At 44.4% G+C, this 241,536-nt stretch overlaps 1 protein-coding gene across 7 annotated transcripts; it reads left to right on the plus strand.

Annotated features, from left to right (window-relative positions):
* The first annotated feature begins 57,495 nt into the window (after positions 1-57,495).
* Positions 57,496-202,779, plus strand: ATP6V0A1 (ATPase H+ transporting V0 subunit a1). 7 transcript variants are annotated; one of them, XM_040331000.1, is made up of 22 exons: positions 57,496-57,596; positions 92,041-92,183; positions 95,811-95,889; positions 96,491-96,588; positions 99,841-99,969; positions 111,526-111,632; positions 112,470-112,596; positions 157,026-157,108; positions 162,458-162,551; positions 163,695-163,907; positions 164,150-164,300; positions 164,406-164,545; positions 168,483-168,646; positions 171,361-171,451; positions 171,568-171,686; positions 172,716-172,947; positions 174,223-174,330; positions 179,300-179,407; positions 182,938-182,955; positions 189,303-189,420; positions 195,910-196,081; positions 201,579-202,779. In XM_040331000.1, the coding sequence occupies exons 2-22, from the start codon at positions 92,067-92,069 to the stop codon at positions 201,670-201,672; spliced, it is 2,562 nt and encodes an 853-aa protein (XP_040186934.1). In that variant the 5' UTR covers positions 57,496-57,596; positions 92,041-92,066; the 3' UTR covers positions 201,673-202,779. The 7 variants fall into 7 exon arrangements, with proteins under 7 accessions (XP_040186934.1, XP_040186932.1, XP_040186936.1 ...); XM_040330998.1 differs by lacking the exon at positions 182,938-182,955 and adding an exon at positions 188,818-188,916; XM_040331002.1 differs by having other exon boundaries at positions 111,550-111,632.
* The last annotated feature ends 38,757 nt before the right edge of the window (positions 202,780-241,536 follow it).

The following is a 241,536-nucleotide window of genomic DNA, read 5'->3' on the forward strand; positions in this document are numbered from 1 at the left end:
TTCAAACACGAGTGTTCGGGATGTGGGGGCTCCCACCCCTTGTCAAAGTGTTTCAAGAAAGGAAAGCGTTCCGGCGACGCTGCTCAGAAGAGGGACGACGCCGGTGATGGGGGAAAGGATGCGGCCTTTCCTAAGTAGGTATCCAGATAGGGCGGCGGCTGAGCTATTGGCCTCGGGGTTTAGGGACGGTTTCAGGATACCGTGTTCGCTGGCGGTGGTGCCGCCGGTGGCGCGGAACTTAAAATCGGCCCTTCTGCATCCGGGAGTTGTGGGGGAAAAGTTGGACAAAGAGGTAGCACTGGGCCGGATGGGCGGGCCATTCGCGGTCCCGCCCTTGCCGGATCTGGTGGTGTCCCCGCTGGGGGTGGTGCCTAAGAAGGAACCGAACAAATTCCGTCTTATTCACCACCTGTCCTTCCCAAAAGGGGGTTCGGTCAACGATTTCATCGACCGGGACGCATGCACGGTGTCATACACGTCGTTTGACGCGGCGGTCAGGTGGGTTCGGCGTTATGGGCGTGGGGCGCTGATGGCTAAGGCGGACATTGAAGCCGCATTTCGGCTGTTGCCGGTACACCCCGACAGTTTTAGGCTGTTGGGCTGTTGTTGGCAGGGTCAATTTTACGTGGATCAGTGCCTGCCCATGGGCTGCTCTATTTCCTGCGCTATGTTTGAGACCTTCAGCTCATTTCTGGAATGGGTGGTCAGGGATGTGTCTGGGCTGAACTCGGTCATTCATTATCTGGACGACTACCTCTGCGTGGGGCCGCCTTCCTCTGGTGTGTGTGCGACTCTCCTGTCAACGTTGCAGCACATTGCGGGACGTTTTGGCGTGCCCTTGGCGGCCGACAAGACGGAAGGCCCCACGACGGAGATTAGTTTCCTGGGAATAGTGATCGATTCGGAGGCGATGGAGTGTCGCCTTCCCAAGGACAAACTGGAGGCTTTGCAAACGGAAGTTAGGGAGTTTCAGGGTTTGCGAAAGGTGCAGTTGAGGAATTTGCAGTCCTTGCTGGGTAAGTTAAATTTTGCCTGTAGAATCATCCCCATGGGCAGAATTTTTTGCCGACGGCTGTCGGCGGCTACAGCAGGGGGGAAGGCCCCTACCCATTTCATTCGCTTGACGAGAGAGCATCAGGAGGATCTGAAGGTATGGTATGAGTTTCTGGCGTCCTACAACGGCAGATCGATGTGGATGTCCGGCCCGGTGAGTAATTTTGACGTAGAACTGGTGACGGATGCGGCGGGGTCCACGGGCTATGGGGCATTTTTCCAAGGGCAGTGGAGTGCGGGACCTTGGCCTCGGTCTTGGGAGGAGGCGGGCTATCTTCGCAACTTGGTGCTGCTGGAGCTTTTTCCGGTGGTGTTGGCCATTGAGCTTTGGGGGGAGGCTTGCAGCAACCTGAAACTTCGGCTGAATTGTGACAACATGGGTGTGGTTCAAGTGGTGAACCGCATGTCCGCGTCTTCACAACCGGTCATTCGGCTGCTGCGGCATTTGGTGCTGAGGTGCCTGCAGCTAAACATTTTTATCTATGCTGTGCATATCCCGGGCATCGATAACACGCTGGCTGACTCCTTGTCTCGTTTTCAGTGGGACAAGTTCAGAGAGCTGGCCCCGGCTGCGGAGGCGGTCGGGGTTCCGTGCCCGGGCTGGATTTGGGAGCTGGCGTTGGAATAGCTGCATCATGGATACGTCAGTCCGTTAGCAAGGCCACGTGGTCTACCTACGCCAAGGTATGGAAGGAATGGGTGGATCTGGGCGCCGAGGCGGGGGTCGCTAGCCAGGGGCCCGATGATCGATTACAGGTGATTTACTTTGTGGCTAGGAACATGGAAAAAGGGGTATCGGTGTCGGCCATTGAGAAGAAGTTGGCGGGTTTGGCATTCTTTTTCAAACTGGTGGGCGGTGTGGATTGGACCAAGGATTTCTGGGTAAAACAGTCGGTAAAGGGCTACAAAAAGGGGCACAAGGTGAAGGATAATAGGAGGCCGGTCTCTTTTTCCAATCTGGTAAATATCTGCGAAGTATTGGAAGAGGTGTGCACAGGGCGTTACGAATGCCTGCTGTTCACGGCGGCTTTTTCGTTAGCGTTCTATGGGGCGTTTCGCATCAGTGAGCTTGTTAGCCCTTCCCGGCGGCTGGCCGGGGGGCGAATGGGGGAGGATGTTAAGGTGACAGAGGGCAAGGTTTGTGTCAGGCTGCGCAGGTCGAAAACCGACCAGAGGGGCAGAGGGGTGGACGTGGTCCTTTTTTCACTGCCAGGGGCTAAGGTTTGTCCGGTAACGGCGGTCAGAATTTTTTTTGGGGTCAGGCCAGCGGGGGGTGGGCCGTTGTTTCAACATAGGGATGGGTCATTCTTGTCCAAATACCAATTTGTTACGGTTTTTCGTCGGTGCTTGCAGAGAGTGGGATTGGACAGTTCTGCGTATGCTTCTCACTCATTTCGCATCGGGGCGGCTACGGAAGCTACCAGGTGCGGGATGGATGAAGCGGCAGTACAGAGGATTGGGAGGTGGGAATCCAGGAGGTTCCGTTCCTATGTGAGGCCGAAGCTGGTTGTCGGGTAGGGACAAGAAAAAAAAAGGGGGGGGGGGGGAGACAGACCGGTGGGGGGTTTTTTATGTCCTGATTCTGATGGGGTGGTTCTTTTCATTGGGGGTTTTCGTGGCCTATTTGTTTCATTTCAGATGGAGGGACTGCACGCCTCGTCTGGATTGTCGGCCATTCATACGTCTGCTGGGGGGCCAGGAGAGCTGACGTGAAGCCTGAAGGCAGACAGTTGGGTATTTCAAGGAGGGAGGCGGTATTGAGGTGGCTGGGGATACCAGGCATGATGTGGGGGAGAGTGGTCCCAGAAGTTGAGCGGTACGCTAGGCTGGATAGGCCCCCCGATGTTTTAGTCATCCATGCGGGAGGCAACGATTTGGGTGTCCGGAAGATCAGGGCTCTGATCACGGACGTCAAAGCGGACATTGAACGGTTGCAAACGGCTTTTCCTTCAACGGTGCTGGTGTGGTCGGATATTGTCGCCCGAACACAGTGGCGCAAGGCCAGGTCCGTGACCAGGATCAATAGGGCCAGGGTCCGGGTTAACCGGGTAGTGGGCAAGTTTGTGGCTCGTCAAGGGGGGCTGGTGGTTCGGCATCAGGAGCTGGAGTCCAACGTGGGCATTTATTTGAGGAAGGATGGGGTACACTTGTCAGACGTGGGGATTGCTATGTGGTCACTGGATTTACAGGAAGGGATACAGCAAGCTCTGAGGGTGTGGGGGGCCCTTAAGGTGTAGGTGTCATCCTTACGGGCTGTGGCGGTAATTTTCTGTTGGTCTTTTATGGTGGCAGGAGAAAACGGGTGAAAATGGGGGTGGGGGGCTCAGCAGTAGTATGGGCCCCTTCGGTGTATTCCAGCGGAAGGCTGGTTGGAATACGGTAATAATTGCACTGCGGGCGGGGGTTGTCTCCGAGCGTACTACACGGACTGGAGGCCTAAGGTTAATGTTTTGCCCGCAGTGTATTGGCTATAATGGTTTTTAAGTGGTGGAGAATGGGGGGCTGCCAGAAAAGACCAACAGCGTTGTGTTAATGTATTTGTTACGGATATGCTTGATATGTTTGATTATTTAAAGTGGAGTTTTTATGTTATAATGTTTAATAAAATAGGCTGTTGTGGCCGTATTTACTCCAAAGCAAGGTGTGGTCTCTTTACTTTAGAGCTAAGTAGTGGGGCAAGTAAGGGGTTGGAGTATATGGGTCTCAGCGGTCAAAGTTATCAAAGGGTACATCTGGACTACACTAGTCAAGTGCTCATTAGCAGGGGCAGGACAGCAAGAGGAGGCTGGAAAGCCATGGCTCGGTCCCAAGTGCAACCTTTGCAACCCTGGTAGTTCTGCGACTGTATTGGACCCTTATATGTTCTCTGGTGTGCTGGTGGCCTATCTCTTACCTTATGCCACCATGGGAGGTAGGGTGCCCACGTGTCCCGGATTGCCCGGGACTGTCCCGCAATTGACATGTCTGTCCCTGGTCCCGGGCACCTTCATTCCGGGACAATACAATGTCCCGGAATGAAATAGAGGACACAGTCATCCCCCTACTAACTAGTAACTACATTTCCAGAACTGGTTGCTAGAACTGGCGCTGCCTGGCATCTTGCAACCAGTGACAATTTACTCTCAGACAGTGAGGCCGGGAGCGAGGCCTGCACCTAGTGCAGCACTGCTATCCCCACCCTCCTCGGCACCTCCTCCTTCTCTGGCACCCAGCAGCAAACAGCAGGGACTGGTGGGATCTTCACTCTCCAGATAGCGACTTCACTCCTTTCCTTCTACGCACGTGGCTCATGCAGAGGGAGTGGCAGCAGCACTGCATCTGGTGGCAGGCTATGGGTGGCTAGTGGCACTGCATCTGAGGGCAAGTTGCACATTCAGCTGACAAATAACCCGCCGCATCAACCCAGAGAATGGCGCGGGGTGTCCCTGAATGGCAGTTTGTAAATGTGGTCACCCTAATGGGAGGGGGAGGGCCCAAGACAGTAGGAAGTAGGCCCATTGCAGAACACGATGAAATTGGGGGTCAGAGGGGCCGTTCAAAGTTTCTTGCACTGGGGCCCTGAAGGTTCTAGTTACGCTTCTGGCATGGGTCACTTTAAACTGACAAAACAATACCTTCCTATTCAAAGGTACCACCCCCAACCCACCTTTGTTTCAGCACCTAGGCTTCCAATTAGTGTAAAACATTGTATTGTAGGCTTGGGAACACATCTACTTTGCCTGGCTGGACTCCAAAGCCCAAATGAAACTGGAATTGCTTTTTCCAGTGAAATCTTTTCCAATCACACATAAATATATCTGTGACTTCTGTTTATCTCTTTTGAAAAATAACTCTTTCAACATGGAATTATTCAGTCATATGTTGCAACAAATATGCCATCTTTGTATCCATCAACGCCAATGTAAACAGAACAAATACTTCAAGCCATGCTGTGCCCCACACCTATTTAAAGGGGTTGTAAAGGTTTGTTTTTTATTTTCTAAATAGGTTCCTTTAACCACTTAACCCCCAGACCATATTGCTGGTCAAAGACCAGAGCACTTTTTGCGATTCGGCACTGCGTCGCTTTAACTGACAATTGCGACGTGGCTCCCAAACAAAATTGGCGTCCTTTTTTTCCCACAAATAGAGCTTTCCTTTGGTGGTATTTGATCACCTCTGCGGTTTTTAGTTTTTGCGCTATAAACAGCGACAATTTTGAAAAAAAATAATATTTTTTACTTTTTGCTATAATAAATATCCCCCAAAAATATATATATATATATATAAAAAAAAAATGTTTCCTCAGTTTAGGCCGATACGTATTCTTCTACATATTTTTCGTAAAAAAATCGCAATAATCGTTTATTGATTGGTTTGCGCAAAAGTTATGGCGTTTACAAAATAGGGGATAGTTTTATGGCATTTTTATTTTTTTACTAGTAATGGCGGCGATCAGCGATTTTTTTTCGGTACTACGACATTATGGCAGACACTTTTGACACATTTTTGGGACCATTGTCATTTTTATAGCGAACGGTGCTATAAAAATGCATTGGATTACTATAAAAATGCCACTGGCAGGGAAGGGGTTAACACTAGGGGGCGGGGAAGGGGTTAAGTATGTTCCCTGGGTGTGTTCTAACTGTAGGGGGGGTGGACTCACTAGGGGAAATGACTGATCGCTGTTTATACATTGTATGAACAGACGGTCAGGCATTTCTCCCCTGACAGGACCGGGAGCAGTGTGTTTACACACACAGCTCCCGGTCCCCGCTCTGTAACGAGCGTTCGCGGGTGCCCGGCGGCGATCGCGCTCACCGGGCACGCTCACGGGAGTCCGGGGCGAGCGGGGGGCGAGGTGACGTATAGCTACGTGCTCTCGCCCAGCAGAACCGACCAGTTATACGGCGGCTGGTCAGCAAGCAGTTAAGCTAGTGCATTGTTGGTTCACTAACCTTTTCCTTCGATTTCCCTTCTAATTGTTTTTTTTCTTTGTTTGAATTTCTTACTTCCTGTTCCTCCTCAGTAAGCTTGCCCCCATCATTCGAGCCGTTTTGGCTGGGGATTAGTCAGCATGCTCGCCCCCTCCCTTGGGACTACATCCTTGCGGGGAGACGCTGTGAGTTCATGGAAAATATCACGAAAGGTGAATGACTTTCCTAGATCATTTAGGCCAAAATTATACCAATAATCTCTCCATTTGCTCACTGTCCTTCCATTCATTCCACTATTTCCTCACGTGATGCAAAATAGAATAGAACACTGTTAAAACAACTTTTTTTTTATTAAAATCCAAATAATGTTAGTGCACTCGCATTTATGGGTTCTGGCACCCTAGCCAATTTATAAAAGCATGTAGGAACTCACACTGGCTTCTCCCACCTGCCTCCTTTAACCCTTACCTTGTCAGAGGTGTTTTTTTGCACACACGGTTAAAAAATAATTTTAAGCCTGAGGATTTAGGAAAACCCCCAAAATATTATATATTTTCTATAAAGAAGACCCTATAGAGGGAAATTAATGGTAGTTCCAATGTTTTAGGTCACACGATATTAGCGCAACAGTTTAGAAAACACAACATTTCAGTAAAAAACACACTAAAGTTAATTTTAGGACACACAAACACAATAAATTTGCAGATTTTTGTTAAAATGTAAAAGATGACGTTGCTCTAAGGAAATATATACCCTATATGTCAAACCCTAAAATTGTGTGCACCCATGAAACAAGGACAAACTTTGTCACCCTATATTTTCCATAGGCAATGCTTTAAAAGCCCCTTACAGGTCATCAGTTTAGAGTTAAAGTGGTTGTTAAGCCACTTAGTGTTAGGCCTTGTACACACGGTCGGACCGGTCCGATGAAAACGTGTCCGCTGCCTGATTTTGGTCTGATGTGTGTACACACCATCAGACCAAAATCCCCGCGGACAGCGAACGCGGTGATGCGGCCGCGACGTGGCCGCAACGATGACGCGGCGACGTGCGCGACCCTGGAAGTTCAATGCTTCCACGCATGCGTCGAATCACTTCGACGCATGCGGGGGATTTCGGCCCAGCAGACAAGTCCGATGAGTCGTACAGACCATCGGACAAGTCCGACGGACAGGCTTCCAGCGGACATGTTTCTTAGCATGCTAAGAAACATTTGTCAGCTGGAAACCTGTCCGCTAGGCCGGGAATCCGGTCCGGTCGGCCGTACAGACGACCGAACATGTCCGTGGAAACTGGTCCACGGACCAGTTTCAGCAGACATTTTGGGTCGTGTGTACGAGGCCTAGGTTCTACAATCCCTTCTGTTATAATAAATGATTTGCCCCGTGTATGTGTTTTGTAAAAAATACACCGCTATATACCTTATTTTATAGCGCCGCTCTGCGTTCACGTGACCGGCCGCCTCTAGATCTGACAGCAAAGCAGGTGGGGTCGAGAATCCCCCACTGATGTCAGCAAGGATGAGGAGAGGAAAGGAGGAGGTAGGCAGCTGGTCAGATGAGTGCCTCTATAAAATAAGGTATATAGTTATATATTTTTTACAAAACGCATACAGTAGGGCAAATAATTTATTATAACAGAGGGGATTGTAGCACCAACACTAAGTTATGATTGCAATCATAGCTAACAGGCAGGCAGGGAGGGAGGGGGAGTGGAGGATGGATCGGATGACATAGGCATTTAAACTGACCATGGTGTCAGGGCTCAGCAGCCATAATAAACCGTGGACAGTTTACAGGGGGAGGGCAGAACCAGCAGGATCAGCCAGATATTTCAGGTGATAGAAAGGGCCAAAGTACACAGCACAAGCACTGTGCTGTTATTGATGCTTTAAATGAACGGGATCTTTTTATTAATTGTTTTTAACCATGAATAATGGGCCTAAAATTATTGATCTCACTTTGGCATGTGCCGTGATATGTAACGTGTGGCACAATCAATTTACAGTGAATTTAAAGTGTTACTAAACCCATAACAGTAAAATCAGTCTATATGCAGTAAAACATGCTTGTTATTGTCACTGTGGAACCTAAGGGATTACTCTTCTGCATTGTGTAAAAAGGCTGTTTTATCCTGTCTTCTCTGATCCCCCCTTCCTTCCACAGTCCCCAATCCATCTACTTATAGAACAGGAGTTGTATTGGGGAAAAGAGATCTTTGAGTGGGGACACTAGATCCGGTTACCGGAGGGACCCCAAAGGAATTACAGGGATTTCCTCTCACTTCCTGTTTTGGCTATGGCACAGAAAGTGAAGGAAAATCTCCTCAATTTGATACAGATAGCAAAACAAATCTGACAGGGGCTATTACCCTCCAAAATGAAAAAAAAAGTTTGCCTACAGTTCTATTTTAAGAACAGTCACTTGGAAAGGAGAGTTGACTGTTTTTTTGGTGCAAGCTTGGTCGGCTCTGGAGTGGGTGGTGATGGAGAAAAAGATTTCCCTCTTCCGACGGTGAGAGAAAACTCCCTTGTGTTGTATGCATCAGGTGGCCCAGGCCGTTTGTCTTTTGGTCCCTTGGTGAGCGGTTGGGCTTCTGGACCTTCTGTCTGGATCATGTCACTCACACCTCTTAGTCGCTCACAATTCGCTCAGCTCTCAGTCGTTCACACTTTTCTCAGCTCACAGTCGATCACACGTCTCAGCTCACAGTCACTCACATTTCTCTCAGCTTACAGTCACTCAGATGTCTCTCAGCTTTCAGTCGCTCACAATTCTCCCAGCTCTCAGTCACTCACACTCCTCATAAAACAGGAATATAAATAAATGGTGATTCTGCGCAACATATCACACTGAGGCCCCGTACACACGGCCGAGGAACTCGACGTGCCAAACACATCGAGTTCCTCGGCCAGTTCAGCACTGAAGCCGCCGAGGAGCTCGGCGGGACGAGAGCTCCCATAGAACAACGAGGAAATAGAGAACATGTTCTCTATTTCCTCGTCGAGCTCCTCGTCGGCTTCCTCGGCCGAAAGTGTACACACGACCAGTTTCCTCGGCAGAATTCAGCCAGAAACTCGGTCGGAAGCTGAATTCTGCCGAGGAAACTGGTCGTGTGTACGGGGCCTAATGGAATAGTGATATCACATAAGCAAGATAAATGTAAGAGCTGACAAATAATCAGCATATAGTATTAAATGCAAAGAGAATAGTGAGTCCAAATATAAATATATATATACTCAAATAGTGAATAGTGAGTCCAAAATATATAATACTCATAAGGCGAATGTGCAAAAATATATAAAGAATATTGTGCAAAAAAAAACCGGAATGGAAGTTCAATCCCAATAGTAAACACAAATCAGCTGTCAGGGCAGATATTCTGAATGCACTGGATGAGGTGAGCACCAGCTCTATGGTGTGAGTGCACGGCCGTGCGATAGAAGATAAACCAGATCCCTGGCTGAGCTCCCGGGACTCTTACCTCTCAGCCCTCCTAAATGGGCATTGATGTACAGGTCACTCGCAGCCTTCTATGGGTGGTCCCTGATGTTTCCTCTCTTAATCTGATGGATCCTTCCTTAATTGGGACAGATGCTCCTCGAAACCAGATGGATGATGTGGGTTATAAGAGAGAGAGAGAGGGGACTCCCATAGTGAGGTAACGTTTGGTGCAGGTAAAATATGTTTATTGAGGAAAAACCTGCACTTACATTAAAAGAAAAATAAAAGTGCAACGAGGAAACAAACAAGCGGCGTTTGAATCGCCAGCTTACGTCACTCCGGGTGTACGTCCTCCAATTCCTACGCGTTACGACACCACGTGTCCCCAGACGAAGACACGTGGTGTCGTAACGCGTAGGAATTGGAGGACGTACACCCGGAGTGACGTAAGCTGGCGATTCAAACGCCGCTTGTTTGTTTCCTCGTTGCACTTTTATTTTTCTTTTAATGTAAGTGCAGGTTTTTCCTCAATAAACATATTTTACCTGCACCAAACGTTACCTCACTATGGGAGTCCCCTCTCTCTCTCTCCTATAACCCACATCATCCATCTGGTTTCGAGGAGCATCTGTCCCAATTAAGGAAGGATCCATCAGATTAAGAGAGGAAACATCAGGGACCACCCATAGAAGGCTGCGAGTGACCTGTACATCAATGCCCATTTAGGAGGGCTGAGAGGTAAGAGTCCCGGGAGCTCAGCCAGGGATCTGGTTTATCTTCTATCGCACGGCCGTGCACTCACACCATAGAGCTGGTGCTCACCTTCATCCAGTGCATTCAGAATATCTGCCCTGACAGCTGATTTGTGTTTACTATTGGGATTGAACTTCCATTCCGGTTTTTTTTTGCACAATATTCTTTATATATTTTTGCACATTCGCCTTATGAGTATTATATATTTTGGACTCACTATTCACTATTTGAGTATATATATATTTATATTTGGACTCACTATTCTCTTTGCATTTAATACTATATGCTGATTATTTGTCAGCTCTTACATTTATCTTGCTTATGTGATATCACTATTCCATTAGTGTGATATGTTGCGCAGAATCACCATTTATTTATATTCCTGTTTTATGTCATGTAAACATAATTAGGTTTTGCTGCACTATATATATTTTTGGTAGATTCACTCATTTAGGATCCATTTTAGCGCAAAAGCACTTGTCACTTCACTCACACTCCTCGCAGCTTTCAGTCGCTCACAATTCTCTTAAATCTCATTCACTTACACTTCTCTCAGTTCTCGATCATTCACATGTCTCTCAGCTCTCAGTCACCCCAACTTCTCTCAGCTCTCAGTAGTGGCGTCACTAGGGTTGGTGTCACCTGGTGTGGTAAAAAATTGTGTCACCCCCCTATTTTCGGATTGTGATCCCAGCACTAGAGCTTTTTGGTGCGCATTGCAGTGGTCAATAAGGCCTGTAGGCAGTATTAGGGTTAGACCCTTTTCACACTAAGGCATTTTTCAGGCACTTTTGGTCTAGAAATAGTGTCTGTAAAGCACCTCCCCTCCAGTCCCGGTGTGATAGCCAGAGTGTTTAAAAAAAGTCCTGCAAGCAGCATCTTCTGGGCGGTGGAGGAACGGTGTACCGCTCATGCCCATTGAAATGAATGGGCATCGCTGCCGAAGCACCTGCAAAATGCTTCGGCAGCGGCGATGCATGGGCGCATTTAACCCTTTATTCAACTAATAGTGGGGTTAATAATAGCGCAGCTAAAACCATGGTAAATTGCCGCTAAAACTAGTAGCGTTTTAACATCAATGCCTGCCCGCCCCAGTGTGAAAAAGGATAATGGGCAACAAGCCATCTTACCAGACCCAGCAAAACTGCAGCAGTGATCCCTCTGACTGGATGTTCACTCTCTCTGGGTTGCCCAGGCTGACTCCAGTCAGTAGTGTAGCACAGCTGTGTACTCTGGCAGTGGCTCAATTTTTCTCCCTCCCATGTCTCTCTCTGGTGTTGCGGGTACAGCGCGTCTGTCACGTACCTGGTGGTAGAGCCCGATATGCAGGGAGCGGCTACTCTTACTCCTCTGACTCCGGAAACCCCTGGTAGTGCGGACAGGGAGCTCGAGAGTGCAGAGTCGCACAAGCTCCTGACAGGAACGCTGGTGCTGGAGCTGAGCTGGACTCCTGTGAACTCCGGGGAGATGTCAGTCGTGCAGGTGTTGGCTGGAACAGTTGACAAGCTGGAGGCAAGGTGCAGGAAGCAGCAGCAGGGGGAAGGTGTTCTGTAGTACAGACACAAGCAAGTCCAGACAGGCCGGGTCATACACAGGCGGACGGATCAGGTACAGGTTCAAGGCAGAAGCAGAGTCGTGGTTCAGGCCGGGTCAGCAACAGGCGGGCAGCAGTCAGACCAGAAGGAGAGGCAGAGACGTAGTCAAACAAGCCGAGGTCAAGGCAGGCAGAGGTCAGGAATAATCAGGAACAAGCCGGGTCACAGGAACGGGTAGGCAAACAGGTTAACAGGTGGCAGATGAGTCTCAGGAAACGCTGTAGACCGAACAGCAAGAGGCCCAGGGATCAGTTCCTTTAAATAGCCTAGTTCGGCGCCAAAGTGGCATCAGCAAAATGCCCGCATGCCGCTACCGCTTGTGCGCATGCCCTTGCGCGCCAATGTGCCGCTACTGCCCGTGCGGGCCTGCACCGATACCGCCATCTTATGGACTGGCTTGCCCTTCCTGACAGCGTCTCTCTCTGGTGGTGCATGTACAGTACAGCGTGGCTCTCTCTCTGGTGGTGCGGGTACAGCGTGTCACGCTCTCTGGTGGTGTGGGTACAGTGTGTCTCTCTCTCTGGCCTTTCCCAGCACATTCCTCTCTTTTTCCTGTCTCCTGTAGCACTCACTCTCTCAGCTTTTTCCAGGTTCCAGGCTTTCTTTCTCCCCCAGCAGAGTGCACTCTGGGGGCTGTATCCTGCTCTCCTTTGACAACACTGGGCTGCCAATCTTCTAGGACTACATATCACATGATTCTCTGCTGGACCCTAGTCTCTTCTGATTGGCTCTGCTGTGGCCAATGGGGAGGGAGACAGACTGGCAGCAAGCTAGGTGATGAACCAGATGATAGATAGATGTCCAGCAGCACCCCCGTGATCAGACCCACACAGGGCGCCGGACACAAACACTCCTCACGCCAGATCTGGGCAGCTTAGATGTAACTGTGTGGCGGACACCATGCCATATCCACTTCCCCCCGTCATCACAGCAGCTCACCTCGGGTGGACATCCCCACCGTAATCCGCCAACCCCTGCCCGCATGTTACTGCACCAGCTCAGGGCCAGGGCGGCAGCTCAATCTTAGGCACAGCTGGAGAGGACACAGTGTGCAGCAGCAGCCACGCCGCCCGGTCAGAAAATAGCCAGTGAGAGGCTCAGCAGTGCAGTAGTACTGAGGAGGAAAACACAGGCTAGGCGTGGCCGCAGCATCGGGTGTTCCGACTGAAGAAAAACATTTTTGCCACTCTCGGGAGGGTGTCACCCGAGTGCGGACCGCATCCCCCTGCTCCCCTATAGCAACGCCACTGGCTCTCAGTCACTCACACTTCTCTTAGCTTTCAGTTGCTCACACTACTCTTAGCTTTCAGTTACTCACACTCCTCTCAGCTTTCAGTCACTCACACTTCTCTTAACTCTCATTCACTTACACTTCTCTCAGTTCACGATCATTCACACATCTCTTAGTCGCTTGCACATCTTTCAAAGGGTTCCAGGTCCAAGAGAAACAAGACACAAGCAAAGGTTTTCTACGGAATCAGGCAGGGAGCTGTCCAGCATCTCAGATGGGTCAGCATACAACCAAAGCACTTGCTTTCATTCACACTGCTCGCCCCAGTTCTTATCCCCTAATGTTGGCATCCAAGTTCTGCTCTCTGTCATCGTTGATCTTTATTCTCACTTTAGAGCCTCTGGATCAGGGTGAACCCTAGTATTAGTGGTCCCATAGGAAAATCTCCTCAACCGAAAGTAGTGCCCTATGCCAATGATCTTTTCTTTATAAATAACCAGCTAGCGACTTTACCAAATCTGCTGGGATGGCTTTTCCAGATGTTTATTGTTATCAGGTGGCATGCCACCTGGCTAGGGTTCTTGATTGGCTAAAGCATAGTTCCTCAAAACAGTGGGTGGCTATTGAGCAATCCATATCAGCAATCCCTTTGTCTACTCTTCCTTGGTGCTTTGCAATGGTACCATGAGCTACTATAGGAGTGATGTGATCTATTGGCCAGAAAGTTTCTACCGATAAAGCTAGTATTTCACCCATGTCTGGAGGATAATAGCCTCCAATACCCGGTGAGGCAGAAGTTCTGTCAAGCGCACCATTTTATGGTGGGTAATAGATGGCCTAACATGGAATTGCTGACATCTGCTCCTGAGTTAGCTACTCTCAGATTATGGATTAAAACTCAATTGTTGCATTTCCTCTCAGTGTTTGTGAGTACTTTCACTCCATTCAAACAGCTTTGTGATTTTTCAAAGCCACTTAGACACCCAATCTTATGGCATGGCTATCTCGCCGGTGTCAGGCTACAGACCAGCGTATATCTGTAAATGGGAAAGAGATCTGCATATCTAGTTTACTCCATAATAAATAGTTAGAACGTTTTGATCTTCTTACTAAACTTAAAGGGGAGCTCCACCCAAAACTTGCAATCCCGGCGCCTACACCCGAAGCTGATGGACGAATCGGCTTGGGGTGCTGGTATTGCGGGATCCCTGGACAGGTAAGTGTCCTTATATTAAAAGTCAGCAGCTACAGTATTTGTTGGATCCGCTGATCGAAGCAGAGTGGGCAAATGGCAGGTCTGTCTCCACTCAGCTTATGCAGAGTGGACACAGAGACAGCCCAGTCTAAACAAAGTCTTTTCCCCCGGGTAAAAGAATGTCTAGCTTCGCCACTGGGCAGGTGCCAAGACCTGCTGGAAAATTAGATCAGCATCTCCATAAAGCTGGTCAGCAGAAGGAAGCATGAAGTGCTCTAGAATTTCCTGATAGAGGGCTGCGCTGACTTTGGACTTAATAAAACACAGTGGACCATATATTGAACTTGGTGTGGAGTTATTCACTTTAAGGTCATCACAGAGGACAAGGGGGCACTCTTTACGTCTAGAGGAAAAAAGTATTAATCTCCAAATACGGAAAGGTTTCTTCACAATAAGAGCTGTGAAAATGTGGAATAGACTCCCTCTAGAGGTGGTTCTGGCCAGCTCAGTAGATTGCTTTAAGAAAGGCCTGGATACTTTCCTAAATGTACATAATATAACCGGGTACTAACATTTATAGGTCAAGTTGATCCAGGGAAAATGCCTCTCACGGGATCAGAATGGATTTTTTTTCCCCCTGCTGTAGCAAATTAGAGCATGCTTTGCAGAGATATTTGCCTCAACCGTGGGTGAATGATTGTATATATGGGATTGTAGGATTTTTTTTTTTTTTTGTTTAACTAGATGGACTTTTTTCAACCTGACTATGTAACTATACACAGCAACACAGCAGATAACATGGCTCCCCAAATCATCACGTACCTTGGAAAATGTCACATTTTATTTGGAAATCAAGGTCCCAGAGTCTGGAAGAAGAGTGGAGAGGCACAGAATCCAAGTTGAATGTGGTCCAGTGTAAAGTTTCCATAGTCCGAGATGATTCGGGGAGCCAGGCCATCTGCTGGTGTTTGTTGGTCCACTGTGTTTTAAAAAGTCCAAAGTCAGCGCAGCCCTCTACCAGGAAATTCTAGAGCACTTCATGCTTTCCTCTGCTGACCAGCTTTATGGAGATGCTGATTTAATTTTCCAGTAGGAAGTGGCCAAAAGTACCAATACCTGGTTTAATGATCATGGTATCTGATTGGCTAGCAAATTTGCCTGAACTAAACCCCATAGAGAATCTGTTGAGTATTGTCAAGAGGAAGATGAGACACCAGACCCAACAATACAGGCGAGCTGAAGGCTGCTTTCAAAGAAATATGGGCTTCCATAACACCTCAGCAGTGCCACAGGCTGATCGCCTCCATGCCATGCCACATTGATGCAGTAATTCATACAAAAGGAGCCCGACCAAGTATTTAGTGCATACTATACTGCAGCCCTCAAAAATTCCACTCGCATGCTCGCATTTTGCGAATGGAATTTAGTGTAGAGCGAGTGAGGTGCAGGGACAGAGCAGGCTAACAGCTTCCTGGCTGAAGTGACCATCCAGGAAACTGTCAGCTGGGAGACACTGATCGTCATGGCTGGACTGAAGCCGCCTCCGCGTCTCCTCCTCACACGCACACTGCGGTGTCACGTACAGAGCTGGGTGTGTGTTCGGCGGCTCCGTGTAACAAGATCCCGCCCCCCTAGGCCGGCTTGTGTGATAGTAGATTGATTCAGTGATCCGCCTATCACCAGAGCCGGTCTAGGGGGGCGGGATCTTGATACACGGAGCTGCCGAACACAGACCCAGCTCAGTAACACATAGCGAGTGGGAGATGTCCACTGTGTGTGTGTGTGTGTGAACCAGGCTCATCAAGACAATGGTGAGTCTGGAGTGATGGGGCAAGGTGACGCTGCATTTAATTGGGGCACAGTGAAACTGCATTTAAAGGGCCATGTGATGCTGCATTTGATGGGGCACAGTGAAACTACATTTAAAGGGCCATGTGATGCTGCATTTGATGGGGCACAGTGAAATTGCATTTAATGGGCCACGGTGACGCTGCATTTGATGGGGCACGGTGAATCTGCATTTGATGAGGCATGGTGACGCTGCATTTGATGGGGCACAGTGACGCTGCAATTCATGGGGCACGGTGATGTTGCAATTCATGGGGCATGGTGACGTTGCAATACATGGGGCACGGTGTCGCTGCAATTCATGGGACATGGTGACGCTGCAATTGATGGGGTACGGTGACGCTGCAATTGATGGGGCACTGCGACACTGCAGTTGATGGGGCACGGCGATGCTGCATTTAATGGGGCAATGCGACACTGCAATTTATAGGGCACAGTGACGCTGCAATTGCTGGGGCACGGTGATGCTGCAATTCATGGGGCACGGTGACGCTGCAATTCATGGGGCACGGTGACGCTGCAATTCATGGGGCACGGTGACGCTGCAATTCATGGGGCACGGTGACGCTGCAATTCATGGGGCACGGTGACGCTGCAATTCATGGGGCACGGCGACGCTGCATTTCATGGGGTACGGTGACGCTGCATTTAACCGCTTCCCGACCGCCGCATGTAGATATACGTCGGCAGAATGGCACGTACAGGCACATTGGCGTACCTATTGGTTGTGAGTGTCACCGGCGCAAAAGAAAATAAATAAATAAATGTGAACTGTGATCTGCTGCAGTACTGTGTGCCCTTAGTGGGGGTCAATAGTGCTCTAAGAAGAAAAATGTTACTGCGCTGATCTAATTATCCAGAGGTATTTAATCTCTGGGAATATGGACATAAGTGAAATATCAGGGCCACAATGTACCCAATCTTAAGTGTGAATAACCTGAATACAAACAATAAAAAATATAAAAAATATATGAGTCATACAAATGTGACACAGTGATTTCAAACTTAAATCATATATCTAGATCAGTGTGTCAGCATACAATCCATATGCCACAGTGCTTCTATGAGAAAAATGGCTGTTGCTGCTACTGACCAACCAAATCGTGAAAACAATACGAAAGATATTACAAAAAAAATATATTATATATATATGTGTGTGTAAAAACCCAATATGCAGTATGCCAACTGCACCGTGAGTTGTCCAATAACCGATATTGGAACAAAATAAAATAAATATCAATAAAAGTGAAATAATTATCAAACAACCATACAAATGTGCAATGTGCTGGCTGCACTTAAAAATAGTCCAAATGACAGGCAATCTTGCTCTTATACAATAGGTTCCAGCAAACACAAGGTTCAATGTTGGTAATGCTGTGTACAGGAAAGTGCCGCTATCTCTTCCACCCGACAAAGATGTGCCACCATCACCAATGGTTAAAATCAACACTCACCAGACCCCAGATATTATTAGGCTCCAAAGTGGTGTCTTTTCTTTGTCGGTCAGTGGGTGTTGCCTCCTTTTCCCTTTTACAAGGTGTCATCAATTCCTCAAAAACAAGGGGCTCATCATGGTGTAGTATATTAAAATATGTATTTATTTAAAAAAGGTAAAAAAATATAACACTTACAATATAAAGTGCCTCTGACCGGCACTGAGTGTCTTTGGCAGTGTCAACCGTTAAAAGCCGCTGACCAGCATTTAAGTGGCGTCCTAAGAGGTGTGCTTGCCCCGCTGTGCTCCGCATGTATTGCTACAAGGGGTCCGTGCGCGCTGGTGTGCTGCACCCTCAATGTGTGTGTCCAAACAGCCTCTACGCGTTTCGCTAGTTGCGTCGTCAGGAGAGCTGTGGACACTACTGTTTAGGCTGTATTTATACCCCTGTGGATTCCCTGAAATGCTGCAAGGTAGTCACAGGAAACAGGAAGTCTTCCGGCCACCATCTTAGCTGGTGGTGCAGGAAGTTCCTGTTCCACCATTTTGGTTCCTGGATACCTGGCTGTTTGCCAGTCCTGGCCATTCACAGGAAACAGGAAGTATTCCGGCCGCCATCTTAGCTGATGGTGCCGGAAGTTCCTGTTCCACCATTTTGGTTCCTGGATACCTGGCTGTTTGCCAGTCCTGGCCATTCACAGGAAACAGGAAGTCTTCCGGCCGCCATCTTAGCTGATGGTGCCGGAAGTTCCTGTTCCTACATTTTGGTTACTGGATACCTGGCTGTTGTTACTGGGTGTCAGCAATAAAAATATAAATATAAATATGCCCAGCAGCCAGGGTGGCTGTATGTGTGGGGCGCTATGTGCGCTGATACCTCCGTTCGTTTGTGCACCTCCCCCCACCCCCGTGTGCGGGCGCTTGTCGCCCTGTGTGTTATTCCCTGTATTATCGCCGCAACATTGGCGTACCTGTACGTCCCTGCCTTTCCGCGGGTCGGGGGTCCGATCGGGACCCCCCCAGTCCCCGCTACATGCAGCGGTCGGATTCCCTCGGGGAGCGATCCGGGACGACGGCGCGGCTATTCGTTTATAGCCGCTCCGTCGCGATCGCTCCCCGGAGCTGAAGAACGGGGAGAGCCGTATGTAAACACGGCTTCCCCGTGCTTCACTATGGCGCTGCATCGATCGAGTGATCCCTTATATAGGGAGACTCGATCGATGACGTCATTCCTACAGCCACACCCCCCTACAGTTGTAAACACACACTAGGTGAACACTAAATCCTACAGCGCCCCCTGTGGTTAACTCCCAAACTGCAACTGTCATTTTCACAATAAACAATGCAATTTAAATGCATTTTTTGCTGTGAAAATTACAATGGTCCCAAAAATGTGTCAAAATTGTCCGAAGTGTCCGCCATAATGTCGCAGTCACGAAAAAAATCGCTGATCGCCGCCATTAGTAGTAAAAAAAATAAAAAAAAAAAAAAAATGCAATAAAACTATCCCCTATTTTGTAAACGCTATAAATTTTGCGCAAACCAATCGATAAACGCTTATTGCGATTTTTTTTTTACCAAAAATAGGTAGAAGAATACGTATCGGCCTAAACTGAGGAAAGAAAAAAATATTGTTATATATGTTTTTGGGGGATATTTATTATAGCAAAAAGTAAAAAATATTGCATTTTTTTCAAAATTGTCGCTCTATTTTTGTTTATAGCGCAAAAAATAAAAACCGCACAGGTGATCAAATACCACCAAAAGAAAGCTCTATTTGTGGGGAAAAAAGGATGCCAATTTTGTTTGGGAGCCACGTCGCACGACTGCGCAATTGTCTGTTAAAGCGACGCAGTGCCGAATTGTAAAAACCCCTTGGGTCATGTAGCAGCATATTGGTCCGGTCCTTAAGTGGTTAATGGTACACTGTAAAGCTGCATTTGATGGGGCACTGTGACGCTGCATTTAATGGAGCACTGTGACGCTGCATTTGATGGGGCACGGTGACGTTGCATTTGATGGGGCACGGAGATGCTGCAATTGATGTGGCATGGTGACGCTGCAATTGATGGGGCACTGCGACGCTGCAATTGATGGGGCACAGTGAAGCTGCCTTTGATGGGGCACAGTGAGGCTGCATTTGATGGGGCACAGTGAGGCTGCATTTGATGGGGCTCAGTGAGGCTGCGTTCATGGGCACAGTGAGACTGCACTCATGGGCACCATAAAGCTGCATTTGATGGGCACAGTGAGGCTGCACTGATGGGTACTGATATGTTTTACGTTAATATTGTTAACGTTTGTTGTTAATAATATTTATTTTTGGAACTTAATTCTGCTTAAAACATTTAACAGTGTCATTTTATGAGATAATTTACAAGGGCGTGTTTAGGGGTGGACTTAGGGGTGGGGCAGGGGAGGGGTTGGGTGGTGCAACTAGTGGCTAGTAACTCTTAAGGCCTGGCTAGTGGCTCAGGACTTGAAATTTTGAGCCCTGCTATACTGTACATGGACATACTTTTCAGTAAGCCAACATTTCTGTTTTAAAATATATTTTTTTTATTGGCTTATTTATATTTATTCTAATTTTCTGAGATACTGAATTTGTGGTTTTCACTAGCTGTAAGCCATAATCATCAAAATGAAAATAAATAAATTCTTGAAATATATCACTCTGTGTGTAACGCATCTTTATAAAATATAAGAGCTTCACTTTTTGAATTGCATTACTGAAATGAATGAACTTTTTTAATGATATTCTAATTTGGGATTGCAGATGAGGCTTTGTTCAGGCGCTTTACAGGTGCTATTTTTAGCGCTAAAGCGCCTGAAAAACTCCTCCAGTGTGAAAGGGGTCTAAGTATGTGCATTTGACCTGACATCAATGTTTTGTAATCCTTGTACAAGCAGCAGATAGCTTCAAGGAATGTTGTATGTCAAATTGATTAGTAAATCTAGAAATGTACTTAGCCTAGTTTCAACTTTTACTGTAAGTCAGTCCTAACCCCATCCCCCTTCTCTAAAATGATCCTTTAGCCCCTAAGTGCTCCGAGAATGCGGGCGTAAACACGTGTTTCTGACCTCATTTCTGGAAACATGCAGAAAATACAGCAAAACATGCATCGAGCTTACAGTGCTATTATTTATTAATGACACAAGGGTTGCCAACCACCAGTAAATTTACTGACAGTTTGTAAAAATCTGTGATTTTTTTTTACAACTGCCAGTAAATATCAGGGGCTGATAATTTAATGCTTTTTAAGTGTAAATCAAGCAAGTTACTTTGTTATAGGTATTGTCAGTGTTTCCATATCATTCAATACAGGGTATTTTAACCCCCCGTTCTGCCCAGGCCAACTTTCAGTTTTCAGCGCTGTAACATTTTGAATGACAATTGCGCGGTCATGCAACACTGTACCGAAATTAAATATTTGAAAGAGCTTTCTTTTGGTGGTATTTGATTACCTCTGCGGTTTTTATTTTTTGCGCTATAAACAAAAGAAGAGTGACAAGTTTGAAAAAAACACAATATTTTTTACACTTTGCTGTAATAAACATTCCCATTTTTTTTTATATTGCTTTTTCTCAGTTTAGGCCGATATATATTCTGCTACATATTTTTAGTAAAAAAATCGCAATAAGTATATTGATTGGTTTGCGCAAAAGTTATAGTGCCTACAAAATATGTGATAGATTTATGTCATTTTTATTATTATTTTTTTACTAGTAATGGCAGCGATCTGCAATTTATCATGATTGTGACATTGCGGCGGACATATCGGACACTTTTGACACTATTTTGGGACCATTCACATTTATACAGCGATCAGTGCTATAAAAATCCATTGATTACTGTGTAAATGTCACTGGCACGGAAGGGGTTAACATTAGGGGGCGATCAAGGGGTTAAATGCGTTACCTAGGGTGTGATTATAACTGTTGAGGGAAGGGACTGACTGGGGGAGGTGACCGATCGGTGTTCCTCTGTACAAGGAACACACAATCTGTCTCATCTCCCCTGAAAGGACGTGGATTTGTTTACACACACAGGGCCAGATTCTCGTACCTGCGACGCAGCGTAACGTAACCTGTTTACGTTACACCGCCGCAAGTTTTCAGTCTAAGTGCCCGATCCACAAAGCACTTACCTGGAAACTTGCGGCGGTGTATCGTAAACACGTCCGGCGCAAGGCGGCCCAATTCAAATGGGGCGGGTACCATTTAAATTAGGCGCGCTCCCGCGCCGGACGTAATGCGCATGCTCCGTTCGCAAGTTTCCCGACGTGCTTTGCGCGAAATTACGACGCGCCGACGTGTTGAGAATCGCAACGTGCGTAACGTACTTACGCCGGGAAAACAAGAAAATTTAAAAGCGACGCGGGAAAGACGGGCATACTTTAACATGGTGGAGTAATTTTCCACCATGTTAAGAGCAGCCCTATCTTTGCGAGGGGAATCTAACACTTGCGCCGACGTAACGACTGGAAAAACCTTTGTGGATCGCCGTAACTGCTAATTTGCATACCCGACGCTGGTTTACGACGCAAACTCCCCCCAGCGGCGGCCGAAGTATTGCATCCTAGGATCCGACGGTGTAATTCAATTACACCTGTCGGATCTTAGGGCTAGCTATGCGTAACTGATTCTATGAATCAGTCGCATAGTTAGAATGGCCCTAAAACAGAGCTATGACGGCATATCAGGATATACGCCGTCGTATCTCTTTTGTGAATCTGGCCCACAGTTCCTGCTCTGTGACAGGCAATCGCAGCCACCGGGCATGCGCATCTGCACCCGCGCCCCCTAGACAGCCGGGAAGTTGAAGACGTCATATGATGCTCGCCCCCAGATGGGAGATCCCTCCTGCAGACGTCATTTGACTATGGGTGGGTAGGCAAGTGGTTAAATATTCACTGTGTTCTTTTTTAATAGGAGTTTCTCAGGTTGCCAGTAAAAAATGTGCTCCGCCAGTAAATGTTCCATGTTTTGTCAGTAAAAAATGCTGCGGAATGTTGGCAACCCTGAATGACACCCCAAATGCAAATGCAGGTAGCAGTCCTGAGTTTTATCACTTGACAAAACGTGTAAAAAACACATAATGCCACATGTGTCTGGCTCAGTGCCCAAAAAAAAGGTACATGAGCTACTTTGGCACATTTGTTGTGTGAAGGGTAGCCAATTCAAGTGAATGGGCTGCCCTATGCTGTCGGGCGACAAACATGGTAAAAAAAAACGATGCATTGCTCAGGTGTTAATGCACCCTTATGCCGTATACACACGGTCGGAATTTCCTACAACAAGTGTTCGCTGGGAGCTTTTTGTCGGAAATTCTGACCGTGTGGGGGCTCCATCGGACATTTGCTGTCGGAATTTCCGACAACAAAAATTTGAGAGTTTGCTCTCAAATCTTCCGACAACAAAATCTGTTCTCTGGAAATTCCGATAGTGTGTGGAAAATTCCGATGCACAAAATTCCACGCATGCTCTGAATCAAGAATGAGACAGAAGTGCTTGGTCTGGTAAAACTAGCGTTCGTAATGGAGATGGCACATTCTTCATGTTATTTTGGACTGAAAAGCACGAGGCTAAAAAGCGCAAATTGTCTCTCACCAAACTTCTACTAACACGACTGGTATTAAACTTCCCTTTAATAGCGCTGTCGTACATCTTGTACATCACTGCGTTCTTGGCGCTTGGAATTTCTGACAACATTTGTGCGACCATGTGTATGCAAGACAAGTTTGAGCCAACATCCGTCGGAAGAAAAATCCACGGTTTTGTTGTCGGAATTTCCGATCGTCTGTACGTGTCATTAAAGCGATGGGTTGTGTCATTCACCAGTAGGTGACTCTGAAGTGCTTAACTTTCAGGCAGAATTCACACCTAAGTGTTCCAGGAACACGTCCGAAAAACGCGTTTTCCCTCCCCTTTCTTCAAATGTGCAAAAAACACTGAAAAACATTCATTGCGCTTGTGGTGTAGTTATTTCTAAATGGCACCCCAAATGCAAGTAGCAGTCCAATGTTTTGTCATGTGTCTACTGCCCTAAAAACGCAGCAAAACAAGCAGTGCAAAACGTGCGTCTGTTGCGTTTATAGCAGCTCATTCAAGTGAAAGAGCTGCCCTATGCTGTCGTGGGAAAGAAAACAGCAAAAAAACAAGTTGCATCGCTTAGGTGTGAATGCAGCCTTACAGGCAAAGTCAATGTTTCCACTTATCTTTGGCTACCTGCATCTCCGGATTTACTGGATTTTTCAACACATGGCTTTTACTGAAGGTAATCACTTCTTGTGCAATTTTCTTTTATGCTCAGTTTGAATTGCCTAAGTTTGTGACAGGTTCTCCATAAATGGGTTGTGAACTCTAATCCTGTTTTGACCTCTGTGTCTTTATTGGCAGACACTGCTTTACACTTTAGGCAGTTGTGTGAAATATAACATACCTTTACTACATACTACACTGACAAAGTTAACCAAACAAGCGCAGGCTTTAAATTAAGGGCTTCAAATGATTATGTACTGTTTTTGTCATCCTCCTAACCCCACACAGAAAACTGGGGCTGATTTACTAAAACTGGAGAGTGCAAAATCTGGTGCAGTTATGCATAGTAACCAATAAGCTTCCGGTTTTCTTGTCAAATCTTAATTGAACAAGCTGAAATTAGAAGCTGATTGGCTACCATGCACAGCTACACCAGATGTTGCACTCTCAACCCCATTGTGTCATTGTTACCAGATTTTTGGTATATTTCTATGTAGCGTCTGCTTATTTTTATGGCAGGTGCTATTGTAAATTTAGAGAGGGTCAGAGAGTTAATTAACTCTGACCATGTTAATTTGGTTAAAGCGGATGTGCCACGGGAAAATAATATTAAAAGCCAGCAGCTACAAATACTGCAGCTGCTGACTTTTAATATTAGGACACTTACCTGTCCTGGAGTCCAGCGCCGATCGCAGCAGAGGACGACCGATCGCTCGTCTCTCTGCTGCTCCCCCCGCCATCCACGCTGAGGGAACCAGGAAGTGAAGCGCTGCGGCTTCACTGCCCGGTTCCCTACGGCGCATGCGCGAGTCGCGCCGCGCCCGCTGATTGGCTCCCGCTGTGTGCTGGGAGCCGAGTGTTCCCAGCACACAACGGGGGACAGACGGGATGTGACGGAATGCCCGTCTTTTGCCCGTGAATGCCGGGCTAGAAGTGGGTGCAAATACCTGTCAGGGCCATGGGACCCTGTTGGTCCGGAGCGCCAATCTATCTCGTAGGCTCAGTAAGCAGACTGGGTCTACAGATTTACAAGTGGTCCTGTGCTGTCTGTCCAAAGTGGAGGAGGCCGGTCGATGGAGGGCCTGTCTGAGGGACACCGAGCACGAGGCTGGTGTCGCAGGAGAGGCCTATCTGAACATCGAAGGACACTTCGCACCTGAGAGGCTGGACGATGGTCGCCTGTCAGGTATTGACGCAACTGAAGCTGTTTTGAAGGAGATCTGGGTGCTGAATCCAGTTAAGAAGGATTTTGGACCGAGATTGTCACCACCTTTAGGAGGGTCTGTGGCAGAGACTTTAACCTGAAGTTCTGAGTGACACTCTGGCTGCTAGGCTGGTGAGAGAGGCCTATCCAGGTGCACTGTACCCACTCTGGGTAGAGTGGTGAAGAAGTTTTCTCATTGGAAGCAGGACTGTTTCCACACCAGTTAACCCTGAATCCGCCATTTCCATTTCTTCTGTCCCTTCACCTATTTCTACTTTTACAATTTTTACCTGGCTGGGTAATAAAAGCACAGAAAGACACCTGTCGTGTAGACATTGACTTTATTACAGCTCTAATCAAGTAGCCTAGACGGCAAGAAGACAAGAGGTATCATGCCACCCAAATCAAACCAGCAGCTCCTTCTGGGGTAGTGCAAAATCTATTGTTGTGGTAGCAGTTAAATTCCCAGAGAGTGTCTATTAAGCTGGCCATAGCTGGATACGTTTTTAAATTAAAATTATTAACAAAAGTCTTAAGAAAATGTTGTTTGAAATATTTAGTTTGCTGTTAACATTCGACTTTGGAATAAATAGACTTTTACCGAATGAAAACCGCATACACTGTTAGAAATTTGTTTGTTTGATGAAAAAAATCTATCCCATTCCTTCCAAACTTCTTGTCACTGTGGTCGAATTTGAACGTCGATTTAACTCACTTATGATTAGAAAATGCACAAATTTTCTTAGAACAGTCTTTAACAAAGAATTTTCATTTGAAATCCTATACATCTTTGGCCAGCTTCACAGGGAGCATTTTTGTTGCTTCAACTGCAGAATCAGACCAATGCATAGAAGTGAGTACTGTATAGATGTCTATTTTTGTAACTACCCCAAATTCCAAATTTCACTTTTAACCACTTGCCGCCCGCCCATCCCAAATTCCAAATTTCACTTTTAACCGCTTGCCGCCCGCCCACCATCAAGCTCTCGTTCTGGGGCGGCGTCATAGGACATTGTCCCAGAACGGCCGCTCTCATGCGGCCATGGAGGAGCGTTGCGCAGTGATTGGGGCCATGTAGTTTTGCTAGGACACGGAATGACCCTGATCTCTGTAAAGAGCCGCGCATGTGATCACGAAAATGCCGGTAATCGGCTCTCATTGACAGAGTGTGTGGCGAGGGGAGCTGATTAGCAGCATCTCCTCACAGGGGACATCCAGACATGTAATCAGGGCACTGATCATCAGTGCCCTGATTACAATACAGCACCACCAGTGCCAGCAATCAGTGCCCACAAGTGCCACCAATCAGTGCCCATTAGTGATGCCAGTCAGTGCTGACTATCAGTGCTGCCTATCAGGGCTGCCCATTAATGCCCATCCTTGCTGCCCATCAGTGCCGCCGATCCGTGCCACCTATCAGTGCCCACCAGTTCCACACATCAGTGCCACCTATCAGTGGCCATAAGTGCGGCATATTAGTGCCTCCTCACCAGTGCCGTCTCAACAGCGCACATCAGTGAAGGAGAAAAATTACTTTTTTACAAAATTTACTGACAGAAACTAAGAAAAACGTTTTTTTTCTAAATTTTCTGTAGTTAAATTTTTTTTGAAAAAAAAAAAAAAAAACAGCAGTGATTAAATACCACCTCCACTTGTGTGAAGAAAATGATACAAATTTCACATGGTTACAGTGTAGTATGACCGCGCAATTGTCAAAGTGGGACAGCGCTGAAAATTGGTCTGGGCAGGAAGGGGGTGAAAGTGCCCTGTAGGCAACTGGTTAAGGATATTCATGTGTTGGCTCTGTAGAGTAGGTTCAAAAAATGGTATCTAAACTTGGAACGTGGAAAGGGGAACCTAAAACTGCAAACACCATTTTTTTATTAACTTTATTTATTATTTATTTATAAACCATATGTTTATTTTTTTAGTTTAAAGATCAATTTTGAGGTTAGCGTTGAATGTGTGACTGTCACTTGTCTGCCAGGCAATACACCTATACAGTATTAAAAAACTTAAAGTGGAGTTCCACCCAAAAATTCCACTTTTTGGAATCCCCCCTCCGGTGTCACATTTCAGGGAGGGGGGGGGGAGCAGATACCTGTGTAATACTCTGTCCTCCCCTGCTGTCTTCTGGGAGACACACAGGTCCCAGAAGGCAGAAGGGACCAGTGAGGACATGCAGCGCGACTCGCACATGCACAGTAGGGAACCAGGAAGTGTACCTGCAAGGCTTCACTTCCTGATTCCCTTACAGAGGATGGCGGCGGCAGCAGCCGAGAGCCAAACGACAGATCGACTTCGGCTGCCAACATCGCCCTGGACAGGTAAGTGTCCATATATTAAGAGTCAGCAGCTGTAGTATTTGTAGCTGCTGGCTTTTAATTATTTTTTTTTTAGGCGGACCTTCACTTCAAAGTATCACTAAACCCACATCATAAAAAACAATCAATAAATGCTGTATTATGAGATGGTACAGATAAGTATTGAGCCTTACCCAAAAAGAAAATAATTAGGAAGCTGTAAATTGCAGGGTGTACTGGCCAATTTGTCTATATTTAATGGTGCAAAAATCAACTACAGTGGAACCTTGGATTGCGAGTAACGTGGTTAAAGAGAGTTTTGCAATACGAGCACTGTATTTAAAAAAAAAACTGACTCAGTTTGCAAGTGCTGCCGCACTCCTTTTTCAATGCTTTTTTTGATGCTTGAAAAAGGAGTGCGGCAGCCTCACCACTCGCTGCCTGTCACTCGGAAACGCGTCGCATACACTGTGACGCCATCATCCCTCGCCTGCTGTCCACATGCGCTCCAAGCCTCGTTTTGGAAAGATTCCCCATCGCAGCCAACCACCTCCATCAGCGGTGACAGTGAGTCCACATAGCGCTCCAGCAGACCCTGGATGACAGTGATGGCCGGATGACACCTCTCCCCACCTCAGGATTACTGACTTACATGCCTATTTGTCACTTCTAAAATGTGAGTGACCATTACCTAAGTTTTTAACCTTATTAAATAGTTTTAAAACTATTACACCCAGAGGCGCCTCTTCCCTTGTTTTCCTCCTATAGATTTGGAACATGGTTTCTGTTCCCCCCTGATGGCAGCCCTGAAAGTGTATAACCTCATCAACAATTCACAGACTTTTAGGGGGTAATCCACAAAGATCCGGCGTAACTTAATTTTTCCCATTTAGGTTTCACTGCCTTAAAATTTCTACCTAAGTGCCCGATCCACAAAGCACTTACCTAGAAATTTTTGGCTGTGTAACTTAAATTCCGCCGGCGCTCCTCTTTTCATGGGGGCGATTCCCATTTAAATTGGCCGTGCTCCCGCGCCGGCCGTACTGCGCATGCTCGAGACGTCATTTTCCCGATGTGCATAGCGCGAAATTACGTTACGCCGAGCTTTGTGGATTGCGACGGGTCAATAAAGTTGCGTCGGGAAAAAAAAAAGATACGGCGCGAAAAAAAAATTCAAAAATCGTGTCGCTGGACAGAAGGGTCTGCTTTTACATGGTGTAAACAGTTTACACTTTGTAAAAGCAGCCCTAATTTTGCGTTTGCAAACTAAAACTTACGGAGAAAAAACGAAGCTGAAAAGCTTTGTGGATCTCCGTAAGTGCTAATTTGCATACCCGAGGCGGCATTTCGACACGAAATGCCCCCATCGGCGGATGCGGTACTGCATCCTAAGATCCAGCAGTGTAAGTCCCTTACACATGCCGGATCTTCTCCCTAACTATGGAAAACTGATTCTGTGGATCAGTTCCATAGTTAGAAACAGGGATACGACGGCGTAACAGCAGTTAAGCCGGCGTATCCCTTTTGAGGATCTGGCCCATATTATTCATCCCTGTGTCAGCTAATGTTAAACATTATATATTGACTTTAACCCTTCCTCTCATATGGTGCTGGTTTGATACCTGAAGCATTGCTCACTTGCGCATTTTTTACTTGTATTATTAGTAATTAAGAACCCCCTTTGGATGTACTCTCACCTGAAATCAATGACCCAGGCTATTTACTACGTGGTCAATATGAGCCTGTGTCCCCTTTAAATGGACATGTATAACCTTCATGGGTCCACTCTCGTGTTCCTTCACCTTCAGGTTTGTATTAATATTCAGGATATCACCCAAAAGTGTGATCTTAAATAATAGGTCACTTATCCTTTAAGAATGGCTTCTCCAATATCTCCTGCGCTCCTCCACGTGGACACATATAAAAGGAAAAAAATCCAGATATCGTTTTATCCTTATAACATTCTTTATTGGAACCCACCCTTAAAAATACCACTCAGATTGTGTATACAAATAAAGCACCAAATACAACTGATTATAAACAATTAAAACTCCTCCTCTCTTTTGCAATGCAATACCATTTAAACAGCACCTCTGTGCGTGATGATGTAATCTAATGTAGCCCTATGCGTCTTATTACTGGTTCTTGTGACTTTCTTCTTGTGATAATGTCCGTTAATATAACATAAAAATAATTTTTACTTTTTTCATCATTTGCTGCCTCTCCAAGCTTCTTATCTCCTGTAGCCCCTTTGCAGCCATTTCCTATATAAGTAATGCGCTCATGTGACGGCTGTATAGGATGAGGGTTCCCTGATGATGACAACAGTGGATCATACCTGTGCAGTGTGCGTTGGAGTGGCCAATTGTAGCCTCCATCCGAAGCCTAATGTGACAGGATGACAAAGTAAAAGCACAACTTGGAGACAACTGATAGTGCCCCCTAGGGCCTCGTACAGACAAGCGGACCTGTTCGATGAAAACGGTACGTGGACCGTTTTCATCTGACATGTCCGCTGGGATCATTTGGTCTGATGGCTGTACACACCATCAGACCAAATTTCCCGCGGACAAACGATGCGGTTACGACGATGACGCGGCGACGTGCGCGAACCCGGAAGTTCAATGCTTCCACGCATGCGTCGAATCACTTCAAAGTCATGCGCGGGTTCTCGGGCCAGCGGACATGTCCGATGAGTCATACTGACCATGGGACATGTCCGGCGGACATGGTTCCAGCGGACATGTTTCTTAGCATGCTAAGAAACATTTGTCCGCTGGAAACCTGTCCGGTCGGCCGGAAAATTGTCCGGTCGGCCCTACACACGACCGAACATGTCGGCGGAAACTGGTCCGCCGGACCAGTTTCAGCGGACATGTTCGGTCGTGTGTACGAGGCCTAAGTGCCACTCATGGCTGTACTATGCAGCTAGGGCCTTACAAAAAAACCAAGACATCCGTTTGACCCTCAATGCAGCCTACAAACACTGTCCTCCCTGTGTATGATGGCAAGTCCTAGACCATATCGCTCTATCCCCAGATCTGTACACCTCCCAAAGTGCCTAAAGCTCATCCTAGTATAAGGGCTTGTCTATTAATGCAGTTGCAGCTTAGGGCTTAATAATCAAACGCCTGAAGCCCAGGCCATCTGGTGTGAGATATACTTATGGCCCGTACACATGATCCAAATATCGTACGACGGATCGTACGACTTTTTTTCGCTTAATAGTCGCAAGTAAAATGAAATAGGTTATTAAAGGCACAGAAATTCTCTTACGACCGAAAAAAATAATCGGAAGTGATGCCATGTGTTGTAATGTATTTATATTGTATTTTCGGACGACAACTGTACTGACTAAACGAAAATCGTACGATCTGACATCGTACGAGGAAAATTTTCGCACATGTCCGATCGAATAATATCGGATGAACTGTCGTGAACGGCTCTCGAAAGTAGTGTACACACGATCCGAAAATCATACGATTCTTCATCGGACGATCGTTTTCGTCCGATATTCGGATTGTGTGTACGGGCCATTAGAGTAAGCTATATTTGTACCACCTGGAAGGTGACCATCTCCCCTAACCCCCACCAGCTCCATAGCCTATCAAGTCTTCTTTTCCACAAAATATCTCTGTTGGCTGTGCACATATTCATTTTCACCTTAACAGTGAATTACAGGGTTTCCCTATTTCACAGTCTTAGCCAAGAAAGAGGCATTACAAAGGCTTTTATTAACTTTTACTGAAGTATCAAAAAGGATTACGGATAACCAGCTCCATAATTCCACATGGTTGGCGATACGGTCCAGTACACATGGTATGAGTAATTTTAAACTATGGTAACTAGAGTCCAAGGTGCATAACACAAAACATCCACATCCTAGTTGTACAGGTCTAAAGTCTCTCTATCTATACAGGAGAGGCTGCTATGGTACTACTAAATACTACTTACGAAATAAAGTTCTAAATTTTGTCTTCTTCAGGCTGTAGGCCTTCCTCATTGCTTCCCCTTCCCCAGAGAAGACATGCTTCCACCCCAGTTTTGCATCTTGTTCTTCTCTCTGCACATCAACCACTGAATAAATCCTCCTCCCACCTTATAAAGGCCTAGGCCAGGATACTGACTAGAACACACACCTCAAGAGGGGAATGGCCATACATTAAAGGGAACACCTTCTTACATAGTGACAGAGTATTGTCACCCTGCAACAGGAAGTGCTCTAACAAGGACCTATATGGCAGGGTCACCAGATATTACTTTATTGACCCTATAAATCCTTTATAGTAACTTTTAAAATTACAATAACATGTTAAAGCTTGTATGAGATTTTAGTGAATGGGTTTAGAGTTGGGGAATAGTAAATAAAACTATTTTAGGTTAAAGGAGATCTATGTTTACAGCATTCACTTTCATCTTATAAAATCAGATTTGCAATAACAATACATAAAAAATAGTTATTATTGACAATCCAATATAAGCTACTTAAAAAAACTCATTTCATGTTGTGACTGCTGCCTGTCTGCTGGTCATCTCTATCCACAACTTCCTGGGATCCCAGCATGCTTTGCAGCTTCTCAGCTGGTTGCTTTCTATTTCTAAGGACTACATATCCCATGGTACCTTGCTGTAGACAAACAGTGATTCCTGGAAATGATGTCACTGGTAGGCGGGATATCCGGTGACAACATCTCTGGCCTGTGGAACGCACGCTGCTGCGGTGGTGTTTCTGGGTTTTACATCATGTTATTGACATCTATTTAATGTGAGTGTTTAAATGTGTTTTAACATATTCTTTTTAATAAATGATACTGCAACATGTGGGTTCCCCCTTCTTTGTCCCCTTGCATCTTATTGGAGGTATACGAGGAAATAAGAGGAATATAAGGATACTGGGAGAGGGGAACCAAGGAAGAGATGGGCAAGGCCGAATTCTGCTGTTTAAATACCCATAAGGGTTTCTATTAGCATGCTGTGACTTTTTTTACTGAAAAGCATAAAGTCAATTACATCTGGTGAGTGTGTGGAAGCACAGTATTTATCACAGACCACTGAGTACTGGAAGCTGTTTTAGGCACTGAGCATTTTATTTACACTACAGAGCACTTTATGGAAGAATATTACTATATTATATATTTTATTATTAGACAGCTCTATGGTAAAGGTTGTTTATATAGCACAAACGCCACAAATTGTTTTTGGTGAACAGCAGCAGTCATACAAAGGTATGGTGGGTAGTAATTAAGTTAGGCACATATAGAGTTGATTGTTATTTCAGTGATAGTGCTGTGTATAAAATAGTACAGCTGAAAACAAAAACAGTTTTAGCTATATCTATGGTTAAAATAATAGAGAATTTTCCTGGAAAATACAGAACACAAATTATATTAACAGTTGTGATACATAGCATGTTATGCAATTGCAAGAATTATGAAATAAAAATTAATAGTGGTGTGTGTACTGTCTGTGTCCTCTGCACAGTGTGCAACTAAAGCTACGTAAAGCTGGTGTTCTCATATTAATTCCTACAGGCAGAGATCTGCTCATATTAATACCACAGGCAGGGAATCATTCTGCAAGTATTTTCACGTGGTGTACTGTCTGTGTCCTCTGCACAGTGCGCACCTAAAGCTTTTTTCTTATAGTAATGTCGTTTTGTGCAGGGTCAGTTCTAAACAAGGGAAACACGTGCCACTTCACAGGCATACAATAGAGACTCAGCAAGTATGATATTTGAAGGAATTTTTCAAAAAATATATTTCACTTTAAGCATCATTAAAATCACTGCTCCCGAAAAAACGACCGTTTTTTTTTTTATAAATTTCTGTTTATTAAAGGTTTTATGCACATACAACAAAAAAAGAAAAAAGAAAAACATACCTTGGCACATCGCCAAGGATTAACTGTCGGCCAACATGACCGGGAACATAAAAACTGTGCCATCGCAGATGGCATATTCAAAACAAAAACCCTCCCGGATATCCCCCCCCCCCCCCCTACTCAGTTCCCTTCCCCCACCAGCCTTAAGCTAGGACATTTTCAGCAGAAATACTCCCCTCTAAGGCATGTCACAAACAGCATCCCCGAAACACCTGGAATAAGTCCTCTGGCCAGCTTATATACATACTTAATTATAAATTAGTCATCTGTCCCTTTACCCAACCATGTGATCTGATTCATACCAGGCCCTCCACACCTTCTCGAATTTCCCGACACATCCCAGAGATAGGTACGTTGCTTTATAGTATGGTAGCATAGCGTTCACCAAACCTTTCCAAAAAGCAATTTCAGGGGCCCCTGAATTCCTCCATTTGAGCAAAATGGCCTTCTGCCCATAAAACAGTAAGATACTCAATAATGTTCTGTGAGCCCTAGACGGTACCACCTCTTCCACCAGACCCAGTAAACAGACACTAATTTCCCGTGGGACCGGTACCCCCAGCACCTCTGCAATACAGGCCTTGACCCCAGTCCAGAACTGTTGGATCTGGGGGCAATTCAGAACACATGTTGCGCGTCAGCAGGGGAAAACGTACACCTCCAGCATTCGGCCGGCACCGATGGATATATCAGTGCCAATCTGGCCGGGGTATAATATACTCTATGTAGGAATTTAAATTGGATTAGCCTGTCTCTTGCTGCCACTAAATATTTAAACGGACGGTCCCACATTTCATCCCATTCCTCCCCCTGTACTCCCGGAACCTCCGCCCCCCACCGCTCTCTGCACTTGAGTAACGCTTTGGGGCTGGCCTTAAACAGTTCCTTGTAGGTTACTGACAAGGTCTTGGGCAGTTCCTCTGTCGTCAGTAAGTCTTCCAACCTAGAAGGGAAAGATTCAACCTTCTAAGATCCAAACTGAGACTGATATGCATGTCTCAGGCTTAAATAACGAAAAAATTGCGAGTTCGGAAGGTCATGTTTGGCTTTCAATTGATCAAATGTTAGCAGTTCCCCGTCCCGAGTAACATCCCTGAGTAATTTGACCCCCTTAGACGCCCACCCGGGTGCATCATCTAGTTTGTAAAAGTGATGAAGTTTAGGGTTCATTCACAGCGGTGTTGAGGGGGAAAATCCTTTATAACTTGGAGAGGCCAACTTCTCTACCTCCTCCCAGGCCTTGATCGTAGCTTTCATGGAATGTGTAAGAGGAAGGTCCCTGCCCGTACCCCTATGGATGGCCAAACGGAGAGACTCATATGATCCGAGATGAGCAGCCTCAAGCACCGTGGCTGAATCGCCCGCATCTGAGCTCAACCATCTGTGAACAAACACCAACTGACCAGCCAAGTAAAACTACCCTGGCCCCATGGTTCTTGTAGGACTTTCAACCCCACCCTAGGCATTTTTGGAGCCCAGAGAAACGAACTAGTAAGACTATCAAGTTTCCGAAAGAAGGACTTCGGTATCCATACCGGAGCGTTCCTCAGAAAGTATAGAATAACCGGGAGAATTTTCATTTTCAAGAGGTTAATCCTACCAATCAATGATAAGGGAAGTTTTTGCCAAACCAGTGCTTTTTGTTTAAAGAACGTCAAAAGTGGCAGCAAGTTGAGGGACATGTAGTCCATCACGCTCGCCGTGACCTTCACCCCCAGATACGTTATTTGCGTGACCCATTGAAGAGGCAGGTCGGGATTCGCTCTTGCCCTAGCCCCCTCATCTAATGGCAGTATGGATGACTTCCCCCAATTTACTTTCAGGCCAGAGAATGTAGTGAACCTATCCATTATATCCAAAGCAGCGTTCAAAGAATCCACGGGGTCCCTTAAGAACAGAAGAAGGTCATCAGCATATAATGCCAAGCCCTCATCGATTCCCACCCTGATGGCTTTCACCTCCTCCGACGCTCTCAGAGCCACTGCCAGGGGCTCCATCATAAGGGCAAATAAAAAGGGTGATAGGGGGCAACCCTGCCTCGTCCCCCTCCCTATCGTGAAAAACTCAGAAGTAGACCCTCCCATGCGAATGGCCGTCCTAGGCGCACTGTAAAGCAAATTGATCCACTGCCTAAACGCCTGACCAAAACCCATTGACTCCAGGACTGTATGCATAAAATGCCAGTCCACCGAGTCAAAGGCCTTTTCTATATCAATAGAAACTATTATCCTACAGGACAAGTCCAAGTTGGGGAGCTGTAGATGCGTAAAAAGTCTCCTCAGATTTGTGTCTGTGGACTTACCCGGCATAAAACCCGTCTGATCCACATCCACTAGAGATGATATAACCAGAGCAAGCCTCTTTGCTAGGACTTTTGTCAGAATTTTGAGATCCATATTAAGAAGGGCAATAGGTCTGTAAGACGAACATTCCAGCGGGTCCTTACCCGGCTTAGGTAATAGGATAATATATGCATCTAGCATAGACGCAGGAAGTATCTTGTTTTCTAAGCAACAGGCAAACAAAGTCGTAAGCCTGGGGGCTAGTTGTTCCGCATACAATTTGTAAAAGTCCGCCGGGAATCCATCCGGACCCGGTGCTTTATTAGGTGGGAAATCAAAAATTGCCGCCTCCACCTCCTTTTTAGTAATTTTTGCGTCTAAGGTCAAACATTCCTCTACAGTAAGTTTGGGGAGTGTCAGGCCACCCAGTAAGTTTCTCAGTTCCTCATGGTCATACGACGAGATGTGAGCATAGAGGGCAGAAAAATATGTCTGAAACTCGTTCATCACTGCAGTCGGGTCCCTAACCAGGTCGCCCGCTAAAAACGACCGTTTTTAAAACTTTTTTTCCATTGATACATGTTCCCTGGGGCAAGACCCGGGTCCTCAACCCCGTTTTACGACAATAAGGCCCCATACACACGAGAGGATTTATCCAGCGGACCGTTTCCGCGGATAAATCCTCTCGAGGATTTCAGCGGATTTCCATGCGATGGAGTGTACTCACCATCGCATTGAAATCCGCGCCGAAATCCTCTGACGTGTCGCGCCGTCGCCGCGATTATGACGCGGCGACGTGCGCGACGCTGTCATATAAGGAATTCCACGCATGCGTCGAATCATTACGACGCATGCGGGGGATCTCTTCGGACGGATGGATCCGGTGAGTCTATACAGACCAGCGGATCCATCCGTTGGGATGGATTCCAGCAGATAGATTTGTTTAGCATGTCAGCAAATATTTGATCTGCTGGAATCCATCCCAGGGGATAAATATCCGCGGAAACAGATCCGCTGGAGTGTACACACCATAGGATCTATCCGCTGAAACCCATTCGCTGGGATTTTTCAGCGGATGGATTCTATCGTGTGTATGGGGCCTAACTTGCATATTAGCCTTTAAAATTAGCACTTTTGAATTTGAACGCTCGAGTCCCATAGACTTCAATGGGGTTCTAAAAGTTTGCGCAAATGTTCGGTCCGTTCGAAGGTTCTGGTGCGAACCGAACAGGGGGGGGGGGGGGGTCGTCTCATCCCTATAGTTGAGTGATAAAAAACTGAAGAAGAAGAGAAACATTGGAATACTAGTCAGTACTAGTTTCTACCTCTCAGGTTGGGTGTCTTATGTGTGTGGCTGTTGCTGCATTATGTAAAACTATTAGAATCCTTTTTACATTTTAGGATTGGGAGACTGTCCATAATTTTAAATGGTGCCTTGCGACTGTCCATAATTTTGAAGGGTGCCTCGAGATTGTCCTTAATTTTAAGAAACACTGCCCTATGTGATAGAAATACAGTTTTAGTGAAAGTAAAAAAACAAAAGTCAAAAGATTAAGTTACACCCAAGCATTTAAAACACCTCCTGAAAAAATGTTGAGCCCACACGTGAATATAAATGCCCCGGTTGTGGGCACCTATGTCCAAAAATGTCACCTGTGATATACATGTTACATAGAAAACATTAATTCTGGGCGCACGGTTCACGGTTAACTATAAACTGATTATTCATAGTTAACTTTATACTGATGACCTGTAGGGGTTTCTTAATCATCACCTATGGAAAATATAGGGTATTGAAATGTGTTGTCATATTATGTGCATGCATAAATGTATGGTGGATGTAAACCCTCCATCCACCCAGTGAAGTGAACAACCTCAGATGATACACAGATGAACCAAATCTCCCTAAATAGGTTTTACATGTATATCTACTGTCTTTACGTTTATAAAGTTGAGATCGTGTTAGGAAATTTTCTCTTCCTGTTTAACACAAAGTGTGATGTCTGGGCATACAGCCAAGATAGCTAAAATTGCTGATTGGAGGAAAGGCACACCCCCCCTCTCATCATAGGCAGAGACTCTCAGAGGTGTTTTGTAATAGGGTCAGCTTCCTGCTAATCTATTGCAGCAACCTCCCCTGACAGAAATTTCAGGCTGCTTGTATCTGATGTGTCCGAGAATTTGTCAGGAGTTATCAGGCTGATAACAGAGGAACGGGTCAGGAGAGAGCTATGGGACTTAGCTCTTTGAAGAGAGAAAATACTGCAGATATATGTGCCCAGCTCAAATTTCATGATGTGTTGGGTATTTCTTTACATGACAACCTCTGATTCCCTTAATGAAGATGCCGGCGCCTGCACCCAGAGCTGAGGGATGGGTCGGCTTCAGGTGAGGACATCACATGGGAATGTAGGCTATACCAGGTCTTAATAACTATTATAAATAAATAACACCAAACCAAGACCATCAAAGATGGTGATAAATAGGCCGCGGCACCTTTATTGGTGTAAATATAATACAAACATTGTAATATAAAATTAAAACTTATCTTTATTAAATTCCATCAATAAATAAATAAATATTTAAAACTTAAATTATTTTCCAAATATTTCCAAATCTCACTCAGTCTTAGGACTCGAGCGAGTACCATAAAAAAAATTATTAAACAAAAGTCCCCCCTTGATTCAAGGGTGACAAACCACATAGAAGGTGCTGCGACAGGGTGGGAGGGGTGGGGAGCTCTTCAATTCCTCAGGTAAAGTGCCTGACTGGCTTGTGAGGAGGGGGTTTTTATACCCCCTGCTGCACGTGTATGAGTCATACAGTACACGTGACTTTCCCGCCCAGAAACACCTGTATCTGACGTTCAAAACGTGACCTTCCCGCCCAAACTTCCTCACAATCCCTCAGCCTCCTTTTAACCCTTAAAACCCCTGTAGTAAAAAATGGGATAGCCACAATCCCATGCTGTGGGCACTAAACATGCCCCCTTGCTCATGGGAATGTAGGCTATACCAGGTCTTAATAACTATTATAAATAAATAACACCAAACCAAGACCATCAAAGATGGTGATAAATAGGCCGCGGCACCTTTATTGGTGTAAATATAATACAAACATTGTAATATAAAATTAAAACTTATCTTTATTAAATTCCATCAATAAATAAATAAATATTTAAAACTTAAATTATTTTCCAAATATTTCCAAATCTCACTCAGTCTTAGGACTCGAGCGAGTACCATAAATAAAATTATTAAACAAAAGTCCCCACCTAGCCTATTTTGTTTGAAAAACAAAAAAGGCTACCCCAACACCGCGGCCTTCTCAATCATGGTTTGGATATCAGAGTTAAAAATATCCAGGCCTACATCAGACAAGTGGACACCGTCTCGTCTATATAAGCCCGGAAATCCCCCTTCTAACTCCGTATGCCGAAAAGAAAAACCACCCAGACTGGGCATAAACTTTTCCATGGAATGATTAATTCTACGTCTTATTTTTTCCAAATTTTTTGTCTGTCCAGCGGACAGCCAGACCAACCTAGGGACTATTTCTGAAAAAATTAATCTTGCCTTGGGAAAATTACGTTGTATTAAATGGAAATCATTTTTAACCTTCAGCAACAATTCTAATGTGGATTGTTTACCCACGTCATTACCACCTCCATGTATAATTATCACATCCGGAGAAGGCCAACTTTCTACCATTTTGAAAAATTGCAACAAAAAATTGCTCCACTGTAAACCACGTACACCCTTCCACCAAATTTTATAATGTTCAAGAGAAAAGAACAAATTAGCTGTATAACACCTCAAACATGCCCTTTTATGTGCCCAGTGCACAAACGAATGTCCAAATATCCAGATAACCTTTTTGTGACCTGAGAAATCAAACAGATAATTTAGGGCGAACATACAAATTAAACCTACTGGATTCCCACCTTCCCAAATTTTTAATTACAGCAGTGTCCAGGCCCATTCTAGCTGCCTCAGTTGCGGCACCAATTCTAAAAGAATGCGAGGAAAATTTCAAGTGTGAAAGGCCAATGCATGATAAGCATTTGCTCAATATTGCTGAAAATTGAAATTTAGTTACCGGTAAGCCATTTTGGTGGACTAAAAAACTTCCCGCACACTGAGGCCTGGCACATTAGATATTTGGCCAAAATTAATAAAGGACACACGCTAGAATCTCCACAGGCATTTAACGTGAGCCAATGACCCTTTCCTTGTACGTCAGTCTTATGCCGCGTACACACCATCGTTTTCTGCGATGGAAAAAAACGTCATTTTCAAAAACGTCAATTTAATTGACCGTGTGTGGGCAAAAACGTCGTTTTATGTCTTCTAAAAAACGACAGAAAAAAATTGAAGCATGCTTCAATTTTATGTGTCGTTTTTGGCCGACGTCGTTTTCTGTGTTCTAAACATTGACCGTGTGTACGTAAAAACGTCGATTTAAGCCCGCGCATGCTCAGAAGCAAGTTAGGAGACGGCAGCGCTCATTCATGTAAAACGACTGTTCAGAATGGAATCAGCACATTCGTTAAGGTGTTTTTCAGCTTATAGACAAGAAAATAAACCGCATCTTTAACCCCTGCTTTTAACTGCTACCCAGAAATGGACGTTTGTTGCGGCTGATCTTGTTGCATAGTTATGACAAGCTTTTAATTAGTTTCTTTCTTGTTTGATAATGTTTATGTTTGTGTTCTGTTATTTAGTTGTATCTTCCATCTTAAACATTTTAAATATATATATTGGTCCACCTTTTATTTTTTTTAAAAATTTTTCTCACCAATTTGATTAGTAATCTCTATTATTTTTTTATTTAGGAGTGTGTGAAGTGTATGCAACAACCTAATTTTTTAGTTTACTCACCCACAAGCATGTTTTTTTACCTTGTTAATGTTTTCATTATTTTTTTTGTCATGGGTCTGCCCACTCAATACTGATCTCTCAAATCTACAATAAAGAAACATGTTTAAATTTGGCTGAAAATTAAATTTTTATTTTAGTCTTCATAAAAATTTAGAAAAAAAAAAAGTGGCAAACCAAAAACACAACATAATAAAAACAAAGATGCCAGGGTAGGCAGCACTTTAGAGCATGCTTGTTTTTTTCTGAAAACAAGGGTCCCCGAAGCCACAAATACAGCCTGTGAGTCCACATAAAAATTCCATCAGGGGCACCGTATTATTTCTTCGCCCTTTTCTTCCCAGCAGCCTTCCCTGCAGTCTTCCCTGCAGCCTTCCCGGAAGCCCGAGTCCTTGGGGGCTGGGTTCCTGGAGGAGATGAGGTGGCAGGAGCCATAGCAGCCTCATGAGGTGGAGAAGCAGGAGCAGGAGCAGGTGCAGGAGCAGGAGCAGGAGCAGGAGCAGGAGCAGGAGCAGGAGGAGCAGCAAGGACAGGAGGAGCAATCCGCACAATGTGGGTGTCGTCATCGAGCTGCCCCAGGGATGCCATGGTTATGGCTTCGAACATGAGGAGTTCGCAGCGCACACGCTGGCTCTGCTCCAGATTGTACAGCTTGGCTGCAATGAGCGCTGCGAACCCCTCAACTTCACTGGGTGGCTCTCGGATGGCTGCAGTAGCTTGGCGAAGCAGGCCCTGGGTCTCCTCCTCCATCTGTCGCATACTCCTGAGCCGTTTATTGGGATTGCGGAATGGAGGGATCCGGGAGATGGTATCCCGCCGGCGTGCCTCCTGGGTCCCACTGGGGCCTGCCACCTCCTGGCTCCCAGTGGGCTCTGCCACCTCCTGCCTTGCAGTTGGCCCTGGCTCCTCCTGGCTCCCTGTGGGCCCTGTCTCTTCCTGGCTCACTGTGGGCCCTGGCTGTTCCTGGCTCCCTGTGTGCCCTGGCTGTTCCTGGCTTGGGTCTGCCTGTGTATGAAAAAAAGGAACATATGTTATTTGTGTTTGTCATTAATCACACACATTTTTACAATCATGAGTGATGCAAATTGAATGTCAATATATATTACACACAGGGTCGCCATCCTTAATTATGTGGCCCCTTAAACACCTTCAGACATGGTCCCCCTGGAATTATGTGGGTTGTTGCATGCCTAATTTAGTAAATAAGTGGCCTTTTACCCAAAAATTAGGTTAATCAATTTAGTGTCAACTAGATAGTACTCAAAAAGGGTGTCTTCCATCTGGGACCCCTTGCAGGTGTATTGCGTTACTCCCCCCCTACTGGCCTATCTGAAAATGCCACCCACTCCTTCATCAACATTATTAATTTGCCCATTTTGACCCCATCATGTTTTCCCACTACTGACTATTGATCCTATCCCTAAACTTTACAAGATTCACATAGAATTTAGAACAATAGTAACATACATTTACCATTATTACTATACTTGTCATATACTAACTAAATTCAAACAAAAAACACATACCATTCTCCACGGCTCACAATTGGGGTCCTCCAGGAACTCTTCCTCTTCCTCCGAGCTTGTCTGCTCTTGTCTGCAGGGAAGACTGGAGGATTGGCTGCTGGGAAGCTGGGAGCTACCTCTTGGGGGAAGGGTAGACAGGGATGGCCTGGTCTCTATGTGGTCGTCCAGGAACTGCAGCTGACTGTAGTACCACAGGGTTGGTTTGTAGATGGAGTCAGCTGCAGCCCCAGACCTCATTGAGGCCAGGACTTGGACCCGTTGGGCCCTGTAGGTGCCCCTGATGGAATTGATTTTATTTTTCACAGTGGCTGTTGTGGCGTTGGGGACCCTTGTTTTCACAAAAACAAGCATGCTCTGTCTAGCTTTCTCCCTGGCATCTTTGTTTTTATTTAGTGTGCTTTTGGTTTGCCACAGAACTGGATGTTCCTTCCATTTTTGGATGAAGTCTGTCAGGAAGTCCGCATCCTTGAAGGCATCCATTCTTTCTGCACATGAAACAGAAGCCAAAACATAATGTAATTAAAGGCACTAGCTTACTTCCCCTAACTAGCCCACAAACTCATTCCCTATTCACTATAATAAAGTCGGAATTAAAAACTTACGTCTCGTCGTTATTAGGAAAGATCGGGAATTACGACTTCTTCCACAGACTATGCAGGCCGTTTCCAAACACGTCCCATCCCTTTTACACTACGCACGCGTGACGCTCCGCACGACACCCCGCCCCTGACGTTCGGTATCGTCCTTTCCACGCCCCTTCTCTGTCGTTTGGTGAGGGAGAAAAGATGGACAACATGGAGGTGTATTCCAGCTCAAGCCAGGAGGCAGGCCAGGCCCAACCACGCCGCAGATTCCGCTGCAGAGCCTCCAACATGTCATTTAATGAAATGGTGGAGATGGTCACCATATTGAGGAGGGAGGACTATGATGCCAAGCATGGCCCCTACATGCATCCCAATAAAGTAAAAGCACAAATTATGGAGAAGGTCATCCGTAGGCTCCAGCGGAAGTTTGGTAAAACCAGGAGCAGAGAGCACCTGCGCAAAAGGTGGTCGGATTTGAAAAAAAGGGAACCCCACCAACTTTACCGAATTAATAAGGTGATTCGAAGAAGAAGTAAGTTTTTTCCATGTGTATTTAATTATTTTTGTGTGTTCTTTGTGCCCTTTTTTTTTTGTGCCAGGTTGACCATAAAATGAATATTATGAATGTGGACGCATGATGCAGTCGTCGTAGTCGTCGTTCATTCGGTGACTTTCAATAATCCAAGACCATATTAACGAGAAATGGCATCATGCCTAGTTGGCATGTGCAAAGGGGAGTTGAAGCACTGTATCTGATCAAAAATCGTAAATTGAGGAATTGTGGGCGAATGAACGACGACTCCTATGACCAATTAGTCGACACAAATATGAAAGTTGTGACATTTTTGGGGCTTAAAAAAAAGGTGTATTCAATTCTGGACTAGATGGAAATGTGTTTCAGCTTATTTTAGAAGAAACGTAAATACCTTGAGATTCACAAAAAGGAGCGTTTGCTACTCCTTTTTTTATTGAACATGTGTACTCAGTAGCACAATTGTTTGTCACAATCACAACCTATGTTGGGTCACACACAGGGGTGAGCAGATCCAGGGGAGACTTGTTTAGCTTACATATCTAAACGTAAAAATTGTGTTAACTGATTTGAGATTACTTTGTGAATGGATTAAATATTGGTCTATTTTATTGATAATTGTTTAAAAATCAACAATAGTGACCTTTTGTTTATCATTTTTTAATTTTTGGGTGTCATTTCAGGCCGCTCTTAATGGTTGAACCTCATGTTTTCCCTTTCTTCAATCTTGTAGGGCACAATGAAGCACAAAGGCAGGAGGCACAAGCCAATCAAGCCACACCCCCGAGGGATGTAGAGGAAGAGGAACCTGCCTCAACATCCGGTAAAGTAACATCTACCACATTTTCTGTGAATATAGATATAGGCATACAATCTTTTAACACATGTTTTGGTTCCACATTTCAGGAGGAAATCGGGCTGGTCAGGGACTGGACACGTATAGTGCCCAGCTCCTCATCGGCGAGGTTCTCACCTGCAGGGCCCAAGTTGAGGACATACGTCTGGCCTGCCGTGAAATACGCCACAAAGCCAAGACGCTGGAACGGCAGCTAAAAAATTTTATTAATGTTTTGGGGAGGGTTTAATTTTTGGTGTATTTTCTTTTTTCCTTGAATTTAAAAAAAAAAAAAAAAAAAAAAAAAAAAAAATATTTTCTAATAATCAAAAAAAAAAAAAAAAAAAAAAAAAAATATTATATTTTGTAATAATCAAAAAAGACCAAAAAAAAAAAAAAAAAAAATTATATTTTGAAATAATCAAAAAAGACCAAAAAAAAAAAAAAAAAAATTATATTTTGTAATAATCAAAAAAGACCAAAAAAATTAAGAAAATATATTATATTTTTAAATCATCAAAAAAGACCAAAAAAAAAAAAAAATATTTTATATTTTGAAATAATCAAAAAAGACGAAAAAAAAAAAAAAAATGATTTGTTGTACTAATCAAAACTAAAAAAGTAACAAATAAATAACATTTTGGACTCCAAACAATTTGTGTGTAGTTATTGGTATCAATGCAGACTCATTAAATTAATCAGGCATATTTGTAGAGTTATTAAGATTTAACACTCATGGGAATTTATTACATCCCAAACACATGGCTGGATGAGAACCTACGAAAAAGAAACATTACCCCCCAAAACTTACAAATAACTAAAATCAAACAAATAAACACTGTTTCATCAAACAAAAAGTAAATTTATTTTTTTAAACAAGATCAGGCATTGCAATGGCCCCCCTCCCCATAAAATAGTCCACATAGGATTGACGCACTGCACGTGCGGTTTGGGGGGCCAAGCCTCTATGGCTAGCCTGATGTCCCGGCTCCGGAGCCACAAGATCAGCCTCATCAGGCAATACCGTCAGGTACGTTTGAGAATTTCTTTTCAAAAAATTGTGCAAAATGCAACAAGATAGTATAATATAATTCCACTTGTATTCCGCCATGTTTATTGCTGTTAAAAACAATCTGAATCGGCTGGCCATGATTCCAAAGGCATTCTCTACCACACGTCTTGCCCTGGCCAGCCGATAATTAAAAACCCTCCTCTCATGGGTGAGGGTGCGTACGGGAAATGGCCTCATGAGGTGGGGACCCAAACCAAAAGCCTCATCTGCTACAAACACGAAGGGCAGACCCTCTTCGTTCTCCTCCGCAGGTGGCAATCCTAGGTCCTCCAACCGAAGCCGTTGTGCGAACTCCGTCTCCGCAAAGACACCGCCGTCCGACATCCGGCCATTTTTCCCAACATCCACGTACAAAAACTCGTAATTTGCTGAGACCACCGCCATCAAAACAACACTGTGGAATCCCTTATAATTGAAGAAATGGGATCCACTATGGGGTGGGGGCACAATGCGGATGTGCTTGCCATCAATGGCTCCTCCACAGTTCGGAAAGTTCCAACGCTGGGAGAAGTCCGCTGCCACAGTCTGCCATTCCTGTGGCGTGGTGGGGAACTGGATAGAAAGAAAAAATAAAAAACATTAGAACAAAGATTTTAAAAAGAATATAGCTAAAATTACAAGGGATCCCACCAACAATTCAACAAAAAAGGTTAGTATTAAAAAAAAAAATGTGAACAATTAAGCATATTAATCACCCCCCTCTGATGTTTAAAAAATATATTTAGGGGGAGTGGGGCTCAAGATGAGATGAGAAACAACCCCCCAAAAAATATCTAAATAAGAAAAATAATTATTAGTATGTATTTCAAAAATCTAGGGGGGGGGGTTTGGACAATGGAGGCCACAAATAAACGGGGATATAGGGACACACAAAATGCAGCACTACAATGGAGGCCACAAATAAACGGGGATATAGGGACACACAAAATGCAGCACTACAATGGAGGCCACAAATAAACGGGGATATAGGGACACACAAAATGCAGCACTACAATGGAGGCCACAAATAAACGGGAAGATAGGGACACACAAAATGCAGCACTACAATGGAGGCCACAAATAAACGGGAAGATAGGGACTATGCTAGGTGGGTTTGCCCACAACATAGAATGATGGACAGGTTGGCTAAATTAAATAAACATGTAGGGCTTTACTAATTGTGTAGAACAGCATACATAGAGACAAAGTGAGCATTCTGAGCATATTAGAAAATTATTACTTTTTTTTTTTTTTTTTTGGAAATTAGTTTGACCATTGAAAGAACACCACTTACCTTAACATAGTCCTCCTGAAGAACCTGAATGATGGCCGAACAGGTCTCAGGGATTATGAGGCCCAGAGCCTGGGGGGAGATGCCCGTCGAGAACTTCAAGTCCTGCAGACTTCTCCCTGTTGCAAGGTAGCGCAACGTAGCAACTAGCCTCTGCTCAGCAGTGATGGCTTCCCGCATAACGGTGTCCTGCCTGGTGATATATGGCGACACCAAAGCCAAAAGCTGCTGAAATACGGGGTCAGACATCCTAAGAAAATTCCTGAAATCATCAGGGTTATTTTCTCGGATCTCCCGCAGCAGAGGCATATGAGAGAACTGGTCCCTGCGTAGCAACCAGTTCTTGGTCCACAACCTCCTCCTCACCCTGTTCATGGACCGTCGCTGGGATGCAGCACACATCCTAACAACAAGCACAGCACGATCTCGGCGACGAGTTCGTACCCGCAACATGGCTAGAAAACGGTCGTCAAATCAGATCAGACTAAAAATTACGCCCTGAAGTAAAGAATGGCCTTTGAAGAACGACCTGCTAAACAGCACCGTGCACACCAAACGTAATGCCTAAACAAATACGTCCTTAGTACAAGCACTGTATCACAGATCCGACAACAAATAGACAAACTGTACGACAGAAAACGAAATTTAAAGCACAGTCACTGAAAATCACGAATCGTATCTCACCAAACTTTTACTAACACGCAGCAACACGATATCAGCAAAAGAGGCCGTCTTCCGCATGGAAACGACCCTTTATAGTGACGTAGTGCGTGATTGACGGAACTGCGCTGTGCTAGAGCGTTGTGAAAAAGCGATGGTGTGTATGCTACGTCGTTGTTCAAATTGAAGTTTGAAAAATGACGTTTTTTTTAAAGCACATAAAGCGTCGCTTTTTTCCATCGCAGAAAACGATGGTGTGTACGCGGCATTAGATTTGCTAATAAAAATACACTTTATCCACATCTATGAACACCTCACCAAACTTTAGACCCGATGAACCTTGCTTATTTGCAGGGACCAGTTCGGAAATACGCAAAGCCGCAAAGAAAATCAATATAAACGCCGTCTGAAATAACAGTGACTCATACTCCGAGCTACAAATTTAAACAGTTGCTGCGCAAATCTTTTTTAAAATGTCGACCGATATTGGTCTACGCGAATCCGGCTTATAATTCATCCTTCTATAGCCTTTTAAAGCCTGACGTACCGAGAAAAAGCTATTACATACTGGTAAACCATTCATTTTAAAGAAGAAAGAAATACCCACCATCGTTTTATTGATATGATTGAAGGAAAAACCTCCCTTCATTAATGAACTCAGAAAAGCTAATACTGTGTTCTCTGAGGGCGACAAACCTGAACAACCCAAATTATCATTAAACAGCAGCCATTTCTTCCATGCCATGGAATACTCAATCCACGTTTTCGGAAGCACCGACTGTTTTATAGAGTCTATGACTGGCGTTAAATCAATTCCCACAAGTGGCTTGGGCATTTGAAACCTACCGAATCCGCTTCCGGGAATAGCAGTCTGAATCGAGAGATCTGAAAGCGAGATAACGCATCAGCTACTGAATTTTCCTTACCAGGTACATGTTTTACCTTTACCCAAATATTGTACTTAAGACACAACAGAACAAAATAACGTAATAATTTTATTACCTGTTCAGATTTTGAAGACAAACAATTGATAGCAAATAAAACTCCTTTATTGTCCGAATGTATTAATTTTCTTTTGTTGGCGAAACTGCTTCCCCACAATTCAAAAGCCACAACTATAGGGAAGAGCTCCAACAAAACAATATTCTTCGTCGCTTTGCACTGAACCCAAAAAGGAGGCCAAGAACCGCAACACCAATGCGTTTTCCAAATCGCCGCGTAACCCAAAGATCCCGCAGCGTCTGTAAACAAATGCATGTCTGCCGAAAAAATGAATTCGTCCTGGAACATTGTACGACCATTATAATCCTCTAAAAATTGGGACCATACTATCAGGTCATCTTTTAATTCAGTCGTAAGGCGTATATGGGAAAAAGGTGATTTTAAACCCGCCGACGCCAACGCCAATCTCCTGGAAAATATTCTGCCCACAGGCATGACCCTAGACGCGAATGCTAAATGACCAAGAAATGATTGTAGCTCCTTTAAAATCACCTTTTTCTTACGCAGCATACAACATATCGTCTGCTGTATGCGCACAATTTTTTCTAAAGGCAATTGAAACTGAAATAACTCAGTGTCAATACTTATCCCCAAAAATTCTAACCTTGTTACCGGTGCAAAGGTCTTTTCTTTAGCAATCGGAATACCAAAGTATTCCGCAAACACTAGGAAAAGATTCAGCACCAATTCACATACCGGAGAATCCGGGGGGCCTACGAACATGAAATCGTCCAGATAGTGGATGATTCCCTCACTACCTGATTCAAACACAATTACCCACTGTAGGAAAGATGCGAATAGCTCAAAATAATGGCAAGACAGTGAACAACCCATCGGGAGGCACATATCGTAGAAAAATTTATTTTCAAAACAAAAACCAAGGGAGCAAAAAGATTCAGGCGCAATTGGCAACAGCCTAAAGGCCGACTGAATATCGGATTTTGCTAACAACGCACCCGTCCCAAATCTTTTTATAATACTCACTGCTTCATCAAAGGTAGCATAAGACACTGAAGCCGATGCTGGATCGATTTCATCGTTTAGCGATTTACCTTTCGGGTACGAGAGATGGTGAATTAATCGAAAGGAGTTAGGCTCCTTTTTGGGAACGAGACCCAAGGGGGATATTCGAAAATCCTTAAACGGTGGAAAAATAAACGGACCAGCGATACGCCCAGCCGATATTTCTTTTAACAATTTTTCCCTCACAACATGCTCGTTTTGTGAAACCGATTTTAAATTGTTCACTGGCTCACATCCTGTACCTAAAAATTTCGGTAATTCAAACCCTTTGGAAAAACCATTAATTAAAACCTCCGCTCTCTCCTTGTCGGGGTAGAGCAGAAGCCACGGTAGCATTTTTTCCAACCTCACTGGCGTTCGCGCCTTTGGAATTTTCTTTTTGTTGGAAACCTCTTTTAAAACACTTTACGACTGGGTGAGGTCCGAAACAAAAAGAACATTCATGCTTGTACCTGCACGATGCCGCCCAGCGGCATTGAGACTCGTTAAAAGCATAACATATTCCCTTCTTGTACATAGAGGAAGAAACAGTTTGCGTAGGGTTCGGCTAGCTTTTTGCAAAAAATGGCTTTTGAGGCAGTATGAGGTTCAACCACAACCCTACATCCTTCATACCCCATCTGAGATTTTTGTAGACCGCCAGTTTTTGTCTAAACGACTCGTCGTAGTTATACCAGCCGAAGCCTCCGAAATTTCTGTATGCTTCCAAAATGTGTTCTAGATGTTGGAAGAGTCCACTACATTTCTCAGGAAATTTTTCTCCCAATACTGCAGCAAAAATACAATAAGCTTGAAGCCAATTGTTAAAAGATCTAGGCGCAACACGCCGTCTATCCTCTTCCTCAAGCTTCTTATCACTCTTAGCATTGGGGAGTAATGACATCAAATCGATGAAATCATTATTCCAAATTTTCTCTTTTACATTCATTGCCAGGTGAAATCCTAAGGGTGAAATTTCACAAGGTAAGACTTCTTTAAAACAATTGTCAGGTATAGGATTCTGAATCTTATCTCTAACCTCGCAAGTGTTTGTAGTCAAATCACTCCAAACACTTGCAGTTGCATTTGTATGTACTGTAGCAGGCTTTAAGGAATCAGTTAACCTGTCAATTTTCATCAGTAAGTTAGCAATTAGGCTGCTTTCTGATAACTCACCAGCAGGGGCTGCGGGAGCACATGAAGCAGCTGCTGCTTGACTTGACCTCTCATCCTGTCTGCTGTCAGCCCTCGCCGTACCCAGCTGATCCAGCCTGGAGACATGCGAAGCTGCTGGACCCGCTGCACTTCCTCCTGGGACCTGTGGAGACAAAAGAATATTTCCTCCCCTAGTCGGGGAAACTTTTGCCGAGTTCCTACCACCTCTCCCCCGCCCAGGGGATGGCGAAGCGTTCTTGCGCTTTTTCGATACCTTCCGGGCACCACTTCCGATGGCTCTGACGTCACTCCCGACCTCCTCCTCCGAGCGGAATACCGGCATCTCGCGAGACACCTCCGACGTTGACGGTCGCTCCGGCGGACGGTTGCGCTGGGACCTGCGGGATGGAAGAGAGAGCACATCGAGCGGGGGCGGCTTGCGAGGTGACGATACCTCACCTTCTTCCCGGCCGTCCGTATTCACGTCCCGGACGCCTTCGCCTTGCTCCACCGCATCCGACTCTTCAATGCCCGACAGGCATTTCTTCAGCCACTCTTCCCCGCCTTCGGTCTCCGCTCTCTCCAGTATCTTCTGCACCAACGACCTCATCGACTCAGACTCCAGCAGACTCATCACGACAGGAGCTCTTCAATTCCTCAGGTAAAGTGCCTGACTGGCTTGTGAGGAGGGGGTTTTTATACCCCCTGCTGCACGTGTATGAGTCATACAGTACACGTGACTTTCCCGCCCAGAAACACCTGTATCTGACGTTCAAAACGTGACCTTCCCGCCCAAACTTCCTCACAATCCCTCAGCCTCCTATTAACCCTTAAAACCCCTGTAGTAAAAAATGGGATAGCCACAATCCCATGCTGTGGGCACTAAACATGCCCCCTTGCTCAGGGGCCCTGGACAGGTAAGTGTCCTTATTTTAAGTCAGCGGCTGCAGTATTTGTAGCTGCTGACTTTAAAAAAAAATTAAAACATTTCGGTGGAGCTCCACTTTAAATGTATTTTTTACTGAAATGTTGTACAAATATCGTGTGACATAAAAAATTGGAACTACCCCATTTTATTCTCTTCTGGGTGTCTACTTTCAGAAAATATATAGGGGCAGATCCACAAAAGAATTACGCCGGCGTATCTATTGATACGCCGCGTAATTTTAAAGTTCCCGCGTCGTATCTTTGTTTTGTATCTACAAAACAAGATACGACGGCATCTGGGATCGATCCGACAGGCGTACGTCTTAGTACGCCGTCGGATCTTAGGTGCATTTTTTCCGCCGGCCGCTAGGTGGCGTTTCCGTCAAATTCCGCGTCGAGTATGCAAATTAGCTGGTTACGGCGATCCACGAACGTACGTCTGGCCGGCGCATTTTTTTACCCAGTTTGCGTGCGGCTTTTCCCGGCGTATAGTTACCCCTGCTATTACGAGGCGTACTCAATGTTAAGTATGGCTGTCGTTCCCGCGTCTAATTTTGAATTTTTTACGTCGTTTGCGCAAGTCGTTCGCGAATAGGGATTTGCGTAGAATGACGTCACCGTCGGAAGCATTGGCCTGTTCCGGTTTAATTTCGAGCATGCGCACTGATATACCCCCACGGACGGCGCATGCGCGTTAAAAAAAAGCGTAGTTTACGTCGGGTCACGACGTATTTACATAAAACACGCCCCCATCACAGCTATTTGAATTCCGCGCCCTTACGCCACCAAAGATACACTACGCCGCCGTAACTTACGGCGCAAATTCTTTGAGGATTTGAAAAAAAAAAAAGTTACGGCGGCGTAGTGTATCTTAGATACGCTACGCCCGGCGGAGAGAAGTGCCGATCTACGTGAATCTGCCCCATAATGTTTGGGCTTTTAACTTATCTTCAGACCTAAAATTAGTTTATAAACGTGTGCAAAAATAAATGCAAAAATGTTTAGAAAGGGTTCATTGCATATTTCAAGGTATGTTTTTTTTTTCACTTGTTCCAGCTTGGAAAAGCAGACCAGTCAGGGTGCCCATGCCAACTGGTGTCAACAGCCAAAGGCACCCACAATGGGCACATGAGCATCAGAATTGGACCACAGAGCAATAGAAGAATGTGGCCTGGTCTGATGAATTCCAGCACAACAACAAGTTTCCAATCCATTCCTCCTCAATCCATCGAGCTTCTGTGGGATGTGCAGGAAAAATGAGTCTGATCCAATGAGGCCTCACCTTGCAACTTAGGCCTTGTACACACGAGAGGATTTCCGCTGGAAACGGTCCGCTGGACCGTTTCCAGCAGATAAATCCTCTGGCGGATTTTGATCTGATGGCTGTACACACCATCAGATCAAAATCCCAGCGGAATACATCCGCGGTGACGTGGCCGCGCCGTCGCCGCGACGATGACGTGGCGACGTGCGCGACCCTGGAAGGTAAATACTTCCACGCATGCGTTGAATCATTACGACGCATGCGAGGGATGGGATCGGACGGACTTATCCGGTGAGTCTGTACGGATAAAAAAAAAAACATTTCCTAATTAACAAGGGACACTAAACTCCTTGTGGGTAAATTAAACTAAATAATAATGTTGTTGGGGTAACTTGACACATTTCAAAAAAAATAAATAAATGGAAAGCAGTCTAAAATATTATCCAATTAATAACCAAAAAAGAAGAGCTACATTAAAATATTTTAAATATGCATAACATTTTTTAGACGAAGATCTGGCTTAAAAAAACAAACAATAAAAATCATTAGATAACAATAAATAATAAAGTAACAAGCTTGTCATAACTATGTAACAATATCAGCAGCAAAAGATTTGGATTAGTGTAGCATTAAAAAGTCGCTAGTTTTACCAGAACGAGCGCTCCCGTCCCAGAACTTGCTTAACTTGCATAACATTGTTTAAGGCCCCGTACACACGACCGGATCTGTCCGCTGGGATTTATCCGCGGATCAGTTCCAGCAAACAAATCCGGTCATGTGTACGGCCTAGCGGACATTTTTCGGCGGACATTTGTCCAGCCGACCGTTTTTCAAGCGGATAAAAATTTCTTAGCATGCTAAGAAATCTATCCGCTGGAAACCTGTCCGTCGGACGTGTTCGGTCGTCTGTACAGACTCACCGGACACGTCCGACATCCCTCGCATGCATCGTGCTGATTCGCCGCATGCGTGGAAGCTTTGAACTTCCAGGGCCGCCCACGTCGCCGCGTCATCGTCGTGGCGACGGCGCGGCCACGCCCCGCTTATTGTTTACGCGCGTATTTCTGTCTGATGGTGTGTACAACCATCAGACAGAAATCTCCGGGCGGACATGTCCGCTGAAAACTGTCCCGCTTTGGTTTGCTTTGTTTTGGTTTTAGTCGTATTTAGTCGACTAAATCTCCCGTACATTTTAGTCGGTTAAAACTAATTTTAGTCGTCTAAAATCTAATAGGTGTAATTAAATTGTAATGCATTAGTTAATATTTCTCTACAATGTCCAAACTCATTATATACTGCTGGAGTGAAAAATCTAATGTGTTATTATTTATGGTATTGAGGTATAAAAATGCACTACAGATTTTGGAGTCAAATTTCAATTTAGTTTTAGTCTTTTGACTAAAATGCCATTTTAGTTTTAGGCTCCATGTACACGGGACGTTTTACAACTGCTCCTAAATGATTAAAGACAGATAGTAACCCACGTTTAAAACGTCCATTTTGCCGCGTTTACATGCCGCGCTTGCGTTTAGAAGCGTTTGGCGTCTGAAACGTGGAAATCTCTGGCGTCTGAACTCATTTTTTTGAGACCCGGACCAAAATGCAGCTAAAGGACCTTGCCCCTTTTTGCGATTCGGCACTTCGTGGCTTTAACTGACAATTGCGCGGTCGTGCGATGTGGCTCCCAAACAAAATTGGCGTCCTTTTTTCCCCACAAATAGAGCTTTCTTTTGGTGGTATTTGATCACCTCTGCGGTTTTTATTTTTTGCGCTATAAACAAAAATAGAGCGACAATTTTGAAAAAAATTCAATATTTTTTACTTTTTGCTATAATAAATATCCCCAGAAAATATACATTAAAAAAATGTTTTTCCTCAGTTTAGGCCGATACGTATTCTTCTACCTATTTTTGGTAAAAAAAAATCGCAATAAGCGTTTATCGGTGGGTTTGCGTAAAATGTATAGCGTTTACAAAATAGGAGATAGTTTTATTGCATTTTTAGATTATAATTCTTTTTTTATTTTAAAACAAATCAGTACAACACATATAAATAAAAAAATCAAAAATTACATAACAGAACATTATTACAAAACAACAGTCACAGTCCATATTATTATACATCCCCTTTAACCTTGTTGTCAAAATCAAACATATATCTCCTTCTTACATATCTCTCCCCTTCCCAAACATCCCTGAGAGAGAAAGAAGAAGAAAGGGAGAAAAAAAAAAAAAAAAAAACACAACAACCCACCCTACTTCCCTCTCCTCCGACCCTTCTCCATATTTCTGTGGTTTCTCATTAAGTCCCACATATACCCAATCCAAGTTCCCGGGCTCCTTCTATACCATTCAGCCTTATCCCCCTTAACCTTCCCCCCTGTGGTCCATATAGGACTTCCAGGGAGTCCAAGTTCTTAAATATTTTTCCCTTTTATATTGTGTTGTCAGGACTAACTCTTCTAATTTGCTTATTTCCCTAACTTTACATATCCACATCTCCGCTGTTGGTGGGACTGGTGACTTCCACCTCTTCGTTATACAGGCCTTAGCGGCATCTAATAGATGGCATATAATCATTTCCCTATAGGCTTTTTCTGGTATTTGGTTTAAATGCAGAAGATAGAATTCCGGATCTTCCGGAATCTCATAATCTGAGCAAAACTGTAAAGCACTTTTTATTGCATTTTTAATAATTTTTTTTTTTTTACTACTAATGGCGACGATCAGCAATTTTTTTCGTGACTGCGACATTATGGCGGACATAATTTTGACACATTTTTGGGACCATTGTCATTTTCACAGCAAAAAATGCATTTAACCACTTCCCGACGGCCGTACGACTATATACGGCCGCAGGGTGGTTCTACTTCTCTGGGGCGCCGTATTTTCACGTCCGCCCCTTTCCGCGTTCCCCGCGCGCGCTCCCAAGTGCGCAGCGGGGAACTTCTGCGCTGCCCGTGTCCCTTGGACACAGCCAATCACAGATCGGAGTGGCCGTTTGCTAGGCGATCTGTGCGGCCAATGAGAGATGATCTCATATGTTTACATATGAGATCATTTCTCATTCCCGGCTCTCACAGACAGCGGTCCTGTCAGGGAGAGAGGAGACGGATCTGTGTCTCTTGTACATAGGGACACAGATCGGTCACCTCCCCCAGTCACCCCCCTTCCCCCACAGTTAGAACACTATATAGGGAATACATTTAACCCCTTCCTCACCCCCTAGTGTTAACCCCTTCCCTGCCAGTCACATTTATACAGTAATTAGTGCATATTTATAGCACTGATCGCAGTATAAATGTGAATGGTGCCAAAAATGTGTCAAAAGTGTCCAATGTGTCCGCCATAATGTCGCAGTCGCAATAAAAATCGCAGATCGCCGCCATTACTAGTAAAAAAAAAACATAATAAAAAATAATAATTCTGTCCCTTATTTTGTAGGCGCTATAACTTTTGCGCAAACCAGTCGCTTATTGCGATTTTTTTTTTTTTTTTACTAAAAATATGTAGAATACGTATTGGCCTAGACTGAGGATAAAATTTTTTTTTTAAAAAAAATTGAGCTATTTATTATAGCAACAAGTAAAAAATATATATTTTTTTTCAAAATTGTCGCTCTATTTTTGTTTATAGCGCAAAAAATAAAAACCGCAGAGGTGATTAAATACCACCAAAATAAAGCTCTATTTGTGGGGAAAAAAGGACGTCAATTTTGTTTGGGAGCCACGTCGCACGACCGCGCAATTGTCAGTTAAAGCGACGCAGTGCCGAATCGCAAAAAGTCCTCCGGGTAGGAAGGGGGTTTAAGTGCCCAGTAAGGAAGTGGTTAAAATGCATTGTTTATTGTGAAAATGACAGTTGCAGTTTGGGAGTTAACCACTAGGGGGTGCTGTTGGGGTTATGTGTTCCCTGAAGTGTGTTTACAACTGTAGGGGGGTGTGGCTGTAGGAGTGACGTCCTTGATTGTGTCCCCCCTATAACAGGGATGACACGATGTACCTGTACGTACATGTGCCCAGCCGTGCCATTCTGCCGACGTATATGTGCAGGAGGCGGTCCTTAAGTGGTTAAAGCAACTGCCTAAAAACGACTGTAAACGAGACTGTGTACATGGTCACATAAGATAACAATAAATGTGTTCAGTTGAAAAAAGCGTCCAACTGCCTCTGAACGTCCATTTAACAACAGCAGTCTACATGAGGCCTTAGTCGTATTTTAGTCATCTCAATTGTTTTCGTCGTATTTTAGTGGACTAAAATAGTATTCATTTAGTCAAATAAAATGTTTTAGTCAACTAAATTAAATTAGCTCCAGTGCGTTCCAGTGCATTTGTGATGCGTTTTACAGTGTTCCAATACAGTCCAGTGCAGGAAAAATGCAGCATGTTCTACTTTTTTCCCTGGAACTGCAAGCACAGGTGTGAACTATGCCACTGAAAACCATATAACCTACTTTCCATGCATTATTGATGGAGAAAAAAAATGCAATGCAGTCGCATGTGGTGTGAACTGGCCCAAAAAAAGCACCTGGAATGCATCCCGAAACGTATCAAAAATGCGTGTGCAGAAACGCATCCGGAACGGATCTGGAGTGCGTTTTTGTGGTGTAAACCGGCCCTTATAGCAGATACATTTTAGCCCAGGTTCACACTGATTGTGGGAATAAAATTGTGTGACTTCAGCTGACCTCGCATGATTTCATTCCCGACCCCGGGGGCGATTTCAGAGATATCTGTGTGGGTTTCTGCACAAATGTCAGTGGAAATCGCACCCGAAATCGCCAAAAGTAGCACAGAAACTAATTTTGGGAATCGGTGCGGCACTGTGCCGATTTGGATGGTGCCATTGCCACCGATGTCAAATCGCCTCAATGTGAACCAGGGCTTAGATGGAATTAGCACATCATCATGTACAGTAGCGGTTTGGAGACCTACATATCAGACAATAATACTGTATAACAGAGTGGATTTTTTTATTTGACATATTAATTACCAATCACCTGAAATATGATAATTAGTGTCCCGAAATTCCACAAGGTGATAACTGACAGCAGAGACGTCCTGAGCCTGGTGTGAGTCATGTGACCTCCGCCCTCCTCAATGCGGCAGATCCCCATCCCCCTTCTCCTCTGGTAGAATTTGTCACGTGACCTTCCTCTCTGATCAGAGCGTCCATATTGGTTATGGGCAGGATAGAATAATAGAAATATATGAAATAAAAAGTATATGAACGTAGTCCTATTCCTGAGCAGACATAGCGGGCATATTATACATATACTGGAATTATCTCTCCTGAGGTGACCATGTGGGGACACAATCCTGAGGGAAGACATGAACCTTCCCTACATCTTAGTGACGAGCGCAGCGTCTGCCTTCTCCTGACAGCCAATGGCGGCGCGGTGGTTTGTGGGATGGTGCGGTGACGTCATGTGGCTGTACTGTAGACTGGAGGAGGGGAAGGAGCAGCTGATGCTGAGCTCTCATCTCTAAGGTAAGATTATTGTAGAATAAATGGGGGGAGCGGATATATTGGGGGGCTGAGGGGGGTCTTTACCTGCACTTTGCTCTATGTACAAGCTCTATACTTACACCTATGGCTGTCACCTGCGTGTGAGCTCTGACCATTGTATCCCCTCCCTCATACATTGGCCTACTACCAGCAGCTGTGGAACTACAAGTCTCAGCAGCCGGGTACATTGGGCCCTGACCTATCCTGGGGTCCCCTACATGTCAGATCCGATCTCATCCTATGTACTCCATCATAGATCAGCTGTGTGATCCTATGAGTGCTCCCTGATTGGACACATCACAGGAAACCATATCCCCCCTCGCTATTTTTTAGGAGATTTTAAACCAATCAAATGCATAATTTGGCCCTTCGTCACCTTTCTAGTTTTATATATAATGTTTGTATGAAGAAACAAGGACTTGATTGGCTGGGAAAATCACTAAGGTCTCATTCAGGCTTTGCTCTGTTTGGATCACTCTTCAGATTCTAGTTGCTGTAGAGATCTGTTTGTCATTTTCCATGTCACTGTGATCATTATTCCTCCTTGGGTGTCATTAGGCCGGGTTCACACTAATGCCGCCAGACATCACATGTGATTCACATCACATGCAATGTCTGTGCCATGCAAATTCAGCCATATGGACTGTATGTCTAAAATTGCATTGGCACCAAAATGGTGCAGTACCCTTTTTTTGGTCCACACTAAGGATGAGCTCCGGCGCGTTCGCAAACCCCACGTGTAGAGCCCTCCAGGAATTTGGCGCTTTGCTAATCACAGGCAGTGAGACATTCCTCGATCTCTGCAGCCGCGTATCGGGACAATGTCTCACTGCCTGTGATTAGCGCAGTGCCGACTTCCTGACGGGCTCTGCACGCGGGGTTTGCGGACACGCTTTATTGTTCAGATCCATGCAATCCAATTCCTTTCCGATTTCATAGTTTGCACTGCGATCCGATCTGGGGGTGTCATTAACTTTACATTGACACCCGCAGCGGTTTGCAGAGAGCATTGTGATTGGATAGATTGATGACAGCACAGTCATTGGCTCTCGCTGCTGTCAATCAAATCCAATGACGCGGCAGGATCGAGTCATACACTCGGCGTCTATGGACGCCGAGTGTATCACACAGGAGCGCGCTCGCAAGGTAACCCCCTTGGGAGAGAGCTTCCTAGAGGGGGTTAGCTATTGCAGGGAGGAGCTGAGAGAGCCGCCGTGGGACCCCCAGATGAGGACGATCGGGAACCACTTTGTGCAAAATGAACTGCACAGTGGAGGTAAGTATGACATGTTTGTAACATTTTTTTTTTTTTAAATAACAATCACTTTCTTTTGCCTCATTCTGCTCTTGAATAATAGCATTACATAAAGAATCTAACATTTTGCTGCAATTTTGCTTCAGCCTGGGTTCACACTAGATGCGGAGCGATTGGGTACCACATCTAAATTGGTACCTGTCCAGGCGAAATGATTGTGGGGTGTTTGTTAACGACCTGCAATCGGTTTGTAAAAACGCAACGTATTTTACAGAATCGGATCTATGAATGAATGAATGAATGAAAAACTTATATAGCGCGGCACATGCGAACTGAATCGCCTCTGGGCGCTTGATGTTTCGTGTCTCATGACATCAAAAGAGCAGAGTTTTAATCTGTCTTCTGAAAGTCAGGTGGTTTTCCTCCAACCGAACGCTGGTTGGTAAAGCGTTCCATAGTCTCGGACCTTGAAAAGCAAACCTTCTTTCTCCTTTGGACTTGTATTTGGTTTTTGGCACCTTGACCAGATTTTGGTCAGTGGATCGCAGAACGCGATTAGAATTGTGAGGTTCTATCTTGTCGCAAAGATATTGCGGCGCCTTCCCATGGATGCACTTATGTGTCAGGCAGAGTGCTTTAAATACAATTCTGTCTTTTACTGGCGTCTATAGGTGTGAACACCTGAGTGATCCCATTCTAGTGCGGACAAAAAAAAGGCTCCTGCACCAGTTTGGCGCCAATTGAGCCATACAAATCCATGGCTCAAATCGCAGCCCAGAGATACCGCATGTAATTCACACAGGAATGTGCTGCGATTCCTATGCAAATTACATACCGCAGCAGTGTGAACCCAGGCATAAAGTTGCACGTATGGGGACTCCGGTGCTTTGATCCTGTTGGGAGGACCATCCGCTGAGTAGTCTTTAGCAGCTAAAGAGAACGCGGCACCTCCTCAAGTGAGTGATCACGGAATTTAAGAAAGACGTATGCGCGATGACACTAAACATGGCGGGACATCTAGTCCTGAAAGCTATGTGACGTATCCAGGGGCGGACTGACAACTCCATGGGGCCCCTGGGCAATAGGAGATTATGGGGCCCCCAGACAACAGATTATGGGGCCACACAGTATACACATACACACACTGAGAAGGTACTGGAGAGGCGGGGCAGCTATAATCTTGTGATTTTTTTTTTTTAAAAACACAGATTTTGACATACTGTCCCTGGTTTTACTGAGGCTGGCAACCCCGATGGGGCCCCCTCGTGGCATGGGGCCCTCGGGCAGTGCCCGAATGGTCAGTCCATCCGCCCCTGGACGTAACGGCTGGGAGCGCATTTAGGGAAACAAAAGCTGTGGGGAAGTAAATCGGGAAGGACCTGTAATTGGTAAATTTTTGTACAAAAATGAACACGGGTATAGTGTGTATGAGGGTTTAGAACCACTTTAATCAAGTATTATACCCAAAATAAAAATGTCATCTATTGCTTATCAGGCATAAATGTGCATCAGTTTTTATTTTAATTCTTTTCCCCTTAAAGGGTTTGTAAAGGATTTTTTTTATCTTAATAGCTTCCTTTACCTTAATGCAGTGCTGTTTTCATGTCCTCATTGTTCGTTTTTGCTCTCAAGTTGCTGTAATTCTTCTCTGATCTCCACACTTCCTGGTTGTCTGGCTGTTTCTTGATGACCACAGTACTGGGAGCTTTCTCTCTCTGGTCACTAATCAAGGAGGTGTGATTACTGTGTGTCTAAAACCCCTCAGCACCAAACTATCACTGCCCTGTATTGGCTCCGTGGCTCTGTACAGCAGAGAGGCAGGAAACATGCAAAAACGAAACTAGAAACTACAGGCACATTATATGATTGATTTTTATCTATTTTTAATCATTTTTAAAAGGAATCAGTTAACTATTATGTCTCTATACCCTGTAAACAGTCATTTCAGCAAAAAAATAATTGGGATCACATATATGCAAATTGGATGCGTTTTTAACAGCATCCAATTTGCATAACATGTGACTGTTACCGGCTTTCAATGGAGATGGTTCACACATGTCTGTGGTGGCTGCGGTGCAGTTTGAATAAGGGTGCTGTGCGGTTTTGGGTCTGGTTCAGGTGTGAATTCAGGTCAAAATTTGCACCTGAACCGGTGAACAGAAATGCACCAGACTCCAGGATTGCAAACACATATGTGTGAACCCAGCCTTTTATTCACCTGGTGATCCAGCCAGTAACACACGTCTCCTGTCTTGGGGTGTCTGCATTCTGGATCAAGTCGTAAAACAGACATCCAAGGACAGCAGCATTGTCAGTCTTGGGAGAGGGGAGCATTAGACCAGCCGATTTCGATGGACTGGACTAAAGCCAAACTCCAGCTAACAAACACTTTTAGGCCGGGTTCACACTGGGCTGCGGGAGTTCAGCTGAATTCGCACGATTTCACTCCCACTGGCAGTCCCGATTTCGGCCGCGATTTCAGAGACATCTGTGCATGTAAATTGCGGCACGAAATCGCAAAAACTAGTACAGGAACTACTTTTAGAAATCGGGCCTTAACCTCTTGCTGACAGGACGTCCTTGGCTTTGTGCGGTGATATCTGAATGATGCCTGCAGCTACAGCCAGGCATCATTCAGATATCGCCGTCTTCAGCCGCCGATTCTGTTCACGATAAGAATGATCAAAGCGGCGATCCCATCGCTTGATCGTTCTTATAGGCAGCGGGAGGGGACGTCGTCCCCCTCCCGCCGACATCCGGTGCTTCTCCAGGCTCTCCCGTGCCATTGGGGGCCCAAAATAGTAAAAATAAAAAGAATTAAGTAAAATAACATTTAAAAAAATAATAATTTCCAAACGCCCCTGTCCCCGTTATCTCGCTCAAAGAAGCGAACACGCATGTAGGTCCCGCCCACATATGTAAACGCCGCTCAAACCCCACATGTGAGGTATCGTTGCGTGCGATAGAGCGTGTGCAACAATTCTAGCACTAGACCTCCTCGAAAATAGTAACCTGTAAAAAATGTTAAGGCGTCACCTATGGAGATTTTTAAGTACCGAAGTTTTGCGCCATTCCATGAGTGTGCGCAATTTTAAAGCGTGACATGTTAGGTATCTATTTACTCGGCGTAACATCCTCTCTCACATTATACAAAAAAATTGGGCTAACTTTACTCTTTTGTTATTTTTTAATTGATGAAACCGTTTTTTTCCCCCAAAAAAAGGCGTTTGAAAAATTATTGCGCAAATACCGTGCGAGAAAAAAAGTTGCAGTTTGTTCCTTCTGGGATAAAGGTTTTGCATAGATGAATTAAAACTGATCATTGTAAGCACTCCTATCAGTTGTAACTGGTTTGTGTCAAACCTTTAACTGCCACTTGTGCTGGAGAGCTTGGTCTGTTAAAGGATAAGTCCACCCTAACACTAAAATCTCTACATCTACAGACACTCACAATCTAACACTAACCTATCTAGCCCTGTAAAGAAAAAATCAGTATACATACCTTTTTTAAAGCCACTCTGACCCAAGCCCACGCTGAGCTGTCAGCCGCAGCTTCGCTGTGTGGCTGGCGGGTGCAGAGAACACATCCGACAAGAGAAGCCCCATAGTAACTCTATGGGTGACATCACTTCCCATTCAATTCACAGCCGTTGTCAGCTGTGTCCTCTGCAGAGCTTCTGCCGCTGTAGACCGGACTGGAGTGGCTTCAAAAAAGTTATGTATACTGTTTTTTTCTTTATAGGGCTAGATAGGTTAGGCTGCTTTTACACTGAAAGCGACAGTCATTAGCGGTAAAGAGCCGCTTGTTTTAGTGGCTCTTTTCGCCCACTAGCGGGGCACTTTTAACCCCAAAAAATGGGGTTAAAAACTCCTGTGTTGCGGCGCTTCCGAAAAGCTTTTTTTTAGGCACTTCAAACGCATTTTGGGAGTGCTCAAAGATAATGCAGGACTTTTCCGAACGTCCCACAAGCGCCCCACCCCAGTGGGAAAGCACCCATTGTAATGAATGGGAGGCAGTCTTCAGGCGCTATTTCTAGCGCTAAAACGACCTCAGTGTGAAAGGGATCTAAGGGGTCATGGATGTCTGTAGATGTAGCGATTTTAGTGTTAGGATTTATCCTTTACAGGCTACCTTTTTCTTTCATTCAGAAAAGTACAAACAAAAAACTTCTGCTCGGATCGCCTAGGTGGCAGCTGATACCTGGTTTTAACATTTGTCCAAAATTGGTAAAAGGGAATGAGGTGGCAGAGAAGTTTGAACTTCCCCATGTGGGTGCAGTTCCACTTCTAAATTCTCTTGGGGGGGAAAAAAAACACAGCACACACTATTTACTTATCTCATGATACTTTAGGAATGTACAAAATAACAATGAGGGGAATTCTACATTGGTCACCAATTACAAAGAATACAATGTATTATTGTGGGATGCCTTTAGCTCAGGTATGTAAATAATTAGTAACATTGCACTAGACAGAGATCATTCTGTAAAGGAAGGCAAACTAAGGGCTCATTTAGTCTGCTTCTACACTGGTCAGTTTTTCTTCCGTTATTGCGTTGGCAAAAGAGTAGAAGAAATACTCATTACCATTCAATCCTATGGAACTCTTCACACTAGTCAGTTGCAGGTCTGTTGCATCTTTTAAAGTCCTGTAAGTTGCATTTTTGGTGTGGTAAAAAAAACATCCCGTTCAAATGAATGGAAAATGCATCAAAAACATGGCAAAAATGAATCATTGGTCCATTTTTGGTGCATTATTTTGAGTCACGTGCCCTTTTTCCACAGGTACAAAACGCACCGGAAATGCGGCAAAAACGCATATGCATTTATACTGTGTTTTTGCAATGGAGCAGTGTGAAAGTAGCCTTACGCCTGATTCACTCTATGAAGAGGAATCCATGATGGATCACTTTTCACAGGTCGGTGAAGGCATCCACTGCATCCAATTCGCATGAAATGCGAGTGTGACTGGTTCTCAATGGAGTCGGTTCACACATGTCCAGGGCGGCCGCGGTGCGAATTCCAAAAGGGTCCTGTGAATTTTTGGGTCTGGTTCAGGTGTGAATTCAGACCAGGAACGCACCGGACCCCCAGGCTGGAGTACATTGCGGGCGGGTGGTCCTTAAGTGGTTAAATAACACACAATGAAAACACCCACACAGCCTTTTCATACATTCTACCTGTACTGTATGTATGTGACCGGTTTCCTCTTCTGATTGGATTAGGTGATTATTTGGACAGTTTTATTCCTGGTAGTTGCAGTTGTATCTTATCTTGCTGCTTGAAAAAGGAGCAGGTAACTATTTCTGCTATGACCGGCCCCTCCAATGTTCTCATCAATGGTGATGGCTGGCTGTTTCAGTTGCATTTTGCAACGACAGCCAGTTACAAAACACAGAGGAGTTCTGCCAGTAAGAGGATGCAGATTTATGTCACGGGACGACCTGCATTTGTGACAAGACTAACTTTGCTTGGAAAATACAAAATTCACACCATGTGTACACATACGGTACCTTAACGCAATCTGAATCCAAGCCACATGACTGATCTCTTTTGTATAAATGTACAGGGGGTATAGAAAAAAATCACCCCCTCTTTAAAGTAATCACATTTTGTTGCTTTACAGCCTGAAATGAAGACTGACACAGTTTTTGTTTTATCCAGCTGTATTTACTAGTGCAACTTATAACATCCAAGTGAAAGATATAACCCGAACATCACTTAGTTGGAAAATAGGTTTAACCCCCTATCCTAAAAATTACTCGATCAGATGTAGCTAATCAGCTTCTCAATGGCACACAAAGCAATTTGACTTTCAACTGTGATCACCTGTAGTTATTTTGAATAGCTCAGCATGAAAAGAGCTTTCCTGGAGCATTTCAGTCCCTGGTAGTGCAACTGAAGCAAACAATCAACTATCGGTGGCAAAGCACTGTCAAAAGATCTCTGGGATAAAGTTGTAGACAGGCACAAGTCAAGAGATGGATTCAAAAACATTTCAAAGGCTTTATCAATGCCTAGAAGCACATTGAAGGCTATTATTAAGAAGTGTAAGGTATTTGGTACAACACAGACCCTCCCTGGATCAGGATGTCGCTCCAAAGTGGATGAAAATGGTCAGAGTGGTCACTGTGTGCATGTGACAACAATATCACAAATTCTCCACAAATGTGACTTGTATGGGGGGTTACAAGACAAAAAGCCACTCTTCAAGAATAGCCACGTGCAGTCATGACAGAGCTTTGCCAAAACTCACCTTTGAAGATTCTGAGGCCACATGGAAAAAGATGTTATGGTCAGATTGGACTAAAATTGAATTATTTGGCCTCAACGTCGAACGATATGTCTGTCGGAAATCCAATACATCTCACCATCCAAATATCACCTTTCCTACAGTAAAGCATGGAGGTGGTAATATCCTGTTGTTGGGGTGTTTCTCGCCAGCAAGGACTGAAGCACTTGTCAGGATAGAAGGAAAAATGGATGGGGCAAAATACCATCAAATTCTTGAGGAAAATCTGCTGTCCTCTGCCAGAAAGTTGTCAAGGGGGAAAAAGTTTTACCTTCCAACATGACAATGACCCAAAACACACAGCAAAAAAAAACACAGTGGTTAAAGCAGAAAAAGGTTAATGTCCTTGCATGACTTGGTCAGACTTAAAGGAGAAGTCCAACCTACAGTGGGTACGGAAAGTATTCAGACCCCCTTAATTGTGTCACTCTTTGTTATGGAGGCCACTGTGCTCTTAGGAACCTAAAGTGCAGCAGATTTTTTTTGTAACTTTGGCCAGATCTGTGCCTTGCCACAATTCTGCCTCTGAGCTCCTCAGGCAGTTCCTTTTGACCTCATGATTCTCATTGGCTCTGACATGCACTGTGACAGGTGTGTGGCTTTCCTAATCAAGTCCAATCAGTATAATCAAACACAGCTGGACTCAAATGAAGGTGCAGAACATCTCAAGGATGATCAGAAGAAATGGACAGCACCTGAGTTAAATATGAGAGTCACAGCAAAGGGTCTGAATACTTAGGACCATGTAAAATTTCAGTTTTTCTTTTTTAATAAATCTGCAAACAATTCTGTGTTTTTCTGTCAATATGGGGTGCTGTGTGTATGTTAATGAGGAAAAAAATTAACTTAAAGTGGATGTCCACTGAAAAAAAAATATTACAATCCAGCAGCTACAAATACTGCAGCTGCTGACTTTTAATATTGGGACACTTAACTGTCCTGGACTCCAGCGCCGTCCGCAGCTGCCCCCCCCCCCCGCCATCCTCGGTGAGGGAACCAGGAAGTGAAGCGCTCCGGCTTCACTGCCCGGTTCCTTACGGCGCAGAACACAACGGGGGGAGGACGGGAGGTGATGTCATGCCCGCAGTCTGCCCGAGACTGTGTGGCCGGAAGTGGGTGCAAATCCCTGTCTTTAGACAGGTATCTGCACCCCCCCCTCCCCCTGAAAGGTGTCAAATGTGACACCGGAGGGGAGAGGGTTCCGATCAGCGGGAGTTCCACCTTAGGGTGGAGCTCCGCTTTAAATGATTTTAGCAAATGGCTGCAATATAACAGAGTGAAAAATTTAAGGGGGTCTGAATACTTTCCGTACCCACTGTATGCTTTTTAGGCTGGGCTTCTCCTCTGGGTCACAGGAGTGCAATTCGTTTTGCACTCCTGTGACCCGTTATCAGCAGAGAGCGGTCTGAAGTCCGCTTTCCGCTGACGTCACTGCCATCAGTCGAGGCAGCGAGTCATCCCGACTTCCCAAGTATGGATTCTCCAACTGCCTTGATTGACGGCTGCTCCCCGCCCCTCCACAGCTCAGCGCTTCAATGCGTGTGGAAAACCAGAGGAGAGACGCTGACTGACAGTCGGCAGCTCTCCTCTCGGGGATTTGTGAAAACCGAGCCATCTGCGGCGTTCAGTGACTCGGCTCTCCAGGGACGCCAGGGGGACAGCTGCAGCATCAGTCTGATGCTCCATCCATAGAGGTAAGTATGAATCAATAATAATAAAAAAAACATACTTCTCTTTTAAACCCCATTGAAATTCTGTGGAAGACTGCAGTCTACAGTCACCATCATATGGAACTGAACTTGAGCAGTTCTGCAAAGAATAGTGAGCAAATATTGCAAAGTCTAGATGTGCAAAGTTAGTAGAGAAATATTCCAACAGACTAAAGGCTGGAATTAAAGCAAAATGTGGTCCAACAAAATACTGACACAAGGGGGTAATTCTTTTTCTAACTAAGTGATTCTGTTTTTGATTTTTTTTTTTTTATATTATTTCTGACATGTTGGTGTTATATCTTTCACTCGGATGTTATAAATTGAGTAAATACAGCTGGATAAAACTGTTTGTCTTCATTTTAGACTGCAAAGCAACACAATGGGGTTGATTTACTAAAGGCAAATCCACTTTGCACTACACGTACACTTGAAAGAGCAGTCGTAGATCTGAGGTGGACATGCAAGGAAAATAAAAAACAGCAATTTTGCTTGTACATGATTGGATGATAAAATCAGCAGAGCTTCCTCTCATTTCAGATCTTCTCCTTAGATCTACAGCGTCTGCACTTCCAAGTGTACTTGGAATGCAGAGTGGATTTGCCTTTTGTAAATCAACCCCAATGTGAATATTTTAGGGGAGGTGATTCTTTTCTATACCCACTGTACAGTGCCTTGAAAAAGTATTCATACCCCTTGACATTTTCTAATGTTGCAACCAAAAACGTAAATGTATTTTATGTGATAGACCAACACAAAGTGGCACCTAATTGTGAAGTGGAAGGAAAATGATAAATGGTTACAGCACATTATCTCTGCAATGCCTGCACACCATGGACTGGGGAGGTGAGGGGACCCATCAATAGACAGAAAACTCCTAGGGATCCTGGGATCAGTGGCAATGCTGGGGGGTTGATGGGATCGGTGGCAATGCTGGGGGGTTGATGGGATCGGTGGCAATGCTGGGGGGTTGATGGGATCGGTGGCAATGCTGGGGGGTTGATGGGATCGGTGGCAATGCCGGGGGGTTGATGGGATCGGTGGCAATGCCGGGGGGTTGATGGGATCGGTGGCAATGCCGGGGGGTTGATGGGATCGGTGGCAATGCCGGGGGGTTGATGGGATCGGTGGCAATGCCGGGGGGTTGATGGGATCGGTGGCAATGCCGGGGGGTTGATGGGATCGGTGGCAATGCCGGGGGGTTGATGGGATCGGTGGCAATGCCGGTGGTCTGATGGGATCAGTGGCAATGCCGGGGGTCTGATGGGATCAGTGGCAATGCTGGGGGGGGATGGAATTAATTAGGAGGCTATACTCTGTGACAAATTCTGAATCATGTAGAGCAGGGGGTCTCCAAACTGTGGCCCTCTGCTTGCCTTTATCTGGCCCTTGGGGCACTATTCTTCCTACTGACACCAATGATGGGACACTATTCCTCCTACTGATACCAATGATGGGAAACTATTCCTCCCCCAATACTAAATATGGGTCACTATTCCTCCTATTGAAGCCAGGGACATTTTCTGCTCCCACTGGCCACAGTCCGGCCCCCTGAGGTCTGAACAACAGAAAAGTGGCCCTTTGTTTAGGAAGTTTGGAGACCCCTGATGTAGAGCAAAGCTGGAAACCTTTGGCAAGTATATAGTGGGGGATTCTACATTGCATGTATATACATCCTGAACTAGTTGCTCTTATATTCTTCAATACATTACCAGACTGACGAATAGCTAGATCTTCATTTATAATGTATGCACTGGATCCCGTGTCATTACCAGCACATAGCACTATCATTTCATTCTGTTTGTTTTCGTCAAACTCTTTGGCTTTTCCGGTTCATAAATAATTGCTGAGACGGGTCAGTGTGTTACGGTAGAAAAAAAGGGTCAGTGTAAATGTAAAAGAAAACTTGTTCAGTATTTGTTATAAAGTATTCTGTGCCCTTCTCTTTTTTTTTTATCAGAAGATTAAGGCCCCTTTCACACATGAAGACAGTATGTTTCATAGCAGAAAGTACGTGCTTTTTTTCAAGATTGACGCTTTTTTTTCCGTTTATAGTGCAAAAGACGCAGAGGTGATCAAAAGCCACCAAAAGAAAGCTCTATTTGTAGGGAAAAAAGGACATACATTTTAATTGGGTACAATATCGCACACCTGTGCAATTGTTAAATCGAAACAATGCAGTATCGCAAAAAGTGGCCTGATCTGAAAGTGGGTAAATCTTTCTGGGGCTGAAGTGGTTAAAGTGGAGTTCCACTCATAAATATAACATTACATCAGTAGTTTTAAAAAAATGTCATTAGTCCTTTATGAATTTTTTTTTTTTTTTTTTTTTAGATGCCTTCAAAGTGTTGTTGCTAGGCAGAATAGTTAATCTTCCCACTTCCTGCACCTAGGTGCTTAAAGGAGTTCTCTGACCTAAAACTTTTAACCCCCGCTGTGCCCGGGCTGTAAAAAAATAGAAAATAAACTTTCACTTACCTGCCTACAATCCCCCGTTGTTCCGATATCGCCGTCCCGTTCTCCAGTCCCGGTCTCTTCCGCTTCCTGTGTGTCGGTGACTCATAGTGCGCTCAGCCTATCAGTGGCCGCGACGGGACATTGCTGCGGCCGCTGATAGGCTGAGCGCACTATGAGTCACCGACACACAGGAAGCGGAAGGGGCCCGGGACCGGAGAACGGGACGGCGATATCGGAACAACGGGGGATCGTAGGCAGGTAAGTGAAAGTTTATTTTCTATTTTTTTACAGCCCGGGCACAGCGGGGGTTAAAAGTTTTAGGTCAGAGAACTCCTTTAAGCTTCCTAACCTACACTGCACAGACTCCTGGGAATGTAGTGGGTGTAACTTTCCAGGAGTCTGTGCACTCCCCAGTCTCAAAGAATCATGTGACTTGGACAGCAAAGGTGCTGAAACCTGATCTGACACTGCTTGTGCAGCACTGAGCATGTTCGAGATCTGCAAGTCTGAAATCCAGGAAGTCATACAGTCTGGCTTCATGATGCCCACACTTAAGATGGCCCCAGTCAATTTCTATTTTATAAAGTGTCTAAATGCTGTAACAACCTAACAAAACAAACCTTAGTTTACAGGCTAACTTTACTAGAATACATTAAGCTTGTGTATTACAGGGGTATTTATATTTAAAAAGTGAAATTGTGGCCGGAACTCCGCTTTTAAGTGAATATTCTGTTGCTCCACCAGCATGTGACATCTTTATGGAATACATTTTATAAGTGCAATGGTGTTGTCTATTAATACAATATGTACCAAGCAACCAGAATATGGCATTTTTATTCCAGACGTGGCAAACCATATAGTGGAATAACTTGGTTTACATGTCTTTTTATTGAGTGCAGTAATGCATAAGCGCAAAGCAGCTGCTTCTACTTCAGTGGGCTTTCCGTCCGCCCGCCCGCCTGCCCGTTGGTGAGATGATGTACGGACAAGCTCTTCTGTACTTCGTCCAGCTGGCTCAAGGAAAGACATGTAAACAAAGCCGGAGCACTCCAGAGACGGTTAGCTGCCGAAACAAAAGCCTCTCCTTTTGAGTTGTGTATTTTTAATGCTCAACTGAATTTTCACTTTAAATTGGCTAAATACATTGCAGGTGCAGCCAAACAAAAGGCATACTGAGGCTTGGCATTTGTGTTCTTTAGAAAGCAGTCACAGCCTGAACCTAGGTAGAAAAGCCTGTCCTCTTCCAGCATGCTGTAGAGAAGGACACTTTCTCTCTGCGATGTCCTGCTGAGTCGGACACCAAAGTTCACCAATGAAAAAGATGTTCTGAACCTGATTACTATTGATCTTGCCAGAAATGCAGTTTCCCTGTCACGTCCCGTTACACTGAAGATCTTCCTTCCAAGCTATCTTCTGTGAGCTTCCAATTGCCTTGCCTCCTGATAGGGTGGCATGTCTTCTAGTAGCAAGCAGGTCGGTGTTCTGACCATTTCCTATGGTAACCGGGAGCAGACTAGCATTTACGGGGATAAGACAACTATGCATCCACAGTATAATGATCCTTTCAATGTGAGGGAAGACCTGTAGGGATCAAGGGTTGGGGCATGGACAGACAATGAAGCAAGACGGGGCAAAAAGACCCCCCCAGGGGGGGTACAGCATGAGAGCCCAAAACAGGCCAATAGGGAAGGTGCAAACCATCCAGATTAAAGCCTAAAAAATTAAAAATCACACATAAGTGCCTATGCACCAGGATCCCAAGGTGATAGTAAACTGCATGATACAGTGCCCATTTAGAATGGTTGGTTCTAAAGGCTAGACTTTGTTACCTTAAAGGAGTTGTAAAGGAAACATTTTTTTTTTTGCTGAAATGACTGTTTACAGGGTATAGAGACATAATAGTTAACCGATTCCTTTTAAAATTGATAAAAAATAGATAAAAATCAATCATATAATGTGCCTCTAGTTTCGTTTTTGCATGTTATCCTGCCTCTGTGCATGTACAGAGCCATAGAGCAGTGATGGTTTGGAAAATGAAACTAGAATCTCCCAGTACTGTGGTCCTCAGGAAACGGACAACCAGGAAGTGTCCAGAACAGAGAAGAATTACAGCAACATCAGAGCAAAAACGAACAATGAGGACATGAAACCAGGACTGCAGTAAGGTAAAGAAAGCTATTTAGCTAAAAAAAATCCTTTAGTGATCCTTTAATGCATTCCCTGCATTATACTAACAAATGTCCCAGTGTTTGTATTGCCCCCTCGCCCCCCTGTATGCTTACCTGAGCCTGATCTCGTTCCACCAATGTGCTCGTCTGTAGCAGCAGTCTTCTCACAGAGGCAGCAGCAGGAGAAAATGGCTCCCGCTGCTGTCAATCACGTACTGTGATCAGAGAGCAGGGGGGGCTAAGCTATGTTTTGTATGTGAATAGTCCTACATAGCCTGGCTCAGGATTGAGCTTACTGTGTGCCCTCATAGGAAGGAACTTCTTATGGGGGCACACAAAAAAAGAGGAGCCGCCGAGAGCTCCTGCGGGGAACCCCAGAAGAGAAGGTTTGAGGCTGGTCTGTGCAAAACCATTGTACAAAGCAGGTAAGTATAGCATGTTTGATTAGGGGGAAAAAAAACCTTTACAACCGCTTTAATTTTGGGGCACTGTTGGCACTTCTTGCAAAGGAAAAAAGGAGCTGCACTATTTAATACCTAAATGGAAGAATGTAAAAAACAACTTGGTTCATAGCGAGCATGATCACCAAAAATGTGAAAATCTGTGAATCGCTTTTCAAAGTAAAAACAAGTGAAGGTTGGTGGATCGTTTTTCATGATCCTCTCGTAATGCCAATTATTCGCAAACATGACATAACAAATCCCTCCACCACATAAATTAGACGCTTACCAGATAGCAAGCGGTATGACGCTTGTGGCTTAATACCCAGCCCAGGTCTTGATCCCCAATCAGAGAGTCAGTTGACAGCTCTCAACCGGATAGCCTTTCCTGTGATGGAGCAGCACAGATGGTCTAAGTCAGGGGTAGGCAACCTTGGCACTCCAGCTGTGGTGAAACTACTAATCCCATCATGCCTCTGCCTCTAGGAGTCATCCCTGTGATTGTTAGGGTCTTGCAATGTCTCATGGGACTTATGCCCCGTACACACCATCACTTTATGTGATGAAAAAAAATGACGTTTTTAAAAACGTCACTTTAATTGACTGTGTGTGGGGAAAAACGTCGTTTTATGTCTTGTAAAAAACGACCAAAAAAAATTGAAGCATGCTTCAATTTTATGTGTCGTTTTTCAAAAGTGCACTTTTTACTTCACAGAAATTGACCGTGTGTAGCAAAAAACGTCGTTTTCTAAGACGTTTTTTCATCCACGCATGCCCAGAAGCTAGCTTCAATGGTAAAACGTGGTGGAACGTAACCTCACTTTGCAAGAACATTGTGAGAAAACGATGGTGTGTAGGCAACTTCGTCTTTGAAAATTGAAGTTTCAAAAACGTCATTTTTTACTTCACAGAAAGTGTCGTTTTTTTTCATCACATAAAGTGATGGTGTGTATGCGGCATTATAGTTTCACCACAGCTGGAGGGCCGAGGTTGCCCACCCCTGGTCTAAGTCCTTGAACTGGATCCGAAAGAGCCGATCGCGTTCAATAGGGAGACTCAGAGATAACCCAGAAATTCAAGAAAACTCTCCATAGTGTAAAAACCAATATGACTTTTATTAAAAATAAAGTATTGCACTTACTTGTATGAGCATAAAAAACAACATGTAAAAAAGCCGGCCGGCTTTGTGTAAACACCCGTCCATCTGAAAAGCGACCCACCAACCTTCACTTGTTTTCTCTTTGAAAAGCGTTTCACATTTTCTATTTTTGGTGATCATGCTCACTACGAACTTTATTAAGTTGTTTTTTACATTCTTACATTTAGGTATTAAAGCTGTAGTAAACCTGCACATTAAAAAAGAAAAAAAAAACCCTGCAAGGTAAAGGCATAATGAGCTAGTACTAGCTCATTATGAAATGCTTACCTCAGAGCGTAACCCCCGTATCGGAGCCCGGTCCACGCCGAGGGAGCTGACATCTTTCCCTTGGCGTGTCTTCTGGGTTCGCAGCTCTGGTGCTGTCAGTGGCTGGAGCCGTGATGACCTAATGATCGCGGGAGTTTTTTTTGCAGCAAGGCTGGCGGACCTTCAGCTGGGGCATTCAGAGCGCATGCGCCGCTGACGTCAGCGACTGCATGCATAGGGAATATCTCCTAAACTGTGCAGGTTTAGGAGATATTAATTTAGTTAAAAGTGTAAAATTTGGGTATAAAACCACTTTAATTAGTGAAGCTCCTTGTTTCTTTATTGTGTTTCGACTGTACGTATCTTACGGTGAGCTGCTGCTGTTTGCTATTTAGGGACAAATATTTATTTCTAGCAAAGGGATGACTGAAACCTTTAGACTGGGTTCACACTGGTGCAAACTAGATATGGGTTTCTCCGCATCCAATTCACATGTCCGAAAACTATGACCGCCTCTCAATGGGACGGCTGCGGGAGCGGTTTGCAGAAGAGTCCTGTGTGTCTTTTGGTCCAAATTCAGCTAAAAATTCGGACCTGAAACTGTAAACATGGACTCACCAGACCCCCTGCCGCTCCGCACAACAGTGTGGGTACTTTCTAGGCCGAGGGTTTCAGTGATGTCTTTCCGCAGCCATTTCTTCTCCGTGTTACAGGTCGCTGGCACCTCCATCATTGATTTGGGGGCCAGCTGTGACTTTTGCACTAGAGAATGAGGTGAAGGGACACTACTACTGCCTCCTGAGATGTATGAGGTGTCGCAGGAATCTGGGGGTGCAGATGAGGGGGGGGGGGGGGGGGTGAGCAGGCTCATCCTTGGCTAGGTGAGGATTGTGGGATTGGGTACTGACAAAAAGTAGTACTCCTACCCCCTTCAAAAACCCTGCAACTCAGTTACAGGGTGGAGGGAGAGAATGAATGGCAATAAATTTTTTTGAGTCAGCTTTGCTGTAATCTGGTCATATATATCAGTAGAAATGTGTACAAAAATTGTTGTTTTCGGAATGTTCCTCCCATTTTCTGATAGTTATGAGGTCAAACTGATGTTCATTGTTGACCACAGGGACAAGAAAATTCTTAGAAGTATGGAAAATGTTCACGTTTGTGTGCCCAGCTTTACTGTTGGTTGATGTGTGTTTAATATCCATACACTAACAAAAATAAAAAAAATAAAATAAAGTGGTATTAAACCCAACACCAAAAATGTTGCAAATGTGGTGGCTGCACAATTTTTTGTTTTTCTTTAGGCTTTATCCCTCTCTTTTCACCTAGTGATCTGGACACCTCCTGTATTACCGAACTCCCACTCTAGGTGGGGAGGGGAGTGTTGGATGTACTAGCAGATTTAGATACACTAACAAATTGAAGCCAAACGCCAGCTCACACTTTTTAAGCAGTTAAAGCAACCGCTGTGTTCCCGCTGTATCACGGGAGTGCGCTCGCAAAAGCTTTCCACCATGCGAGCTTGCTCGCATGAAGGTGGAAAGCTTTTGCGAGGAGGAGCCGAGACAGCCGCCGAGGGACCCCAGAAGACAGGGTTAGGGGACACTCTGTGCAAAATGAGCTGCACAGTGGAGGTAAGTATAACATGTTTGTTATTTAAAAAAAAAAAAAAAAACTTAGTGTTCCTTTAACCCTCTGTTAAAAAAATCTGCAACAGAGCTTGTTTTGTTGAAAAACAACTGACTTACAGTGCCTTAAAGTATTCATACCTCTTAAAATGTTACACCTTTTGTCACAACCACAAACATAAATCAATTTTATGTGATAGACCAACACAAAGTGGCACATAATTGTGAAGTGGAAGGAAAATGATAAATAAATGATTTTTAAATTTTTTAAATAAATGAATATGTGAAAAGTGTGGAGTGCATTTGTATTGAGCCCCCTTTACTCTGATACCTCTAACTAAAATCTAGTGGAACAAATTGTCCTCAGAAGTCACCTGTTTAGTAAATGGAGTCCACCTGTGTGTGATTTAATCTCGGTATAAATTTAGCTGTTTTGTGAAGCCCTCAGAGGTTTGTTATGCCTCGTACACACGTCCGGATTTTCAGAGAAAAAAAGTCAGACAGGCTTTTTTTCTAGGAAAGTCCGGCCGTGTGTAGCCTCCATCGGACCTTTTTTTTTCGGAAGTCCGACAGACCTTATATAGGGAACCTGTTCTCTTTCTTTCCGTCTGACTTGCGACTGACTTTTGCACGGTCAAAAGTCCACCATGTGTACAAGGCATAAAGGAACCTTAGTGAACAAACGGCATCGTGAAGGCCAAGGAACACACCAGACAGGTCGGGATAAAGTTGTGGAGAAGTTTAAAGCAGGGCTAGGTTATAAAAAATAAATAAAAAAATCCCAAGCTTTGATCATCTTCCTGGTCTCCCCTCTCCCCCCCCCACACACACACACACCTCTGCTGGGTTTCGTCAGGGTGGGAGAGTGGGGAAAAGGTCGGTTAACATGTCATGGACTGCTCAATCTAAAATGCCCGGGCCTATTTTTTGTCCCAGTCCGGGCCTGCGTAGCACTGTTCATTCCATCAACTGAAAATGGAGAGTATGGTACAACTGCAAACCTACCAAGACATGGCCGTCCACCTAAACTGACAGGCCGGACAAAGAAGTGCATTAATCTGAGAAGCAGCCAAGAGGCCCATGGTAACTTTGGAGGAGCTGCAGAGATCCACAGCTCAGGACAACTATTTGTCGTGCACTCCACAAATATGGTCTTTATGAAAGAGTGGCAAGAAGAAAGTCATTGTTGAAAGAAAGCCATAAGAAGTCCCATTTTCAGTTTTCGAGAAGCCATGTGGGGGTCACAGCAAACATGTGGAAGAAGGTGCTCTGGTCAGATGAGATCTAAACTTTTTGGCCTGAAAGTAAAACGCTATGGGGTTTATTTACTGGATGCAAATCCACTGTGCACTTGTAAGTGCAGTCGTTGTAGATCTGAGGGGAAGATCTGAAATGAAGGGCTGCTGATTTTATCATATAATCATGTGCACGCAAAAATGCTGTTTTTTATTTTCTTTGCATGTCCCCCTCAGATCTACAATGACTGCTCTTCCAAGTGCACTTGTAGTGCACAGTGGATTTGCACTTAGTTCTCTGCCACACGAGGGGTTTATTTACTAACACTGCACATCACCCTGAACACACCATCTACACTGTGAAACGTGGTGGTGGTGGTAGCCTCATGTTATGGGGATTGGGGAGTTGATGGGAAGATGAATGGAGCCAAATACAGGGCAATCTTAGAAGAAAACCCATCACAGTCTGCAAAAAACTTGAGACTGGGGTGGAGCTTCACCTTCCAGCAGGACAACGACCTTAAACATACAGCCAGAGCTACAATGGAATGGTTTAGATGCAAGCATATTCATGTGTTAGAATGGCCCAGTCAAAGTCCAGACCTAAATCCAAGTGAGAATCTGTGGCAAGACTTGAAAATTCCTGTTCAGATGCTCTCCATTCAATATAACAGAGCTTGAGCTTTTTTGCAAAGAAGATTGGGCAAAAATGTCTAGATGTGCAAAGCTGGTAGAGACATCCCCAAAAAGATTTGCAGCTGTTATTGCAGTGAAAGCTGGTATTGACTCAGGGGGGCTCAATACAAATGCACGCCACACTTTCACATATTTGTAAACAATTTTGAAAACCATTTATCCTTTTCCTTCCACTTCCCAAATATGTGCCACTTTGTGTTGGTCTATCGCAGCCTTTTTCAACTGGGGTGCCTTGAGGTTTCTTCAGAGGTGCCTCATTAAAATGCCCAAAAACTCTATACAAGGCGGCGGTGGATGAAGCCTGCCTTTTTAGTTAAACAAAACCACATTTTTATTTTCATTGTGTGCCATTATGACTTTCTAGCTGCTGACCTGCTAATGACCAATGACCTCATCAGTTGATAAGGAGGATGTCAGTCGCCTGCACAGCATGCTTGTTTGACCCTCCTCTGCCTCTCTCCATCTGTGAGTGATGGAGAAAAACTGAGGAAGAAGACAAATATTGCAACACTAGTCAGTACCAACTTGCATCTCTAGTCTTGGGTGTCCTACATATGTGGATGTTGCTGCATTATGTAAAACTATTAGAATCATTTTTATATTTTAGGATGGGGTGTCCTAGGATGGGGTGTCCATAATTTGGAAGGATACCTCGAGATTTTCCATAATTTTTAATGGGTGCCTCGACCCAAAAGGGGTTGAGAAGCACTGGTCTATCACATAAAATCCTAAAAAAATACATTTACGTTTTTGGTTGCAACATGACAAAATTCGGGAAATTTCAAGGGGTATGAATATTTTTTCAAGCCACTGTACTGACTGGATCACCAGGTGAAAATAAAGGAAACAAATTCTAAAAAATAAAACCAATGCAGCCACCAAACCTAAGGCCCCGTACACACCATAGAATCTATCCGCAGATAAATCCCATCGAATGGGTTTCAGCGGATAGATTCTATGGTGTGTACACTCCGTGGGATATTTATCCGCGGATAAATCTCCCCTGGGATGGATTTTCAGCAGATGAATATTTGCTGACATGCTCAACAAATCCATCTGCTGAAGTCCATCCCAAAGGATGGATCCGCTCGTCTGTACAGACTCACCGGATCCATCCGTCCAAAGGGATTCCCCGCACGCGTCGTAATGATTTGACGCATGCGTGGAATTCCTTATATGACAGCGTCGCGCCCGTCGCCGCGTCATAATCGCGGCGACGGCGCGACACGTCATCGCCAGAGGATTTCGGCGCGGATTTCAATGCGATGGTGTGTACACGCCATCGCATAGAAATCTTCTGAAATCCTCGAGAGGATTTATCCGCGGATACGGTCCGCTGGACCGTATCCGCGGATAAATCCTCTCGTGTGTATGGGGCCTAAGAATTGGTAAAGTGCAATATAATAAATGTTTATTGGCACTTTAACCCACCAAAATATTTCTTTTCTGCAGCACTAGCAAGTCCTACAAGTCTTCTCCAGCCAGCTCAGCCGAGACCTGGTTTAGAGCAGCTGTCACAATGTAATGTTTTTTTTTAGTAATGTGTTCACAAATCTACTATAATCTTCTATAAACGCACATAATTTTTCGTTTTCATTGCTTAAAAGTCAAACAAAACCTTTTTCTTGTGGATGAAACAAGTCAGAAATAGAAACTAGGATGTGAGAAGTGGCCTGAATATAATGGAGGTATTGTATGTGTTAATGCCATGCATTAGTTCTAGTTATTTGTGCTTATTGGAAAACTGAATAAAAGAATTTAGACTAGAATCCATTACTAATGCTGAAATGAGCATATCTAAGTTCCAGCATGGATTCTAGGCAGTATTTATTTTTTTCCTGCAGTATGGCATCTCAGAACTCCTAGGGCTTTGATGTATTGTATACGATTACAGTACTATCCATGTATTCAGTAGTTTTCAAACCAAAGTAGACCATTGCTGCTAATCTAATCTATGCTTGATTATTTAACCATCTGTTCCACAGTAAATAACTAATTTCTGTTTCTTTAAAGCAACTCGGAGCTAATCTAGAAAATCGTCACAATGGTATAAGTTAGAGGTAGACCGATATGGGTTTTTCTCTGGCCGATACCGATGCCGATATTTAGAAATCACGGCGGCCGATAGCCGATTTATGATGCCGATTTTTTTGGGCCGATATGTTAAGCCGATTTTTTTTTCAGGCGCTTTTGGGCTAAACAGTAAAGTTAGCCCATATTTTTTTTTTTTCAACCAAAAGTTTTCATTACCTGTTTTTGTGTATTATATATATATATATATAATACACAAAAACAGGTAATGAAAACTTTTGGTTGAAAAAAAAAAAATATGGGCTAACTTTACTGTTTAGTTTTTTTTTTTTTATTTGTTAAAGTATATTTTTTCCCCAAAAAATGTGTTTGAAAGACCGCTGCGCAAATACCGTGTAACATTAAATATTGCAGCAATCGCTATTTTATTTCCTAGGGTCTCTGCTAAAAAAAAATATATAATGTTTGGGGGTTCCAAGTAATTTTCTAGCAGAAAATACAGGATTTTTACTTGTAAGCAACAAATGTAAAAAAAGATTTAGCCTTTAAATGGTTAAACTGAGAATTCTCCTACACGGAGTTCAGTTAATTGATAAGTAGCAACATTGTATATGTTTTCTAAAACTTGGCAGGCTGCCCAGGAGAGAGAGAGAGAGAAGGTCTTCTACGGGAAGCACTTGCATTGACTTGTATTGCAGAAGCTTTTCCAAGTCGCGGTGCTGAACTTATCAATCGGCTTTTTTAAAGCACAAATCGGCCGATGCCGATTAATTTAAAAACGCCAAATATCGGCCGATATATCGGCCAACCGATATATCGGTCGACCTCTAGTATAAGTGTTACCTCTGTGATAGAGCTGCACGATTCTGGCTAAAATGAGAATCACATTTTTTTCCGCTTAGAATAAAGATCACGATTCTTGTGGCATAACATCATCTTTGACATTATGCAAAAAAATTACTGTTTAATGAATAAAAATAAAGTTTATTTTTTCCAAAAATATTGCGTTTGAAAGACCACTGCGCAAATACAGTGCGACATAAAATATTGCAATAACAGCCATTTTATTCAATAGGGTCTCTGCTAAAAAACAAAAAGGCGCAGAACGTCCCAGCGCACAGACAGCTTATTTAAAGGATCAGTAAAGGAAAAAAAAATTTGGGCTGAAATGACTGTTTACAGGGTATAGAGACATAATAGTTAACTGATTCCTTTTAAAAATGATTAAAAATAGATAAAAATCAATCATATAATGTGCCTGCAGTTTCACTTTAGTTTATAATCTAGTTTCATGTTTCTGTGAAGTACAGAGACCCACAGAACAAAAACAAACAAACAGAGGGCAGTGTTTGTTTTTAAAATGAATCTGATTGGTTCTTGGTTCTGAGGGTTTTTAGACACACAGTAATCACACCTTCTTGATCAGGGACCACAGAGAGAAGCTCCTATGAGTTTTTTCATAAAGAAACAGACAAGCAGGAAGTGTGGAGATCAGAGAAGGATTACATCAACTTCAAAGCAAAAACGAACAATGAGGACATGAAACCAGAATTGCAGTAGGGTAAAGGAAGCTATTTAGCTAAAAAAAATCCTTTAGTGAACCTTTAAGCTGTGTATGCCAAACATGCGGTGCTTGCAGAAGACAGCTGTGGGACACAGAGCAGGCTCTAAACCAGACACTTGCAGCGGTTCATTTCTCATTACCCGGGTCATCTGAGTCACCAAGTGTTGCTTGGTAGGCTAAGGTGCTTAGCAGGATTGTTACATAGGGGTGAGCCCTATTAAAGGGTCTCCCTTTTGAGGTGTGTTAAATCTGCACCCAAGTACTCCCTTTTCGTCGCTAGTAAATGTCTTCAAAAAAGGAGCGGGGCTAACCCTACAGGGAAGGGCACACCTATGTCATCAGTAGTGCCTGATGAACCTAGTCGTATCCCTAGTGTTGCATCCCCTGAAAGACCAGCGGTTTCGGGCATTCTGAGTCGCTGCACCTATGCCTAGCTGGCTTAGAACACAGGATTGCTGACATGATTGCATCCATCCCACAGGGTGGCAAGAAGTGTGACATCCCCCTCCCTGGAGCAGGAATGGGTTGAGGATGGGGCAGAGCTTAAAGTTCAGGATTCTGCGGATGGCCTGGCAGATGAGTCTGCTTCCAAGCAATCTGGACAAGAAGATATCCAGCCGGTATCTGCCTCTCAATTACAGAGGCTCTTGATCCTGACTCTTACTGAAATGGTTCGCTCTGCCTTTTAAGTTGCTTCTTACAGAGGTCACTTCGCCTTCTTGGTCCTCTTTGGGATCCCTGAGGCCACACAGGCTTTCCCCCTACACCCCCTGTCGGAGGAGGCGTTGTATGCTGATTGGGAAAATCCTGACTGGATTTTTGTTCCTCCTAAGAGGTTTTCCCTTTTATATCCCATGGATGAAAAGTTCACTAAGAAATGGAGCATGCCAGCCATGGATGCTGCAGTCTGTTCCTTAAACAAGAACTTAACTTGTCTGGTGGATAATGCACAGGGCTTGAAACACCCTGTTGATAAGAAATTGGAGTCATTAATAAAAGCTTCCTTTTCTTTGGCCAGTTCAGCTATTCAGCCAGCTGTTGCAACAATTGGTATCTGCCAATCCGTAAAGGATCAGATCAGATGGCCTGATAGGCCTAACCAGGAGAATGATCTGCCTGAAAATAAGGCAGATATTCCTTAGGCACTGTGTTTTGCTATTGACGCCTTAAAGGATTCAATATAGCAGGTTTCTCGTTTGGCTATCATGTCTGTACATATGTGCAGACTTTTGTGGCTTAAGAACTGGTCAGCTGAGCTTGCTTGTAAGAAGTTACTGGCAGGTTTTCCCTTTCACGGGGAATGTTTATTTGGCAATCATTTGGACAAATATATCCAAAAGAATTCTGGAGGGAAGAGTTCTCTACTTCCTGTGAAGAAAAACCCCAACCTTCCCTCGTTTACAACCTCAGGACTCAAGAAACATAAAAAATGGGTCTATGCAGCGCTAGTAACATAAAATTAAAGGTAAAAGTCCATAGTGTTAAAGATAAAGTCCTTGTTCAGGAAAGGAAACTGGAACCACCCACGATGTAAACAGAGACGCAATCAGGTGAGCATGAAATTATCCTCTATTGATTATTCGCAAATGGAAACACAAAATATCTGTCAATCACCCTCGGTCTGGGGCTCCATGCAAGATCTTGCCTCGATGATCATGAGAACGGTGAGAAATCAGCCCAGAACAAGGGAGAATCTTGTCAATGATCTTAAGACATCTGGGACCATAGTCCCCAAGAAAACAATTGGTAATACATTACGCTGTGAAGGACTAAAATCATGCAGCGTCCGCAATGTCCCCCTGCTCAAGAAAGCACATGTATAGGTCCTACTGAAGTTTGCTAATGAACATCTAAATGATTCAGAGGAGAACTGGGTGAAAATGTTGTTGTGGTCAGATGAGACCAAAATCGAGCCATTTGACATCAACTCAACTCTTTGTGTTTGAAGGAGGAGGAATGCTGCCTATGACCCCAAAAACACCATCCCCATTGTCAAGCATGGAGGTGGAAAAAGTATGCTTTAGGGGAGTTTTTTTCTAAGGCGACAGGACAACTTCACTGCATCAAAGGGACAATGAAAGGGGCCAAGCACAGTAAAATCTTGGGTGAGAACCTCCTTCCCTCAGCCAGGGCATTGAAAATGGGTTGTGGATGGGTATTCCTACATTACAATGACCCAAAACACGCGGCTCAGGCAACAAAGTAGTGGCTCAAGAAGAATTGCATTAAGGTCCTGGAGTGACCTAGCCAGTCTCCAGACCTTAATCCTATAGAAAATATGTGGAGGGAGCTGAAAGGTTTGAGTTACCAAATGTCAGTCTCAAAACCTTAATGACTTGGAGAGGATCTGCAAAGAGGAGTGGGAAAAAATGTGATGTGTGCATGCCTGGTGGCCAACTACAAGAAACATCTGACCTCCTGTGATTGCCATCCTTTTTTTGAAATGTGGTTTCATTGATATTTTTGTTGTCATGGATTTGCAATAAAGTCTGCAGCTTACCTGATCTCCATGTGATCATTAGAGCTCTGACCCTCCTTCTGATTGTCTTTTATCACCTTCCTCCCTGTATTGCTCCACCCTAGGCCATCCCATGAAGCCTATATTAACCACTGCACTGCTAGTCTGCTTTGCTGTTCAAGCAGTGTTCTTTGCTTAAGTTCCTGTCTGCAGTGTGCTACGATTATCTCTCTGTGTACCATTTTTGGCTTGTCCCTGACTGCTCATGTTTGCCTGTGATCTTGACCTTTGCCTGTCCCTCGGTTACCCCTGTCTGCCTGTTGCCCCGACCTCGGCTTACCCATCACTACCGCTTGTCCTGCTTGCTGCTTCCCCTCTCTCTCTGTGGAGTGTGACCTAGGGGAGGCCAGGGGTCGCGACCTGTATCCAGCTGCGGTGAAGGCCATCCTCACCACTAGGGACTTTGGTGAACACAAAGCTGGGTCTTAGACTCCGCGCCCTGGGTGATCTTGGGTTCAAGCTTCCTCTCAGATAGCAGCAGTCGGCCATAGGGTTCACTACCCTGTGGTGCATCCCTGACCCCAACGGGGTGCACTTGTCACCTGGCCACAGGTACCATTAAAATTATAGACTGATCATTTATTTGTCAGTGGGCAAACTGTCAAAGTCCAAATCGGCAGGGGATCAAATGCTTTTTTCTCTCACTGTATATTCTGTACTTGGTTTGGAAAAGTAAATGAGGGACTGTCGGGATCATCAGGTACTTGTGCCCAAAGGCATAACTTGAAACACAACGAACTACTGTGTGTGACACCAACATGCCCTACTAGACACATATGTGATGATAATTTTACCCTTGCATGTGTTTGGGTGTTCAAAGTGAACAACTTATTCACTAAAAACACTTTGAAAAGTGAACAGCATCTTCTCTTTTGGTAAGTTAAATAAAATAAATGCTGGTGTAAGGCTCAGGTTCCCGAAATTGATAAGATCAGGGGCTCTGAAATGAAGACAGTTTGCATCCAGGGATTTCATTTCTGTCCACAGCTAATCATGATGTTTGAGAGCCAAGTCATACAAGCTAACCAATCAGAATCCTAATTTTTAATGTCCGGAATGATTATTCAGTCGGTAATTGCATATGGCGTTGGATTGCACTGTTGAGCAGTGATTAATCTGATAATTGCTTTCTGTTTATTAGAAAGATCAGCTGCTGCACATGTGATGCCTCTATAGAGCGAGCAGCGAGCTGGCATACCCATTTTTGTTTGGTCACGCTGCTCTCAAGTGATCTTGGATTCCTGCCGTATACATTTTTCCCTTGTTCATAAAACATGCAAGAACAGCTTGTTTCATGTGGTATACGCGGTATTTGCAGAAAGTTCACATGTAGAGATTTGTTGGCTTTCACTAGAAAACTACAGCTTCCTGATGGTTTCTCAGTTCCCTTCCTAAAGTCATCATCAGACTTTGTTTCGTTACAAATTTATTTGTGGGTCAGATCAAACATCAGAATATAAGGTGTGTCATTTCTGCTATCTTCTAGGATTCGTGATGCAAATGCTGTAATGCTTATCTTTTCTTTTTATATATATATTTGATATACTTGTGTATTTGGGACTTGTATAATTGTGGTGATTTATTAAACAAGGCACATAAAAGGATGTCTGTTCATGTAAATCTGGATCTTTATAAGGAAAAAAGCATTATGAAAAGCTTTGTAGGCATGTGTGACTATTGCTGTTATAATTATTTCTGCCTTGGACAGTTTCGGATATACTTTTTTTTTGTTTTGTTCAAATATCATTTTTATTAACGCCCAAAATGGGAAAATACAAGTCATTACAATATTGTGTAGACAATGAAAACGTCAAACATATAGATCGTGGATCTAGGAAAAAGACAGTTTGGAAAATGCACATTCAATACAAGCAAAGTGAAATCGTTGGATGATAAAAAGAAATGATTGCGATCAGATTTCCACAGTCCTCGTGTCGTCACCGAAGATAGAGTTTGAAACATGGAGCATAACCTGAGGTTGCCCATAACCATTTTTCCATTTTCTATAAACAAAATAAATTGGGAGAGGAGGAAAAGAAATGGAAAGAATGAAAGAAGAAAAGGAGGGGTTAGGGGAAGGAGAGAGCTGAGATGGTACTGGATCCGGGTGACCAATATATTCGAGCAGTGGCACCCATTTGAGGTATTACATTCCGAGCAGGGCCGTACCCTCTGCAGAGAGGACAATCTGATTCCAAAGCCCCTGGGTCTTAGTGTATTTCTCTTGTTGTTGTTGCTCAGTAAGTATTGAGTCTTCCATTTTGGTTGATTATCCTCCATCTTTTTAAGCCAACCTGTTGTAGTCGGTAGTAAAGCACCAAACTTTTTTTGTCTCTTTGTATTTTCTTTTTTCTCTGTGATGACTGCAGTAGTTTTCTTTTTCCGGCTAAGAAAGTTTTCATCAAGTACATAAAATACGTATTGATCTTGCCTGAAATGCAGTGTCCTTGGGCCGGATTCAGAAAACAGATACGCCGGCGTATCTCCTGATACGCCGTCGTATCTCTGAGTCCGGCCGTCGTTTCTATGCGCCTGATTCATAGAATCAGGTTACGCATAGATATCCCTAAGATCCGACAGGTGTAAGTGACTTACACCGTCGGATCTTAGGCTGCAATCTCATGCTGGCCGCTAGGTGGCGCTTCCGTTTGTATACGCAAGGAATATGCAAATGAGGAGTTGCGCCGATTCAGAAACGAGCGACCGTCCGGCGCTTTTTTTTTACTTTGTTTGCGTTCGGCTTTTTCTGGCGTATAGTTACCCCTGCTATATGAGGGGTATGTGTGGCGTATCCTATGTTAAGTATGGCCGTCGTTCCCGCGCCGAGTTTTGAATTTTTTACGTCGTTTGCGTAAGTCGTTCGCGAATACGGCTGGACGTAATTTACGTTCACGACGAAAGCATGACGAGTTGCCGACGTCATTTTGAGCATGCGCACTGGGATTCAGTCGTGGCCGGCGCGTGCGCAGTTCGTTCGGCGTGGGGACGCGCATCATTTAATGGATACACGCCCCCTACCCACCGAATTTGAATTCCGCCGGGTGGATTTACGCCATACGCCGCCGCAACCTTACAGGCAAGTGCTTTGTGAATAAAGCACTTGCCTGAAAAACTTGCGGCGGCGCTAAAGATCCGCTCACCTCTCTGAATCTAGCCCCTTGAGTTTACCTGTACACTTGGCAGCACAGGCTATACTCACAAGGTGCACACAGCCAGTGGTTCTAAACAACACTCTCTAAGACCCCTTTTACACTAGGGTCGTGCCTGTCTTAAAAACTCCCATGTTGCAGCGCTTCCCATTCATTCCAATTCATTTATTCTAAACTGCCCCAAAGATGCTGCTTGCAGGACTTTTTGAAATGTCCCGCAAGTGCCCCACCCCAGTGTGAATGGAAGGCGGTTTCAGGCGCTCAGCAGAGACTATTTGCAGCTCTAAAGTGCCTGAAAACCACCCCAGTGGGAAAAGGGTCTAACGGCTACAGTGTTTTGGTGGATAATAGTAGGTGCTCCTTGATTGGTTTCACATTGTCAGAGTGAAATACAAGGATCGCTTCTTGCCATCTCTGCTCAAGCACCCATGAGAGTGGAACAGTTGGTGTCAAGGGACAGGAGGATCGCAGAACCTCGGAACGGAGATACTGACCAGAAAGATCATCTGAGTATATGTTTACAAGTGTCAGTCCGGGATCAGAAGAACCACAAGCGAAACCAGCAGAAGTTAAAGGGGATCTCCTGTTGGACCGCAGGTTCAGGTCCACTAGTTATTCCAGCAGACAGGTAGCAGGAATATGCATAGAGAAGCTCTGAAACCTTTTTTTGGAGTGAAGTAAGGCCCGTTTTTAGCGTTTGTAGTGCAACAAAGTGTGGCAAATGCATGCCTACTACCTGCAATTGAGGTGCCATTAAAGGGACACTTAAGGTACATGTTTTTTCACCTTAATGCATCCTATGCATTAAGGTAAAAAAACATCTGACAATACTGCCCACCCCTCCCCCCGTTTTACTTACCTGAGCCCGTTTACCTACGGCGCTCACCCCCGACGTCCTCTTCGCCGCTCAGCCTGGTCATTGATTGGCTAGAGTGGATGGATTGAAAGCAGCGCAGCCATTGGCTCTTGCTTCTGTCAATCACATCCAATGACAGGGTGTGCCGGAGGGCGGGCCTGAGTGATACAGTGAGTGGCTATAGCCACCGGCTGTATCACGGGAGCGCGCCCGCAAGAACTTACTATCGTGCTCGCTCGCATGAATGTGGAAAGTTCTTGCGGGCAGGACCAGAGACAGCCGACGAGGGACCACAGAAGACGTGTATCGGGGCCACTCTGCAAAACAAGCTGCACAGTGGAGGTAAGTATAACATGTTTGTTATTTTTTTTAATATCTTTACAACCCCTTTAACTATTAATGGCACCACAAGCGTGACGTACATTTGCAGTGTGTTTTAGAAACTCGCTGAAAGCACGCGTTTTCTGTGCACTTTGTCACAGGTTCAGGAAACGTCAAGTGTGAATGGTGCCTTATTCCATCCCAAGCAGTAATGACATCTTGTTCTCTCTGAAGCCCTCCTCCATGTGCACAATGCATATCCCAGGAGGTTGCAGGAACTCCCAATGACATCAGAAAAGAGTATGACAATTAAAGACAACCCCGCAGCAAAACAGGCGATTGGGAGGGAGCGGATACAAAACAGGCGATTGGGAGGGATAGGATACACATACATAGTTATGTGGCTACATTTATATTACACCCCCCCCCCCCCTGATGTTACTTATGTGGGGCGCTGTTTGGTTCTGTTTATTAACCACTTCCTTACTGGGCACTTAAACCCCTTCCTGACCAGAGGACTTTTTGCGATTCGGCACTGCGTCGCTTTAACTGACAATTGCGCGGTCGTGCGACGTGGCTCCCAAACAAAATTAACGTCCTTTTTTCCCCACAAATAGAGCTTTCTTTTGGTGGTATTTGATCACCTCTGCGGTTTTTATTTTTTGCGCTATAAACAAAAATAGAGCGACAATTTTGAAAAAAAATAAAATATTTTTACTTTGTTGCTATAATAAATAGCTCAATTTTTTTTTTTACGTTTTTTTTTTTATCCTCAGTCTAGGCCGATACGTATTCTACATATTTTTAGTAAAAAAAAAAAAAATCGCAATAAGCGACTGGTTTGCGCAAAAGTTATAGCGCCTACAAAATAAGGGACAGAATTATTATTATTTTTTTTTTTTTTTTTTACTAGAAATGGCGGCGATCTGCGATTTTTATTGGGACTGCGACGTTATGGCGGACACATCGGACACTTTTGACACATTTTTGGCGCCATTCACATTTATACTGCAATCAGTGCTATAAATATGCACTAATTACTGTATAAATTTTTTTTTTTACTAGAAATGGCGGCGATCTGCGATTTTTATTGGGACTGCGACGTTATGGCGGACACATCGGACACTTTTGACACATTTTTGGCGCCATTCACATTTATACTGCAATCAGTGCTATAAATATGCACTAATTACTGTATAAATGCTTTTTTTTTACTAGAAATGGCGGCGATCTGCGATTTTTATTGGGACTGCGCCGTTATGGCGGACACATCGGACACTTTTGACACATTTTTGGCGCCATTCACATTTATACTGCAATCAGTGCTATAAATATGCACTAATTACTGTATAAATGCTTTTTTTTTACTAGAAATGGCGGCGATCTGCGATTTTTATTGGGACTGCGCCGTTATGGCGGACACATCGGACACTTTTGACACATTTTTGGCGCCATTCACATTTATACTGCAATCAGTGCTATAAATATGCACTAATTACTGTATAAATGTGACTGGCAGGGAAGGGTTAACACTAGGGGGTGAGGAAGGGGTTAAATGTGTACCCTAATTAGTGTTCTAACTGTGGGGGAGGGGGGGTGACTGGGGGGGTGACCGATCTATGTCTCTATGTACAAGAGACACAGATCCGTCTCCTCTCTCCCCTGACAGCACCACTGTCTGCGAGAGCCGGGAATGAGAGATGATCTCATATGTAAACATATGAGATCATCTCTCATTGGCCGCACAGATCGCCTAGGAAACGGCCGCTCCGATTGGCCGTTCATGGCGATCTGTGACTGGCTGTGTCCAAGGGACACGGCCAGTACAGAAGTTCCCCGCCGCGCGCTCGGGAGCGCGCGCGGGGAACGTGTAAAGGAGAGGCTGTAAAAACACGGCCTGTTAGAAATTGGGAGCCGCGCTGAGGCCGTACAAAGTCGTACGGCCGTCAGCAAGTGGTTAATATAAGGGATACAGTTTTCTTTAGTGTGTTGTCTTGGTGTAAATATGATCAGTTTGATGTTCTGTAGGAGTCCTTTGTGGGAAGAATTTGATATTCTGTTGACTGTTGGTTTGATTAGGTCAACAATAAGAAAATAAAACCATTCTTTGTTCATCTAGCCAAATCTCTCTGTACCACAGTCATCACTCCATGGGTGTCAGTATTACTGTAAGGGGCAAAAAGGTTAAAAAATCTCTTATTTCAAGTCTAAACTATTTCCAAGGTTTCATTTTTTTTACTGAAACACTGCACTTTAAAGAGAACCTGTCAGGGTTAGCACTTGAACCTGCCTTTGCCTGACGTGATGATTGTTCCAGGTCCTATGTGTGATGCTTCAGATGGGTGCTTTGTTCAGGGACTGGCATTCGTTATAGGAGTTGTAGAGTGGTGGCACTAAATGGGAGCTTTTGCAAAAAACTGCTTTCCTGACAGGTTCCCTTTAGGATTTCCAACAACAAATGTTCGATGTGAGCTTTTGGTCTGATATTCCGACCGCGTGTAGGCTCCATCGGACATTTGCTGTCAGAATTTCCGACAACAAATGTTTGAGAGCTGGTCCTCAATTTTTCCGACAACAAAAGTTCTTGTCGGAAATTCCAATCGTCTATATGCAATTCCGACGCACAAAAATTTGAAGCGTGCTCGGAATCATTGAACTTAATTTTTTAACTTAATTTTTCTCGACTCGTCATAGTGTGGAACGTCACCGCGTTCTTGCCGTTCAGAATTTCAGGCAACATTTGTGTGACCGTGTGTATGCAACACAAGTTTGAGGCAACATTTCGTCTGAAAAAATATATGGTTTTGTTGTCAGAAATTCCGATCGTGTGTACGTGGCGTCAGACTTCTTGTGTTCTCCCATGGAACCTTGTGCATAGGAACCTTTTAAATCTGACTTCCCTGCTTTTGGGGTTTGACAAATTTGCTTGGAATCTAGGAGCCAGCAAAAAAAGTTAGGAGCCAGAAAACACGCCCGTCCCGCCAAGCTTGCGCGCAGAAGCGAACACATACCTGAGTAGCGCCTGCATATGTAAACGGTATTCAAATCACACATGTGAGGTATCGCCGCGATCGTTGGAGCGAGAGCAATAATTCTGGCCCTAGACCTCCTCTGTAACTCAAAACATGCAACCGGTAGAATTTTTTAAACGTTGCCTATGGAGATTTTAAAGGGTAAAAGTTTGTCGGCATTCCACGAGCGGACGCAATTTTGAAGAGTGACATGTTGGGTATCAATTTACTCAGCGTAACATTATCTTTCACAATATAAAAAAAATTGGGATAAATTTACTGTTGTCTTTTTTTTTTTTATTAAAAAAAGTGTATTTTTTCCCAAAAAAAGTGCGCTTGTAAGACCGCTGTGCAAATACGGCGTGACAGAAAGTATTGCAACGATCGCCATTTTATTCTCTAGGGTGTTAGAATAAAAAAAATATATAATGTTTGGGGGTTCTAATTAGAGGGAAGGAGATAACAGTGAAAAAACACTTTAAAGCGGTGGTTCCCCCTTAAAAACAACTTTGTTTTATTCCACTGCCCCCCCACATTCCATCACGATTAATGCTCTTAATATTTTTTTCCTGCTGTACATACCTGGGTACAGCATCTTCACCCGTGCATCCGGGTTGCGAGTCCCGCGGGAGTGGGCGTTCCTCACAGGCTGTTGATTGACGTTTTGCCCAAAAACGAGCTCTCCCCCCGTCGCGTAAGCCGCGTCACGATTGGCGAAAGGAGCCGAACGGCGATGCGCATGCGCAGTATAGCGCCGACTCGCCGTTCGGCTCCTTTCGCCAACCGTGACGCGGCTTACGCGACGGGGGGAGAGCTCGTTTTTGGGGAAAACGTCAATCAACAGCCTGTGAGGAACGCCCACTCCCGCGGGACTCGCAACCCGGATGCACGGGTGAAGATGCTGTACCCAGGTATGTACAGCAGGAAAAATATATTAAGAGCATTAATCGTGATGGAATGTGGGGGGGCAGTGGAATAAAAAAATGTTGTTTTTAAGGGGGAACCACAGCTTTAAGAACTGCTGTTTTACTTGTAATGGCCAATGGCCACCACCAGATGGTGCCAGGTCACAGAAGGAAGCTTGGGCCTTCACAAGGCTGCAAAGCCACGGCCTCAATTACCGGCCGTCGTGGGCCTGCCGCGATTGCGCGGCGGGGGGGCACAGAGACACAGGATCCTGTGCCTCCGTGCGCTCCCGTGACAGCCCGTAATTGAGGCCGTGGCCTCAATTACCGGCGGGCGTCAGGTTACAATTTCTTGTCGCAATTGCGACCGGGCGCCCGGATTTTGTTGAGCCCTGTTTTGGGACACCTCAGTTTTATTGAAAGGAGCCTTACCAGAACTGCTGTAACCATCTATTTGAGCTAATTTATTGTGTTAATCCAGTGCCTTGTTTTTACTTGCTTCACATATCAGCTGATGTTTGCAGATTGCATGAATACCTAGGAATTATTACTTCAAGTCATTCAGTATTTAGCTTGTGCTCGGATGCTTGTCCACCATTTTTTATTTACAGTGATACAATGGCTGTTGCTTTTCACGTATTAGTAGGGAAACAACAAGCAAGGCAACAAGCAAGGGTCATCCCTTTTTGTTTTTAGTTAAGTAAGGAAACCTTTTTTTTTTTTATTGCATCCTAATACTGTGTTAGAGAAACTTGCATAGTCATATGTAAATTTGTTTCCTTTTTAGGATAAGCAGCAGACAAATCTGTAAAGATGGGGGAACTTTTCAGGAGTGAAGAAATGACGCTGGCGCAGCTTTTTCTCCAGTCTGAAGCTGCCTACTGTTGTGTCAGTGAACTGGGCGAGCTGGGAAAAGTGCAGTTCCGAGATGTAAGTATTTTTTAATCGGTCTGTATAATAGGAAAAAAAAACTTATAATGTAAAAAGCACATAACGTCTGCCTTGCCTGCGCTCCTTTGTTCTGTCCATTACAGGGTGACTTGTCTTCTTCAAAAAAGGAACAGCTCTCAATAGGCACTTGATGCTTCACACTACTTTGGAATATGGAAAGCAAACACATTTCCTGTTACTCACAGTGATGAGCAATAAATTGTGTTTGCAGTCATTTGTGCTTGCTAGGAGGATAATCCTAAATGAAAAAATAATCATTGTAGGAAACAAAGTATTTTTCATGCAATAAATGTGAACAGGCTGTTGGTGAACTTATAGTGTTACTAAACTCACAACAGTAAAACCGGTGTGTATATGCAGTAAAGCATGCTTGTTATACTCACTATGGACCCTAAGGGGTTAATCCTCTGCATTGTGTAAAATGGCTGTTTGTTCCTTTATGCACAGATCCTCCTCCTTCTTCCACTGACTCCAAAAGAGGTCCAGATAAGACTTTACTGGAGTCAGGCTGCACATGCTCAGTATGGTGTGTGTTGCTAGAGAGTTTTTTTCTTGGGAGAGTCCATGTGATCAGCACTGTCCAGACAGAGGATCAGGGGTTCTGCATCCTGATAGGACAGCCAGTGCAGTATGAAAACACCTCTTACAAGCTTTAGCCAGACACTCATAGAAGTCACAAGACTGCTATATACTGCTGATAAGAAAGGGTATTTAACAGTTTATAATTACTAAAATAATTGCATTACCATGTTCTGTGTACCATGAGAGACTAGATATAACAAAACAAAAAAAAAAACATGAGTTATAAATGGATGTCTAGCTGTAGGTATGTGAAATGTATTATATTATTTACACTGCTGAAATGAAAATAAGGTTTAATTTGTCTATATAAACAAACCATCACTCTGTTCCCCAAAAAAACGTAATGGGAGGAACTCGCAGCTCCCAGCACACAACCTGGACCCTAGTCACCAGGCATAACACCTCAAGCTGCTTAGTAGGCTTCAATACCTCTAAGGCTTCATTTCCATGGACGTTTTTACAGCCACTTTTTTTTTTTTTGAGCTGGAGCTTTTTAAAGTTTTTTTAACGTCTGGCGTTTTTAGAGCTCTACTCTGGAGCTTCAGAACGCACTGGTCCTGGTTTTTTTTTTGCAGCTTAAAAACGGCTCAGCCATCTACAGCTCAAAAACGTCATGGTGGGCATGAGGCCATAGACTAACATGGAGAGCTGTTTTTAAGCTGCAAAAAGCGCTCAGAAAAGTGGCTGTAAAAACTTCCATGGAAATGAAGCCTATTGATCAGCCAGGGAAAAAGTTTCACTGCCAAATAAAGCTCCTTAGTTTTCAACGTTTTAAAATCCTTCCAACGACATTTTGATGCAGCCTTGGTGAATCTGAGCCAACTAAGCTCGAAGTTTCTTTATATCCCAATTATATGTCATCACCTGAGTGGGTCTAAAATATTTTTTTTTGTTGACAAAGTTACACACTTTGGATTAGAGGAGTATTAAACTTTTGGTGACTTTTAACTAGTGTTTTGTTTGTCCCCACTGAGGATAATGCTACTCACTTTCAGTTATGTCTGAGATAGGTTGCCTTGTCAAAGGGCAAAGGGCAATTTCCATAGTAGAGACACAATTAAAGTTTCACTACACCCACAATGGTACAATCAGTCTGTATATGCAGTAAAGCATGCTTGTTATACACACTGTGGAACCTAAAGGTTAATCCCCTGCATTGTGTAAAAAGACAGTTTGATCCTGTCTTCTCTGATCCTCCCCTTCATCCACAGTCCCCAATCCATCTGCTGATAGTAGAGAACACATGCTCAGTTTGGTGTGTGTGTGTTTGTTTTTTTTCTTAGGAAAAAGCACAGGGCAGATTAGCACTGTCCAGATCGGGTCAGGGGTCCTGCAGCCTCATAGGACAGTCGGAGGCGAATGACTCCTACAAGCTTTAACCAGACACTCAAAGAAGTCATAAGACTGCTATATACTGCTGAGGAGAAAATGTATTTGGCAGTTTTATAATTGAATTTCCATGCTCTGTGGTCGACTAGATATAGTGAATACAGGGTCCTGGGTTTAGTAACACTTTAAAACCTATGTTTAAAATAAAAAAGGCAAAAATTTGTATAATATATAATTTCAGTTTTCAATAGTTTCATCATGTTTCTTTAAAATTCTGTGTGCATATACAGTATCTCACAAAAGTGAAAATATATTATTATATCTTTTCATGTGACAAAACTAAAGAAATGACACTTTGCTACAATGTAAAGTAGTGAGTGTACAGCTTGTATAACAGTGAAAAATGTGCTCTCCTCTCAAAATAACTCAACACACAGCCATTCATGTCTAAACCACTGGCAACAAAAGTGAGTACACCCCTAAGTGAAATAGTCCAAATTGGGCTCAATTAGCCATTTTCCCTCCCCGGTGTCATGTGATTTGTTAGTGTTACAAGGTCTCAGATGTGAATGGGGAACAGCTGTGTTAAATTTGTCGTCATCACTCGCACTCTCTCATACTGGTCACTGGAAGTTCAACAATAAGTTCAATCAATTTTGATTGCTTATTATCTGTGCCTTAAAAGTCCAATCATGTTCTCTATTTGTCCCTAATTTTGAGGGACTGTCTCTGATTTGGAACAAAGTCCCTCTTTCCTCTTCATTTCTTCCTCATTTTGGTCTGATCTATATAGTTGTATATAAAATGCACTAGTATTCTTTCCCAGTGCTAAGCCATTCATCCAAATTCTAAACTTCTGCAGTTGTTAATTTCAAAGCCAGTATAAAGGAATAGTAGTGGTAAAAAAAAGCACCTGTGGGTTTCATCAATTATTTTTGTATGTAATTCCCCATTAAGGGGGCATGGCAGGAGTGTGTGTCCTATGCCTACATTAATAGTTGTCCCTCTTTTCCGTCTGAAAACATTGGGAGGTATGCATATAGTCCCCATAAAAACCTTAGAATCATTCTACAATAATTTTATTTATGCTTGTGTCTACAATTAATTTTGCTCTCACTTTATCTCCCTTTTGTAGCATCCTATTCATATTCACTCAGGGTAGAGACTACGCAGGATATACATGCTCTTTTTTTTTTTCGTTCAAGCTATTGAGAGATCCCCTACAACAACACAACAATGTGTGATGTGGGGCTCTCCCACACTGAGCTTGTATACAGACAGGGGGGACTTCCCCAGTCAGAATACACCGATCAAGCACTGATTGAATGCTGGTTTTCCAGCAAGACCTTCAACAGAAGTCGGTCATTAGACCAGCTTCTGTTAAACAGACAGCAGTACACATGGTCTTGCTGAACCAGTTGACTTTCGGGACCATGTGAAAAAAGTCAGACTGCATAATAAAAGTAGTGGCAATGTACCTCTCTGGAAAATGCACATATAAAAGGTTCCTAATTATGTCCTCTTTGACTTTGGCTTGGACAGAACAGCAATACAGTGGGGTCATGGCAGGGAACCATGGGTTATGTAGTCTTGCAAAAAGCAGGAAGCTGGTTAAGAATATATTGTTTCACTGATATCAGTAGAAGTTTCATTCATTGCTTTGTTTTCTACATGACATTTTTTCTTTTTTTGCAGTTGAATCCTGATGTCAATGTTTTCCAAAGGAAGTTTGTCAATGAGGTTAGAAGATGCGAAGAAATGGATCGAAAATTACGTAAGTTTTAGATCCGTTCGTTGTCTCTTCCCTTGTACTGAGGGGCCCACTCTAACCACCTAATCACCCTTCTTTAGTGGCAGTAAGACCCCATTCCCATGGAGCGCAGACATGGTTGTCCCGTGCAGGGCCATCCTTTACTGGCAAGGGTATGCACAGTTGTTGCGTGCATCCCTGTGCCGGTATTCCATTCATTTTTATTGGGACACGCACCTGCACGGGCTCAGGTGCTGGGTCCTAATGCAACATGCTGGTATGGATCCCTGAACGCATACAGGGTGAGGACCCACAGCCACCCACATGTTATATGAAGACACAGCGGCTGTGCCTGTGAAGTGGCGTGTCCCAATAGAAATGATTGGGATGCCGACATGGGATCTGTCTATAGGGGCAGCATGTACTATTTTACAAGAAGCAGTTCTATGCCCTTCTGTGCTATTGCAGTGATAATCTTTTAGCAACTGCAAGTGAAAGACTGACCCTAATGTAGACTTTCAGCGTGTTTATTAATTACCTATATTTACCTTTTTAGACTGACAGTTGTCATAGACCTACCTATGTTTTAGAGATGTCTAAAAATGATTGCAATGATATTTTATAGGGTTTGTGGAGAAAGAAATTAAGAAGGCGAATATCCCTATTCTTGACACTGGTGAGAACCCAGAAGTACCCTTTCCAAGGGACATGATTGACCTTGAGGTGAGTTTCAGACTAAAGTAATTTGTAAAGTCTTGGTTAAAACAAAAAACCTATAATTACCTGCTCTGTTGCAATGGATTTGCACAGGGCAGCCTGAATCCTCCTCTTCTTGGGTCCCTCTTCGCTGCTCCTGGCTCCTCCTTTAAGAGGTCTGCATTTTTATAGTATGTTAATCAATATGTAAAATTGAGATGGGCAGGTAAGATATGGTGATAGATGGAAGCCAAATGCAGACACAATGTGACCAGGCTGTGGACATTTAGGGCCAGATCCACGTACAGCGGGCGCAACTTAATTTTTGGGATTTAAGTTACACCGCCGCAAAATTTCTACCTAAGTGCCCGATCCACAAAGCACTTGCCTAGAAATTTTCAGCGGTGTAACTTAAATCCGTCCGGCGCAAGGCGTGCCCAATCTAATGGGGCGAGTCCCATTTAAATTAGGCACGCTCCCGCGCCGGACGTACTGCGCATGCTGCCGGCGCGATTTTTCCGACGTGCTTTGCGCGAAGTTACGTTGCGCCGAGTTTTGTGAATCGCGCCGGGTAAAAAAAGTTGCGTCGGGAAAAAAAAGAGATGCGGCGGGAAAAAAATGTTTTAAAAAAAATAATTTGACAGCGTCGCGGGAAAGAAGGGTCTGCTTTTACATGGTGTACTAACTTTACACTTTGTAAAAGCAGCCCTAATTTTGCGTTTGCAAACTAACAACTTACGGAGACTTCACGAACGGAAACCGCTTCGTGGATCTCCGTAAGTGCTAATTTGCATACCCGACGCGGAATTTCAACGAGAAATGCCCCCAGCGGCGGCCGAGGTACTGCATCCTAAGATCCGACAGTGTAAAACTATTACACCTGCCGGATCTTGGGAATATCTATGCGTAACTGATTCTGTGAATCAGCCGCATAGATAGAAACAGGGATACGACGGCGTATCAGCAGATACGCCTGCGTATCCCTTTTGAGGATCTGGCCCTCTAAGTGGTTCTAAAGGCATAAGTTTTTTTACCTGCATTTTTTGCACTAAGGTAAAAAACTTTCAGTGCCTGTTTCTCTCCTTCCACCCCTCTAATGCCGTGTACACACGATCACTTTTTGTGATGAAAAAAAAATGTCATTTTTTATCATGGAAAAAAATGAAATTTTTCCAACTTCATCATTAAAGCGGGGGTTCACCCTTAGAGGGCACTTTTCCCCCTTAGATTCCTGCTCGTTTTTACTAGGGGAATCGGCTATTTATTTTAAAATATGTGCAGTACTTACCCGTTTACGAGATGCATCCTCTCCGTCGCTTTCGGGTATGGGCTTCGGGAATGGGCGTTCCTTCTTGATTGACAGGCTTCCGAGAGGCTTCCGACGGTCGCATCCATCGCGTCACGATTTTCCGAAAGAAGCCGAACGTCGGTGCGCAGGCGCAGTATAGAGCCGCACCGACGTTCGGCTTCTTTCGGCTACGAGTGACGCGATGGATGCGACCGTCGGAAGCCTTTCGGAAGACTGTCAATCAAGAAGGAACGCCCGCTCCCGAAGACCCATACCCGGAAGCGACGGAAGAAGATGCAGCTCGAAAACGGGTAAGTACTGCTCATATTTTAATACAAATAGCCGATTCCCCTAGACCGAACGAGCAGGAAGCTAAGGGGAGAAAAATTTTTTTTTTACAAATGGGTGAACTCCCGCTTTAAAAATGATGTTGCCCACACACCATCGTTTTTGAAAAATGATGAACAAAGCGACGGCACTCTAAAGGGGAAGTTCTATTCTTGTTAGTAAAAGACGATTCGTGCTTTTTTGTCTGTTACAGCGTGATGAATGTGCTTACTCTATTATGAATGGTAGTTTTACCTCCCGTCTCATAACTTGCTTCTGGGCATGTGCGGGTTTAAAACGTCGTTTTTGCCCACACACGATCATTTTTTACGACACAAAAAATTATATTTTTTAAAAATCACATAAAAAATTTAAGCATGTTCGAATTTTTTTTGGTTGTTTTTCAGAAGACAAAAAATTATGTTTAGCACAATCATTTTAAATGACGTTTTTAAAAATGTCATTTTTTTTTTCATCACAAAAAGTGATCATGTGTACGGGGCATAGCACTTGCCTGTATTGATCCAGCTCTGTGCTCGTCTACAAGTCTTCACTTCCCTCTCCACTGTTTCTCAGGCTTAACTGAGAGCAGCGGGAGCCATTGGCCTCTGCCACTGTCGGTCAAATCCAGTAAGCAGGGGGTGGGGCCGAAAGGTGCCAAACTGCAGGGGATGGCAGATCAGCTGAACTTCCACTTTTGAGTGTAAAGAGTATTTATAAAAATAAAAAGTGGAACAACAGCTAAAATAAATAATGCAATAAAATTATCCTGGTGGATTACAAAGCATATGATAACCCTAAAAATCAACATTGTTAAAAACACAATATAATAGTTCTATATTGAAAATAGGCTCATTTGTGCAAAAAACAAAAGGTATAATATAGCAAAGTTTCTTTTGTCAACGGATTCAAACTAAGAAAGTGTTTCCAAAACAATATTTAGGCTACTTTCACACTGGGGCTTAGCAGCGCTTTACCGCTGTTATAGCAGCACTTTTCAGCCACCACCAGGGCACTTTTAACCCCCGCTAAATTGCCAGTGTGAATGTAGCCTAATAGAGTTCATGTTACAGCACAGCAGTCTTGGGTGCAGATAAAATGTTGCTGTTTAATATACTATATTTCTGTTGCATTGATGTGAATGTGTTTTCTATGAAGTGTTTCAGAAAACTTCTATATAAGGGAGTTAGGGTCCTTTCACATGGGCTTGTCCTTGTCCGCTTTGCTTAGCAGGGATTGATCTGCTGAGCTGGCGGATGACAGGTCCATCTCTGCTCATTGTGCGGAGATGGGCCTGTCAAAGCCCCGCTGTCCTCTATGGAGATCGGATGAAAACGGACAGCCTGTTTGTTTTCATCCGATTCTCTAGACTGATGGAAAATAGGGTTTCCATCTGTCTGGATTTCACGGACAGGATCGGATCAGATATCGGTGGATGTCAGCGGACATGTCACTGCTGAAATCTGTCTCTCCATGGAGCTGAATGGAGCGTCCAATCAGATCCGCCTGGAAAACTGACAGGTGGATCTGATCTGACCGCCCGTATGAAAGGGTTCTCAAAAAAGAGGACCACATGTTCATTCCTTAGCTATGTACAGTACTGCTCTGCAGTTTTTATTATTATTTTTTTTATTTTATAACTTTATTGTCTGTTCAACTAACAGGCCAATTTTGAGAAGATTGAGAATGAGCTGAAAGAGATTAATACAAATCAAGAGGCGCTGAAGAGGAACTTTCTGGAGCTGACGGAGTTGAAATTCATTCTGCGCAAAACTCAGCAGTTTTTTGACGAGGTCAGCGGTTCTTTGTCTTCTAATTTAGTAACTAACTGCGCCCCAGAGCTTTTTTTTTTTTTACATACATTTTTTATCGTATTTCAATTTTAATTAATTTTAAAGTTTTTCCTTAAAGTGGAATTCCAGTCATAACCTAACTAAGCCTAAATCTACTCCCACCCCCAATATAAGCCTATTCTATCTACCCTGTAAAAGAAAAGATGCCTATACTTGCTTATTTTGAAGCTGCACCGGTTTGGTTACATGACCAGCTTCAGTGTAGAGGAGGGAGATTCGACAACGGCTGCAGAGCTTGGGCAATGACATCACCCATAATCTTATTATGGGGCAGCCATTGTCTGCTGTCCCTCTTCTACACCTATAGCTGGCGCTGTAAGTTGGTCATGTGACCAGACCGGAGCAGCTTCGGAACAGGTAAGTATAGGCAACTTTTTTCTTTTACAGGGTAGATGGAATAGGCTTAGAATGGGGGTGTGAGTAGATTTAGGCTAGATGATTGCAGCTGCTGGTTGCATTTAATACTTTTATGTATTAAGTATCAAGTACTATATCAAGTGAAATATGTTGTGAATGTAGAGACAGAATTGCATTGCTTTTAGCTTCCTTTCTATTTATATTAGAATATTTGTTCACTTTTACTGTCGATATTTCCTGGTCGCTGTATTAGCTGTGCTGATGTACAAAAAACAGAGCAGAGAAAATAGAAGCTGTAGCTGAAGCCCTAGTAAAGACAAGTTGAAGTTTAAAACTTCAGTGGTTATCAGAGATGACAGCTCCTGCTTTCTTTGCTCTAGGTTTTGTGACGCCACACTAGTGTCATCTGCTTGGGTTCCACTTGTTGCTTTACATTTTCTGCTTTTCTTTTCTCCTGTGGTCCTGATGATTTTTTGTTTTTCTTCTTTAAATTTTCCTTTTTTTTTTTTTCTGTTGACACTTACTACTTTTATGTTTATTCTTGCGCTTTTGCCTTTTTTTTTTTTTTTTACCTCACTCTATATTTTCTACCTGGTGATTTCAGTGTTCTTTTATTTTTCTCAATGACTGCATCTTATTTTTCTAGCTTACCCACCTTGTGCCTGTCGTCCTTCTTCTTTTTTTTTTTTACTGTCGCTGTCATTGCCTGATGTCTTAACAGCTCACTGTCTGTTTTTTTTCCATTTTGTAGCCTACTTTATTATTATTATTATTATTATTATTATTATTATTATTATTATTTTTCTGCCCTTTCTTGATATCTGCTTCCCTCCCTTTTGTCTCACTGTCTGATTCCTCCCAATCACTCTCTTTGGTGCTTGCCTACTGTTTTTGCTCTCCCATTTTCCGCTTCCATGCATATGTCTACATGCAACATATCGTAAACCTATAGGGGTTGATTTACTAAAACCGGAGAGTGCAAAATCTGGTGCAGCTCTGCATAGAAACTAATCGGCTTACAGTTTTTTTTTTTATCTGTCAAAGTCTAATTGAACAAGTTAAAGTTATGCCTCGATCAGATTATCGGATGATAAAAATCGCTTTCAGTTTGATCGTTCGATAATCTCATCGTTAGTACACAGCTTTCAACAGCCGATTACGACAGTCCGTCCAACAAAATCTGAAGGGACAAACACGAAAACTTTGCTCGGACAATAGCCCATCGTACGACAATCGTTTAATCAGTACAGTATGCGTCCTCTAAAAATCGATAGACGACCACCACGCATGATCAGAAACATGAAAATAAACTGGAAAGAGGTGGGAGAATGTAAACAATGTTCGTACCGCGCAAATGCCCCAACATACGAACAGAAACTTGCCTGTAGCCGATCAAAATATTCCTCAGCAATCAATGAACAGATAATATTATTGTAGTTAATAATTTATCAGCATGTTCCGTGAAAATATAATATAATTATATAATGTTTTGATTGCACTTTAATACATGAATGTGCATGTACACTACGAACGGACAGCCAAAAGTCGTGGCAGACACAGGGGTCACACGTATTTGACATAATTTCTGATACAAAGCTATGCACACCGGAAGGTTTTTCCAGAATCACACGACAAAAATTTTACTTTTCGTAGAGCACATTTTGCACTGTTGTATTCAATATTATTTGTATGCAACAAAATGCGAGCGATACTTCGTACGATAGTCTGATCGTGTGTACGAGGCATTAGAAACTGATTGTCTACCATGCGCAGCTGCACCACATTTTGCACTCTCCAGTTTTAGTAAATCACGCCTACAATGTCTTGTATTCTCATTTTCATTGTTACATATTTCATTTGTTTAATGCATTACTGACTTTACTTTCTCCACAGCTTCTCATGCTCACATTCTTGGGGTTACTTTTTGTTTAAAGGGTCAGTCCAGCAAAACTGTTGTTTTAAGCTATTGGTTAAACCCAGAACTTTCAATGATTTTTTGTATATCTCATAGCGTAAGATCTCTGTGATTCTGCTGACACGCACACTAGCCACAGCCTTCACAGTGGGGTACTGCTAAACGACTTGGACTTGTGAGAATGCAACAGCAGTGAAGAAGCAAGTTTTAAAAGCTACACCCATTCTAGTCCCCAAAGTGGTTGTAGACCCTGATAGTTTTGCCATGTCTGAAGTATCGGGCATACCATCATCAGAAAAAAATACTTTAAAGGCGTAATACCTTTTTTGTTCTGTCATCTCTGGGGTCATGTGACCTTCTTTTTTTTCCACCTCGGCTCAGTCCAGGTCAGGGGCTGGGGTGAACAGGCGCAGGTCACATATCCTGATGAACTAGCTCTTCTTTTTTTTTTTTTGATTCACCCTCTTCAGACCATGCAGAGTGTTGCAGCATTTTTCTGCCTGCAGGGTGGGTCAGAAGCTTAATTGCTCCTCTTCACACTACATGGCCTGGGGAGAAGAGGGCCTGAAAAAGATAAAGTGACATCACTGGGACATGTAACCCACTTTGACTTGGTTGCTGGTGTAGACAATAAGCTCCACCATAAGCAGGAAGTAGACAGAAGTAGCAAAAGAAGGGAAGCATGCGTACTGTGGTGGCAACACTGTGATGGCTTTTTGAGCCCACATATTATTGCTACCGAGGACAACGAACTGCCAGTGCTGCCAGAATCAACAGGTAACATAAAGGGACAATTTTTATAAACACAATATAATAATTGTCAGGAAGGTTTTATTATTTTTTTACTGACCCTTTACAGATATAAGAAGCACTTCATTGCACCTTTAAAGGGACACTCCTGACAAACTGCTTATTACACGGTTTAGGAGCATATACTGTAGGTTTGTTTTACTTGCCAAAGAATTGGCTAGCCATTCTCGTGATACACACAGCTGTACATGTCTGGGCAACCACTCTTTCTCTTCCTGGATTAACATTACAAGTTAGTTTTCACTGGACAAACCTTATCCTGTAATTAGGCTGCTTAACCGGGAAGCTGGATAGGTAAATGAGCGTACCGCCTAAGGCCACTTTCGCACGGGGTGGACTCCATAATGCACATCCGCCTGCTCAGCAGGGGATCTCTCCGCTTATCCTTATTGGGCGGGCGGATGACAGATCAGTGTCCACTCTGTTATTCAGAGTTTGCTCTCTATGGAGCAGTTGCATGTAAATGGGCCGCCTGTTCGTTTCCATCCGACTTTCATCCAAGCCGATCCGCCAAGCTGGAAGGATTGGGAATGGATCCCCCATTCATCTATTTTTGTCGGACAAGATTGAATCTGATGCCGACAAGTGTCAGCGAATCCTCTGCTCCATAGAGAACAATGGCTGGTCCGATCAGGTCCGCCTGAAAACTGACAGAATTTGGCTGACCAGAATAAAAAAATGGGAAGGAGAAGTTTTTCAATGGGGACACGATTCTACGGGACAAATGTCTAAGAAATCTATGCTTTGGGAGATTTCATGTAACTTCCTGTTAATTCTCTGGAACAGGAAATTAAGGGAAATTTCCCCAGTGGTACCCAAACAGCAAAGACATAACCTGACCAGGGTTTTTTCCCCTTCAATACTCAATCATATATATATATATATATATATATATATATATATATATATATATATATATATATATATATATATATATATATATATTCTGTAACTCAAATCTGACATTTTGATGGACTGACCTAGGTTTAGGTTAGTCACACTTGTGGGGTTTAACATTTTTGCTTTCATGTTTCAGAGATTGCTAATCTTAGTTGTGTTATAGGGAGGTTTTATATACATGGTGGGTGTGTTCTAACTTCATGTAAGGTAAGTGCAGAATGAACACCCACCAAACCCCCCTCTTTGCTGATGGCTGTGAAAGAGTTTCCGAATGCTGCTCAGTTTTAGGATAACGCTTTTTTTTATGTGTAGCAGGTTGATATCTGTAAGAAGTGTTGAGGTTTGCTAATTGATTACTATTTTGATTGGTGTGCAGATCCGGCCAATCAAAATAAATAGTGTTGCTTTTGAGGAAGAGGTTAATGGCATGCAGGTGGCATTATGGCTTCACTCCTACCCCCCCCCCCCCCATCCAATGCTTCATCCTTGTTTTCTATGTTTTGCTTCTAAATTGTGCTTTTCAGTTAATCAATTTAAAATTAAGGCTGCATCCTTATAACTCTTTTGCATTTCTTTAATGGAAAAAAGCAATATTTAATCACAGGTCTAAGATCTTGGAAACCCAATCCAGAAAGCACAGAACATAAAAAAAATTGTAAACATTCAGGCTTCTTTTTTTTTTTAAGTATAGTTATCACATCAATTTGAGATTTGATCCATCACAATGACACGCTTATTAACTAATACAGAATTGCATACAGAAGAAAGTGCCTTGAGTTTTTGCAAAGGGAGGCAAGGGGGCAGCTGGAATACATTTTGTGTGTTTTTATAAATACGTTGCGCAGAATACTCTGAATCACATCAATCTTATCTATTTTATGTCTATTGGTTTTCGTCCTTTATCTCAAGAGCAAGTGCTTGTTTTTCATGGAACACACTGGAACATGAAACAAGCTGACCTTCACCCTTTCACACTGGCAGCGCTCAGGCGTTGGCGGTAAAGCGCAGCTAGTTTAAGCTTAACCGTTGTTTTTTTAACCCCCACTAGCGGTCGAATAAAGGGTTAAAAGCACACGCAAAGACCCGCTGCTGAGGCGCTTTGATGGGGCTGCCCATTGATTTCAGGGGCAGGGGTGCTTTAGAGGCGTAGTAAACACCACTCCTAAAGCGCCTCAAAGAAGCTGCTTGCAAGTCCTGCCACTGCAGAGCCCCAGTGTGAAAGCACTCTAGCTTTCACATTGGGATTGCAGATGAGGCTTTTTTCAGACACTTTACAGGCGATATTTTTAGCGCTAAAGCGCCTGAAAAACGCATCCAGTGTGAAAAGGGTCTTACAAATGGATTTTAAGTTTTAGCCAAGTCATTTATTTCAACTGTAAAGTAGGACTTCCACCTTTTTTCGCCTTGAGAATTAGTTTTTGTTCTCCATGCCCCTGTGCATGTGCAGATGCGCTGCTTGGCTTTGGGGTGCAAAGCACTGGTGGTTTCCCCAACTATCTGCATGCACAGAACATCAACTGTATGTGCACAGATGTGCCATAGGCCAGAAAATGCCTATTGGCACATCTGCACATGCGCCATAATGCCTGTGCTGTAGATGGGGGCGGACTGAGGTTCTGCTAAATTATGGACACAAGGGATTGCTGTTTTTTTTTTTTTTTTTCCTCTCTAGTTTTTCAATTTGGCTTACAATACACAAAATAAATGACTATTCGATATGTTTGCCCCATTCCTACAGTCGTTAATATTTCTGTTCTCATTGCCACAATTCAGTAGTAAAAAAAAAAAACTTTGAGTGGGAAATATTTTTATATTATGTGCCCCTTCATTACAGCAAATATTTAGCACCCACCAAAGCTGCCTATATACAAGTCTCTCTGCCCAAGGTAGCCACTTGTATTTTCATACTGGTCGTAGAGTGCAGGTGTTCCCTCAGTTTATTCACTGCTGTTGTATAATTCCAATACAAAAGAATGGAGAATGCATGGCAAATGCCTGCTATTAACGTTATTGAACCCTTGTGGGCAGAGTTTGATTACTGGATCAATTTTTTTTCTTTAATTGCAGGAGTTTTCGTGTGCGGTTTAATTTTTTCTGTACCGAATCCGTCTTTTGTGTCATATTTATTGCCCTTGTCTACAATTTTTTTTTTTTTAAAGTCCCTTCAATTATTTTAATATAGCTCATCCAGTAATTTTTTTTATGCGATTTATTATTTACTAAAACTTTAAATGGCCATACTGAGTCTAATGGGGCAAACAGGAGCCTCTATTAGGAAATCGTCTAGAATAAGAAACTCTATGAAGTAGCGGTTTAGTGTCTTCTGCATATGACATAACAGTAGCCATCACTGATTTTCTGTTTTTCTGGATAAAGGGATTCTGGTTAAAATATCTCCTATTTGTCAATAACATTTCTGCATTTCCCATTCTGTGATTTTAATGAATGGAATACTCGGCCACCAAAAAAGGTGAAGTTCATTTTTTTGCTGGCAGAATCCAGGAAACTTTATAATTGTGGCATTATTTGGTTTTGCCGAGGGGTTTGTAGGATGCAGTATGCTTGTCTTGCCATATTATTTGTGGTGGTTTGCGTTTTGTGAATATTATTACAAATGTATTTTTTCCTGAAATTGTAGCCCTGCATCTAAGATACATTGATAATATCAGGACTCCAGCTCTTTGTGCCTTTCATTAAGCACTTAGAGGTGGTACTGCTGTGTAATTACCTTTTTATGTCTTTATTGGTTGTCATTGTGAACATACAATACAGTGCTATCACCGTTGTCTTTGTTTTTTTGCTTTTTTTGTTTCTCATTGTGTCCAAGCACTTACTATTAAGGTTTCCAGGCAAATTTCTGCTATTTGGTATTTCAAGGTTCATTTCACGCAGATTTATTATTTCAGTTGAATTTCTGCAGTGGAAAATTTGGGCAGCCATTTTTTTACTTGTTCCCGATTTTGAGAGGAACTTTTTAGAATAAGAAAATTCATTTTATTCTCAACATTTTAACAATTGTAGTATTTCATCAAATTATGAACCAAAATTGTTTTTTTTTTTCCTGACCATTTTTTTTTTATTATTATTAAAAAATCAACTGACAAGTTGTCTTCCTCTCTGCATTGTTGTTCTGTTACTTAATTAGAATTTTCTCACTAAGCAGGAATTCTGCAGCAGAGTTCAAAAAGTCTTTATATCCACCAATCCTCTCAATATTAATTCTACTAATTATAGCCTGGATTCCTTAATAATTTATTATTTTATAGTTCATGTATTTACTTTATTTCACCAATATTGCCTTTGCACAGCAGTGAGAATTTTGTGTGTGTTTTTTTTTTTTTTTTAATCCGCATTATTGATGTTGCCTTTGATGCAGATGTATCTTTTTTCCTTAGTGCTGAGTGTTGGTGTTGTATTTGAAGGCATTTATTGCTGCAGAATAAGTCTAAAATATAAAGGATTGTGGGAATACTTTGTTTAAAGGAAATTATACCCTTAAAAGTTTTAAAACATATCAGCCTAATGGGTTTATAGTACAGTATGGTGTTGTCATAGAGTACTCACTATATTCAGACTGATGTACTAAAAAGGTTTTGTCAGCCTACAGGAACTAAACTGTTTAGATGCGGCTCCTGGTAGAGAGGTGTTCTTACAGCAACAAATTCTGTGCCACAAATTCTGTGCCACGATATAAAAATACTGTGGACATTTAACCATGTTTGTAGCCAGTGAGTTAAACCCGGTTTGGTCCTCCATGGTACAGATACATTTTAAACCCCTTATTGATTGTCACAAAGAATTCAAACAAAAACTTACAAATGAGATTACCAATGAGAGGTTAAATGCCTTCTTGAAACAAAATTAAAGAAAAAAAATATGAAAAAGCTGCCTTTTAAAGAGCTCCAGTTGAGACTTGGTTTTATATTTGTAGGAAATTGTATGAAACACACATGGACTTTTTAGGCATTCGACATCAATCATTTAAAATGGAAGGCTTTTCTAACAACACTTGGGAATGATATCCCCAATGACGATGTTAAGCCATAACAGTCCAATAATTATTTATGTGAGATTCCATGTCCCTTTGTACCTTGGCTCAACAGAGAAAAGTTCCAGAAGAAGTGGCTCCCCATAAAAACATGTTGAGACGAGATACAAAGGGATCTGGAACCCCTATGTATGATTATTGGGTTGTTACGGCTTAATATCACCATAAGGGGGTATCATTCCCAAACGTGAGGGGTGCTATTTTAATCTCTTTCCATGTATGTTTATAAAAAATATTTTAAATCTTTTTAAGGCTGTATATGAATTAAAATGTTAGAATTTTACATTTATTGGTGTTGAGCGCCTAAAAAGTCCATGTGTGTTTCATACAACTTCCTACCGATATCTTGTAATTAGAACGTGGCACTGTGTACTTATTAACGGGTTTCCACTATTGTGGTAATTATTCCACTATGAGTAACCACCAAGCTGTTACTCATATTCTTGTATTTACCATTTAGTTTTTATATTTATACTGTCCTATTATAAATTCTCATTGTAGTTTAAGAGAAAAAAAAAAACCCTATATATGTGAAACCACTGAGGCGTTCCACATGAATTCATTCCTGAGATTCACAAAAGTAAAAGGGGGAAAAAAAGGAAGCCTTTGTGGCTTTTTTCTGTGTGTGTCACTGCAGTCACACAACAATATATTACAACTGACCTCCCTTTTTTCTTTACAGATCTTTCCCATTAGATCAGGGGTGTCAAACTTTATTTAATTGCTGGCCACCTCAGCATTCTGATTTCCCTTAAAATGTCAGTTGTATCTGTAAGACTTACATTTATCTACTCTTTATTATATAAAATAATTGCTTCGGCATTAAATTATTACTGGTTTTAGTAATAATATAAGACTTAAAGCGGAGGTCCCGCAAAAAAGTACAAATACTGCAGCTGCTGACTCTTAACAAATGGACACTTACTTGTCCAGCGCGCCCGCGATGTCGGCAGCAGCAAATGCTCGTCTCTGCTGCCCCTGCCGCCATCCTCGGCGAGGCAATCAAGAAGTGAAGCCTTGTGGCTTCACTGCCTGGTCCCCTACTGTGCATGCGTGAGTAGCGCAGCACTTTCCCAGAGGTCACCGCTGTCTCCTGGGACCTGTGTGTTTCCCAGAAGGCAGCAGAAGGGGGGGGTGACTTCTGCGAAGTGGGTGTATTATACAGGTATTTGCACCCCCCTCCCCCTCTGAAAGGTGCCAAATGTGACACTGGAGGGGGGAGGGTTCCTGAAAAGTGGAAGTTCCTTTTTTGGGTGAAACTCCACTTTAAGCTGTGAAGGGCAGGTGCAGACCGGCACGCAGCCCACTCACATTCCTGTAGCATATGATGGCAAATCTGATAAGGAGGATCGCACACCAATGGTATCTCTCTTTTTCAGCTGGCATAGAATTGCAGCATAGAATGGCATAGAATTGTATTATTGTGACCTTGGCCTATAATGTTAATACGATTACCCTCTGGGAAGGAGGTTTAGGAAATCCACAGGAAAACAGATCAGTATTGTCTGGAAAGTGGAAACGGAAGATTTGTTTGCAATGGGGAAATGTTTCACTTTTTTCCAGGTTTTGTGGTGTAATATTTATACTGATCAGTACACGAGCTAAGTGTGCAATTTTAATTTAAAGCGGCTGTAATGTCAGAGGGTTTTTTATCTTCATGCATACTACGTATTAGATCTCGTTCACACTGAGGCGATTTAGCACTAGTAATGGTGCCTGAAAACTGCCTCCCATGCCGCTTAAATGTGAAATCCCGAGTGCTTTTACACTGGGACAATGCGCTTGCAGGACCTTAGAAAAAGTCCTGCAAGTAGCATATTTGGAGGGCAGTTTTAACCCCTTCTTTGGCCGCCAGCGGGGGGGTTAAAAGTATCCTGCTAGCGGGCAAAAAGCGCTGCTTAAACAGAGCTAAAGCTAACGCACGGGTGGCCCCAGTGTGAAAGGGGTCTAAAGATAAAAACCTTCTGTATGCAGCAGCACCCCTAATACTTGCCTAAGCCCATCTCGATCCAGCGATGTTGCAAGAGAGTCTTGGCTGTCCGGGACTCTCCCTCCTTCATTGGCTGAGACGGCAGCGCCATTGGCTCCCACTGCTGTCAATCAGTCAGTGAAGCAATGAAGAGAGAGGGAAGGCCCGAACCACGCCCCCGTGTCTGAATGGACACACAGAGCAGCGGCTCGGCTTGGGTGCCCCCATAGCAAGCTACTTGTTGTGGTGGCACTCAGCTAGAGGGAGGGGCCAGGAGCACCAAAGGACCCAAGAAGAGAATGATCACGGCTGCTCTGTGCAAAACCAACTACACAGAGCAAGTAAGTATAACACGTTTGTTATTTTTACTGAAAAAAAAGTAGTGACACCAAGATTAAGATGTCAGTCTTGAACCTTGTATCATGGTAGCAATTTCAGCGCCCATATTTCTGGCCTTATACGTTTCCTTTAGAATGCAGAGTACAGTTTTTTTTGTACTTTTCTCTGACACCTTAGGTTTCAGGGATTGATGAAAAATGAAATGAACTTTAAAAATAAATTACGTGTTAATGTATGCTGATGGGTATAATTTGAGTTCTCCCCAAATCCTTTACTCAGACACTGCTATTCTGCAGCCCCAAACACCTTACTGTCCAGAAATGCCCCCTTCCCTATCCCGGGTCTATGTATTAATGCAGATTACTTCCTTGGATATTGCTCACATATTGTCAGTGTATTCCCAATTTGTATTCATCCTTCTAACAATATCATTGACGTTTCTGTCTCACATATGTTAAAGTATGACTAAAGGTAAAACTTTTTTTCTGTTTTGGATGGAGTGAAGAGAGATTGGAACACCTGTCAGTTTTTATTGCAGCCTGTGCCCCCATTTGTGAGATTCACACTCTATATTTGTCCTGTTTACCACTATCCTTCAGAGCAAAAGTAAATGAAAATCCCAAATATTGGGTTGTCACAAGAACAGAAATAGAGTAGAAATCTTCCAATGGGGGACACTAGTTCTGGTCACAACTAGGGATTCCCTGACTTGGATTTTCTCTCACTTCCTGTTTTGGCTATGGAACAGGAAGTGAAGGTAATCTCCCTAATTGGCACAAAAAAACAAAACAAAACCATGATGGGTTAGAGCCCAAAGTTTTTGCCTTCAGTTCTACTTTCATAGTTTGAAGAGCCAGTAGCCACTTTAAGTAGCCTGGCAATATAAGCTTCTGAATTGAGTTCCGGGAGTTGGGTTATTTTTTTATTTTTTTTGTTACATTGAACAATCCTGTGGAGCTAGATAGCCAGTCTATAGAACATGTGAATTATAGCATACCTTTTTGTGGCTAAAATAAGGTAATGTCCATTTGCCTTGATACATAGACTTTATCCCCTGATCCTTGTGTCCACCTTCTTCCCGGCTGTAACATCTGCTCCTCATGGCCCCTGCATGCCACTAACTGCTTTGATTAGTTGTTAATTGGTTTGTGAATTCAGGCTCAATTACATCATCATCAGCAGATGGCGGATCCTGACCTGCTGGAAGAGTCGTCATCTCTCCTGGACCCCAGTGAGGTGGGAAGAGGAACCCCGCTGAGACTAGGGTATGTGCAATTTTCCTTTACATTTATATTATTTACATACATGTTGTACTTGACTACACAGAACTTAAGCGAAGTGCAAGCAATGAAAAACCTACATACTCACCTAGCTGGCCGTTATCCTTCCCCAGTTGTATACTGCGAGCTGATCGATCAAAGACCGCTAATCGCTGATTTGTCAGGTCCGCTCTGTGCTCTGGCCCTCCAGTGCTCACTAGAGCACCAGGCTGTGGAGGGGGAGGGAGCGGCTGGCTCAGGCTGTCAGCGCCTCGCTGAGAGGCTGTACCTGCTGCTGCTTGGGTATCTGGCTGATCCCAACATTATTGTTGGGATCCTGACAGAGCCTGGACTGGCTGTGGTTTACAGAGTGCAGAACTAAGGAGTGCACTTCTGTGACCCACAACCACTTTTTTAAAGCGTGCATTTGCGGGAGTGACTTCATCGCGCTGTGATTGGCCAGAGCCGCAAACCCGGAAGTAACTACGGTGGAAGATGTCGGCTGTGTACTCAGAGTGCCGACACCAATTCAGGGCATCGTTCTTTGGCAAGTATTTTATAATGAGCTAGTATGCGATGCATTCTAGCTCATTATGCCTTTGTCTTGCAGGGTTTGTTTTTTGTTTTTTTCAAGGTTTACAACCTCTTTAAGTTGATCGTAAACCTTTTCTTTTCTCCCAGCATGTTCCCCTTTATAAAGTTCATACAGGTACCTCATCTTATCAAGCTGTTTGCTTCATCTAATCTTTTTTAACTGCTATAATATGTCACTGCAGATGTAGCTCACATCTCCTTAATAAAACATTACCTGGGTATTTAATAAAAAAACTCATATATTTACAGTTTTGTTGCTGGTGTCATTAATCGAGAGCGGATCCCCACTTTTGAGAGGATGTTGTGGCGCGTTTGCCGTGGCAATGTGTTCCTTCGACAGGCAGAGATTGAAAACCCATTGGAAGATCCAGTGACGGTAAGAGAACGCCTTCTGTGTTTATTCTTGACATATGTGTGTTTTGTTGTTCAATAGATTTATTTTTGAATATTAGAAAGTGGTGTGGCACTTTTTGACACTGTGATGTGTTTGTGGCAGGAGTTGACTAAAGCCGGATCGAAACTTGACTGGTTCAGCAGAGGTTGGCTGAATGTCGATCCATGTATAGGCAGGGTGGTAGTACATTATTTTTATTATTATTATACAGGATTTATATAGAGCCAACAGTTTACGCAGCACTTTACAACTTGATGGTAGTTAGTACAAATGCAGAATTTATACTTTAACCACTTGCCGACCTCCTCATGTAGATAAACGTCAGCAGAATGGCACGGACAATGGATCGGGACCCCCCCCTCGCTACATGCGGCGGTCGGTAAGCCTCGAGGAGCGAAAATGACAATGGTCCCAAAAAGTGTCAAAATTGTCCGAAGTGTCCGCCATAATGTCGCAGTCACGAAAAAAATCGCTGATCAGCGCCATTAGTAGTAAAAAAAATAAAAATGCAATAAAACTATCCCCTATTTTGTAAACGCTATAAATTTTGCGCAAACCAACCGATAAACGATGATTGTGTTTTTTTTTTACCAAAAATAGGTAGAAGAATACGTATCGGCCTAAACTGAGGAAAAAAAAAAATTATATATGTTTTTGGGGGATATTTATTATAGCAAAAAGTAAAAAATATTGATTTTTTTTCAAAATTGTCGCTCTATTTTTGTTTATAGCGCAAAAAATAAAAACCGCAGAGGTGATCAAATACCACCAGAAGAAAGCTCTATTTGTGGGGGAAAAAAGGACACCAATTTTGTTTGGGAGCCACATCGCACGACCGCGCAATTGTCTGTTAAAGCGACGCAGTCCCGAACTGTAAAAACCCCTTGGGTCTTTAGGCAGCATATTGGTCCGGGGCTTAAGTGGTTAATACAGTAGGAATTGGAGGTCCCTGTTCTTTAGACAGGAATACATCTACCGATCGACTTCTGTACATCCAACTTGTCACGTTTTGCCACTGGTATAGCCGCAGCACTGATCAGTATATTCCGACGGCGGGGAATTAACCTGTTGTCAGAATACAATAGCTCAGCTGGGAGAATACCCCTTATCTACATCAAATGTATGGATGGGGGAATCGAGTCACATTATTTATTTATTTTTGATCAACCCACTGGTTGAATGAAAAAAAAAAATTACTAATGTATGGACTGCTTTTAGTCATCTACATTTTATAAGTAAGGGCATTAAATTCAAGTCGTGAAACGTGACCACTGAACCTAGATGCCCTCTTATTTTAAAGAACCTTAGTGATCGGGCCTTTTTTTTATTTTTTATGGTGAATACGAAGTGCATGTTCTGATGTTATTAAAGTGGAGTTTCCATCCCAAAAATTTTTTTTCATTATTGTGCTCAGACCTAAAAAAGTAAAAAAAATATATATATATTTTTTTTACTCATCTGGAAATGCCTGTTGCTATGCGGTCCCATGAAATCTGCCTTTGAAACCACCTAGGATTCTGACATCATCTCCCTCTAATGCTCCTGGGAAATGTGTGTCATCATTTCCCAGGATGCAGTGCACTGTCCAATTATCACTCCCCATCCAAGACTTCCAGGAAGTAAGTGCTTGTAGGCTTCACAATGCCCACAAGCAAAATGACAACGGTGTGGACATAGTTTTATAAACTATCTTTTTTGAATATCTATGCGGATCGGCGGCGGATTGTAAAATAGTAAGTGACCGGATTTATATTATAAAAACGCAGGATGAAAGGACATACATTTAAAAAATGCTAATTGTGGTTGGAACTCCGCTTTAAAATAAATCGATCACAATAAAATACCTGTGTCAGAAACCTCAACTAGAGCTTTTCTGATTCCTGGGTTGCTTTTTATGGTGTTGGAGATTGACAGCTTTTATCTGAAGCTCATAGCAATTATTTACTCTTTGTCAGTTTACCATTTAGGACCTGCTTGATCCTCCAGGAAAGGGAGCCATTAGAATGATGGTCCGTGTTTGCTGTCAGAGTTAATGGAACACTAAGGGCTCTTTCACACGGGGCGGATCAGTGATGATACGCCCCGTAAACCTCTGCTTGCTCAGCGGGGATCACCCTGCTGATCTCCGCTGAGCCGGCTGATGACACGGCGGTCCCCGCACACTGTGCAGGGACCGCCCTGTGTTTTCTCCGCTCTAGGGGATTGGATGAACACGGACCGCCTGTCTGTGTTCACCCGATCCGATCCGCAGACGGATGGAAAAATAGGGTTTTCCTCCGTCTGCAGAATCTGAGGATTGCGGAACTGGGTGAGATCGGGTGTCAGCGGGACCAATGTATGTCCCTTTTTCATCCGTACACGGATGGATGAAAAAGCGGACATACGGTCCGCCCATGTGAAAGAGCCCTAAAGGTATGTATGTATGTATATATATGTGTGTGTGTGTATATATATATGTATATATATATATATATATATATATATATATATATATATATATATATATATATATAAATTTTTTTTTTTTTTAAATGACAAACATGTTATACTTACCTGCACTGTGCAGCTCGTTTTGCACAGAGTGGCCCCAAACCTGGTCTTCTGGGGTCCCTCGGCGGCTGTCTCAGCTCCCCCTTGCAAGAACTCATCACCTTCATGCAAGCTTGATGATGAGTTCTTGCTGACGCGCTCCTGTAATACAGCCGGCGGCCATAGCCGCTCACTGTATCACTTGGCCCCACCCCCGGTGTGCCGCATCATTGGATGTGATTGACAGCAGCACGAGCCAATGGCTGCGCTGCTTTCAATCAACCAATGAATCAGCCGAGAAGCCTGCACGTTCACGGCACGGGACTTTCGAGGGGTCAGTTAAGTAAACGGGGGCTGGGGGGGGGGGGGGCTCTAATCCACATTAAGATGAAAATCTTTTTACCTTTACAACCCCTTTTAAGTTTTTCTATCTGGTTTGGTTTCATTTCTCAGTCTTTCCCAACCACATTCATTTTCTAAGTATCAAATTAACGCTTTTTTTTTAAATATAAATCATGGTAACCAGGGGAGTTATGCTTTGTTTTTGTACAGTGCCTAGGTATATGGTACAGTTTATGCTTGGCAGTCTTTTCTGTGTATGAGATTTTCATATTCTTCATTGTGCAGCTGAGGAAGTGCTTTCGTAGTGAGGTCAGTCCCCACTGATTAACAGATTGACTTCCTTCCATATTATCAGAGTATCCACCATACAAACACAGGAAAGTGTCCTGTCTATCTGCACTAAGGCAGCTGCTTTAAGGAACCCCGACTCTCCGGCCCTATTCAACACCATGCAGATGTATTGAGAAGTGGCTTTTATTCTGTCTTCATTTGTAGATGGCTTTCATGTGGTATCATAGGTACATGTTTTTTTATTTATTACAGATACTTTTATAGCGCTGTGAATTTATGCAGTGCTTCACATATGTGGGAGGGGGAGGAAACGGGAGTACCCGGAGGAAACTCTAGCTGGCACAGGGAGAACATACAGGTAGTGTCGTGGTTTGGATTCAAACTGACGACCCTAGTGGTGCTAGGCAGAAGTGCTAACCACTTCGCCACTGTGCTGCCATATAGTGTCAAAACACTTTTTAAAGGAATCCAATAGCATTGCTTTTAAATTGAAGATGTTTTTAAGCAATCGCAATTAACACATTTCTATCCGGCCTATAGCAGATTGATGGCTGGGCGGGACTTTCCTACTTCTGAGTGGACGTCCTCTCAGAAGGCACTGATCACGGGGGCAGCACAGTATCACGATCTGTCACTGGCGGTTTCCACCAAACACAGCCGATAACTGATCAGTGTGCTGGTACCATTTGACCAATCACAGCAGATCACATGACAGTTGTAAACCGTGGATGGCTTCCTTTCATGCGATCCATTGTGTACAATTGTGTTGCTAGCTGTGATTGGTCAATGTGATCACATGGTACAGACAGGGCCAATCACAGTCCACCTGTACCATGTGATTATCTCTAGCTAATCGCAACAAAACTAACAGAATTAATCTGTTTTCATTTAGTAAAATGCTTGGTTACAGCAATGAAATTCACTGCTATAGGCCATCCTAAAAATAAATCTCCTTATCACTTCCCCAGAGTAGTAAATGATACTATAGCAACATTATTTTGCCCTGGTCACAGTGTGTTTAAAAAAAAAAAAAAGTATTGAAAAATAATTATTACATTTTTTCCGTACTGTCAGTACTTGTCCCTGATAACACCAGCTATATGATGACACTGTACTGCACTGGTGGCAGTATGTGAACAAAAAAAATAGATTTTATTAATTTTTTAAAATTTCTTCATTTTACTAAAAATTATAACAAACAATTACAACTTCAAAAAGCTCGCCATGCCTCTTACTTTGGACTATCTATGTTCCAAAAAGGTGTCATTTGGGGGCATTTGTACTGTCCCAACATTTTTGGGACTCAAGAAATGAGATTCCGTCAGTACATCAGGATTGATCAGTTTATATATATATATATTATACACATACCATACCACAAACAGATAATCTGACAAGACAAATTTGTTGTTAATTAATGGACTTTTGGCGGTACAGGTAATTAATGTAAAAGATCTATAAAATATTTATTCATAAAAAAACGCATAGATAGAAACTTGTATACACAATTTCATAAGACCATGTCAGCATATGATATCAGTCCATCTAACACAAAGTAAGAGAAAGGTTTATACTTATGCAGATACATTCATAACATGAGAACGCATAGCATCAGAAAGGTATGTAAAAAACTCTTAGTGTTTGAAGCTGAATTAAATATGCGTAATAGTAGATCTTGCTTTTACTCTCGACATGTTTCGCGTACAAGACGCTTCATCAGGAGCTTAGGAGTCTAATAACAGACATGCATGACATTAACAGAAAAACATCAAAAGATGTCAATTAGTCAAACCAGTTTATACATAAAACACATATAAAAATCACAAATAAAATGTTAAAAAACTTGCTAACATGTTGTTGCCTGTATGTATGTCTGTTATTAGACTCCTATGCTCCTGATGAAGCGTCTTGTACGCGAAACATGTCGAGAGTAAAAGGAAGATCTACTATTACGCATATTGGATTCAGCTTCAAACACTAAGGCCCCATACACACCATAGAATCTATCCGCAGATAAATCCCATCAAATGGGTTTGAGCGGATAGATCCTATGGTGTGTACACGCCAGCGGATCTTTATCCGCGGATATATCTCCCCTGGGATGGATTCCAGCAGATCGGATATTCGCTGACATGCTGAACAAATCCATCTGCTGGAATCCATCCCAACGGATGGATCCGCTCGTCTGTACAGACTCACCGGATCCATCCGTCCAAAGGGATTCCCCGCACGCGTCGTAATGATTTGACGCATGCGTGGAATTCCTTATATGACAGCGTCGCGCCCGTCGCCGCGTCATAATCGCGGCGACGGCGCGACACGTCATCGCCAGAGGATTTCCGCGCGGATTTCAATGCGATGGTGAGTACACTCCATCGCATAGAAATCTGCGGAAATCTTTGAGAGGATTTATCCGTGGAAACGGTCCGCTGGACCGTATCCGCGGATAAATTCTCTTGTGTGTATGGGGCCTAAGAGTTTTTTACATACCTTTCTGATGCTATGCGTTCTTATGTTATGAATGTATCTGCATAAGTATAAACCCTTCTCTTACTTTGTGTTAGATGGACTGATATCATATGCTGACATTGTTTTATGAAATTGTGTATACAAGTTTCTATCTATGCGTTTTTTATAAATAAATATTTATAGATCTTTTACATTAATTACCTGTACCGGCAAAAGTCCAATTTATTAGTCCATTAATTTCCATTGCCACTTTATCGGGACGTTGGTACACTAAAATAGGTGCATTCACAGTGATTAGTCGCCCTGTGTTTTTATGCAAGTTTGGCAAGACCCATTTAAAGACAAATTTGTTGTCGGAAAATTTTAAAGCATGCTATCCAACGTTTGTTGTCGGAAAATATACGACAACGATTGTCCAATGGAGTGTACAAACGGTCAGATTTTCCCACAACAGCCTGTCATCACACAATTCCCGTTGGGAAATCCAATCTTGTGTACGAGGCCTTTACGATTACAAAGCATGTGCATCGGAGTAGGTGTCCGACTTGCCTGGGACTACTTCATGCATAACAAATCAGTGCTTCTGGATGGCAAAGTCGCTTTGGGGGATTAGCCATTTGAATAGCGGCTGATAATTTGGCCTAATATAAATAAAAACTGTGAATGTACACAGATTATGGGGTAACTTGGAAAAGACAGGTTTTCATTTTTGCCTGGAATGGCATTTCATAGAGTCAGTTTTGTATTAAGTTAGGAAATGATTGAGTCACTGCTGCATCCTGAGATAAATGAATACATATTCACTAAGGGCTAATTAGCAGATTAATATGTTGTTAGCCATCACATTCATTCTAGCAGGTCTTGCTGTTGCACAGCGACACCCACTGACCACATAGAAGTGCAACAGGCAGGAAAACTCTCCTTTTGTTTGGTGTATCATCATGTACATAGCATTAGAAGTCTGTCAAGGAGCAAAACAATTTTTGCTTTAGGTCAAGGGTGCCCAACCAGTGGCCCGGGGGCCACATGTGGCCTGCGGAGCCCTCTGATGTGGCCCACGACCTCCTTCTCTGGGATGGCTGGTTGATAGCGGTAAAGGAAGCAAGCAGCTGCGGAGCAGAGCCACATAAGCCAATGCTTACTGTATCGCACTGGCTCCTGTCATGGGTGGAGTGATACCAAAATGCACTCTGCCTGGCACAGTATATAAATGGGCATATGTGTTCTGCAGTGGTTACCAGGCTGCTTTCAATTCATCCGCAGGTGTAGCACAGTGTACCTGCGGCTTACCTGCACTGAGCCATAGACTTATGGTTTTACCTGTGGGTTTGGTGAACTTTCAGAAAGTGCACCACACCTGCAGGATATGATAGAATTTTATGGCAAAGTACAGCTAACCTGCAGAAAAGCCACTGGTGCACTGCACGGCATCCAGGGTGCGGGTAGACCGCAGACCATCAGTGTAAAAGTAGCCTTAGGCCCCTTTAACATGATCTGTCTGACACAATCGGACCCTCCATTCTCCTCTATAGAGCGGCAGATGTAAACAGACTTGTGTCCGTTTACACCAGCTCTTTCCGCCGCGTCACTGGGAACCCGATGCATGTGTACGGCGGCCACGATGTCCACCAGGCATCCGCGATTGCCCAGTAACGGAGCAGGACCGTGGATCTGTGTGTGTAAACGCACAGATCCACATGTTTTCAGGTGAATGGAGACCGATGGTGTGTTCCTTCTACAGAGGAACACCGATCGGTCTCCTCCCATTGCGAGTCTCTTCTCCCTACGGTTAGACTCACTCCCTAGGACACATATTTAACCCCTTGATCACCCCCTAGTTTTAACTCCTTCCCTGACGGTCACATTTATACAGTAATCAATGCATTTTTATAGCACGGATCGCTGTATAAATGTGAATGGTCCCAAAATAGGGTTAAAAGTGTCCGATATGTTCGCCGCAATATCGCAGTCACAAGAAAAATTGCAGATCACTGCCATTACTAGTAAAAATTAAATAAATAAATGCTATAAATATATCCCCTATTTTGTAGACGCTATAACTTTTGCGCAAACCAATCAATATACGCTTATTTCGATTTTTTTTTTTTACCAAAAATATGTAGAAGAATACACATCGGCCTAAACTAGGTAAAAAATTGTTTTGACAAAAAATTGGATATTTATTATAGCAAAAAGTAAAAAATAGTGTCACTCTTCTTTTGTTTATAGCGCAAAAAATAAAAACTGCAGAGGTGATCAAATACCACCAAAAGAAAGCTCTATTTGTGGGGGAAAAAGGACGTCGGTTTTCTTTGGGTACAGGGCCGCACGACCGCACAATTGTCAGTTAAAACGACAGTGATGTATCGCAAAAAATGGCCTGGGCAGGAAGGGGGTGAAAGTGCCCTGTATTGAGGTGGTTAAAGATCCCAAATTATTGGTTGTACTGGATGGACTTGTGTCTTTTTTCAACCTGACTAACTATGTAACTATGTATGTACACCAACAGGTGACTGTTGTAGAAAGCAATGCTGTTGGCAAGTTGAACACAAGAGATTCATTCTCTGCAGCCACTCTGAGATGGACTATCAAGATGTACATACCAGTGCTGGGTCTAGACTACCAGTTCTAGTTGTAGCTGGGAGTACATGGGTTCAAGTGGCTGAATTGTTCAGCCTTAGTTTTTATTTAAAATAAATAAAAGAAGACTGCAATCTCCCATGCACATCTGGCTCCACAGTGGTACCAAGTGGGGAGTAAACCTCCTAGTTACTTCTTCTCATTGATTGGCACCTGACTGTGTCATTACCACATCCAAGTCTTTTTTTGGCTTCTAGAACACCTGAAGGGTTGGAGAGCCATGTCGGCCTCATTCGGTTAGTTATTGCACTTTGAGTTTTTCGCAAATCATAAAATTGTGTCTAAAATGCTGTCATGAGCAGCAATCTCTTTCTAATATAATTCCCTTGGTTAATATTTGACATTTATGATATATGTATATCGGAGAAACTTAGGTCTTGTGTGAGGTTTGTAGCATATTTTTAAGAACTTTGAGATCATTTACTGTGATTGAATGACTTGTGAGGACTTAATGAGTGAAATAATTTGTTACTGTGGCCAGGCTATGGTCATTTACATTTTTCATATTCTCAATAAGTAGTAAATGGGCTTCCTGTCTTCTGTAGCTCCAGGCACTATGGAACAGTTCATCCTTTAAAGTAAAAGCATTGAAATCCTTCAGGTCCATTCCTAAGCAGCTCAGCTCACATTTGTTTCCGTCCTCCCAGAGCACCTATTGTATGCAGTGGCGGCTCTAGACTTTGTGAGGCCTTAGGCAAAACACAGACATGAGGCCCCACTCACGTCCATAATGGGAAAATAATTCCCATTCCACCTCTATAATCTGTCTGCATGTGGCACTACCTGGAGGACACAGAGGGGGCGCTGGAGAGAGCCGAGAGTGGCAGAGAGAAGACTCCTCAGGTCGGCTAGGCGCTGATGATATAGCAGTGCCGTGGATGCATACTAGGAGAGACCCTCGCTCATCCATCCTGCTCACTCAGTGGGGACACTGACAGGGTCACCGGGGGACATTCCCCCCCACTCCTACGCACACTTCAGGTAAATTAGGCGGCCGAAGTCTAAGGTGACCCCCTAATTAATCTAACTGTATGTTTACATTAGAGATTAGAAGTCTGTCTGGGGAGGGTGAGCTGAAATTGTTTAAGCCTGGTCAGTGCTTTTTTTCTCAGAAAATAGGTGCAGGAACTCAACCACGACCCTGTTCAGATTTCAAAAACAGTAGAAGGGTCTTAAAGGGGCATTAAATACCAGGAATGCATTACATACAGAGTGCAGAGTTCAGGGGGTTACACACAGAGTGCAGAGCTGTCACTTGTAAACACAGAAACCAGACTTCTGTGTTTACAAGTGATTGTGGTGAGCAGGCACCAAAGGGTCTGAGCCAGAGGTGGTGGAACTGAGTTCCCCCAAGTTCCCCCTGAAAAAAAGCCCTGAGCCTGGTACACATTAATAGTGTCTACACACTAAAACTGATCGCTGTGGTCCGAGCTGATGTACTAACATTCCGACATTAGTACAGCGATATCCTTCAGCTGAGCTGTTGTGTTCTGACAGGGGGATGCCCCCCGCCAGAACACTCTGGTTAGCGCTCTCAGACATTGGCCCAGCTCACAGCTTGGTTTTCCAGCATGCTCGTCCAACAGAAGGCTTCGGGGGTCTTCTGACATTCGGCCTGTGTGTGCTAGGCATTAGACAAGAATTGTGAAATTTGAGGAATTGTTCTACAGTGCCTGCAGCTACGGAGGTCAGTGATAATAATAAAAAAAAAAAAGATTTACTACTCGTTAAGAATATGTAAATATTTGAATACCCACAATCAGGCCACTGTTGCAATTTAAAGCAAAGATACAGCAGTGCTGTTGGGGTTGATAAGTGAAATCCCTGAGTACAATTGTGGTCACAGGATATTGATACTCCTGGAAGTTTCTCACGAGACTTCAGTCAGGGACTCCTCTGCATTGCATGTTTGGAGGCACATGCAAAAGGAAGAAATTATGTTCTTTGCAGGGAGGTTTTAGTACATCTAAAGTGGGGATCTTTCACATGGGTGTTCTGTTTGCCCATTTTTCACCTGTCAGTTTTTGGGTGAAAAATGGATAGCAGTTTATTCCTGTGGACTTGCAGATGTAAACAGATGATTATCCATGTAACACCCCTTTCACACAAACAGACTGATTGGTTCGGCCTGTCAGTTTTTCATACAGGCCCAATTGGACCCTCCATTCTCCTCTGAAGTGGTGGGTATAAATGGACATGTGTCCGTTTTACACCCGCCGACATCCAATCTCATCTGGATCGAATGTCAGTCGGGTGTAAACGGACACGTGGTCTGTTTACAACCGACTGCCCATAGACGAGAGTGGTCTGTGTCCGCTCTGCTATGGACCAGCCATCCGCCTGCTTAGTGGGGATCAACTGACAGCTCTGCCGCTGAGCAAGCGGACTCTTAATAGAGCCTGTCCCGTGTGGAAGGGGCCTGATAAGATGTTTACCTGTGATAAGTTTTTTCAATAACTAAAAAAAATAATAATAAAAACAAGACGCAAAATGGATGTAAACTGACCTGAACATAACGGAAATACTGTACATCCCCCTTTGTGGGCAAACCTGGCCATCACGTGGGTGTACGCTTAAAGGGTTTGTAAAGGAATTTTTTTTTTATCTTAATAGCTTCCTGTACCTTAATGCAGTGCTGTTTTCATGTCCTCATTGTTCGTTTTTGATCTCAAGTTGCTGTAATTCTTCTCTGATCTCCACACTCCCTGGTTGTCTGTTTCCTGATGACCACAGTACTGGGAGCTTTCTCTCTGTGGTCACTAATCAAGGAGGTGTGATTACTGTGTGTCTAAAACCCCTCAACACCAATCGGTTTCGTTTTACAAACCATCACTGCCCTGTATTGGCTCTGTGTCTCTGTACATCACAGAAGCAGGAAACAGCATGCAAAAACGAAACTAAAACTGCAGGTACATTATATGATTGATTTTTGTCAATGATTTTTAATCATTTTTTAAAAGGAATCAGTTAACTATTATGTCTCTATACCCTGTAAACAGTCATTTCAGAAAACAAAATGTTTTCCTTTACAACTCCTTTAAGTATGCCCCCTTGGACTAAGCCTAGATTGTTTCAGGAAGTACTAGAACCTGTGAAAGTTTTGTCACTCTCTCTCTTCAGCTTCCCACACAGTTATCACAATAATATGTTGAGTCTTATGACTGCTGCAGTTCACATCTGCTTAAAGCAGTTGTATACTGCTGGATATTTTTTTTGTTTTTCTGCAAGGTAAAGTCTTAACGTGAAACTTAAAACCAAGCTGTTCCAGCACCACAATATCAGCGCTGCAGCCGCTTCCATTTTCACCCATCTTGCTTCCTGGTTCGGGGGCTCCGGCTCTGTGACTTGCTGGAGACACGATGACGTCACTCCCATAAATGCACGCGGGAGCCGCCGTTCACAGCACAGGACTCGGAAGGAACGACACCTGTGGCCACTCTTTTGGAGCGCATGCGCCAATGATATCACTGGCTGCATATAATGTAAATATCTCATAAACAGTACACGTTTAGGAGATTTTACACTACCTATAGGTAAGCCTTATTATAGGCTTACCTAAAGGAAAATGTCAGCAGAGGAAGTTTACTTCCTCTTTAAGGTATTGCCTTGTGCAGGACCTTCATATCTGACAGTCCATTTACAAGAAAAAAACGGTTATTGTTTAAGAAATTTATTGACCTTCACTGTATTTTTTTATAAAACGTTTGGTCCTACTTGATGTAATTGGAGCTTTAATTGTAGCCTAACCTAACAGACTCATTTACTAAAGGCATAATAGACTGTGCACTATTCAAAGTGCAGTTGCCCTCTGCAAGTGCAGTTATTCCAGAGCTTGGAAAATGAGGTAAAGCTTCTTTGCTTGAAGATGATTGAATGATGGAAGTCAGCAGAGCTTCTGCTCATTTACTAAGCTCCGGAGCAACTGCATTTTGCAAAGTGCACAGTAAATCAACACCATAAGCTCATCATCACGAATCAACTAAAATTCCAGCCTTGGGTGGCCCAGTCAGCACCACCCGACTTGACAAAGGTAGATTTAAAAATCCACAGAGCTGGGAGGAAAATTCACAGAGCTGGGAGGAAAATTAACTTGATTGGATCCAGTCACTTTTCAGGTATTCAGACAGTGCTGGTGTTGCGGATGACCGAATACATTTTATTGGCAGTGAAGATTCCTCCATCCACATTGTTCAGTGTGGATGGAGGAATCTATTGATTTTCAGGCTGAACAAAACTAAATACCGTATTTATCAGCGTATACCGCACACTTTTTCGAAAATCGTGGGTGCGCGATATACGCCGATAGCATACCTCGGAGGGGAAGGAGGGGGACGAGCGCCCGCCGGAAATCACAGAGCCGTCATCTCCTCTCGGCTCTCACTCGGCTGTCACGTCACACACGCACAGTCCCGCCTCCGCAACCAGCATTGGACCAGTGTTCTGTCTGTCACAGGAGATGGTCCAATGCGATGGCGGAGGTGGGACTGTGCATGTGTGACGTGACAGCCGAGTGAGAGCCGAGACGGCTCGGTGATTTTTCCGGCGGGCGCTCGTCCCCCTCCTTCCCCTCTGAGATATGTGTGTGATCTTGCATGCAAGGTGCTTCCTTCTCAACCACCATCAATACACAGATCTGCTTACCAGATATCTAGAGGTAAATGTGTCTAAATGCACTTATTGGAAAACACCAGCCATGTGAATGTCTCTTTTTCATATATATGAGGATAAAGAAGAAAGATCTCCATCATGTAGTAAAATGTTTACTCTTTAATTCTATTAATCAGGCTGCAGATGGACATTCATGGGCACTGACCCTTAGATTGCTTCTTCAAAGTACTTTATTTAAAAAATTATTTTTTCTGGAAAATACCCTCTTAAAATTGGGGTGCGCGTTATACGCCGATAAATACGGTAAATGTATTGCTAATTTTAGATAAAAAAACAATCTTTTTTGTAGTTTACTGATTTCTGAAATTTTAACAAGGGTGTTTGTGCTATGTTATTTTGTCTTTCAAAACAAACATTCATTTCTTACCGATCCACACTTTTTAGGCCCTTTAGTGACAGCGCCCCCAGACAGGTTTAATAGAATAAGTATGTTTTATCCTCAATATAAATGTGAAAGCACAGGACGTACGGAGATATAAGCAAGAGTTTCCATTTATTTGGAAAGATACCGAGATAAAATATTTGGGAGTTAATATCACATCTTCCCCCGACCTAATCTATCTACAGAATTATATACCACTATTAAATGATATTAAAAAAGATTTAAAGAGAATTGCATCGAGACAAAGATCCCTATTAGGGAGAATAAACTGTTTTAAGATGTTTACTCTCCCCAAGATATTATACATAATTCAAATGTTACCAATCGCACTACCGGGTGCTTACTTCAAAATACTAAAACAGTTATTAAATAGGTTTATATGGCGGAACAAAAAAACGCGCATTAGTATGGAGGTGTTAATTAGAGATAAGGAACATGGTGGTTTGGGAGTACCTGATATTTACACATATTATATGGCTATTCACATGGCACGGGTGGTTGATTGGGTCAGAGACAAAAGAGAGAAAAGATGGGTGAGATTAGAAAGCTGTTCAAATAATTCACGGTTAGGAAAAGAAATTTGGATACCGCCACATTTTAGACAAATAAATCCGCACATGCACAAAATCACACTGGCATCCATATCTATTTGGGATAGGGCACATAAAAAACAGAGATGGGGTTATAACTCCCCATTAATCCCTCTATTTGACACAAATTTCTTTGCACCAGGGAAAACGCACCTGTTTGGTAAATGGATTAAAAAATCAGATGTTCAATTAAAAGACATATTAAAAGACGGTAAAATTCTTACCTATCAGGAATTAAGTAAAAAAAAAGAATTGTTTGAGTTGAACAGGTGGCGATACCTCCAGCTGACGCATTTTGTGGATTCCCTCCCCTCCCCCCTGAGGTCAGATAGATACTTGCTCCCTTTGGAGCGTGTGTGTTTGGCACCAGGGGGAAGGGGCGCGATATCCGCAATTTATAAAATATTAATGGGATTGAAAGACCCCGGTTTCCCTCCTTATATTAATAAATGGGAAGAGGAATTGGGAACGGGAAAAACCGAGACAGTGGTCAGGAAAATATTAAAAAAGACGCATTCAACTTCATTTAATTGTGCATTGATCGAAATGAACTTTAAGTGTTTAGCACGATGGTATATAACCCCGGCCATAGCACACCGTTACCAAGACGACACTTCCAAATATTGTTGGAGGGGCTGTCTTGAAGTGGGCACTATGTCACATATATGGTGGACCTGCCCAAAAATTAAAACATACTGGCAGGATGTACTATTAATAATTGAGGAGATTACCGGAATTAAAATACCTCCTGATCCATGGGTCTGTTTGTTCCATGGGACAGAAATGTCAACTAAACAGTATATGAGAACCTTACTTCCACACGTACTAGATGCAGCAAAGAGTCTGATCCCCAAACAATGGAAGGACCCTATGAGCCCGACAGTAAAGAGCTGGTTTCGTAGGATTAACGATATATATTACGCTGAACAGCTCAGGTACATGGGAGAGGAAGGAGAATGCGGATTTAAACGGAAATGGCAGGATTGGGCTAATTTTAAACTTGCACCAAGGTATAGTGATAGGATGATATAGTGTAGGAAGGTCAACGGGCAAAGAGCGATTCAATAGGAGACAGAACTCCGGAGAAAGGGGAGGGTGGGAGGGCGGGTTCAAGGGTTGGGGGTGGCTTGAGGGTAGGATGAGGGTTTGTTCGGCCAGGGGACACTAATGTATTTATTTATGTACTTAAGAATTTTTTTTTCCTTTGTCCCCTTTTGTATATTTATCGACACATATATTCAGGGAAAAAAGAGAAAAAAAAAAGAAAAAGAAATTTCCAACCATGATGTGAACAAAGGAGACTGCAAATTGAACGCTAAAGTGATTGAGTATCCTGATAGTTCTCTGAGGCGGAAAAAAAAAAAAAAAAAGAATAAGTATGTTTTTATTTCTGGCCTACAGTGTGAGTGGAGAAGTGGAGACAGTCTCTGGATCTGGCAAAGAAGAGAAATGTTCTGTGTATGAGTCATTGTAATTACACTGCTTATCTGAGAAGAACATTTGGTGGGTAGTGCCCATAGCCAGTGCCAGATCAAAGCTTTCTGTTGTGTGTAATAAACTGCCGGACTCTGGAGATAAGACATTTAGTGGAACAGTGCCAGGGAACACTGGCAGGCCAGTATATACACATATGTGTTGATATATGTATCTAACGGTCTTCATTCATATCTGGTTACATGCAAGGTCATGTGTTTTAGTAATGAATACATAATCAGGATTTGTAGAGGGTAGCGCTAACGCAGCTGCTTCCTCACCCGAGGATGGAAGCCAGCCAACAGAATCGCCCACTGAAATTATCTTTTACCTTGCTCACATATTTATTCTTTAGGTTTTAAACAAAAAATTAAGAATCAGAGTGAGCCAAAATGAAATGATAATACTATGATTCTTCAGTTAGTTTGAACATTGGGATACCATACCAGCTCATGCGGGATCATAGCAACCAATCTGCTTCTATTTTCAGCGCGTCCATTTATAGATATTATTAAAGTGATATTAAATGCTCATTTAAAAACATTGTTATACTTACCTACTCTGTGTAATGGTTTTGCACAGAGCAACTCCGATTCTTCTCTTCTCAAGTCCTTCGCTGGCACTCCTGGCACGTCCCCCTTGCAAACTGCCCCCATAGCAAACAGCATTCAAGCTTGCTCACCCCAGAGCTGCCTCTGTGTCCATAAGACACACAGAGCACAGCTCGGCCCTCCCCCCCCCCCCACTCATCCTCACTGGCTCTGATTGACAGCAGTGGGAGCTAATGGCTCCTGCTGCTGTGTTTCAGCCAATAACGATGGAGAGACCAGGGAAAGCCACCACTCTTGTGCACAGTGCTGGATTGAGATGGGGCTCAGGTAAGCATTTGGGGGGTCTGGAAAGGATGCTGCACACAGAAGTTTTTTTACCTTCATGCAAAAAACCTTCAGCTTTTACAACTACTTTAACCTTCCTACTTGCACTTTGTGTTTTTCATCTGCATAAGATGTGCATTGATCAGGTAGTTCTGTAGTGTCATTTGTTGTGTGAGCACAGCCTATAGTAAAGGAAATCTTTGTGTTCCTTTGTCAAGTTTGTTTATGCTCAGACATGAGGCATGCAGCATAGCACTGTACAGGTTAATGCCCAACCTCTGTCTGTAGTGTGGGAGCTGACATTTCCCGTGACTATCAATATCCCAGAATCCTTGGGTCCCTGGCCCAATACAACATACATTCACCAGTTTCCGCAGTTGCCACATGATCCTAATTGCGCACAGGGGATAGCCTGTGTGAATATAATCTGATTCAATAGTTCTAGGTGTTGCAGCTCCTCTTGAGTACGCATTGTTCACACCGTCCTGCATACATAACATACAGGTACCCGCAAGAACACCCCAACCCATATACGACAAATTGGGTGTTGCAGCAAATTAATTGTTTAATCTGAAACGTATATCCATCTCTACTCGTAAAGGTTTTCTGACCATGTTTACACTTATAGCAGCCAATCGTATCAAAAAATTGGGGGATATTTTTAGCCCCATAAACTCGTTTATTTCTGAGGTGGCTGGGTGCAATAAGACTTTTAACATTGGTGGCTCGTCTAAATACTACCTTTGTTTTTTTGGGGGAAAACTCTACCCAGAGCCTGGTCTTGTCCCAAAATGGGCCATTGTTTCTAGACAGCTTTCTTAATGGCTCAATAAACATTTGAATGTGTACTATGCCTTTAAAGTGATTGTAAAGGCAGAGGACTTTTGTATCTTCATCCATTCTATGCTTAAATATAAAAAAAAAACTTCTGTGTGAAACTGCCCCTCTAATACTTACCTGAGCCCATCTTTATCCAGTGATGTTGCAGGCGTGTCTCAGCTGCCCGGCACTCCCCTTCCCATTGGCTAAGACAGCAGCTTGGCCCGATTGCCTCCCACCGCTGTCAATCAAAGTCACTCAGCCAATCAGGAGAGAGAGGGGATGAGGCCGGGTCATGGCTCCATGTCTGAATGGACACAGGGAGCTGTTGCTTGGCTCAGGTGCCCCCACAGCCAGCTGCTTGCTGTGGGGGCACTCAACAGGAGGGAGGGACCAGGAGCTCCGAAGAGGGACCCGAGAAGAGAAGGATCTGGACCACTCTGTGCAAATCCACTGCACAGAGAAGGTAAGTATAACATGTTTGTTTTTTTAAGCTTTGAACATGAAAGATAGAAGCTGATTGGTTGCCATTCACACCTGCTTCAGTTTTAATAAATTCCCCTCAATTGATTGTCACTCCTGCTTAACCACTTCCCGCCCGGCCTATAGCCGATTTACGTCCGGGAAGTGGTTATGATATCCTGACAGGACGTTCTAGAACGTCCTGCAGGATTTCATGCCGCGCGCGCCCGTGGGGGCACGCATCGCGGCGATCGGTGATGCTGGGTGTCAGTCTGACACCCTGCATCTCCGATCTCGGTAAAGAGCCTCCGGCGGAGACTCTTTACCACATGATCAGCCGTGTCCAATCATGGCTGATCACGATGTAAACAGGAAGAGCCGTTGATGGCTCTTCCTCACTCGTGTCTGACAGACGCGAGTAGATGAGAGCCGATCGGCGGCTCTCCTGACAGGGGGGGTTCGCGCTGATTGTTTATCAGCGCAGCCCCCCCTCGGATCGCCACACTGGACCACCAGGGATGCCCACCCTGGAGCACCAGGGATGCCCACCCTGGAGCACCAGGGTGGGAAAAAAAAAAGCCTGCAAAAAAAAAAAAGTCTAAAAAAATAAATAAAAAAAAAAGCATTAAAAAAAAAGAAAAAAGATGCCAGTCAGTGCCCACAAATGGGCACTGACTGGCAACCTGGCAAAAATCGGTGCTGCCACCCCAGTGTCCATCAGCGCCACCCCAGTGTCCATCAGCGCCACCCCAGTGTCCATCAGCGCCACCCCAGTGTCCATCAGCGCCACCCCACAGTGCCCATCCATGCCCAGTGCCCACCTATCAGTGCCCATCTGTGCCACCCATAAGTATCCATCAGTGCCGCCTATGTGTGCCCATCAGTGCCGCCTATGTGTGCCCATCAGTGCCGCCTATGTGTGCCCATCAGTGCCGCCTATGTGTGCCCATCAGTGCCGCCTATGTGTGCCCATCAGTGCCGCCTATGAGTGCCCATCAGTGTCGCATACCAGCGCCGCCAATCAGTGCCACCTCATCTGTGCCCGTCAGTACTACCTCATCGATGTCCATCAGTGCCATCTCATCGGTGCCCATTAGTGCCGCCATATCAGTGCCCGTAATTGAAAGAGAAAACTTATTTACAAAAAAATTAACAGAAAAAAATAAAAACGTAATTTTTTTTCCAAATTTTCAGCCTTTTTTTAGTTGTTGCGCAAAAAAAAAAATCGCAGAGGTGATCAAATACCACCAAAAGAAAGCTCTATTTGTGGGGAAAAAAGGACGCCAATTTTGTTTGGGTACAGTGTAGCATGACCGCGCAATTGCCATTCAAAGTGCGACAGTGCTGAAAGCTGAAAATTGGCTTGGGCGGGAAGCTGCGTAAGTACCTGGTATGGAAGTGGTTAAAGTAGTTGTAAACCCATGGGGACAAAACCGAAAAAAATACCTGCAAGGCAAAGGCATAATGAGCTTGTATGCATAGCATACTTGCTCATTATGATATGCTTGCCTTGGATAAAAGCCCCGCCGTGGTCCCAACACGCCCCTTTGGCCGGTGACATATCTCAAGGAGTTACTTCCAGGTATCACGGGCTCCAGTGCTGTGATTAGACGGAGCTGCTGGTAATGGCACACTAGCTGAAGAAACGGCACGTACGAACCGTCTATTCAGTGCGCATTTGCCGATGACTTCAGCACATGTGTATACAGTGAATATCTCCTAAGTTATGCAAGTTTAAGAGAAATTCACGGTAGCTACAGGTAAGCCTTATTATAGGCTTACCTGTAGGCAAAAGTGATTGTAAAGGGTTTGCAACTGCTTTAAAGGTGGGTAAGTATCTTGGGGATTATGATAAAAGTACAAAACCGCTAAACAGAACACACGTCTTTAATTGTTTCTGCAAGTTGAGCCCCGTTCACACCTGAGTGGCTTGGAATTTCTGGATTCCGCCCTCTGTTCCAAATTATGCTAAAAACACAGCAGAACAAATATGTGTCTGGGTGCCATTCAGTGGCAATGGAATCCCAAATACAGGGGGATTTGGTGCGATTTTTGCGCAGCACAAATGTTTGTGGAAAAATAACATGAAGTTCTCCAACTAAAAAGGTGCAGGAGCTTCTTTGGCACATTTGTCATGTGTGGGCAGCCCATTGAAATTAATGGGTTGCCCTATGTGTGGAATCGCAGCCAAAACACCCCAGCGGTATTATACTTTTTGCTATGCAAAGTGTGAATGGGGCCTTGCAGTCAAAGACCAGTAATTTAATACCTTGGACTGAATTTTCTAGCTTTTGAACATCTTGTTCTCCTCAAAGGGAGATGGTTAGGTGAGGCCTATCAACCAGATAAGAAGACATAGTACCCTGCTGAGCAACTTATCTTGCCTCTAGTTATGTACAGCTCGTTGTCTTGCACAAGGCAAGCATTCTGGTACTTCTCTGTTGATAAGGACGTGGTCTAGGCTGGAATTCCTCTCTATGTAAACCTTATGCAAGACTGTGTAGGGTTGAGTTGCTCTAATCAAAGCTTACATATGGAGAGGACTCTCTCCTTGCACCTATGTGATTTTGCTTGCACCAACATTGGTCACTGGCACTGTCAAATGAGAGGAAACTGAGTGGGTCACATACTACTCAATACCTGTAAGTACCTCTTTGGCGATCCTGGGACCAAAGGGAAAGATAATATGTACTTTTGTGAAGGGGTAGACTTTAAAACAAGCCATTTAGTTTGTCCTGTATAGTCAAAGGGTAGGTTTCATTTAAATAGGTAAAAAAGAGCACCAATTCCTCGCCTTTGAGATTATCTGCACAGCAGTCTGTGTTGTGATTGTTCTTATCAGTAGGAGATCTTTACATGTTAGCATTTGTGATGTGTTCTACTCTATGAGAAGGCCACACAGCTGCCTCTGTGATGAATCACATCTGTTAGCATATGCAATGTGGTACTTCAGAGAGATCATACAGCTGTCTGTATTTTTATCTCGCACCAGAGATGGGCATGCTGCTTTTGGCACACCCCTGCACTTAAAAGACTTTTGAAAAGTTTCAAATTCTGCAGAGTTCAATTTATGACCCCACAGCAGCTGATATCCAATTGCAGTGTTAGATTTCCAGTATTTTTTTAAAAACCATATCTAAGCCCAAATACAAAACTGTGTTGTGCTGCTGCTTTCCAGTCCTCGGATGTGATAGTTGTACTAGTCCTCTTTTTTTTTCAGTGTAAAGACATTTCTAACAAGTAAAAAAAATAGCTCTGGATTTTGCCATGAATGCAGTGTCCTTGTCACTTCAGTGATCTGAAAAACAAAACAATTCTATCCTTTTATAAATTACTAATCTCATCAATCCACCGTGTAGTGGAGAAAAAATAGTCTAGCTTGTGTGACACACTCCATTGATACATTGGGGGAGTGAGTGTAGCTACCCAGGAACATGAAATTTGTTATAAACAGGGTTAACAGCTTTTCTCCTGCCATTAAATGCCAGTGACAGGAAAGGTTTCCAGTAAAAAATATGGCTGTGATGCTCGGCTCGGTACTGCGCATGTGCAGCCTTGGTTTAGAGATGGCAGAGACTATCCAAGTGCTTGCTACAGTGTGTTCAAGCAGATCTGGCAGAGGCGGTGCCTAAGCGTGTCATGTGATGTCATGGTGCAAGGGAGCTGAGCGGAGCAGCTAGAGCCTCGTGTGCGGGTCTGCAGGATGGGAGCAAGGCAGGCTGGGAGCGGGAGTGAAGGAACCACCTAGCATAGAGAGAGACTGTGACTCAGGAGGGGACGTGTCATGTCGGTGAGGTATTGTCATCATTGGTGCTGCTTCGCACTGCTGTTAGTGTCACTGTGAGAGCCGTTTTCATGAGTCCTGTCTCTGAGCTACTTACTTATTACTGTATATCGAAAATAAAATAAGACACATGTTTTTTTGCATTAATAGCTACTTTAAATCACATTGCTAATTGCATATTGTACTTATTTGTAGCTTAAATACTGAAATTTGCACTTAAAACTGTAATTTTATAGCCTTTGTAAAAACTTGGTTGTGCCAGTAAATTTTGGGTGTAGTGTCAGTAAATTTCAAACTGGTAGGTTGGCAGCACTGGTTTACAGGTGAAAATAAAGGAAAATAGTTCTCTCTGATATAGCCCTATTTGAGACCTTTTGCATGAACTACCCTCAAGGGGAGGTCTTTCAATACTTCAAAGTTAAACACTTCCTCCAATCACAGGTGCCTGATAAGCCAGACTCTTCTTTTCTCACAACATATCGGAGAGTCTTGCTCTTGCTAAACAATCCACGGTAGTCTATTTTTTTTTTTTGGTGGCACAGATGTCATGTGCTGTTTTCTCTTTTATGCTTTTAAAGGGGAGGAAGAACTGGGTGGGTATACGGCAGCAGAGGATTGGAATCAGATTTGGTTCAACACAGCACGTCCTTCTTTGGTCTCTTTTCATATGTTTAATTCTATTCCGGTGATGTGAAATTTCCTCAAACCTGTGAAAAAATCGGACCCGCGTCACTTCCGGTGCTCGTACGTCAGAGCACAGCTGATCGCGGGTCCACGGCGCATGCGCAGCGCATGCGCAGATGGGTTTTTTGAGTCTGAAAATATCCTTGACTGGGGTAGGCGGGCAGAGGCGGATCAAGCTCAATTCAGAGACTCGGGTGGGCGGGGCGGAGGCGGTGCAACATTCTCTATTACATTATCGGCAGCACCGCCTCCAGCCCCGTCCCTAAGCAGAGCTTCTTGAGGTCCGTGAAAAATATAGATTTGGGTGGGCGGGCGGAGGCGGAGCAACATTCTCTATTACATTGCCGCCAGCACCGCCTCCAGCCCCGTCCCTTTACACACAGTAGCCTGCTTCTTCCCATACTATTTTGGTCCGAGAATTTCACAGACTCGGGTAGGCGGGACGGAGGCGGAGCAACAGTTTAATGCGCAATATTAAAGTCTGTCAAGAAAATGTCTATTTAGGTGGAGAGCTTATGAATACATGACCAACAAACACTTTTCCATTTTATTACTCATTTTAATGGGACAGTTTAAAGTGCCAAAAAGTAAAGTTCCGCTCTTCTGTATTTTTTTAGGCTCCATGTACACGGGACCATCCTCACCCCCCCCCCCCCCCCCACCCCCCCAGCTGCAGGGATCAACCCCCCCCCCCACCGCCATCCTCCCAGCTGCAGGGATCAACCCCCCCCACCGCCATCCTCCCAGCTGCAGGGATCAACCCCCCCCACCGCCATCCTCCCGGCTGTACGAATCACCCCCCCCCCCCACCGCCATCCTCCCAGCTGCAGGGATCAACCCCCCCCCACCGCCATCCTCCCAGCTGTACGAATCACCCCCCCCCCACCGCCATCCTCCCAGCTGCAGGGATCAACCCCCCCCCCACCGCCATCCTCCCAGCTGCAAGGATCAACCCCCCCCCCCCAACATCCTCCCAGCTGTACGAATCACCCCCCCCCCACCGCCATCCTCCCAGCTGCAGGGATCAACCCCCCCCCCCCCACCGCCATCCTCCCAGCTGCAGGGATCAACCCCCCCCCCACCGCCATCCTCCCAGCTGTATGAATCACCCCCCCCCCACCGCCATCCTCCCAGCTGCAGGGATCAACCCCCCCCCCCAACATCCTCCCGGCTGCAGGGATCAACCCCCCCCCCAACATCCTCCCAGCTGCAGGGATCTCCCCCCCCCCCCCCACCGCCATCCTCCCAGCTGCAGGGATCAACCCCCCCCACCGCCATCCTCCCAGCTGCAGGGATCAACCCCCCCCACCGCCATCCTCCCAGCTGTACGAATCACCCCCACCGCCATCCTCCCAGCTGCAGGGATCAACCCCCCCCCACCGCCATCCTCCCAGCTGCAAGGATCAACCCCCCCCCCCCAACATCCTCCCAGCTGTACGAATCAACCCCCCCCACCGCCATCCTCCCAGCTGCAGGGATCCACCCCCCCCCCCCACCGCCATCCTCCCAGCTGCAGGGATCAACCCCCCCCACCGCCATCCTCCCAGCTGTACGAATCCCCCCCCCCCCCCCCACCATCCTCCCAGCTGCAGGGATCAACCCCCCCCCCCCAACATCCTCCCAGCTGTACGAATCACCCCCCCCCCCCCCACCGCCATCCTCCCAGCTGCAGGGATCAACCCCCCCCCCCCCAACATCCTCCCAGCTGTACGAATCACCCCCCCCCCCCCCACCGCCATCCTCCCAGCTGCAGGGATCAACCCCCCCCCCCAACATCCTCCCAGCTGTACGAATCACCCCCCCCCCCCCACCGCCATCCTCCCAGCTGTACGAATCACCCCCCCCCCACCGCCATCCTCCCAGCTGCAGGGATCAACCCCCCCCCACCGCCATCCTCCCAGCTGCAGGGATCAACCCCCCCCACCGCCATCCTCCCAGCTGCAGGGATCAACCCCCCCCCCCACCGCCATCCTCCCAGCTGCAGGGATCAACCCCCCCCCCACCGCCATCCTCCCAGCTGTACGAATCACCCCCCCCCCCACCGCCATCCTCCCGGCTGTACGAATCACCCCCCCACCGCCATCCTCCCAGCTGCAGGGATCAACCCCCCCCCCCCCAACATCCTCCCAGCTGTACGAATCACCCCCCCCCACCGCCATCCTCCCGGCTGCAGGGATCAACCCCCCCCCCACCGCCATCCTCCCAGCTGCAGGGATCAACCCCCCCCCCAACATCCTCCCAGCTGTACGAATCACCCCCCCCCCACCGCCATCCTCCCGGCTGTACGAATCACCCCCACCGCCATCCTCCCAGCTGCAGGGATCAAACCCCCCCCCCCCACCGCCATCCTCCCAGCTGCAGGGATCAACCCCCCCCCCCCCACCGCCATCCTCCCGGCTGCAGGGATCAACCCCCCCCAACATCCTCCCAGCTGTACGAATCACCCCCCCCCCCCCCACCGCCATCCTCCCAGCTGCAGGGATCAACCCCCCCCCCCCCCAACATCCTCCCGGCTGCAGGGATCAACCCCCCCCCCCCAACATCCTCCCAGCTGCAGGGATCACCCCCCCCCCCCACCGCCATCCTCCCAGCTGCAGGGATCAACCCCCCCCCACCGCCATCCTCCCAGCTGCAGGGATCAACCCCCCCCCCACCGCCATCCTCCCAGCTGCAGGGATCAACCCCCCCCCCACCGCCATCCTCCCAGCTGTACGAATCACCCCCCCCCCACCGCCATCCTCCCAGCTGTACGAATCACCCCCCCCCCCACCACCATCCTCCCAGCTGTACTAACCCCCCCCACCCCACCGCCATCCTCCCAGCTGTACGAATCACCCCCCCACCCCCATCCTCCCAGCTGTAGGGATCACCCCCCCCCCCATCGCCATCCTCCCAGCTGTACGAATCACCATCCCCCCCACCGCCATCCTCCCAGCTGTACGAATCACCCCCCCACCGCCATCCTCCCAGCTGTAGGGATCACCCCCCCCCATCCTCCCAGCTGTACGAATCACCCCCCCCCCCCCCATCGCCATCCTCCCAGCTGTACGAATCACCATCCCCCCCACCGCCATCCTCCCAGCTGTACGAATCACCCCCCCCCCCCCCCACCACCATCCTCGGACCTGTGAAAAAATCGGACCGCGTCACTTCCGGTGCTCGTACGTCAGGAGCACAGCTGATCGCGGGTCCAAGGCGCATGCGCAGATGCTTTTTTTTTGGTCCGTGAATATCCTAGACTGGGGTAGGTCACTTGTGCCCGTCATATGCAGCCAGTGTGCCCACTATTTGCAGCCACTTGTGCCCGTCATACGCAGCAGTTGTGCCCTCCATATGCAGTCACTTGTACCCGTCATACGCGGCACTTCCTTCTTCTTCTGTAGCGGCGGCTGTGGCTCCTGTGTCCGCTTGGCTCCTCAGGCTTCCTCCGTCATGTCTCCTTTTCCGCCAAAGCGTTAGGCATCCAATAGGATCGCCTAAAGCTTTGGCCAATCGGGAGACAGGTTTTACTGACCTGCCTGCTGATTGGCAAGGAGGAACTTTAGTGTGAAAATAGCTTCTGGCTCTTATCACGTGCTTCAAAATACACACCCCGCCTATCCCCGCCATAGTATTTCATGCATCCGGCATCCTGAAAGGGGCCACGCACATGAATAGGGAGGGCGGCAGAGGTGACGGGGGCGGTGCCCATGCATTGTGGGCCCACCATGCAGGGGCCACCACTGGTCTTTGATCTCTGTCAAGTGCTGGGGTCTGGATCACCGCCGCTGCTTTTCCTCCAATCGGGCCAAAGAAGCTGAGTGCGAGTTTACCTATAGCCCTCACACTGGAGACTTGCACACCATCATCATGGCATCCCAGGACGGTGGGTATCAGGTCACGGGAAGGCAGAGCGCATGTGTGTCCCGCTTTGGGGTCACTGGTGGCTTAGGGAGAAGGAGATGGCACCTGGGTGTTTGGAGGAGGAGAGGGCCCCTGGGTATCCGTGGGAGAAGGAGAGGGCACCTGGGTGTTTGGAGGAGGAGAGGGCCCCTTGGTGGCCATTTAGTGAAGAAGAGGGCCCCTGCGTGGCCGGGGGAGAAGGAGAGAGAGCCTGGGTGGTTGGCAGAGAAGGAGTGGGCCCCTGGCTGTTTGAAGGAGAAGGAGATGGGCCACAGTGTGGGCCAAATTGGAAGAGCTGATCCTTGGGTGGTTGGAGGAGGAGAGGGTGCCACCCTTCTCCCCTTAGGACGGGGACAGACATCCTTCTCTCCCGAGAGGTAGGGGACACCATTCTCTCCCCTGGATGATGGAGACACCATTCTCTCCCCCGAGGACGGGGACACCCTTCTCTCCCCAGAGGTAGGGGACACCATTCTCTCCCCCGGAGGATGAGGACACCATTCTCTCCCCCGGAGGATGAGGACACCATTCTCTCCCCCGGAGGATGAGGACACCATTCTCTCCCCCAGAGGACGGGGACACCATTCTCTCCCCCAGAGGACTGGGACACCATTCTCTCCCCCGAGGACACCATTCTCTCCCCGGAGGAGGAGGACACCATTCTCTCCCCCAGAGGACGGGGACACCATTCTCTCCCCCAGAGGACTGGGACACCATTCTCTCCCCCCGGAGGACGAGGACACCATTCTCTCCCCCAGAGGACGGGGACACCCTTCTCTCCCCAGATGTAGGGGACACCATTCTCTTCCCTGGAGGACGAGGCAGGGCTGGACTGGGACAGAAATTTGGCCCTGGACTTCATCCAGACTGGCCCACTTTGACAGGTCTCTCCCATGGCGGCCGGACAACTCCCGCACCCCCCCCAGCCACCCAAGCCCCCTCTCCCCCTTCACTAGCCACTAGCCGTTCTACTTTATTAGAGTAGAATGGCTGGTACTAGTACTCTTATAGGCAGTACCGGTGGGGAAGCTAGACATTATTTCACCCGGGGCAAAGAATCAGTTCCGTGCCCCCCTTATGGGACAAGATTAGGCAGAAGTGAGAAACTCCCAGGCCATAGCTGTTGAGTCAGCTGTCTGTCTCCTCCCCCTTGCTCCTCTGTCATCCCCCCTGCTCCTCTGGTCCTCCCCCTGCTCCTCTGGTCCTCCCCCTGCTTCTCTGTTCCCCCCAGGTGAGCGCTGTGGGAAGGGAGAGACAGAGGAGCAGAGGGGGGTGGCAGTCTGCTGTCACTGAAGCCAGCCCACTGAGTCATCGGCCCACCGGGAAACTCCCTGTAGTCCCAATGGCCAGTCCATCCCTGGGACGAGGACACCATTCTCTCCCCTGGAGGACGAGGACACCATTCTCTCCCCCGGAGGACGAGGACACCAGGGCTGGACAGGGAGAGGAGGTGAGCGCTGTGGGGAACCAGAGCATCATGAGGGACAGGGGATAGAGGCACATGGGGGACCAGAGCATCATGGGGGGGGGGGTATAGAGAAATAGGAGAGGAACAGAGAAGCATGTGTAGGAACAGAGAAGCAGGGGGGGTATCAGTGGAGCACACGGGGGACCAGAGAAGCATGAGGGTAAGAGGAGCATGGGGGGGGATAGAGAAGCATGTGGGGGAACAGAGAAGCAGGGGGAGAACCAGAGGAGCAGAGAGGGGGACAGAGGTGCATGGGGGCCGGCCGCCGTGGGAGAGACTTGTCAAAGTGTATGAAGTCCAGGGCAATATTTTTGTCCCAGTCCAGCCCTGGTGTCCCTGTTCCCCGGGGGAGAGAAGGGTGTCCCTGTTCCCCGGGGGAGAGAAGGGTGTCCCCGTCCTCCGGGGGAGAGAAGGGTGTCCCCGTCCTCCGGGGGAGAGAAGGGTGTCCCCGTCCTCCGGGGGAGAGAAGGGTGTCCCCGTCCTCCGGGGGAGAGAAGGGTGTCCCCGTCCTCCGGGGGAGAGAAGGGTGTCCCCGTCCTCCGGGGGAGAGAAGGGTGTCCCCGTCCTCCGGGGGAGAGAAGGGTGTCCCCGTCCTCCGGGGGAGAGAAGGGTGTTCCCGTCCTCCGGGGGAGAGAAGGGTGTCCTCGTCCTCCGGGGGAGAGAATGGTGTCCTCGTCCTCCGGGGGAGAGAATGGTGTTCCCTACCTCTGGGGAGAGAAGGGTGTACTCGTCCTCGGGGGAGAGAATGGTGTCCTCGTCCTCCGGGGGAGAGAATGGTGTCCCCGTCCTCTGGGGGAGAGAATGGTGTCCCCGTCCTCCAGGGGAGAGAATGGTGTCCTCGTCCTCCAGGGGAGAGAATGGTGTCCCCGTCCTCTGGGGGAGAGAATGGTGTCCCTGTCCTCCAGGGGAGAGAATGGTGTCCTCGTCCTCTGGGGGAGAGAATGGTGTCCCTGTCCTCCAGGGGAGAGAATGGTGTCCCCGTCCTCTGGGGGAGAGAATGGTGTCCCTGTCCTCCGGGGGAGAGAATGGTGTCCTCGTCCTCCGGGGGAGAGAATGGTGTCCCCGTCCTCTGGGGGAGAGAATGGTGTCCCCGCATGGGCACCGCCCCCGTCACCTCTGCCGCCCTCCCTATTCATGATGCCGGACGCATGAAATACTATGGCGGGAATAGGAGGGGTGTGTATCTTTAAGCACGTGATAAGAGCCAGAAGCTATTTTCACACTAAAGTTCCTCCTTGCCAATCAGCAGGCAGGTCAGTAAAACCTGTCTCCCGATTGGCCAAAGCTTTAGGCTATCCTATCGGATGCCTAACGCTTTGGCGGAAAAGGAGACATGACGGAGGAAGCCTGAGGAGCCAAGCGGACACAGGAGCCACAGCCGCCACTACAGAATAAGAAGGAAGTGCCGCGTATGACGGGTACAAGTGACTGCATATGGAGGGCACAACTGCTGCGTATGATGGGCACAAGTGGCTGCAAATAGTGGGCACACTGGCTGCGTATGATGGGCACAAGTGACCTACCCCAGTGTAGGATATTCACGGACCAAAAAAAAGCATCTGCACATGCGCCTTGGACCAGCGATCAGCTGTGCTCCTGACGTACGAGCACCGGAAGTGACGCGGTCCGATTTTTTCACAGGTCCGAGGATGGTGGTGGGGGGGGGGGGGGGGCATGATTCGTACAGCTGGGAGGATGGCGGTGGGGGGGTGGTGATTCGTACAGCTGGGAGGATGGCGGTGGGGGGGGGGTGATTCGTACAGCTGGGAGGATGGCGGTGGGGGGGGTGGTGATTCGTACAGCTGGGAGGATGGCGATGGGGGGGGGGGGTGATCCCTACAGCTGGGAGGATGGGGGTGGGGGGGGTGATTCGTACAGCTGGGAGGATGGCGGTGGGGGGGGTTGATCCCTGCAGCTGGGAGGATGGCGGTGGGGGGGGTTGATCCCTGCAGCTGGGAGGATGGTGGTGGGGGGGGGGAGATCCCTGCAGCTGGGAGGATGTTGGGGGGGGGGGGGGGTTGATCCCTGCAGCTGGGAGGATGGCGGTGGGGGGGGGTGATTCGTACAGCTGGGAGGATGGCGGTGGGGGGGGGTTGATCCCTGCAGCTGGGAGGATGGCGGTGGGGGGGGGGTTGATCCCTGCAGCTGGGAGGATGGCGGTGGGGGGGGGGTGATTCGTACAGCTGGGAGGATGTTGGGGGGGGGGGGTTGATCCTTGCAGCTGGGAGGATGGCGGTGGGGGGGGGTTGATCCCTGCAGCTGGGAGGATGGCGGTGGGGGGGGGGGGTGATTCGTACAGCTGGGAGGATGGCGGGGGGGGGGGTTGATCCCTGCAGCTGGGAGGATGGCGGTGGGGGGGGTTGATCCCTGCAGCTGGGAGGATGGCGGTGGGGGGGGTTGATCCCTGCAGCTGGGAGGATGGCGGTGGGGGGGGGGGTTGATCCCTGCAGCTGGGAGGATGGTGGGGGGGGGGTGAGGATGGTCCCATGTACATTGGAGCCTAAAAAAATACAGAAGAGCGGAACTTTACTTTTTGGCACTTTAAACTGTCCCATTAAAATGAGTAATAAAATGGAAAAGTGTTTGTTGGTCATGTATTCATAAGCTCTCCACCTAAATAGACATTTTCTTGACAGACTTTAATATTGCGCATTAAACTGTTGCTCCGCCTCCGTCCCGCCTACCCGAGTCTGTGAAATTCTCGGACCAAAATAGTATGGGAAGAAGCAGGCTACTGTGTGTAAAGGGACGGGGCTGGAGGCGGTGCTGGCGGCAATGTAATAGAGAATGTTGCTCCGCCTCCGCCCGCCCACCCAAATCTATATTTTTCACGGACCTCAAGAAGCTCTGCTTAGGGACGGGGCTGGAGGCGGTGCTGCCGATAATGTAATAGAGAATGTTGCACCGCCTCCGCCCCGCCCACCCGAGTCTCTGAATTGAGCTTGATCCGCCTCTGCCCGCCTACCCCAGTCAAGGATATTTTCAGACTCAAAAAACCCATCTGCGCATGCGCTGCGCATGCGCCGTGGACCCGCGATCAGCTGTGCTCTGACGTACGAGCACCGGAAGTGACGCGGGTCCGATTTTTTCACAGGTTTGAGGAAATTTCACATCACCGGCCTACTCCGGCCTACTCTCCCTTATGTTTTTGCAACTGTCAGGCGTAGGTTCATTTAAGCATATCTGGTTGAATATTTAAAAGGGATATGTGCAGCGCTAACGTTAAAAATATCTGTATAACTACAGAATAATCAGGTGTATGTATCAACCAGTGAAAATTGGTGTACCTTTTTAAAAGCTCATAAATCTACAAAGTACCACAAAAAATTATAAACATATAAATTTCACACTAATATGTGAATAAACAGTGATCTAGATTCAAATCATGTGACAAAAAGTGGGATGACCACAAAAGGAGAGAAAGTGAAGAGAAAAACAAATCGAAATGAGTTCACATAGGTGAAAAAAAAACAATTGTTGGAATGGAATCCAAAAAAGGAGGTCACGTCCTTATGGTTCAGCAAAGATGACATAGGGATCACGTGTGTAGAGGAGACAATCACCACCATATACATAAACATATACATAACAAAAAAGTGTGAAACAACTGAAAATATATTTCATATTCTAGGTTCTTCAAAGTAGCCACCTTTGTCTTTGATTACTGCTTGGCACACTCTTGGCATTCTCTTGATGAGCTTCAAGAGGTAGTCACCTGGCGCAGCACCCTATCACTCTCCTTCTCGGTCAAATAGCCCTTACACAGCCTGGAGGTGTGTTTGGGGTCATTGTCCTGTTGAAAAATAGATGATGGTCCAACTAAACGCAAACCGGATGGAATAGCATGCCGCTGCAAGATGCTGTGGTAGCCATTGCTGGTTCAGTATGCCTTCAATTTTGATTAAATCCCCAACAATGTCACCAGCAAAGCACCCCCAAACCATCAGACCTCCTCCTCCATGCTTCACGGTGGGAACCAGGCATGTAGAGTCCATCCGTTCGCCTTTTCTGCGTCGCACAAAGACACAGGGGTTGGAACCAAAGATCTCAAGTTTGGACTCATCAGACCAAAGCACAGATTTCCACTGGTCTAATGTCCATTCCTTGTGTTCTTTAGCCCAAACAAGTCTCTTCTGCTTGTTGCCTTTCTTTAGCAGTGGTTTCCTAGCAGATATTCTACCATGAAGGCCTGATTCACACAGTCTCCTCTTAACAGTTCTAGAGTTGTGTCTGCTGCAAAAGGTGGCTACTTTGAAGAACCTAGAATATAAAATATATTTTCAGTTGTTTCACACTTTTTTGTATAATTCCACATGTGTTATTTCATAGTTTTGATGCCTTCAGTGTGAATCTACAATTTTCATAGTCATGAAAATAAAGAAAAGTCTTTGAATGAGAAGGTGTGTCCAAACTTTTGGTCTGTACTGTATGCCCAAAGAGTCGACAAGGCTTGAGATGTATATACACCAATAAGATGGCCCTTCCACGCCTCTTAATCCTGGCTAAGGATGAGCTTCAGCGTGTTCGCATGGTACACGTGCAGAGCCCCCCAGGAAGTCTGCACGGCGCTGCGCTAATCCCCGCCAGGGAGACATTGTCCCGATGCTCGGCTGCAGAGATCGGGAAATTTCTCCCTGGCTGTGATTAGCGCAGCGCCGTGCAGACTTCCTGGCGGGCTCTGCACGTGTACCATGCAAAGACGCTGGAGCTCATCCTTAATCCTGGCCATGATAGGAGATGATCCCTTCACCCCTTGTATAGCTCAATGTTGTAATAACTGATCAGGACTGGCAGCCTCAAGTCAAAGGGTGGGCCATGTCTTCCTTATACACTCAAACGGTATAGCCAAAAAGGAAACGCATGCTCCACATAGTGTCAAATAATTTATTTAACAAGCAGGAACACTCAAATTTCCATGAATAAAAAGCGCTTAGAGGCGTTTTCAATAGCAGTCAAAGTAACGCAATGGCATCAGCAGGGCTTGTGCCGATGCATTTTGTTTAAACAGACATCATCTGGGGTGTAAACCTGCTATGGTCATTGTGTCTATATAGAGAATATGACCCCAAATCACATACCAACATGTCACATGGCTTCAGCATCGTGTGTACAATTAGGCAATCATTCCCTGATTGGCAAGATGGCACAGACGCGTGCACAGTCGTCAGCTCACAACTTCCTATATGGCAAAATGGCACAGACACGTGCGGGTCAAGCCTCAATCCTGACCAGCGAAAATGACTCCCACATCCACCTCATCATCTGTCAAGTTCCTCTACAGAACTAGGAAGTGATAAGTTACGAATTATCCAAAATGACGATTGTCGAATCTAAACAAATGGAATGGAACAAATTAATAAATAATAATATTTTCATTATAATTAATTATTATATCGTTACATTCCATTCATTTATATGCGGCATTCGTTATTTTGGATAATTCGTAACTTCGGATGAATTTGTATTCGTTACGTTCACTAACAGACAAATTTGAAAGAAAATTCCAATACCTAATCTCCAAATTTCCCGACCTATAGAATTTAGAATTTCCGAAATTAAGAATTTCCTAATTTTACAAATTAACAAAATTTTGATATTCCGAAATTCGAAGTATGGAATTTTAGAATTTCAAATTTTCTGATTTTAGAATTTTCGTCTTTCCGAAATTTCTAATTTTATTAAAGCGGGAGTTCACCCATTTGTAAAAAAAAAAATTTTCTCCCCTTAGCTTCCTGCTCGTTCGGTCTAGGGGAATCGGCTATTTGTATTAAAATATGAGCAGTACTTACCCGTTTTCGAGCTGCATCTTCTTCCGTCGCTTCCGGGTATGGGTCTTCGGGAGCGGGCGTTCCTTCTTGAGTGACAGCCTTTCGAGAGGCTTCCGACGGTCGCATCCATCGCGTCACTCGTAGCCGAAAGAAGCCGAACGTCGGTGCGGCTCTATACTGCGCCTGCGCACCGACGTTCGGCTTCTTTCGGAAAATCGTGACGCGATGGATGCGACCGTCGGAAGCCTCTCGGAAGCCTGTCAATCAAGAAGGAACGCCCATTCCCGAAGCCCATACCCGGAAGCGACGGAGAGGATGCATCTCGTAAACGGGTAAGTACTGCACATATTTTAAAATAAATAGCCGATTCCCCTAGTAAAAACGAGCAGGAATCTAAGGGGGAAAAGTGCCCTCTAAGGGTGAACCCCCGCTTTAACTTCGAATTACCGAAATGTTGAATTTCCAAATTCCATTCATTTAGAATTTTCTGATTTTAATTAAATTTTTTTTGAATTTTCTAATTTTGATATTTCCAAATTTAGAATTTTCAAATTTCGGGTTTACGTATTTCCTAACTTCGGATTTTTGAATTAATGCTTTTCGAAGTTTTGAATTTTTGAAGCTTCGAATTTTCAAGAATTCGGAAATTCGAAATTACGAAATTTCGGAATTAGCTACTTTGTCAAAATTTGTTAAACAAATTCAGAACTAAACCAATTGCACGTGTGTGTGTGTATACACCTCAAGCCTTGTCAACTCTTTGGGCATATGCCTTATTCAATTCACACGTTTCGGTAAGCCTTTTCAAAGTTGTTGGTGGTCCTCTCCTCTTCATTGCTGAACCATAAGGACTTCTGCCCCGTACACACGATCGGAATTTCCGATGGAAAAAGTCCGACTGACTTTTTCCATCGGAAATTCCGACTGTGTGTGTGCCCCATCGGATTATTTCCATCGAAAATTCCAAGGAGTTCCGTCTGAGTTTAAATAGAGAACATGTTCTCTTTTACTCCGTTGGAATTCCAACGTGATTTTGGTCAGACAAAGGTCCGACTGTGTGTACGGGGCCTTACCCTCTTTTTTTGGATTCCATTTCAAGAATTGTTTTTTCACCTATGTGAACTCCATTTTGATTTGTTTTTCTCTTCACTTTTTCTCCTTTTTGTGGTCATCCCACTTTTTGTCACATGATTTGAATCAGTTTTTTCACACATCGGTGTGAGATTTATATTTTCAAATCAATGTTTATAATTTTTTGTGGTACTTTGTAGATTTTTGATCTTTTAAAGGTACACCAATTTTTGCTGGTTGATACATACACCTGATCATTCTGTAGTTATACAGATATTTTTCACATTAGCCCTGCACATATCCCTTTTTAAATTTTGCTATCCAACTTTGTCCCTTGCTGTGCTTGCTGCTTTAAACACTTTTTGTATATATCTGGTGAAACAGGCCCACGGTGCAGCAATTTTGGACCAGAGTTTATTAAATAACATGCATGGGTACTGTTCTTACTTTTTTTATTATTCAAAAGGTTTTTATTGCTCACAAAAACATACAAAGCATGAAAACATGAAATAATGTACACAGTAGTCAGACATTGAAATAACATCATAAGACATCAAGTGCAACTTGCAACCAATAAAGCAAATATTCAGCCATAATTCCCCCAAGCTTATCTTATGCTGCTCAAACCCCCGCCACCCCGTCCTCACCCCACCCCCTCCCATGGGTCACCCCTCCAGTCAAAAAATGAACCAAGTACCCAGCCCAGTGTCCCTTCTCATATCTACTTCGCCTATACACCCCCTAGCAATCCCATCTGAACCAGTTCCAGCGGGCTAAAACCCGGTACAGCAAGCCATGGATCCCAAAGTTTGAGAAATTTCCCAGCATTACCCCTGTGCTGAAATATATACTTCTCCATTGTGATCGTTCTACCCATGTGCTGTATCCATGTTTTAACCTTGGGCGGTATGGCTGTTTTCCAGTTAAGAAGAATGTTTTTTCTCGCCTCAAACAAAGCCCTAGCGAATGCCATTCTGGTCACCTCCTCCGGTATCGCCCCCTCCAGAACTCCGAGCAGGCAGCACAGTGGGTCCAGTGGGACGTTGGTCCGGAACACTGAGTTAAGTGTATCCAGAACCTCCGTCCAGAATCTGTGGAGTTTGGGGCAACACTAGAGCAAGTGAATCAAGTCCCCAGGCACCGCCCTGCACCGCCCACACAGTGGGTCGGGTGCCCTGCCCATCCTGAAGAGTTTCACCGGGGTAAAATGTACTCTCAGTAAAATGAACAATTGAGAGACTTTTTGTGACACGTTAAGCGAAACATAGATTAACTGCCTATAGCGCCTCCTCCTAGAGTTCCCCTGCAATGGGTCCTACATCTGCCTCCCACTGATCCACCACTCCAGAAATGACACCAACAGCATGTTATAGCACTGGGAGATGACACCCTTAGTGTCGGACGCTCCCTGTAGTATACAGAAAACCGGGGTGGGGGGCTGAACCCACTCCGTCCCCTCTCCCTGGGCCCTGACAGCGTGTTGTAATTGCAGGTAGTAAAACTGCATATTAGGTGAGAGCGCATATCTAGATTGAAGCGCACTAAATGAGAGCAGAGCCCCGCCATGGAAAACATGTTTCAGGTGTGTTATCCCCATAGGGTGCCATTTGAGTCCTTGCTTAATCTTGGCCAGTTCAGTGTATGTGTTGTTCCCCCAGAGAGGGCTATATTCAGTGAACCCTGTTCCATTTTGGAGCTGTTTGGTCTTATTCCATACCTTCTGAATGAGCGAGTAGGTGGGCATACGTTTATTGGGTTTTTGAAACAGCTGGGCCTCCAGCCCCTCAGGTATTGCGTCTACACCCGAGCCCCGCAACAGGAGCTGGGCCGACGAGGCCGCAGGCAATGGGACCATGGCTCCTATCAAATGTTGTAGCTGTGCGGCCAAGTAGTATATCCAAGGATTGGGTAGGGCAAGGCCCCCTCCCTTCTTTGGACGTTGTAATTGCTCTAGTTTTATTATAGGATGTTTGGTGTGCCACAACAATAACCTAAAGAGAGAATTGACAACTCTAAATATTTTAAGTGTGATAACCACCGGCGTATTGTGGAGGAAATATAACGGCTGCGGCATTAGAATCATCTTAATGAGGTTTGTCTTGTCGCTAGGGACATTTTCAAGTTGTTCCAGATGTGTATCTTGTCCCTAAATCGGGTCAGTAGGGGATAAACATTTAGTAGGCAGACACCCAAACACCCAGATATTTGAAGGATGACACTACAGGGACCGGGCAAGAGAGGCTCCCACCAGACATGGGTGTCTCGTCTAGGAACACTAAAGCTGACTTTGACCAGTTGATGGTAAGGCCCGAAAAACGACCAAAGTCAGTGATAAGAGACATAACCTGAGTCAAGGAGTCATCCGCATCCTCCAGGAAGAGGAGCATGTCGTCAGCATATAGCATGATTTTCTCATGCATGTCACCATATCTGAAGCCCCGAACCGTGGGGCAGCTCCTCACCAGGGCCGCCAGGGGCTCAATAGCCAGGGCGAAGAGCAGGGGGGACAGGGGACATCCCTGCCTGGTCCCCCTGCCCAGTGCAAAGGCATGGGACATCCTATCAGACATGCGTATGGCCGCCTGTGGCGCGTCATACAGAAGTCTCACCCACCTCAGGAAATTAGGACCAAATCCAGACCTAGCCAGCACCGCCCAAAGATACAACACTGTCAAATGCCCTATTGGCATCAAGAGACAACAGTGCCCTGTGGCTGACAGAATCCGAGGGGGTCTGCATGTTCAGGTACAACCGCCTAAGGTTGGTCACAGTAGAGTTACGTGGCATGAACCCTGCTTGATCCAGATGGATGATGGACAGGACAACTTTATTAACCCTCATAGCCAATACCTTCGCCAGAAGTTTAACATCGCTTTGCAGTAGTGAAATGGGCCTATACGAGCTGGGATCCAAGGGATCCTTGCCCGATTTTAGTAGTAGGATGACACTTGCCCTTGTCATGGATGGGGGTAAGTTTCCTGACTCGAAACGAGGAGTTGAAGACTTCAAGTAATTTTGGGCAGAATCACCTCTCCATATTGGGTGTACACCTCCATGGGCATCCCATTATCCCCCGGGGCCTTACATGTGGGAAAGGAGGTGGCTGCCTCCCTAAGCTCCACTAGAGTGAGTGGAGCCTCCATCTCTACCCGCTCCCTGTTTCCCAGAGACGGAAGGGCCACAGCACCCACATATTTTTGCAGTTCCTCATCTGTATATGCGTCACGTGATTTATAGAGTTCGGAATAGAAGGCGGCCAATTCCGCTATAATCAGCTCTGGGTCATTCACCAGCCGCCCCTGAGCGCCACGGATCGCTCCTATGGCAGGGAACGCCTGCTGAGACCTGGCAATCCTGGCCAAAAGTCGGCCAGTCTTCTCCCCCTCCTCTTAGAAGGCCTGCTTGGTATCGCTTCCGTTCCGCGGCGGAGGCTCTTAACCACTCCAGGGAATCCTGTCCTGATATCTATGCCTCCCTCACGGAATCTGTAGGGTCTAGGACAAATGCGAGTTCCAACTGCTTCATCTGGTCTCCAACCTGCTCCAGAAGAGCAGACGAATTACGTTTTAATGGACGCAATCTCCTGAATGAATGTGTCCCTCAGGCAAGCCTTAAAGGCATCCCAACCCATCGCCAGACCCGTGCCGCCCCTATTCTCTAAGAAGTACTGTTCTATCTGGTGCACTACATGTTTATGGGATGTAAACAGCTTTAGCCAAAAGGCATTCAATTTCCACGGGGCTCTAGGTAGGGAAGAGACTGGGCGAGTAACAAGGTGTGCCACCAACGGAGAGTGGTCAGAGACCCCCCCTAGGAAAGTATTCCACCCTGGGGACCATGTGTAGAACCTACGGAGACCCCACACAGAGGTCTATGCGGGATAGGGAACCATGTGTTTTTGAAAAGCAGGAGAATTGCTTGGTTGTCGGGTGCTTAGCCCTCCAAACATCCAACCCACCTCCCCCAGTAGTCTACTCAATACTGTGCCCCTGCCCCCCTGCAGCACCTGGGCCGGGGGGTGTCTATTCATTTTAGGGTCCATACAGCCATTGAAATCCCCCATTACCATAATGGGAACATTGGGTTTATAAACCAGGTAATAACACGAGAAGCTGCAAAACCTCCCTAGACAAAGGGGGAGGCATATACACACAGGCAATTATCGTCACAGTAAACACTTTACAGTATAAAAAAACATATCTACAGAGGGAATCCACAGCCGCATCAATTTCCTGGTAAGCCAAGGATTTATGCACCAGTACACTCACCCCCCGGGATATACAAGGTATGAGTGGAATGGTAGGCCTTGCCCACCCAGGAAAACCCCAGGCAGCTAACCGTGTCCCTCGTGAGGTGGGTTTCTTGAAACCCCACAATAGCCGGGAGGATTTTTTTTAAACAAGAGCTGATCATGGTGCGTTTCAACGGATCATGGACACCGCAAACATTCCAAGTCACTATTGGGGTGGTGGCCATGGCTGGCATATACAAAAGTCATATTCAAGGACAAAATACTGCAGCATTAGGTTCCAAGGGCCGGGGTAGTCAGCCCAGCCTGGGTACCCACTTCCATCAGCATTCGGGTAACCCCAGGTAGGGGTGGCCACCAACCTGGCCAGCGGGGGGGCGGAAAGCAGAATTGCATCAGGTAGTACAGTATCATGAGCAACAGAAATATACCTATGAACAGTTCAAAACACATTCTTCGGGCCAGCTCAGTGTTCCCACCCAGGTTGGAGGCAAGCCGCCTCCAAGCAACCCCGGCGGGTGGACCCAACAAATCATTTGTGCCAACAGGGCACCAAAAAGCACGTCCCTTCAACTGGGACTAAGTGGTCATAGTGACCAAGGTGGGTGTAGACCCCCCACTGTAGCTTAAATTCCAGTGGAGATATATTTTAACTTCCAAAGCTCTCATCAAATGCTAACGAAGTAAGAACATGTAAAATCCCGTTTTGTAAAAGGTAGCCTTATCTTAACTGCGGGAACGTGCCGACCTCGCGGGGCTGGGCCTCAATCTCCCATGTCTGCATCACGGCATCTCCTCAGGTCCTGCTCGTTGCGATCAATCCACTTGGCAGCCTCCGCGGCAGATTCAAAAAGGTGGCTTGTCCTCTGACTGTGACCCGCAGTTTGGCCGGGTACACCATGGCATAGGTGACTTGGATCTGCTGCAGTCGTTTCTTTATCTCTGCAAATTTGGCCCTCTTGCGCTGCACCTCCACGAGAAGTCCGGGTAAAACGATATTTTAGCTCCATTGTAGTACACAGCTCCCCTTTCCCTGGCCAGTCGAAGTATGATCTCTTTGTCCCGGTAATTCAAAAGCCTGGCCAGCATAGACCTGGGTGGACTGCCAGGGGGAAGAGGTCTGGGAGGCGTGCGGTGCACCCTTTCCACCACGAACAGAGTAGTGAACGCCTCATTACCAAAAATTTCTTGGAGCCATGTTTCTATGAAGGCTGTGGGATCCCTGCCGTCCGCCCTCTCGGGGAGCCCCACTATGCAGACATTGTTCCTCCTTAGGCAGTTCTCAATGTCATCCGTCTTTGCGTTGGCCAGTGCCTGATTGCTGTAGTGCAGATCTGGTGTCCCTGGTAAGGGGTGGCAGCTGGAGGTCATGCCTCAAGAGAGATACTGTCTCTGTGAGTTCACCAAACTGCACCTTTAAGCCATCAACTGAGGCTGTAACAGAGGTAGTACAGCACGCAGGATTTCACTCGGTGTGGGTTGAGGCGCATCTTTTTGCAGCTCCGCAAATATATTGTTCACAGGATTAGAGTCCTCTAATGGCAGCGTGTCATCCATGGCTGATGCGCCATTTTTTCCTGTGCCCCCTGTGTCTGTGTCTGCCGCGATCGAGCAGGGGAGCTGGTGGGACCCTGCAGTTTTTGGGCATAATACAGCATGTCTTTGGGGGGCTCTTTCCCATGCTGTTTCTGTGTCTTGAGAGACTTACCGCCCGTCTCCGGTGGTTTGTCTGCACCCCGCGCTGCCTTCTGTGGCTGAGAGGATCCAGCGCCATCTTGGACATCCATAGCTGTCACTGCCGCAGCTCCCTTCTCGGTTTTTTCGAGTCATCCGAGGCCCCGCCAATCGCCGATTTACCCTCCGCTGTGGTCGGCAATGTAAAACTGTGTGTGTGGACCGATTACCGGCTCAGCAAGCGTACGGGAACAGGATCAAAAGAGGATCAATAGCGGGAGCTCCGTGTGCTGCGACCGCTCATATGCCCGTCCAGGCCACGCCCTGGCAATACAATTTTTTGAGGCCAGGGCCACCTTACTACTGGCCGCGATCAATTGACAGCCCCGATGGCCGTCGGGCACCCGCGATTGCCCAGTAACTGAGCAGGACCGTGGATCTCTGTGTGTAAACACAGAGATCCACTTCCTGTCAGGGAGAGGAGACCGATGCTGTGTCCCTTGTACATAGGGACACAGATCGGTCACCTCCCCCAGTCAGTCCTCTTCCCCCACAGTTAGAATCACTAGTAGGGAACACATTTAACCCCTTCCTCGCTCCATAGTGTTAACCCCTTCCCTGACAGTCACATTTATACAGTAATCAGTGCTTATTTATAGCACTGATCGCTGTATAAATGTGAATGCGTTTTTTTTTTTTTAACAAAAATATGTAGAAGAATTCGTATCGGCCTAAACTGAGAAAAACAATTGTTTAAAAAATAAATAAAAAATGTGGATATTTATAACAGCAAAAAGTAAAAAATATTGTGGTTTTTTTTTTTCAAAATTTTCGCTCTATTTTGTGTTTATAGCACAAAAAATAAGAACCACAGAGGTGATCAAATACCACCAAAAGAAAGCTCTATTTGTGGGGAAAAAAGGACATAAATTTTGTTTGGGAGTCACGTCGCACGACCGCGCAATTGTCAGTTAAAGCGCGTTGCTTTAACTGACAATTGGGCGGTCGTGCGACGTCAGTGCCGGAAGCTGAAATTTCGCCTGGGCAGGAAGGGTATATGTGCTCAGTAAGCAAGTGGTTAAAGCATCATTCCATCCATTTTTAAAGTTTTATTAAAAGTCAGCAGCTACATTTTTTAATAAACGGATACTTACCTGACCCACTGTCCAGCGATGCAGGCACCCGGAGCCTCGCTCCTCTCCCCCTTCTCTCTGTGGGCCGCCGCCATAGCAGCTGTGGGCACTCGACCATGACAGCTAACAGCATCACGGCTGGGCACGCACTGCGCATGTGCAAGTCGCACTGTACTCTGCTATTGGCCAGTCAATTTTCTGGGACCTGTGACGTGTCCCAGAAGATTGCTGGCAGGGAGGGGCCGACTAGGGCAAGAGGAGGAGTCACCTAGGCGGGCGGGAAGTGGGACAGGAAATCCCACTAAAGATAAGTTACCCACTCCCCCCCCCCCAAAAAAAATGCATGCTATAAGTGGCATGTAAGGGGGCGAGGAGTGCTTTAAAGCAGAAGTTCCCCTTTTGGGTGGAACTCTGCTTTAACCACTTCCCGCCCGGTCAATAGTATATTGACGTCCGGGATGTGGTTGTGTTATCCTGACTGAACATCTATTGACGTCCAGCAGGATAACATGCCGGCGCACGCCCGTGGGGGGGCGCAGTGTGGCGATCAGTGATGCGGAGTGTCAGTCTGACACCCTGCATCTCCGATCTCGGTAAAGAGCCTCCGGCGGAGGCTCTTTACCACGTGATCAGCCGCGTCCAATCACGGCTGATCACGATGTAAACAGCAAGAGCTGTTGAACGGCTCTTCCTCACTCGCATCTGACAGACGCAAGTAGAGGAGAGCCGATCGGCGGCTCTCCTGACAGGGGGGGGTTCGCGTTGATTGTTTATCAACGCAGCCCCCCTCGGATTCCCATACTGGACCACCAGGGAAGCGGGCAACAATGAAAATACAATAACAAAAAAATTAGAATAGATGCCAATCAGTGCCCACAAATGGGCACTGACTGGCAACATGGGCACTGACTGGCACAATATGGGATAAACAAGTGATGCCCAGCAATGCCATCAGTGCCACCCCTCAGTGTCCATCAGTGCCACCTCTCAGTGCCCATCTGTTCCGCCCATGAGTGCCCAGTGCCGGCCTATGAGTGCCCATCAGTGCCGCCTATGAGTGCCCATCAGTGCCGAATATCAGCGCCGCCTCATCGATGCCCATCAGTGCCGCCATATCAGTACCCGTAATTGAAGAAGAAAACGTACTTATTTACAAAAAAAAATACAGAAAAAATAAAAACTTTATTTTTTTCAACATTTTCGGTCTAAAAATCGCAGAGGTGATCAAATACCACCAAAAGAAAGCTTTATTTGTGGGAACAAAATTATAAATTTGTTTGGGTACAGTGTTGTATGACCGCGCAATTGGCTTGGGCAGGAAGGTGCGTAAGTGCCTGGTATGGAAGTGGTTAAGTAATGTACAAAACTCAATTTAAAGTGGTTCTAAAGCCTCAAGTTTTTTACCTTTTAATTTTAAGCATTGAGGTAAAAAAAACTTCTATGTCAGACTTGCCCCCTCATCCCCTTTTACTAACATGAATCCCATTTGGATCCATCGCTGTGCATGAGAGCTGTGGCTTTCCTGGCTTTGTCTCTCCTCCCTGGACAGATCCTGTCAATCAATTCCACTGAAGGTGGAGTCGGACTGAGTCCCACTGTCTGTGTCAATAGACGCTGTAGCGGGGCTTGAGAATGAGCCTGCACGACTGCACCGTGGGAATCGGTTTCCTATTGGGGGCACCAGAAAGAGGGGAAGAGCCAGGAGTGCCTGCGGGGGACCCAAAAAGAGGAGGATAGGGGCCTCTCTGTGCCATTATATTGCATAGAGCAGGTAAGTATTGACATGTTTTTGTTATTTAGAAAAAAAAAATGACAACCACTTTAAATTCTTATACTATTACTTACTGTGATCAAATGGGTAATGCTTGTGTTTAGAAATTATAGACCTTCCCCTTTATGGAAGTCAAGTACAGGTTTCATGATATACAACCTCCTGTTTGACCCTTCAAATGCTGCACCATGGTGCTGCAACCACGTGCCTTGCACACGGTTGCAAGGCAGTTGTGGTGTGGGCCCATTTACTCTATTGGGTTGCGTTCAACAGAGGTACTGCCCACCAAACATGGTTTTATATATTTCTTGCCACAAAGCATTGTGACTGTTGCATGTGTACACCCCCCAACTTTGCAGATTAAGGGGGGTTAGGACAGTAAAAACATGGCTCACCCACCTGTTTATACAGTCACCACCCTCCCAACTGGAAATGTAAAAGAGCACTTACGCTTCTCCTTATTGAGTAAATTAATAAAAAAACAAGTAAAGCAAGAGGACGTAAAGATATATTGCCAATTGGGACAGAGCTATTTAAACATGACCGAGGTTCTAAAATCTCTTACTTAGTACTTTCCGTCATGAAGGTTCAACACGATCTGTAAGGAAATATTTTCATGGGGAAACAGACAGTGGTAAAAAATTGCTGCTTGATGATGTTGCAGAGCTGTGACTGTACTTCTTACTTTCCTCCTTACTCGTATGAGCATTTATCTATGCCCAGTTTGGCCAAAGCTATTTTGGCCTTAATTCCATGGATCACAGGAGTGCAGTTTGTTCTGCACTCCTGTGACCTATTTTCAGCTGACAGCGGGCTAAAGTCCACTGTAAGCTGACGTCCTTCACTTGGTCCAACTTTACAGTCAGGATTCACCCAGATGCCTGGAATGGCAGCTGGCTCAGCCTCTCAGCATGCCTCTGGGAGACTAAGCCAGATGTTCCCTCCCCCTCCACAGTCCAGCACTCAAGTGAGCACTGGAGGGGCAGAGCATAGAGCCACTGATTGACAGTCTCGACTCTGCTCAGAGTGGAGGGGAGAACTGAGCAATCAGTGGTGTTTAATCGCTCAGTTCTCAGTGCAGAGCTGATACTCACGTAGGTGAGTATTTCTTTTTTTTTTTTTTTTTTTAACCCTATGCTTCTCTTTTTAGCCTCCAGTTACAAGAGATGAATGTAGAATAGAGCAAATATTTGCAGATCTGAGACTGCTGTGATTTATACTACAGAAAGTGTATGCCTAGGATGGTAGAACTCCCTGAATATTTATGCTATTGTTCAGAAACCCTAAAATAAACCGTGCCTGTGGAGTATATTTCCTACTGTATACAGGGAAGTCTAAGAGCCCAGAGACGAGGTATAGTAATGTTTTCTTTGCTTACATTTTACAGGGTGACAGTGTTCACAAATCTGTTTTCATCATATTCTTCCAAGGAGATCAGCTGAAGAACAGAGTGAAGAAGATCTGTGAGGGGTAAGCCTCAGTTTGTGATGACATTTCTTCTCGGACGACCCACACGATCCAGTATATCACAAAATGAAAATGTATTGTTATTGTGCTGTAGTATTCTGTGCAGCAAGTCAGGCCTTTTTCATATGGAAAATGTAATATCTTGCGCCAATTAAATAAATAAATGTGATTAACAACACACAATAATAAATAAGCAGCTCCCCTAAAATTGAGACCTCAGTCAAAGGTCAAAATTGAGTGGTAATGGTATATGGAGGGGGCGCTATAACTAGATAATTGGTGAATCAATAAATAAGTGATACCTAAAAAATATCAATAAAATCAATAACACAATCAGATGGTCCATCTGAACCAACAATGGTGAACTAGTGAACATAAACACTGTTAAAGAAATAATTAAATAAATAAGTGAATAAATAAATAAAGTCCATTCAAAAGTGTTGAATAAAGTCCATTAAAAGATTATCAGATTAGACTGAAAGAACAACCACCAAGAAGATCCCCTAAAAGTGTGCTAATGAATGGCTTCTTACCACAAGGTGTTGACCTAATTGTTTAGAAAAGGTCAAATAGAGCAGTTGGTCTAAGGCACTACACAAGTAAGAGGCCATTTGGCGACGCTGTATATATTTTTAAAACATTTTATTAAATAGTACTTCACTATGGTGGTTTCCCTCTCCCTCTTTGTTTGATTATCATGAGAGTACCTGAGTCTAGGAAACGTAGAGCCGCGCACCTGAATCTCTGAACTGGTTTTGTGACCAACTGCTCTATTTGACCTTTTCTAAACAATTAGATCAACACCTTGTGGTTAGAAGCCATCCATTAGCGCACTTTTGGGGGATCTTCTTGGTGGAGGTGGACACCTTTCACACGGAATTTCCAGCTTTGTTCTTTTAGTCTAATCTGATAAGAACATCTTTGAATGGACTTTATTCAACACTTTTGAATGGACTTTATTCAACACTTTTGAATGGACTTTATTTATTTATTCACTTATTTATTTAATTATTTCTTTAACTGTGTTTATGTTCACTAGTTCACCATTGTTGGTTCAGATGGACCATCTGATTGTGTTATTAATTTTATTGATATATTTTTTAGGTATCACTTATTTATTGATTCACCAATTATCTAGTTATAGCGCCCCCTCCATATACCATATGTTTTCATATGGTAGGTCCTTTTTACCTTGGGATATACCGTTTTACCCCACTTATTCATCATATTTATTTTAAACCGACACCAGCTGTTCTATTCACATAGATAAAGAACTGTCTTGTGAACAATATTGTAGCATCTACTGTAAATTTGTATCTAAAACCAAGAACAAAAATGTACTTTATTGCAATTTAGCCGTCTTTAGATGTGGTGAATGTATTCATTTTCAGTATATTTTCCTCCTTTTATGTTTATTTGGTAATAATGCAAGTCCAACTTCCTTTACTAGGGTGACAACCAGTGATGGCCGCCCCTCCCAAAGTTCATATTCGTAGAATGATTTATTTTTAAATAAATTAAATTAATGTTTTTGAACATCTTAAACTAATGTTGGTCATATTATAATTTATTTAACAATAAATCGCTCCACTGTGCAGAGCTATTAGCACCGTAATTTTTTAACAAGCACATGATTAGAGCCTGATGCCGCGTATACACGATAATTTTTCAGCATGAAAAAAACAACGTTTTTAAAAAACGTCATTTAAAATGATTGTGTGTGGGCTGCACATCGTTTTTCATGTTCTGAAAAACGACAAAAAAATTTTCCGAACATGCTGCATTTTTTAACGTTGTTTTAAATAATGTCCTTTTTCGGGTTGTAAAAGATGATCGTGTGTGGGCTAAAATTACGTTTTAAACCCGCGCATGCTCAGAAGCAAGTTATGAGATGGGAGCGCTCGTTCTGGTAAAACTACCGTTCATAATGGAGTAAGCACATTCATCACGCTGTAACAGACAAAAAAGCGCGAATCGTCTTTTACTAACATGGAATCAGCTAAAGCAGCCCAAAGGTCGAAAATAAATTCCCCTTTAGAGTGCCGTTGTACGTGTTGTATGTCACTGCGCTTTGTTCATCATTTTTTTAAAACGATGGTGTGTGGGCAACGTCGTTTTTAATGATGAAGTTGGAAAAACATCGTTTTTTTGACATGCTGAAAAACGACGTTTTCTTTCATGCTGAAAAATTATCGTGTGTACGCGGCATGAGGCTCTAATTGGCTTGTTTAATGTTGTCCTTGGGGTGCAGAGCACTGTCCCGAACCCTCCCACTTTTGATTTTAGCCGCCGGGTATCAGGGTAGCCCTGACAGCCCAGGCTGGAGGCTCACGTTTTCAGACCTTGAGGGGTTTGTTTGCGCCCCCCCATCCTAATTTTTTTTTATCACCAGCCGCCATTAGTGACAATGCTGACTTTCTGTACTGTATCTTTGGATGAGCAGCATTGTCACCCTAGAACAAGATGATGGAAAACCTCCCCTCTCCTCAACAACATATGAGTGAGGTGCTTTGTTGTCCTTTGACATAGCTTGCTTGGAACAATGCTAACTGTGTAGCTGAGAGCACAGGACTTTAGCTCACAGGATTTCTGGCAGGTACAACTGGTATTTTTGCTCAAATCAAACAAATGTAACAATCATTTCAATTGAATACTTAACAGACCAAAAGGAAGCAAATCAAAGACTGGTATTGTTAGGATTGAGTCAAAGCAATTCCAGCAATATGTAGCCCAGAGTGAGTTGGCATTTTGAAACATTTGAAACTAGTGTAAATATTGCCAGCTTTACTAGCTATACCTACAGTGCTGTGAAAAAGTATTTGCCTGATTTTTAATATATATTTTTTTGCATATTTGTCACACTTAATGATTCAGATCATCAAACAAATTAGAATATTGCACAAAGATAACCCGAGTAAATACTAGGGTTGTACTGATACTGATACTGGTACCGATACCGAGCATTTGCCCGAGTACTTGCAAAGGCTTCGATGCTTCACCCGATACCTGGGCAGTCAGGGTGATCAGTGCGGTGGGAGAGTTACAAGCACTGATCACCCTGTATAGGTTTCAAAGTCTGACAGCTGGTCCGTTTCTCCGCTCCCCCCCCCCCCCCCACGCGGCTTTTAGCTGCTTTAGTGAAATCAGCAGTGATTGGTGCTTGTAACTCTCCCACACATGGTCACCGCTGACTGTCCCTGCATCCTCCTCCAGCCCCCCTCCATTCTGCTGCTCTCCCCCTCTGTGCTGCTCCGTGTGTCCCTCTCTTCTGCTCTGTGTCCCCCTCCGTGCTGCTGTCCCCCTCTCTTCTCCATGTCCTCCTCCGTACTGTTGTCCCCTCTCTTCTCCTCCGTGTCCCCCTTTCTTCTCTTCTCCTCCGTGTCCCCCTTTCTTCTCTTCTCCTCCGTGTCCCCCTTTCTTCTCTTCTCCTCCTTGTCCCCCTTTCTTCTCTTCTCCTCTGTGTCCCCCGTTCTTCTCTTCTCCTCTGTGTCCCCCTCTCTCCTCTTCTCCTCCGTGTCCCCCTCTCTCCTCTTCTCCTCCGTGTCCCCCTCTCTCCCCTCTTCTCCTCCGTGTCCCCCTCTCTCTCCTCTTCTCCTCCGTGTCCCCCTCTCTCTCCTCTTCTCCTCCGTGTCCCCCTCTCTCTCCTCTTCTCCTCCGTGTCCCCCTCTCTCTCTCCTCCGTGTCCCCCTCTCTCTCTCCTCTTCTCCTCCGTGTCCCCCTCTCTCTCTCCTCTTCTCCTCCGTGTCCCCCTCTCTCTCTCCTCTTCTCCTCCGTGTCCCCCTCTCTCTCTCCTCTTCTCCTCCGTGTCCCCCTCTCTCTCTCCTCTTCTCCTCCGTGTCCCCCTCTCTCTCTCCTCTTCTCCTCCGTGTCCCCCTCTCTCTCTCTCCTCTTCTCCTCCGTGTCCCCCTCTCTCTCTCCTCTTCTCCTCCGTGTCCCCCTCTCTCTCTCCTCTTCTCCTCCGTGTCCCCCTCTCTCTCTCCTCTTCTCCTCCGTGTCCCCCTCTCTTCTCCCCCTCCGTGCTGCTGTCCCCCTCGATCTATCAGGATGCAGAGCAGAGGTAGGAACCAGTATATCCGGCTCCTACCTTTTCCGAATGTACAGAGTCAGTAATCACTGACTCTGTCCATTGACATAACTGAAACATCGTAAACTGTTTACTTGTTTCAGTTTATGAATGGAGAGGAGCTGCTGTCTTCTCTCCATTTATTTTCAGCGCAGCAGAGGCTGCTGAGAAAAGAACTCGGGAATCTGTGTCCCTATTCCCTTTCCCTGTCTCAAAGGAGAAATGTCAGGGGTCTGTAAAAAAAATTAAAAAATACTGACATGTGCTACTGTCACATGAGATTAAAAAAAAAGTATTGGTAATCGGTATCGGCGAGTACTTGAAAACAAAGTATCGGTACTTGGTCTTAAAAAAGTGGTATCGGGACAACTCTAGTGTTCCACTGCCAGCTACTGTTGACCAAAAAGAACACAAAGGCATGTCTTACATTTGCCAAAAAACATCTTGATTATGCCAAGACTTTTGAGCAAATTTTCTGTGGACTGATGAGACAAAAGTTAAACTTTTTGGAAGGTGTGCATCCCGTTACATCTGGCATAAAACTAACGCAGCATTTTATCATAGATCATACCAACAGTCAAACATGGTAATGGTCTGGGGCTGCTTTTCAGCTTCAGGACCTTACCATAATTGATGGAAACATAAATTCTGAGCTCTACCAGAAAATCCGGCCATCAGTTTGTGACCTCAAGCGCCCTTGTGTTATGCAGCAGGGGGTTTAGGGGGCAATTACTTTTTTTCACAAATGGGCCAGGCAGCTTTAGACAGCTTATTTCCCTTAATAAATAAAAAGCATTTACTCGGGTTATCTTTGTGTAATATTACAATTTATTTGATGATCGGAATAATTTAAGTGTGACAAATATGCAAAAAAATAACAAATCAGGAAGGGGGCAAATACATTTTTAACAGCACTGTATATAGTTGGAAGCAATTACACAACAGCTCTAGTGCTAGATACAATTCAGCAGAGAAAATAATCAAAGATTTGTAACTGCAGCAGATCTCTCCCTACAATCACATAAGGAAAACGACTGGCCATCCTAATTCTCTTAGTAGTAATGTGTGCATTTTGCAAGTTTTTAACCCTTTCATATCGGTTTCTTTAAGCTAATAATTGGGAAAAAATATTGCTCTTCATGTAGTTAAACAATATTATAGGAAAATTATTCTTTACACACAGCTCCCCTTACTTTGATTTCTTTTTTAAGTCAGTCCCTGATAAATGAAAATCTATTCTTGTGTTTTGGGGTACTTTGTAAATGAATACATCCCTTTGATTTCCACAGGTTCCGTGCTTCTCTCTATCCTTGTCCAGAGACCCCTCAGGAGCGCAAAGAAATGGCTGCTGGTGTAAACACAAGGATTGATGATCTGCAAATGGTAAGGCTTTTAGAGGGTTTTTTCTTTCTAAAGTATTCATCTTCATTTTGCCTAAGAAACCTTTATAAGGCCAATTTTGTTAAAGGATAAGCTGACCCAAAAGTAATATTTTACTTATTCCTTGAGCCTGTTTAGCCTTTGGCTTATGGTTTGTCATGAACTCTCCAAAAATGAGATCTCCCAGCCATAATTTAGACTGTTGGCACACACCTTGGAGTTATGAGTGTTCCCACCCACTATTGCATTTTATTTATAATATTAAAAAAAAGAACATGCAGAGTGGGAAATTCTAATAGATAAATCCTTCACCTGCAAGATGTAGCAGGTGTAAGAATAAGTGGCAAGACTTTTGGAGGTTAGTGCATCTGATCTGAGGCGATGTTGCGTGCCACTAGAAATACAAAGCATGTATTGTCTGTAAATATGATGTGTGGTTTACATAGTTCCTAATGCCCAGTTTTATCATGGAACACAGGAAACCGCTGAATTGCGATGATAATTATTACTTGAACACTGGAGATAATGCCCTAAAGAAACTTCAACAAATGTTCCCTTCCTGAGCCCTTTTTGCACCCAGGTTCACCCTAGCTGTCCTTATAAGCACCTCTTGATTTTGTGAATCATTCCCTTTTTTACCTAGTGGTTAGTAGGAGTATATTAGGCCATTATCCTGTTATTTAGCCTCCTCATCACTTTTTAAAAAAACATTAGAATACTATGGCTTGTTGAATTATGTTGGTTTTATATGCCTTGCCAGTGGCTGAATGCTGATTGAAAATGTCACTGAAAATGTGTACTAATGCTTACAGTATGGCTACATTTTTTTTTAAACTAACACTTGCAAAATAAAAATATGTATTTTTGTCTGAAGATGACATACAAAATAATACAGTTTTTGCAAGACGAAATTGCTAAACCTAAGCCTGGTTTGTCCTCAAAAAAACATATCTGTATTACGTTTTCATCTTAAGCAATGACAAAGTTATTGGAGAATAAACAGTATGTGAAATATATAATTTCTCTGGTACATCAGGGGTAAGAGGGTACAAAGGATGAAATGGTTCAATAAAGCTGCATTTGAGGTTTATTCTTGTAGTATTCTACAGCAAAGTTCATCTTCCTTTTTTTTTTTGCAATGCCAAGGTTCTCAATCAAACAGAAGACCATCGCCAGCGTGTCCTCCAGGCTGCAGCGAAAACAATCAGAGTATGGTTCATCAAAGTCCGGAAAATGAAAGCTATTTACCATACTTTGAACCTCTGTAACATTGATGTGACACAGAAGTGTCTGATCGCAGAAGTATGGTGTCCAGTAGCTGATTTGGATTCCATTCAGTTCGCTCTTAGGAGAGGGACAGTAAGTATAAGTTCGCCTTCCTCTGGATCAACTGTGGGTATATGGGATTGTACGATATTTTTTATTTTTATGGTTGAACTAGATGTACTTGTGTCTTTTTTCAACCTGACTAACTATGTAACTATACATGTGTTACCCATTCACGTAATATCCTATATAGGTGGGGATTGTGCTTGGATGTTTTTTTTTGGCAAGAGTTAATTTATTGTGATTAGCATAATAGAAATCCATCTTTCTTTTAGGAACACAGTGGATCAACTGTCCCTTCCATCCTCAATAGGATGCAAACTAATCAGACTCCACCAACTTACAATAAGACAAACAAGTTCACATATGGCTTCCAAAACCTGGTAGATGCCTATGGTATTGGCAGTTACCGAGAAATAAACCCAGGTAATCCCATTCTTACTTAAAAGAACATTAATGACTAGAAATGATTGTAGTTTTCTGCATTCAGGTTAAGTAGATGGGGTATATTTACAATATTTTTTTTTTCAGCTCCATATACAATTATTACTTTCCCGTTCTTGTTCGCTGTAATGTTTGGTGACTTTGGTCATGGCATATTGATGACACTGTTTGCAGTATGGATGGTCGTGAGGGAAAGTCGGATTCTGTCCCAAAAATCTGACAATGAGGTAAGATGTTCTCACCTACTCTGCAGTGTTTTCACTTTGTGAGGCTAGAGAACCATGACCTCTCTTTCCAGAACTTCAGGCCCATTTAAAAAGAAATTTGCCATCATGAGAGAAACATGTGATCTACCCTTGCCGATTTCCAGTTGCCTGGCTGTGACCACTTTGGTTTAAGTCCAGAGGTATAATAAAGTTAAGGTACACTGAATATTTTTTACTTTTAATAGCTACATGCTTGTTTAACCAGCATCATTTGGGTATTCGCACAGCCCAGCAACCAGCAATTTCTAGGAGAATAGCAACAGCAGTTCACATGGTTTTTATCATTATAACTGTACTTGTATAAGGCAAAAAAAAAATGTGCTTAATATAGTAACTCCTAAATCGGTCATCTTCCTCTTATTGTTTAGTAGGTGATGTCCCAGACCTGAGTTATTTTGGAAAATTTTGCAGCATTGTATATGGAAAAGCTTATTTAGGGTCCATTCACCCCACTGCATTACTGCAACGTGTTAATGTGCTTAGATGCCATTCATTCTGCATTGCACATCAACACACCTTCACAATGCACCTGTAACGCCCCCTTGGAGTGCTTTAAGCCAGCCATTGATGAATTAAATTTTGGCCGTTTCAGCAGGGACTCAATCCATCAATCGACTTGGGTAGAACTAGCATGTCGGATTTTTAGCATGTGGTTATTGCCAGCCGCTATAGCCACTAGCGGTAATCACTGTGTTCTCTCGAAAGAGACTGCTCATCGTGCACCCCCCCCCCCCCTGCTGGGAGAACACTCAAGCTCTGCAAGAGGGATTCCCTCATCAACATTGACTGTGTTCATGGGTGCATCAAACAATTTTTCACAGGTTGCATTAAAGGAAATCGTATAATCTATGGCCTGCTTTAGGCAGCCCTTTCAAATAATGGGTTTCCTTAAAACAGTGCTTGATAGCATGCCTGTGTTAAACTGCACTGGTGTTAAGGAGCCTTTTAGTGTCCTGAAAAACCTACCATTAGCTGAACAAACATATATTATTAGTATTCTCTGCTACTGATGGTGACCCTTGTCTTAAAGCTGTCTGTAACCCCTCCTTCCCCATGCTGTCTTATTTATTGCCTAAACACAGTGTGGAGAATATACAGGGCATCTGGAAAGTATCACAGCACTTCACTCTTTCCACATTTTGTTATGTTACAGCCTTATTTCAAAATGGATTCAATTCACTATTTTCCCTCAAAATTCTACAAACAGTACCCCATAATAAAGGGATTTGGGGGGTAGGGGATTATTGCGTTGCCAAAATAGAAACCAAACATATAATTTATTTGTCAAAATAGGAAATTTTATTAAATTACAAAAAGATAAAATCTGGTTCAAATGACAGTAGAACAAAACAGATCGTGGGAGCAGTACATAGAGATACAGGTCGCGGATCAAGTCTACCCAACTAGTTTTGCCAATCATTGGCTTCGTCAGGGGATTTAAGACTAGACCATCTCAGTAAAAGGCTCTAAGAAAATAGAACAGAAAAGGTTTAACAATTTCATCAATTCCATGAAATACAGTAACATTTACAAATTTTTAAACAGTAATTAAGAACAAAATAGTTTGGCTAGGACATGTGGCGAGGCATCGAAAACCATGGTCCCATGAAATTTGGTACATAAGGCAGCCCTTCATTCCCCCATAACCCCCATGCTGAGCCACCCCACATAGTGCGGGTGGACAGAGATATCCTTATGGGGTAGATAGAAAGAAAAACCTACCATTTGCTCCCCATGCAGCCCGGGGTGCATGGGGAGCAAAGGGTAGGTTTTTCCACATGTCCACATTTCCACATGTCCTAGCCAAACTATTTTGTTCTTAATTACTGTTTAAAAATGTGTAAATTTTACTGTATTTCATGGAATTGATGAAATTGTTAAACCTTTTCTGTTCTATTTTCTTAGAGCCTTTTACTGAGATGGTCTAGTCTTAAATCCCCTGACGATGCCAATTATTGGCGAAACTAGTTGGGTAGACTTGATCCGCGGCCTGTATCTCTATGTACTGCTCCCACTATCTGTTTTGTTCTACTGTCATTTGAACCAGATTTGATCTTTTTGTCATTTAATACAATTTCTTATTTTGACAAATAAATTTGGTTTCTATTTTGGCACCGCAATAATCCCCTACCCCCCAAATCCCTTTATTCAATCTCTCCTGGGAGCTTTTGTCATTGTTCCCAGGAGACATTGCGGAGGTCTGCCGCGAGTTATCGCGGGATTTAGAAAGAAGTTCTTTCTAAATCCCGCGATAACTCGCGGCAGACCTTCTGCAATGTCTCCTGGGAACAATGACAAAAGCTCCCAGGAGACATTGCGGCATCGAGGAAGTGATGGAATAACCGCACACTACACGATAAATCCATATACAGGAAGCGGACAGTAACTTAAAGGATTACTAAGGTTTGCCTGCCCCTGACAGTGACTCGAGCTGGGCATCGCCACTTAGTGAAGGATTGACTTGGGCGGCTCGGCTGCTCTAGTCCTGCAAAGGTAACTGAGTTCCTGCTGTGAAAAAAGTGCAGGAACTCCGTTCCCACGCGTTCCCGCAGGACTTGAGCCCTGGTTAGTGTTTGTAGAGGGAAATAATAAATGTAATCCATTTTGGAATAAGGTTGTAAAAAAAAAATATGTGGAAAAAGTGAAATGCTGTGAATACTTTCTGGATACATTGTATATTCTCCACACTGTGTTTAGGCAATAAATAAGGAGGAGTGGTTACAGAGAGTCAAGATATAAGTCACTATCAGTAGCAGAGAATACTAATAAATAACAGGACAAATAGTTATTCCTGCATACATATTATATTGGTGAATCAATGTGAATTAATAAGCCAAAATAAAAGCATTCACTAATAAGTCCATAAGTGCAAATCCTGGAAGAAAATTATTTAGCAATCACTGAAAAATAATGTCCCAAAATGTAAAACTCCAAAATAGTCCAATCACAGGAAAATTGTTGCAAGGTGATCTTATTTTCCTCACTTGTCAGTGAGTATTCATTCACCAAAAGATATCGACACCCAAACTTCTTCCACACAGTATAATGCAGGATATGTAAATTTTGTTATAAACATCCATAGCGCAATACGGTTTATTAAAATGGATAAAAACACGATTAGCCGATTTGGCTCCTTACATTTAAAAGTGCCTTCCCGTCACTGGGGCTGCTGGCTTATCACAGATGGGTATGGCTGGATCTGTCTTGCGTCCACCTCCGTGAACCAATATATTATTTATGCAGTTGTGATATATAAAATAGAGCCCCCTACCCCACTATATATGTCATTAGGAGTGTATATCACTTTTTAAGGGGAGCAGCTTTTCTTTAAATTTCTTTACATTTAATTTAGTATTTATAGGTTGGCGCAGAGTTTCTTTCACTATTTTCACAAATAGTTATTCCTGATTGGTAAAGTTACACAATTATAAGTATAACAGTCAAGGATGGGGGGTCTATTAATTGCAAACGTCATTTCTAACTTGTTTCCTCTTTAAATAACAAAATGGCTTTTTTAACAAAACTTGATCTTTCTTTTAAACAAAAATAACTAATGCATGCCTTTTAAATTTACAATAAACTGAAGATAAATTCAGATAAATTCTCTCTTGGTTTAGAAGTTTTATACTACTCTATAGCCCATCTTGCCTATCCTACTGTTTTTCTTTAGCACGTCAAACATATGTATTGTAATCATTCATCTCACAGGATTGCAATGCAAACTGAAATGTACCAGTCTTCCCTGACACTGTTGATCATTGTGATCACTGTTGGCTCTGTTGCTGTTACAATACCATAAATTAAATTATTAATCTCCATGACAAATCATGTTATATGTGAAGAATTATGGTTTGTGTGTCATTCCTATAATCTAACTGGTCTTTTTCTCTGATTTCAGCTTTTTAACATGGTGTTCAGCGGTAGATATATCATTCTGCTGATGGGCTTGTTCTCCGTCTACACTGGACTGATTTACAATGACTGCTTCTCCAAGGCTCTGAACATGTTTGGTTCCTCATGGAGTGTTAGGCCCATGTTCAACAGCCCAAAAGCTAACTGGACGTACGTGTCAGAATGTCAATAATAAGTATGGTTTTCTTTAATAAGGAGTTCCACCCTTCTTTTTAAACATTGGTGTTACCCATCTGCTTCATGCTTATACATCAAACCCGGTTGTTCTTCTGATCGAGGGTCACACCTTGATCATAAAACATGCATCGGAATGCGTACTTGAAATATACAATAGATTCACTTCTTTAGCTGGCACTGTGTAGGATTATTAAAAGCTTCCCATAGATTTGACTATCCAAAGACATGTCTGAAAAAAAAAAACTCTGTACACAAGGGGTCTCCTGTATCTCCAGAAGACTGCCTGCAGGTTCTTCTCCTCCCTGCTCCCTCCAATGCACAGCCCTGTGAGGCTGGCTGGTGTCTGTAGAAAGATGAGCTCCCAATCCAATGACTGGGAGCCAGTCAGAAGCGTTCCTCATTGAGTGATCACTATGACAGCCAATCACAGTGAACATACAGTAAACAATAACAAAAGTAATACACTACCTGTTGTATCTCCTCAGTTCCTAATCTGTGAGTGAGAGAGCTGCAGCTGACAGAAGAATGTTTATTGTGTGCACAGGGAGTAAAGTTAAATGAGAAGTATTGCCAAAGCTTGTTTGGATGTACTTCTCCTATGGATCACAGGAGGGCAATTCGTTTTGCACTCCTGTGACCCGTTTTCAGCTGAAAACCACGGAGTCTAGTTCCGCCAGGTGCCTGGACGGACACCCGGCTGGCTGCCCCTGCCCTCTCCACAGCCCAGCGTTCCATTGGGGAGAAGAGAAGAGAGCTGTGACTGACAGTCTGCAGCTCTCTGCTGACGGAGATATGAAAACCGAGCGATCAACGGTGTTTGATCGCTCGTTCTCAGGGGACATATGCAGAATTTACCTAGGTAAGTATTAATCTGCAAAATAAAACCAAATCCTTTACTTCTTTTAACTCTTAATTAACCAGGGCATGCTCTTATTTTGCTACCTAACTCATTCATTTTAACCTTTATAAGCACTATTTAACATGTTTTATCTCCTGCTCAATGTTTCTATTTTAAATTATTTGTTGGAAAAAAAATATTATAAAGCACATATATGCATTGTTATCTTTCAGGATTTACTGTTAAAAAATGTGTTTTAGGGTATATCTGTTTTATTTTAAATTACTGATGCATTATGAGAAAAATGAAATGTATGCAAAACCACCCAAAAAAATGTTCTTTTGTAAATTTCTTTAACCAATTCTCGCTGTATGTAGAGTGACGGCCAGGAAGTGGTTCTGGTATCCTGACTGGGCATCATATGACGTCCAGCAGGATAACATGCCGGCCTGCGCCCGTTGGGGCACGCAGCGCGGCGTTCGCGAGTGGGGCGTGTCAGTCTGACACACTGCAACGCCGATCATGATGATAAGCCTCTGTCAGAGGCTTCTTGTCACCTGATCAGCTGTGACCATCACAGCTGATTATCGCGTCAACCAGGAAGTGCCGGTAAACGGCATTTCTCGGTTCACGCTGACGGGGAGAGCCGATTTGGCGGCTCTCCCTGTCGGGGGGGGGGGGTGGTCTGTGCTGATAATCAGCACATTGATTATCAGCACAGCCCCTCAGTTCTGCCAATCAGTGCCCAGCAGTGTCCCCACAATAAAGAGTGCCAGTCAGAGCCCACCTTAGTGCCCACCACTAACACCTGTAACGCCAATCAGTGCCCAGCAGTAACACCTGTCAGTAATCTATCAGTACCTCATCATCAGTGCCACCTGTCAATGCCAATCAATAACGCCTATCAGTGCTGCATATCAGTACCACCTATTGGTGCCCATCAGTGCCGCCTATCAGTGCCCAGCAGTTCTACATATCAATGTCAACTCATTAGTGCCTGTCAGTGAAGGACAAAACAAAATTTTCGGACAAAAACGAAGAAAAACATATTTTTTTTTCAAAAATGTTGGTCTTTTTTAGTTTGTTTAGCAAAAAATAAAAACCCCAGAGGTGATCAAATATCACCAAAAGAAAGTATTTGTGGGAAGAAAATTATAAAAATGTAGTTTTGGTATAGTGTTACATGACCGCGCAATTGTCATTCAAAGTGTGACAGCGCTAAAAGCTGAAAATTGTCCTGGTCAGGAATGGCAGAAAGTACCTGATATTGAAGTGGTTAACATGCTTTCTACCAAAAATGTAATTTTATTGTTGCCGTAAATAGAGCAAGCAGCAGAATTTTTCTTTTTAGTACTTGTGTTCAAAATATTATTGATCGAACTTGGAAAAAAAAAAAAAAACAATTTTTCCCCCTTGAAATGCTAATAAATGTAAAAAATTCTCAGAGGACTTTAGGGTCACAAGAAAGTCCAGTTTGTCCCCCAAAAACAATATATGTATCAATTCTTTATCATAAGTAATTACAAAGTTTTATAGGCATGGTCATGAATAGACACATAGCGGAAATGTGAAAATATGGGCTGGTCCATAGGGGGTAAACAGGTGTGAGAGCCGAAGTGGATAAGAAGAGTATATGACTTATGAGTAAAGCTTTGTTAGGAATAGTTTTAAACCTTTCTAAGTCCGCTGATAAGTCTGGCTTGTGGTGGGTGACTTATAACTGAACCAGACTGATTTCAAATATACTGAAGTATTGTGACAAAGAAAGGTATTTCAGTTTCTGTAATGAAATTCAGATTAGTATCCGGCCAATGAACCATTCTTATTTAATATTTATTTGCCTTTGTAGAGAAGAGCTTCTCAGGAGTACATCAGTTCTGCAGCTGGATCCAGCTGTAAATGGAGTTTTTAATGGCCCGTATCCTTTTGGCATTGACCCGGTAAGCTCTTACCCATTTATTACTTCTGAACATTTATTGCAAGTGTCAAAAACAAGGATTAATTGTATATTTAGGGTTTATCATAATTTTGACATTATGGCTTTTTTTTTTTTCAGATTTGGAGCATAGCAACCAACAAGCTTACCTTCTTAAATTCGTTCAAGATGAAAATGTCTGTTGTCCTGGGTGTCATACATATGCTTTTTGGGGTCACCCTTAGCTTACTAAACCATATGTACGTATTTTTTTTCTGATACAGTAAAGTAATAAAAGATGATATCTAGATCTTATTCAGAACAACTAGCGTATTCTAGCAGTGTAATATATTCGTATGGGATTACATGTGGGGAATGGTCAGTTTAGAGCCTGGTATGTACTTATGGCATTTTTTTGTGACGGCTCCTGTCGGCGTGCTGTACTAACAACGTTAGTACAGTGATCTCCTCCACTAAGCTGGACAGCTGAACACTCCCATCAGCACTCTAAGCCATTGGTTAAGAGTGTAGATTGGGAGCCGGTCGGCTGCTGGTTTTCTGTCAAACCGGCTGCCACACACGGCTTAAATGTCAGCGTTTTTTATTAAACAGGTCATGTTCGTCCGACATTCGGCCCATGTTTACTAGGCATTATAGTGCCTAGGAGAATCTAATTAATTGCTATTTGGACACTAACATATTATAGTTACATCCTATAACTACCCTAAGGGCTCTTTCACACTGAGCGCCCGTACAGGTCCGTCTGTCCGTTTTTTTTGCGTACCTGTACGGGCGCTCTGTGCTCCTCTATGGAGCCGCGGATGTCAGCGGTGACATGCCCGCTGACATCCGACCCGCTCTGATCAGCCAAAGTGTGACGGAGGTAAAACCTACTTTTCCTTTCGTCTGGCGGATTGGGTGAACACGGACATATGGTCTGTGTTCATCCAAACCCCCCATAGGGGAGAGCGGAGAAAAGACAGGGCGGTCCCTGCACAGTGTTCGGGGACCGCCCTGTTATCCGCCGGCTCAGCGGGGATCAACGGAGCGATCCCCGCTGAGCAAGCGGAGGTGCACGGGGCGGATCATTACTGATCCGCCCAGTGTGAAAGAGGCCTTAATGTTTGTATGGTCTCACTATGAACCAAAGATTGATATTAATTTACCGTAGGAAGGACGTTTTGACACTTTATACTTTACAGCGATTGTCCTAAAATAACTGTACCTCCTCAACTTTTAATTTGATTTGGACTTGACAACAAAGCTTTATCCACCTTTTATCTTCTCAGATACTTTAAGAAGCCCTTCAATATTTACTTGGGATTTATCCCAGAAATGATCTTCATGGCGTCTCTGTTTGGATATCTAGTCATTCTCGTCCTGTACAAGTGGTGTGCTTATGATGCCGCAACTTCCAAGATAGCACCAAGCCTTCTCATTCACTTTATCAACATGTTCCTCTTCAGCTACAATAATGATACTGATAGCAAAAACAATATTCCTATGCTGTATAGTGGACAGGTCAGTAATGGTCAACATGCCAGCTTTTTAGGCCACTAAAGATATTGCAAGTATTTTATTGTATAAATTACAGCATATTTTGTGCTATTCATTGATTGTAATAACATTTTAACATGTAAGGGGTTTAATACCAGTGTTTCAGTAAGGGTCAGCTGTGATTTATACCCAACATAGATGGTCAGAGACTGCGGGCATGCAAGACATGGTCAGAGACTGCGGGCATGATGCAAGACATGGTCAGAGTCTGCGGAGATAGTCCGAGACTGTGAAGAGATGGTCAGAGATTGCCGTTTCAGGCTAACTCTCACAAAAGATCACGCTAATCTTACGCTGGATTATTAGTTTTCAACTCACAGGGAAGAGAACACCTGTAGGTCAATTCTGATTTCGAATTTTGTTTTGTGTTATTTTCCTGCCCGCAACAAAGTCTGTGTCACAGATGTTGGTTACAAGGTGGGAACAGCACATTACATGGTGGGGACACCACTCTGCATTACATGGTGAGCACAGCACATTACATGGTGGGCACACCACTCCACATTACATGGTGGACACAGCACATTACACGGTGGGCACTGTACAGCACATGACATGGTGGGCACAGCACATTACACAGAGGGCACACTAATCAGCATTTCATGGTGGGCACAGCACATTACATGTGGGCACACAACATTAGCAGCATGGGAGATATTCTTCATCCCGGGCCCCTGATGGATAGAATGACATCCGTGACCTCCCCCCAGACAGCTGCCTGAAGCTCCCGGAGACTGAGGATCTGTGTCTGCAGATCTTGTGATAGGAGCCAGACAACACTGACAAGACTCGGCTGCAGCGGCTGAAACCTGTCCTGACCTGTGCTTCTCATTTCACTGTCCAGTTACAGGCTGGGGCAGGTCCAGAATGACCTGGACTTGGAGGAATTGGGTTAAAAAATGCAATAGGCTGACGGCATTCGGTGACACAAAAAAAGCACAGCAGCGAAAATCTATCAAATTGAAGTGAATCTTGCAGCAAAAGCTAGTGTGCTATAATGCTAATTTTAAGCTTATCAACTATGCTGCAACACTAAATTTATATTTTCACTGACCTAGATTTTGTCCATAATCCAATTACATCTACAATGCTTAGAAGCAAACTTTTAGGCCTCGTTTAGATTGTGTGGAGGGGGTGGTAGAAAAAATGCAGTAGCGCAGTGTTCTTGCTGCCCTGCCATACATGTGTGTGTGTTTTAGTTCTTAAATAAAAGCAGATTATGGTCTTCTTGTCTTCTAGAAAGGACTGCAGTGTTTCTTGGTTGTCTGTGCTATGCTCTGTGTGCCTTGGATGCTGGTCTTAAAACCATTTATGCAGCGCCAACAGTACTTAAGGAGGAAACATTTGGTGAGTATGTGGAAAATGTGTGTTTGTTACTGAGCCACAACTTGCCTCTGCACTGTTACACGGGGTCTGCTTATCTCTAAGAACAAAGTGACTTTGCAGATGGGAATGGCTCTTAACTTTTTAGATTTGTCATGTGATCACATTTGTAAAGGCAAAATTATTTCCAAAATCAGTGTGGTGCCTTTGCATCCACCTAAAATAGACTGCTCACATTTGTGGTAATACCAGCACAGGCTGCTTCTAACATTCAGAGGGGCTTCAGTGGCCTTCTTGGGATCTGCATTCTGTAGCTGCAACTTATACATACAATCACATAGTTATTCAGGTTGGGCACCTGAACGTTTAACCAACCAAATCAAAAAAAAAAAAAAAAAAACTTGCATTGCCAATGTAAAAACGCCCAGCTCTTCTTTTTTTTTTTTTTTTTTTTTTTTTGAGGCACTGTACTGAGTTGGCTACAACCAGCTTTTGTATGTGGAGGGTAATCATGTTTTGTTCCAGTCTCAAAGAGCATCGCTGTGTCTTGTGCAACGACCTTTCGGAGAACGCTGTAAGTTCTCCAAAGATTTTAAATTGCCACCCCTGTACTAGAAGACACTATGGGGTTGATTTACTATAGGCAAATTGACTGTGCACTTTGCAAAGTGCAGTTGCACGCTGAAAGAGCAGTTGCTCAGTGAGGCGAGCTCTGAGAGCTGATTGTCGGGAAGGGACACACAGCTCCCTTCACACAGCACACAGCCCCCTTCAACACAGCACATAGGAACAGAGCTAAGGCTGTCAATCAGCTGAGGGTCCCTCCCCTGCATATTTAAAATAACATTTTGGAGGTTAAAGGGATCTGAGCTGGAAAGTTGTTTTTGTTTTTTTTTTGGGGGGGGCGGCGGGGTCACTGAATGTTATCAGCAGAAGTTGCAACTCTTTTAGGTGGACATGGCTTTCTACCAAAGATTTTTCATGACGTGGGCATATATGATATATATATATATATATATATATATATATATATATATATAATGTCCATTTATAACAAATTTTTAGTCTCTATTTCGTTTTCCCTTCTATTGTTATATGTGTGAATTTTACATACATAAGTGTATCTGTCTCTTTAATCTTCAGTACCTACGAGTTTAAAACAGTTACAGTTCTTAGATTTTGGCTTTGTGTTTTTTATGAATGCTGCTTTGTGTATACATATCCCAAATAGAAAAACTGCAGAAATTCGTAATTGAGCACAACAGTGAGCTGTATACAAATCATAGAAATGCATGAAGTTACATTAAACAAAATTATTGGAAATCTAAAATAGTTTGTGGCTTCCGTGTGTTAAGAGTTCATACTTTGCCGTTTTGCGTTTTTAATACTTCAGTTTGTTTCTGCATTTATATGCAATTGACAAACATTCAGTGATAGTGTTAGTCCATCCTAATGGTGATCACAGGTACAGGTCATGTTATACCTGTTTTTACCACAACCCACGTTAACTGTCTGTCCGCTTTTTGTAAATGTAGTAGGAAATGTAGCTCAATTGTCCATGGATCCCAAAATCCCATTTTACTTAAAAATATATTGCAATAATCCAGTAAACTACAACATAATACAGTATTAACACACTGCGAAGCAACATAGGATTTTTCAAATTTGTCTGGTCTACTGACTATATAATCTCTATGCAACATGAGGTCCTGGATTTTGTTAGTTGGTGTTGTGAAATTTGGACTTTTCAGTTTTGGGTGAAGTAAAAAGAATCTCCAACATTATCATATAGAAAATTATAAGTGTAAAAAAAATGTTAGGTTTAGGATCTACTGCTGGTTATTGTGGGCGAAACTGAATACCCTACTAAAGCAAACTGTGTTTGTAATAATAAAACCATAAAAGTAAATCACGGATCATTTAATAGGTGGGATAATGTGTTTGACATGACAGTGACAGTATATAACACATCCGAGATAAAATATGGGACCCTTTAAGCGTAACATTATACACAAGATGCACATTTAATATCTTCACTTTGACTAAGTTTTAGATGGCCATCATACAGTGTATATTTGTTTATGTCCTTGGGAGACCATCATTAAATGGCAATTTGGTTTAAAAATGTTTCATTCAGTTTCTATTGTTTTTCTGTTTCAGATTAGTTTTAAATACCCAGCACTTAACAGTTCAACAAATTTATGCAGGGGGACAGATTCAGAAGTCTAGAAGCCAGTAAAGATGTGCTTCTATTGACTACAATAACATAGGCACTGTAATTGTTTCAGTCTTTGGCTATACCAAGCGATTGCCTTACCCCTATGTCTTGAGACATAGGTATAGTCTTATTTGCTGGTATCCAACTTTTCTGTGTTGGGTATTGATGAGCTTCAGTTGACAGGCAAATAAATTGGGTTATGTGCACATAAAAAAAACTCAGCGTTCAAATGGTGTCTTAATTGGCATGTACAGTGTCTGTTTAGAGGTCTCTATAGTTGGTAAGGAATTATGTCTAATGTTCCCTAAAGTGTGTCTAGAATAAGAAAAAGTTGGAAACTGCCAGGTTTGTTATTTGTGAATGATATGAATTCTGAAATCCAATCCAGACAGTTTTAATTTCTTATTGGACAGCTAGAAGAGGGTTAACTGCTGATATGCTGCTGATCTGGAATCCTAAAGTAGTTTCCAATCCTATGATCGCTGTAATAAATAAAAATAAGAAAATTATATTGGGAACAAAACTAACCGCTGCATGCTGACCTCTGGTCATGAAAGGATTAAGCAGATAGAAGAAAAAAGTTAACAAAATGTAAAACTTATAGAAAGTTAATCCAAAAAAAATCCTTTTATAGGTTTCCCTTCATGCCATTTTCAGAGGGTGCAGATTTTCTGCATATGACTATGCCCTGTTTTTTCACTATCAGGTTTATAGCTTTAACAGAGCATGTTCATATGCAGAAATTGTGGTACCATTTCAGGGAAGTGACATTTTTTCCCGCACAGTTTCTATGTAGGAATTATCTTTTTCATTTTTTTGCCAAGAACTGAGCTTATGAGTGTTATGTGCAGTGTGTACTGTTGCTCTTATGCAAATATTAAGCTTTTACCATTTGCTTATGTCACTATGCACCTCATAGTGTCATAAGCAAACAGTAAACGCGTAATAAAACCAACCATCCTTGACTTCTTTTAGCTTCTTGTACTTTAAATCATTTCTTTCATAGAAAGACCCCTTTTGCACTAGCAGTTTTATCAGGTCCGCCTGTCAGTTTTTCAGGTGAACCTGATCTGACCCTCCATTCTTCTCGATGGAGCGGTTGATGTCAGTGGACACCCACCTACATCCAATCTAATCCGATCTGCTAAAAATCGACAGAAGGGGAATCCATTTCCCTGCCGTCTAGTGGATTGGATGGCAGTCAGGTATAAACGGGCAGGTGGTCTATTTACATTCAAACGCCCAGAGAGGAAAGCGGACTGTGTCTCTGTCTGCTCTGCATGAGCAGACAAGGACCAGCCATCTTCCTGCTCAACAGGGATCAGTGGACAGACCCCCCCCCCCCCACCGCTGAGCAAGGGGACTCCTGGCATTCCCTTCCTAACTAGAAAGGGGCCTAATCTTCAAAGATAACAATAAAGACTTTCAGAGTTTCAGTCAGTTTCAAACAACTTAAGCCCCTTTTACACAGTGCGGAAGTCGTCAAACTGATATTTTCGATGATACCTGCTGAGGAGGCGGATGACAGGTCCGCTCTCTATGCACAGACACAACCCAATGTTGTTTATGGGGTGGTCGGATGGAAACGGACTGCCTATCAATTTCCATTCGACTGTCATCTGATCGATTTGCTAAATGGATAGGGAACAGGTCCCCATCTGTCTGTCTTTTGCGGTGCGGATTGGATCGGATGCAGGCAGGTGTCAACGGACACATGTCCGTTTACATGCGCCTCCCCAAAGAGAACAATTGGAGGTCCGATTGGGTCTGCCTGAAAAAGGAGTGTGAATGTTTTAAAGTGTTTTATTGCTTGTTCAGAATATATAGTTTTTTTGGTGTGCACAATGTGGATATAGGTTCACTTTAAGAGGGAGCTATGAAAATGTAATGTTTAAAGAAACAAAAAACCTTTTAGTTCTGATTTAAATTTATAAACATGGAGCCTCAGTCTGGCAAGCATCCATAATTATGCCTGTGGAGGAGGGAGGAAAGAAAGAAGAGACAGGATTTAGGTGAAATGTCCAACATTGTCTGATCTTTTTCTCTTGAGAATGTTGATGTTGGTCACAGTGGGATGCAACTGGTAGACTTGACTGGTGGTGATCATGCTTTACATTTTGCTATTAATGGGTGTCGCACACAATATTCTCATCCATAGGATTCTTCTGATGAGAAGAAAATATTTTTGACTGGTGGCCTAAATGGTAGAAAGCAATGTTTCATTAGATGTAGGGCATGGACAGCTGAAAGGGAGACCTCTGTTAGTCACTTTATATGTCATTTATATTGCACCACGTTGTATTATGAGAAATAGATTTGTCAACTGTTTTAAATTCCTCTGAACTTTACTTGAACTGTCTGTGTATTCCAGCATGTTCTCTTTCCTAGAGGGTGGGTTAGCTTTTCCTGGTGTGTTTTATAAATTAATAAGGTTAATGCTACTACCATGTTCTGGGATAAGAGACTCAGACACACGTGTGTATAGGCAGACCCCCCTCTTATCTCAGATTTGGCAGGTAGTGTTGGCGCTATTGAATTATAAATCAGGGTTTCTCTTTATCATATTTTGATTACATAGGATCATAGTTATTACATTATAAAGATAAAGTTATAACTAAACCAAATGTAGCCAAAATTGCTTCTATGGGGGAGGTTTATGGCATTTTGATGTTGTGAAGAGAGGTTGCCTTTGGGATGGGGGAAAAAGAGCATGCTGATTGGCCAAGAGCCTTGACCCTGATTTATAAATACCCCTCCCCACACCCACTAATCCAGGGTACGCATAACTTTGGAGGTATCCGCGTTGGTAACGGGCCCACGGAAGAAGATGCCGAAATTATTCAGCACGACCAGCTGTCCATGCACTCGGAAGAAGGCGAAGAGGTAATCATTTATTATATTGGTCCTTTTCTCCTTTGCTGTTGGAGGAGCTTGCAGTGCATCAGTTCCTAATGTGCTGCAAGGCTGACATCCATCAAAGGAATGTATTGCTTGAACATACTGTTTCTGGTCCTGTGACAACAACATTGCTTTGAAATATCAGTCCCTCAAATATTCTATGTAGATGTTCTTTATATTGCCTGTAATCATTTGGATACCACAGCTATAGTACAAACGGGAAAAGATAAGTGCATATGCACAAAGTGCTAAAAAATTTGATTGATGGAAAAGAATCAGTGTAAGCATGTGGTAATATGCAGTGACATACTCTCACAGTATGAATAGCACACTAGTCTAGACAGAATTTTATAATTAGAAATTGCAACAGGGCCTACTTTTGTACCTATTGAATGTGGATGCTTTTAAAGCTAGCTGGCACTACATTATACAATTGTCTTCTTTAATTTCATTTAGATTTACCTTAAACTATGTAGTGCAAGGACCTGCCTGATTGCATACAAATTGAAGTGTTTAGGTTTATCCATATTATACTGTTTTGGTAAATTTTAAAGGGTAATTGTATGAAGTATGGCCAACCTTAGTCTAGGTCAAAGTGTTTTTATGGTTGATGCATGGCTTACCAGATTTCAGTTCAGTTTCTGGCATCAAAATCTTCCCTGGAAACAGTAAGTGACTGGCAGCTAAAGAAATACACATTAATATGTACTAAGGGGGTTGGGTTGGGTTAGGGTTGAGTTGAAGGAAAGAAAAAATATTGATTTCAATCCCTCCCACAGCGCTATTGTGTTCTTCCGGTAGGGAGTGCAAAGTGCATTCCCCACCGGCAGAATAAAACAATCACTGCTGGCGGCTATAGCCGCTAGCAGCGATCGGGTGAAAAAAACAAGACAGGCTGGTTGTGCTGAAATCGATCGATGGATCAATATCAGTAAATCCAGGCTGCCCATAGACAGGTCGAAATCCGGCTGATTCCTGCTGAACTTGGCTGAAGCATGTAAAGCTCTCTTCGATTTAACTCTATACGAAAAGTCTTATGAAGATGACTAGATCGGCTGTCGCATAGGAAATTTGTACTGGCAGATCCATTAACAATCCATGTTAAGCTCTAAAGCCCTGTACGCACACTCGGTTTTCACGGCGGTAAAAAGTCTGCCGTGAAAACCGAGGGGAAAGCCGAGAACCCGGCAGGAAAACTGCCATAGAGCCTTGGCCGGGAATCCCAGCCGTGTGTATGCTCCATGGGCACTGCCTCGCAGTGTTTCCCATAGAGTATTAGTAAATCTGGCGGGGAAAAAAGCCGCCAGGAATCCTGACGGGAAAATGGAGAGCAGGTTCTCTATTTTCCCATCTGGATTCCCGTCTGTTTTCCTGACGGGAAAACTGCGAGGAAGCATACACACGTCCGGTTTTCTCGGCCAAAAGCTCTCCTGGCAGTTTTCCCGATGGGAAAACCGGTCGTGTGTACGAGGCTTAAGGTGACAGTTGGCACAAGGAAAAAGGTCAATGGTTGTATCTGCAATCTTGCTTGCTTGATTTATTGTGCAGGGAACCTCAAGAGCGAAGTATGAAAGCTGATATTTTTGGGTTTTTGAAGGTGCAGCCTTTGCAGCTGTTGTTTTTATCCTTCCTCTACTGCTTAATGCCTGTGTTCTGACAAAACGTAACAACATGGCCGTCGGTCTACGAATTTGACATGTTGTGTCCTGACATCGGCGCATGTGTGTGTGGTTTTCTGCAACAGCTGATCCCATATATCTGTATGGTTCGATATTCTGCCGGGTTTGACATTTTGTCGAAACGCCTGCATTCTCAAAGGAAAAGGTATGATGGCCTTGCACTTTAGAATGCGACTTGTACTCTGCTGATCTTGAGGGGGAACTCCACGCCAAATTTTAACCAAGAAACCGGCATTGGGTTAACCCCTCCAAGAGCATACCAGGCCCATGGGTCTGGTGCGGATATAAAGGGGAACCCCTTTTGGTGCGGATATAAAGGGGAACCCCTACGCCAAGTCATTCGACTTCAATGATATTCAATGGAGTGAAGTAGGATCAAAGTCGAACCAAAGTAGTACAGGGAGCATTTTCAAAGTCGCTCCGACATGTGTCGGACCAGTTTAGACGGCTCACATAGGGAAACATTCATTTTCACACGTCATGCGACATGAGCTCCCAATGTCGGAGCGTTTGTCGGACTAGTGTGAACCCGGCCTACAATGCAATAGTTTTTTTTACATAGAATGGAAAGGCATTAAAACACTTGCTGTGTTTTTTATTGCAGCCCCTGCCCCCTTTAAGGAGATTTACCCTTTCTTTAGGTCCTGGTGGCCACTTTCGCCAAGAGGAAAAGCAGAAGCTTGGAAAAAGTAAAAGTGAAAGAAAATCCCACATTTCGAGTTCTCACCAGAACAGGAATAGAGTGGAAATCTCCCAACAGGGACTCTAGACTCTGTAACCCTGGTGACAACCAGAGCTATCCCCCCACTCTGATGCCTCGTACACACGATCACGATTTCCAAAAGAAAACATTTTTTTTTCAGCGGGAAAACGGCTGAAATTTGTCTTGCATACACAAGGTCACACTAATCTTGTCTGAAATTCCGAACGTTAAGAACACGGTGACGTACAACACATACGATGAGCCGAGATCAATGAAGTTCAATAGGCAGTTCGGCTCTTCTGCTTGATTCTGAGCATGGACATTTTTTTGCGCGTTGTAATTATATATAAACGAACGCGATTCGCGATAGGAATTTTTCCTGTCCCAAAAATTGAGATCCTGCTCTCAATCTTTTCTTGGCAGGAAAACTGACAGAAAAAGTGTGATGGAGCATAAACATGATCGGTTTTCCTGACAAAAACCTCACATCGCACTTTTCCTGTCACGAAAACCGATCGTGTGTACGAGGCACGAGAGAGATTTTCTTTTACTTTCTGTTGGGACAGGAAATTAAGGGGGAAAAAACTGACAGGGGTTATAACCCTCCCTTAATCTATGCAAAATGGGAAAAAAAAGTTTTGGCTTTAGTTCTGCCTCAATTTGATGTACATGAAATTAGAAAGTGTTTTCTTTTTTTTATATAAATATAAAATTAATTTATTACAGATGTATATTCATAATAGTATCCTTTTACATTTACTTATGCACACATCAGAAGCGATGATCATTTGGTCATGTTTTGGTGTGTAATTTCAGTAATGGTTCTTGTCCCTTGACAATTATAGATTCGCTATTCTTATTAAGTGACACATGCTTTGCAAATCAATGTAAGATACCATTTCAAACACTGGTTGTTTTCCATTGAAGACAAGAGTTAAGCAAGTTAAAATATGTAAAAAAAAATTCCCCTAAATATGGTAAGATAACATTCAGAGTAGATTTGTTGTATTTCCTCCTTAAAAAAAGTAAGAACCTTCATAGAGGGACTGAAGTTTTAAAGTGATATTTATGGCTAACCTGTATTTCTTTCTCTTTTTAAACCTGTATTAAATCTGGATTTATATTATTCCAAGCCTGCCGTGGAGGAAGTGGTAAGAACCAAAGTCCGTTGTGCATGCCCTCAATCAGACAAGAAGACATGGAGATATGGCTTATTCATCATTGTTTTAATTTAACCATTATACAATTTAACCATTGTTTCTTCAGTTCGCTTGGTGGGCTTTGTGATGGTTCCCAGAATAATCCATGACATTTCTGCAATCTTTCATTTCATTCATTAATCCATCCTGATGCTTAGCAATTTCTGACCTAAAATTGCAGCTTCTCTCTGAATTGGATTCATTTGAGTTTTTTTTTTTTTTCCTCATCTATAAAGAGATTTGTTGTTATCTCCCAACTTCGCTCCCTTAGCTCCCTTTTGTGAATAAACAGGCAGTTCCCTTTTATTGGCCTGAAAAGCATATTTGAGATTTTATGTGTACAATCAAATTACAGAAACATCCCAATATACATAATTTGCAGGGGATAGTTGTTTAAAAGTGATAATGTGCCATTAGAGAAAAAGAACAAATAAATCACTATACATATTGAGAAAACGAATACAGGGGAGCTGCAATTTTAATATGGCTGTATCAGTTTAAAGATATAATATATAAATTGCAAAATTATATATGTATATCAGTTCATATACATATTTATGTGATTTGTGTATATTTAGTGTCATAGAATATGCTTAATTGTGAGTGGTTTTCTGTGTGATTACATAGCTTTTCACTTCTTCTGTGGTGCAGTATGCGTGCTGCGGATCATTGCTAAATGTCATACATTGTTATATGCATAGGCAGATGAACAAAGCTTTATATGTCTGTATACGTCTAGAAATGTATCTGTACAGTGATTACATTAGAGCAGGGATATGCAATTAGCGGACCTCCAGCTGTTTCAAAACTACAAGTCCCATCATGCCTCTGACTCTGGTGTCATGCTTGTGGCTGTCAGAGTCTTGCTATGCCTCATGAGAATTGTAGTTTTGCAACAGCTGGAGGTCCGCTAATTGCATATCCCCGCATTAGAGGTAGCATTAGATGAAAATCACATGCACAGATTATTGTTTATCTTTAATTCCTTTCCTTTTCTGTCTTTAATACAATATAACGCTATGACTGTTGGGAATAGGTAGAGTCCTGAAATAGCTTCTTAAGGGTGTTTTGTGATTAAAAAGTAAACAATTTGAAAGTATAAAAAAAATCCAAACTGACAAACTTTTTTACATCTGACCGCTAAAGTTGGCCATAGATGGTGGGATTTTCTTTCCTGCAACCACAGTCAGTGTTGACAGGGGAATGTTTCCTGCAGAGCTATTGTTCTGTCTTCACATGGGGGGAGGGGGGAGAACACACACTGATTATTGCCAGTGGCTATAGCCGCTGGCAATAATCGCATGAAAAATCAGACAGGCTGGTTGTACCCAATTTGAGTGATTGATCGATCGTCTTGGGTAGAATCGGCCTGCCCAGACATGGTTCAAATATTGGCCAGTCCCTGTTGAACCAGCCGAGATTCGGACCGTCTATGGCGGACTTAAGTGAACATGGACAGTATGATTGCAGAAACCCTTTAAACATTGCTAGTGACAGTTAGGCTGTGTATGGCATGACAGTGCTACAATAACCTGCTAATCTTACTTTTGCTAAAATTCATAACTAGATGCTGATGATCCCCTTTTCTATGTAAAAATGATATATTACGTCTTAGGAGTTTTAAGCTAATTGATCTACGCCAACCCTCTAGAATGAGTTGAAGGTGCTGTCTGGAAGTAGAGTTGCCAGTGTACATTTGGGTCTTGCAGCTTCCTCTAGCGACCTCTGGTGATGGTTTCAAAATAAGGTCATATAGGTTTAAAGCGGGGGTTCACCTGCAATTTTTTTTTTTTTTAAAAGCCAGCAGCTACAAATACAGCAGCTGCTGACTTTTAAAAAATAAACACTTCCCTGTCCAGTGCGTCTGCCGAAGCCGAGCGCCCATAAACATAAGAAGCTTCAAAACTCATGCAGAATTTTCACTATTCTCCTCCTACAATAAGTCTCTATGCTATACATGCTGTAAAGAGATTGTGTCTTCAGATGGATCCTCTCCATGCTTAAAATATATGACAGCCATTTGCCAGTTTGAAGGCTATGAGTGACTTTGTTTTTATATTCGTTTTTTTACAGAACATGTTAACATTTTTGAATTGGATCAGAGTTCTTTAATATCTTATACTGGTATATGAGGGGGATGTGAAATATGAGGAGAATTGAAAAAGAGGAAAAAAGCAAGCACATAGTATTGAAATGTAAAAGGGGGCCATTATTAGTCCATAATGTATATCCTGATAAAATTCTGTCTCCAACCCGAATGACATATGCACAGTGGAGAGCAAACACTTAGGATAATGCTCTTCTAAGAGTTAAGCCAACTCTATACATAGTTGCATTGAAAAAAAGACACAAATACAATCCCATATACACAATCCTTCACTGACAGTTGATACAGAGGAAGGCAAAAAAAAACAACAAAGCATGATCCAATTTGCTACAGCAAGGGACAAATGTCCTTCCTGATTTCAGCTTCCGGCACTGCGTCGCTTTAACTAACATTTGCGCGGTCGTGCGACGTGGCTCCTAAACAAAATTGACGTCCTTTTCCCCCCACAAATAGAGCTTTATTTTGGTGGTATTTGATCACCTCTGCGGTTTTTATTTTTTGCTCTATAAACAAAAAAAGAGCGACATTAAAAAAAATATATATATTTTTTTTACTTGTTGCTATAATAAATATCCCAATTTAAAAAAAAAAAAATTCTCAGTTAAGGCCAATACGTATTTTTCAACGTATTTTTGTAAAAAAAAAAATCGCAATAAGCGTCTGGTTTGCGCAAAGGTACACGCATTGGCTCTTCAGCGATGCGCCGGGACAGTGTTTACCCGCTGCGCCCCCCCCCCAGAGGCGCGCGCGGGTAATGCACATAAAAGGACGTCTAAAGACGTCCACTTGGCACTTGAGAGCCGCGCTGTTGACGTCTTTTGTCAATAGCGCGGGTCTCAAGTGGTTAATGCAATCTACTGAGTTGGCCAGAACCACCTCTGGAGGGAGTCTATTCCACATTTTCACAGTTCTTACTGTGAAGAAGCCTTTCAGTATTTGGAGATATATTTTTTTTCCTCTAGACATAAAGAGTGCCCCCTTGTCCTCTGTGATGACCTTAACGTGAATAACCCAACACCAAGTTCACTATATGGATCACTTATGTATTTGTACATGTTGATCATATCCCCCCTTATTGTCCTCTTCTCAAGAGTGAATAGATTCAGTTCCTCTAATCTTTCCTCATAGCTGAGCTCCTCCATGCCTCTTATCAGTTTGGTTGCCCTTCTCTGCACTTTCTCCAGTTCCCCGATATCCTTTTTGAGAACTGGTGCCCAAAACTGAACTTCATATTCCAGATGAGGTCTTACTAATGATTTGTACAGGGGCAAAATGATATCTCACTCCCTGGAGTCCATACCTCTCCTAATACAAGAAAGGACTTTGCTCGCTTTGGAAACCACAGCTTGGCATTGCATGCCATTATTAAGCTTATGATTTACCAAAACACCCAGATCCTTCTCCACCATGGATTCCCCCAGTCGTACTCCCCTAGTATGTATGACGCATGCATATTCTTAGCCCCCAAGTGCATAACATTACATTTATCAACATCAAACCTCATTTGCCACTTCGTTGCCCAATTAGACAGAGCATTGAGGTTGGCTTGTAAATTGGAAACATCCATTCCACTGCATAGCAAGAAAAAAAACTGAAAAAGCTCCTCCAAGTGCAGTATTCAATAAACAATGTAATCACACAGACAAGGGGGCACTCGCATAAGCAGGGCCGGTGCAAGGATTTTTGCCAACTCAGGCGAAGGTGCATTTTGCCGCCTCCCCCCCCCCTGCATGCACGCATAGTGCCGCAAAAACGTCAGTAAAGTGCCGCTAAAATGGCGGTGCTTTACTGCCGACGGCGCAATGCCCTAGTTTGCTGCTGCGCTGCCTGGCTTTGGGGTTCCCCTAATTGCAAGTCTCCTCTCTGTCTTGTCTTGTCCTCCACAGAAACCTCACCTAATTTTACATTACACAGCACCGCACCTCTGGACCCCTTTTGCATTATACAGCACCGCACCTCTGGATCCCTTTTGCATTTTACATCATCGCACCTCTGGATCCCTTTTACATTACAGAGCACCGCACCTCTGGAACCCTTTTTCATTACACAGCACCGCACCTCTGGACCCCTTTTACATTACACAGCACTGCACCTCTGGACCCCTTTTACATTACACAGCACCGTACCTCTGGACCCCTTTTGCATTTTACAGCACCGCACCTCTGGAACCCTTTTACATTACACAGCACCGCACCTCTGGAACCCTTTTGCATTACACAGCACCGCATCTCTGGACCCCTTTTGCATTTTACAGCACCGCACCTCTGGAACCCTTTTACATTATACAGCACCCTGCACATCTGGACCCCTTTACATTACACAGCACCGCACCTCTGGACCACTTTTACATTACACAGCAACACTCTGCACCCCTAGACCCCTTTAGATTTACACAGACACCCCCCCCAGCTCTGTCCCTTCCTACATTAATCATGCAGATGGAGAGACAGTGAGCAGCGCTGAACAGAGGGCAATCACCTGCTGGTTTACTTACGTTGGCTTCAGCAGCTGAGAGCTCTCTACTCAGCACTGCTCACTGTCTCTCTCTCTCCCCTGCTTACCCTGCTGCTGGATGCTTCAGATGTAGAAAACCAAATTTGGCCCCGCCGTGCTGTAAACACAGCATCATTTCCCATACGGCCAATCACCACAGAGGCACAGCGCCTCCCACTCCGCCGCCCGCCAATCGCGCACAAATGAGCCTAGAAAAAAAAACATTTCCCCGCCGGGCGGCGCCAAATAGAGGGGCCGGGAGGCAGACCACCAGGAGCCTGAGGGAAGTGCCGTGGCTATAGTGCGGGAGGCGGCGAAGGGCGGATTTTAATTTTTCCAGAGCAGGGAGCTTTTTTTTGGCGCCCCCCCCCCCCCCCAGGGCTGGCACTGGCGCCGTAAGGCAAGTGCCCATGTTGCCTTGCGCTAGCGCCGGCCCTGCACATAAGGAGTAAAGAATTGGGCTCATCTGGTATTGATCAAGCATTCCGGTGGATCACACAAGCGCCCAGGATCTACATGTCAGGCAGCCGGAAGATGGATACTGAACGCCGGTCCTCCTCTGTCGCTACTGAGCAGATCTCTTTGATAGAACGCAGTGTGTACCGCAGCGCTGGAGTGTGACTTTACCGGAAAAGGGAGTAAACAACGTGTTTCAGAGCATGCGCAATGTGAGAAACAGATATGCACGCATGTCTGTTTCTCGTATCGTGCATGCTCTGAAACTGGAACTATTTTGCTGTCCAGAGCCCATGAACAGTAAATATTTAGGCTGTCAGCAGATCGTCCTTTACATTTTCGGCACAGTGACAAAAAATAGAGAGCAGTTGAGCATGTGCAGATTAGGGTGAGATACTAGAGTTAAAAATTATAGGCACTTATTTTTGATGCTTTACATAGCTATACCTGCAAAAGGGGCCACTCTGAAGAGGTCTAGCAGGACTTAATTTTCTGACAAAAGTTCCACTTTAATGAATACCCCTGCAAACAGTAGACATCATAGGTATACAACCATCTATGGTGTTATTCCACAAAGGTTGCAGTACACAATCATAAGTGCAGTACACATATGACCAATCAGAATCTCTCTTGTTTTCTATTTGATTGGATACCCATAAGAGTTACCACACCCCTTTGAATAGGACCATTAATATTTTTTATTCTTCTGGTTGACACAGTGTTCCAACCCCTTTATAATGTCACACCTCCATTTCCAGCTATCCAGCCAATTCTACTATCAACAAGACTCTGTAGTGGTTACACCTGATGAGTTAGATAACGATGAAGGTCAGGTTGCTATGATTGCTGTTCAGTCTGTAAGTATAAATCTGGCCTCATAATAAAAGAGAAGCATAGCCACCGTTTCTGATACTTTCTTTCTCTAAAATAAATAAGGCAAATGGAGGTTGTGATGAACATTTTAGGTCTCTGAACATTATCTTTAAAACACCTTTTCATCAGGGTGAGTATGTTTGTTGCTCAGGGATAATATGGTTCTTTGGGCTGTCAGAAAGACACAAAAAATGGTGGAGTGCTTGCATCTGGACTGTGGTTCTGTGGTTCTTATTTCTTCACAAACACCTCTTTGCACCTGGTGAACATGTGATGGAACATCCTGCCATATATCTTCTTGTCCAAAACAATCTCATCTTTATTGTAAGACATTGTAACTTTTTTTTCTGGTTTTCTCCTTTTTCTGCAGTTTAATTTTGGAGATGTTGTGGTCCACCAGGCCATTCATACAATTGAATATTGTTTGGGGTGCGTTTCCAACACAGCTTCTTATCTTCGACTTTGGGCCTTGAGTTTGGCCCATGCCCGTAAGTAACAAAATGTATTATTTTAGTGTAATGTTTTTGTTTGTTCAAATGTATGAGTTAACCTTGAACCCAAACTTTACTTTTTTTGTAAATGGTAATCAGGATGTGATGTGCCTATATGTTGTGTAGGGTATTGAATGTTTGAGGTGGAACTATGGCCACTCATTAAAAACAAAATGTTTTGAAGCAGTTAATTATAAGTGCATCTGCATTTTACAGTTTTCTCTTAGTCTCTCTGTAAGGGTCCCAAAAATACTTGTTGATTCTGCCAGTGAAGTCCACTTAATGCAGCTTCCTGCTACAGCACCCCTGCCCTCGGAGCCCTCTGATGTGGCCCTCGACCTCAAACCAGGGAACCACATGCCCATGTTCTGGCATAGTGGGTCTTCAAGCTCAGAATGGGATCATAGGGGGTTTCCAACCCGCATTCCAACCGCATCAGAGTGCATGGAGCCGGTGCCAACAGAGGAGAAAGCAGGTGGTCAAGAAGGGTGCAGGAGCCGCATAAGCCATACTTTTCTGTAGTACTTTGCCTGGGACCTTTCTAGCAGCCTGGAGAGCATTGTCAGCAGAAGCAGGAAGAGAGGAAAAGGTCAGTGTATTATTAAATACACTGCACTTTTGCAATGGACATATTAGCGCTTATAAAAGAAGGGTTATTAGGCTGCTTTCACACTGATCTGTAGGTGCAGCACAGTGCACCTGTGGCTTAGCAGCACTGAGCCATAGACTTTCAGAAAGTGAACCATACCCGTAAGATATAATAGAGGTCTATGGCAAATCACAGCTAACCCGCAGGAACACCACAGGCGCGGTGCAGATAAACTGCAGCACATCAGTGTGAAAGCAGCCTTCTAGGGGGCTTAGGACAGTAAGGGCTCGTTAAATGTTCCTTTTTTGGGGGCGGTAATACCCCATAGTTCATTGTGGCTCATGACCATTTACCAAATCACTTGGGAAGGTTAAGCACCCCTGTGCTACAGTGTGATGAGTATATGTTGCAGAGGGGCATAGCATTGAAACTGCTGATTCCCAAACTTGTAGCTCATCAATCAACACCTGGTCAGTGTCCGAGAGGGAGAGCATGTGAGATGCAAATGATGGACAGAGTTGCTTGGGATTATCTGTTCAATACTTACAAACACATTGGCTTCGGCAACAAGTTGATGAAGTGGATAGCTTCGCTTTATAATGATCCCTGTGTGAAAATTAAGGTTAACGACACCTACTCCGAAGCGATAAAAATACGAAATGGAACCAGACAAGGCTGCCCCCTCTCTCCCTTACTATTTATCTTGACACTAGAAGCCTTAATTAAGACTATACATTTTCAGATGACAATTCATGGACTTAACATTAATAACAGAGACTACAAAACGGCAGCATACACCGACGATTTACTTTTCTATGTAACACAACCCCACATTTCTATACCCAATCTAAACAAATGCTTCCAACACTTTAAATTCTTCTAAAAAAAAAAAATTAACCAGAAAAAAACAAAGCATTGAATCTTGCCCTCGCTAGAAAAACAGGACAACTAACAACGAAAAACTGCCCCTATAAATGGGGGAAAAAATTAAATATTTAGGCATGAAATTAATTCCAAAAATAGACTATCTCCATAACCACTTCCAGCCTTTACTGAAAAAAATACCTAAAAAATTGGAACCCTAAACATTTCTCATGGTTTGGCAGAGCCACTATTGTAAAAATTATGTTTTTTGCCTAGACTACTGTACTTATTTCATGCCCTGCCAATAGACATACCTTCCACCTTTAAAATATTAATAATGGCCCAGAAAAACGTTATTTGGGCAAACAAGACCACGCATCCAAATAGATCTACTTCACCTTCCCAAATTAAAAAAGAGGAATGGGTATGCCTGACTTTAAAAATACTATTACGCTACACACCTAACAAGGATAATAGATTGGCACTGCCATAATAAAAACAAAGACTGGGTAGATCTTGAAATGCTCTTGGTCCACTTTACAAAACGCAACTCCTACCTTGGACAAACCCTTCAAATTACCCAATATCAATAAAAAAAAACCACTATTAAACATTACAAATACTTCACTACCTTGCCAAGCCCAATGACTCCAATAATAACCCCGATTTTTCTTCCAGAATAAATAATAAAACTCTGACCCTAAAAAAGTAAACTCCCCTTTGCAAGCGGTAATCCACAGCGGTAATATAAAAACCTTTTCATGCTTAGGAAAAGAACTTGACAATAACACTTTAACCTTTTGGTCATATCTGTAAATACATGATTTTATCCAGAACAATAAACGAAAAGACTGTCAAGAGACCTCAGACAATTTGAAAAATTTATGCTTTGAACAAAAACCTGTACGTAAGGTAACATCAATGTCTTATAATTGGATCTCTCAGCCAACCCCTGACAAATTCAAAACAATCTGGGAGGATGAACTTCCAATTTAAATTTCAGATGAAAAATTGGAAAAAGCTGCGGTCTTCACCCATAAATGTTCTCTGAGTACCAGAATACAAGAAGTCTCATATAGAATACGTACTCATTGGTACATCACCCATGCTAAAATAAAAAATTGGTCTCCCCAAGTTCTGGACGTGGAGTGTCACACACATTACCAACACGCAACTTAAATTGGATATAGCTTGCTGTCTACTCCATCTAAACGATTTCTCCTACAGAAAGTACAAAAAGAAGCACTGATACCACAGCTATGGAAAACAAAAGACACGCCATCTATAAAAGACTGGCTTCTAAAAGTTAATTACATTTACCAGTTGGAAGAAACAATCGCCGATAAGAGAGAAAACGCATCGCATTTCCATAAAACTTGGAGGCTTTGGAATTTATTTACCATCTCAGATTCTTTCAAGAATCTAATGGCAGCTTAAAATACATTCTAGTTTGTCAAACAACAGTTTAAATCCAATATGACAACTTTAGTTGCACATAAAATGCCGCTTGAAGCATTTCTGTCAAAAAGGTATAATACCTGTCTTCCTGGTTTACCGTTATCACCATTTTCACTATTACTCCAATATCTTTCAAACTACGGTAAATAACTACAGTAAATAATACCCAGCCCACATCTCACTACGATGCTATCTTTGGAAAGCTACATTTGACTTAATATTTTAGTTTTTCTGTATTCCTCTTATATCTAATAGAAATGTACGTTTTATACCAATTTAACCGGCATTTTTCATATCATTGTTCATAAACACTGTTTATACATACTTTGTACCTGATATAAATGTAGAATGTTTACTTTATTGTATCTTCTCATTTTACAAAATAAATCTTTATTGAGGGAAAAAAACTGTACTACCACTAGTGTGCCCTAGGCGGCAGCCTAGTGTGCCTAGTGGTAGTACCGGCCCTGCTTTTAGTATTACTTACATTTTCCTGCTGAGGGTACTGTAGTAATGGGATCCCAGTGACAAGAATCATTGGGGGAGAATTGATGCAGTACATTTTTTGTCTTGAGGGTTAAGGTTTTTTGCCTTCCTCTGGATCAACTGTGGGTATGGAGTTGGGTGTATGGGATTGTATTGTGTTTTTTTATTTTGTTTGTTTATTTTTTTGTGGTTGAACTGGATGGACTTGTGTCTTTTTTCAACCTGACTAACTATGTAACTATGTAAAAAGGTGAGGTTTACCGTCCTTTCCTTCAAATATTTTAGAGAAGTTGAGGTAGGGAGGCTGTAGATAGATACCTTTTTATTAACCAGAATGACAGCTTGAACATTTTTGCATATCCTTGAATAGCACTCCCACCAATAGGACTTTTTGGTGATTCAGCCAAGAAACTAGGTCCATTTCACAGAGGGAAAACTTGATGTGTTTTTTTTCTGTAGAAAACTGAGCAATTGTCCTATTGGTACCAAAAATAATTTCCAGCATGTTGGAAAATAACAATTCTTTCAAACCTTTGGCAGCACTTATTCTTTTTTCACATTTCTGTTTTGTTGCAACTGATGAATTAATCGCATCCCTGTCTTTTATTATTTATTTGCTAGCCTTATTTTTAAATGGTTGCCAACTAACAGAAATATGCATTTACGAATTAAAAATTTGAAACAATAAAATATGTATAGCAGCGACTCTTTCACAGGTTTGTTGTGGTATTGTAGTAAATAAGGGAATAAATATTACTTAGTAGGTGATCAAGGAGTAGATATAGGTAATTTTCGTTGTTAATACACTGAGTAGTGTCATGCCGACACTATTGGCTAGATTCAGGTAGGGAGGCGCATCTTTCATGCGGCGTAGCGTATCGTATTTACGCTACGCCGCCGTAAGTCAGAGAGGCAAGTGCTGTATTCACAAAGCACTTGCCTCCTAAGTTACGGCGGCATAGCTTAAATGGGCCCGGCGTAAGCGCGCCTAATTCAAATGAGGATGAGGGGGCGTGTTTTATGTAAATGGGTGGTGACCCGACGTGATTGATGTTTTTTTACGAACGGCGCATGCGTTGTCCGTGTACATATCCCAGTGTGCATTGCAACACTTGTAAAATTTTCAAATTTCGACGCGGGAACGACGGCCATACTTAACATTGACTAGGCCAGCTATTTGTTCGACTAACTTTACGCCGGAAAAAGCCATACGTAAACGATGTAAAAAAAATGCGCCGGTCGCACGTACGTTTCTGAATCAGCGTATCTAGTCATTTACATATTCTACGCCGAACTCAACAGAAGCACCACCTAGCGACCAGCGTAAATATTGCACCCTAAGATACGACGGCGTAGGAGACTTTTGCCGCTCGTATCTTAGCCTAATTTAAGCGTATCTGGTTTCCAGAATACACTTAAATTTAGGACGGCGTAGATTCAGAGTTACGACGGCGTAGCTACTGATACGCCGGCGTAAAGCTTTCTGAATCCAGCTATACAGTATGTATCAGAATTGTTGATACTAAGCTTAGAACAACCCAATCACATATCTAAAATGTATAATTCAAGCACATACCTGTAAAGAAGAGACCAAATACTTGCCATTCCTGCTGCCTGTGCTTCTAAACTGGGCTCTGTATGAATTCTTTTGTTGGCCTTGCATCATTATAGGACACGGTAATGATGTTGAGGTCAGCAGGATGAACGAGTGAGAGGTAAAGGGAACTTGATGGATCAGCACTCCTGGTTTTCCAGTGAGCTTTTGGAGATCATTTATCAACATAAATTTTACTTATTTGATAAGCTTTAAATTAATTGCACTGTGGAATAGTTTATACAGCAGTTCTAGCAGATTGTATTTTTACATACAACTACCATGAGTAAACTGATTCATGCTTGATATCAGCCTGGATTCTGGCAATATCTTACTATTCTTTTATTGTCCAGTCAGTAGACCATGGTAGTCTTTTTTATGTAACAGTCTGCCTAGAATTGCGTTTTTACACTCCTAAGTCTTAAATTATTGCCTGTAGGTCTGCCAGAAAATAACCCAACACATAACTGTAATCCATGAAAAAAAAGGTCTGGAATTCAGAAGAGAGATAAAGCTAAAGAGCTGGAGAGTTACCGGGCTGGTTCTAAAACAGTTTGTTCCTCAAATTGGCTTATATTGTGCAATGATGGGGGGAATTACAGTGGAATAAAATGAAAAAATAGCACAGTAAGATCAGTATTAATAGAGAAGAAAGGGAATGGAAAAAACAAACACACATACTCGCCTCTATGCAATAACTGTCCCCCCACCAGCTCTAAGCCTGAAAACTGAGTGATCATATGACCTCCGATTTACTAATTTCTTAGTCTGCTCTGAGCAGAGACCGGTGACTCTGTCTCTGTTCTCTGCTATGCCCCTCATTGGAGCGCCAGGCTTGAGGGGGGTGGGACCTGCTGGCTCAGGCTCTCAGCAGTGGCTCAGCCGAGCCAGCTGCCAATCAGGCATCGATGTGGATCCTGATATGGTTGGCATCCTTCCAGAGCTAAAGCCTGCTGTCGGCTGATTCTGGGTCACAGGAGAGCACAAGTAAGTGCACTCCTGTGACCCACAAGAGAGGTATGCCCCAAAAAAATTTGGCCATACTTCTGTTTTAATTGCATTACAACTAAGGGAAAAAAAAGAAACGTGGACAAATGAGATACGGTCTTCCATTAACCTTAAAACAGCAAATTATGTTTCAAATACTTTACTATGACTGGGTTTCCCCATTTGTCACTATATTAAAAGAACCAACATCAAATGAACAAACCCTACCTAGGCTAGAGGTTCCATTTCTTTGTTTTTTGTAGGATCAATTTACAGCATGCAAACAGTTTGAAAGTAAACCCTCTTATAATGTGGACTGTCGGGGCGAATTGTATTAGGAAAGATGTTAAGCCAGTTGGCATTTGGGAGTTGAGTTCTGTCAGAAATCTTCTAAATTACAGATAGGGGAGATATTGGTGCAATACATTTTAAGTATTGATGTTTAATCTTATTAGCTCTCTTTTATAAATATGTATTCTCTAAATTCATTTTTTTTTCTTTCCCCTAGAGCTCTCTGAGGTCCTCTGGACTATGGTGATGCATATGGGCCTACATGTAAAAAATCTAGGTGGAGGCATTCTCCTGGTATTTGTGTTTGCAGCATTCTCTGCACTGACTATTGCCATTCTGCTTATCATGGAGGGACTGTCGGCTTTCCTGCATGCCCTCCGTCTGCACTGGTAAGTCTTGAAACCCCTTGCCTTTGTCATGTCTTTCGTAGCAGTATTAAGAGTATAAGAATCTCCACTCCTGAGCCAGCCTGTGCTTCCAGTAAGTAAATAAAACTTCCTATCTTTGTGCAAGAGAATTGCTCCTTCATGCTGCCCGACCTGTAGCTTGACTCATCATAAAGGCTCAGGCAGCTGACAAACTATAATGGTGAGGAATTAAAGAGGAGTTCCACCCAAAAATGGAACTTCCGCTTTACGTGAAGGTGACCCCCTGACATGAAACATTTGGCATGTCATTTTTTTTGGGTGGGGGGCGTAGCGGATACCCTCTTTAGGGGCATCCAGCTCCCACTTCCTCCCAGGGCTCCGCAGCACCAGAAGGAAGTTCACCTCTCCCCCCTCCCTCCGTGCAATCTTCTGGAAAACGTCACAGGTCCCAGAAGATTCACTGGCCAATTACAGCACGTGGCTTGTGCAGTGTGTACCCGGCTGTGAATTCACAGCCGGGTGCCCAGTCACGAACCCTGCACCGAGGAGAGGGAGCGGGACTTTGTTCACCCGAATCACTGGACCGTGGAACAGATGAGTGTCAGATTTATTAAAAGTCAGCAGCTACACTTTTTGTAGTTGCTAACTTTTATATGGGTGGAACTGCGCTTTAAGGCCACACTAGGATGGCAATTATTCCCTGTGGATCATCTTGTTACTGTCCCCAGCTGCCTACATTTCCACTTAAGTTCCCACACCTCACCTGCATGATGAAACAAAGCTAGAAACCTGAAAAATGCTGATCCTGCCTTGTATATAAGGGACAGTAAAAGGAAAAATCTTCTTCATGTAGGTAAATGTTCCATTGACTTATTGGCAGTGCAGACATTATTTTATTCTATTTTTTAAAAAATTTCAGGAGCCCTATTTGGGGTCTTTGGTGAAATATTAGGGGTCTAAACAGAATGTAAACAAATGTATATCTGTGTTTTTTTAAAGTTGTGCCACGTATAGACGATCGGACATTCCGACCACAAAACCGTGGATAAATTTCCGGCGGCTGTTGGCTCAAACTTATCTTGCATACACACGGTTACACAATTGTTGTCGGAAATTCCGAACGTCAAGAAGGCGGTGACGCACAATACTACGACGAGCCGAGAATAATGATATTCCGTGATTTCCCGAGCATGTGTCAAACTGATTCCAAGCATGCGTAGGATTTTTGTACGTTGAATTGTGTACACACAGTCGGAATTTCCAAAAAACAACTTATTTTGTCGGAAAATTTGAGAACCAGCTCTCAAATTTTTGTTGTCGGAAATTCCGACAGCAAATGTCCGATGGAGCATATACACGGTCGGATTTTCCAACGAGAAGCTTGCATCAAATTCCGATCGGCATAAAAATGCAGAAAATAACATCACTAAGTGCTGACGGCCTTTCTTATTATATTCAATTAAATCAGTAATTCTGCTTGGGTAGCATAAATACACAACTAATAGGCATCACGTATTATACTTATTTTGTGGGGTTTTTTTGTTTTTTGTTTTTTTTTTAACAAAACACGGGGACTATTTCTACACAGTTTTAGTTTTTCATACAAGGTGTGATGGATTGGAAAAACAAGCCACTAGATTGGCCAAGAGCCTTTTGGGGTTTTATAAACATTTTAAAATAGTCTGATCTGGAAGAAGTGAGAGTTGCAGGGAACCAAAGAGATTGACACAATGTGAAGTGAAAGCTTCCCAGCTGGTTTACATATCAGTCCCAGATCAGTACTGCAATAGCCAGGCAGCTGGCATTTTCAGAGGGTTGCAGTGCAGCCCTTGTACCCTTCTCATGACAGATAGTACTGGTAGAAGTAATGTGATCAAAGCAGCCCTTTATGACACACACAATTTACAGTCCAGTCAGAGGATGCATGTCCCGTGTCCCTTCTAGTGATTGCGTGAGCACACCGCTTTTCAGCTGCTCTAATTAAAGCTGAGAATTTCAGTGAAACCCAAGACTGTGGGACATTGCTGTCATTCTTCCAGCACATGGAAGAAACATAGTAGCAGCATATTGCAGCTGTCTCCTGTGCGCTGCCTACACCAGTGTCACATATAATAATCACCTCACCTGCCTTGCTTCAAAAAGTACGATGAATGAAGCTGCAGATCGCTTTTTCTGCAATCCTGGATATGCATTTTTAGTCCGTTCCTCCCAGGAATATTGTTGGTAAATTACATTGGTCCTAATACCATTGCTTTACACATAAGCTATTTTACTGGCAAAGTCCAGGTTAAAAAACTAAAAACCCACAACCAAATTTTTTTTTTTTTATGGTTCTTAAGGGAACCCAAGGTTTGTTCTCGGACAAAAGTGTAAAGCTGGCCAATTTCAATCAGTGTGTCGCTGTCCCTGATCAACACATTTTCCAGCATGTATTGTATATGCATGTAATGTGCTGAGGATGGGAGCAGCAGTGGGAGTGTGTAGAGTGGGGGGTCGCAGCATAACAAGTGCAGAATTACCATCACAGGTTTACTATCCACACAGAAAAAATGTGTATACAGGCCATTGTGATTTTCTGGGGGAGAGAGAGAAAAGATGAACAGTTATGATAGCACTTCATGAATACCAAGCCCAGCAGCACTGCGCAGTTCCTTATACGGGGACACAGTCCAGCTCTTCCAAACTTGCAGCAAATTGACTTTTCCCTTATTTGGATCTGGCTACAGAGATTCATGGCATAACTCCAGCATGCTTGCCGTGCTACACACATAACATTTTATCATGTGCTGATGAAAGCTCAAATCGTATGTCAAGGCAAAAAAACTTTTGCTGTACACCCCTGCTGTAAATGCATGTTTCCCTGTGTTTTAGTTTTTTAAATGGCCTGCAAGTACAGAAAAATACCTGTTTCCCTGCCAGAAATGCACTTTGCTGCTAAGTTCTGTTGTGGGCTGACAACACACAGCATGTTATGGCCTGATTGGTGTCAGCCCTCCCAGGGTTTATTTGCTAGAAAAAAAGAGCAATATTGTGGCGCAAAATCAATAGCTGAGTAAGCAAGCAGGAAGTCTCTTGATGATAACAAATAGTTCATGTAGTATATACAAGTATATACGTAAGCAGTCCAATGGAAAATGTTCTTGTCTAGTGAAGTTAATATGAATAAATTAAAAAGCATCGGCTATCCTGAGGCCTTGTACACACTGTCGGACAAAACCGATGAGAATGGTCCGACGGACCGTTTTCATCAGTTCACCGCTGAAGTGGTCTGATGTGTGTACACACCATCAGTTCAAAATCCGATTGTGTCAGAACGCGGTGACGTAAAACACAATGACGTGCTGGAAAAAACGAAGTTCAATGCTTCCAAGCATGCGTCGACTTGATTCTGAACATGCGCGGGTTTTGAACCGATGCTTTTCTGTACTAATTATCGGTTTGGACCGATCGGGCAGCGGTCTATCGGTTCGGTTTTGAAGCATGTTTTAAAATTTTGGACCAAAGGAAAACAGACTGATGGGCTATACACACGGTTTAAACCGATGAAACTGAACCTCGGTCCATTCTCATCGTTTTTGTCCGACCGTGTGTACGGGGCCTTAGAGTAAGCAAGCTCTGGGTGAGAAAAGAGTGGAAGGGAGAAGGAAGCGCCAGCTCAGTGTAGTGATGAATCAATCCATTTAATATAAGATTAAAATGCACTTACACAATGCAAGTGAGTGTCCAAGTTGAGGTAGGAGGGAAGGATTCTGTCCCAATTAGTCTATCGGTCTAGCGCTCTCCGCGGAGATGTTTCATCCAGTTGCAGGCTCCATAGGCATCCTGTGGCCACCAGAAAATGAAACCAGCGTGGAACGCGGGCAGAAATTACGTCACCGGATGGCCACGATCATACAGGAGAACAGCTCTTGCTCCTTCTACAGAGGCCTGTAGAAATGCAGAATTGCGTATATGTGTATATAAGTTCAAGAGAAGGATTAAATCATATAAGAAAATAGTGATAGTATTTCATGACCGTTTCAGGCTGTATAGATAGTGCCCTTCCTCAGAAGAAAGAAAGGGGAAGAGAAGGAAGTTCCAGCTCAGTGCAGAGTTTTAGCAATCCATTTAATAGTAGGTTAAAAATGCACTTACACAATGCAAGTGAGTATCCAGCTCAGTAGATGGAGGGTCAGTGGAAGGAAGATGTGTGTCAGTCAGTCCGATGTGGCCCCCGTCTCTACAACCTTACATATATAGTCATACAAGCATCAACTAATCGCATGCAAAAGAAGCAATTTAATACCATATATACAACAGATCTGAAAGCATGATGAATAGTGATTGTTTAATAGGTGTTGTCAGTCTCCTTCATTAAAATGGGATGCACTGTGGAAGAGCATCTACAAGTTAGAAGGCTGGCCTTTAGCCAGCCTGTATTTGTAGGAGGTGTCTGGGCGGGTATATCTTCTCCCATTCCTCGGACAGGTCCCTCGTTGGTTAATTTCCTGGTTCCAACCCACCCATATCTTTCTATTTTCATATACATTATACTTAGGCTATGCCATCCTTTAGGTGTACCGACCATCAAGACCACGGCACACCCCAGGTCATTGCTGTTAGGGTTATCGCATTTTTAGTGAAGACTCCGACTGCGATTAAAAAAAAAAAGAATCTGTCCATACACAATAAAATATACATGAACAACAATCTATTACAGAAAATGGTATCAATCAAAATCAGAATTTAATCCATGAGGTTGTGATGTATTTAAACGGTGTATCCGGTATACTTCATGTTTTCTCAAAGCTAACTCTTTGTTTTATATATGTATGTTTTATATATGTATAATTATCTATATACACACATACACACACACACGTGTGTGTGATTTTACATAGCTGACCCATACTATAGCCATAAGGCTACAGTGCGTGGTCGGCAAAATGGAACACATAAGATTGAAAGGAAACCTCATCTTAGTGGGTCACAATGAGTCTGAGCCAGGTTCATGTGTGCTCTCTCATTCACTGTTGTCTTCAGCGGTATCTTTCTGCACAGATTTATTTTAGACTGGGTTCATACCATTGCGAATTGGATGCGTGTTTCTCTGTATCCAATTCGCATGTCAGGAGATTGTGACTGGCTCTCAATGGAACCGGCTCACACATCTCCGGAGTGAATTGCACAGGGGTCCTGTGCGTCTTTTGGTCCATTTCAGGTCCGAATTCAGCCAAAAATTTGGACTGTAATCAGACCTGAAACAAATGCATCGGTCCCCTGCCGTGAGCCCCTTCGTACTGCATTGTGATTTATATAACTGACATGGAATATGTGAGACTTTGTAAATCATCTATATTTGCGCGACTGTACCAAAAAATGAGTTGACTGGTTTATATTGGTTAGAGTGCAGATTTTCCATGTCCTACTAAATAAAGTGTCTGTTACTACCACAGTCTTACAGGTTGATATACAAAGAAATGTATATATATATTTTTTGCACATATCCTCTTTACATATTATTCTTTCTCTTTTGCAGGGTGGAATTTCAGAATAAGTTCTACATTGGAACAGGCTTCAAATTCTTGCCGTTTTCATTTGAGTGCATTCGAGAGGGCAAATTTGATGACTGATGTTGTATTAAATGTGTTCCTCACCCTCCCTATATTGTTTTCCTGTCCTAGTGCATTGGTGTGACGCCTCATCCATCAAACTTTACAGACACCCTGTCCTAAACAGACCACTAATTTGCCAGAGACCTCTCTGTTCAGTCAATGGTCTACTAAAAAATGGAGGATGGGAAGCTCGCTATGAGGAGTTGGCAAAATCACATGGCAAATGTAGATTGAAAATACCAGTTTCATAATTTGCAGATCGAAATGTCAATGCCTACACATGTGCGTTTTCTTTTGCTGTTCTTATCATGTTCTACCTCATTATTTGTTCACTAATGATACACGGTAGTAATTCTATTATTGCAGTAATATCCTCACACAATTATGCTTCATAATTGTCAAAACCGTGTTATTTCCTTGATTACGTCATTGATTTTGAGGATGGTGGGGGGGGGTTGGGTTGGTCTGACATAACAGTAGTATTTATTTACATTTCTTGTAAATGTACCCAAGGAGATTGGTTATCAATACATTTAAGTCCATGCTGTTAACCATGTTACTGTGATAAATATTTGCCACTTTGATTTGTGTTTTTTTCTATAGAATTGGAAAGACCATTTGCAATTTGTCAATTTTACAAAAACATTATAAAACAATATAAAAATGGTTTACGAATATGAGATTTTTAGATGAAATGGTGCACCCATCTTCCATTTTGCTCAAACATACGAGCAACCATTCGAGGGCAGAACAACTGTTGTCCATAGGAATGAATTAGATTCTTCCTTTTAACCTAAAATATTGACAGTTTTGTATAAACTGCAAAATGGAATCCAGTTTGAACTCAAATGGTTGCTTTCACTTTAAGTAGAAGACAGGTAAACACTTAACTGACGCTCGTTTGAACCTTATTGAAGTCCTAAGAGGGTAACAAAGTTTGAGCAATTTACGTACAAGGAGCTTGACCCATTGTAGCCAGAAACCATCACTGTCCCTATATTGTTTACATTAGTAATGTCACACTGTAATAATAGATGAGCTTGTTGTGACCCTGTTTTTGATGCTGTGAATCGGTGAATGAAGTCTCCCTGCTTCTGGAAATAAATCTGTAATTTATGACAACCAGGACCTTGTGTGCATTTTTACTGTTATTTTCCTAAGGGACCTAGAATAATTCTGGGCCAATTTATTTCACTTGTTTTATTTGGATCCACTTGCCGACCAGCCACCACAGTAATACTGCGGCAGGTTGGCTCGGCAGTGCCTGCTGTGACACCACTGAGAAAGCCTTGCATTACTGTGTGGAGTTATGACTGTCAGAGATGAACTTCCATGCCTGTTTGTATAGACAATATAGCTAAGAAATAAGGCTGCATTCACACCCAGGCAGAATGATTTTTCTTTGACTATGATCAGCTCAGGGGGAAGGGAGAGCTAAAACAATGCCTGAAAAAAGTGCACAAACACTTGATTTTTCATGTGTTCCAATGCAAGTCGATGGGACCAAAACACCCAATTCTGCCTGAAAAGTATCTCATGTAGCTTTTGGATCATCAGGCTTCAATCTTCAGACACCTAAGCACTCATATGTGAACAGACACTTTTGAAACGTGTGATTTTTGGATGTTGATCGCTTTGGATCTCCAGGCTGTGCTCACACTATTGCGATTTGGATGCTGGTTTCCCCACATCCAATTTGCATAGCAGGAGAATGTGACTTGCTCTCTATGGAGGCGATTCTACATCTCTGCAGCGGCTCCGGTGTGAATTGCACAGGAGTCCTGTACGTCTTTTGGTCCGATCCAGGTCCGTATTCAGCCCAAAATGCAGAATGGAAATGCCCCGGACTCCTGCTGTGAGCTGCGTTCTGAAGAGTGAACTCGGCCTCTAGCTACAAAAAGCTCAGGTGTCAATGGGGCCTAAATTTTACCATATTTATCCATGTATATACTGAACCAAGAACATTATGAGTCTCTGCTGACCCAGATCACATAATTCATATTAATCTACCCAATGTATATGCAGGGCCGTTTGAAGGAATTTGGGGGCCCCAAGCAAAATGGACATGGAGGCCCCCAAGCCCCTGCCCCCCCCCCCCGCACGCACAGCCTACAGGAACCACAGCATAGCGATACAGTTTACGTTCACCCACACGTTATATAAATAAAAAATGTTTACAGTGCAAATACTGCTGTTGCATATAATTTTCCGCAGCAAACGTGTGTAGCTGAATTGTGAGTGTTCTGCATGGAATGCAGGGGTTAGATATGTCCTGGGGAGAGGGAAGAGATAGATATGTGTTGGGGGCAGAGGCGGTCGGTGCTCAAATTTGTTTGGGGGGGGGGGGCACAAACTGATTCTAAAAAATAGAAACATCAAATGCAGCCACCGTGCCCCATCAAATGCAGCCACCGTGCCCCATCAAATGCAGCCACCGTGCCCCATCAAATGCAGCCCCCGTGCCCCATCAAATGCAGCCCCCGTGCCCCATCAAATGCAGCCACAGTGCCCCATCAAATGCAGCCACCGTGCCCCATCAAATGCAGCCACCGTGCCCCATCAAATGCAGCCACCGTGCCCCATCAAATGCAGCCCCCGTGCCCCATCATAAGCAGCCCCCGTGCCCCATCAAATGCAGCCACCGTGCCCCATCAAATGCAGCCACCGTGCCCCATCAACATACTGAACTGACGCAAATGAAAAGAAAAAACGTGACAAAGAAGCTTTTCAAAACAATGGCTAACCTGTGTACATATGTTGATGTGTGTCAAAGTGGAGGAGGAGCCGAGCTGCCGAGGAGAGAAGAGCCGCTGTACCGAGCGGGAATGGATCATGTGACATCATGGCGCGCCGGGCGGCTTTGTAATTCCCGCCTTCTGAGCTTGCAGCGCCTATGATGGACGTCACACGTCCCGCAGTCACGGATTGGAGCAGTGGGACGTCCATCATAGGTGCTGCAGGTTCCGGAAGGCGGGATCTGTGTCTCTCGACTCTCGGCCACACACAGCTCTCGAAACACACGGCGCTCGCTCGGGGCTCATAATTAATTATGGCGTGCCCGAGACTCGGGGCTTTACTACTACCCATTCGGGGCTCCAGCCTCCCCAGCCCGCCCCTGCCCCTCAGCAAACGAAAGCCCCCATCCTCGCAGCGGAACGAACGGGCTCCTGCTTGGGGGCCCCTGGCCAGCTTGGGGGCCCCAAGCAAGTGCTTGCTTTGCCTGTCTAGTTCCGACGGGCCTGTGTATATGTATACCCAATAGGATGTGACTCTGTCTTGAGCTTGGATTGTCTCAGACTGGACCGTATGTACTGTATAATGTTAAACTGGAGAACCTGCTTTATAATGAATACCCAACATTTGTGAGAGGAGACTAATTATAACAATAAAGCTATGTGTACCATCCACTATACAGTATATACTGTATAAATGTGGTATAGATTATATGTTTAACCCATAAAACAGTGTTTCCCTTTTGCATTGGTCATAATATATTAGTTCACTATTCAATTGTTTTCAAACACTGCCCTCTTGTGTTACTTGGAATGACTACTGCTGACAAAAGTATAGCTGATCTAGAGCCAGCCTAATAAAATTAAATATTTGTTTGTATTTCTTATACCCAGTTATGGTGAGACATAATTTAGTTTCAGCTGTGAATTCCAAAGATTTATATTAGAAATCACTTGCAATTTCCACTAAGACAACAGAGGAATATCAGTGGTAGTTCCTGTAATATAACATTATCTAAATATAGTTCACAATGTATGTACGCAATATAAACTCCCCTGTAGCAAGTTCGAAGTTTTAGATTGTCTCCTGTTGCATGTCTGAAGTATTGGACTGTCTCCTGTATCATGCCTGAAGTCTCAGACCATCTTCTGTATCATACTCAATGTCTCAAACCATCTCCTGTACCATGTCTGAAGTCTCAGATAAAATTATTACAATACATGATTTATATAGCACCAGGCCCAGACTGGCCATAGGGCATACCGGGCATATGCCCGGTGGGCCGCATGTCACGTGTGTCGTCCCCCCCCCCCCCAGTGCACTCTCAGCTGCGAGTCGAAGCCGCACTCGAGTGAGAGTGACACCCGTCTGCAAATCAGGGGGCCGGGACCCGCAACGATCCCCTTCTCTCTGGCACGGTGCCCGTGGCTCTGATGATCTGATCTGTCGCGGCTGTCTCACACAGTCGAGCAGAGTGAAGCCGCCTCCCCCTCCTCCTTTATGTCTACACAGGGGGAGGGGACCCGACATGCAGTCCCGCGCTGATCTAGATTATGGGTATTGAAGGGGGGTTCTGTATTGTAGGGGGATCTGTAATGTAACGGGGGGTTCTGTATTGTAGGGGGATCTGTAATGTAAGGGTGGGTTCTGTATTGTAGAGGGGGTCTGTAATGTAGGGAAGGGGGTCTATATTGTAGAGGGGGTCTGTATTTTAGAGGGCGTCTGTAATGTAGGGGGGGTCTGTACTGTAGGGAGGTATGTGTAACATACAGGGGGTCCAGAACTGTTAGGGGGTGTCTCTGTGTAACAAACTGTGGGGGGCTGGCTGTGTAATGTAAAGGGGTCCAGAGGTGCAGGGCACTGTGTAATGTAAAGGGGTCCAGAGGTGCAGGGTGCTGTGTAATGTAAAGGGGTCCAGAGGTGCAGGGTGTTGTATAATGTAAAGGGGTCCAGAGGTGCAGGGTGTTGTGTAATTTAAAGGGGTATAGAGGTGCAGGGTGCAGTGTAATGTAAAGGGGTCCAGAGGTGCAGGGTGCTGTGTAATGTAAAGGGGTCCAGAGGTGCGGTGCTATGTAATGTAAAGGGGTCCAGAGGTGCAGGGTGTTGTGTAATGTAAAGGGGTCCAGAGGTGCAGGGTGCTGTGTAATGTAAAGGGGTCCAGAGGTGCGGTGCTATGTAATGTAAAGGGGTCCAGAGGTGCAGGGTGCTGTGTAATGTAAAGGGGTCCAGAGGTGCAGGGTGCTTTGTAATGTAAAGGGGTCCAGAGGTACAAGGTGCTGGAACCCCACATCCCATCATTAACCACTGCCTCAAAGCGCCATTACCGCAGCTGTAGCAAGTTTACAGTTTCAGACTGTCTCCTGTTACATGTCTGTAGTCTCACACCAGCACCTGTAGCAGATCTGTAGTCTCACACCAGCACCTGTAGCATGTCTGTAGTCTCACACCAGCACCTGTAGCATGTCTGTAGTCTCACACCAGCACCTGTAGCATGTCTGTAGTCTCACACCAGCACCTGTAGCATGTCTGTAGTCTCACACCAGCATCTGTAGCATGTCTGTAGTCTCACACCACCACCTGTAGCAGGTCTGTAGTCTCGCACCTGTAGCATGTCTGTAGTCTCACACCATGTCAACAGTCTCAAGCAGCTGCTGTATTTCTCACAACGTAGGATTTCTTTAAATTACCTATTCTTATTTTCTAAAGTATGAGGCTGGATTGGCATTTTTGAGCAGAGGAAAAATGGAAAGGTTGAATGTGGCTAGCTAGTGAGATCAAAGTGTTGTTCTAGATGTAAGTAGTACTCCTTTTTTTTTTTTTCTTTTTTTTTTATTATATATTAATAATCTAAACAGTTTTTGATCAATTGAGTACAAAGTAGTGCTGGGACGTTATACTAGGCATGAAAAAAACACCATTACAATTTCTGTGTGCATGAGCCCTAAAAGTTCTAGCTATATACAGTATTTTTTTATTTATTTTTTTGATATACAGTGCCTTGAAAAAGTATTCATACCCCTTCACATTTTCCATATTTTGTTATGTTACAACCAAAAACCTAAATGTATTTTTTTGTGATTTTATGTAATAGAACAACACAAAGTGGCACATAATTGTGAAGTGGAAGGAAAATGATAAATGGTTTTCAATTTTGTTTTACAAATAAATATCTGAAAAGCGTGGCGTGAACAAACAGCATCATGAAGGCCAAGGAACACACCAGCCAGGTCAGGGATAACGTTGTGGAGAAGTTTAAAGCGGGGTTAGGTTATAAATAGAATATCCCAAGCTTTGAACATCTCACGGAGCACTGTTCAATCCATCATCTGAAAATGGAAAGACTATTGCACAACTGCAAAAAGATATGGCCGTCCACCTAAACTGACAGGCCAGGCAAGGAGAACATTAATTAGGAAAGCATCTAAGATGCCCATGGTAACTCTGGAGGAGCTCCAGAGATCCACAGCTCAAGTGGGAGAATCTAATAGTTGTGCACTCCACAAATCTGGCCTTTATGGAATAGTGGCAGAAAGAAGGCCATAAAAAGTCCTGTTTGCAGTCTGCAAAAAGCCATGTGAAAGACACAGCAAACATGTGAAACAAGGTCCTCTGGTCAGATGAGACCAAAATTTAACTTTTTGGCCTAAAAGCAAAACTAACTAAAGAAATGTTTTAAGTATATATACAGTCCCTGACAAAAGTCTTGTCGCTTCTCTATTTTGTAGAAACTCCTGCTATTAACCTGACTTTTAATTAATCAATTGCTGTTAGAAATAGCTCATATGAAAAGCTAAAGCCCTCCCAAATTATGTTTTAATGCACTGAAATAAATCTTTTTTCAGTGAAACTAATTTTATCATTTAATCAAGACAGAAAGTTTTTGTCGCCTATACAGAAATTGAACAACTTTACTGAAAATCCCCAAATATGTCAGCAAATTAAGTAGTGGTGCTGTGAGATCCAAATTTAATATCTTGTATGACTTCCGTGAGCTTGAAGGACAGCATCCATGCGGTTTGGCAAGGATTCATACAATTTATTGATGAAGTCATCAGGAATAGCAAAGAAATGCCTTGCATGCCTCCCAGAGTTCATCAATTTTCTTTGGTTTCGTCTTCCATGCTTCCTCTTTCATCCTACACCACATATGCTCAATGATGTTCATGTCTGGTGACGTGGGCTGGCCAATCCTGGAGCATCTTGATCTTCTTCGCCTTAAGGAACTTTGATGTGGAGATGGAAGTATGCGATGGAGCACCATCCTGCTGCAAAATTTGGCCTTTTTTATGGTTGGGAATATAAGCGGTAGCTAAGATTTCTTGGTATTTTAGACTATTGATGTTGCCTTCCACCCTGCAGATCCCTTGCACACCCCCATACTGGATGTAACCCCAGACCATGATTTTGCCTCCACCAAACTTCACTGTTTTCTGGGTAAATCTCTGCTCCATGCGGGTTCCAGTAGGTCTCCTGCAATATTTGAAGCAACTGTGGTGTAATTCAACAGAAGATTCATCTGAAAAATCCACCTTCTGCCACTTTTCCAGAGTCCATCCTTTTAGCAGGCTGTGGCCCTTGGCAAATGCCACACGGTTTTTCAATTGTCTTTTTGTTTAGTGCTGGCTTATGGGCACTGATTCGACCACGGAGGCCATTTCGAGACAGAATCTGACAAACTGTTTTGGTTGACACAGGGACTTCAGATGACCAGGTCTCGTGGAGCTCTGCTGCAGTGGAAAATGGGCTGGCCTTGGATTTTCGAGCCAACAAACGGTCCTCTCGGGCAGTTGTCTTGCGGGGTCGGCCTGACCTGGCCTTGTCCAAAACATCTCCAGTCTCTTCAAATCTTTTTTTTATCCTCTGAACTTGACACTGAGACACATTGAAGGTGTCTGCCACATCAGCAGTGGATCTGGTCTTCAGCCTCTTGAAAATCAACACTTTAGTCTCCGGGTGAATCTTAGGCATGTTTGCAGAGGTCTAGTTGCAGTTGAGAAGGTCTAGTGTACTGGTGTTCTTTTTATACACACCTGAGACCTAATTGATCCATTATTAGTCACAGGTGAAGCTCATATAACAAGGCGACAACACTTATGTCTTGGCAAAAATTGACTCAATGGGCTTTACCAAGCTGTGAATATTAGAATACTTTTTGTCAGTTTCGTTTTGCACTGAAACATTCTTACAAAAGCTGTTGGGATTAAAATTACCCATTTCTTGTAACAAAATCTTGATTAGAAATATATTTTAGCGGCACTTCAGGTCAGTTTGTACACAAGCGACAAGACTTTTGTCAGGGACTGTGCAGTAAAAAAGGGAGGACAGACCATATTGGCCCCATAAAGAATGAGGAAGGACATCTGGTTACTAAGGATGAGGAGATGGCAAAGGTATTTGAATTTATTCTTCTCCTCAGTCTTCACAAGTGAATCGGGGGGCTTCAGTAACCAAAACTGCAGTGTTTATCCTCACAGACCAAAAGGGGGAGATAAAGAAATATCCCCATTTAGGATGATATACTCACAAAATCGCTGTGTATAGAGAGTGCGAAACACAAGGCTGGAAACCCCCCTTAAGAAAGATTTCCAGACCACCACCCTTTACCACCACTCCCAAGGTTCTGGTATAAGGTAACTTCAGCCCCATATTATTTACTGACTCCCAATGGGTCTTCATTAACATAGCTTTGAGTGGGTGATTTCTCCTTATGCCCTTGATTGGGGATCCACATATCACAGCCCTCAAAAATTCACTTGTTTGCTCGCATTTTGCGAGTGGAATTTAGTCCAGGGCGAGTGAGGAGCGGAGGTGAGGGGGTGAACCAGGCTGACAGTTTCCTGGCTGAAGCGATCAGCCAGGAAACTGTCAGCCGAAGGACACAGAGGGGAGTGTGATAAGGTCCCACTCCCCTAGGTCGGCTAATGTGATTGGCAGAACACTGATTTAATCTACTATCACATTAGCCAGTCTAGGGGGGCGGGACCTTGTCACAATGTGCCGCCAAACACAGACCCAGCTCCATGACACACAGCGGAAGATGCACACTTTGTGTGTGATACAAGAGGAGGAGAAGGAGAGCGCTGCAGCCTTGGCTCAAAGCGGCACCAGGGCAGTGTTCGTGGTAAGTCTGAAGTGATGATAGGGCACAGTAATGCTGCAATTGATGGGGCACAGTAATGGGCAAGTGATGGGGCACAGTAATGCTACATTGATGGGGCACAGTAATGCTGCAAGCGATGGGGCACAGTAATGCTGCAAGTGATGCGGCACTGTAATGCTGCAAGTGATGGGTTACTGTAATGCTGCAAGTGATGGGGCACTGTAAGGTTGCATTGATGGGGCACAGTAAGGCTGCAAGTGATGGGGTAAGTAAGGCTGCAAATGATGGGGCACTGTAATGCTGCATTGATGGGGCACAGTAATGCTGCAAGTGATGGGGCACAGTAATGTTGCAAGTGATTGTGATGGGGCACAGTAATGCTGCAAGTGATGGGGCACTGTAATGCTGCATTGATGGGGCACAGTAAGGCTGTATTGACTTTCACTTGGTCTGGTCTGGATTCAGGCAGGTGAAGCGATAACGGAGAACATCGAGTGGGAATCAGTTTTATGGTACTGACTGGGCACCGGACTGGGAGAGAGAGAAGCAACACCGGAGCCGGGGGACCCAGGAGGAGATGGGTGACAGTGTGTGAGCGGGGGACAGAGCCAGAGGAATCAACACAGCTAAGGAGTGAAGACTCTGGATGTTTGAAATCTATAGGAAGGAAGGAGAAAAGTTGGAGCAGAGGAACGCCTAAATTACGTGCCTGTTACCCCAAGAGGGGACCTCTTTCTGGTGAGTGGGGAACCTGGAGGGGAGCACCGGGAGCACGTCGGAGTGTGGTATAGGAGCACCCCCCTCTTTTCACCATCCAGACCTCTACACTGGACTCCAACAAGATTTCCATATCCCAATATTATCTCCTTTCGGATATTTATAGACATTGTATACTACTGGCTTATACAGGCTATTAGCCAGCCGTTCATAGTTCCATTCAACATTGTCCTGTGTACATCACAGGGTGGACTGGTGTTGTTGGCTGACTATCCCTTATTTGTGCATGTATTATTTATGCAATTGTTTCCAATTATTGGTTTATTGTGGTTATTTTATTCAGCTATTTACAGCGACCATTTGCATATATAATGTTTGTTGGAGATACATAGGGCTTACCTACTGTAATCTGTGTATGTTTATTCACTGATGACCATACACTGTGTTAGTGTCCACATTACAGAGGTATATTAGCCCATACATCTCACTGACCACCAGCACATTATCAGAGCACAGTTGTAGGGTTCATTCCCTTTCCCTAGTGCTCTAAGTGTAGCTGTAGGTCATGTAGCTCATGTCCCCTCAGTCCTCTGACCCTGCGGGACCCCTACCAATATAGACCTTAGTCGGTTCAGTCAATAAGTGGAGTACACTTTTACCACTTTGGTCCAGGTAGACCCACACCGGGACTTTAAAGTGTAGCAATACGCTTAGGCAGCGCCACCATTCCTAATCCTTTACATACTGTATTGATGGGGCACAGTAAGGCTGCATTGATGGGGTACCATAAGACTGCATTTACGGGCACACTGAGGCTGCGTTCACGGGCACAGTGAGGGTGCACAGATGGGTACTGATATTAAAGTTACTATTGTTAAAGTTGTTAATATTTATTTTTGGAACGTAATTCTGTTTAAAATATTTAACAGTGTAATTTCATGAGATAATTTACAAGGTTGTGTTTAGGGGCGGACTTAGGGCAGGGGAGGTGTTGGTTGGGGCAACTGGTGGCGAGTAACTCTTAAGGCCTGGCTAGTGGCTCAGGACTTGAAATTTTGAGCCCTGACATATCACATTATATATAGTATCCCTGCAGGCCCAGACTGGCCATAGGGAAGACCGGGCATTTACCCGGTGGGCTTCTGGGCCGCATTTCTGGCTGACACATGCAGGGCCAGCTGCCGCCGTGGGTTCCGACATGCCGGGTCCGGCTGCTGATGTTCTGCTCTTCATGCAGGGACATGCAGGGCTGGTGGTGGTGGGAGGAGCAGAGGCATTCTTTGCCTACTAAGTCCATGATCCATGGCAACCTAGGCCACGGCTTCGTGCATGCGCCGACGGGGAAGAGGTCGCTATAGGGAGGCGATGCCATTCGCCACTGAACACAAGCGGCCGCGCTGTGACAAGGGGGAGGCGAGCTGCGGGATGTCAGTGTATCTCCCCCGCTCGCCCCTCTTCTCCTGTTAACAGAGCATGGCTCTGATCTTTGGCTACTCAGCTTGTTGCCAACTTTCTACAGTCCCCATTGGCCTCATAGATGGCCAATAAGAAGAGGCTAGTGGTGCATCATGGGTCATGTAGTACTTTAGGATTGTAAACCCCATTGTTGTCCACAGGCAGTAGACTTCAGCTCCCAGCATGCACTCTGCTGGGGGAAACAGTGAACCGAGGAAGAAGCTGAGTGACTACTAAAGTAAAATAGAGGACTGTGCTGGGGGAAGCCAGAGAGAGAGCCCCGCTGTACCCACACCACCAGAGAGAGAGCACCACCACCACGCTGTACCCACACCACCAGAGAGAGCGCGCCACCACCACGCTGTACCCGCACCACCAGAGAGAGAGCGCCGAATATATGCAATCTACTCACTAGGGGGTGAACTTCTGGGGGAATCTAGGATGAAAAAGGACCTGAGGGTCCTAGTAGATGATAGTCTCAGCAATAGCATGCAATGCAAGGCTGCTGCTAACAAAGCAAACAGAATACAGTTGAACCTCGGATTACGAGCATTGTCCATTCCAGGAGTATGCTCGTAATCCAAAGTACTCGCATATCAAAGCGAGTTTTCCCATTGAAGTCAATGGAAACAAAAATAATTTGTCCCGCATTGACTTCAATGGGATGCAAAACCAAATGCGGTCAGAGGTGGGGGGCGCCAGAGAGTGCCGAAAATGGCTGAAATGGCCCGAGGACACTTCGGCTTGTTTCCTGTGTCCCCGTATCTCAGGCCAAATGAGGTACTGAAGGCCAATGTTCGGCTTTTCTCGGCTCCTGCGCCCCGTACTTTAGGCCAAATGAGGTACTGCAGGCCTGTTTTCGGGTCTGCTCGGCTTCTGTGCCCCGTACCTCAAGCCAAATGAGGTACTGCAGGACTATTTAGCTTGAATTCTGCTCGTCTTGCGAGTCAACACTCGCAAACCGAGTCAGAATTAAAGAAAAAAAAGTTGCTTGCAAATCAAAACGCTCTCAAACCAAGTTACTCTTAAACCAAGGTTCCACTGTATTGGCATGCATTAAAAAGGGGATTAACTTTAGGGATAAAGAGATGATTTTCCCACAAGACTCTGGTCCGGCCGCACCTGGAGTATGCTGTCCAGTTCTGGGCACTATTCCTCAGCAAGGATGTACTGGAAATGGAGCGGGTACAAAGAAGAGCAACAAAGGGTCTGGAGGATATTAGGTATGAAGAAAGGTTGCGAGGACTGAACTTATTCTCTCTAGAGAAGAGATGCTTGAGAGGGGATATGATTTAAATTTACAAATACCATACTGGTGAGCCCACAATAGGGATAAAACTTTTTTGCGGAAGGGAGTTTAATAAGACACGTGGCCACTCTCAAATTGCTATAAAAGAGGTTTAACCTTTAACTGTGTACATGGTTATTTACTGTAAGAGCGGCAAGGATGTGGAATTCCCTTCTACAGGTAGTGGTTTCAGCGGGCAGCATCGATAGTTTAAAAAAACTATTAAGCACCTGAACGACCGCAACATACAGGGATATACAATGTAATACTGACCTATAATCACACACATAGGTTGGACTTGTGTCTTTTTTCAACCTCACCTTCTATGCAACTTCTATGCAACTATGTAACACTTCACATCACCCTAAACGCACACTAAAACATGGTGGTGGTAGCATCATGTTGTTGGGATGCTTTTCTTCAACAGGGGCAGGGAAGCTAGTCAGAGTCGATGGGAAGATGGATGGTCAATCTTCGAAGAAAACCTGTTAAAGTCTGCGAAAGACTTAAGACTGGGGTGGAGGTTCACCTTCTTTTTTTTTTTACTTGGAAAAAAAACAACTTTATTGATGTAAAGCACAGTTCACAAGTCATTTAGTTACATTTAGCCTTAGAGAGTTTTTCTGTATGGTTGGACAGCGAAAATACATACACAAGTATATTATATTAACAAGGTATGCCCCAGATACATAGGAATCATGCACCAGGCACAGAACATTTACACACATGTTTCCCCATCCTCCAACCATCTGTCCCAGATCTTGGAATATTTTTGGGTGGACCCTCTGTGTGTGTGTGTGTGTGTGTGTGTGTGTGTAGATCAGTTTCTTAAAGGGCAAGGTGTCATTAACTGCCTTTTTCCAGTACCGAAGTGTGGGGGGAGAAGTCTGCATCCATCCCCGAGCTATCACCTTACGTGCCAAGAATAATGTTTCACAAATAAATATTATGTGATATTTGTCCACCTCCACATCTGGCAGTAGCCCCAAAATACACAACTTGGGGTCCAACACCACAGGGGAACCCATATCGTCATGGAGGAAACGGACAACCTGCGTCCAATACGTCTGAACATGGGGACAGGTCCATATCAGATGGTAGAACGAGCCAGGGTCAGCCCTGCACAAGCGACACGTCGGGTTCGGCGTGTGCTGAAACTTTGCCAATCGCATAGGCGTCAGGTAGGCTCTGTGCACGATATACAGTTGTGTCAGTCTGTCGGACATCTTGGGAGACACTGTCTTAGTTCCCTCCAAGATCTCGTCCCATTCATCGTCAGCTATGGGTCCTACGTCCTGTTCCCACCCCGTCTTGGCCCTATGGACAATAGCAGCTGCACCCCGTCGTCTAATCGTGTAGTACAGGCGTGATATGAGTTTGGAGGGGTCATCCCCCAAAATAACGTCCAGCACAGGTGGTGGATCCATCGCTACATCTAGGTTTGGTATCTGGGTTCTAAGCGCGTGCCGGAGCTGCAGGCATTTAAATGTTAGTTGGTGTGGGAGAACTCCTCCTTAAGGGTCTGGAACTGTTTGAGCCCTGAATCTGTTAAAACCTGATGGAGATATAATATTCCATATCTAGCCCAAACTACCGAGTCTGGAACAGATTCCAGTTCCGGAGGCTTGTCGTCCATATGAGCCAAAAAGGCCAACATTCTCCCAGCCGTCTCCCCCTGCTCATACACCCTTTGCCTACAAAAAAAAAAACGCGCTGTTTAGCCTTCTCCGTGTGCAACTGCGTGACCAGACGGGTCTGCAGTTTCACCCTATCCAGGTTTTCAAGGGTAGGGCTGGAGCTATATGCTTCCTCTAGGTCCCGCAGTTGATCCGAAGTGAGTTGGAGTATAGTGGTAGACTCCCGTTTCAGCCTATTTATTCTGGAGGACAGTATCCTACGGGCATGAGTTTTAAAGTCGCCCCAGCGTGTGGCGAGGGCATGGGGTCCCTGTATCCCCTCCAAAAAGAACCGCAACTCCCTTACAATGGAGTGGCGATCCTTCAGAAGGGACAGCCAGTGTGGATTCAGTCGCCACTATTTGGTAGGACAGGCCACCCGCAGGGACACCGTCAGCCAGCACGGAGAGTGGTCTGACAGGATCCTGGGAGCAAAGCCGGAGCCTGTGACTTTTGGCAGAAGGGTCCTGGAAACCAGCACAAAGTCTATTCTTGACATGGTATTATGGCTGACCGAGTGGCAAGTGTATGCTCTAGTCGTGGGGTTGGCATGTCTCCAGACGTCAATAAGGGCAAATTCAGTCAGCGTGCGGTATAACCTAGTGTGCAGTGGTTCTCCAGGTCTGGGTTCAGCCTGCACTGGGCGATACAGGGATGGAGTCATCGTGTTGTTAAAATCCCCCATCCACACCACAGGCACGGACAGGTATTGCGCTATGAATGCAAGGCCTTCTGTAACCACATCCAATCTGTATGGAGGAGGGATATAACTAGCCAATATCAACAGGGGGTCACCCCCCACTATTGCATGTAGGAAGAGGTATCTACCCTGCCGGTCCGACACCACAGAGATCAACTCAAAGGGCGTAGATTTTGCCACGAGCACTGTAACCCCTCTAGACATAGTAGTGTAGGTACTGTGATAGGCCCACCCCACCCAAGGGCGCTTTAGGGTCGCCTGTAAGTGGCCCGTGACATGTGTTTCTACCAATGCGACGATGTCTACTTTCTGACCTTTCAAGTATTGTAACACGGCTGTCCGCTTAATCTTATCCCGCAAACCCCGCACATTCCATACCATAAATGTAATGTCCGCCATGGTGTTCATTGGCACTGAGATTGCATATGGATCGGCAGGGCAGCACCCACCCCAGGCTGAGACAACACATCCATGACATAACAAAACATACCTGTTGCGAGTGTGATACGTGCTTGCTTAAAAACATTCCAAGTAAATAACAAATGCACAACGGTGCTAACATTCCCAATGCTCTGATCAAGGGATCCGGCATTTTCCTTCCCTCCCGGCTTCTCACCTCCCCAACCTGGTGGAAGCATACATTTCCTTGCAACCTTCAGACAAATCAGCTTCCAGCCATCAATGCTGGCGGGAGGTACAGTACTTAGAGTATGGTGAACTGAAAAGTGCAGAATAAAAAGGGAAAATAAGGGGTTGCAAACATAGTGGGGGCGATTGTTCACTGCATAGCGCAGGGGCAGGGCACGATGCATGTTCTATGCGTCTTCGCCTTTAAGTGAAACTCTCGCTACAAGGATATACAGTCATCCTGGTGTACCAGTGTTTCTTCTGGGGGCCTCCGCCCCATAACATCTTCGGTAAACTGCCGCGGAAGCAGCAAGAAGCACATAATAAAAGCCTCTGTGGTCCAAGTAGCTCCAGGCCAGGGGCCGAGTGTCCAGGGATATCATCAAGCAGAGTCCTCCCCCCCCCCCCCCCCCGCAAAAATAGTAGCACAGGGAGCGAGCCCCCTAACCTCCCAAAAAAAGGAAAAAATATTAATAAAAAAAATAACAGAGTTTACATACTGTACGGGTTGTAAAGAGGAGCGGGTGTTGAGAATAAGAGTAAGGGGGGGGGGCTTTTGTGCGAGGAAGAGGAAAAAAAAAAAACCCCAAGTGATGGGATGTAACTACTCCCCCACAGCGGATGGGCCACTTAGGAGAAAAGTGGGGCCCGCCAACTTCCGACAATGGCAATAGTACTTACAGCAATCGACTGTGCACCCGCTCAACCCAGCGCGCAGCCTCCTTTGGGTCCTCCTAAAAAAGGGCTCTACCGTTCTCCTCCACTCTCAATCTCGCCGGGAACAACATGGCATATTTAAGGTGCACTACCCTGAGCCTCCGTTTAACATCCTGAAACTGCGCACGCTTTCTTTGAACCTCACTTGAGAAGTCAGGGAACACTGCGACACGGCCGTTACCCAGGGTGATGTTTCCTTTCTCTCTGGTCAGCCGAAGGATGGCATCTCTGTCTCTGAAATTGAGGAATTTGGTGATAAAGATCCTGGGGGGGGCTCCCGCAGGCGGAGGTTTAGCTGGGATGCGGTGCGCCCGTTCCACCGCAAACATGACAGAAAAGGCCTCTCTTCCAAAGTGTTGGATCAGGAGCGATCCCAAGTATTCAGCAGGGTTGGCGCCTTCGGCCTTTTCAGGTAGACCGATGAACCGGAGGTTACAACGCCTCAAACGGTTTTCCATATCATCCTGATGGGTGTGTAGCTGGCGAATCTGGCGTTGCAGGTCCTCGTGGCATGGCTCAGGGGATGCAGGATGTCCTCTGCTGCTCCGATTCGTGTCTCGGCTTCGGTGACCCTGTCTCTTACTTTGGACAGGTCCTGGCGTAATAGAGAGATATCAATCTTGACCTCGTCTATTTTGGCGGTAAGGGTTCCCTGCAGCATTGCAATGGCATCTAGGACCTTAGCTGTGTCAGCGCCCTGATGAACCGTCGCGGAGCATGCACTGTTGCCCTCCCCGTCCTGCGGGTCTTGTTCTTGGTGGCGGAATTTTGCCAGCTTGTCGATCACCTCGGATGTCCGTTTCAGCGGAGACATAATTCCTCTCTGCCTCGGGGCGCGGAGTGTACAGCTGGCTGGCCACCGCTCCAGGAATAGTGTGGGCGCACTTTGGTATCTGTCTTAAGCCATATGGGGGCTGCTCCAGGGGGTCTCACAATGCAGAGCACACAGGGAGGCCTGGGGAACACACCAAGGCCCCTGCCGGGTGAAGCAAGATGGCCGCTCCGGAATGCAGGCCGCAGCCTATCCCACCTCCGCAGCCGGGTGTAGATGCGCCTTGTTAGTGGTGGCGGATAGTCCGGGGGCCGTTCTGGAAGATCACCGAGCTCCGGGCAGCCCGGGGAGGCAGGAGAGCTTACCGGAGGGTGTAGCAAAATGGCCGCCGGTCCGGAATGTAGGCCGCAACCGCGGTCCGTCCTATATCCCCAGCAGGGTGTGGATGCTCCCTGCCAGCGGCAGCAAACAGTTCGGGAGCTGCTCCAGGAGGATGCCGAGTGCCAGGTAGCCCGGGAAGACAGGAGAGTCCGCCGAGGGCCACGCGTCAGGTGCAGCAAGATGGCCGCCGCTTCGGAGTGCAGGCCGAAGCCGGGGCCTTTCCTAGGGGGGAGATGCAGGATCAGGGAGGCCCCGTGACGATGGCCCCGAACGGCGCTCTAACTTGCCGGCAGGCCCCCAAGATGAGCAGGTGAGGAAGGGCAGATCCCCCAACACAGCGGATGGCTGAATATGAGCAGGATTAGTGCAGGATGCTAGATTAGGAGTATAGGCTAGCGGAGCTCACAGTAAACGCGACCTACTCCATTGCTCTCCAGGCCACGCTGCAGAGGTTCACCTTCTAGTAGGACAACGACCCTAAACATACAGCCAGAGCTTCAATGGAATGGTTTAGGTCAAAACATATTCATGTGTTAGAATAGCCCAGTCAAAGTCGAGACCTAAATCCAATTGAGAATCTGTGGCAAGACTTGTAAATTGCTGTTCACAGATGCTCTCCATCCAATCTGATAGAGTTTGAGCTAGTTTGCAAAGAACATTGGGCAAAAATGCCACTCTCTAGATGTGCAAAGCTGGTAGAGACAGCCCCAAAAGACTTGTAGCTGTAATTGCAGTGAAAGGTGGTTCTACAAAGAATTGACTGGGGGAGGATGATCACAAATGCACGCCCCACTTTTCACATATTTATGTAGCGGTACCCCCTCGTAGGCACTGCTGAAAGTTGTGGTCCTCCTGTCACCCTGCCCAGCCCAGCATTCACTCCCCATTCACCTCAGAGACAATGAACAGTACATTTGTTTGCTTTGTATTTTATTGAAGGATTTTGAACTTGGATAGTGGTAGAGAAATTATGGGATGCCCAGAATTAATAGTAGAAGCAATTGGATGATCAATTGGGACCTCTGTTTACTCTTCTAGAGCTCCAGCCTCCTTCAGCACAATGCTTATTTGCAGACTGTTTCTCTCTCTTCTGTACAATACTTGGTTCCAGGCACAGCTAGCACAGGTAGGCCCAACTCTGACTCTGTCAGGCCTTAGCAACTGCCATTTGCAGGCAGGGACCGCGGCAGTGTTGCCAATCATCAGTATTTTTACTGGCAGCCAGTAAAAAATTGGCACTTTTCTAATGCCAGTGACAGGAAAGGGTTGCCAGTAAAAAATATGTCTTTGATGCTCTGCTCGAAACGGCACATGCGCAGTTTTGGTCCAGAGCCAGCCAAGACCATCCAAGTGCCTGCTACAGTGTGCTCAGACTGCACCTGCATGTGTTTTGTGATGTCATGTTGCAAGGGAGCCAAGTAGAGTGGCCGGAGCCAGGCATGTGCAAAAGGGAAAAATTTGTTTTGTTTCGTTTTAATTCGTTATTTAATTAATTTTGTTAAGTTAGATTCGTTACATGTGTTAAATTCGTTTTCGGAATTCGTTCGTTTTCGACCGAATTCGGAAAACACGGTCGAATTCGACCGGATTCGATAATATTTCAATCGGATTCGAAAACAAATTCTATTCGAATCGAATTCGAAAACAATTCGATTCGAAAACAAATTCGAATGAAAATTGAAAGCAAATTTGAACCAACTTCTAAAAAATATAAATCGATTTCTAAAAAAGAATACAATAAAATAGAATATAAAATAATAAAACAATAGAATGAAAATCAAAGAATAGTAAAGAACAGAATGGAATTTAATAGAATGTAATCAAATACAATAGAAGAAGCCAGGTCATATTCTATCTATCTTCTATCTATCTATCTATTTATCTATCTATCGATCTTCCATTTTCTGAAATTCGAAATTCATATAGAATGAACTCAAATTCAAATAGAAAAATATTAGAATAGAGCAGAATAAAAATATATATATATATATATATATATATATATATATATATATATATATATTTTTTATTATTCTACTCTTCTAATATTTTTCTATTAGAATTTGAGTTCATTCTATATGAATTTCGAATTTCAGAAAATGGAAGATAGATAGAAGATTGATAGAAGAAGCCAGGTCATATTCTATTGTATTTGATTACATTCTATTAAATTCCATTCTGTTCTTTACTATTCTTTGATTTTCATTCTATTGTTTTATTATTTTCTATTCTATTTTATTGCATTCTTTTTTAGAAATCGATTTATATTTTTTAGATTTTGATTCAAATTTGCTTTCAATCTTCATTCAAATTTGTTTTCGAATCGAATTGTTTTCGAATTCCATTCGAATAGAATTTGTTTTCAAATTCGATCGAATTTCATCCGCGGGTTTTCGATTCAAAAATGTTCGTTCGGATTCGGTTAAATTCGTTAATATTACAATTTGGGAATTCGTATGCATCCGAATGTCCGAATAAAGAAAAATTCATCCGAATTTCGATTCGGAATGAAACTAAATGCACATGCCTAGCCGGAGCCTCAAATGCAGGTCTAAGGGACAGGAGCCAGGCAAGCCTGAAGTGGGTCTGTCAATGCTATTTGGACTGGAGTGGACTGAAGAGATTACCTTGTGTGGAAAGAGACTTTCACTGTGGCTCAGAAGGGGAGGTGTCGTCGTCATCATCATCTGTGCTGCTGCACACTGCTGTCACTGCGAGAGTCAATTTCATGTGTGTGTTCCTTCCCATTCTCATTTTTTGCCCTCCTGAGTCCTGTCCCTGAGCTACTTACTCACTATATTGAAAATAAACCTCGGGCAGCCAATTAAGGGCTTAGGTTGCAAATAACGAGGAACACCTATATACAGCAGAGCAGGCAGTCAAAAATAAACCAGACATAATGGTTGTGCATATTATTTAGTGATATATATACTACAGGAGACAGTCAGAAACTGCAGGCATACTATAGAAGATGATCAGAGACTGCAGAGATTCTACAGTAGACAGTAAGAGACTGCATACATACTACAGGAGATGGTCAGAGACTGCAGACACACTACAAGAGATGGTCAGAGACTGCAGACATGGTACAGGAGATGGTCAGGGATGAGCTTCGTGTTCGAATCGAATCGTGAGCTTGACTCCAACATCGCTGTTTGATCGTTCGAAGAAGATAAAACTTTATGGGCCGTTCGCGACAAATTCGAGCAGCGCATCACGGCCCATAATGCACTACGTCATCGCAGTGCATTGCTGACTGATGATTGGCCAAGCATGCACTATGACCCGCATAAGTGAAAATAAGTGAATAAACAGCACTATGACCCGCATGCTTTGGCCAATCACAGCACCATCAGCACAGAGAGCCATAATTGGCCAAAGGCAGGGTGCCTTTGGCCAATCTTGGCTCAGGGATTAGGTACATGCCCCACACTATAAAGGCCACCTGCGCGTCGGCCTTGTGTAGTGTTTTGCGGCGTTCAGAGAGAGAGAGAGAGATTGTCATTTTATTTCAGTTAGCTAGATTGAGCAGGCAGTAGATTCAGTTAGATCAGTATATTTAGTATATATATGCATTCCAGGTAGGGTTGTCCGGTGGAGTTGAGGGCGGCGCGTCAAGCTGGCAGGGAGTGCAGCGTTCAGGGTGACCGGAGCCGTCACATTTGGTTGCGGAAGTGATGCTCCGTGTTGCCTTTAGAGACACCCATCTTGGTACACGCTGCACTCGGCCACAGTATGCCAGCAGCCAATATCTTGTTACACCCAGCCCATAAAGTTTGTTAACAAGATGGCCACTGCTGCTTTTATGCGGCCGAGTGCAAGGAGTACCAGGATGGGTGTTGCAGGCAGCCTTCCCTAATAGCATTTTAGTGCCTGCCCATCAGTGCCCATAAATGTCAGCCATCAGTGCCAACTGCCAGTGCCCGCCAGCCATCAGTGCCACCTGCCAGTGCCACCTGCCAGTGCCAGCCATCAGTGCCACCTGCCAGTGCCCCCCAGCCGTCAGTGCCACCTGCCAGTGCCGTCAGCCATCAGTGCCACCTGCCAGTGCCAGTGTCAGGCAGGCGTCAGTGCCACCTGCCAGTGCCCGCCAGCCGTCAGTGCCACCTGCCAGTGCCAGCCAGCCGTAAAGTGCCAGTGCCAGTCAATGCCATCTGCCAGTGCCAGCCAGTAGTCAGGACCATCTGCCAGTGGCAGCCAGCCGTCAGTGCCAGTCAGCCATCTATCAGTGCTGCAGATCAGTGCCACCTAATCTGTATTGTGCTTTAAGAAACTGTCACATGACATTTAAAAAAAGTATCGGTAATCGGTATCGGCGAGTACTTGACAAAAAGTATTGGTACTTGTACTCGGTCTTAAAAAAGTGGTATCAGGACAACCCTAATTCCAAGCTATATATATATATATATATATATATATTGTATACAGTTTAGGCTGGGTTCACACTACGGTTTTCCCGTCCGTCAGCCGCATACGATTTATATGAAAAAACGTATGCGGCTGAAACGGACAGGAACGTATGGAACCGCACATATGTACGTTTTCCATTGACATTAATGTTAAAGGAAAACGTATGCGGTTGCCATACTGTTTTAAAAACGACCGCAAAACCGTGGTTGAACACAGTTTTGCGTACGTTTAAAAAACATTTTGCCAGCAAATCGTACGCACCCGGATGCATCTGGGTGCATACGATTTGCAATGCATTCTCTATCTATACGTTTTCCCGTCCGGGCCCGTACGTTTTCGATACTGAAATCGTATGCGGCTGAGGGACGGGAAAACCGTAGTGTGAACCCAGCCTTAGCTAGATCTCACTGCAGAGCGTTCCTGGTGTACTGTTCCTTATATACTACAGGCAGGCAGTTGATTCAGTTAGCTCCAGTATATTCAGTCAGTATACTGTATCCTGTGCAGCTAGATCAGTGCAGAGCGTTCCTGTTCTCTTCCTAATATACTACAGGCAGGCAGTTGATTCAGGTAGCTGCAGTATATTCAGTCAGTATATTGTATCCTGTGCACAATGTGCAGCTAAACCTCACTGCAGAGCGTTCCTATTCTTCTCTTCCTAATATACTACAGGCAGGCAGTTGATTCAGGTAGCTGCAGTATTTTCAGTCAGTATACTGTATCCCGGGCACAGTGTGCAGCTAAACCTCACTGCAGAGCGTTCCTGTTGTTCTCTTCCTAATATACCACTATAACACCACCACCAAGGGCCACATTTTTCTGACCCTGTTCAACAGGGGCATGCAATTACAATTCTTGACCTAATATTTAACAGCAGGGCCCGTTCCAGTGCCCACCAAGAGCATACTTGCCAACTGTCCCGTTTTTAACGGGACAGTCCCGTTATTTGGGACCTAGTCCCGGCTAAGTTAGCCTGCCGGGACTTGTCCCGGTTGTAGGGGACCCCGCGATCGATCCGCGGAGCGCTCCGGAGCCTAGGAAAGTCCCCGGCTTTGGCCTAGCTCCGGAGCGGCGGCCATCTTGCTCCACCCAGTGTGCTTGCCAAAGCCCAGAGCACAGCGTGACACGCCTCCCCGCCTCAGCGTGTTGACTTCTGTAGTCAGCGCGCGGAGGCGGGGAGCCATGTCACGCTGTGCTCTGGGCTCTGGCAAGCACACTGGATGGAGAAGATGTGCCATGCTGCTTCCCGGCTTGACTTGTGTGACACTAAGGTAGGGGAGTGGGACGGGGACATGGACATGGATGGATGGATGGACTGGCCATGGACTAAGTTATGACACTAATGTGAAATCTGTGCTACTCATATCAGTACAATTACTAAATAAATGTGAACACGCACACATATATATGAAATAAGGGGTTCAGATTAAACCACCAAAAAGAAAAAGTGAAATAAATAATGAAATAAAAAAAATGAATAAGTGAAATAAATAATGTTTTTTTTTATTTCATTATTTATTTATTTATTGTTTCATTATTTATTTCACTTTTTCTTTTTGGTGGTTTATTCTGAACCCCTTATTTCATATATATGTGTGCGTGTTCACATTTATTTAGTAATTGTACTGATATGAGTAGCACAGATTTCACATTAGTGTCATAACTTAGTGGTTCACATATACATATATGCTGCTCACCAGTTTTTCTAAACTTATTTAGTTGTCTCATTTCTCCTTTAAAGATATTAGCAATTTCCTTCTAGGATTTTATACAATTACACCCTTGGTCTGATCTATATTCTCACCCCCCACCCTTCCTTATACATATAGGGATTGTAGAGACAGCGCCACCACCCCCACACCCCATTTTCTACATTTTCTGTATCTCCTCTGGGGGATACATAATAGGGGGGGCTGCAGTCTTATATTTATTATATTTTAACATCTTCATCATAAGTGCGGGTTACCCCATATATACAGTCCATTCCTGGGCCACCCTGGGTGCCGCACATAAGAGGGTGTCAGTCCAGGGTGTGTCGGCAGGGGGCCCAGCGGTGCAGGGGAGGGGGGCTGCCTGTCTCCCCAGTCATTCAATCAGGCAGGGTTGTCCCTCCACGATCTTCAATGCCTCCCGAGTAAGCTGGAGTTGGTGGGCAGAGATGGGGGTGTGGCTGCCTCCTCTACTCCACCCAAAGGCTCGTTCATTGGCTGATCCTGGAGGAGAAGGAGGAGAGTACACAGGAGCCACGAGTGTTTGTATCTGCAGCTACACAGTAAGTGAGCACATTGTCACTCACTTTATACAGCCGAGCCTTAACCTGCCCCTATGGTACATTATACAGCCCTAACTCAGTGTAGGTAGGTCAGTGTATACAGGTCAGGTCAGTGTATGTAGGTCAGTGTAGTGTGGTCAGGTCAGTGTGGTCAGGTCAGAGTAATCAGGTCAGGTCAGTGTAGTCAGGTCAGGTCAGTGTGGTCAGGTCAGTGTAGTCAGGTCAGTGTAGTCAGGTCAGTGTAGTCAGGTCAGTGTAATCAGGTCAGGTCAGTGTAGTCAGGTCAGTGTAATCAGGTCAGGTCAGTGTAGTCAGGTCAGGTCAGTGTAGTCAGGTCAGGTCAGTGTAATCAGGTCAGGTCAGTGTAGTCAGGTCAGTGTAGTCAGGTCAGTGTGGTCAGGTCAGTGTAATCAGGTCAGGTCAGTGTGGTCAGGTCAGTGTAATCAGGTCAGGTCAGTGTAGTTAGGTCAGTGTAATCAGGTCAGGTCAGTGTAGTCAGGTCAGTGTATGTAGGTCAGGTCAGTGTAGTCAGGTCAGGTCAGTGTAGTCAGGTCAGGTCAGTGTAATCAGGTCAGGTCAGTGTAGTCAGGTCAGTGTATGTAGGTCAGGTCAGTGTAGTGTGGTCAGGTCAGTGTAGTGTGGTCAGGTCAGTGTAGTGTGGTCAGGTCAGTGTAATCAGGTCAGGTCAGTGTAGTCAGGTCAGTGTATGTAGGTCAGGTCAGTGTATGTAGGTCAGGTCAGTGTAGTGTGGTCAGGTCAGTGTAATCAGGTCAGGTCAGTGTAGTCAGTGTATGTAGGTCAGGTCAGTGTATGTAGGTCAGGTCAGTGTAATCAGGTCAGGTCAGTGTAGTCAGGTCAGTGTAGTCAGTGTATGTAGGTCAGGTCAGTGTAATCAGGTCAGTGTAATCAGGTCAGGTCAGTGTAATCAGGTCAGGTCAGTGTAGTCAGGTCAGTGTAGTCAGTGTATGTAGGTCAGGTCAGTGTAATCAGGTCAGTGTAGTCAGGTCAGTGTAATCAGGTCAGGTCAGTGTAGTCAGGTCAGTGTAGTCAGTGTATGTAGGTCAGGTCAGTGTAATCAGGTCAGTGTAGTCAGGTCAGTGTAATCAGGTCAGGTCAGTGTAGTCAGGTCAGTGTAGTCAGTGTATGTAGGTCAGGTCAGTGTAATCAGGTCAGTGTAGTCAGGTCAGTGTAATCAGGTCAGGTCAGTGTGGTCAGGTCAGTGTAGTCAGTTTTTTTTAGTTTACAAAATGCATGCATGCAATGACAGTTGATAAGGATTAACCGCTTGCCAACCGCCGCATGACGATGTACGGCGACAGAATGGCACGGCTGCGCACATGGGCGTCCAGGTATGTCCCCTTTAAGATGCGGAGCCATTGGTCGCGAGCGCGGCGGCATGTTCATAGCTGTGCTGCAAAGTGTCCCTGGAATCTTTTTTCAAATGTTGGCAACTATGCAAGAGTAACTGTGTGGGCTTACAGTGTTCTGGTACCACCAACACCCAAGGCCCAAATTTCTGCAGAGTATATAGGGCAGGCCCCTACTTTCAAACGTCCGACTTACAAACGACTCCTACTTGCAAACGGAGGGAGACAACAGGAAGTGAGAGGAAATCTACCCCTAGGAAGGGAAATTCTCTACTGTAAAAGGTAATATGGGAAAAAGGTGACTCCACTGATGCTTTATCACCAATCCTTGTTTCCCTAATAACCCAAAATGTTCAAAATCCAATTGTCATTGGGCCAGAAAGTAGGATAACGGGCATAAGTGGGGGGGGGGGGCAGAAGGAACATTGGGAGGACAGGAGGCACATTGGGGATAAGTGGGGGGGACCGACCAGAGGGACATTGAGGATAAGAGGGAGGACAGGAGGAATATTGGGGGCACAGGAGGAACATTGGGAGGACAGGAGGAACATTGGGGATACATTGGGGGGACAGGAGGGACATTGAGGATAAGAGGGAGGACAGGAGGAATATTGGGGGGACAGGAGGAACATTGGGGATAGTGGGGACCAGGAGGAACATTGAGGATAACTGGGGGGGGGGGGGGGGGAGGAATGTTAAGGGATAGGAGGAACATTATGGGGGAAGGAGGGACATTGGGGATAAGTGGGGGGACAGGAAGAACATTGAGAGGACATGAGCAACATTGGGGATACGTGGGGGGGGGGCAGGAGGAACATTTGGGATAAGTGGGGGACATTGGGAGTTATTAGGGGGACAGGAGGGATATTGGAGGGACAGGAGGAACATTGGGGATAATTGGGGGGACAGTAAGGACATTGGGTATAAGTGGGGGTGGGCAGGAGGAACATTGGGAGGACGGAAGGGACATTGGGCATAAGTGGGGGGCCAGGAGGAGCATTGAGGATAAGTGGGGGGGCAGGAGGAATGTTGAGAGAAAGGAGGAACATTGGGGGGACAGGAGGGACATTGGGGATAAGTGGGGGAACAGGAGGAACATTGGTCATAAGTGGGGGGACAGGAGGAACATTTGGGATAAGTGGGGGGGCAGGAGGAACATTAGGGGGCCAGGAGGAACATTGTGGGTTATTGGGGGGCAGGAGGGACATTGGAGGGACAGGAGAAACATTGGGGATTATTGGGGGACAGAAGGGGCATTGGGTATAAGTGGGGGACAGGAGGAGCATTGGGGGGGACAGGAGGGACATTGCAGGTAATTGGGGTGGCAGGAGGAACATTGGGGGACAGGAGGAACAATGGGGGGCAGGAGGGACATTGGGGATAAGTGGGGGGACAGGAGCAATATTAGGGGGGGCAGGAGGGACACTGGGAATAATTGGGGGGACAGGAGGAATATTGGGGATAATTGGGGGTACAGGAGGGACATTGGGTATAAGCGGGGGGCAGAAGAAACATTGGGGGACAGGAGGGACATTGGGGGGACAGGAGGAACATTGTGGGGACAGGAGGAACATTGGGGGAGACAGGAGGAACATTGGGAGAGACAGGGGGACAGGAGGGACATTGGGGGCGATGGTGATGCTCTGTGTATGCAAGTAATAGTTTACACTGTGTGACTGTACTGGACATCTGTGTCACATTCCACAGTTCACTTGGTCAGGATGGAAGATCCCCGGAGATGTAATTTTATCACATGTGCTGCCCTGTGGGGTAGAGCAAGTGCCGCCGCGCCAGTCCCAGACTGGCTGCCACAATGAGGAAAGGGAAGATCCAGTCTGGTGTGGAGGAGAAGATGACAACGAGGCAGAGGCGGGACTACCAGAGCAACCCAGCCCCTGCCACCGCACATGACACCCGTTCGTCCAATCACCAGGCAGCCGCTGCCCATCCCTGAGCCGCAACATGGAGGCTGGAGTGCAGCGAGTGACACCGTCCATAGCGTGACACTGGCACTGGATGCTGCGCTGCGCCCCCCTAAATTTTTCACCTGGTGCCACGGCCCCCCCTATGCTACGCCACTGTGCAGTTGTAAATAGTAGCCAGCCACCATGTCCTTAACAACAAATGACTCATCAGCATGACATCTGAAAGTACAGCTGCACGATTAATCGTTAAAGAATCGAGATCGCGATTCAACTCTCCTCACGATCTTAAAATGGCTTTTTTCCTATTCTTAGATCAAAGGAATGAACTTCGGTCTGTAAATGAGGTGAGATTAACCACTTAAAGACTAAACCTTTTTCTGACACTTGTTGCTTACAAGTTAAAAATCTGTATTTTTTGCTTGAAAATTACTTGGAATCCACATTATATATATTTATATATTATATCATTTTTTAGCAGAGACCCTAGAGCAGGGGTCTCAAACTCAAATTACCTGAGGGCCACAAGACAAGTTTTCATATCCCATGGGGGGCCGCATGCAAACTTTCAAACTTCAAAAACAACAGTACTGGTGTCAGCGAACACATTATTAACCCCCAGCACTGGTGTCAGCGAGCGCAATATTACCACCAGCACTGGTGTAAGCGGACGCATTTTTACCCCCAGCACTGGTGTCAGTGGATGCATTATTAACCCTGACCACTACACTGCACACCGACCACTACACATCACACTGACCACTGACCACTACACTGCACACTACACTGACCACACTACACGATGACCACTACACGATGAGCACTACACTACACACTCACTACTACACTACACGATGACCACTACACTGCACACTGAACACTACACACCCCACTGACCACTCACCATCAGGGCACAGCACATCAGGTCACAGAGCCCAGCACATTAGGGCACAGCGCACATCAGGGTACAGAGCCCAGCACATCAGGGTACAGGGCACAGCGCACATCAGGGTACAGAGCCCAGCACATCAGGGTACAGGGCACGGCACATCAGGACAAGGCACATGGCACATCAGGGCATAGCACATCAGGACAGGGCACATGGCACATCAGGGTACAGGGCACAGGACACAGCACATCAGGGTACAGAGCCCAGCACATCAGGGTACATGGGGCACAATCAAGGCACATTAGGGTACATGTGGCACATCAGCCACATCAGAGCACATGGGGCACATCAGGGTACATGGGGCACATCAGAGCACATGGGGCGCATCAGAGCACATGGGGCGCATCAGAGCACATGGGGCGCATCAGAGCACATGGGGCACAATCAGGGCACATCAGGGTACATGGGGCGCATTAAGGCACATCAGGGTACATGGGGCACATTAAGGCACATCAGGGTACATGGGGGACATTCAGGGTACATGGGGCACAAATAGGGTACATGGGGCACATCAGGGTACATGAGGGCATAATCAGGGTACATGGGGCACGTGACGTCACAATCGGGGTACATGGGGCACAATCGGGGTACATGGGGCACATGGGGGCACAATCAGGGTACATTAAGGCACATCATTGTACATGGGGCACATTCAGGGTACATGGGGCACATGAGGTCACAATCGGGGTACATGAGGTCACAATCGGGGTACATGAGGTCACAATCAGGGCACATGGGGCACAATCAGGGCACATGGGGAACAATCAGGGCACATGGGGAACAATCAGGGCACATGGGGAACAATCAGGGCACATGGGGCACAGGTCAGCGTTTACTTGTTGTCTTTTTTCTTCACATGCAGAGTAGCGCAGGAAGCGTCTCTGTCATAAGTTCACTTCTCTGTCTCACGCTGCGGCTGCTCCCTCCCCCCGGCGCCCCCCCCTCTCTTCTCGTTCATCCCCATTTGCTTGTGATATCACCTGGGATGGACGAGAAGAGAGGGGGGGCCAACGGGGGCGGGAGAAGCCGCAGCGTGAGACAGAGAAGTGAACTTATGACAGAGACGCTTCCTGCGCTACTCTGCATGTGAAGGAAATCTACTCCCCCCCACTTCCGTGGCACCCTCTGCCCTGCCTGCGGGCCATTTATAACTGGTCCACGGGCCGCAAATGGCCCGTGGGCCGGTACTTTGAGACCACTGCCCTAGAGAATACAATGGCGGTTGTTGCAATGTTTTATGTCACACTGTATTTGCGCAGCGGTCTTTCAAATCCACTTTAATGAATTAAAAAAAACGAAACAGTAAAGTTTGCCCAATTTTTTTGTATAATGTAAAAGATGATGTTACGTCTAAAATCATGAGAGAATCATGATCTTTATTCTAAGAAAAAAACAAAACAAACAAGCACGATTCTCATTTTAGCCAGAATCGTGCAGCTCTAGCTAAATGTAAAAAAAAAACATGCCAGCAATTAAAAATTCTCTTAAAAAAAAAACTGTGTGGGGGTCCCCCAAACCAACATTTAAAGAAAATGGTATGGTGTCTCCCCCAGAATCCACTACATCCAGAACCTTATATGAGCATGCAGCCTGGCAGGCTAGGAAAGGGGGGGATGAGCAAGACCCCCCCCCCCCTCATCCTGAACCATACCAGGCCACATGCCACATTACTGGTATTTACTGCATGAGCTATTTACTGTCAAATTCCTAGTGAATTGAGCATTTGTACAAATGTTTACGCATGCGTTATTTGAATGCATTTTTCCAGTCGATATTTAGCTCTTAGTGAATCGACCCCTATGTGTACTACACCAGTGTTTTATACCTAAACTTCAGCTTTGAAGGATATAATTCACAAAACGAATTTTAAAATGTTACCACTAGATGCCGCTATTCTTCCGTCTACATTCTACATAAGTTTTTTCTTTATAATTTTTGGTGTTGTTCCAGCTAGTAAATACAGTCATAATTAGGGTTAATTATAGGTACAAGCTAGGAGAACAGGATAGGAAATGAGATATAATACCTTTGGGGAAGTGACTGTCGTACTGCCAGCAGAATATGAATAGTCATCCAAAACCTGACTACTATTTTCTTTGTATGCTCATACATTACCTATGGCAGGTGTGATTTGCCTCCAGGGTCTGTACAATGTTCAGGGACAAGCTGTACCAGGATGTTGGATAATATATAGGATGTAAGGTATTGTGCACCCGCGGAAGTTGTTCTCTACTGTAGAACCTGTGGGGCTTTATTTAGGAACAGCTTTGATCATATTGTAGTAAACTGCTTCTCATAAATTGCACGCTTTGTACTTTTGAAGAATAGTGTAGCAGTCAGGGCCCAAACTAGTGGGGGGGGCATCTGCCCCCAGGAACCGCAATGAGAGGGGCGCCGCCCACTGGCAGAAGTAATGACACTGATCACTGGACTAACCTTGCATGGTTAGTACAGCGGCTTCCGACTGAAGCTGTCAGTTTTTTTTTTTTTGTGCCATTCTTGGCCATACCAAAGATCATTTTCTGTCCTCAACCCCTGGACTGGGCAGTACAACAGGGGGAATCAAAGAAGAGAAGAGAGGAAGATGGGGATTGGCTGGATTGGCAACCAGACTTTGGCCGAACCTGGGAGCAACTCAAGGAGGAAAGGCAAATGAGAGAGAGGACATGAGAACTCAGGCAGCAGAGAGAGAGAAGCACAGAGAATGAGAACAGGAGACTGCTGTGCTTAGAACGAGCAGCAAGGAGAGCAGGGGACCTGTATAGAGAAAGAGAAATGTGGCGAGGCTGAAGATCCATGTGGGCACATAACAGGCACAGACTTAAGAGGGGAGAGTATGATGTGCCTTCTCGCTTGGCCTCTGGGGAGGATGTCTATGTGTCCGTTTTTAGAGGCCTTTCAGCCATCTGTACTTGTGCTAAAGAAAGGCATCTCTAAGTGCAGTATGCAAAATTTAATAACGTGCACAAAGGGTTAAAAGCACCCACAAGATCGTTGAATGTTAAAAGACATGATAAAATCAGGAGTCCTCATCTGTGGCATGTGTCCATCATCAGCATGGTGGTAGAGAGGAGTGTAGAGCCATCCAGCAGCTGTAAAGAATTGTCATACGTGTTGGAGAGAGGAGGCAGCAGTGAGGCCTGTATTCCGGTATCACTGCGGGACACACAAGGCTGATGGTGTCAGTGGGGAGAAGGGGGTAGTAACGCGTTTCGAAGCATGTGCAGCTCTTTTGTCAGACGAAGGAGCCGCACATGCTCCAAAACGTGTTACCGCCTCCTTCTCCCCACTGACACCATTTTCCTTTTTTGTACTTTGTACCCTGCTGAACTTTGCACCATTATTTAGTGGAGAGTCAGTTTTGTGTATTATCTGCCTCTAGTAATCTGCAAATCTCAACAAACACAAAAATATGTGCTTACTACAGATATAGTATACACTGTACTTTCCCTTTAGCGTGGTCTATAACAGGTTTTGCTTTCCCTCCCCATCTCAGTGTACTTTCCGAGCATTCCTACTTGCAGGGCTGCTGTTCACAAAAATCACGGGGCCTATCTGACAGCCCTATCGGAGGATAACCAGAAGAGAAAAAAGAAAAAAACACATAGCGTAATACTGTATAGCAAATGTATTTAATGTAGGTTGGAAACACTTACATATAAATATTATAAGTAGAAATATGCGCTGATCAGATAAAAAGTGGCAGCAGTAGGGTACCCGACATGTTTCGCAGCCTTGTGCATCGTCTGGGGGACACCGTCATTAAATACATTTGCTATACAGTATTACGCTATGTGTTTTTTTCTTTTTTCTCTTCTGGTTATCCTCCGATTGGCCTTGTTTTTTTTTTACCTTCTGCTGAGTCATCACATATATGCGCATATCATTTACTCTTGGTTACTGCCATTTGGAGTCCTTGGAGGCCGTTTGTAAGCTGCAGCATTCGATTGGTCTTTTTAGATTCACATATGCTTGATTGACCCTGTGAACATATGTTCCTTAGGGTTCAATCTGTCCGGTAAGCCTCTCTTCATTTGGTGACGGCTTTTTCCTACCCTGGTGTTTTTCACGATTGGATCAAGGGAGCACTTTTCACTCGCTATTTGGAATATCACTTGTCACAAAGACTGTATCTATACAGATTTTTTTGGACATATATTCACCTATTTATGTACATTGTATTTAGTTTGATGCACTCTTTATTAGTTTCACTACAGTGCTACATTTATGTATTTTATATACTGTTTTTCCATTTGTCTATTGGTTTTGTAGCTGCGCACCTTTTGTAGACAGCGCAAAATTTTTCTGTTTTTTGTTTCCTATCTGACAGCCCTCACTCGAATTAGGGCCAGTTCACACCAGATGCCGTTTCGGTCAGTTTCAGCACCGGAAACTGTTTAGAAACTGACTGGAGCTACCCTTTTGTACATGTTGTCTCTTTTGTTCGATAAAAAATTATTTGTTAAAAAAAGAAAAAAAAAAGAAACTGACTGGAACTGACTGCATGGTGTGAACTAGAGCCATTGGATTACATGGAAAACACTGTGCATGCATTTTTAGTGCAGAACAAAAGCATACAGAACTGAACAGAACTGCATCTGGTGTGAACTGGCCCTTACAAAAATAAAAAATAAATGTAAAAATACATTTTCAAATTTTTTACAGCTTTTTTCACCAATTGAAAAATAAAGGAAAATTTATATGAAATACTTACCGTAATTTTCCTTTCGTGATGGACTCCATGGCAGCCTACGTGTGGGTTAATCCCGCCTCTCATACCTCATAGGACCCTACTCCCATAAAGCTTTGCTTCTCACAATAGACTGTGTTCAGTAATATAGCCTACTCCAGCAAAGGGAGGGAACTCCTCCTGCCATGGAGTCCATCATGAAAGGAAAATTACGGTAAGTATTTCATATAAATTTTCCTTTTTCCTGACAGACTCCATGGCAGCCTACGTGTGGGAAATAACTAGCCAAACACACCCGGGTGGGCAATTGCTGGTTAAAAAAAAAGATTTAATTGACATTGTCAACAGATAAAACATGTAAACCAAAATTAACCGACGATAAAGAAGCCGGTTCTACGCAATAGTGCGTCATAAATGTATTTAACGATGACCAAGAAGCTGCTCTACAGATCACTTCTGGAGAAACGACGCTGTAGCTTCCAGATATTGCTTCAATACCTTCCCGACATCCAAAGGATGAGCCTCAGAGTCCTCAGAAGATCGAAAGGTGGGAAGGACGATCTCCTGGTTCTCATGAAAGACCGATGACACCTTTGGTTTGGAACCTAACATAGGAATCAATACAACACGGTCTGGAAAAAAGGTAAGGAAAGGTTCTTACGATCCTAACAAACCAATTTCAGAAACCCTCTTAGCTGATGTTATGGCTACTAGAAAGACTACTTTGAGGGAAAGCTCCTTGATTGATAGCTGGTCTGTGTTTTGAACATCTGAGAAAAAGTCCAAGACTAGAGGAAGATCCCATTTGGAGAATCTTGGTTTCCTTAGAGGTCTTAACCTCATAGCTCCTCTAAAGAACTGTCTGACGAGGGTGTGAGTAGCCCAGGGTATACCTGTGAAGGTGGATATAGCCGAAACTTGAACTCTTAATGAGCTAACGGACAAAGGTAGATCAAGACCCGTCTGAAGAAAACCTAGAATATCTTGAATTCTGGGATCACTATGAGAACCATACATGGAAGAGGTGTAGTTTGAGAACTTTGACCAAATTCTTTGGTAAACTTTATTGGTGCTTGATCTTCTGGCGTTCAATAAGGTAGAGATTGCTCCGCTTGGACACCCTAACGTTTCCAGCCTTCCCCTCTCAAGAACCAGGCCATCAGATGCAGATGGGTTGGACCCAGGTGAGGGGTCGATCCTTGCACTAGGAGATCTGGTCTGGATGAGAGCCGAATTGGATCCCGGAAACTCAATTGGAACAGCAACGGAAACCATGGTCTGTTGGGCCAGTATGGAATTATCGCCATTACCTCGCCCTCCTCCCACCTGAGTCTCGATAGGAACCGGAGGATGACCGGGACTGGAGGGAAGGCATAAGCCCTGCGGAACCTCCACTGATCCGTTAAGGCGTCCACCCCGAAGGCCTGGAGACAGCGGCATCTGGTGTAATACTTCTCCAGCTTGAAGTTGCATGGGGATGCAAACAGATCTACTTCCGGTGAAAAACCCAGTGACAGGATCCAACTGAAAACATCGTTGTGGAGAAACCACTCGTTGTTGTCGAGAGATGTTCTCGAGAGGAAATCCGACTGTAGATTCTGAGCTCTGGGGAGATATACAGCTGTCAAATCCTTCAAGTGTGTCTGATGTGCCCAGGACATGATTGGATTTACCTCTTTCAGTAGAGACAGACTGCGAGTGCCACCCTGTCTTTTGATGTACGACACTGCCGACGTATTGTCCATCCTTAGGAGGACTGAGGATCCTTTTATTAGGGGAAGGAAGGCTTGTAGGGAACAAAAGGTTGCACGAAGTTCCAGGACATTGGATATGACCTTCTGGGACGGAAAGTCACACTTCCCTTGGGCTACCTCCTTCAGGCAGAGAGCCCCCCAACCTGTGTTGCTGGCATCCGATGTGATTGTGATCCAAGAAACAGGGGCTAGGGAATGGCAGTTGAGGACGTTTTTTCGTAGTAGCCACCAAGGAAGACTTTCCCGCATATGCGAGGTTATCCGAATCACTTGATCCCGAGATCTTGGATCCCACTGCTGGAGAAAACCCTTCTGGAAGGGCCGCATCTTCCACTGCGCCCATCTCACCATAGGAACTGTGGAGACCATAATGCCTATTATGTTGAGGCATTGCGAGGCTTTGAGAAAGGGAGACTCCAGAGCGCAACGGATTCTGTCCCGAACTACTGGAATTTTCTCCAGGGGCAATGAGATGGTACTCTGAGCTGTGTTGAATTGGACACCGAGAAAAATTTGAGATTGTGTCGGCTCTAGGTGACTCTTCTCTCTGTTTAGTAGCCAACCGAACTCGGTCAGAGTGGATATGACCAGGGCCCGATGTGTCAACAGTTGCTCTTTGCTTTGTGAAAGTAGTAGTAAGTCGTCCAAGTAGTGATGTAGACGAATGCCTCTGGTTCTGATTAAGGCTACGACAGCCAGTAAGAGCTTCGAAAATACCCGTGGCGATTTTGTGAGCTGGAGGTGAATACTGTCTACTGCAAACCGAATATACTTTTGAAACTCTACTGCTATAGGGACATGAAAGTAGGTGTCTTTCAGGTCTATGGCCACAAGCCAGTCATCTGGCTGAACTGCGTGAGTAGTGACTCCATTTTGAATTTCTCTTTTTTGATAAAGGTGTTTAGATGTGTCAGATCTATCACTGGTCTCCAGGAACCTGACTTTTTTAGAACCAGAAACAGGGGCGAATACATCCCTTGAAACCTTTTGTCCGCTGGGCCGTGTATAGCGGCCCCCTGAGCCACGAGGGAGCTTGTGTATGACAGGAGGACTTGTCTTTTCTCCTCTGAGCAGGGAACAATTGTGGGAATGAACTGAAGGATGGGTGGATTGATGAACGTCCAAGAATGACCTGTAGATATTGTCTTGACGGACCAAAAATCTTTTATTGAGGCTGCCCAGACATGCCGGAATTGGAAGAGCTGAGCCTTGACTCTTTCCGTCTGTGCTGGCTCTATATCAAAAAGACTTAGGAGCCTCACGTCCACCAGAAGAAGGGCCATTTGCAGGCTTCTGACCTAAAGGGCTGGTTTCTTCTCCAGTTCTTCCTAAAGTCACGCCCAGGTCTGTATCGACGAGCCACTCTTGCCCGATCTTGATCTTGCCTGGGAAAAAATTTCCTCTGTCCATACGGACGACGATCCTGGGGAAGGAATCCTGACTTACCCCCTGTGGCCCGGGTGATGGCGCTGTCCAATTTATTCCCAAAAAGGGAAGATCCTAGAAAGGGTATTTTGCACCATGCCTGTTTAGAGGCAGGATCAGCTACCCAAGGACGTAGCCATAGGGCACGCTTGGCTGTAACAGAGGAGAGCATGACCCGAGCCACTAAACTAATAAGATCAAGGGATGCCTTTCCCAGAAATGCCGAAGCCATCTTTAGTTCTTGGACTGGAATGCTTCCGGCTAAGTCTTCAGAGACGCAGGACAACACAGAGTCCATCTCACCTGTCCAGGCCTCCATTGCTTTTGACAGGGCTGCGAGAGCTAGGGCTGGTTTACAAGCCATGCCTGCTGTAATGTAAATACGTTTTAGATCAGTGTCTATTTTTCTCTCCAGACCATCCTTGAAGGAAACGGTGTCTTCCAGTGGTAGAGTGACATGTCTCACCAGTCTCATCAAGGCTGCATCAACTAGAGGGGCTGACTCTAAATGTCTCACCTCATCACTCTTCAATGGGTACATTTTAGCTATTTTAGAGAGTAAAGAATTTTTCTTATCTGTGCCAGACCATTCTTCTGTAATAACTTCTCCAAGCTCACCAAGAAGGGGGAAGTTTGGGCGGTCTTTTCTAAGCTGCTTGAAGTACTTCCTTTGCTTAGAATGTGCTTCTACTGGATCTTCCCACTTTAAAGCGTCCTTAACTGCTTTAACCAAGTTTGGGACCAGAGAGAAATCAAAGCCCGCGGTATAGCTAACACTTTCCACCTCACTACCTGAGGACACGCTTGAGGAGCGGTTAAGCTGAGAGGGCCCCGGAACCTCAGGATTATCCTGCACAAGGACTGGGGATGGTTCAACAGGAGGGACAACTGCTTGTACGGAATCAGAGCCGTTCAAAAATTCTTGGACTACACTTCTGACCAGGGCTTCCACCTGCTGGTCTTCACCTCCTCTTTCCCTTACTGCACGGGAATAACATGGCTCACAGAGGGATTTTCCTTCTAGGACCTGAGCCCTACATCCCCAACAGGATTTTCTTCCAGAGTGACTGGAATGGCGGTGAGAATGGTGACCAGATGAGGATCTAGATCCCTCTCTATGATGTTTAGATGATGACCTAGAGCTTCTAGAATTTGATTGATGATGCTGGGCCAGATTCAGAGACAAGATACGCCGGCGTATCTCCTGATACACCGTCGTATCTCTGAGTGCGGGAGGTCATATCTATGCGCCTGATTCAGAGAATCAGTTACGCATAGATATCCCTAAGATCCGACAGGTGTAAGTGTCTTACACCGTCGTATCTTAGGCTGCATTTTCAGGCTGGCCGCTAGGTGGCGCTTCCGTATGTTTACACAAGGAATATGCTAATTAGGTAGATACGGCGATTCAGAAATGTACGTTCGGCCGGCGCAATTTTTTACGGCGTTTACGTTAGGCTTTTTTCGGCGTATAGTTACCCCTGCTATATGAGGCGTAGCTAATGTTAAGTATGGCCGTCGTTCCCGCGCCGAGTTTTGAAATTGTATGTCGTTTGCGTAAGTCGTTCGCGAATAGGGCTGGACGTAATTTACGTTCATGTCGAAAGCAATGCCGTTTTGCGGCGGATTTTCGAGCATGCGCACTGGTATTTTTTGACGAACTGCGCATGCGCAGTTCACAAAAAATGTCAAATACGCTGGGTCAAGTCAAATTTAAATAAAACACGCCCCCAACATCCCCATTTGAATTAGGCGGGCTTACGCCGGCCCACATACGTTACGCCACCATAACTTGGGGGGCAAGTTCTTTCTGAATACGGAACTTGCGCCCAAAGTTACAGCGGCGTAACGTATCTAAGATATGTTACGCCGGCCGGATAGATACGCTCAGGTATCTGAATCCGGCGCGCTGAGACCGAGTTTCAACATTATCTTCACGTGCTAACGACTGAGAAACAGACCTAGGGGGGTTGGGCGCAAACGAAAAAAAAAACAAAACAATTGCAGCCTCACTGTACCTATCAATTGTCACCACTGTGCCATGCCATCAAATGCAGTCACTGTGCCATCAAAACGCAACCACTGTGCCATCAAAACGCAGCCACTGTGCCATGCCATCAAAACGCAGCCACCGTGCCATCAAAACGCAGCCATTGTGCCATGCCATCAAAACGCAGCCACCATGCCATGCCATCAAAACACAGCCACTGTGCCATGCCATCAAACGCAGCTACTGTGCCATCAATTGTCACCACTATGCCATCAAACACAGCTACTGTGCCCCCAATTGTTGCCACTGTGCCCCCAATTGTTGCCACTGTGCCCCCAATTGTCGCCACTGTGCCCCCAATTGTAGCCACTGTGCCCCCAATTGTAGCCACTGTGCCCCCAATTGTTGCCACTGTGCCCCCAATTGTCACCACTGTGCCCCCACTTGTAGCCACTATGCCCCCACTTGTAGCCACTGTGCCCCCACTTGTAGCCACCGTGCCCAGTACCCCCCCCCCTGGCACTTACCTTTATGGCTTCTATGTGCCTCGATGTCCCTCGTCCCGCCCTCGATGACGCTTCAGCTAATCAGGTTACCTGATTGGCTGAGACGCCTGTCAGTCTTATCCTCGGACGCACGGCCGGTACGTCCCGAGGATGAGCTTCAGGAAGCCGACTACAGCCGCTGGCCCTGATAGGCACTTCCACACAGCCAGTCAGCTGCCGCTATTCAGCTGACCGACGCTCAATGTCCGGTCAGCTGAATAGTGGGCGGCAGCGACGAAAATATACAGATTCATACAGTGTATGAATCTGTATATTTTACTGGCTGTGAGCGAGCCAGAGGGGGCGGCGCTCCTGCGTCCCTATGGACGCACCGCCACTGGTCCTTATAGTGATTAGAGATGTTACAATTTCCATGTAATATTTTTGCTTTTTTTCCCCGCAAATAATCCTTGTAATATCACTTTGCAAATATAAGCTTGTAGATCTAGAAAAAGTTGATAAATATTAGCAGGTTGTGATAGGCAGAATACCAACCCTTTTTTTAAAGGGAGGATTCACCTGAAGTTAATATATCATTGGACAGGTTAAATACTTTTATTACGTCTGTGACATGATCCTTTTTTTCCTTTTCCCTTACATCCTCTGTTCTGGCCGCAGTAAGGTTTCTTTTATATTGGAATTGTGGAATTTTCATTTTTTTCTGAATTTTTTGATACATTAAAAAAGAACTAGTAGATATAGATGAACTATCTGAAGCAATCATTGTAATTAAATTGTCATTGTATTACATTGTGATGGTATTTGTAGGGTTTGTATAGTTGTTCCTGACATTGGGACTGTTCTCAGTAGTTGAATCAAACGTATCTCATATATATACCGTATATCTGATATAATATTGTTTCCAATAATCTCTACTGGCATTACGGCCTTATGCACACTGGACATTTTTACCATTTTTACAGCTGCTGTTTTTGGCTTCAGACGTTTTTTTTTTCTGCTCTTAATAAACTCCCCAGCATGTTATCCTATGTGTCCATGCACACATAGGCTGTTCTCAGCAGTTTTTGGCAGGGGCATTTTCTGGATGGAAAAAAAAACGCAGAACTAGTGGGTTTTGATAGGAGTTTGAAGTAGCTTTTGTGGGACCATACTTAACATAAATAAGCTTAAAACTCTACTGCAAAAATGCTGAAAACCTAATTTTACAGCTTTGTACTGCTAATGCTACTGGCTTTTTTATTTTAAAACATCCAGTGTGCATAAGGCCTACTAGTGGTTTGATCACCTATTCCTGTGTTTCTACATGTTTTGGGCTTCTTTTTTTAATGCGTACATCAATATTAGATTTAGAACTATGCTGTTCATCACATCTTTTTTTAGATTCACTTTCATTAAATACAATTTTCAATTTTGATTGTTCGGAGCTGGCTT

The sequence above is a fragment of the Rana temporaria genome, chromosome 12 (genome assembly GCF_905171775.1).
Source record: "Rana temporaria chromosome 12, aRanTem1.1, whole genome shotgun sequence".
In the NCBI taxonomy this organism is placed as follows: Eukaryota; Metazoa; Chordata; class Amphibia; order Anura; family Ranidae; genus Rana; species Rana temporaria.

Excerpts from the sequence above, each read along its gene's own strand:
- ATP6V0A1 (XM_040330998.1), top strand. The coding sequence starts at position 92,067 with ATGGGGGAACTTTTCAGGAGTGAAGAAATGACGCTGGCGCAGCTTTTT. Across the intron at positions 163,908-164,149 it reads TCGCTCTTAGGAGAGGGACA|GAACACAGTGGATCAACTGT; the intron begins GTAAGTATAAGT and ends TCTTTCTTTTAG. Across the intron at positions 168,647-171,360 it reads AGCCCAAAAGCTAACTGGAC|AGAAGAGCTTCTCAGGAGTA; the intron begins GTACGTGTCAGA and ends TTGCCTTTGTAG.